This window comes from Gorilla gorilla, chromosome 4 (assembly GCF_029281585.2).
Source record: "Gorilla gorilla gorilla isolate KB3781 chromosome 4, NHGRI_mGorGor1-v2.1_pri, whole genome shotgun sequence".
Taxonomy (NCBI): Eukaryota; Metazoa; Chordata; class Mammalia; order Primates; family Hominidae; genus Gorilla; species Gorilla gorilla.
Genome location: NC_073228.2, coordinates 28,105,287 through 28,309,390, shown reverse-complemented (window position 1 = coordinate 28,309,390; position 204,104 = coordinate 28,105,287). Strand labels below are relative to the sequence as shown.

General features: G+C 46.8%; 11 protein-coding genes across 26 annotated transcripts; 3 read left to right on the top strand and 8 right to left on the bottom strand.

Moving 5' to 3' along the window:
* Nucleotides 1-1,154: 1,154 nt before the first annotated feature.
* Nucleotides 1,155-30,738, bottom strand: CCDC47 (coiled-coil domain containing 47). Its single transcript, XM_004041175.5, has 13 exons — nucleotides 30,314-30,738; nucleotides 22,810-23,092; nucleotides 21,644-21,751; nucleotides 20,918-21,092; nucleotides 18,120-18,241; nucleotides 17,804-17,869; nucleotides 12,358-12,459; nucleotides 12,129-12,239; nucleotides 10,321-10,406; nucleotides 8,639-8,697; nucleotides 8,228-8,337; nucleotides 7,848-8,015; nucleotides 1,155-2,861 (listed from the first exon to the last, which is right to left on the bottom strand). Exons 2-13 carry the CDS (start codon nucleotides 23,071-23,073, stop codon nucleotides 2,781-2,783), a joined length of 1,452 nt encoding a protein of 483 aa, XP_004041223.1. The 5' UTR covers nucleotides 23,074-23,092; nucleotides 30,314-30,738; the 3' UTR covers nucleotides 1,155-2,780.
* Nucleotides 30,524-79,064, top strand: DDX42 (DEAD-box helicase 42). 3 transcript variants are annotated; one of them, XM_055386856.2, is made up of 18 exons: nucleotides 30,524-30,763; nucleotides 43,944-44,180; nucleotides 52,187-52,337; nucleotides 57,796-57,857; nucleotides 59,347-59,383; nucleotides 60,226-60,375; nucleotides 64,820-64,924; nucleotides 66,274-66,393; nucleotides 67,465-67,641; nucleotides 68,564-68,692; nucleotides 69,304-69,403; nucleotides 70,258-70,305; nucleotides 70,821-70,918; nucleotides 71,676-71,952; nucleotides 72,972-73,198; nucleotides 75,306-75,416; nucleotides 76,618-76,716; nucleotides 77,439-79,064. In XM_055386856.2, the coding sequence occupies exons 2-18, from the start codon at nucleotides 43,960-43,962 to the stop codon at nucleotides 78,141-78,143; spliced, it is 2,817 nt and encodes a 938-aa protein (XP_055242831.1). In that variant the 5' UTR covers nucleotides 30,524-30,763; nucleotides 43,944-43,959; the 3' UTR covers nucleotides 78,144-79,064. The 3 variants fall into 3 exon arrangements, with proteins under 3 accessions (XP_055242831.1, XP_004041217.1, XP_063562263.1); XM_004041169.5 differs by lacking the exon at nucleotides 30,524-30,763 and adding an exon at nucleotides 30,770-31,271; XM_063706193.1 differs by lacking the exons at nucleotides 30,524-30,763; nucleotides 43,944-44,180; nucleotides 59,347-59,383 and having other exon boundaries at nucleotides 52,262-52,337.
* Nucleotides 79,065-79,193: 129 nt separating this feature from the next.
* Nucleotides 79,194-87,220, bottom strand: FTSJ3 (FtsJ RNA 2'-O-methyltransferase 3). 2 transcript variants are annotated; one of them, XM_055386858.2, is made up of 21 exons: nucleotides 86,853-87,220; nucleotides 86,593-86,685; nucleotides 86,321-86,426; nucleotides 86,012-86,058; nucleotides 85,810-85,889; nucleotides 85,293-85,392; nucleotides 84,999-85,193; nucleotides 84,805-84,920; nucleotides 84,583-84,687; nucleotides 84,395-84,495; nucleotides 84,089-84,169; nucleotides 83,842-83,997; nucleotides 83,573-83,708; nucleotides 81,749-81,933; nucleotides 81,488-81,608; nucleotides 81,134-81,411; nucleotides 80,810-80,895; nucleotides 80,619-80,718; nucleotides 80,025-80,208; nucleotides 79,849-79,943; nucleotides 79,194-79,760 (listed from the first exon to the last, which is right to left on the bottom strand). In XM_055386858.2, the coding sequence occupies exons 2-21, from the start codon at nucleotides 86,657-86,659 to the stop codon at nucleotides 79,568-79,570; spliced, it is 2,532 nt and encodes an 843-aa protein (XP_055242833.2). In that variant the 5' UTR covers nucleotides 86,660-86,685; nucleotides 86,853-87,220; the 3' UTR covers nucleotides 79,194-79,567. The 2 variants fall into 2 exon arrangements, with proteins under 2 accessions (XP_055242833.2, XP_004041216.5); XM_004041168.5 differs by having other exon boundaries at nucleotides 86,795-87,133.
* On the top strand, nucleotides 87,134-91,752 carry PSMC5 (proteasome 26S subunit, ATPase 5). 2 transcript variants are annotated; one of them, XM_004041173.4, is made up of 12 exons: nucleotides 87,134-87,258; nucleotides 87,878-87,949; nucleotides 89,240-89,309; nucleotides 89,598-89,695; nucleotides 89,879-89,935; nucleotides 90,017-90,247; nucleotides 90,542-90,668; nucleotides 90,769-90,959; nucleotides 91,060-91,158; nucleotides 91,239-91,349; nucleotides 91,457-91,543; nucleotides 91,649-91,752. In XM_004041173.4, exons 1-12 carry the CDS (start codon nucleotides 87,235-87,237, stop codon nucleotides 91,700-91,702), a joined length of 1,221 nt encoding a protein of 406 aa, XP_004041221.1. In that variant the 5' UTR covers nucleotides 87,134-87,234; the 3' UTR covers nucleotides 91,703-91,752. The 2 variants fall into 2 exon arrangements, with proteins under 2 accessions (XP_004041221.1, XP_004041222.1); XM_004041174.5 differs by lacking the exon at nucleotides 87,134-87,258 and adding an exon at nucleotides 87,460-87,663.
* Nucleotides 91,753-91,813: 61 nt separating this feature from the next.
* Nucleotides 91,814-102,709, bottom strand: SMARCD2 (SWI/SNF related BAF chromatin remodeling complex subunit D2). 2 transcript variants are annotated; one of them, XM_055386862.2, is made up of 13 exons: nucleotides 102,204-102,709; nucleotides 97,184-97,368; nucleotides 96,938-96,980; nucleotides 96,665-96,787; nucleotides 95,146-95,301; nucleotides 94,439-94,534; nucleotides 94,208-94,309; nucleotides 93,903-94,064; nucleotides 93,645-93,742; nucleotides 93,323-93,458; nucleotides 93,034-93,156; nucleotides 92,805-92,906; nucleotides 91,814-92,727 (listed from the first exon to the last, which is right to left on the bottom strand). In XM_055386862.2, the coding sequence occupies exons 1-13, from the start codon at nucleotides 102,417-102,419 to the stop codon at nucleotides 92,674-92,676; spliced, it is 1,596 nt and encodes a 531-aa protein (XP_055242837.1). In that variant the 5' UTR covers nucleotides 102,420-102,709; the 3' UTR covers nucleotides 91,814-92,673. The 2 variants fall into 2 exon arrangements, with proteins under 2 accessions (XP_055242837.1, XP_063562264.1); XM_063706194.1 differs by lacking the exon at nucleotides 102,204-102,709 and adding an exon at nucleotides 98,353-98,439.
* Nucleotides 102,710-116,364: 13,655 nt separating this feature from the next.
* LOC109025206 (intercellular adhesion molecule 5) lies at nucleotides 116,365-130,767 on the top strand. Of its 2 annotated transcripts, none has more exons than XM_063706192.1 (7): nucleotides 116,365-118,607; nucleotides 120,663-120,738; nucleotides 123,025-123,291; nucleotides 125,165-125,434; nucleotides 125,735-126,013; nucleotides 128,159-128,401; nucleotides 130,630-130,767. In XM_063706192.1, exons 2-7 carry the CDS (start codon nucleotides 120,684-120,686, stop codon nucleotides 130,671-130,673), a joined length of 1,158 nt encoding a protein of 385 aa, XP_063562262.1. In that variant the 5' UTR covers nucleotides 116,365-118,607; nucleotides 120,663-120,683; the 3' UTR covers nucleotides 130,674-130,767. The 2 variants fall into 2 exon arrangements, with proteins under 2 accessions (XP_063562262.1, XP_030866982.2); XM_031011122.3 differs by lacking the exon at nucleotides 130,630-130,767 and adding an exon at nucleotides 128,595-130,226.
* Nucleotides 130,768-136,518: 5,751 nt separating this feature from the next.
* Nucleotides 136,519-138,235, bottom strand: LOC115934632 (chorionic somatomammotropin hormone 1). 3 transcript variants are annotated; one of them, XM_063705947.1, is made up of 5 exons: nucleotides 138,111-138,235; nucleotides 137,684-137,844; nucleotides 137,340-137,459; nucleotides 137,083-137,247; nucleotides 136,632-136,829 (listed from the first exon to the last, which is right to left on the bottom strand). In XM_063705947.1, the coding sequence occupies exons 1-5, from the start codon at nucleotides 138,118-138,120 to the stop codon at nucleotides 136,632-136,634; spliced, it is 654 nt and encodes a 217-aa protein (XP_063562017.1). In that variant the 5' UTR covers nucleotides 138,121-138,235. The 3 variants fall into 3 exon arrangements, with proteins under 3 accessions (XP_063562018.1, XP_063562017.1, XP_063562016.1); XM_063705946.1 differs by having other exon boundaries at nucleotides 136,707-137,247; XM_063705948.1 differs by lacking the exons at nucleotides 137,083-137,247; nucleotides 137,340-137,459 and having other exon boundaries at nucleotides 136,519-136,829.
* Nucleotides 138,236-144,617: 6,382 nt separating this feature from the next.
* Nucleotides 144,618-146,358, bottom strand: GH2 (growth hormone 2). 5 transcript variants are annotated; one of them, XM_063705943.1, is made up of 5 exons: nucleotides 146,206-146,358; nucleotides 145,761-145,921; nucleotides 145,431-145,550; nucleotides 145,174-145,338; nucleotides 144,618-144,920 (listed from the first exon to the last, which is right to left on the bottom strand). In XM_063705943.1, the coding sequence occupies exons 1-5, from the start codon at nucleotides 146,213-146,215 to the stop codon at nucleotides 144,723-144,725; spliced, it is 654 nt and encodes a 217-aa protein (XP_063562013.1). In that variant the 5' UTR covers nucleotides 146,216-146,358; the 3' UTR covers nucleotides 144,618-144,722. The 5 variants fall into 5 exon arrangements, with proteins under 5 accessions (XP_063562013.1, XP_063562012.1, XP_063562014.1 ...); XM_063705942.1 differs by having other exon boundaries at nucleotides 145,178-145,338; XM_063705944.1 differs by having other exon boundaries at nucleotides 145,431-145,505.
* A 12,996-nt stretch (nucleotides 146,359-159,354) lies between these two features.
* Nucleotides 159,355-160,926, bottom strand: LOC115934631 (chorionic somatomammotropin hormone 1). The gene is made up of 4 exons (XM_063705940.1): nucleotides 160,871-160,926; nucleotides 160,444-160,604; nucleotides 160,100-160,219; nucleotides 159,355-160,006 (listed from the first exon to the last, which is right to left on the bottom strand). Exons 1-4 carry the CDS (start codon nucleotides 160,878-160,880, stop codon nucleotides 159,527-159,529), a joined length of 771 nt encoding a protein of 256 aa, XP_063562010.1. The 5' UTR covers nucleotides 160,881-160,926; the 3' UTR covers nucleotides 159,355-159,526.
* Nucleotides 160,927-174,345: 13,419 nt separating this feature from the next.
* On the bottom strand, nucleotides 174,346-175,917 carry LOC134756429 (chorionic somatomammotropin hormone 1-like). The gene is made up of 4 exons (XM_063705939.1): nucleotides 175,862-175,917; nucleotides 175,435-175,595; nucleotides 175,091-175,210; nucleotides 174,346-174,997 (listed from the first exon to the last, which is right to left on the bottom strand). Exons 1-4 carry the CDS (start codon nucleotides 175,869-175,871, stop codon nucleotides 174,518-174,520), a joined length of 771 nt encoding a protein of 256 aa, XP_063562009.1. The 5' UTR covers nucleotides 175,872-175,917; the 3' UTR covers nucleotides 174,346-174,517.
* A 13,309-nt stretch (nucleotides 175,918-189,226) lies between these two features.
* LOC101125803 (chorionic somatomammotropin hormone 1) lies at nucleotides 189,227-193,714 on the bottom strand. Of its 4 annotated transcripts, none has more exons than XM_004041182.5 (5): nucleotides 190,809-190,881; nucleotides 190,383-190,543; nucleotides 190,039-190,158; nucleotides 189,782-189,946; nucleotides 189,227-189,528 (listed from the first exon to the last, which is right to left on the bottom strand). In XM_004041182.5, the coding sequence occupies exons 1-5, from the start codon at nucleotides 190,816-190,818 to the stop codon at nucleotides 189,331-189,333; spliced, it is 654 nt and encodes a 217-aa protein (XP_004041230.3). In that variant the 5' UTR covers nucleotides 190,819-190,881; the 3' UTR covers nucleotides 189,227-189,330. The 4 variants fall into 4 exon arrangements, with proteins under 4 accessions (XP_004041230.3, XP_055242843.1, XP_055242842.1 ...); XM_055386868.2 differs by lacking the exon at nucleotides 190,809-190,881 and adding an exon at nucleotides 193,609-193,714 and having other exon boundaries at nucleotides 189,269-189,528; XM_055386867.2 differs by lacking the exon at nucleotides 190,809-190,881 and adding an exon at nucleotides 193,609-193,714 and having other exon boundaries at nucleotides 189,406-189,946.
* Nucleotides 193,715-204,104: the final 10,390 nt, after the last annotated feature.

The window sequence follows — 204,104 nt, the reverse complement described above, 5'->3', positions numbered from 1 at the left end:
TCTTCACATTGCCAATTCCTACTGAATGGGTGGAATAAGAAATCAGTTTTTCTTTGGTCTAAATTCCATCTAAAGAAAGGAGTTAGGGCCAGGCGCACTGGCTCACGCCTGTAATCCCAACACTTTGGGAGGCCGAGGTGGGTGGATCACGAGGTCAGGAGATCGAGACCATCCTGGCTAACACAGTGAAATCCCATCTCTACTAAAAATACAAAAAATTAGCAGGGCGTGGTAGCACGCATCTGTAGTCCCAGCTACTCTGGAGGCTGAGGTAGGAGAATCGCTTGAACTTGGGAGATGGAGGTTGCAGTGAGCCGAAATTGCACCACTGCACTCCAGCCTGGGCAACACAGTGAGACTCCGTCTCAAAAACAAAAAAAAGAGGAGTTTCACATCTGGTCTTTACAGGAAAAGGTTTGCTATTACTAAGGAAACAGCATCATAAGCTACTCCCCTCTTCCTCAAAAAATACCCTATCAATTTTTGCAGATAAAGAACTCTGAAAGGATCTGCTTGGTTTCCACTGGGAGAAAGAAAAGCAAAAGAGAGTAAAGCAAGAATGCATCACTTGGAGACCAGTCCTAGATGATGCCTTATACTTGCAAAGTGCTTAAACAGTTTACAAAACAATCTTACATATATAAATATTATCTCTTAGTGTTCAACTACCTGTGAAGCAGGCAGGGCAAATAATTACTATCCTCACTTCACGTTAGGTTAATAACTTGCCGAAAGTCAAAGGATTAGTAATTAGTTCTGCTGGCACTAAAAGCCAGGTCTTTGTCTTACAGTCCAGTGCTTATTTTGGCATTGCTAAACATCCAGGCAATGCAAATGAGATTGGAGACTTAGTGGTTTTCCAGTTTGTGACACTAAACAATATCCTCCTCTCTTTGTCCTCGCATTCACAGGAGAGTTAATGGAGTCTTAACTCAAGAGGTGGACTGCAGGGAGGAGCCCATAAATAACATATGGGGCTCTAAAAATATCAAATGTTTTTAAAATGGTTGAATGGTAATAACAAAAGGAATATTCAGATGAACTCTTTTGAAGGAAAAGCATTTCAGTGCTGACTTTTATCGAACAGAAAGAATTTTCCTCTAAGCTTATACTCTTGTAGGATAACTCCAGAAAGTCAAGGCGGCACTCTGAGATTTTGTCAACCACTTTAATAGATGTCCATAGGTAGTTCATATGAATGCTTAAATTACAAAATTAGCTGCCATGGTCCAAACGTATGGGACTTTAGGAAAGCTTTTCTTACTCAAAAGATAACTAAGACTATCAACTTTGATTTCTAAAATGTAATTTAAAGGTTTGTAAAACAAGGCTACTACTATAATTATATAATATTAAAGTAATTAAGTTTTGTTATTGTTATTTTAATAACTTAACTTCATGAACTGTTAAAATATTACATTTGCATCTCTCAGTTTACATATTTCTGTATTAACTTGGAGAAAAACCCATGTGAAAAGTTTCCATGCAGTTACAAAGGCAGCAGCACATGCTGTTTTCACAGCAACTTGTTATTGCCTCAGAACAGGCCTGCACTAAAGCATCAACAAAAAATACCCACCACCCCACTCCCACCAGAAAACCCAACCCTTACCCATCCCCGGCAAAAATTACCTGGTACAAGCAATGACCTAAAAATGCTTTCTTGGTAAGAAGCATTTATAAAATGCAGAGATCTGAACAAGCTAAGTGCTCGTGCAGATACATGGGCCTCTCCTCCAAGAGTTGCTTCCGCAAGAGGCGGAAAGAACTCTCAATAGTTTAGGAAAGCTCATTTTCAAAAGTATACTTACACATATTCATGGCCATTTCTTTGAAAGAACATACCCAGCCTCAACTATGGAAAAGATAAAAGCAGAGGGAGAAGCAACGGCACACAGCCATAATATAGAGAACAGAGCTTCTCCATGAACATCCACCAGGCTGCAGCAACCAAGAAGGAAAAAACATTTGTGATTTCACATAGACCAATGATCTTACCTAGGTGAAGCATTAATTTTTCATGCATTTGTTACTCAAGAAAATAAACATACAACCACTTAAAATACAGCATTCACGTTGTCACTGGTTCGTGGTATCAGGTAAGGAAAAAATGATGCTCCTGTCCCTAGAATTTTCCATGTACATGTCAGTATCCTAATGCCTACAGACTTCCTATTAATTTTGTTATCAGCATCTCTCACCTAAAAACATATACTACATTATGTTCTGGGTCCCTGAAATTTCATTACTACATACAGTCTTCTAATTTTTACTTTTTCTCAAGTTTAATGTAGACATACAAGAAAACATCAAGCAATGTTTATTGTGCAATTCCAATCATTATTTGCAGAATCTTGGTTTAGAGTCAGTCTTTATAGCCATTTCAACTGCTTGGTTTAAACAAAGAGCAACAATCTGGTTATCTACCTATAAATTTCATGGTATTTCTTCAAACACTGAAGTACTAAAAGCACTGATGATTTGTATTATAATTTTTAAAATATTTAAAACCTACACAGATTTCATATATCATTCCTTTTATAAAATAATCAAAATAATTTGATTATCTGGAAAAAAAATTCTTGAAACAGAGCCCTTTCCAGGTATCTTCAATCTCTGTAAAACCCCAAACCCCAAACAGAGTAGATGATGAAACAAGGATTTCTCAGTTGCCCAAGACTGTCTGAAATTTAAGGTTGAGAAATGGACTGGCGTTTTTCATGTTTCCTGTGAATTCAGAGCTTACAGGTGGCATCAGAACTCAAATCTCTGGGATGGCTTTACATGGCTTTCACTTTGATTTGTTTCATTTTCATTTGCTTCTTTTCCAACTTCTTTTGCTCACGCCTCAATGCAGCCTCCTAGAGAAAGAAGGGGTAATAAATAGAGAAAGGGAGTGGGGACAAGAGAATTCAAATTAAGCTTGAAACATATGTTAAAAAAAAATCCAAATTAGAATACTGCCTATAGTATTATTCAAAAACTTAGGCTTGCACCATAACATTCTAGAAGATAGTTATAAAAATAATTGCCAATATCTACATTAGTGAATGAAAATTAAATCAACTTCAAATGAAGCAAAGGTAAACTAAAATCTCAGTTTTGAAAGAAACTACTATAATTAACCAGCCTTTGTTATTCTGGTTTGATTTTTTTCTGTACCCAGGGAACACTTAGCCTGATGTTCACCATACCATTCATGATGGGATTATATCATAAATGTATAACTGCCAGAAGATACATTCTACTTCAGTTCAATAAATTTTAAGAATCTTGTTCCATCAGGTTATTCATTGCAAATTTCTTATTAGCACAGACACCATACCTGCACATAATACTTAAATTCATAATGCTCTATTTGAGACATCATATTTATCAAATGTGATAAAGATTATCAAATTTATCATATTTTTATTTAGGAATTAGGAAGTTACATAGAAGAGTAAGAAGGTTCAGGTTATTATTACGTGGACTGATAGAAGCCTTAGAGGTCAAGTCAAAGTATGACTTCACTGTTGGCCACTAGTGGTCACACCTGATTAAAGTTTATTTCAGCTACAATCTCAAACTTCTTATTTTTAGGGTACTGGGGTAAAAATGTGCTCAGAAATATACTCAACTGGTACAGGATGGAGAAAATAGGGAAGAAAAGAAGAAGCGCAAAGCACATATAGTTCTTCATAGTGCAACAAATTAGGTTTCAAAGGGTGATTTGTAAATTCCTGGTTTGGGAACTATTGACTGTCTTAGGTTTTTTTCTTTATTTTTTTTTGAGATAGGGTCTTGCTGTGTCACCCAGGCTGGAGTGCAGTGGCACAATCTCGGGTCATTGTAGCCTCTGCCTTCCGGGTTCAAGCCATTCTCCTGCCTTACCCTCCCGAGTAGCTGGGATTATAGGCACGTGCCACCACACCCAGCTGATTTTTGTATTTTTAGCAGAGACGGGGTTTTACCATGTTGGCCAGGCTGGTCTCAAACTCCTGACCTCAGGCAATTTACCCACTATGGCCTCCCAACGTGCTGGGATTACAGGCGTGAGCCAATGTGCCTGGCCAGGTTTTTTTTTTTTTTTTTTTTTGAGACAGAATTCTTGCTCTGTTGCTGGGATGACTCTCCTGCCTCAGCCCCCGGAGTAGGTGGGATTACAGGTGTGTGCCACCATGCCCAGCTAATTTTTGTATTCTTAGTAGAGATGGGGTTTCACCATATTGGCCAGGCTGGTGTTGAACTCCTGACCTCAAGTGATCTACCTGCCTCGGCCTCCCAAAGTGTTAGGATTATAGGCATGAGCCACCGTGCCCGGCCTATCTTAGGTTTCTTTTCAATTTTTTTTTGAGGTGGAGTTTTGCTCTTGTTCCCCAGGCTGGAGTGCAATGGCGCAATCCCAACTCACTGCAACCTCTGCCTCCCAGGTTCGATCCCAATGTCCTCTTCCCATTGTCGCAACCCCTACCTTCACCACATTCACTCTTTTCCCAGCACTACCTATCCCTATCTCCCATATTACATATTACATATTATTACATATTATTACATATTACATATTACACACATGTGTAAAACTAATGATACACAGAATACAATATCATGTATAAGAAATATTGGCCGGGCGCAGTGGCTGAGGCTGGTGGGCCACCTGAGAGGACAGGAGTTCGAGACCAGCCTGGCTAATGTGGTGAAACCTCGCCTACACTTTGGGAGGCTGAGGTGGGTGGATTACTTGAGAGATCAGGAGTTCAAGATCAGCCTGGCCAATGTGGTGAAACCTCATCTCTACTAAAAATACAAAAATTAGCCAGGTGTGGTGGCGGGCACCTGTAATCCCAGCTACTTGGGAGGCTGCGGCACGAGAATCACTTGAACCTGGGAGGCGGAGGTTGCAGTGAGCCAAGATTGTGCCACTGCATTCCAGCCTGGGCGATAGAGTGAATTTGTCTCAAAGAAAAAAAAAAAAAGATAAATATATTTATGCTAGCACATTTAAGAGATATTTATGTTAAGTCAATACACATGAAAAATGTTCAACTTCAATAATAATTCAAAAAATAGCTGGGCGTAGTGGCTCACGCCTGTAATCCCAGCACTTTGAGGGGCCGAGGTGGGTGGATCACCTGAGGTCAGGAGTTCAAGACCAGCCTGACCAACATGGTGAAACCCCATTTCTACTAAAAAATACAAAAATTAGCCGGGCATGGAGGCAGGCGCCTGTAATCCCAGCTGAGGCAGGAGAATCGCTTGAACCCAGGAGGCAGAGGTTGCAGTAAGCTGAGATCACGCCATTGCACTCTGCCTGGGCAACACAGCAAGAGTATGTCTCAAAACAAAACAAAACAAAACAAAACAAGTGGGATACCATTTCCCCACTACCAGAATAAGGAAGAAAAAAAAAAAAAAAAGACCTGGCACGGTGGCTCACGCCTGTAATCCCAGCACTTTGGGAGGCTGAGGCAGGCGGATCACGAGGTCAAGAGATTGAAACTATCCTGATCAACATGGTGAAACCCCATCTCTATTAAAAATACAAAACTTAGCTGAGCATGGTGGCATGTGCCTGTAGTCCTAGCTACTAGGGAGGCTGAGGCAGAAGAATCGCTTGAACCCGGGAGGTGGAGGCTGCAGCGAGCTGAGATCGCGCCACTGCACTCCAGCCTGGTGAAAGAGCGAGACTCTGTCTCAAAAAAAAAAAATTAATAACTAGTTTTTAAAAAGATGTGAGTGAAGAGGAGCTCTCTGGCTGGGCACAGTGGCTCACACCTGTATTCCCATCATATTGGGAGGCCGAAGTGGGAGGATGGCTTGAGCCCAGGAGTTCGAAGCTGCAGCGAGCTACGATTTTGCCACTGTACTCTAGCCTGGGCAACAGAGCGAGACCCTGTCTCAAAAATAAAAATAAAAGAAAAAAAGGAGCTTTCATATCATATACTGGTAGAGGGGGTTGGGTGGGTTGTTCTATTGAGTTCACCAGATCTTTTTACAAGGTGCCCAGACCAGATACTATGAAGTGGTAGTTCAAAAAAATTAAATGATTTACATCTACAAGAAGCTTACAATCTGACTCAGGTTAAGTTTCAGGCCCCCTCTTCCTTTAACTCATTATAGTTTCAAACCTTAGAAAGAAATGTAGAACTTCCTTTTATAGAAAAATGAAAGGCATTACCTATTAATGATTCCTATGTAGATTCTTCACATGTACATAAAAAGCCATTATTTATTTATAAAGAAGACTGCATAAACACAGAGCTACATTTTCAGGGGAAAAATACCTATCACTAAACCAAGTCAAATAAAACAAAAAAATGATAAAAGGGGTAAGATGATGATGACAGGCCTGCAGTATCCTGGGCAGTTCACTCAACAGCATTAATGACACTGCTGTCAAATGCAGGCCCGCACAGCAGCTCACATTTTCTTGGACACGTGACCCCTTTGCTCCTAAGAATATTCTTCAATTATCTCAAGATTATTCTTACTAAAATTCACATCTTTCAGAACTTTGTCCTCTCCCTCTTTTTTTTTTTGAGACAGGGTCTCCCTCTGTCACCCAGGCTGGAGTGCAGTGGCTCGATCCCTGCTCACTGCAACCTCTGCCTCTCAGGTTCAAGCAATTCTCCTGCCTCAGCCTCCTGAGTAGCTGGGATTACAAGCACACGCCACCACGCCCAGCTGATTTTTTTTGTTTGTTTTTAGTAGACACGGGGTTTCAGCATGTTGGTCGGGCTGGTCTTGAACTCCTGACCTTGCGATCCTCCCGCCTCAGCCTCCCAAAGTGCTGGGATTACAGGCGTGAGCCACCACGCCCGGCCTGTCCTCTCCCTCTTTTTTTTTGGCTGCCTAGGCTAGAGTGCAGTGGTGTGATCATAGCTCACTGCAGCCTCAATCTCCCAGGTTCAAGTAATCCTTCCACCTCAGTCTCCCAAGTAGTTGGGACTACAGGCGTGCACCACTATGCACAGCTAATTTTTTTTTTTTTTTTACTAGTAGAGACAAGGGCTCATGATGTTGCCCAGGCTTGTTTTGAACTCCTGGGCTCAAGCAATCTGCTTGCCTTAGCCTCCCAAAGTGCTGGGATTACAAGCGTGAGCCACTGCACCTGGCCTTTGTTCTCTTTCTTGACCAGCATTTACAAGGTCTAAAATTTTAGAGCTGAGTGGCGCACACCTGTAGTCCCATCTACTTGGGAGGCTGAGGCAGGAGAATGGCTTGAACCCGGGAGGCAGAGACTGCACTAAGCCAATATTGCGCCAGTGCACTCCAGCCTGGGTGACAGAGCGAGACTCCATCTCAAAAAAAAAAAAAAAAAAAAAAAATTTAGAGCTGGACTATGGCATCTTATTTCAGAAACACATCAGATCATACCGAGCTTTCAAATACAACATACTACACCCAAAAAGCTTTTGAGTTTGAGATTCTAGTTAGGTAAAAAACAGAAAACAAAAATACAAACAAAAATATTGGAAATCTCTAATTCTATAATCAGATTTTAAATTTTACATAACAAGTTTATTTAGATAATAGGGCGCATGTGCTGCCTTCTATTACAATTTCTAACTTCTTTCTACCAAAGTGTTTGGCTTGAAAACTGATAATGGAATTTTCAAAACGAAATTGTGCTGGGGGAACAGGATAATACTGATAATTTTTCACTTTCACAGACTCAGTGTGGCACGGCTTGAACAGGAAGGATTATTTATTCTTCTTTATAGTGTTATCAATTGACACAATGTCCCAAATGTTGAGAAAATGCTAAACTTTTAGCCTACAAAGATTACCTTAACAACCAACAGAACACAAGCAGTCATCCTTACAAATCGTAGTTTTACCCCAGTGATAAGACAAGTTTGTCTAACCTCCAGCCTGCGTTGTTTCTCAGGATCTTCCTCATTCATGATTCGCTCCTTCTCTGCTCTTTTTTTCTCCTCCCGCCGAGACTGTGCTGCTTCCTGTCTTTGCACATGTGTCAGTTTCAAGAAGTTCTCTTCTACTCGGGCACGGTTCTTATCTGCTTTTTGTTTGCCCTTCCCCAAGAAACAAAGTATTTCATAAGAAATCCACTTCTAGTCAACAGCAACAAAATCCCGTTTAGCATTCTTTCATAAAACTACTCCCATTTGGCACTTCTAAATCAACTAGCAAAAATTCAGTCACTGAAATCATTGATAGCTGCCCTCCCCCTTGAGAAGAAACAAAAAAAGGTGCCAATTTATATAATACAGGCATTGGGTCTTACTTCTCTGTTGAGTCGGAACTTTTTGGCTTTATCAATAGAATAAATCACCATGTTCATCAGGGGTAGCAGTGCCTCCATATCCTTTGGGTAAGTGTTACCTGAGCCAGGCACTGGAAAACAAAGCCATTTTTCCTACTGAGTTAATGGTAGCATTAATATTTCCAGGTCACCCAACTCTTTTTTTTTTTTTAATCTTAACAGACTCATTTCTCTAAGTTTGTTAGGCAGTTAAAATGCAGCAGAAAATATACATTAAAATATATAATAGGTAATTTCTTCTTGAAGAAATCTGGAAATCAGTAAGCAAGCATAGGCTTATAGTTTTGACATAGTTTTAAAGTTATCATTTAGGAGGAAACAATACTCTCCTTAAGGTCATCTCAGAGAAGACTAAGAACCCAGAATACTTACCATTAAATGTAAACAACAGTGTCCTCTTAGTGTCAGGTAGCTTTAAAGGCTGACCTTCCCTGTCATAAAAGAAAAGGCAATTAAGAAGGAATACAAGAAAGATGTTTTCCATGTACACAAGTCACCCAATACACTTAGATGAACAGATACCTGCACGTAATCAGCACAGTATTTGGCTTGGCATACCCAAGTCAAATATAATGTAGGAGCTTTACAGGTCATCTGGTCCACTCGTCTATCTGATGGATGCATTCTCAAGTGATCTTTATCCTATATTTGAACACCTCCAGTGATGTTCCCTCCAGGCAAGGGTATATTCCATCTCACCTGGGCAGCCAGAAATGAGCCTATATTTAAGTATGAGGCCCATATTTTAGATACATTTTTGCTTAGTTTGATGGATTTTTATGTTTTATTTCCAACTCCTATTCTATCTTCCTATAACAAGGCATCTTATCTTATTTTTGAGTTAGGCTCAGAATAAATTTAGGGATAATCTACTATAGCATATATAATTTAGTTCTGTCATTGAAGATTCCTTTGTAATCTCTGCCTATATGAATCCTTTGACTATCAATTGCCCTCCATCTCATATTTAAAAGGCATGATGAATGTTACAATGTGAAACACTGTCCTCAGTGCCACTGAGTTGAGCAAGACAAGGATGATGCAGCACTATCTAGAGGCATAAGGACCTGAGTAATCTTAGTACACAACTAAAATCCAGATTGGCTTGAATTGTGCTCAACTCCACAGCCTATCAGAGGGTAGTCTTTAACTAAAAATTTAGTCAGAACCAGTTTCAAACCGAGCATTAAGGTAAATAAATACACTCTCCTGAGACAGGCTGTGAATTCAAAGAACAAATCCAAGTCCTGAATATGTACTCCTGAACAGTATTACTATAAAGCTAGAAACCCTATGGACATTGTGGGCTTCTATGCTAGGAAAGGATACAATCACCTAACTATTCAAAGAGGGAAGCCAGAAAAGGCCATAAATTACAAAACACACAGATTTGTAATCAGACATAAGTCAAACATCACAAACAAATTATTATCATAAAAAAAAGAACCTATGGACTGGGGCATGGTGGCTCACACTTATAATTCCAGCACTTTGGGAGGCCAAGGCAGGTGGATTACGAGGTCAGGAGTTCGAGACCAGCCTGACCAACATGGTGAAACCCCATCTCTACTGAAAATACAAAAATTAGCCGAGCTGGTGGTGCACACCTGTAATCCCAGCTACTCAGGAGGCTGAGACAGGAGAATTGCTTGAACCCGGGAGGCGGAGGTTGCAGTGAACCAAGATTGCGCCACCGCACTCCAGCCTAGGCAACAGAGTGAGACAGCGTCTCAAACAAACAAAAAACAAAACAAAAAAACCCACTGCATTTTATTAGTACCAGCCATTCTGTAAGATTCCCAACCATCTCACTGAGTCAGTGGCACAAACATGCAGGGACACATACAAACTGGGATAGGGGAGGCTCATTTCTCTCCCACAGGTTTACAATGACCTCTTATGATGCATGCAGTCAAAGCAAAGGAAAATGTGGAGGCCTGTCACCAACTTCCTTCACACATTTGCTAAGGGATATTGCAGAAGCACCTTACAGGTGTTTCAACACAGAAAGCTAGTGAGGAAAATTAATTTCAACAATTTTATCTTATACGTACTCTTGCATAATTTTTGGACCAGAGAACTGGTCTGAAAAATGAACGGATTCAATCTTGTCAGCATAGTGTGTAAGAAAGTGAACCATCTGAAAAAAAGAAAATAATATTTTTTAAAAGCAAGGTTTAATGCATTTCCCTTTTTTTCCTAAAGATATTCACTCTTTGAGATGGTGCAACGGCTCATTCCAGTAATCCCCGCACTTTGGGAGGCAGGTGGATCACTTGAGGCAAGGAGTTTGAGAATGTGAGATCAGCCTGGCCAACACAGTGAAACACCGTCTCTACTAAAAATACAAAAAAATTAGCCGGGCATGGTGGCATGTGCCTGTAACCCCAGCTATCCAAGAGGCTGAGGCACGAGAAGCGTTTGAACCCGGGAGGTGGAGGTTGCCGTGAGCAGAGACCACGCCACTGTACTCCGGTCTGGGCGACAGAGCAACACTCTGTCTCAAAAAAAAAGAAAGAAAAAAAAAAGAAATTCACCTTTCAATCCTTACTTTTATACAATGTCATTCATTAAGACCAAAGCGTGTTCATTGCTTTTTATTTTTTTATTTTTTGTGACAAGGTGTTGCTCTCTTGCCCAGGCTAGAGTGCAGTGGCACAATCATAGCTTACCATAGCCTTAATCTCCTGGGCTCAAGTGATCTTCCTGCCTCAGCCTCCTGAATAGCTGGGACTAAAGGAACACACCACCACACCTGGCTAATTTTTTTATTGTAGAGACAGGGTCTCACTATGTTGCCCAGGCTAGTCCTGAATCCCTGGACTCAAGTGATTCTCCTGCCTCTGCCACCCAAAGTGTTGAGATTACAAGTTTGAACCACAGCGCGCGGACAAGGCTAAAGCTTTTTAAAAATTAAATTTCAATAAGATAGGGAATCTCTTTAGAATTAAAGTAGTACTCCAGGCTGGGTGCAGTGGCCCATGCCTGTAATCGAAGCGCTCTGGGAGGCCAAGGTGGGTGGATCACTTGAGGCCAGGAATTCCAGACCAGCCTGGCCAACACAGCGAAACCCCATCTCTACTAAGAAAAAAAAAAAAAAAAAAAAGTAGTACTCCTTTTTAGTCATACCAATGATTAAGATTCTTTTCGAGCAGCTAAAAATATTTCTCAAAATAATGGTCGAAACAAGAATGAAAGCATAAAGATAACACCTAAAATAATTTCAGGGGATCCTTTATAAACATGTCACCTTGAACTTACATTTATAACCATCTCTGAGTTATCCTGTATTCTTATGATACTAAGATCTGTTACCATTACACAACCAATAGAAAGAAATGGCTCTCTCAGCCAGGCACAATGGTGGGCTCTTGCTGAGGCAGGAGGAACACTTGAGCCCAGAAGTTTGATGCTGCAGTGAGATCTATCAAACACACGAATAGCCACTGCACTCCAGCCTGGGCAACATCTCAAGACCCCATCTTTTTAAAAACAAAGGAGGAGGGCTCTCTACACATCCCTCTTCTCCCACACAAACTGGAGCTCAAAAAAAAAAAAAAAAAAAGACTAAATGACATGACGAAAAAGATTAGAAGCTATATTCCTTTTTCAAAAAAAACCTGAAAGTCATTAGCAATCCCAGGAACAATTTGCTCTTGATTTAGAGAACTTCTTGACTAATCAAATTGTCCTTTTGACAAGCTAATTTATTGCTTAAAGAAGGTATTTTAATATTTGTGTGGGAAAGGAATGTAAAACTAATACATTGCCATAAAATGATGAACTTGTACAATGAGACTTTTAGGGAGAGTGTCCTGTAAATGCGAAGACCTGGCAAATGTATGTCTTCTGTCGCATTTACCTTTGTATCCATCATTCCGTCTGTGACTTCTCCCATCTCTGACAGGATGGCCAAAGAGTCCGGCAGTCCATACTTTGCTCCAGACTTAGGTTTATCACTACAAAACTCACTCTAGAAGAAGAAGTAATTGAAAGTAAGATATGACCTTTTATTATGCAATGAAGCTGAATATGTGTGTGCTAAGGAGACACAGTTCTATGTATATTTGAGTTGGAGCAACCTGACATACCAAATCCTGCATCTCTTTCTGTAGTCGCACCAAGGCTTTCCGTGTGCCAACAGCAAATACGTAGGTATCCATGTCTTCATCATTCATGGTTACTTTTATTTGCTTTTAAAAAAATGTAAAAAACAACAAAATTCACCTGTTAGGTTCTGTGATAGGCAGATTTCTAAATGACCCTTAAGATTCCCTCCCCGCTGGTGCATATACTCTCCCTTTAAGTGATTGGGATTTGCAAATATGATGGAATATTAACCCCATAATCAGGCTGTTTTATGGCAGAAGGTCCCTAATCAGCTGACTGTGAATTAACCAAAAGGGACATTATCTTGGGTGTATCCAACCTAATCAAGCAAATCCTTAAAAGGGACTATAGCCCTACTTGAAGAAGAAAGTCAAAATATGAAAGGGCTTATGGGAAGGTTGGCGGTAGGGGACATATGGTAAATACCTAAGGGTGGCCTTTAGGAACTGAGTGGTTCCCAGTTGACAGCTAGCAAGAAAATAGAGACTACAGTAGTTCGTACCTTTAAGCCTAGCTACCTGGGAGGCTGAGGCATGACTGCTTGATGCCAGGAGTTTGAGACCAGACCCGATCTCTAAAAAAGAAAGAAAAGGCCAGGCATGGTGGCTCACACCTGTAATCCTAGCACTTTAGGAGGCAAAAGGAGGAAGATTGCTTGAGCCCAGGAGTTCAAGACCAGCCTAGGCAACGTAATGGGACACCATCTGTACCAAAAAAAAAAAAAAAGAAAGAAAAATTAGCCAGGCATTGTGATGCATGCCTGTAGTCCCAGCTACTCAAGAGGCTGAGGCAGGAGGATCGATTGAGCCCCAGAAGCTAGAGGCTGTAGTAAGTGATGATTGTGCACTCCATGCTAGGTGACAGAGCAAGACCCTGTCTCAAAAAAAAAAAAATTAAAAAAAAAAAAAGGAAAAGAAAACAGGAACCTACACCCACAAGGAACTGAATTCTGCCAACAACCCAAATGACATTAAGAGGACCCTAAGCTTCAGAGAACTCTAACCTGAATGACATCTTGATTTCAGCCTGTTAAAACCCTAGAGGACCCACTCAATACATGCTGCACTTCTGACCTGCAGAAACTGTAACATAATAAATGAGGGTTGTTTTAAGGTGCTACACTTGGGTAATTTGCTATGTAGTAATAGAACACGAATACACTCAATACTTCACACAGGAGCACTCAAGTCCAAAAATAAAAAATAAACTAAACCTAAATGGAATAATGTGGAATAAACTGAAATATATTTGGTTTTTATCCCAGGTTTCAGGCACAGAGCTCCTAAAGACCTTTGAATTTCCTGAATAACAAGAGTATCTTTTGTTACTTATACTGAGCCCCTTTTAATCACACCTGAGTTTATTCTAATGGGGTGACTTAACATAGACCCTAGTTAGCCTCAGGATGGTGCCGATAACCAGAAAAACCAAGTGCTTAGAGGGTAGAGACCTTCAGCCTTGCCCTTACCTCTGTGAAAGAGAGGGAGGACGAAATTGAGTTCTAAAAAAACTCTTGAACAAGATTTAGAGAGCTTCCAAGCTGGTGAACACATCAACCTGCTGGGAGGGTGGTGTGCTCAGGGAGGGCATGAAAGCTCCGAACGACTCCCAATCCTGTTTCTTCCTGTGTCTTTCTTCCATTTGGCTATTCCTGAGTTTTATCCCTCATAATAAACCAGTAAATATAAGTGTCTTTTCAAGTTCTATGAGCCATTCTAACAAATTATTGGTTGAGAGGGGAGGTCATAGGAACCCCTGATTAATAGTTAGTTGGTCAGAAGTCCAGATGGTAGTATGGGTAACCTGGGACATTCGACTGCATCTGAAGTGGGGCAGTCTTGTGGGGCTGAGCCCTTTAATCTGTAGGATTTGAAGCTAACTCCAGGTAGATAGTGTCAGAACTGAATTGAGGCTGGGCACAGTGGCTCATGCCTGTAATCCCAGCACTTTGGGAGGCCCAGGTAAGAGGATCACTTAAGGATAGGGCAACATGAACTGCCTGGGCAACATAGCAAATCTCGGTCTCTAGAAAAAAAAAAAATTTAAATTTACAAAATTAAAAAGAATTATTATTATTATTGAATTCAATTGTGGGATACCCAGTTGGTATACACAGAATCTGAGAATTGGCTGTTTGTATTGGAAAACAGCCCAGACAAGTAAACAGTTACTAGTACTCTGGGCCAGAAAGATAAAAAATTATAAGCCTAAAAGAGTTTGATATATCTGTTATATTAATTACATCTTTAAATGCTTGGGTGAAATAATTTTTCGTATATGGAAGAAGGAAAATGTTAATATAGGAAAAGAACTGGTAAGATGGCAGCTGTAAAAGAAAACGTTTTCTGCTCTTCCATCGTTGATGGGAAATTACACAAAGCAAACCTTAAACAGAATTCCAAAAAAAGGGGCAAATAAAATATAAAGAGCCACATATTTGTTGAAGCAATTTCTCTTAGCAGGAGGAGAGAGAGAGAGGGAATGAGAACTGAAAATGATTAAAACACTTTTAAAGAATAATTTCTACAAAAAGATGGCTGAGGATACAGCAAACTTTCCTCCTAATAAGATGGCAGTTTGTGGGAGAAACGATGACAGAAATATTAACTGATAGGGTTCTAAATTTTAGTGGACTAAGTCATCATGGCCATGTTAGAAAAACTGAAATAAAAATACAGGTTTACAAGTAAAAATGAGATCTTTAAAATATAACAGTGGGGCTGGGTGCAGTGACTCTTGCCTGTAATCCCAGCACTTTGGGAGGCTGAGGCGGGTGGATCACCTGAGGTCAGAAGTTCGAGACCAGCCTGACCAACACGGCGAAACCCCGTCTCTACTAAAAATACAAAAATTAGCTGGGCATGGTGGCAGGCACCTGTAATCTCAACTACTTGGGAGGCTGAGGCAGGAAAATCACTTGAACCCGGGAGGCAGAGGTTGCACTGAGCCAAGGTCAAGCCATTGCACTCCAGCCTGGGTGATAGAGTGAAACTCTGTCTCCAAAAAAAAAAAAAAACCTCTGCCCGGCCAGCCGCTCCGTCCGGGAGGGAGGTGGGGGGGTCAGCCCCCCGCCCGGCCAGCCGCCCTGTCCGGGAGGGAGGTGGGGGGGGTCAGCCCCCCGCCCGGCCAGCCGCCCCGTCCGGGAGGGAGGTGGGGGGGTCAGCCCACCGCCCAGCTTGCCGCCCTGTCTGGGAGGGAGGTGGGGGGTCAGCCCCCCGCCTGGCCAGCCACCCCGTCCGGGAGGGAGGTGGGGGGGTCAGCCCACCGCCCAGCCTGCCGCCCTGTCCGGGAGGGAGGTGGGGGTTCGGCCCCCCGCCTGGCCAGCCGCCCCATCCGGGAGGTGAGGGGCGCCTCTGCCCGGCCGCCCCTACTGGGAAGTGAGGAGCCCCTCTGCCCGGCCAGCCGCCCCGTCCAGGAGGGAGGTGGGGGTGGTCAGCCCCCTGCCCGGCCAGCTGCCCCGTCCGGGAGGTGAGGGGCACCTCTGCCCGGCCGCCCCTACTGGGAAGTGAGGAGCCCCTCTGCCCGGCCACCACCCCGTCTGGGAGGTGTACCCAACAGCTCATTGAGAACGGGTCATGATGACAATGGCGGTTTTGTGGAATGGAAAGGGGGGAAAGGTGGGGAAAAGATTGAGAAATTGGATGGTTGCCGTGTCTGTGTGGAAAGAGGTAGACATGGGAGACTTTTCATTTTGTTCTGTACTAAGAAAAAATTCTTCTGCCTTGGGATCCTGTTGATCTGTGACCCTACCCCCAACCCTGTGCTCTCTGAAACATGTGCTGTATCCACGCAGGGTTGAATGGATTAAGGGCGGTGCAAGATGTGCTTTGTTAAACAGATGCTTGAAGGCAGCATGCTCGTTAAGAGCCATCACCACTCCCTAATCTCAAGTACCCAGGGACACAAACACTGCGGAAGGCCGCAGGGTCCTCTGCCTAGGAAAACCAGAGAACTTTGTTCACTTGCTTATCTGCCGACCTTCCCTCCACTATTGCCCTGTAACCCTGCCAAATCCCCCTCTGCGAGAAACACCCAAGAATGATCAATAAAAAAAAAAAAAAAAAAAAAAATATATATATATATATATATATATGTATAAATGATTTTCAATCCAATAACATTTCAAAGTACCCAATTTACCTCACTAACAAAGCACTTACTAACCAAATACTATTTCACACTTTCACACATATACATATCTATCTCTTGTTCTATTATAGAAAAGAAAAAAACTGTCTTCTATATTTTTGTTTCTTATAGCAGTTGGAGCCAGCATAATTATTTATTGAAAGAATGAAGAGGCCGGGTGCAGTGGCTCATGCCTGTAATTCCAGCACTCTGGGAGGCCAACACGGGCGGATCACGAGGTCAGGAGATCGAGACCATCCTGGCCAACATGGTGAAACCCCATCTCTACTAAAATACAAAAAATTGGCTGGGAGTGGTGGCGGGCGCCTGTAGTCCCAGCTACTCGGGAGGCTGAGGCAGGAGAATTACTTGAATCCAGGAGGCAGAGATTGCAGTGAGCCGAGATTGCACCACTGCACTCCAGCCTGGCAACAGAGCAAGACTCCGTCTCAAAAAAAAAAAAAAAAAAAAAGAAACAATGAAGAAGGAATGTGGTATTTGTGACAAAGAACACAATTTGCAGATAAACATATTGATTTAATAAAGGAGAGAAGATACACCAAACATAAGGTCCTCAGATCATGACTGGAGCTTATTCGGCCAGAAATGTATTATTTGAAGCAAAACATATTTGAGAAGAAACCCAGCTATCTGCCAAAGATAAAAACATATACAAGGAGCCAAGTTACCCATGAGGGCCATCACCTTTCACAATTGCTTTGCCCTCTATTGTCAAGGCTAACTCCATTGATCTATGTGGTGGCAGAGTATCACCTCTTCCCTACCAAAAGGCCCAGGAAGGCCCCCTGACAATTGCACAGAGTGGAAGATGATGCTCTGTCCAAGGAGAAAAAGGGTCCATTTTTTGTCAAGGGACATAAATTGCCAGAAACTCCAAACACAATCCAGGCAGAAATGGAAAAAGCTCTAGGAAATAATTCAGTTTGGGGCAAGCATGATGGCTCACGTCTCTAATCCCAGCACTTTGGGAGGCCAGAGTGGATGGATCACTTGAGGTCAGGAGTTCGAGACTGGCCTGGCCAACATGGTGAAACCTGACTCTACTAAAAATACAAAAAGTGGCCAGGCGTGGTGGTGGGCGTCTGTAATCTCAGCTACTTGGGAGGCTGAGGCAGGAAAATTGCTTGAATACGGGAGGCAGAGGTTGCAGTGAGCCAAGATCATGCCATTGCACTCCAGCCTGAGCAACAGAGTGAGACTCCATCAAAAAAAAAGAAAGAAATAAAGAAAACAAATAATTCAGTCTGTACACAGAAAACCAGCGGGAAGAATACACACCACTTGATCACTCACTGGCCTCATCATCCGGGCCAGGACATTCAGTAAGTCTTGTCTCTTGAGGAACTGAAAAAAATGAGAGAAGCAAGTAAATCCAACTGCAACTCCTACTTAGTATAAAAAAAGGGCCTTGGAGGAGAATCAAATGCTTCATCAAATATACTTTAAGACACATTTGCCAGTTAGTATAAATATCACTTTTAGACCTCATTTTAAGTCAAACATGAAGGGATAAGATGCTGAATTGGGGGGCTGGGAATCACAGCTGGACAAAATTAAGGGAAGATATATATAGTACAAGAAGTTTCCTACTTACCCTCAGCTGGATAAGCATGCCCTCACAGCACACTCGACCAGAACACCACAGGTTATAGATGTGCTCATTCTCCTGGTTCAACTTTCCTGTGCTTGTGGCTTCTTTGTTAGTTCCATCATCCCCTAGGGGTAAAACCACTTAATGTGACTCAACAGAAAATGTCAAGGCCGGGCCGGGGGTGGTGGCTCACGCCTGTAATCCCAGCACTTTGGGAGGCTGAGGTGGGTGGATCACGAGGTCAGGAGTTCGAGACCAGCCTGGCCAGCATGGTGAAACCCCGTCCCTACTAAAAAAAAAAAAAAAAAAAAAAAATTATAAAAAATTAGCCGGGCATGGTGGCGCGTACCTGTAGTCCCAGCTACTCAGGAGGCTGAGGCAGGAGAATAGCTTGAACCCGGCAGGCGGAGGTTGCAGTGAGCTGAAATCGCACCATTGTACTCCAGCCTGGATGACAGAGCAAGACTCTGTCTCAAAAAAAAAAAAAAAAAAAGGAAACAAGGCCGAATACCTCACGTTCCTCTACCCTGACCACAAAATGATCACAGCTTCAGAGTAGCAATACTTTGCTGTCTTATAGAACTCTGTTTGGACAGGGACTAAAATAGATTAGCACTGTTCGTTTTACTTTTAAAACTATTGTCTGTATTAGAAGAAATACGGATTCTAAGCACATGCTTGTCAGTTTAACGATGATCAGCTTAGAGTATAAGTCTCTCAGAGTACATACAAAATGGGAAAAAAATCAGTTGAAATATCTCTGCCAAAAGTTAAAAACTCCTATGGAGTGAATAAAAAATACCATTAATACAAACTACTCAACAATTCCTCACTATGTCTCCTATGAATTAACTTTAACCAAGCTTTCTTTTCCAATGCAAAATGGTAACTGGGTCTTACTAATGGTATTAAGAGTTGTATTTTAACTCTAGAAAAAAGCTCAAATTCCAATACTTTCTCTCTTCATTTAATTCATTAAGTATACAAAAGAAATTGCTCAACTTCACAAGGGAAAACAGACTGATACACCAAATGAAAACAAGCAAGGGGAAGTAGAAGGAGCCAAAGCTGCTCATTTTATTTTTTTTTTAATTTCCTGGTCAAAACATACTCTGAAATACTATGGTATAGTGGAGACAGGGTGGACTTTGCAAACAGGTAGATAAGTTCTGATATCTTGGTTGCAATTTAACAGCTTAGATAAGTTTTAACATTTCTGCCCTTCAGTTTCCTTCTTAGGAAAACAGCAACTATAGCCAATTGACAGTGTTGTTACAAAAAGTAAATAAAAAACACTGTATGCAAAGTATCTAGCATAATATATAAACACTACTGTGTTGCAGAGCAGGTGGATACATGCTTACTATTAAAGAGAAATAAGGTGCTAAATGCCAAATAGGTGAATGTGAGGTTAGTCCACCTCATTCCCTACATTGCACAACTACAGAGGTTCCTTGAAGTCCTTCAATGTATATTTCAGCAGTGGATCCAAAACTCAAGTGTCAGATTCTAAGGGAATTTTGAGGGACTTTCAATTTCTAAAAGATGAATTGAGAGCATTTATCAAGCTACCTAAAATGTCAAACTTTCTTGGTTTCCGTCAGAATTTTATCAACTTGTTTTGAAAACATCGATTATATTATACTAATCAGAAGCTGTTTAGCAATTTTACTGCTGACTCATGAAAGATGAGAAAATTATTAAATACAATATATTCTTATTTTTAGAAACAGGGTCTCATTCTGTCACCCAGGCTGGAGTGCAGGAGCATGATTCTGTACCACTGCAGCCTCAAACTCCTGAGCTCAATTCTCCCACCTCATCCTCCCAAGTAGTTGGGACCACAGAAGCACACCACTGTGACTGGCCAATTTTTATTTTATTTTATTTGTAGAGACAAGGTCTCACTATGTTGCCCAGACTGGTCTTAAACTCCTGGCCCCAAATAATCCTCCCACCTTGGCCTCCCAAAGCACTGGAATTACACGTGAGCCACCGCACCGGGCCAAAAAACAGGATCCTCGAGGCTGGATGCAGTAGCTCACGTCTGTTATCCCAGCAATTTGGGAGGCCAAGGCAGGCAGATTGCTCGAGCCCAGGAGTTCGAGACCAGCCTGTGCAATATGATGAAACTCTGTCTCTACAAAAAAAATACAAAAATTAGCTGGGTGTGGTAGCATGTGCCTGTAGTCCTGTCTACTCAGAAGGCTAAGATGGAAGGATCTCTTGAACCTGGGAGGTCGAGGCTGCAGTGAACTGTAATCACACCACTGCACACAAGCCTGGGTAACAGAGTGAGACCTTGCCTCAAAAAAATAAAAATAAAAAGGCTGGGTGCGGTGGCTCATGCCTGTAATCCCTGCAATCTGGGAGGCTGAGGTGGGTGGACCATGAGGTCAAGAGATTGAGACCATCCTGGCCAACATGGTGAAACCCCGACTCTACTAAAAATACAGAAATGAGCAGGGCATGGTGGTGCACGCCTGTAGTCCCAGCTACTTGGGAGGCTGAGGCAGAAGAATCGCTTGAACCCAGGAGGTGGAGGTTGCAGTAAGCCAAGATCGTGCCACTGCATTCCAGCCTGGTGACAGAGTGAGACTCCATCTCAAAAATAGTAATAATAATAATAAAATTAAATTAAATTAAAAAAAAAAAAGAGCAGGTGGAATCCTTGAGAGAAAAAACAATGCACCCTCTTTGGTATTCCATGAAAGCAGTTAGATGCTTATACTGAGGGGAATACATCATCATTACCAGATTGTTTTCAAGCAAGAAGCTGGGCTGACATTGGCCTCACTTACCCACTAAAGTAAAGTTGCTCTCCAAAAGCTCCCTATGAGTGTTAAACCAGGCCTGTGCAAGGCGACTGTTTTTATTCTTCCCAATGATGTAATTCATGATATAAGCAAGCAGACCAGTCACCATCAAAATTTCTAGATAATAACTCTCCCAGCTGTTCTGGAGGTGTGCAGGAACCTAAAAAAGCAAAATCATTCCATTAAATGTTGGCTGAGACTGAAGAATGAAATCTACCTCATGGCAGGAAAAATGAGAAAATCCATAAACAGAAGGGATACTTCAGATATCTGTCATTGAATAAGGTTATACTTTGAAAAATAGGTCCATTTTACTTTTCTGGGCTAGCTTTATAAAAGATTCTTTAAGGAAATATAAGGACAATCAAATGGGAGAAAAGCTGGAAAGCCCTTTGTATTACACTTGGTCCTTAATCCCCCAAATAAATTCAATGTACTGTACATCACCAAGGAATAAATTTTACGTATTCCCTGATAAGTAGTAAAACTAGAAGTGCTACAATGATGAATAGGGGTTGCTTCTGTAGGTGTTGAATTTTTTTTTTTTTTGAGACGGAGAGGTGTTGATTTTTATCAGAAAAATTGATGTCAAGCTCTTTCTCAGCTCCCACTATTGCATTAACACCAGCTATACATCATTAATTTTATTTCTGGGATTGATGACAAGACATTTTGTTGTTTAGTTGGGAATTCAGAATCCTGGATACCTACATCAACAATCGTTATTGGGTCTTTATTTTTGCTAGAAGAAGTATCTGGTTTGTCTTCATAACCTTCAAATTCTTCATCATCATATGGTTCACTCTCAGTATCTCCCTCCTACAAAAATGAGGCATCATCTGTTTTCCTCTACAAATGTCACCAGCAGCTGTGTCTCATTTTGTTGGCAACATTTGTTGGGGAAAACAGAACGTGTAAGCAGCAAGCACAGAAAACAGATATTACATGTTTTTAACAAAACGATTGGGTACAAATTTCAGCTTAAAATGAAAAAGTTCTGAAGACCTAATGTGCAGCAGGGTGACTACAGTTAATAATAATGTATTGTAGACTTGAAATCTGCTAAGAGAATAGATTGTAAGTATTCTCACCACACACACACACACACACACACACACACACACGGAGGCATCTATGTTAATTAGCTTGATTGTGGTAAGCACTTCATATTGTATGTATAGGTATACCAAAATACTATGTTGTGCACCTTAAATACATACAATTTTTGTCAGTTACACCTCAATAAAGCTGGGGGGCACCCAAAACACCAAAATGATGAGTCCCCATGCTTTTGATGACAAAGTTCTTTCTTTTTTTTTTTTGAAGACAAGGTCTTGCTCTATCACCCAGGCTGAAGTGCAGTGGCTCAATCTCAGCTCACTGCAACCTCCACCTCCCAGGTTCAAGCGATTCTCCTGGCTCAGCCTCCCAAGTAGCTGACATGACAGGCACACACCATCATGCCCAGCTAATTTTTGTATTTTTAGTAGAGACAGGGTTTCACCATGTTGGCCAGGCTGGTCTCAAACTCCTGACCTCGGGTGATCTGCCTGCCTTGGCCTCCCAAAGTGCTGGGATTACAGGCATGAGCCACCGTGCCCAGCCAATTGCAAAGTTCTAAATAATACAATTCTCACCCACAAACAGTATCTATTCTCTAACCCCTCTTCCAGTCAGGGTTTCAATAGAAGAACACAATTCATTCTGTTAATGTAAAAGGTGGAAACTTACCACAAAACATTTAGAAGAGCTCTACCTAGTGAATGAAAATGAAGACTCCAGACAGTAAAGGTCTCTTGAGCCTGAGGATTAATTTTAATGTTTGGGAAAGGTGCTAGTTACAAATTTTTCCAAGAAATTAATAAAAAGAGCCTCACCTGGGTATCTGCATCTTCAAAATCTCCTTCTTGGTTTTCATCCTGCCCTTCCAACTCCACAGTGGTCTCATCTTCATCATCTTCAGTGATTATGACCCGTTGAGGAGATTCAGTAACAGAGTCTTCCATGACATCCTCAAATTCAGCGAAGTCATTATCATCATACTCTACTATGTCCTCCTCATCCTCAAAATCATCAAACTTGGCTTCAGAGACACTCCCAAACACCAGAAGGACAACACAGAAAGTGTGGAAGGCTTTCATTGCACCTTGAGAAAAAAAGCTTAAAAAAAAAGAGAACCCCAAAATGGATTGCCATTCTATACATACTGATTTATGTATGTATAGAATTTTATAAACAGTAAAAATCTATAAACCTCTCCTGCTTTTCTCTTATTTGGTACTATTAGATTCAGACCACATTATATAAAGAACAATGAAGTAAGGTCAAGAGGCTTGGGTTCTAGTCTGGATCCTGGCACTATATATCTGTAAAATCTTCAACAAGTCATCAAGTCATTTATTTAATTTCTTTTTTTTTGAGACGGAGTTTTGCTCTTGTCGCCCAGGTTGGAGCACAATGGTGTGATCTCGGCTCACTGCAACCTCTGCCTCCTGGGTTCAAGCGATTCTCCTGCCTCAGCCTCCCGAGTAGCTGGGATTACAGGCATGTGCCACCACGCCTGGCTAATTTTTGTATTTTTAGTAGAGATGGGGTTTCACCATGTTGGCCAGGCTAGTTGTGAACTCCTGACCTCAGGGTGATCCACCTGTCTCGGCCTCCCAAAGTGCTGGGATTACAGGTGTGAGCCACTGTGCCCAGCCCAAGTCATTTAATTTCTTTAGGTTGGGTTTTCTAAAACTCTGTCCATTTACATAGAGTATTCAATAAGCATTTTTTGAGGGCCTATTAAAAAGCTTTCTATAGAAAATGAGAAGGAGGTAAAAATGAAGGAATAAGATGTAGCTATTTATCTGTTAGTGGTAACAAGAATAATCCATGAATAAAAAAGCCATTCACCCTTAGATTGATTTGTGTTCATGCATGAACATAATTATCATAAGAGCAAACACTTAAATCACTATGTGCTAGACACTGTTCCAAAGACTTTACAAAGAGCAACTAATTTAATCCTCATAACAACCCTCTAACGAAAGCTGCAACATTAACATCCCCATTTCACTAATAAGGAAAATGGGGCAGAGAGATGCTAAGTAGTACAACTACCAAGTGACAAAGAGCTGTGATTTAATCCCAGAGTTTTGCCTCCAGAGTCCATGCTATGAACCACTTCTCAGGCTGCTTCTCAAATGTGGTAGGTGGCTGTGCTTTCATATTACTTGCTTAGAAGCAGTAATTTTTTGCTAACCAATTGTTCTTAGTGTGTATGATGGAATTCAATGTATCATCATTTTATAGCTTTTTGAAGAACATTAAGTTTTCTAATACGTGAAAAAAGCTTCTGCATTAACAAATATAATGATATCATATCTGTGACAAAATATGTGCCAAATTATATGAAAACATGGAGGACAATGTAACCATTTTACCAAATAGGTAAGGCTTTACAAAAAAAAAAAGTGGGGAAACCATTTGAGCTGAAATTTGAAAAGTATATTTCAACCATCAAACCCATTTAGGCTGTATTTCCAGTCCTGTCCCTCATTTAAACACCAGCCCTATGTCATAACTCACTGTAACCTTGAAGACATATCTGTTTTGATGCCCTACAAATTTTTCGTGTATCTAATAAGATAGTAAATATTTTAGGCTTTATGGGGTACATACTGGTCTCTGCTGCATATTGTTCTTTTTTAAAAAAAAACTTTAAAACAATATAAAGACCATTCTTACTTCACAGGCTTCCCCTCAGGCTGACCCAATCCCTGCCTATAGTCATCTCAAAATCATCATGTATCTGAATTTCTCTATTCGTATATTAATATCAATCACATTTTTCCAGTCTTGCTTGTTGAAAAGAACAAGATATCTAATATTTTGCCTTCTTTTTCCTTTGAAATCTATCAGCCATCAAATCCTGGTGTTTCCTTCTTTGATTCCTACAGCCACTACAATCCAAGTTACCCTCACCTGCTGAAGAGCCACCATATTATTTTAAATGGTATCGTCTTAATGCTCTCCCCACTCCCTACTTTTCCTCCTTAAAAACCACCAGCATCTTTCTAAAACAGAACTTTTGTTACATATAAGGATTCAATAATCATCAAAGGCTAACCAATTATTGCAAAGTAATATAAAAACTCCTTTGGCATTCACTGCTTTTCACAATGATCCTACTGTAATTAAATGTACCTTCACTAAGCATATCGCCACAGTAGGTACTATGCCAAGATAAAGCACAATTCCTGAACTGAACATAAATTTGCACAGGAATTCAGCTTCAAGGACATGTGCTACAATATTATTTATGATGGTGAAATTTGGTTAAACTCTTTGGTTAAACTATGGATGTATCGAAAACCAAAGCTACTGTTGTCCATTAAAAATTGTTACATAGGGTGGTGGCTCTCCCCTGTAATCCCAGCACTGTGGGAGACTGGGGTGAGTGAACTGCTCGAGCCCAAGAGTTGGAGACCAGCCTTGGCAACATGGCGAAAACCCACCTCTACAAACAAAATAGAAAAATTAGCTGGGTTTGGTGGCATGTGCCTGTAGTCCCAGCTACTCGGGGGACTGAAGTGGGAAAATTGCTTGAGCTCACGAGGCTGGCCGAGGCTGCAGTGAACTGTGATCATGCTAATGCATTCCAGCCTGGGTGACAGTGAAACACATGCCTCAAAACAAAACACAAATAACAAAAGAAAAACCCCCAAGTAATTAAAAAAAAATTGTTACACAGCCTGGGCAAGATAGTGAGACTTCCCCACTACAAAAAAGCTTTTAAAAATTAGCCAAGTCTCACGCTCATTCCTGTAATCCCAGCAGTTTGGGAGGCCAAGGTAGGCAGATCACTTGAGGTCAGGAGTTTGAGACCAGCCTGGCCAACATGGTAAAACCCTGTCTCTACTAAAAATATTTTAAAAATCAGCCAGCGTGTGGCGTGACTTGTAATCCCAGCTACTTGGGAGGCTGAGGTATGAGAATCACTTGAACCTGGGAGGCAGAGGTTGCTGTGAGCTGAGATTGCACCACTGCACTCTAGCCCGGGTGACACAGGGAGACTCTGTCTCAAAAAAAAAAAAAAAAAATTAGCCAAGTCTGGTGGTGTGCACCTGTAGTCCAGCTATTCTGGTGGCTGAGGTGGGAGAATCACCTGAGCCCAGGAGGTTGAGGCTTCAGTGAGCCATGACTGCGCCACTGCACTACAGCCTGGGCAACAGAGCAAGGCTGTCTAAAAGAAAAAAAAAAACCAAAATGTTACAAATGAAGTCGAAACCCAGATCATTTTAGAAGCAAATGCACATAAAGAAAAAGGTTTGGCTGTGTGCGATGGCTCACACCTGTAATCCCAGCACTTTGGGAGGCTGAGGTGGGCAGATCACCTGAGGTCAGGAGTTTGAGGCCAGCCTGACCAACATGGTGAAACCTCGTCTTTGCTAAAAATACAAAAATTAGCCGGGCATGGTGACAGGCGCCTGTAATCCCAGCTACTTGGGAGGCTGAGGCAGGAGGATCGCTTGAATCAGGAGGTGGAGGTTGCAGTGAGCCGAGACAGTGCCATTGCAGTCCAGCCTGGGCAACAAGAGTGAAACTCCATCTCAAAAAAAAAAAAAAAGAAAAGAAAAGAAAAAGAAAACAAAAAAGTTTAACAGGGATGTCAAATTTTTTGGTTTCCCTGAGCCACAACGGAAGAAGAATAATTGTCTTGGGCCATACATAAAATACACTAACACTAATGATAGCCAATAAGCTAAAAAATATCTCATAATGTTTTAAGAAAGTTTACGAATTTGTGTTAGGCCACATTCAAAGCTGTCCTGGGTCACATGCGGCCTGCAGGCCATGGGTTGGACAAGCTTGGTTTAGAAAAACATACATTTACATACAAATATTAGTTAGCTTGTATGGTAGAATTCTGGATATTTTGTCTTTATTTTTCCTTCTTTTTTTTGAGGCAGAGTCTCACTCTGTAGCCCAGGTTGGAGTGTAGTGGCGTGATCTTGGGTCACTGCAACCTCTGCCTCCTGGGTTCAAGCGATTCTTCTGTCTCAGCCTCCTGAGTAGCTGGGTTATAGGCGCTCACCATCATGCTTGGCTAATTTTTTTTGTAGTTTAAGTACAGATGGGGTTTCACCATGTTGGCCAGGTTGGTCTCGAACTCCTGACCTCAGGTGATCCACCTGCCTCGGCCTCCCAAAGTGCTGGGATTACAGGCATTTACAGTTATGAGCCACCGTGCCCGGCCTAATTTTTTTTTTTTTTCTGTAGTGTACTTTTGTCACTAGAGAAGAGACATTGCAGACTGCGGAACAGGTTTGGCATGGAGGCCTGAAATAGCATATTTTAGGAGCCTGGTATGATAGGACATCGGGTTTGTAGACTCAAGTGGGAGAAAGGAGGCTGGAAACGCCCTCAGGGGCCAGGTCATGATGAAATCATTACTGGCAACTGCAGGGAAGTGGTAAGGATGGAAGCCATAATGCAAGGAATTGAGTATTAATGGAAGTGAGAGTATGGCAAAGGGAAATATGTACTACTCTTTCAAGGTGCTCTGAGATGGAGAATATTCCAAATCTCATTTATAGCACTGAAACTTCTTAAAGAAAACAGTTTAATATCGAAGGTTATTGTCGAATGCCTTGCAATCCATGGATGCTCAAGAAATTAAATGCTCTTAAAGGCTGGGCGCAGTGACTCACACCTGTAATCCCAGCACTTTAGGAGGCCAATACGGGCAGATCAGCGGAGGTCAGGAGTTCGAGACCAGCCTGGCCAACATGGTGAAATCCCATCTCGACTAAAAATACCAAAAAATTAGCCAGGCATGGTGGCACACACCTGTAATCCCAGCTACTTGGGAGGCTGAGGCAGGAAAATTGCTTAAACTTGGTAGGCGGAGATTGCAGTGAGCCAAGATCATGCCACTGCACTCCAGCCTGGGTGACAGAGCGAGACTGTGTCAAAAAAAAAAAAAAAAAAAAAAGAAAGGAAGGAAGGAAGGAAGAAAGAAAGAAAGAAATTAAATGTTCTTAGAATTAAAGTTCATAAAATTTGAAAGGTACAAATGATTTTGAGAAATGCCATAAAGGATAGGCCAACAGTACAGTAGGCCCTATCCGTGGGTTCCACATCTGTGGATTCAACCAACCACAGATGGAACAGATTTGGAGGCAAGAACAATTAAAAAAAATACAATTAAATTAGGCATTATAAGTAATCTAGAGATAATTATATAGTGTATATACATATATATATATAAGTATATGGTAGGAGGTGCATAGGTTATATGTAAATACTACAGCATTTTACATAAGGGACTTGAGTATCCATGGATTTTGGTATTCTCAAGGGGTCCTGGAACCAATCCCCCACAGATATCAAGGGAGGACTAAACATCCTTTTTATACTAGTTGATCCTTCAGGTTAGCATCAAGGGACAATCTATGGGAAAGCATGCCACTTTGTCAATGCCAGCCTCAAAGAGCTATGGGATGTGTCTCTAAACATCCCTAGCTTCCTTTAACCATCTTTAGTTACTAATGAGTGTTTTTAAACTCTGGAATGTATATTTTCCACTTCCACTAGTCCTAAGGGTCTTCAGTCCTCTAAATTACTACCTGTTAAAGTTTCTCTTCTAGTTTTTCTAGGCTTTCCCTCTAGTTCTCATGTTGTGATATTTGGTCAAAAGTGGAAGAAATATAGAAAAACAGCACATACTTCGGTGAAATTAGACTTGGTTTAAAATGTCAGCTCTAGGCCAGGCATGGTGGTCCACGTCTGTAATCCCAGCGCTTTGGGAGGCCGAGGTGGGTGGATCATTTGAGGTCAGGAGTTCGAGACCAGCTTGGCCAAAATAGTGAAACCCCACCTCTACTAAAAATACAAAAATTAGCCGGGCGTGGTGGCAGGCACCTGTAATCCCAGCTACTCGGGACGCTAAGGCAGGAGAATCGCTTGAACCCGAGAGATGGAGGTTGTAGTGAGCCAAGATTGCGCCACTGCACTCCAGCCTGGGCAACAGGGTGAGACTCTTGTCTCAAAAAAATAAATAAATAATAAAATAAAATGTCAGCTCTACCATTTACCAGCAATATGACCTTAGCCTAATTACTTAAAATTCCCTGTTCTCCACATACAAAAAAGGGATACCATTTGCTACTTGCCTCTTAGGGCTGCAGTGGGTATTACGGGAGATATGTACCAAGGTTTTTTTTGTTTTTTTTTTTTTTTTTTTTTTGAGACGGAGTCTGACTCTGTCGCCCAGGCTGGAGTGCAGTGGCATGATCTCGGCTCACCGCAAGCTCCGCCTCCCGGGTTCACGCCATTCTTCTGCCTCAGCCTCCCAGGTAGCTGGGACTACAGGCGCTCGCCACCACGCCGTGCTAATTTTTTGTATTTTTAGTAGAGATGGCGTTTCACTGTGTTAGCCAGGATGGTCTCGATCTCCTGACCTCGTGATCCACCCGTCTCGGCCTCCCAAAGTGCTGGGATTACAGACGTGGGCCACCGCGCCCAGCCTCCTTTTCAAATCCTACTCTTAAAACTTTTTTTTCAAATAGAAGCAACTAAAAGTTAACACCGGAACAGTCAACTCGATTAACAGCCTGCCAAAAGATCCGATCATTTCAAATAGAATTTCCAATTAGAATATTCACATCATAGAAACACTTCTGAGATAACTCAGCAATATAATGGAGATCCTTCAAGGTTATTTAGGTTACAATCATCCAAGCCATTTTTACCTTGGCTTTCCCTCTTAGAAGTCTCCGCTGCACCTGTCAACTCAGTTCTCAAATGCACAAGTCCTTGCCAGACCACCCAGCCTCTATGACTCCTGAAGCAAGCAACACAGGACCGAGGAAAATTCACAAAAGCGCTAACAAGTCTGGTTTGATTATTTTCTGCAAGCTCATCCAATAGTTCCTCAGCGACTGAGTCTAGACTTGAGGAAAGAGGACTGAGTGAGGCCATCATTCCTTGTTGTCATTTTAGATTAAGCCTTTCTGACAATGGCCAAAACGAGTATTCTGGAAATCATGCAGACTTTCCTCTGTCTCTTTATATGTGTTGGATACAAACACGTTTCATTTTAGAAACCTCCAGAAGAGACTGGCCACAGAGGTTTTTGCTTCTATTAAACCCCTTTGCCTAGTTTCTCCCCACCCAAGAGAATCAATACATCCTAATGTCATCCTCCGGCACACACTGTACATTTCCTCTAACTCTGCCCTTTTGGCTATCATTTGCTCACAGCTCCGTGGGAAAGTTCCCCCAAACCATTACAATTATCTCAACCGGACCGGGCTACAGGCCAAGCAACTCGGAGTCACCGCTCGGCCTGGCCCGGCCCCTTCGACGAGCGCGTCCTGGCCCGCTCCTTACCTGTGGCCGAAGCCGAAACCCGGCCCAGCGCTCTGCGTCCGACACCCCTGCCCCGCCTGCCCCTCGGCCTGGCCGCCGCCTCCGCGATCGCAGCGGTTTTACTGCCCCGGATGCCTCTAGGACGCAGCCAGAACCGTAGCTCAGTCACTCCGCGCCTCTCTTCACGTAGCCTCCGCCGTCCGTTACGTAGAATGCGAGAGGCTCGTCAGCGCCTGCGCGCAGCCTGCGGGGCGGGACGCAACCCCGGGGAAGGCGCGAGACCTCCCTCTCCCCCGCCCGGCTGAGGCGAGGTGGGGCTTCTGGGAAAATTACATAATCCCCGCCCCTGGGCCGGAACTGCCCTCGCCTATCCCAATCCTCCTACCTAGGATTCCGTCAAGTTGACGTCACACGGAACCGGTGCTCCGGAAGCTAAAGGCGGCCATGCTGTGTGGGACCACGTGGCCAGAGGCAAGAGTGTCGCTCTAGTAGTATATGCAACAGTTTAAACTATAGGCATGTTCATGTAAATATGGTTTCTGCCCAACCCGTTTTCTCTTGGGATTTTTGGCTAGCCCCTTGACGTCACTTTTTCTTCATTCGCAGACCCACTTTCTAGATGGGTCATGAACACTGTCCACCCAACTGCATTTTCCCGTCGGAGTATCTGAGGAGCCTGTGAGGCGTTCTGGAGCTTTAGTTCAGGCGCCTTCCGGGAGCCGTAGCCCCGGCCCCGCCCTTCTGCCCGCGCGTTCCTCACTGCGCATGTCGCGTTTTTGTTCCCCTCCCCCCTTCAGCAACGGACCGTGAGGCGGTGGCGGTGGTGGCGGTGGTGGCGGTGGTGGCGGTGGCGGCGGCGGCGAAGGGGGCGGAGAGGAAGGAGCGCGGCGGGACCGGGCCGGGACAGCGCGTACTTTGGGTTCCGGGATTCGCTCCGCGCCCGCGGTTGTAGCAGCTGCCGCTGCAGCCATAGCAGCAGGTTTGTGCGTGGGGGTTCTGGACGCAAGGCCGCCAGTCCTTGGGGGCACTGGAGGCAACTGCTGGGCCTAGCGAGGGCGGAGGAACCGCGGCCTCGCTTAACAAAGAGTCAGCAGAGCCTCGGGGCACCGGCGGCCGGGGTGCCGGGAAGGGGTGGGAGTGCGGGCTGAGGCCTCTAGGGTTCCTTCCTAGCCTCGTCGCGCTCCCACAGCTCCCGCTTCCCTCACAAGTCTTACCGAGGCCCAGTTGGCGGCTTTCCGGAGGCGGCGCCCCCTCGCCTGGGAAAGGGATTTGCAGGGTGCCCGGCTCCAGGGCAGGAATAGCGCGGGGAGAATTCTGACCCAAGGAGGCAGCGCTTGGGAGATGCAGGCCTCCGAATTTGGGGTCCTGATAGGCAAAAGCTGCCGAATGAGAGGAGTGAAAAGATACAGGCGATGATCTTTGTGCAGCCTTGAGTAGGTCGATTATTAGCATCACTGTAGTCACACAAACTTTTTTGCGGCCTACTTGAGAGTCTATCTGATGTGAATAAATAATTTATATGGAATTGCAAACATATGCATCAAAAACAGGAGAAGCCGTCGAGAGTTTTGGGGAATTACAGTCTCATCACTGAGAATTTCCCTCTTGCCCCCACTCCTATAGGCAGTTATCCAATTTCTTGTGGCTTCCCTGTGTTTTCTTTTTGTCAATGATGTTTCTATGTCTGTCCTCCCTCGTATACACACCCAGGACTTCCTCAAGGGCAGGGACTATGTCTTAAGTCACTTTGCAGAGCCAAGCTCATTTCTGGCACATAAGAGGTGAGCAATGAGTGTTTCGTACAAAAATTAATGTTTATATTTTGACAGCTGGGAAAAGAAAATATATCTTCCTGTATCTGGAAGAAGCATTGTGTAGCCTAATGTGCAATTCGTTCATTCAAGGGGTATTTTTATTGGTGCCTATTCTCTAGCGCCGTTCTAGGTGATAGGGATAGGTGTTAGACCCCTGCCTTTGGGAAGCTTAACTTTCTAGTAGCGGGAGGAGAGGCAAACAGATACATATATTATACTGAATGTTAGAAGATGATCAGTATCTTAGGAAAAAGAAAGCTGGAAAGGGGGTTGGGGAGGTGGTGGTGTTGGAATTTGCAATAAAGTGGTCAGGGAAGTCCATACAGACAAGCTGATATTTAAGCGGACTAGAAGGTGGAGTGAGCCTATGTTTATCTGGGGAAAGGAACGTTCCAAGCTAGAGAATAACAAACATAAAAGCCTTGAGGAGGACAAAGCTGGCCCGTTAAGAGTGTGAAGACCAACGCGTTTGGAGCACTGTGAGCTGAGGGAGTATTAGGAGATAAGGTCAGGGAAGAATTGGGGGAAGGGAGTGAGCGGAACAACCAAAGCCTTTTAGGCTGTTACTTAGGAAGGATCTGAGGGTTTCGATCAGAGGAATGATAATATCTGATTTATATTGTAACAATTTAATATAAGAGAGGAGTGCAGTTATTTAAATTTGTTTTGTTACATTGATAGTCATATAATCAGCTCTTAGTTGCTTTAAGCTGACAGGAGAAGGGATGCTTCTAAAATAACCATAACCTAGCATTTTCTTGTATTTGGTTTAGAAGAATGTGATTACGTTCTTGAGTTTTTATATAGATTCTTATCAAAGAACTGACCTGTATATAGTGTGTGAGGTACTCTCAAAGTATATGTAGAGTAGATGCTAATCACTGTCACTAGAACTCTTCCTTCCACCTCCAAAAATACAAGTGATAAAGTAATGTGGCTTATATAATCAGTTGTTTTTAGTCCACTATATTTAAAGTCATTTAGATCATATCTTATTTTCCACCATTGCCGAAAACACAAACTAGCTAAATTGTCTTCCTTTATAAGTGTGTTCCACATTTATTCTCACTTCCTAGCCTTTGCTAGTTCAGTCTTTCTCCCTGGAATGTCTTCGTCTGCACGTCTCTACCCAGCTTTCACCTTTCTGTGCCTAGCCTGGCTTCTGACTCTGTTATGACACTTGCCCTTGCTTGTTAGCTCATGGTGATCTCTGACATCTTCAGTGTTCTTGTGGCACTTATGTATGAAATACCTGAGTTGAAAGAAGTCTGATAGTCTCAATTTACCGATGAAGAAATTGGTTCTTCAGAAATAATGTAATAATGAAAAACACGATGGTAGCTGACATATTGAACAAGTACATTTTTGTGTATGAACTTAATTTTTCACGCCAACTCTTGAGATAGGTGATAGTCTCATCTTTTTTTTTTTTTTTGAGATGGTGTCTGGCTGTGTTGCCCAGGCTGGTCTTGAACTCCTGGGCTCAAGTAATCTGCCTGCCTCAGCCTCCCAGAGTGCTGGGATTACAGGTGTGAGCCACCACACACAGCCTCTTACCATTTTTTATAGATGAGGAAACTGAACCCAGAGAAGCTAAATAACTTCCCTGAGGTTCATATCAAGTTAGTAGCAAAGATAGTTTACACCTAGCCTGTGCTACTTTACTATTCTGTTAAGATTTCCTAGGAAACCACCGTGTTTTATTTATTTTTTAGAGACTGTTTTGCTGTGTTGCCCAGGTTGGAGTGCAGTGGTCCAGTCAGCTCATTGTAACCTGGAACTCCTGGGTTCAAGCAATCCTCTTGCCTCAGCCTCCTGAGCCGCTAGGACTACAGGCGTGTGCCACCATGCCTGGCTAATTTTTTTAATTTTTTTGTAAAGACAGGGTTTTATTGTGTTGCCCAGGCTGGTCTCAAACTCCTGGCCTTAAGTGATCCTCCCACCTTGGCCTCCCAAAGGGCGAGGATTACAGGTGTGAGCCACCTTGCCCAGCCAGCCATAGGATTTAGTGCCTAGAACCATACCAAATAGGACTTGATGCCATCTTGACTATTTCTCCTCAGCCTAGTTGTAGATCTCCTTTAGTCTTTTACATATTGAATAAATGAGTATCTAATATTGAAAACATGCTATAAGAGAAAAGTGAATAAGCCTGTTTCTTCAACTATGAATCCTATAATATGGAGTTGGACTGGAAAGGGAGTTTGAGGAAGGAGATGCCATTTCTTTTTCTTTCTTTTTTTTTTTTTTTGAGACGGAGTCTCACTCTGTCGCCCAGGCTGGAGTGCAGTGGCGTGATCTCGGCTCACTGCAAGCTCCGTCTCCTGGGTTCAATTGATTCTCCTGCCTCAGCCTCTGGAGTAGCTGGGACTACAGGTGCCCACTACCACGCCTGGCTAATTTTTGTGTATTTTTAGTAGAGATGGGGTTTCAGCATGTTAGCCAGGATTGTCTCGATCTCCTGACCTCGTGATCCACCCGTCTCGGCCTCCCAAAGTGCTGAGATTACAGGCGTGAGCCACCGTGCCCAGCCAGGAGATGCCATTTCTTTGGGGATATCATATTCATGTCCTTAGGAGTTGGTATTTGAGATATGCTTTGAAGGATAGGACTTTGGTAGGTACTCACAGTTTATAGGAAAGAGATTTGATGTGAAGGGGATCCAGTTAGAGGGAAGAGGATTCACTAGAGTGCTTGTTTTCCTGGAAAACTGAGTACGTGTGGAGAGACCCTGGGAAATATGAATGGTAAAGTAGTTTGATGCCACAATGGAGGGTCTCATTCCAGCATGATTAACTGTGGAGAGCTATGGAATTGAGGAGAGTGACATAATCAGAAATGTGTGTTCTGGAAGAACCTGGAAAGGGTTTTCGATAAGCATCTGAATACTGACCTCCCTTCTGTGAGACTTTTTCTGGTTCTACAGTATTAACACACACTATGCTACTCTACCAAAGGAGGTAAAACTTGCTTTTCTCTTTTCACTGTGTGTCTCGCTATTACTTCATCATTTTATGCTTTACTACACAGAATCACTTCTCATAGACTATGGAAGATTTGCTGGTTTTAGATGAAGCATCTGGATGTACATCACCATTACTTTTCCAATAAAACAGACATTCTTGGGACAGTAGTCAGGGGAGGATTACCTGTCAAATGTCATTCGTCTCAGGCCTTGCCTGACTTAAGTCTGCAATAGCTTGCCTCTTACCCTCTTGCTTGCTTTTCATAGCACTTTTGCTACCTGGAATTACATGATTTAGTTTTTCTTTCTCCTGGGCCAGACTGTGAACTCTGAGTATGGCTGCGTCTGATTCCATTACTGTATCCTTAGCACCTTAGAGCAGTTACTGGCACAAAATAGGCACTCAGTATATTTTGACTTAGTGATCACTCTAGTAGTGCTGTGAGAGCTTGATAATAAAGTTTTTTTTTTGTTTTGTTTTGTTTTGTTTTTGTTTTTTTAAGACAGCGTCTCGCTCTGTTGTCCAGGCTGGAGTGCAGTGGCGCGATCTCGGCTCACTGCAGCCTCCGTGTCCTGGGTTCAAGAGATTCTCCTGCCTCAGCCTCCTAAGCAGCTGGAACTACGGGTGCGTGCCATCACGCCTGGCTAATTTTTGTGTTTTTAGTAGAGATGGGGTTTCACCATGTTGGCCAGGATGGTCTTGATCTCCTGACCTTGTGATCCGTCTGCCTCGGCCTCCCAATAATCAGAAATTTTTTTTTAGGAAATAATTGCAGTAGTGGAGGTGGAGATGGAAAGGCAGGTATTCATGAGGGATGTCCCTCATAGTACTGGGCACATAACAAAATCATCAGTGGTTATTGGTCAGTATAAAACAATGGATGTTATTACTAAGAACCACCTAGGGTTGTTCTTTTTTAAGCAAATACTCATTAAACTTTGTTTATGGCTCTATTCAGCTAATTCTTTTCAAATTAGGTATTTCAAAAGGGTTCTTTTTTAAATTTTTATTTTTTGGCACCCCAGCAGGAAATGAAGAAATCTTTTTTAAGAGAAAAAATACAAAAATACAGTTGAATTTCCCCAAGTGTGTTTTTTTTGTTTGTTTTGTTTTTGTTTTTTTGAGATGCAGTCTCACTCTGTCACCCAGGCTGGAGTGCATTGGCATGATCTCAGCCCACTGCAACCTCCGACTCCTGGGTTCAGGCCATCCTCCCACCTCAACCTCCCGAATAGCTGGGGCTACAGGTGCACGCCACCACACCTGGGTAATTTTTGTGTTTTTTGTAGAAATCAGGTTTTGCATTGTTGTCCAGGCTGACCTCTAACTCCTGAGCTCGAGCCATCCTCCTGCCTTGGCTTCCCAAAGTGCTGGGATTGCAGTTGTGAGCCACTGTGCCCACCTCATTTTGTTTTCTTCTTTTGCTACTATCACCACAATCTAGCCACAGAACACTTTTCATCTTGTAAAACTGAAATTCTGTGCCCATTAAACAATAACACCCTATTCTCCCCTCCTCGCAGCCCCTGGCAACCACTCTTCTACTCTGTGTCTCTGAGTTTGACTATTCTAGGTATCTCTTTTTTTTTTCTTTTTGTTTTCTTTGTAGAGATGGGGTCTCGCTGTGTTGCCCAGGCTGGTCTCAAACTCCTGGCCTCAAGCCATCCTCCTGCTTCCCAGAGTACTGGGAATATAGGTGTAAGCCACTGCATCTGCCTCTTTTATTTTTTTAGTAACCAAATAGAAATTTGGGTGGCTATCTTTTGCTTCTTCTGTCAGCTATACTCCCACAAACCTCTGTGATTGTCAAGGTTCAGTAGCCATGTACACTACATGGTTTAATAGTAGGAAAAACTGCCGGGCACGGTGGCTCACGCTTGTAATCCCAGCACTTTGGGAGGCCGAGGCAGGCAGATCACTGGCGGTCGGGAGTTTGAGACCAGCCTGACCAACATGGAGAAACCCCATCTCTCCTAAAAATACAAAATTAGCCAGGCGTGGTGGCACATGCCTGTAATTCCAGCTACTTGGGAGGCTGAGGCAGGAGAATCACTTGAACCTGGGAGGCGGAGGTTGCGGTGAGCTGAGATTGCGCCATTGCACTTCAGCCTGGGCAACAAGAGCGAAACTCTGTCTCAAAAAAAAAAAGAAAAAAAAAGTAGGAAAAACTGTTGTCAAGAGACTTAAGTAATGATCCATTGAGGATGATCTGGCTTAGATTTAATCAGGAAGGGTGGTTAGCTAGATAACAAGGTTTCTAGTAATAAAAGACAGTTTTCATAAATACTGGGATGAATTTTGGAGAGCCTGAATACATTACATTTATTCATACAGCAAAATTTTTTGAGTACTATGCAGACACCAAGGATATAGTGCTGGACAAATTGAGTGAAGTCTATGCCCTCATAGATCTAACATTCTACTCAGGGTATATAGAAAGCACAGTTCCTTGGCCTTCCTAGAGTCAGGAATTGAGGGACAATGAGCTGTGTGTTCTAGATGAGCTAGGGAAAGGATCGCTTTTCCAGCTTGCTAAGTCTTGAGAGCCAGTAAGCAACCCTCACCTGCCCAAGGTCTCACTGCCTGCCTGTTTATGGCAGGAGTTGATTTGCTGCTTTTGTAATATGAACCTTTTGATTATTTAATAGGGCTGATTCATAGTCATGTTTGTTCTTTTCACTCCTTCCCTCTAGTTTTGGGGGAAGAGTGAGTTACTCCTGTTGTTAAAAGTTTTGATTGTGTCTGGTCTTCTCTGGAAATCCTATGACTTTTTTCTGTCATTTTGCATCTTCAGTTTTTCAGACTTTACTGGTTTTTCCCCTTTAGCATATAAACATGCCTATGTTTCTTTAAAAAATAAAATTTCTGTAGTTAATGCTTCACTTTCTCCTTCCTATCATTGATAAACAGCCTACAAAGTACTCTTGACTCCTCTTGACCTAGTCTTCATCTTCTACCACTTACTTGCCAGGTACTCCTCAACCCTGTCCCTACTGCTCCATTGAAACTGCTTTCACTGATGACTCCTGGTTGCCTATACAACAGAAGCATTTTAGTTCTTTTTGTTTTGTTTTTTTGAGACAGAGTCTTGCACTCTCGCCCAGGCTGGAGTGTAGTAGCTGGATCTTGGCTCACTGCAAGCTCCACCTCCCAGGTTCATGCCTTTCTGCTGCCTCAGCCTCCTGAGTAGCCGAAACTACAGGTGCCAGCCACCACGTCCAGCTAATTTTTTGTATTTTTAGTAGAGACGGGGTTTCGCCGTGTTAGCCAGGATGGTCTTGATCTCCTGACCTTGTGATCCGCCTGCCTTGGCCTCCCAAAGTGCTGGGATTACAGGCGTGAGCCACCGTGCCTGGCGCATTTTAGTTCTTAACTTACCTAACTTCTCTTTAGTTTTCTGCCTATAGAGCTTCTTTCTCCTCACCTGTGTTCCTCCTTGTCTCCCCTTCCTTCTTTCCCCCTCTTCTTTCTTTCCTTTCCCCAATCCCTGTTCCATCTGAAGTTTCCATGTAAGCTTCTCTTTTTCTGCCCATTCCTAAATAGTGATGTATGTTAAGAATTGTCTTACTGGGCCGGACGTGGTGGCTCACGCCTGTAATCCTAGCACTTTGGGAGGCCGAGACAGGTGGATCACGAGGCCAGGAGATCGAGACCATCCTGGCTAACATGGTGAAACCCCGTCTCTACTAAAAATACAAAAAATTAGCCGGGCCTGGTGGCAGGCGCCTGTAGTCCCAGCTACTGGGGAGGCTGAGGCAGGAGAATGGTGTGAACCCGGGAGGCGGAGCTTGCAGTGAGCCGAGATCGTGCCACTGCACTCCAGCCTGGGCGACAGAGTGAGACTCTGTCTCAAAAAATAAAAATAAAAAAAGAATTGTCTTACCAGCTGGGCGCAGTGGATCACGAGGTCAGGAGTTTGAGACCAGCCTGGCCAACATGGTGAAACCTGTCTCTACTAAAAAATACAAAAATTAGCCGGGCACGGTGGTGCGTGCTTGTAATCCCAGCTACTCGGGAGGCTGAGGCAGGAGAATTGCTTGAACTCGGGAGGCGGAGGTTGCAATGAGCCAAGATCGTGCCATTGCCCTCCAGCTCTGGGCGACAGAGCAAGACTCCGTCTTGGGGAGAAAAGAAAGAATTGTCTTACTTCTTTTCTCACTCTGCATCGTCTCTCTGCTAGCTTATTTACATCAGTAACCTCAAATGCAAATGGCTTACATCAAATCTGTAGCTCACTCCAGACCCCTCTCTGCAGTTACTGCCCCTGCTTGTCATCTCTACTCAGCTGTCTCATAGATACTGAACTCACCTTCTGCCTGATTTTGCAAGCCTGGTTCTTTTGGGTTTCCATCTCCATTAGTGGCTCCAAGTTCACCCAGTCTTTAAAGCCAGAAACTTCTGAAGTTATTCTAGACTCTTCTTCCTTAGATTCCACACCAATTACTGGTCACACAATCCTAATTGATCTTTCCTCAGATATCTAAATAAATAACTCAGATCCATCCCCCATTTCTCCTTTCCCACAGGTGCTTTCTTAGTTCAGAATTTTGTCGCTTTATACCTGCGTTGCTGCAACAGCCTCCTAACTACTTTCCTTGCCTCTACCATGAGTATCTCTCATTCTGTCTTTCAAAAACACTGATCTGAAAATTTCCCTTCTGTGTAAAATTAACTATTCTTTGTAGCTGGCAGAATACAGTTTTGTATGGTATGTCGTTAGCATAGCCTTCTAAGCTGTTCATCTTGGCCCTGCCTGTCTTTCTGAACCTGTGTCCTGCAAATTTCCCAAATGTCCTACTGAACTCTAGCTTTACTGACTTTCATGTTCTCTGTGGTAGCACTTAACAGATCCTTCCATCTGAAATGCCCTTCTTTAATGCCTCTTTGATCTAATGCCTCTTGAGGTTTCAAGATTTAACATGTCATCTCTCAGAACACTTATATGCCTTTGCTCCCGCTCATGGACCACCAGTGAATGCACTCTGTATAGTACGTCTGTTAGAACGCATCATGTTGTTTTCAGCTGCCTCAGACTGCACTGTCTACTCCTTGAGAACAGGGACTGTATCTTTCATGTATGAATGCCTAGCACATACTATCTGACCTTCTCAGCAAGCTTTCAGTAAACCATTGAAAGTTTTCCTGCTAGGAGATTGTGTGATTCTTAAAATCCACCTGAACGTAAATGTCTTTCCACTATCGTTTCTTTGTCTGCCTTCTCATCCTTATGGCTTATTAGCTCCTTGTTATACATTGTATACACTAGGAAAAATGAGATTAAAATTGAGCCCATCATTTTTGTTGCTTGGGAACAGCTCTTGTAAAGACAGGCTTATAGATTAGTTTAAAAACGTGAGATGCTGAAATTTTCTTGCTTGTAAAGATTCTTACTAAATTTCATCGCACTGGAATTATGTTGATTCCTTGATTGAAGGAATCCCCTTATGGGATTCCTAAAGACAGCAGGAGATGAAGTTCAGGTAAATTAGTACTTACTAAATACATACCTTAGTCATTCTCACTGTTAGAGAAGGAGGTCCAAAATGAGTAAAGACAGTTTCTATCTGGAGTTAAGGGTCTAAGTAGAGATTGATGTGGTGTAATTCAAGTTTAATACTAAGCAGCCTGGGTGCCGTGGCTCACACCTGTAATCCCAGCACTTTGGGAGGCCAAGGTGGTTGGATTGATTGAGGTCGGGAGTTCAAGACCAGCCTGGCTAACATAACGAAACCCCATCTCTACTAAAAATACAAAAAATTAGCTGAGCCTGGTGGCACACGCCTGTAATCCCAGCTACTCGGGAGGCTGAGACAGGATAATCACTTGAACCAGGGAGGCAGAGGTTGCAGTGAGCTAAGATTGTACCACTGCACTCCAGGCTGGGAGGCAGAGTGAAGCTGTCTCCCAAAAAAACAAACAGACAAACAAAAACCTTAAAACTAAGCAAACAACTAAGTGCTGTGTATAATAGCAGTTGAACAAAAAACCTATGAAGTATATATAGACAAGGGGCATAGAACAGTGCATGTTTCTGATCTCTTCGACAATGTTACTATAATAAACAGTTTTTGGAATTTTTTTCCACCCTGGCTTCAAAGCTAGTGGAAATTAAAATTAAAGTAAACATTTTAATTTTTCTTACTAATGGTAAACAAAATAAAAATCAAATAGCTGCTGTTAACATTTTGATAAACAGCCTGTCAGCTGTCTCTGTATATATAACTCATGGTTTTTACATAAATTAAATCATACTACCCACCTTGTTTTATGCCCTTATTTTACTCAATGTGTAATGGATACTTTTTCATTAATGTAAGTAGTAGTTAAAATTTTTAGGCCAGGCAAGGTGGTGTGAGTCATGTCTGTTAATTCCAGCACTTTAGGAGACTGAGGTGGGAGGACTGGTTGAGGCCAGGATTTCGAGACCAGCCTAGGCAACATAGTGAGACCACAAAAAATTAAAATAAAAACCCAGGCATGGTGGCTCATGTTTGTAGTTCCAGCTACTCAGGAGGCTGAGGTGGGAGGATCACTTGAGCCCAGGAGTTCATGGCTGCAGTGAGCTGCAATCAGACCACTGTAATGCAGCCTGGGTGACAGCAAGAACTTGTCTTAAAAAAAAAAATTTTTTTTAAACTCAGAATGCATTTTCCTTTGAGCAATTGCATTTTAAAACTTGTTCCTAAGGAAATAATTGAAGGTATGCACAAAGATGTAGCTATAATGATGTTTTGCAACATTGTGTTACCAGTATTATACTGTCAAGTAGTGAAGAAATAGATATCTATTGACATTAAACAATATCACAGTATATCATTAGGTGAAGAAATCACTAATTAAGACAATATGTACAGTATGGTTTCAATTTTTAATTTGTATATACACGTGCATACAAGTAGCAAAAAATAGAACAAAACTACATATCTGGGAGAGGAAATTTCAGGTAGTTTTAAATTTTGTTCTTTTTTGCTTTCTGCTTTTCTGTAAAACTTAGGTAAGTTGTATCATTAAAAAGGGTTCTTGGGGGCCAGGTGCAGGGGCTCATGCCTGTAATCCCAGCACTTTGGGAGGCTGAGGTGGGTGGATCACTTGAGGCCAGGAGTTCCAGACCAGCCCATCTCTACTAAAAATACAAAATATTAGCTGGATGTGGTGGTGCACACTTGTAATCCCAGCTACCCAGGAGGCTGAGGCATGAGAATCACTTGAACCCAGGCGACAGAGGTTGCAGCAAGCCGAGATCGGGCCACTGCACTCCAGCCTGGGCGACAGATCAAGGCTCTGTCTCAAAAAACAAAAAACAAAAAAATGTTTTTTGGGCCAGGTGCAGTGGCTTATGCCTGTAATCCCAGCACTTAGGGAGGCAGATGTGAGAGGGGGGTCTCTTGAGGCTAGGAGTTTGAGACCAGCCTGGACAACATCACAAGACCCTGTTCCTTAAAAAAAAAAAAAAAAAAAAAAAAAAAAAGGTTTTTGGAGCCAAGACTAATGTAAGGTATTGTTTGTAAATTGATTTTATCAATGCACAAGAAATTTCTTTGTAACTCTTAACCCCAGGCTAACTGAATACTTCAGGCAACATGTCAGTGAATCATAGTTTCTTCCTGGATAGTGTTTCTGTTGGGCAGTTGTTCAATAAATACATGGTTCATAGTACCTTTCCTTCAGACGTGAATACATAGATACTGTCTACAAATAACTGATCTTTTAAGTTTTGATTCTTTGATTCCTCCAGATGTCATTACCAGAGGATAACCTCTAGTTTTTGGAGAGTCTTGGCTGATAGCACCTCAGTCTTTCATATAAGGATGAAGATATTTAGTCTTTTCATATCTCCAATGGCCTTGCACATATCAGATTCCTCAAAATATTTCTTTTTATGAGTATTTTTGTCAGCTTAATAAGATGTTAATTAGGCAAATCCTTTTGGAGGGGATGATATTAAATACTGCATTCTGGTTTATATTGAGATCCCAATAAAATTAAAACAATTTCTTCAGTGTTTTAGAAAATATAATCATTTGTTGAGGCTAGCATGGTGTGTATCTGAAATACAATGTCAACTTTTGTGGGTTTTGTTTTTGTTTTTTTAAGGGACATGATTTCACTATGTTGCCCAGGCTGGAATACAGTGGCTATTCACAGGCAGGATCATAGCACACTGTAACCTTGAACTCCTGGGCTCAAGCAGTTTACCTGCCTCAGCCTCCTGAATAGCTGGGCTGGAAATGAATCTGTTAATGAGATGGATTTTCTTTTCTTGTCTTTTCTTTTTTAATATAAAAAGAGACAATCTCTGTCACCCAGGCTTGAGTGCAGTGGCGTGATCATAGCTCAGTGTAATCTGGAACTCCTGGGTTCAAGTAGTCTTCCTGCCTAAGCCTCCCAAGTAGTTGGCATTACTGGCCTGGGCCACTCTCCTGACTACAGTGTTATAGTTTTAATTGAGAAGCTAAAATTTAAAATAAAATTTTAGGTGGAGGTTGGAAGAGACATACAACTCAGTGGGGCTATATATTTCTTTTTTGTTTTTGAGACAGAGTCTTGCTGTGTCGCCCAGGCTGGAGTGCAGTGGCACGATCTCAGCTCACTGCAACCTCCGCCTCTCGGATTCAAGTGATTCTTATGCCTCAGCCTCCCAAGTAGCTGGGACCACAGGCATGTGCCACCACGCCCGGCCAATTTTTGTATTTTTAGTACAGAAGGGTTTTCACCGTATTGGCCAGGCTGGTCTTGAACTCCTGACCTCATGGTCCACCTGCCTTGGCCTCCCAAAGTGCTGGGATTACAGGTGTGACCCACCGCGCCTGGCCCTTGGGGCTATACACTTTTTTAAGTTTAATTTATATTTGTGTATCTTATTCCTAACAGGTCAGTCATTGGCACCATGAACTGGAATAAAGGTGGTCCTGGCACTAAGCGAGGATTTGGCTTTGGAGGTTTTGCCATCAGTGCTGGGAAAAAGGAGGAACCCAAACTCCCACAGCAGTCCCACAGTGCCTTTGGGGCAACCAGCTCTTCTTCTGGATTTGGAAAGTCAGCTCCACCACAGCTTCCTTCTTTCTACAAAATTGGATCTAAGCGGGCCAACTTTGATGAAGAAAATGCGTAAGTGGTAATTCCTGGTAGTGTAGCAAAGTTTGGACTTTGATATATTCATTCTATCAGCAGAAATTGAGGCAAAGAAACTTTGTTTCTCAAATAATAATGACTTCTTAAATTATGTGTCTCGCTGAATTCCATTGTTCCTAATAAGTTAAATTATCAGGTTTACTCATTTGTAAGGAATGTAATACCTGTGGTGGTACTTATAACTTTACTCATTCAGTGTTACATCCTACTGGGCTGTTGCTCAATGTGGGATTAGAAGCCATTGAAACAGGCTGGGCGTGGTAGCTGGGCGTGGTGGCTCACACCTGTAATCCCAGCACTCTGGGAGTCCGAGACGGGTGGATCATCTGACGTCAGGAGTTCGAGAACAGCCTGGCCAATATGGTGAAACCCTGTCTACTAAAAATACAAAACATTAGCCAGGCGTGGTGGTGCACGCCTGTAATCCCAACTACTCAGGAGGAGGCTGAGGCAGGAGAATCGCTTGAACCCGGGAGGCACAGGTTGCAGTGAGCCAAGATGATGCCATTGCACTCCAACCTGGGTGACAGAGCAAGACTCCCATCTCAGAAAAGAACCAAAAAGCCATTGAAACATAAATATGGCTGAAGAGTTTTATATAATTCATGTGGTTTTTGGTGGTGGTTTTTTTTTTTTTTTATTTTTTTTTGGAGGCAGAGTTTTGCTCGTCACCCAGGCTGGAGTATAATGGCGCAATCTCGGCTCACCGCAACTTCCACCTCTCGAGTTCAAGTGATTCTCCAGCCTCACCCTCCTGTGTAGGTGGGATTACAGGCATGCACCACCATGCTAGGCTAATTTTTATATTATTAGTAGAGACGGGGTTTCACCATGTTGGCCAGGCTGGTCTCAAACTCCTGACCTCAGGTGAACCGCCCGCCTCGGCCTCCCAAAGTGCTGGGATTACATGCATGAGCTACTGCGCCTGGCCTGGTGGTCTTTACTGCAGTCTTTTACTGACACCATATAAATTGTTTAGTAAACACAGGCCGTTGTCAGAACTGATGGAAATACAAGCTTGCTTCAACATCTAAGTCTTTTTTTTTTTTTTTTTTTGAGATGGAGTCTCTCTCACCCAGGCTGGAATGCAGTAGTGCGATCTTGGCTCACTGCAACCTCCGCCTCCCAGATTCAAGTGATTCTCCTGCCTCAGCCTCCCAAGTAGCTGGGACTACAGGCGCGTGCCACCATGCCCAGCTAATTTTTTGTATTTTTAGTACAGACGGGGTTTCACCGTGTTAGCCACAATGGTCTCGATCTCCTGACCTCGTGATCCGCCCGCCTTAGCCTCCCAAACTGCTGGGATTATACAGGCGTGAGCCACCGGGCCCAGGCTACATCTAAGTCTTCAAAACTAGTATGTTGGAACATCTGATAGTGGTAGAAAAATCTACTCACATTTTTCCCATAGTTCTCATAATTGGTAAATGCTTTTTACCAATTACCATTTTTAACTTGCTGATATAATAATGTGGTTAGAAAAGGCTGGGATTTAAGGGGTTGAGTTCTAATTTTTATACAAAATATCTCTCTTTGCTGAATCTGAAGAAATCTCTTGTTGCTATTATTTCCAAGCTGATTGTGACACTGCTTCACTGCTTGAGGTTTTTTTTGTTTTGTTTTGTTTTTGTTGTTGTTGTTTTGAGATAGGGTCTCACTCTGTCACCCAGGCTGGAGTGGAGTGGTGCGATCAAGGCTCACTGCAGTCTCGACCTCCCAGGCTAAAGCAGTTAAGCAGTTCTCCCACCTCAGCCTCCTGAGTAGCTAGGACCATAGGCACATGCCACCACACCCTGCTAATTTTTTATTCTTTTTTTTTTTCTTTTTTGAGATGGAGTCTCACTGTCTCACCCAGGCTAGAGTGCAGTGGCGTGATCTAGGCTCACAGCAACCTCCACTTCCTGGGTTCAAGTGACTCTGCTGCCTCGGCCTCCCATGTAGCTGGGATTACAGGTGCCTGCCACCACACCCAGCTGATTTTTGTATTTTTAGTAGAAACGCGGTTTCACCAGGTTGGCCAGGCTGGCCTCGAACTCCTGACCTCAGGTGATCCACCCGCCTCAGCCTCCCAAAATGCTGGAATTAAAGGCCTGAGCCACCATGCCTGGCCAATTTTTTATTCTTTTGTAGAGACAGGGTCTTGCTTTGTTGCCCAGGCTGGTCTGAAACTCTTGGGCTCAAGTGATCCTCCCGTCTTGGCCTCCCAAAGTGCTGGGATTATAGGTGTGAGCCACTGCACCCAGCAGATTTTAATTGGAAAAAAAAGCTTCTAAAAGACATTTAATTTTTTTTTTTTTTTTTTTTTGAGACAGAGTTTCGCTCTTGTTGCCCAGGCTGGAGTGCAATGGCGTGATCTAGGCTCACAGCAAACTCTGCCTCCTGGGTTGAAGCAATTCTCCTGTCTCAGCCTCCTTAGTAGCTGGGATTACAGACATGTGCCACCACGCCTGGCTAATTTTGTATTTTTAGTAGAGACAGGGATTCTCTGTGTTGGCCAGGCTGGTTTCAAACTCCTAACCTCAGGTGATCTGCCTGCCTCAGCCTCCCAAATTGTTGGGATTACAAGCGTGAGCCACTGCACCTGGCCAAAATATTTTGAAAGTACACAGTAATATTTTAGAAAGCTGACATGTTATTTAGGAGTCAAATATACAAGTAGTGTTTAAGTTTTAGCAAAGTCAGAGATCATTATTCTTTTTTTTTTTTTTTTTTCACTTTTTAAATATATCTTTTTTTTTTTTTTTTTTATTGATCATTCTTGGGTGTTTCTCGCAGAGGGGGATTTGGCAGGGTTACAGGACAATAGTGGAGGGAAGGTCGGCAGATAAGCAAGTGAACAAAGTTCTCTGGTTTTCCTAGGCAGAGGACCCTGCGGCCTTCCGCAGTGTTTGTGTCCCTGGGTACTTGAGATTAGGGAGTGGTGATGGCTCTTAACGAGCATGCTGCCTTCAAGCATCTGTTTAACAAAGCACATCTTGCACCGCCCTTAATCCATTCAACCCTGAGTGGATACAGCACATGTTTCAGAGAGCACAGGGTTGGGGGTAGGGTCACAGATCAACAGGATCCCAAGGCAGAAGAATTTTTTCTTAGTACAGAACAAAATGAAAAGTCTCCCATGTCTACCTCTTTCCACACAGACACGGCAACCATCCAATTTCTCAATCTTTTCCCCACCTTTCCCCCCTTTCCATTCCACAAAACCGCCATTGTCATCATGACCCGTTCTCAATGAGCTGTTGGGTACACCTCCCAGACGGGGTGGTGGCCGGGCAGAGGGGCTCCTCACTTCCCAGTAGGGGCGGCCGGGCAGAGGTGCCCCTCACCTCCCGGACGGGGCAGCTGGCCGGGCAGGGGGCTGACCACCCCCACCTCCCTCCTGGACGGGGCGGCTGGCCGGCCAGAGGGGCTCCTCACTTCCCAGTAGGGGCGGCCGGGCAGAGGCGCCCCTCACCTCCCGGATGGGGCGGCTGGCCAGGCGGGGGGCCGAACCCCCACCTCCCTCCCGGACAGGGCGGCAGGCTGGGCGGTGGGCTGACCCCCCCACCTCCCTCCCGGACGGGGTGGCTGGCCAGGCGGGGGGCTGACCCCCCACCTCCCTCCCGGACAGGGCGGCAAGCTGGGTGGTGGGCTGACCCCCCCACCTCCCTCCCGGACGGGGCGGCTGGCCGGGCTGAGGGGCTCCTCACTTCCCAGTAGGGGCGGCCGGGCAGAGGCGCCCCTCATCTCCCGGACGGGGCGGCTGGCCGGGCGGGGGGCTGACTCCCCCACCTCCCTCCCGGACGGGGCGGCTGGCCGGGCGGGGGGCTGACCCCCCCCCACCTCCCTCCCGGACAGGGCGGCTGGCCGGGCGGGGGGCTGACCCCCCCACCTCCCTCCCGGACGGAGCGGCTGGCCGGGCAGAGGGGCTCCTCACTTCCCAGTAGGGGCGGCCGGGCAGAGGCGCCCCTCACCTCTCGGACCGGGTGGCCGGCCAGGCGGGGGGCCGAACCCCCACCTCCCTCCCGGACAGGGCGGCAGGCTGGGCGGTGGGCTAACCCCCCCACCTCCCTCCTGGACGGGGCGGCTGGCCGGACGGGGCGGCTGGCCGGGCGGGGGGCTGACCCCCCCACCTCCCTCCCGGACGGGGCGGCTGGCCGGGCGGGGGGCTGACCCCCCCACCTCCCTCCCGGACGGAGCGGCTGGCCGGGCAGAGGGGCTCCTCACTTCCCAGTAGGGGCGGCCGGGCAGAGGTGCCCCTCACCTCCCGGATGGGGCGGCTGGCCAGGTGGGGGGCTAACCCCCCCACCTCCCTCCCGGACGGGGCGGCTGGCGGGGTGGGGGGTTGACCCCCCTACCTCCCTTCCGGACGGGGTGGCTGGCCGGGCGGGGGGCTGACCCCCCCACCTCCCTCCCGGACGGAGCGGCTGGCCGATCAGAGGGGCTCCTCACTTCCCAGTAGGGGCGGCCGGGCAGAGGCGCCCCTCACCTCTCGGACCGGGTGGCCGGCCAGGCGGGGGTCCGAACCCCCACCTCCCTCCTGGACAGGGCGGCAGGCTGGGCGGTGGGCTAACCCCCCCACCTCCCTCCCGGACGGGGCGGCTGGCCGGGCGGGGGGCTGACCCCCCCACCTCCCTCCCGGACGAGGTGGCTGCCGGGCGGAGATGCTCCTCACTTCCCAGACGGGGTGGCTGCCGGGCGGAGGGGCTCCTCACTTCTCGGGCGGGGCGGCTGCCGGGCGGAGGGGCTCCTCACTTCTCAGACAGGGCGGTTGCCAGGCAGAGGGTCTCCTCACTTCTCAGACGGGGCGGCCGGGCAGAGACGCTCCTCACATCCTGGACGGGGCGGCAGGGCAGAGGTGCTCCCCACATCTCAGATGATGGGCGGCCGGGCAGAGCCGCTCCTCACTTCCCAGATGTGATGGCGGCCGGGAAGAGGCGCTCCTTGTTTCCTAGATGGGATGGCGGCCGGGCAGAGAGGCTCCTCACTTTCCAGACTGGGCAGCCAGGCAGAGGGGCTCCTCACTTTCCAGACTGGGCAGCCAGGCAGAGGGGCTCCTCACATCCCGGACGATGGGCGGCCAGGCGGAGACGCTCCTCACTTCCCAGACGGGGCGGCAGCCGGGCAGAGGCTGCAATCTCGGCACTTTGGGAGGCCAAGGCAGGCGGCTGGGAGGTGGTTGTAGCGAGCCGAGATCACGCCACTGCACTCCAGCCTGGGCACCATTGAGCACTGAGTTAACCAGACTGTCTGCAATCCCGGCACCTCGGGAGGCCGAGGCTGGCAGATCACTCGCGGTTAGGAGCTGGAGACCAGCCTGGCCGACACAGCAAAACCCCGTCTCCACCAAAAAAAATACGAAAACCAGTCAGGCGTGGCGGCGCACGCCTGCAATCGCAGGGCACTCGGCAGGCTGAGGCAGGAGAATCAGGCAGGGAGGTTGCAGTGAGCTGAGATGGCAGCAGTACCGTCCAGCTTCGGCTCGGCATCAGAGGGAGACCGTGGAAAGAGGGGAGAGGGAGAGGGAGAGGGAGAGGGAGAGGGAGAGCCAGAGATCATTATTCTAAACAGCAGTTAACCAGTTCAGGCTACTTTTTCATTAGTTTAATAGAACACACTATATACAGGAGGCAGAGGTGGAAAGACTGCTTGAGCCCAGGAGTCTGAGGCTGCAGATAGCTATGTTTGCATCACTGCACATCAGCCTGTATGTCACAGTGAGACTCTGTCTCTAAAAAAACAAACAAAAAACTAAAAACCTACTATGTGAATGAATATGCATGAGTAAATATGTGTATATATGTATGCTATATATTAATGCATATATATTGCATCGTATAGTATATAGTGTGAATATGCTATTGCTACATTAGTATACATAACAGTTACTATATAAAGGAGTTGGCATAAACATATAGACTATATATTTTAGGCCAGGCACAATCGCTCACGTCTGTAATCCCAGCACTTTGGGAGGCCGAGGTGGGTGTATCACTTGAGGTCAGAAGTTTGAGACCAGCCTGGACAACATGGTGAAACCCCATCTCTACTAAAAATACAAAAATTGGTCTGGGCATGGTGGCTCACACCTGTAATCCCAGCACTTTGGAAGGCCAAGGCGGGCGGATCGCCTGAGGTCAGGAGTTAGAGACCAGCCTGGACAACGTGGCAAAACCCCATCTCTACTAAAAATACAAAAATTAGCTGGGTGTGGTGGCGGCGCATATAATCCCAGCTACTTGGGAGGCTGAGGCAGGAGAATCACTGGAACCTGGGAGGCAGAGGCTGCACTGAGTTGAGATCGTGCCACTGCACTCCAGCCTGGGCGACAGAGCAAGACTCCATCTCAAAAACAAAAAGACCACAGAAATTAACTGGGTGCAGTGGCGTGCACCTGTAATGCCAGCTACTTGGGAGACTGAGGCAGGAGAATTGCTTGAACCTGGGTGGTGGAGGTTGCAGTGACCACAGAGATCACGCCGCTGCACTGCAGCCTGGGCGACAGGGCGAGGCTGTCTCAAAAACAAAAAAGCGTATATACTATATAGTTTAGCCTATATTATTGTTACATATAGTCAGTGTTACATTAGTGTGTATATATATGTATGCATGTGTGTATATAGCATAACAGTTAAAGCTTTTAAAATAATTCCTAGGAAGACTTGAAATGCTTTAACTTTTTAAACTGCAGTTATTTAAATTAATATTTGGTTATATTACTATTTGAGTTTCAGATTAAAGTCTAAACAGTGGTTTAGTTTATAAAGAGCTGTATTGACATCCTTTTCTGAAATGTTTGTTAAAGAGAAAGTGATACCTTATCCAGCCTTTGAAGATGTCCTTTCTGAATACTTAAGTAGTATCTTAAATTATTTTGGATTGAGCATTTATTTTCTTTTTTTTTTCCTCGTTTTTTGAGAGAGTCTTGCTCTGTCGCCCAGGCTGGAGTGCAGTGGCACAATCTCAGTTCACTGCAACCTCCACCTCCTGGGTTCAAGCAGTTCTCTTGCCTCAGCCTCCCGAGTAGCTGGGATTACGGGCATGTGCAACCATGCCTGGCTAATTTTGTATTTTTAGTAGACACAGGGTTTCACCATGTTGGCTGGGCTGGTCTCAAACTCTTGACATCAAGTGATGCACCTGTCTCGGCCTCTCAAAGTGCTGGGATTAGAGGTGTGAGCCACCACGCCTGGCCTGAGCATTTATTTTCAATTCCGGAAGTTTTCTGTTGGTCCCCAGAAAATAACCCAGAATTTCTGAGGTTTTTGGTCTTAAAAGAATATCTCAAGTTTTTATTAAGGGTTATAAAGAATAAACTGAATTTCTAATGTTTCAGTAAGTTTCCTTTTGGCTGTGCACAGTGGCTCTCGCCTGTAATCTCAGTACTTTGGAGGCTGAGGAGGGCAGATCACGTAAGGTAAGGAGTTCGAGACCAGCCTGGCCAACATGGTGAAACCCCTGTCTCTACTAAAAATACAAAAATTAGCCAGGCATGGTGGCAGGTGCCTGTGATCCCAGCTACTAGGGAGGGCAAGGCAGGAGAATAGCTTGAACCCAGAAGGCGGGGGTTGCAGGGAGCCCAGATTGTGCCACTGCACTCCAGCCTGGGCAATGAGGAAAACTCTGTCTCAAAAAAAAAAAAAAAAAAAAAGTTTTCTTTTTTCCCATAGCACAGCTCTTTAATATTTGTCATATTTATCTAACAATGGTCAGTAAGTTTGTACTGAAAACTCTTCCCTTTTAACAGAACTGGGAGCATGATTTGACTATACACTATTGAAATGGAGAATCTCTTGTGATTACTTTTTTGTAATATTGAAATTTTGCATGTATTAAGTAGTATTTAATAATTAGGTCATTAGCCAAAGCCTTGGAGGTCTCTAATTTGATCTGCATTAAATCTCCTAATAATAAGATATACCATAATAAAAATTATGTTAAATGAAATATTTACTGACCCCAAAGTAAACATTCACTTTACCAGTTTGCTTTCTAATTCTCAGCTATTTTGAAGATGAGGAAGAAGATTCTAGCAACGTTGATTTACCTTACATTCCTGCTGAAAACTCACCAACTCGCCAGCAATTCCATTCCAAGCCAGTAGATTCTGACAGCGATGATGATCCCTTGGAGGCATTCATGGCTGAAGTGGAGGCAAGTATCAACATGTTTCATTAAAATATTTAGCAGTTAGAAATAGATCAAGTTAACTTAGTACTTCAAATCTTATTCAAAATTTGTTTTCTAGTCTTATTATTTTTTTTTTTTGAGAATTTTGCTCCAGTAGTCTATAGTTGCATATATCTACTTCCACTTGCCCTGTAGTACTTTTGCAACGATTGGTGGCTAGAAATTTGAATTGTAACCCATGAACATGGTAGCTCTAGACGTATATGTGTGTCTGTATTTTATTTTAATAATCTTAGCATATTCTTAAATGGAATTAATATTCAATCTAGCATTTGTTAAGTACATATTTATGTAAGGTAATTAAACTTAAGGAACTTGCCAAAATTATAAATTCTTTATTCTGTAGTTTTAAATGTTATTTCTTCATCAGCATTCATGACCTCCCTGTAGAAATTTAACCTCATGACCACCTTCTTGAAACTCTTCTCACTAGGCTTTTGTGATTTTGTGTTATTTTCCTTTTTCATCTTTCTGACTGTTTTCTGTTTGTTTTTGTTTTCTTGTTATTTTTATTGTGGAAAAATTTAAACACATACAAAGATAGAATAATAAAATGAACCTTCATGTACCTTTAACCAACTTTATTAGTTAACAACTTTTGGCCACTCTTGTTTTATCCAATCTCTCCCACCTCTGATTCTTTCTTTTCCTTTCTCTTTTTTTTTTTTTTCTTTCTTTCTTTTATTTTTTTGAGACAAAGTCTTGCTCTGATGTGGGCTGGCTAGAGTGTAGTAGTATGATCATGGCTCACTGCAGCCTCAAACTCCTGGGCTCAAATGATCCTCCTGCCTCAGCCTCCTGAATAGCTGAGATTGCAGGTGTGCACCACCATATCCAGCTAATTTTTAAAGTTTTTATAGAGATGAGGTCTTGCTTTGTTAACCAGGCTGGTTTTGAACTTCTAGCCTCAAGTGATCCTCTAGACTCAGCCTCCCAAAGCGCTTGGACCACAGGCATAAGCCACTGTGCCCAATCCAATTCTGTTTTGGATTATTTTAAAATCTCAGACATATAATTTTATCCATCAGTATTTCTCTGAGAACACTCTTACAAATTACAACCACCATGTTATTGTCGCACCCAAAAATCAAATCATTAAATATCCATCTGTTATTTGTGATCCTTCTTGCCATCTTCCTCCAATTTTTCACATACAGAGGTCCTTTTACAGCTCTCTATATTGATTATTATATAGCAGATCATTAAGAATGTTCATTATTTAATTTAATCCTCAAAATAATGGTGGGAAATAGGCAGAAAAATTTATATATATATAAATTTTTAACTGATAACAAAACCGAGCCCCAAGATAATTCAAATCACTTGCCCCAAATCATATTGATACTTAATGTGGCAGACCTGGAACTCAAATCTAATTTCGCTTGCTTAGTAGTCCTGAAGGTCTAGCTGTTTCCCATACATCATGCTGCCTTTCCTCTTCTTATTGGCCAAAATCTGTCAATCTTTATAATAGCCCTTGCATTTGTTCTTTCCTTTCTGTTGCCATTGTAGCCATCCTACTTTACACTCTTGTAAATTCTCTCCCTGCTTTAGGCTCTCTGCTGTCTTATTAGGTAGTATACAGCTACAGGTTAATTAGACCAAAATATGTTTCTTTTCATGTTATTCTCCGTACTTAAAAACTGTCACTTTAGATGGCTGGACATGGTGGCTCATACCTATAATCCCAGCATTTCGGGAGGCTGAGGCAGGAGGATCCCTCGAGTCTAGGAGTTCAAGATCAGCCTAGGCAGCATAGCGAGTCTGTCTCTACAAAAAAATAAAATTTAGCCAGGCGTGGTGGCATGCTGCTGTAGTTCCAGCTACTTGGGAGGCTGAGGTTGTAGTGAGCCATAATCATGCCACTACTCAGCCTGGATGACAAAGTGAGACCCTTTCTCAACAAAATGAAACCAAAAACTATCACTTTAGACTATGTGCCGTAGCTCACACCTATAACCCCCAGTATTTTGCGGGGCCAAGGTGGGAGAATCGCTTGAGGTTGGGCAGCATAGTGAGACCCTGTCTGTAAAAAAAAAAAAAAATTTGGCCGGGCACGGTGGCTCACGGCTCACATTTGTAATCCCAGCACTTTGGGAGGCCGAGGTAGGCTGATCAACAGTTTGAGACCAGCCTGGCCAACATGGTGAAACCCCATCTCTACTAAAAATACAAAAAAAATTAGCCAGGCATGGTGGTGCAAGCCTGTAATCCCTGCTACTCGGGAGGCTGAGGCAGGAGAATCGCTTGAACCTGGGAGGCAGAGGTTATAGTGAACCGAGATGGCGCCATTGCACTCCAGCCTGGGCAATAGAGTGAGACTCCATCTCAAAAAAAAAAAAAAAAGAAAAATTGTCACTTAATTAGTTATGAAATAAAATCCTTTCAGATTCCTTAGTTACTTGTCTTCAGCCAGAATACACCTCTCCTCCAAGGAAGTAGGGAAAGAAATAATCCAAGATTAATGTGTTTTTGTTTGGCCTAGACATTGCTTTTTTAAAATGTGAGCCAACATTTTTAGTATCAGGGGATCTTGTCTAATAGTTCAGACTGTTGAAAAAAGGAAGATCTGGCAATATACTAAGGCTGTGTTTTTGTGTGGCAGAAAGAGGCTATTGCTGAGCAAATGGCTGCCTACATTAGACAAGGCATGCTTTTCCTTGCTCACCATAGTTACATCAATCCCTGTTTTCTTCTTAACCTTGAGGCCACCGTTTATAGCACCATTTGTCATTTCTCTTGCACTGTAATTTTTTTCTTTTGAGACAGGATCTCTTGCCCAAGCCAGAGTGCAGTGGCACCATCACAATCACTGTAACCTCAAATTCCTAGGCTCAAGTGATCCTCCCGCCTCAGCCTCCCAAGTAGCTGGAACTACAGGTGCACGGCACCACGCCACCACACTTGGCTAATTTTTAAAAAATATTTTTTCCCAGGCCGGTCTCAAACTCCTAGCCTCAGGCGGTCTTTCCACCTTGGCTTCTCAGAGTGCTGGAATTGCAGGTGTGGGTCTGTGCCCAGCCTCTGTATTGTAATTTTTCTTAGGGTGGAGAATTATTTTTCTGAACTTAGTTCTCTATCAGATGTCAGAAAACAAAAGACTCAGGGTGATGTAAGAAAAATTAGAGTACATTTCTGTAGAAGAATATGCCTACTTATTTCCAGTTTTGTCTTTGAATTTGCCATCTTTGATTTATAACAACTTAAGTTACTTACTGAAGAATATACACCTAATAGGTGGCAGAGCCAAAATTCACCTCCAAACCCCATATTCCTTATGCAGTTATCATTCTGTATCTGAGTTCTTATAGTGTTGTGTATTTCTGCCACTTACAAACTATACAGGATACTTACCAAACACCCAGACTGAATAGGGCATACGTGTGTCTTGCAGCATAGTAGGTATTTAGTTAATATGTTAAGTGATTTACCCTAGGAGTAAAGGCAATAAATGAATTGTCATCTTTGAGATGTCTTGTATGTGTTGTTTTCTTCATCTTCTTGAGATACGAACATTTCCTAATGGGCTATGTTTCCTAGAGAATCTGGTCTCGTTATTTCTTGAGGGATCCCTAGTGATGAATTAAAAGAAAAATTAGCTCTGATTTTCTGGGTTTAAATGTAGATTTATGGTAGTACAAACTGGCATAGCCCTTTCTGAGTGACAGTATCCGAGAATAGGCTAAATTCTTTTGCTTGGCCTTTTTTTTTTTTTTTTTTTTGAGGGGGGAATGGAGCTTCACCCTTGTTGCCCAGGCTGGAATGCAATGGCTCAGTCTCAGCTCACCACAACCTCTGCCTCCTGGGTTCAAGCGATTCTCCTGCCTCAGCTTCCCGAGTAGCTGAGATTACAGGCATGTGCCACCATGCTTGGCTAATTTTGTATTTTTAGTAGAGACAGAGTTTCTCCATATTGGTCAGGCTGCCCTCGAACTCCCGACCTCAGGTGATCTGCCCGCCTTGGCCTCCCAAGGTGTTGGGATTACGGGCGTGAGCCACCGCACCCGGCCTAGATGTCAAATTTTATAGAAAGTATAAACTTTTCTAGTGCTTGAACTAGATGAAGATTTATTTTTAGCCAGTGTTCTGAAAAAGGATTTATGTAGGCTTAAACAATATGTTCTACCACTGTTGGTGACCTGTTATGTTACATTGCTTATGTCATCTTCAGTTTATAGTCTTAAATATATCTTATAGCTGGTTCAGTCCTCTGGAAAGTAGGTTGTTTGTATGCATTGCTTCTCTTTAAAACAATTTCTCTTCATCAGGAACATTTGGCTTGATAGAACACCCGATTATGCCACAGTGTATATAGTGGCATTTTTAAAAATCTGAGATTGCCAGAAAAACTCACGGTGCTTTATAGTGAGAAAAAGTTGTGCAGAATGTGTATAAAGCCTTGGGAAAAATCATTTAACTCTTCTGACCTTGATTTTCAAATGTATAATGCAAATGATTAATTTTGATCAGTGATCATCAATTTGCGGTATATAAAAATTGCCTAGGCCGGGCGCGGTGGATCACCTGAGGTCACGAGCTCGAGACCAGCCTGACCAACATGGAGAAACCCCGTCTCTACTAAAAATACAAAATTAGCTGGATGTGGTGGCTCATACCTGTAATCCCAGCTTACTCAGGAGGCTGAGGCAGGAGAATCGCTTGAACCTGGGAGGAGGAGGTTGTGGTGAGCCAAGATGGTGCCATTGCACTCCAGCCTGGGCAACGAGAGCGAAACTCCGTCTCAAAAAAAAAAAAAGAATTGCCTATAAAAATGTAAAAACTACACGCATTTAACTCACTCCAGCCCCAAGGATTCTGATTTAGTAGATGTAGAACAGAATTTTCAGCCTTGAGACTACTGTCATTTGGTGCTGGATAATTATTTGTTGTAGGGCTTTCTTGTGTATTGTAGAATGTTTAGTAGCCATCCTTTGCCTCTAGAAACCAGTACTATCAGCTGTACCACCCCCAAAATTAAAAATGTCTCCAGACATTGCCAGATGTTGCCTAGGGGCAAAATTGTCTCAGATTGAGAGCCACCTTTCCAGAGTCAGATGTATGTGGTCTTAAGCTACACTTTGATGAAGGCCGATCTGCCTGAATTGAAAGCACTTTACATCTGTAATTTTATCATTAACTTAAAGCAACTAAAGGTTATGTATTTGTGAAGCAAGCATTTTTGTTCACTTTTCCATGTGTGGCACATTATTACAGATAAAATTGTGCAGTCCTTATACAGCCAATTTATAGAGCATTTAGTTATTTCTCTTTGAAAAATAATTGTCAAAATGCAATTTGATGGCATCAGAATGCACTTGTCAAATACATAGCTAAAGCTATTATGGCACTTGTTCCAATCGAAAAATTGTTTCTTTCAGTGTTTTTAGTTGATGTCATTCTATACAGCCTTTTGTTTCATTAGGATCAGGCAGCTAGAGACATGAAGAGGCTTGAAGAAAAGGACAAGGAAAGAAAAAACGTGAAGTAAGTTGTTTTCTTCTCCCTCACAAAGGTTACGTGAAAACTGCTAAAGTATTGCAAAGTCTATTCCCCCAAAGTTTATAGAGAAAAAATATTGACATACACTTGTGTACTTCACTTGAAGTTATTCCTGTATCTTGAATACTTTAAGAATAGAGATGGCAACAGTCTTTGCATTTGCAATAATTAAAAAGCATTCAGTTTGGTAGAATAGTATTTGGTCTTTGACTATAAGTAGTTGTTTAGTAAACACAATGAATGAATTATAGTAGAGTTTAGGGGAGCATAATTATTAAAGTTTAGGCTCATTGTTCTGAGTTTGTCTCATAATTAATATAAAATAGGTTTATGCCTGTATGGTAGATTATGAGAAGTAATGGCAACTATATCATGAAAACTATGTATAGTTGAACCTTTGAACCACACAGGTTTGAACTGCGTGAGTCCACTCATGGGGATTTTTTTCAACCAACACAGGTGGAAAAATAATATTCACAGTATAAAAACCTGTGTATAAGGAGGGCTGTAATAATACCTAATTTTATTTAGCTCCGGAGTGACATTGTGCTGTAGCAGCCATAGTCAGAACTTGAAGTACTTTATTTTCTGGGAAAGAGAAGTCTCTTTACCTTGATGAATAAACTCCTAAGGCTTTTTCTGCCAGTCATGATTGGACTTTTTTCTCCCTGTGCTTGGCAGTCAGTGCTTCAGTCCTTTACCAGGGTTTCTGTTCCATATGGAGATTTAGCTGTGGTTTTGGTATTCACTGTATGTCATATCCCCTTCCACCTGCCCTACACTGGTGGTGTTGCTTGCCGGTTGCCTTAGGAATAGCAAGCGCTCTAGGTTAGGCAGAAAGTCTGATTAGAAACAGATGGTTGTGGGAACTAAGCAACCATATTTTCTCCGTAGCTCCTGGGACATACAGCAAGTGGTGATGGTCCCCTTCTCCGTGTGAACTGTTTAAGCGTTTTATTCCCAAACTCATAAAGGAGTTAATGTAGTTTTCACTCTGTCCCCATCCCTAAGGTAACTGCTTTTGGCTGAAAACCATTTACCCTAGAGCTAGAAACTTTGGGGACAATAAGAAGGTTGTGACCTTTCTAGTATATGCCAAATACAAGATTTTTTTTTTCTTTTTAGTATGAAATACTTTTCACAACCGCATTGTTTGTTGTATGGATTCACAAAACTAGGACCATTTGGTATCTGTCTTCAGAAAGTTTTTACGTCTGATATCCTTGTTGGTAACCGCTGTTTCTAGGGGTATCATATCATCCCATTTAAAAGAAATGCAAACTGCAGATTATAGAGTGCAGCTACACATATATATAATGGGGTGGATAGTTTATAGTGTGCTCATTGCTGCTTTGTTATTATTAGTGTTGAGAGTTCCTGTGCTGTGTGGAATTCAACACTAATTTGCTGTAAGTATGGAGCTGGGTATGTGGAACATTTGCAGGGAAGTTTGTTTCTCCGCTTGTTTTTCCAGGGGTATTCGAGATGACATTGAAGAGGAAGATGACCAAGTGAGTTCCTATGCAGTATTTCTATCTTTTATTTTTATCCACAAAGTCTATACTGGGGACAAGCTAGAGCTTGCCTTCACTCAAAATGGCCATTCCTGACATTCAGCAGGGAATGTCATTTGATTTGCTCCTTTTGTACCTGTGTGACCAATTGGGAATACATAGATTCACATGGCTTTCCCCCATATTGAAGATGGAATTTTTGATCAACTATGACATCCAAAGCAAATACGAGCTTTATTCAGCTTGCTTCTTTTTAAAGCCAAAATTAATGTTTATTCTGATAAATCAAGTGGTAGAGTAGTGTGGGATCTATTGATGGCCTCTGGTAACATCTAACCTCTGTCTCTTAGTAAGTGTCCTGTTTGTGGTTCTTGTATTTCAAGCTGGAACATTAATTACTGTCCATTAGTCTCTTTTCCCCCATTGTTCAGTTGTGGAGTGATGAGAATCAGAGTGAGTGGTAGCCCTTTCCAGGTTTGTGACCTTTCTAATTAGCGTTAACTTCCAAACTTGGATTGTTAAAGCCACAGCATGTGTTCTATGGCTCTGGGCAGGGTTGATAGACACCCCACTCCAGGAAGGCTGTGGAACAGACAGATTTGTAAGTCTTCTATTAAACAAGTTGCAACATTTAATAGTACTAACTGTTTAATTCATTTCTTCTGATTGTTCTTCTGAATATTGCTATTATTAAAGGAATCATTGCTAGTAAGGATCTTGCCTTACTTGGTAGGTATTTTAACTGTGCAGTCATCTGGTACACTATGTGCGCTAATTACAGGAGCAGAAACATTCTCAATTGTACTTGGGTGTGATTATGTCCTTGTGCTTTCCTGCAGGAAGCTTATTTTCGATACATGGCAGAAAACCCAACTGCTGGTGTGGTTCAGGAGGAAGAGGAAGACAATCTAGAATATGATAGTGACGGAAATCCAATTGCACCTACCAAAAAAATCATTGATCCTCTTCCCCCCATTGATCATTCAGAGGTATGGTGTTTCTTGCTGAATTTTACTCTTGTTTCAAGCTGATGCTTTACTTCAGCTTTAACATTTAGATTTTCTCAGTAGTGGAATACTCTTACATCATGAGCGTATGCATCTTGTCATCTCTACTAAGTGGTTGACCCACGAATTCCATGAGGCTTTATAGCCTATCTTGTTCAAAAGTATAACCAAATCACTTACATTTGACTTTAGAATTAAAACTTTTTTTTTCAAGTAATTGTACTTGTTTTCCAGAACCAATATTTCTTTCTTTCTTTCTTTCTTTTTCTTTCTTTTCTTTCTTTTCTTTCCTTCCTTCCTTTCTTTTTTCTTCTCTCTCTTTCTCTCTTTCTTTCTCTTTCCTTTCTTTTTTCCTTTTTTTCCTCTCTTCTTTCTTTCTTTTCTTTCTTCTCTTCTCTTTCTTCTCTTTTGTTTTCTTTCTTCTTTTTCTCTCTCTCTGTCTCTCTGTCACCCAGGCTGGAGTGCAGTGGCACAGTCTCGGCTCTCTGCAACGCTGACTCCTGGGTTCAAACAATTCTGCCTGCCTCAGCCTCCTGAGTAACTGGGATTACAGGTGCCCACTACCATGCCTGGCTAATTTTTTTAAAATATTTTTGGTAGAGATGGGGTTTTGCCATGTTGGCCAGGCTGGTCTTGAGCTCCTAACCTCAGGTGATCCCCCTGCCTCGGCCTCCCAAAGCGCTGGGATTACAGGCGTGAGCCACCGCACCCAGCCGTGACATCTTTCTTTCAAACTGGGAACATTTTGGCCTGTGTTTACTGTTTTTGTTGTTGTTGCTATATTGCCCAGACTGGCCCCAGATCCCCTGGCTCAAGTGATCCTTTCACTTCAGCCTCCTGAGTAGCTGGGACTACAGGTGCACGCCACTGTTCCTGGCATGCCTTTATTTTTTTGTTTATTTTTTTTCCAGACGAAGTCTTGCTCTATTGCCCAGGCTGGAGTGCAGTGGCACAATCTTGGCTCACTGCAGCCTCTGCTTCCCAGGTTCATTTTTAGTAGAGATGGGATTTTACCACGTTGGCCAGGCTGGTCTCGAACTCCTGACCCCAAGTGATCCACCCACCTTGGTCTCCCAAAGTGCTGGGATTACAGATGTGAGCCACTGCACCCGGTCACATTTGTTTTTTTAATTGCTATAAATTTTTACTGTTGGTCCTAGATCTGGGGCAGATGAGAGGCTGTTTCTTCAAAGTGGAGCCAGTAATTACAGGATCCTTAAGGAATGAGGACATCAGTATACCCACTTGAAAAAATACCAGTGTTTCATCCAGGTTAAATATCAGCCGAGATCTCACATATACTAATGATTCTAGATCTAGAGCAGTGGTTCTCAGTGTGGACCAAGAACCCCTTTCAGGGAGCCTACAGAGTCCAAACACTTTTCATTATACCAAGATTGTTTTCCTTTGTTACTGCATCAACACTTACATTGTTGGTGTAAAAGCAGTGATAAGTAAAACTGCTGATGCCTTAGCATGAATCAAGCCAGTGGCACCAAACTGTTCTAGTAGGCATATGCTCTGTTCTCAGACCATTGCAGTTAAAAAGAAAAAAAAAAAGGCCAGTTTCACTGAAGAATGCCCTGAACAGTAAAAATTATTAAAGTTGTGACCCTTGAGCTACATGTCTTTTTATTCTGTGTGATAAAATGGGAAGTACGCATAAAGCATTTCTGTTGCATACCAAAATATGATAGCCATTTCAAGGAAAAGCACTTATGTGTTTGAGTTGTAAGGTGAACTAGCTACTTTTTTTCATAGAACACCACTTTCACTGGACAAAATCAATGACATTTCAAGGAAAACAATTGAAAGTGTTTATTACCCACGATAGACATTCAAGCTTTCGGCCAGACGCAATGGCTCACGCCTGTAATTTCAACACTTTGGGAGGCTGAGGCGGGTAGATCGCTTGAGCTCAGGAATTTGAGATAAGCCTGGGCAACTTGGTGAAACTCCATCTAAATTTTGTTTTTTAATAACAAAATTCAGGCCGGGTATGGTGGCTCATGCCTGTAATCCCAGCACTTTGGGAGGCCGAGGCGGGTGGATCACCTGAGGTCAGCAGTTTGAGACCAGCCTGACCAACATGGAGAAACCCCATCTCTACTAAAAATACAAAATTAGCCAGGCATGGTGGTGCATGCCTGTAATCCCAGCTCCTCAGGAGAGTGAGGCAGGAGAGTCACTCAAATCCAGGAGGCGGAGGTTGCAGTGAGCCGAGATCATGCCATTGCACTCCAGCCTGGGCAATAAGAACAACACTCCGTCTCAAAAAAAAAAAAAAAAAAAAAAAAATCAAGCTTTCAAGCAAAAATTAGAATTTGGAAAACTTACATCTACCACAGTAGGCTTGACAGCTTTTCAGTACTTAAAGACCATTGTGACAAAATTGATGGTGATATTAGTAACTGATTTTTAATATAATGAAATGTGTTAACATTTGGATGATCTGTATATAACCTCAGTGAACCAATATTTTCCAAATGATCAATGTATGACATTACAAAGTCAAGCATGAATAAAAGCTCAACTCAAAATACATGATAAATAAATGGATTATAATGTAACAAAGTGTGAAAACTTCAGTAATATGGTTTCAGATTACACAATGAAAATAACTTTTAGGAAATGACCACTTGTCAAGTTTTAGTGTAAAATAAAAAGTATCTGAAAAGGGCTGGGTGCGGTGGCTCATGCCTGTAATTCCAGCACTTTGGGAGGCCAAGGCGGGCAGATCACTTGAGGGCAGGAGTTTGAGACCAGCCTGGCCAACATGGTGAAACCCCGTCTTTGGGATTGGTGGCAGGCATCAGTAATCCCAGTTACTCAGGAGGCTGAGGCAGGGGAATCACTTAAACCTTGGAGGAGGAGGTTGCAGTGAGCTGAGGTCGTGCCACTGCACTCCAGCCTGGGTGACAGAGCAAGACTCCATCTCAAAAAAAAAAAAAGGTATCTGAAAAGGCTGCCAAAATACTGTCCTCTCTTTTTCAACTACATATTTTTGCTTTTCTTTTTTTGAGATGGAGTCCTGCTCTGTTGCCCAGGCTGGAGTGCAGTGACGCAACCTTGGCTCACTGCAACCTCCTCCTCCTCCCGGGTTCAAGAGATTCTCCTGCCTCAGCCTCCTGAGTAGCTGGGACTACAGGTGTGTGCCACTACGCCCGGCTAATTTTTGTATTTTTGGTAGAGACGGGCTTTCACCATGTTGGCCAGGCTGGTCTCGAACTCCTGACCTCAAGTGATCCATCGGCCTCAGCCTCCCAAACTGCTGGGATTATGGGTATGAGCCGCTGCTCCAGGCCTGGAGGCCAGAATTTCTTATAGGCTTAAATAAAACCAACCTATTGCAATAATTTGAATATAGTAGGAGCTATTTAAGTCGACATTAATAAAGAGATTTGTGAAAATACAACAGTGTCACTCTTCTTCCAATTTTTTTTATGTATCCAGAACTATGATTTTTTTTTTAACTACCTATAGAATGCTTATATTTTTCTTAAAAAATAAGTTTAAGAGCCAGGCATGGTGGTGCGTGCTTGGAGTCCCAGCTACTGGAGAGGCTGAGGCAGGAGAATCACTTGAGCCCAGGAGTTTGAGTCTAGCCTGGGCAACATAGCAAGACCCTGTCTCTGAAAAAAAAAATAGTTTATAAAAAATAATTTAGCCAAATTGATAGGTGGTGATGTGCTTATGTTTTGTATACCTACTACACTAAGCTATGAAAAGAATAATAGAAGTGACTACTACTTTCTGGAATTGGAAATTCTTGGCCATACATTTTTTAAAAGTTATAAACAACTCCATGTTTTTAAACAGAACAGAACTCCCTCTAAAAGCAGAGCTATCTCCAAAATAAATATTAGAAATGTTTTTAAATGCTTAGAGCTAGGTTAAACAGCTTTATTCAAAACATATTTAAATGTTATATGGTGAAATATCTTCTCTGTCCTCTGAGGTCTTTGGCATTATAGAGAGATTCCTTAGTCTGCTTCAATGTTGTTCAAATTCGAGGTTTCCTTAAGAGTCTCTTTAGGAAGTAGGTTGGTGTTAGGCTAGGCACAGTGGCTCATGCCTGTAATCCCAGCTACTTGGGAGGCTGAGGTGGCGTGAGAATTGTTTGAACCGGGGAGGTGGAGGCTGCAGTGAGCCAGGATCGCACCACTGCACTACAGCCTGGGTGACAGAGCGAGACTGTGTCTCAACCAAAAAAAGAAGTAGGTTGGTGTTTATATTGAAAATAGGAACAGAAAACAAATTAGCTGTACTTTTTAGGATCTAAGTTGAGAATAAATTAATTTTTTTGCTTTCTCTAGCTGGAATGGCTTTACTTGTGTAAAATTTGGAAAAGATTATTTTGCAAAAAATCAAACTTACAGAATTGACTCTTGAATTCTAGACTAACTTTGAATAATTGGACCTGCAGATTGACTATCCACCATTTGAAAAAAACTTTTACAATGAGCATGAAGAGATAACCAACCTCACTCCACAGCAGTTAATAGATCTCCGGCATAAGCTCAACCTTCGGGTAAGAATCATTAAGCTCAGTATTCTTATATTAATGTTAATTAGTCCAGATTTAGTATTATTGGTTATCTAAACTAATAACCTTGAATTTCTTTTCTAGTGGTCTCTGAACTGTCTTTGCCAGAGTAATTATTATATCCCTTCTGTTCATGTCTCTTAATTTGATTGTTTTAGTCTTCTAGATGCTGTTTTAGGATAGGATCGTTTTCTTCTTTCATATTTCAGTCAGTTTTGTATGTTCTGTGCTGGATGGGCTAGTGATGAAGGGTGGGAGTCCCCATCTAAAGGAAGAGGAAACAAAATGAATAGATGTTAACATATGATATCTTAGAATATTTTGAAATGAAGATAAACTTGTCTGTCAAATTACATATAGTATGCTTTATTTTAAAAATTAGAATAAACTAATACCTTTTAAAAATATGCATGTACTAATTTCAGAATGGTTTAAACTGCCTACCAGAAAGTTCTGGGCTGCACATTGGCTACATTGGTTTAAGGTGCTGATAGATGGTAAATGAAACACACAGAAAAAATATGCTATGCTATCTACTCTAATATAGACAACTTTCTCGCCTGTGTGCACCTTATTAGTTGCTACACGATGTTTAAACTCCTGTTTTCCAGGAGGGGTGTGTATTTGTGTGTGTACACTTGTCTGTTTTCCAAGAGGTTACTCACCTCCCCAATGACCCAAGAAAATTTTTAAGTAAAACCCCTGAAATCCTGATTGGAAATATCAACATCACCAGAGAAGCATTGAAAAGTTACCACTTTGGGGGACAAAATGGAGATTATAAGCCCCATTCTTCACCTAGGTGCAGTTTGAACAGGGCTTGACAGTGGCTGGACCATCACTAAGTGAGACTTTAATTCATCAAGCATAACTGAAAATGGAGGCAGTAGATTATATCTTGGTAGCCAGCATGGGTAGACTTGTCTTATTTGGAGCCCACTTGGAATTTTCATTTCAAGAGTAAGATACATTAATTTTTTTCTACCATCTGGTTAATACTTAATGCAAAATGGCAAAAGAACAGTTATGGCTTCCCAATTCATTGAACAATTTTTTTTCCGTTATGAGAAAATTAATTTTGATTTAAGAAATTTTTAATCATTTAAAATTGTATGACAATTATCTTGGGAATATTTATCATGGAGTTTTTAATATGAGGTTTATATTTGTTACCATTTGAGGTTTTGCCTTTTCATTGTATGATTTTGGCTTACAGACTTGTATTTTTACTTCATACTCCAGCTAAAATGCTAGATCCAGGTAAGTATTGTTGAACTTCAAATGCTGTTAATGTTGAAGTACAAGTCATTCTGGGGAGTTGTCTCTATCTCTAGGTCTCTGGTGCTGCACCTCCTAGACCAGGAAGTAGCTTTGCTCATTTTGGGTTTGACGAACAACTTATGCACCAGATTCGGAAATCTGAATACACACAGCCCACTCCAATACAGTGCCAGGTAAGTAAAACATAATGAAAGAAAAATAAAGTAGGGTAGTCTTTCATGACTATATTAGTTTAAAAACAAATCACAGCAGTAAAACAGTGTTTAGCGTAGAACCTTATTGATAAGGATAGAGGTATTTATCACTCTTAAGAAGTCACTAAATGGCTGACAAATATTCTTTTGTATCTGATACATATGTTGAAAATATGATATGAAGAAAATAATTTATTAGGCCTAAACCTAACCAAAAAGGTTCGTATATAGACAAATTTAGCACTGTCAATGACTAGAATTCCTTTGTTCGTCACTTGAAAATTCTCATTCATTACTGAAAGTTTTAGCTTCTTTTTCCCATTTATATATGGGATTTATTTATTTTTATGCAGAAAATTCTCATTTTCTGTATATGAATGAGATAGTCTGTACCTTCTTAAGGGGGGAATATTTTTAAAATTTTAGCAACCCTTCATTATAAATTGCAATTTTTCTGTTTGTTTTTGTTTTTGTTTTTTTGGGGGACAGAGTCTCACTCTGTTGTCCAAGCTGGAGTGCAGTGGCGCGATCTTGGCTCACTGTAATCTCTGCCTCCCAGGTTCAAGCAATTCTCCTGCCTCGGCCTCCCAAGTAGGTGGGATTACAGGCGCACGCCAGCACACCTGGCTAATTTTTTGTATTTTAGTTGAGATAGGGTTTCACCGTGTTGCCCAGGCTGGTCTCGAGCTCTTGAGCTCAGGGAACATGCCCACCTCGGCCTCCCAAAGTGCTGGGATTACAGGCGTGAGCCACTGCCTGGCCTTGATTTTTCATTTCTGTATTTTAAACAAAATGGAGTTGTTTCTGTTCTGTAAGTGGTGGCTGATATCCACATAATGAGAATGATGTCATTTCCTATAAATCAAGAAGTTAGTGAGAATGTTGGATATTGATATTTCTATTTCACAACCAGTATGCATAGCACCGGGTATGTTTTGTTCCATTGCAAATAAAAATGTTATTAGTAGTCATTTATCATTCCCCAGGATTCGCTTCAGTACATCTTTAGAATTGAAATTTTAGAGTGGTTATATTTTACTTTTTCTCCAGGGTGTGCCTGTGGCATTAAGTGGTAGAGACATGATTGGTATTGCCAAAACAGGTAGTGGGAAAACTGCAGCCTTCATTTGGCCCATGTTGATTCATATAATGGACCAGAAGGAGTTGGAACCAGGTGATGGACCAATTGCAGTGATTGTGTGTCCTACCAGGGAGCTTTGCCAGCAGGTATGTGCTTTCTATAGAATGCCTCCTTCCATATGTGGACTAGCAAGGGACCAGCCAGTCAAGTGAGTTAGAATGACCAGGAAACTTTTTTTTTTAATTGTAATAAGATACACACAAAATTGATTATCTTAACCATTTTTAATGTACAGTTCAGTGGCATTAAGTATATTCACAGTGTTGTGCTACCAGGAAACTTTTGGAAAGTATTATGTGTTAAATATTTTCTATATAACCAAATACATATTTTCCCCTAAAAACTACTGTTTTTATTTATTTTTATTTATTTGCTTTTTTTGAGACAGAGTCTCACTCTTTTGCCCAGCCTGGAGTGCAGTGGTGTGATCTCAGCTCACTGCAACCTCCACCTCCCAGTTTCAAGCAATTCTCCTGCCTCAGCCGAGAGGCTGGGATCACGGGCACACGCCACCACACCTGGCTAATTTTTTTATTTTTAGTAGAGACGGGGTTTCACCATGTTGGCCAGGCTGGTCTCAAACTCCTGACCTCAAGTGATCTGCTTGCCTCGGCCTCCCACAGTGCTGGGATTACAGGTGTGAGCCACTGTGCCCGGCCAGAACTACTTTTTTTAAGAGGAAAAGCCTATTGTGATATGGGGATTGTTTGTACTATAAGCTGACAGTTTTTCTGTAGGATGAATTCATTTTATCTTGGTAGAAAAGCAGTGACAGGATCAGGAAGAGAAGGGGGTAAAATGAATAAAAGAAGATTTTAGATAATCTGTTGAGATGCAATAATGGTATTCCATTCATTTATACCTTTATGAATAAAATTGTGATTTTAAAGTATGTTCTAGGTTTCGATTTTTTATGACATCACATTCTGTTTTTCAGAACTTCGTTTGAGTTGTGACAGGTATTTGTTAGTGTCACAGTTTGTTAATATATTATTCACAACTTTGTAGATCCATGCAGAATGTAAGCGGTTTGGAAAAGCATATAATCTTCGATCAGTGGCCGTATATGGAGGAGGGAGTATGTGGGAGCAGGCCAAGGCCCTTCAGGAGGGGGCAGAGATTGTTGTGTGTACCCCAGTAAGTATGCCTTGTGTTTAAATGGCTTCTCAGCCTCCCTCGGTATGGAAAACATGATTAGTTTTGCAGAGAATTTCCCCTAAAGTGTGGTAAAAGCAGGGTTGAAAATATTCTGATGAACAGCAGGCTGTGGTTTTAATTTTGATTGGTGGCTAAATTAGCAGTTCAGTGAGAGTCTCTGTGACATATAGGCTAGTAGCTACAAATTCCCCTCTATGTCAAATAGTTTTTCTTATACTCTCCCACAAAATGATTGCCAAGTTCATCAAGAATCAGAAAGGTACATATGGTCAGAATAGCCTAGAAGAGTGTAGTTTAAACATTGAAACCTGTCATTATGCTTTAAATCAGGTCACTTTAGAATGCCTCAAAAACTGCTTCTGGCCACTTTCCCACAGAATTTAAATCACAGTGTAAATGAAGATGCCAATTGAGTTTTCAAAATTTCTGTTCCTTTGAGCTAAGTAGTGCATAAGGTACGTGGCTGTTGGACCAATATCTATTACAGTCTGAGACTAGAGAATTAGCACTTTTGCCAGGAGTGCAACTGCTTAGAAAGTCCCTGTGAATGCCTTTAATTATACTTACTGTTCATTTTGTTGATCTCATAGGGTCGACTGATAGATCATGTGAAAAAGAAAGCTACCAATCTTCAAAGAGTCTCTTACCTTGTGTTTGATGAAGCAGATCGAATGTTTGACATGGGATTTGGTATGCCTTGAATACCAGTTTCTTCTGTCCCCATCCTCATGACACTAGTTTTTTTCCCATGTCTTTCTAGACTGTTTTTTCAGCATGAGAGAAGCTAAAAATACTCCTGGATGGGGTTAGACTATAGAAATATAGCTAAGATGAACATTTTTAGGAGTTTTCTCTGGAAAAGTATGTTAGGTTTTATTGAGTTGAGGAAATTTCAAAGTGCCTTTGTATATAAGGGGAATATTTTCTCTGTCTTCATTTTTATTCATATGCCTTTGATCGTAGAGGTTAAGGTCTGTGTTCTTGGGTAGATGAATGTCAGATCATTTGAGGCCCTTTGCTTTCCTATCCTCATAGCTGTCTTTACTGATTGGAACACTGCTAGACCTAGCCCAGTTGGATGGAGGGAAAATTTTTCACTTTTATACTGAATGATATGTTTAGGAGCTTCTTTTTTCTTGAGACAGAGTTTTGCTTTTGTTGCCCAGGCTGCAGTGCAGTGGTGCGATCTCACTGCAACTTCCTCCTTCCGGTTTCAAGCGATTCTTCTGCCTCAGCCTCCTGAGTAGTTGGGGTGATAGGCACCTACCCCACAGCCTGGCTATTTTTTTTTTTTTTTTTTTTTTGGTATTTTTAGTAGAGATAGCTGTGTTGACCAGGCTGCGAACTCCTGACCTCAAGTGATCCGCCTGCTTCGGCCTCCCAAAGTGCTAGGATTACAGGCATGAACCACTGCGCCCGGCCTGGGGTTTCTAATTTTCTTAATTCTTACAACTTCTTATGAAGACTTTTACTAATATGGCTTTTTCCAGGCTTCCCAAACTGTATTTTAGGTTATAATAATTTTATTGTTCTGTTTCTTGCAGAGTACCAAGTTCGATCCATAGCAAGTCATGTTCGTCCTGACAGGCAGAGTATGTATGAAGCACCTTTGTTAAACCAAATTTGTACAAAAAAGGGCACTTATTTATTTTATAAGCACTCAGAGTTATGGAAGTAAAAATGATCTTGTGTCTGTTGGTGAGAACCATAATGAGGGAGGTAATGAGTTTATCTGAGCTGGACAGGATCTTAGCACTAGATATAACTTGTTCCTTTTTATAGATGATAAAACCAAGGCTCAGAAATTAAATAAGCTGCCCTAAATTATACAGTTTTATCAGTGGGTAGAAGCAGTGTACAGTACAGATCTGCTGATTTGAAATCAAGAGTCTTTTTCTGAACCATACTGACAACTTGTCTTAACTAAAAATGTAATAAAAATAGAATAAGAGCAAATCTTTCCCTAGTGAATCAATTTCTAAACTAAATTTAAAGTTCAGGTGAGCTTATGTAAAAAAACTTAATAATCCTGAATGCCAAAGAAGTTTAATGGGTATGCATAAAGATATCATATTGTTTCTCTAACAGAATTTATCTTACCTTTTAGCTCTCTTATTTAGTGCAACTTTTCGGAAAAAGATTGAAAAGTTGGCCAGAGACATCCTGATCGACCCTATTCGAGTGGTGCAGGGAGATATTGGAGAGGTAACCCTAAGCAGGGCTGGATGGGACCTTAATGGGTTTATTTCTCATATTATGGAACACAGAATTAATTTCTCACTATTGAGATAAAAAAAAGATGTTATGTTTATAGATGCAACATGCTTGAGATTGGGTATTTTGCAAGTTGTGGGGATAGACGAAACAAGACTGGCAAAATGTTGGGAATCATTGAAGCTAGGTGATGGGTACGAGTTGATTTTGTTCATTTTGTGTTTTTTTTGTTTTATTGAATGTCTCAAAACTTATAATTGTTTTAAAAAGGCTTTGAAGAGACAAAAAGATGTGCCTGGAAGCATCAGCGTATTAGGTTGGAACTGACATTTTAATTATTGTGGTAGGGGCCTACGCAGGAGGGAAAGGGTGACCTGAAAGGCCTGGAAAAAATCAGGTTTCATTTCTTACCTGTACATATGCGCTATGTGAAAAATTACTCTGAATTGGGACTTGGAATTCAGTAATGGCTGCCTAGAGAATCCTTCAGTTGCTTGCCATGGTTATTGTTAAGGAAAGCTCTACAAAGTAGTGGGGCATACAAATTAGGTATGTACACCAGGTGGAGAGCAAGGTGATTGGAAAGGAGAGGTGAGTTTTGAGCTGCACTTGACTTGCTGAAGGCCCAAGGAGAACTGGGATTGTTCAAGGTCTTCTCGATGCAGGTAGAAAATATAATGCCTAGTCCTTGTTCCGGTGCCCTGTGGCTCCAGTGTCACAATCATCTGTTTCATTTCTTCCTTCTCAGGCAAATGAAGATGTGACACAGATTGTGGAGATTCTCCATTCTGGACCTAGTAAATGGAACTGGCTTACCCGGCGTCTGGTAGAATTTACCTCTTCAGGGAGTGTCCTCCTCTTTGTTACTAAAAAAGCCAATGCTGAAGAGCTAGCGAATAACCTTAAACAGGAGGGTCATAATCTTGGGCTGCTCCATGGGGATATGGATCAGAGTGAGAGAAACAAGGTCATTTCAGACTTTAAGAAAAAGGACATCCCAGTCCTGGTGGCCACAGATGTTGCAGGTAGAGTATGAATTTTTCAACAACATTAAGTTCCTAGGCTATAAGGGTACTCTGTCTTACTATATAAGACCTGTAATATCTGAGCAGGCTGATGGAAAGACTGTTGGCCTGGCTGGCCATCCCCTCCCAAACCCCCAAGGAAGCAGCAGTTCATCACAGGGATCACAGTCTGGAGCTCTAGATACCACTTTTCACTTAGTATTTCTCTCTAATCAAAGAATCCCTGCAGCTAGAAGTCACTCTGGGAAAAAAGGCAGTGAATGCCCTTATTGTATGTCTGAATATAGTAGATACCTTACCCTTACGTTGATCTACTATACACAGCTTAGTTGGGCAACTTAACTCAGGATGAGAACAGTTTTTGGAATATAATTTCTGAATTTGTTTTGTCAAGTTTTAATAACTACCCTTAAACACTGATATTTTTTCCCAGAAAGGAGAGAACTTCTCAGCTTCATGACACATTTTAAATATATATTCCCAGTGCAAGAGAAGAGGGCATGGCAGATTACTGATGCAAAAGATAAAAGTCCCGGTCGGGCACGGTGGCTCACACCTGTAATCCCAGCATTTTGGGAGGTGGAGGCGGGCGGATCACCTGAGGTCAGGAGATCGAGACCATCCTGGCCAACATGGTGAAACCCCGTCTCTACTAAAAATACAAAAATTAGCTGGGTGTGGTGGCGCGTGCCTATAATCCCAGCTACTTGGAAAGCTGAGGCAGGAGAATTGCTTGAACCAGGGAGTCGGAGGTTGCAGTGAGCCGAGATCATGGCACTGCACTCCCGTCTGGCAACAGAGCGAGACTCCGTCTCTAAAAAGTAAAAGTCCCTTACACTAGAAGGCCTAACATCATAGAATCTGTGGTGATGACTTAACATGCCTGTATCTCAGCTCACCAAACCCATGCACTTTGCCTAGATAAAGGAAATGTGGCTTACTAGCACTAGCATTTCTGGTTACTTTGATCTTTTGACTACAGATGAAGAATAAAAGAATTTGGTTGCTTTTTATTTCAGCCCGTGGTCTGGACATTCCTTCAATTAAGACTGTCATTAACTATGATGTGGCACGAGACATTGATACCCACACACATAGGATTGGCCGCACAGGAAGAGCGGGTGAGAAAGGTGTGGCCTATACCCTACTCACTCCCAAGGACAGCAATTTTGCTGGTGACCTGGTCCGGAACTTGGAAGGAGCCAATCAACACGTTTCTAAGGAACTCCTAGATCTGGCAATGCAGGTGAGGGGCTGGGCACACTTTCGATTGCTCCTGGTTATAAGACCAAGACATTTTAGCAGTCCTGGAGCAGATAACATAAAAACTTGACAAGAAAGTTGGGTGGCTAGGAGGATGTGGGGCTTATGAGGTACAGATAGGAATTGTGAGATACTAAAATTCATCTAGTCTTCCTGGTCTTCTTTCAACAGCATCTGTTTTGAAAAGCTATTCCTTTGTGCTAAAATCTGTCGCTGTAATTTCTACCCCATAGCACACTTAGGAGTAAATTTAATCTCAAAGATGGTTACTCTTCTCCTTACTGCTCTTCCCCCACAAGATTTTTCTTCTGGGAGGCTAAAAATGTGTGATGCCTTTAAAACAATATGTGTATAGTATAGTGCCCCCCCCCCTTTTTTTTTTTTTTGAGACAGAATCTCACTCTATCGCCCAGGCTGCAGTGCAATGGCGCGATCTCGGCTCACTGCAACCTCTGCCTCCTGGGTTCAAGCAATTCTCCTGCCTTAGCCTCCCAAGCAGTTGGGATTACAGGCGCCCACCACCACGCCTGGCCAATTTTTGTATTTTTAGTAGAGATGGGGTTTTGCCATGTTGGTCGGGCTGGTCTCGAACTCCTGACCTCAGGTGATCCGCCCGCCTCAGCCTCAGCCTCCCAAAGTGCTAGGATTACAGGCGTGAGCCACCGTGCCCAGTCTGTATGGTGCCTCTTAACTATTCCTTGCAGTCTGAGATCTCAGACCTCTGACCACACTGATTGCCCTCTTCCAGGTGTGCTCCAGTTTAAAGCTAAGTGAGGCATTCTAACAAATCAAACCTGGAGTCATCTGAATCCATGCTGTCCCCAAATTACAAATGGGTTCAGAACACTTTCTGAGAGCAGAAACTGTTAAGAGTTTGTCAAATGCCTAGGCCAGCTCACACAACTGGTACAACTCAGCTGCAGTGTGGCAGTGCCCAAGTTTCTGGTCCTAGGAGTAAAGGACCTGCACTGCAGGAGAGAAGAGAATAATGTTTCCTCCCCTGCTCCTGAGCACAGAGAGCTAGTCCTAAATAAACTTTTAAAACAGGACACATTTTGTCTTTGGCATTTTCTTCCATTTCTTTTTGTACCTCAGGCTTTCTGTGCTCAGGACTTTGCCCAAGCCTGCTGCCCTACCTCTCAAGCACTTTATTTTGCTGGTAATATGTGATTGTCAGATAAAACTTTAACCTTCCCAGAGACATTTGCTTTTTTTTTTTTCTTTTTTCTTTTTTCTGAGATGGAGTCACACTCTTATCAACCCAGGCTGGAGTGCAGTGGCGCAGTCTCAGCTCACTGCAACCTCTGCCTCTCCAGTTCAAACAGTTCTCCTGCCTCAGCCTCCCAAGCAGCTGGGATTAGAGGCATGTGCCACCATGCCTGGCTAATTTTTGTATTTTTAGTAGGGACGGGGTTTCACCATGTTGGTCAGGCTGGTCTTGACTCCTGGCCTCAAGTGATCCGCCCACCTTGGCCTCCAGAGTGCTGGGATTCATAGGCGTGAGCCACCGCCCTGCATTCTCAAGAGAATGTGAGTAAATATGTTGAGTGGCAATGGTCAAGTTCAATGAAAACTTTTACGCTCTGCGGGTAAATAAAATTTTCAGTTGTGTGGCTACCATCCTTTCTGGGAGTCTGTCCCTGTAGTCAGTTCTGATAAGCCTCACTTCACATAGCATTTTTCCTTTGCTTCTGAACATACCAGTTCTTTAAGTTCCAAATGTTTACGTCCAATAATACATGGTTTGAGAAATAAAATATAAGCTCATTTTCCTCAAGGAAGTTAGAAGTAGCCAAAGTTACTCCTCTGGGTTTGAAGCTTATCTGAACAACTTCCCTTCCAGGAGAGCCTTGAGGGAGGGAGCACTGTAGGAAGCCTTAGATAAGGATCTCAGCCACTTTTCAAATTTGGTGGATTATGCTACCAAAGAGAAACCAATCTGTGGTTCCTGTGAAAATTCCTCCCTTAGCGTAGTGCTGGCTGAAAATTAAGCAAAAGTTCCCCCTTCCCACTTAATTTCCTCTTTGTCCTCGTTCTCTTCTGGTCTTTTCTCCCTCCCTTGACTTAACCTTGAATTTTGTTCAATGCAGAATGCCTGGTTTCGGAAATCTCGATTCAAAGGAGGGAAAGGAAAAAAGCTGAACATTGGTGGAGGAGGCCTAGGCTACAGGGAGCGGCCTGGCCTGGGCTCTGAGAACATGGTGAGTCTAGACTACTACAGTAGTGCCTTTATAGTTGGTCTCATGTCCTGAAAGTCATTAGGAATATTCTCATCTACCCAAGAAAGCCTCAGTGAGTTTAAAGCCCTGTCTGGAAGGGAATTTGTATTTAATCTGATTTGAGTCAATGCAGTGCTCATTCTTATGGTAACTTTCTATTGAAGAAGCATCTTTGTGTACTTGGTTGACTAGGCTTGCTCAGGAAATTATTCTAGATTAGCAGTGATCTCACACTGTGGTCCCTGGACCAGCAGCACATGCAAACTCATCCCCAACCCCAGACCTTGTGAATCAGAAACTCTGGAGTTGGGGCCCAGCAGTCTGGTTTTATAAGCCCTTCAACACCGGCCTAAAGCCTGCTGCTAGGGAAATGCTGCCAAAGGGTCACTGTAAAGTCTAGCCATATCTTGTCATTAAACTCAGGAATGGATCAGGAATTTCCAAGTCGGGAGCTAGTTTTTCTCACAAACCAGGTAACAAATGTACCCTTTTGGTGGCCTTTCTTAACTGCCTGTTTTCTGTCACCTTGATTCCAAGCCAGGGAAGAAAGCTGCCCAGTATACTTTTCTGGAGCATTAGAGTTAAACTTGGCATCTTTGATAATTACATACTCTGTTCCCACATTATAATAATGATGATGATGATGCATAATAATAGCTAATATTTATTGAGCACTTTATATGTGCCAGGACCATTCCAAGCAATCAGATGTTTTGGCTCAGTTAATCTTCAAAACAACCAAATGGAAGTTAGTACAGATAACAACGCTGAGGCACCTAAGGTTACACTGACAAGTGTTCAAGCCGAAATTCAGACCCTTCATGGTCTTGATTCAGGGCCTGAGCAGTCACACAATATGCTATTCTGGGCCTTTTCATCTTTAACGTAATTTTTACTGAATTAATTGGAAGTGTTTATGTAAATACATGATCAACTTTGGGCATAATCTGATTGCATTTCTGTTTAATAGGATTAATTTCCAGAAATAGAATTTCTGGGTTGAGGGCATAAGCATTTTAAAATGATTGTCACTGTGTCTTTCCTCACAAAGCAGAAGTAGCTTTCTAAAAGTATCCAGTTCCTTTGTAGCTCCCACTTCAAGGGTTTTCATAATGAGGCCTAGTCTATGGCAGTGAGCTTTCCTGCTTATTTTTTCATTCTCATAGATGTGTGTTTTTTTTAGGATCGAGGAAATAACAATGTAATGAGCAATTATGAGGCCTACAAGCCTTCCACAGGAGCTATGGGAGATCGACTAACAGCAATGAAAGCAGCTTTCCAGGTCTGAAATAAGCATTTCATTAAAAGCACTTTCAGCAGTAACTCTTGGGCAGTGACAGAGGGGCTTAGTTTTCCTGGTTGTAGCTGGGTGCCTAGGCTTGATGCTAGATTTAGGGTCTTCACGCTGCTTGGATTTTGAATATAAACCTAACAGTAGCTTAGTTGGAAATGCAAGTTGATCTAGAGAACCCCTTGTGCTGGTCTACTTTGAGTCACACTCAGGGCCTGGGATTGTTGTCCTGCAGCAGGGTGTGTGTTCCCTCCCTTCCCAACAGCCTGCAGTGTTGCCCACCTCCCAGGCACCCACCTCCAACTCACTTCTGAAGCAAAATTTACTGATAGTCACACTAAGGTGAATCGATAGAATGAGTTCAAGGCAGGTTTTGCTGTCAAACTTAAATTTCAGTATGAAAATTTTTAAGTTTTCAAAACTTTTTGGTTTTGAATGTAGATAAATGTGCTAAATACATAGATGCTTTATTCTAGCCAATCAGGCTATAAAAGTACATTTCAGAACACTGGGGGTCCATCTCTCCAGAGATCCACAAGTTTTCCTTTATAGCACAAGAACAAAAGGGACCATACTGTGGGGCCATCAGGACACTAAACTCACAGTGCCAGGATAGCATAGAGTTTCTGTAAACCTCATCATTTGCCAAGTTGTATATTCCAGTTTCTTGAACTTGCTATCTTACCTACTCCTGATGTCTCTTTCTCTTTCAGTCACAGTACAAGAGTCACTTTGTTGCAGCCAGTTTAAGTAATCAGAAGGCTGGAAGCTCTGCTGCTGGGGCAAGTGGGTGGACTAGTGCAGGGAGCTTGAATTCTGTTCCAACTAACTCAGCACAACAGGGCCATAACAGTCCTGACAGCCCCGTCACCAGTGCCGCCAAGGGCATCCCAGGCTTTGGCAATACTGGCAACATCAGTGGTGCCCCTGTGACCTACCCGTCTGCCGGAGCCCAAGGAGTCAACAACACAGCTTCAGGGAATAACAGCCGAGAAGGGACTGGGGGCAGCAACGGGAAAAGAGAGAGATATACTGAGAACCGGGGCAGCAGCCGTCACAGTCACGGAGAGACTGGCAATCGGCATAGCGATAGTCCACGTCACGGAGATGGTGGTCGCCATGGAGATGGATACCGCCATCCAGAAAGCAGCAGCCGTCATACTGATGGCCATCGGCACGGGGAGAACAGACATGGAGGAAGCGCAGGCCGGCATGGGGAGAACCGGGGTACAAATGATGGTCGGAATGGGGAAAGCAGGAAAGAAGCTTGTAATCGTGAGAGCAAGATGGAGCCCAAGATGGAACCCAAAGTGGACAGCAGCAAGATGGACAAGGTGGACAGCAAGACAGATAAGACAGCTGACGGCTTTGCTGTCCCAGAGCCGCCTAAACGCAAGAAAAGTCGATGGGACAGTTAGAGGGGATGTGCTAAAGCGTGGAATCAGTTGTCCTTAATTTTTAGAAAGATTTTGGTAACTAGGTGTCTCAGGGCTGGGTTGGGGTCCAAAGTGTAAGGACCCCCTGCCCTTAGTGGAGAGCTGGAGCTTGGAGACATTACCCCTTCATCAGAAGGAATTTTCGGATGTTTTCTTGGGAAGCTGTTTTGGTCCTTGGAAGCAGTGAGAGCTGGGAAGCTTCTTTTGGCTCTAGGTGAGTTGTCATGAGGGTAAGTTGAGGTTATCTTGGGATAAAGGGCCTTCTAGGGCACAAAACTCACTCTAGGTTTATATTATATGTAGCTTATATTTTTTACTAAGGTGTCACCTTATAAGCATCTATAAATTGACTTCTTTTTCTTAGTTGTATGGCCAGGCAGTCCCCATTTTAGGAGTTGGCTTCTGCAAATTCAGTCCATTGAGCTAACTGTTGGGGAGCAATTTGGTAGTTATAGACATTTGCAGGGAAGGGAGATGTCTGATTCTAAATGGGAGTTGATGCTCAAGTCCCCAGCCAGTTTTGCATCCAGCCCTGAGACAGGTAGGAAACACCTTTCAGACCCAGGCTCTGAAGATTCCCAGAAGCCACAAGGATTGAAGGGAAAAGGTGATCCTGGTAACTGTTCCAGGATTGCTCCAGGTTTGAGATGGTATTGCTAAATTTAAAATTAAACAAGAAACCCAACAACAGCTTTTAAAGTGTCTTCTATTTCATTGTATTTTTTTTAACTTGCCCCAATGATAGAAAAGTCTTTTGCTGAAATGATTTTGATGATTTTTGTTTATCTTGTTTATAAAAAGGAAAAGAAATATACAAACTTTGACTTTTGTGACTTTGTGAAGGTTTCTTTAAGATGTGCATTCCTTTCTGCTTGCTCTCTAGTAAATGTTTTACTACCGGGACCTGTGGATCGTTTGTCATTTCTGTCTATGAATTGGTACATATTAAGCTGGGACTTAAGAATAGTGCCGCACACAGTGTAGGGACAGATGTAGGGAAGTGCTTATTAAAACTGTCAGAAAAGACAACTCTTCCATTATCCTGGTTTTATTCAGGAATAGGATGGGGCGGGGAGGGCTTAAGTGGCCCACATGTCCAGGTGTAGACTGACTACATTGAGTATCGCTCCAACACCGAACTTCCTTTTAACAGTTTAAAAAAAGGGTCATGAGTCTGTCAACACAGTTCAGCAGTGTTTTCATGGGAGACCTAACTTCAGGCAGGCAGGAGGACATCCTCCTCTCTGCTCAGGACCACCACGGGAGTTCTAGGCACTCCACCTCACTGTTCCTCAGACAGCTGTGATGTGAGCAGGGGCTAGGCTGGTAATCAAGGGGGCCAGACTGAGCCATGCCACACCCTTCCTCCTAGTCCCCATGCTCTCCTGGGAACCTGGTAGCTCTGCTTACTTCCGTTTGTGTTTTTTCTTTTGTTCCTTACGTTGCTGTGCTCTTTGGTCCTTCTTCATCCTTGAGTCCACCACCTTGAAATGACCTCTGACTCCAGCTGGCCGGCGCACTTTGCGGCCCACACCTTTTTTGGCTACAACGTAGGTGACATGGCGTTTCTCCTTGCCAAGCCCAGCCTTCTTGTAGAGACTACAGGGGGGAAGAGAAGAGGTTAGAGGCTTGCTTTCTGCTGCACTTTTAGCCCTGCGTACCTTTGTGGTGTCCTCCCTCCCATTACCTTCGCAGCTGTGCCACTTTCTCTCGTTCTGAGATGTCCACTGTGTTCACCACAGCTTCTGCCTTCTTCCTGGTCTGCTCCAGCCTCTTCAGCATCTGCAAAGGAACCTGTCAGGTGACCTCTTCCCCATCCCCCCACCCCCACCCCACCCAATCTCTGGAGGCCCCATCACTTACCCTCCTTTTCTTTCTAGCCTTAGCCTCAGCCACCTTCTTGATGGGACGTGCATTGATTTCCCGCCAGCGTTTCCGGTAATACTCCACCTCCTTCTTACCAACAGGCAACTGTCGTATCCGGTGCTGCTTTTCCTCTTGCACAAACCACTCCGGAAGCTCCCCCTCATCCTCATTAAATGTGTACCTGAGTGGAAAGGACATCTGTCTGATATCCAACATTCCAGGCTTTCTAAAGAAATTACCAGACTGGGCACGGTGGCTCACGCCTGTAATCCCTGCACTTTGGGAGGATAAGGTGGGCAGATCACCTGAGGTCAGGAGTTTGAGACCAGCCTGGCCAACATGGCGAAACCCCATCTCTACTAAAAATACAAAAATTAGCTGGGCGTGGTGGTTGGCACCTGTAATCCCAGCTACTCAGAAGGCTGACACAGGAGAATCGCTTGAACCTGGAAGATGGAGGCTGCAGTGAGCCAAGATCGCGCCATTGCACTCCAGCCTGGGCGACAGAGCGAGACTCCATCTCAGAAAAAAAAATTACCCATTTACCCACCAGACCCTGGGTCACTCTTGATGAGTTTATGGCCCCTTTACCGGTTGAAGGAGTTATCTATGAGGTCTCTCTTGGCCTTTTTGGAAGAGGCAATAACAGCACCTAGAGCAAGGCCTTCGGGGTCCAGTATCCGATGTTTCGCTAGAGAGGGAAGGAGAAAGGTCAAAGCTCAGTTCCCAATACTGAGACTTCCAGTGGTCTTTTCTCATTCCACTGCATACAGAGCTCTCACCTGGGTCCTCAATAGGCACTATCTCAAACCCGTCATCATCTGACTTAGGCCCACGGCTTCGCTTCTTACCACGGAGGGGTTCCCAGCTGTGAAGAGGGGAGGACTCTGAGTGATTCCACCACTCTGTACTACTCAGACCGCACTCCCACAGAATTTGCAAAAATCCTGCCATGCAGGCTGTACCCCAGACCAGTTAAATCAGGATCATCAGTACAGTATTTTTAACCCTCCCCATGTGCAGCCAAGATTAAGAACCCCCAATTTAGAGAAATGGTTCAAGCCACCGCTTCCTTTCCATCCCTTCTCTCAGCTGCAACTACTCACCTCTCTTCTTCCTCACTGCTACTACTGCTGTCACTGTCTGAGATGCCGTCCTTTTCTTCCCCTTCAAGGCCAGTGGCAGCTTCTGTCCCCAAAGAAGCCTCTGTTCCCTTAGGGGCTTCATCTTGGTACACGGGAGACATTGTCTCAGTCTTCAAACAGGAAGGTGGTGTCTGTGGCAGCTGCTGCTGCCGTCCCTTCCGCCGGTTCTCAAATAACAGCTGGGCCTGACTGATCTCCAGGGCCTCATCGGCATCGTCCTCGATCCCAGCAAAGCTGCCCTGTGATAGAACATCAGCTGCCCTTCTCCCAAGGAAGACTCATCTCCCCGCAGTCTTGCCCCCGGCCTCTCCTTACCTTTGAGAACCACAGGTTGGCTTGTTCTTCCTGTATTACTGCCTTTTCCTCCAGTGGTACCAGCAGTGGATTCTCCTCCTCCTCCTCCTCTTTATCATCTTGCACTTCAGTAAGTCGCATACTGCAGACCCAAAGGAAAGTAGGGGGCTCAGAGACCCAGATTGCCTGGAGCCCTTGCTGCCCTACTCAGGCTCTGGTAGTACCCACCCTAACACTTCCTCAGAGTGGCAGCATTCCCTTTGGTGCACACGTGCCCCTTACCGCTTTTGGTCCCTTAGACCCTGATGTCCCCTGACTCCTGCCAGCTCCTCTGGATCCAGGTCACTATCCAGAGATGTGTCATCACCGTCGTCCTCAACATCTGACACATAGATATCATCCCTTGGCAGATCGGACAGAAATGTGTCTGCTGCACTCATATCCCCTTGTGTTACTTCCTCTAATAACTGAAGTGTAACAGAAACAAAGGTAAACTATTTAAAAGGACATATACTGTTTTTTTTTCTGTGTCCCTCACCTCAGTCTATGCTCAGCAGCACTAGAAAGAACACTGGCAAATCTATTATCCTTTCACAGATGGGAAAGCTCAGATCCAGGGTAGTGAATGGCCTGTTTACAACATCCCGTTCTAGGCTGGGTTACTGATCTATCCCACTCAGCTGTCTTGTCTCAGTGGTATCACAAATAGGTCTTAAGGAAGGTACCTACAGCCCACATAGCACCAAATCTTAACATATTCTACAACACTGGTTTTCCTTTAAAAATTATTCTCAGCATCTCAATCACCTCCTGAGAATACCGTCTACACAGTTTGTTTCCACTGAATAAAAGGGGCCCAGCCAACATACATCCAACAAAACTGTTCCACTTAAACCAATTGTCAGAACCTTTTATTTTTCCTCATGGTAAAGATACTAGGCTGGGTATGGTGGCTCACACCTGTAATCTCAGCACTTTGGGAGGCTGAGGCAGGAGGATTGCTTGATGCCAGGAGTTTGAGGCTGCAGTGAGTCATGATGGCACCACTGAACTCCAGCCTGGGTGACAAAACAAGATCTTGTCTCAAAGGAAAAACTCCAACTACTATTTCCTGAGTGTTTATCACATATGAGGGATTACACCTATCTTTTTTTATTCCTCACCAAAAACTCTAGTAGGTAGGTTCTATTATTGTTTTACAGATGAGGAAACTGAGGCAGCAAGGATAAGTGGTAGTCAGCTCAGTCACTTCACAAAGCTCCAGGTGGTAGAGCTGGGAAGGAAACCTGAGCCTGTGTCTGCTCTAGGGCCACCATGCTCTACTGCCCTCCTGTACAACAAAAATGACCTGATTATGACACTCCCACACATAAGCCACAAAAGTTCATTTTGTTTGTGACCCTGATTTTGTCAGGAAAAACATGTTCTTCAGTATTCAGTGGAAGTACCCTAATGCGAGTGCTCACTTAGTCTCAATGAACTAAAGAATGCTGCTCCCCTCTGAGGGAGATCCTCTATTCATCTGTGCTTGAAACTCAAGTAACCTGGCAGCATCTACTATAACCTAAGTTCTTTTCTGATGTTCTAGTTCTTCAAGAATAAATCTATCGGCCGGGCGCGGTGGCTCACGCCTGTAATCCCAGCACTTTGGGAGGCCAAGGAGGGCGGATCATGAGGTCAGGAGGTCGAGACCATCCTGGCTAACACGGTGAAACCCCGTCTCTACTAAAAATACAAAAAATTAGCCAGGCATGGTGGTAGGCGCCTGTAGTCCCAGCTACTCGGGAGGCTGAGGCAGGAGAATGGTGTGAACGTGGAAGGCGGAGCTTGCAGTGAGCTGAGATCATGCCACTGCACTCCAGCTTGGGCAACAGAGCAAGACTCCGTCTCAAAAAAAAAAAGAATATCACACTCATCTATCTACCTAACTCATCCTTTTTGGTTTATGTTTCTTTGTGGCCTTATACTCACCAAGGCACCCTGTGGTGAAGACAGCAACCACAGCCTATCGTTCGGCAACCTAAAAAGACATTCAACACCCCCCACCTCCAAACACCCAAACAGATCCTTCTGTCTCCTAAACCTGCACCCCCAATGCCGCCTCACCTGGTGACCCCGGATGGTGCGCAAGGAGAACATGCCAGTCTCCCCCTCGTCTGCAATGGAAACCCCAGGCAGATCCATCTTCAGCTCCACACGCTCCCGCTGCTTTCTCTGCTCACGCAACAGCTTCTTTTTCTTCCTGAGGGGGTGGATTGAGGGAGTAAAACCGGCCCAGCTCCAAAGAGTTTCTATCCATGCCTTGCATTTTCTTCTCCCATCTTCACACAGTCCCTGCGTTGGGGAACTCCAAGCTCTACCCCAGCTCCTCTCACCTCTTCAATTCCGCCACCTCCTGGGCCTTCATTTCTGCCAAGGTCTGGTTCAGTTGTTCCTCCTCCTCCTCTTCCTCCTCCTCCTTAGAGGGCTGCTTTGTGGTTCCAGCTGTTGAGTCCTCCTCATCACCTTCATCTTCCTCTCCAGAGCTGAGGCTGGCAAAACAGTCCCAAGAGTTGGGTTATTTTCCCAGACTCTTCCCCTGGACACCAGGTCCACACCTGCCTCGCTGTGTTCTCTCCTCACCTGATGTCCAGTGCCTTTGCTTGTTCTTTCAGCTTCTTGGCCACATATCGCCGAAGTTTTGTTCTCCAGTTTAGTAGCGACCTGCCCCAGAGATACTATTACTGATCTTGCCATCTCCCTCTTTGTCCCCGCCCCCTTCTGTTTTAGGCTCACTACCCACCTTTCGGGCTTCGGCTACATAAATCAAAAGGCTTAGGCCCCCATCCCAAACCTTTAGCACAGCAATATCCTCTTCCCAGAGGTCCAACATCATGGCCTTTCCCTGCCTCCAGGGCTCCTGGCCCCCATGCCCACCCCACTCCATACCTGAGCTCCTTGCGCCCCAACACTCTGATGTCCTGACAGCACACCCGTATGTCCTCAGTGGTAGCTGGATGCTGTGCCAACTCTTCATCGTCTACCATGATCTGTTTGGGAGGATGGAAAGGTGTCAGGGGAGATTCTCAGGCTATGTTTCTGGGGCTACCTCATGTCCCTCAAGGCTGGAGACTCACTTCGCTGGCCTTGGAAAGGAAGTCAACAGGGTTGGCAGCTCGGAGGAAGTCAGTGACTGAGGTACGGTGATAGAGAGTGAGGTCACCCTCAGCATAGCCTTCAGCCTTAGGGAGGAAAAGAGAGAAGCTTGGTCAGGCCCTTCTAAGGTACCTGCAGGACCCACCAGGCCCAACCTCCCTAGAGTTCCAGGACCAAGAGTGACCCCATTCCCCAAAACACACCTTTGGCTTCTTCTTAGTCACCAATTCAGTAACGGTCTTAGCCTGAACTTCAACCTCCTTAAACGCAAATTTGGGGTCAAAGAATTTACTGTCAACCTTGTCAGGGGCCAGGAATCCTAAAAATGACAGGGTATATTAAAAAGTGTGCTTTGGGAGTTGGGAGCCTGGATCAAGAGAAAGGAAATGATGCCCACCTTGGCAGACTACAAAGATCTCTGCAGATTCATGGCGAGAGGCTTGGGGCTTGGTGGCCTGGACACGGCGGAACAGCTGCTGAAAGATCCATAGCAGAGGCTGATAGTCACGAGAACGGAAAACCTTTGTGATGAAGCTGCCACCACGGGCCAAAAAGTCACAAGCCAAACGTAGAGCCATCAGTGTCAAATGGGCTGTAGGATAGAGACAATTAGTTGAGGCACTCTGCAGCCCAGGAGGGCATGCGCCCACCTCCACCATCACCTGATCTCCAAGCACCACATTCCCTGTACCTTGTGAGTAAGCATCATGGACCCAGCTAGCCCCAACGTTGGGGGCCCCATCATTGAGCACAACATCAACCTTCCAGGTCTTCAGCTCCTTCCTCAGGGCCTAAAGAGAAGAAAAGGAACTATGGAAACAGAAACACGGGAATGGCCCTGGTTCAGCCATTTGTCCATCTAGTCATTTGCTGAGTGCCCATCATGGGCCAAATGCAGTACCAGGCACAGGAGATACAATAGTAAACAAAAACAGTATGTCTCTACCTTCATGGAGATTACAGTCTGACACTGAGTTCACAGAAGACTTCACTAAAGATCTCTGCCCTTCTCCCAATTCCAAACACCTTTATCCCTGACTCTAAATAAAGCCTGGAGTGGACACTACGAATGCCATAGGTCTTGTCACACAGATGTCAGGCAAGAATGTGCTCAAAGCACGGTAAAAAGGAAAAACTTGCCTTTAGAGGATTTCAGGGATGTAGATGTTTCCGTATAAAGGGGGAAGGAAGAGAGAGACTCCTATTACCTGCCTACAACGTTCTGTTGTGATGTCCTCCTGAAGAGTCACCACATTGGGGAGAGGCTTGATTGGAACCAGGTCCACTCCTGGAAGAAATCAGGTCAGAGTATTCTAAAAGGCTGCCTCAAGCAGGGAGGAGAGAAATACAGGACAAAATACCTTATACACCCACCCCTTAAAACACCAAGGAGAGCTGTCCGTTACTCACCCACAATAAGGCTGGATACAGGCATAAACTTGGCAGCTACCTGCAGCCTATAAAAGGAACAGAAATTTAAAAACCTAGAGCCATCCTTTTCCCCCTCTTGGCAACTGATCTCTCATCCCTGGTGTTACGTGCACTGGCCAAAGCATGTCATAGGCACGTATTCCAAGCCCTTTCTCTGCAATCAAGAAAGGAAACGGCCCCCAAGAGGACCGGGATTCGGGTTCCCCTCCCGCAATGAAACTGGAAGCCATCCCAGCTCAGAACCCAGAAAGCGGCCACCAGGAGCAACCTGTGGCGAGTGTTACGAACCATCCCCCTGGCGCAGCACACAGGTCCAGCAAGGCTCGGGCTTTCTGCAGGAACTGAAAGCGGCGATTGAGCTGGATCAGCTTGAAAGCAGATCGGGAACGGTAACCTGGAAAAACAACCAAATGCGCAAACTGCTTCACTAGTAGGATTTCTCCGGCCTCGCAACCGACCACCCCTTCTGCAGGAGAGGTACATAACGGTCGGAAAGAGCAGGCGAACCGGGCAGAGATCGCTCGCTCGCTCGCTCGCAGACTGAGCGAATCCGGACTCACCCGTCTCCTTTGCCAAGTGATAAAACTTGTCTCGTCGGCTCTTGCCAACTTTGCCCTTCTTGCCCATGGTGGAAAGGGGGAGTATCGCTCAATCTGGGGAGAAAGTAGAAGTTGGGAACGTCTCTTTCCGGAGCACCAGATTCCACTTCCAGTTTCCCACTTCCCGCAGCAATTCGACCCCGCGCCCCTCTCCGCACCCTACCAAGACCCAGCGCCGCTTTCCCCACACTTGGAACCGCACAAGTATGCAGCTAACGTACTTCCGCTTCCGCTTGCGTCCCCTGCGTCCCTGGCTCTAGGTTTTCCGCCATTTTGAGTGTGGCCATAGATTGTTCTCGATACTCTGTCCTTGGGTTTTGTAAGTTTAAAGTTGAGACTAGGAAGGCATATTACAAGAACTATAAACAGAGTTTCAATGAGGCAACACTGAGGAGGAGTTCTACTCCTTCCTTATCCCCTTCCAAAGCCCCTGAACTCGAGTAGCCGCCCCTCCCATCATGGTCCCCTTAGTGTGGTCTCGCCGCACACCCCGCCCATTGACCCGGAATTCTTCTCTGACTGGTCTTCAGGTCCCAAGCCTCCGCTTCCGCGCTTGCGCGCCAAGACGGCTCGGATGCCGGCGGTCTCTGCTGAAGAGAGAAGATGGCGCTTGACGGACCAGAGCAGGTATGGCGGGTGCAGTGGCGGCCCGGCAGGTTACGGGGCTCGGTGCGGATCGAGCGTGATCTGAGTGGAGAGCGGGCCGGGGCAGGAGCGTCGGGTGGGTCGGAGGTGGCTGGACCAGTCCAGGCTGGACGCTGCCTGCGACCGGATCTGCTGTGTCAGCGCCGCCCTCGGTGAGTCAGGGCAAGGCTGGGAGAGGAAGACGCGGTAGAAGCGGAGTGAGGGAAGCGATGGGCGCGGGAATGGCCGGCCCACGGGTCGCAGGAGACGGGACGCCAGTCCTTTGGCTCCGTTCCGCTGGCTCCGTCGTCAGTACTGACACCTCGGGCTTGTAGAGCACTTCACGCAGTGCAAAGCGCCCCCCGTCTATATCATATCGCCTCTCGGTCCTCCTAAAAGTCGTATGAGGTAGGCGGCGTTCCCATTCTTTTATTTTAGTCCTGGGAAAATGGAGGGTTCCAAGGGAGGGAGGGATTAGAACCCAGATCCTGAGCCTCCGAAGTCCAAACTTTTTCTACTACGCAAAGCTACGTGGTGTCAAGCCTTATTCAAAGTGCCCTGCAAGTGGCTTTACCCCCTCGGATGTTTAACCTGTCGTTTAAGACTCACTCTGTGTTTTCAGATGGAGCTGGAGGAGGGGAAGGCAGGCAGCGGACTCCGCCAATATTATCTGTCCAAGATTGAAGAACTCCAGGTGAGGACGGACTCCAGAGGGAGCTAGGAAGGGGGATGATGGGGGATGGAAACGGACTTCCACAAATCCATCTAATTCCTTTGGGAGTGCAGTGGAAGAAGCTGCTGCTTCTCCTTTCTTGTTTGTTTCTTAGCTAGTAGGGTGTATGTATCAGAAGTAAGCAATCTCTTGTTCTCCTCCAGTCCCATCTCTTTGAGGGTCTTAGCATTCACAGTTTGTTACACATCTTCGAGTCAAATCTTAATAGTAAAGGTACCTCTAGCCAAAGGTCAACCCTTTTGGAAGAAGCCCGAATGAAAAGGATTCTTATAAAAGGGAAACATAAGCTCAGGAGTTGAAATTTATCACCAAGAGGTTGGGTGAGGGTGAAGTGAGAATGTGAGGAAGGGCATCATTGAGGGATCTGGACAATGCTAATTCCATAGAGACTGAATGAAAGAAATTGGGCAACCCAGAGCCCTAGCCTAAAGCGCTAAACCATAGAAAAAGGACCGTTTATGTTGTTAATCAAATGTTTGTGTTACCAGTAAGGCTTCCAGCAGTAAGGTATGGCTTCCAGTAGTAAGCCTTACAGACAACATAAACAGTAGTCTGTTAGTGTTAGTGTTACGTTACAGTGTTACAGTAGGCTGTTAGTAGTTTAACTTTGGACAGGTCCATGGATTTTCAATTTCACCCTAACCCCCTGCGTTGTTCAAGTGTCAACTGTAATATAAATTGGATGGGGGAAAGCCACAAAAGACAATTCTGAATTCCAAGTGCATTTGCAGGTATTATGTTTAGTTTACCATTTTTGAATGCTTTTTCATGTGTTTTTATTCGTTCACCTTAGTAGTCTTGAAGCAGGGTAGCTGGTGCTATACCCATGTGCCATTTGGTAACAGATCTAGATTTTTAAAAATAGATTGTCTCACCTTTACTTTGCTTTTGATTAACAGCGGCTGGGCTAGAACTCAGGCTTCTCACCTAACAATCTTTCCACCAGGTGTTGTTGCCTTCCTGCAAGAAATTTGGTGTTACATGAGCCAGCTGTAACTTTTCTCCATTAGATTCTGTTATTCCTGGACCAGTATTGGACAAGCAGCTTTCTTTGATGGCTGCTGTAAGCTCCAGAGGGACTCTTGGAGGACAGGGCAGGGTCATTAGGATCATACTGGAGAATGTGAAACAACATGCAGGTGCCCTGTGCCCTTCCCTCAGCTCATTCAGACCTGTGAGGTCTTGGCCAAGATCCTACCTCCTCCTATCTCCTACCCTTGAGTAATGGAATTTGTCTCTTGTCCGCCACAGCTGATTGTGAATGATAAGAGCCAAAACCTCCGGAGGCTGCAGGCACAGAGGAATGAACTAAATGCTAAAGGTGAGTGGAGAAAGATGGGAAGCCACATGTGGGCAGTTTGTCTGAGGTCTGTCCTAATCTCCCTGCACTGTGTCTTCACAGCAGTGCTTACTGTTTTCTCCCTGTCATCATCTAGTAGTTTCACATGCATCTCTTTTTTCTGAGCCCCATTGTAGCCTCCTTAAAGACATGAATTTTGACCTTTGGCCTTCCTTTAATAAGAGTGATGCTTAGCTCATGCACGTAGAATTGGGTCCTGGAGACTCCAAAGGAGTAGCTAGGTGACCACCGTGTCTGTTTGCCATCTAGTTCGCCTATTGCGGGAGGAGCTACAGCTGCTGCAGGAGCAGGGCTCCTATGTGGGGGAAGTAGTCCGGGCCATGGATAAGAAGAAAGTGTTGGTCAAGGTAAAAGCAGCATGACCCCAGGGACCAGCTCGGTCTCCACTGCAATCCCACCCCTTTGTGTGTAGCCTCGGGAGACAGGGTTCTGTGTTCTGTCAAGGTATTGTGGGATTCTCGTAGGTCTTCCTGGGTAGGATTAGTGATTTGGTGGCTGTCAAGGAAGGTCATGAGCCCTTGTTTCTTTAGGTGCATCCTGAAGGTAAATTTGTTGTAGACGTGGACAAAAACATTGACATCAATGACGTGAGTGTAGCAGGTGAGGTGGTGGTGGTGGTGGGGTCAGCTCTTACTGTACCACTTCTGAAACTTGCCCCCTTCACCCAGGTGACACCCAATTGCCGGGTGGCTCTAAGGAATGACAGCTACACTCTGCACAAGATCCTGCCCAACAAGGTAGACCCATTAGTGTCACTGATGATGGTGGAGAAAGTACCAGATTCAACTTATGAGATGATTGGTGGACTGGACAAACAGATCAAGGAGATCAAAGAAGTGATTGAGCTGCCTGTTAAGCATCCTGAGCTCTTCGAAGCACTGGGCATTGCTCAGCCCAAGGTGAGGAGCAGGGCTTCTCTGAGAGGGCCAAGCTGTACTTACTCCTCCTGCCCCAGCCAGCCCTACTGCAGGGGTTGGGGAGGCACCGGGATAGGCTGCATCTTGCTTGGGCTGGCCCTCCCCCTGAAAAGAGTGGCCGGGGAAGTGTTCCTAGGGCGGTGAGGTGGTTTGGATAGAAGGGACCTTGATGTTCATTTTTTTTTTTTTTTGTATCCCTAACATCTAGCAAGGGACCCAGCACTCGGTAAATGAGGGATGTAGCTTTCTGCCCTGAGTCCTGCTGTTCCCTTGTAGGGAGTGCTGCTGTATGGACCTCCAGGCACTGGGAAGACACTGTTGGCCCGGGCTGTGGCTCATCATACGGACTGTACCTTTATTCGTGTCTCTGGCTCTGAATTGGTACAGAAATTCATAGGGGAAGGTAACCATGGCTAGCAATGTGAGAAACAAGAGGTAGGGGTAGGGGGTTAGAGAGCTAATAAGCTAATAAGCTCCCTAACACCAGCTCGGCCTCCACACAGGGGCAAGAATGGTGAGGGAGCTGTTTGTCATGGCACGGGAACATGCTCCGTCTATCATCTTCATGGACGAAATCGACTCCATTGGCTCCTCGCGGCTGGAGGGGGGTTCTGGAGGGGACAGTGAAGTGCAGCGCACGATGCTGGAGTTGCTCAACCAGCTCGACGGCTTTGAGGCCACCAAGAACATCAAGGTAAGGTGGTAGCATCCTTGGGATGGGCCCAGGGAAGCCCTGGGTGCCACGCAGGCTGAGGAAGAGCTTTAGCTGATCCCCACTTGCTTTCTCTGCTCAGGTTATCATGGCTACTAATAGGATTGATATCCTGGACTCGGCACTCCTTCGCCCAGGGCGCATTGACAGAAAAATTGAATTCCCACCCCCCAATGAGGAGGTTTGTGATGGACACTGTGCACAGTGGCTCTGGCTGTGGGGGTGGGGTTTGGGGCTCAGGCTTTTCCTTGCCATCTCCAGGCCCGGCTGGACATTTTGAAGATTCATTCTCGGAAGATGAACCTGACCCGGGGGATCAACCTGAGAAAAATTGCTGAGCTCATGCCGGGAGCATCAGGGGCTGAAGTGAAGGTAATTGGAGTACCCACCGAAAACAGGGCAGAGGCAGGAAGCTCTGGGCTCAAGGGCCACAGATGAGGGGCACAGCAGTGGGGCCTCAATTTCTTTTTCCTGTTCAGGGTGTGTGCACAGAAGCTGGCATGTATGCCCTGCGAGAACGGCGAGTCCATGTCACTCAGGAGGACTTTGAGATGGCAGTAGCCAAGGTATAGGCCTCCATCTTTGTGCCTTTGCCAGTGGTGGCTCTGGGGCAGTGGGCTAGGGCATGTGTGTGTTCGTAACTTAACGTTCATTCTCTCTCCCACCCCTAGGTCATGCAGAAGGACAGTGAGAAAAACATGTCCATCAAGAAATTATGGAAGTGAGTGGACAGCCTTTGTGTGTATCTCTCCAATAAAGCTCTGTGGGCCAAGTCCTCTAGGACTCCAGTCTGTTAATGAGGGCTGTGCTGTTCAAGGACCAGGTCCAGGCACCACCAATAGACAAAAGGATTTATTTGGAAATTTCCAAACCTGCCAGAAGTGGCACTCACCAAGCCCTAGGCCCACCCTCCTCACCAAGCTCCAAAGGGCAACACCAGTCCTCCCAGCCTCCCCATTCACCTTACCCTGGCCTCCACATGCACATACCCCATACCTCAGGCCATGCTAGAGAACTGGAGTGTCCCCTCCCCGGCCCAAGCCGCTGGAGAGGCAGCCCTCTGGCATCCCAGGAGATGATGGCGGCCAGAGCCGCTTGCATAGATTGAGGAAAGAAAACAAGGAGGCACCTAACAGGGCTCCCTGAAAACCCCCAACTTACCCCTGTACAAAAAAAGTGGCTCCCACATAGAAAACTTGCTCCCAAAATAGTGCAAATACCCAAAGGAAAGGAAAAAACCAGCAGCAAGGCTGGGCTTGTAGGAATGGCAAAGAACTTTGGTTTAGAAAGGCTAGGAAGAGTCTGGGCTGCACCTCCTCTTCCTAGCCCAGCTCCCCAGAGCCAGCTCTGACCCTCGCCCCAGGGGGAGTCTGTAAACATGCAAACCCAGCAGCCTTTGGTTCTGAAATGTCTGTTACAATGTCAAAGCACAGCCTCCAGCAGTCCTACTTGGGCCTGCCTGCAGGGGGGCAGAGGAGGCATCTGCTGAACCCAATTAAAGCCAATGCAAAAAGTATAAGGCTTTGGGGACCAAGCAACAAGGAATCCTATCACTACATTTATAAAACTAAAGCTGGAGAGTAGAGGGTGACAGCAGACACTCCTCACCCCAGCCTACGTGTCTGCGGCCCCAGCAAGGACCCAGAGGGTGGTCTCCCTCCAGGCTCCAGGGCTGGGAAGAAAGATCCCTGAGCAGTTAGGTCAGGCGAATTCCCAGCACCTGTTCCAGTTCCTGCCTTCGCTGCTGCACCTGGAGAAGGGAGAAACCAAGTGGCTCAGGCCTTTGCTACTCACGGCCAAAGGAGGGAAAACAGGGCAGAGCCTCACCTTGGCAAAGATGTGCCTGCCTACTGCTTCCTGGGCCCAGGGCTGGTGGTAGAAAGCAGCTCGTCTCTCCTCCTCAGGATTTCCAATCACATCAGTGATGATCTGCAAAGAGCCAGGAGGAAAGCCATAGCATAATCCCCACCCCTTTGCTAATCCACCCTGGGAATTGCTGTGGGTAAAAATCACCCAGAGCTTTACATAGGAGTCCCCTTGGGAAAGAGGACTACACCTTGAGGTCTCGGCGCTGGGAACGGAGCCATTCCTGGATGAAGTCCTGGGGGTCGGTGCTAAAACTGAGCATGAAATCTCTCTGGGTCTTCAGCTGGTTGATGGACTCAATGGTCTCATGGATCTGGAGAGGGTACCTGTGTCAGACTGTGCCCTCAAAGCTTAAATGCAAGCAACTGAGCCAGAGTTCCCATCCCATCCCCCAGGTGCTACATGTATGGACATGCTGGACAGAGCCAGCCCACCCCAATCCTGGGCCCCAGAGGAAGCTGTGGAGCCAGAGGGCCCACCTTGACATCAAGGGAGGCGATCTCCTGCTGATTGGTGGTAGAGGCCAGAAAATTGCTCATTTGGGCCTTCAGTGGGTCATCCACCTCCACATCGATGTCGTAACAGGCTGTCTTCTTCTGGTCGTTAGGGTCGACACTGCAGGCAGCACATGGGGAGGGAAGGCACATAGCTGACTTCATCCTGCCCACCTGGGCCAAATCTGGGGCCTATTCTCTGCACACACTCAGGGAACAAGAAACCTGATGCTTTCTTTGGCTTTAGTTCAGGCCAAGGGTGAATCTGCTCTTAGAAGAGCCTTCCTGTCCCCCTCCTTGCATTTACCTAATGACATGGTTGATGACAATGGGGTCTGGATGCTGCAGCAACCCTGCCAGCTTCATGGGAATCTCAGAGAAACGGAGTCGGCCACAACTGAAGATCTGGAGGAAATACGAAAGGCTCAGCGTTGGCTTGTGGGCACAGTGGAGTGGACCATTCCAGGACCAGTGAGGGCAGCAGTCTGTAGGCTGTGGCCAAGGAGTAGCCCAGCAGGCAAGGCAAGGCAAGGGCTGAGGAAACGGGGGCTGGCATCTAGCTAACCTGGCGGAAGTAACGGTTGCAGTTGATGTACTCCCGCTCGTGCCCATCCTGCAGCTGGTTGTGCTTGATGTAAAGCCACAGGGCCTGCATGATGGCGGCCCTCGTCTGCGTGTGTACTCCCAGCAGCCTTGCCAATCGGGGGTCCAATTTGTACTGGGGAGGCTGGAGTTGGATGGAGGGGAGTCAGAACGGGTTCTTATAGTAAAACAGTGGGAAAATAGGGCAGGGACAGGAACCAGCTAGGAACCAGCTCCCCTCCTGAGGGGTCCCTGTGGGCCCAGAAATGACCCCAGGGCCTCTGTCACCTGATGATCCAGCATGAGCAGGAGGGTGCACTTGACGTTGAGGTCTCCAGGCCGTTTTACTTGGAAGCCATCTGTCTCCTGGGTGGTAGGCATCCGGTGCCACTGGCAGGGAGGGAAGCATGGCTTATCACCAAGGGGGTGGGCGTGAACACAGGGCCTCCCAAGGGCCCTGAGGCCATTTCCCTGCCAAACCTGCACATCAGCCTGCTTCTGCCCCGGGCCCACTCTCACCTCCACCAGGTGATTGTCAGGCCCGTACAGCTCCTTGTCCAGCTCAATGACGAGGCTCTTAAAGAATGAAGAAAACTTCCTCTTCTGTTTGCTAGGCTGGGGATGGAAAGGGGTGTGAGATGGTGCTGCTGAGCTCTCAAATCTCAAGCTATGCTAAATCCCAAGAAAGAGAAGCCCCATTTCAGCCCTGGAGCTCCGGGTACTGAAGATTCCTGGGCCCTGAAGGATGGAAGCAGCACTCTGGGCAGACTGGAGGCAGGGAAATGGTGCCCTCTTGCAGCCCACGAGGGACTTCCTCGAGACACTCGACTGCCATCTGCAGGAACATTGTAATAACCACACAAATCAACCTCCAACGGGCTTGGAGCAGCGCCCCCCTCCCTATGGCAGGACTTCTCTGGGAGCGCCCAAGTGTCTGGCCCAGTCTTTTTTTTTCTGAGACACAATCTCACTCTGTCACCCAGGCTGAAGTGCAGTGGTGTGATCATAACTCACTGAAGCTCGACCTCCTGGGCTCAAGCCATCCTCCTGCATCAGCCTTATGAGTAGCTGGGACTACAGGCACATGCCACCACACCCAGCTAATTTTTAAATTTTTTGTAGAGATGGGGTCTGGCTCTGCTGCTCAGGCTAGTATCAAACTCCTTGGTCCCAGTCTTAAACCCACACAGGCCTTCTTCCCTCCAAAACCTCCCTCCCCAACTCACATCATCCAGCAGTTTTCCTTCCACTCGGAGTTCCCAGGAAGCCACCTTGTCCCCTGCTGGGGTTCCCCCAGGGGTCCCTGCAGTTCCTGCACTATCGCCTTCCGCCTTGCTGGGACTGAACGTATTGGAAATGTAGATCCGAAGCTTTCGCTTTTGCTAAAGAGAGAAAGGCAATCACAACTGGAGGTGGACCAAGATGTTGGGACACAGTGCTACCGCATCTTCTCATATGAACCATTCAACAATCAGTACTAAGCACCATGAGCCAGCCAGGCACCTTGTCAGGTACTGGGAATCAGAAGTAGTAAGTCCCAGTCCCAGCCTTTTTTTTGTTTAGACATGGTCTCACTCTGTCATCCAGGCTGGAGTGCAGTGGCGCGATCTCAGCTCACTTGCAACCTCTGACTCCCAGGTTCAAGCGATTCTCTTGCCTCAGTCTCCCGAGTAGCTGGGACTACAGGTGCACACCACTATGCCCAGCTAATTTTTTGTGTTTTTAGTAAAGATGGTATTTCAACATGTTGGCCATGCTGGTCTCAAACTCCTGACCTCAGGTGATCTGCCCACTTCGGCCTCCTAAAGTGCTGAGATTACAGGCGTGAGCCACCGCACCCGGCCGGAACTCACCATTTTATGGGGAAAGAGATGCATCACCAACAATGCCAGCACAGTGGGACTGGTGCTATGGCATGACAGAGTAACACACAGCCAGAGGTCTCTGGCTCACATCTTACATGAAACCCAGACACCCATCACGGCTCCAAAATATCCTAGTTCCCTGGAAAGGCTTCACCACTCGGGACTGTTCTACATTATTATTAAGAAAAGCTTCTCGGCCGGGTGCAGTGGCTCACGCCTGTAATCTCAGCACTTTGGGAGGCCGAGGCAGTCAGGAGTTCGAGACCAGCCTGGGTAACATGGTGATACTAAAAATACAAAAATTAGCCGGGCGTGGTGACAGGCATCTGTAATCCTAGTTACTCGGGAGGCTGAGGCAAGAAGAATTGCTTGAACCTGGGATGCGAAGGTTGCACTGAGCCGAGATCGCAACACTGCACTCCAGCTTAGGTGAAAGAGCGAGACTCCATCTCGGTGGAAAAAAAAAAAAAAGAAAAGAAAATATTCTCTATGGATGGGGAAGGGGAAGGAGAAAGGAACTACCTTTATCCCCTAGTCTAGTGGTTTTCAAACTTTTGACCACCACCCATAAGATTTACATTTTCAATTATGACCCAAGGTCTGCATATCTATCTATTTATCAGAAACAAAAATGTCATGAAAGAATCCATTTACTACTATGGTAAGTACTACTGTGAAGTATTTTAAGATTTTCTACTGTCACATATTCATTTAAAACATACTGGCCCCAACACATTCAACTGAGTTCGTACTCTACTAGTGGGCTGCATCCTGCATGTGAAAAACCCGGCTCTAGCCCAACTTGCTTGGCCCCTGGAAAACAAGGGGGTGGAGGGCAAGGAAACCTGGGAAGGCTAGAGGTGGTCAGGGCCACACATACCGTCAGAGGTTTTTTGATGGCCTCCTGGATCTCCATCCGCTTGCGAGCAATGGTCTGGTCCAGCTTCCGCTCAAAAGCCAAGAGATCCATGTACGCCTGAGACTCTGGAACAAGCTCCCGGATCTGAAGGAAGGTAGCAGAAGCTCATCAGCTTGCTTCAGCCAAAGCCTGGCTCTTTCCTCCCTTCCTCCTGCAGCCCAGCGTTGAGAGAGATGGACGCCCACCCCAAGGTGGCCACTGGGCAGGCCTCCCAGGTGTCCTCTTAGCACTTACTCGCTGAGGTAGAACCTTATCTGCCATCTTCCTCCTCTTTAACCTGGGGAGGACAGAAACCCACTTAAGAGGTCAATGGTCCAAAAAAGGACACTCACTCCCATAACGCCCCTCCAGTCTCCAGGACCCTCTCCCCCAGGAGAGCCTGGAGTCATCCTCAGTCACCAAAGCTCTTAAGACAGAAGGAAACCCTCTGCTACCACCAGAGCTGAGTTAGGCAGAGTGAGAGAAGCAGGATGCTCTTACCCCCGGCGCTGGGCAGGCATGGGAGGCTGCGCCTGGGGCACAAGCAGGCGTTTTCGGAACGGATCCATCATGGTGGGTGGCATGCCAGGTCGAAGCGGAGCTGCTGCACCAAATGGGGAGCCAGCAGGGGGTCCCACCTGCAAGCCAGCCATGGGCATCCGGTTCCCTGGTGACATGCCAGGTCGCTGGGGGAAGTGAGCCAACGGGGGTGCACAGGTCAGGGGCAAGGCCCTCCGGGACCCATAGCCCATGCCCTCCATCCCTCTCGTCAGCCAGGTAGGGCCTGAGCAGCACACCAGAGCCCTGCTGGAGCCCCAGGAACAAAGGGGAGCGGGTGCCTGAGCACAGAGTGTAAACCACACCTGCCCCGCCCCCTGCAACCGCCCTGGCAGCCATGCCAGCGAATGAGGCCTGCCAGAGCCTGGGCTGGGAGGAGGGTCCTGCCTGCAGAGGGAAGGGCCTTGGGGAGCTTTTCAGGGCCCATTGCTACCTTCCAGCCCCAGCATGCTGTGCCCTATTCCCTGGACAAGCTGGTCCCTATTCTCTCAGACAGTCCTGCCAAGCCCTGCCCTCCTTCTCTTTCTCCCATCATGAAGGAGAAGCATGGCTGAGAGGCACGGGGGCAGTGTCACTGCCAGGCAGAGGGGTGTACTATAGTATGAGCAAGCCAATGGCGCAGAGCCCCAATCCCCATCCTCTGTGGCCGAGGGAGAAAGGGGTCTGGTAGGCAGCAGCACCCCAGGTTAGCAGGGCTGCAACAGGATGGCTTGGAACGTGTACCAGCTGGTGGGGGTGGCCTCGGGCAGGGTACAGGGACCCCGTACCCTGTAGTCTGGTATCACATAGCCCCCACCCACAGCCCAGAACTGGACCCTCCTCTCACCTCCCTACTGCCCAACTACTACCCCTATGACAGAAGACCCCAGAAGGGAAGCTATGGCTCCTGGGTGGCCTGTGGGAAAGAGAGCAGCTGGCACCTGGACTCTGCCAGTGGTCCAGGCACCACCTGGCAGCCAGGACTGGCTCTGGCTCTGTGTAGCCCTGGCAATCCCAAGCTGGAGAAGGGGGCTAAGATTATCCCGGGAGGCAAGGATAGAGGCCCAGGCTGAGCAGCAGGAAAGTGGGAGACAGAAATAGCTTCTTTAGATGCCTGCAGAAGGACTTCCCACCTGAGGCCTTGCTCCCTGACATTTCTGTGGAGCCCATCTGGGAGTCACCTCCACCCCCACCCCCCTCCCCATGGCTGCGCCTGCAAGGCCTGTTTGGCAGCTCTGCCTTGCACACACTGTCCCTGGCAGCTTCACAGGGCTGGCCCCAGGGCCCAGATTATGCAACGAGCACAACCAGCCAACCAAGCCCGGCAGGGTGGAGACTTGTACCAAATCAAAGGACCCTCCCCCACCCCAGCATCATGGAGATGAGATTCTTCCCCAACCTCTTCATCCCGCACTAAACCCATGTTCCAACCCAGAGGGTCAGATTCTTGACCAGATGCGGAGATGGAAAGAAACATGACCCACAGACGTGAGGATGGGGAGAGGAGGAGCAGGGTGGGAGGGAAGTGTTTGGGAGAATAAAAAGCTCAAAGTGGGGGGCTCTGGGGCTTTGGGAGTCCTGCCAAAGTCTCTCTGCATCAGGAAGAGATTAATCAGAGCTGTTGAAAGGCAAAAGACAGCCTCTTTCTCTGCCTTAAAGATTGTTCTTTCTCTGGCCTGAGATTATAGAAAAAAACTGAGTGTGGCTACAGCTGTAAGCCCAGGCCCAGACATCCCAGACTAGTTTTTCCTAGTGCCTGAGACAAAGACAGGGAAGAACTGAAGCAGTGGGTCCTGCAGAGGTGAGCAAGGGCCCTGTGGTCCCCAGGAAGCTCCCTGCTGCAGTGTTCACAAAACCTGCAGCACTACCCATCCCTCCTGGGCAGGTGCTCCGGTAACAGGAAGTCCCAAGACAAGGCCTCATAGGCAGGGTCTGGAATAGGCTCCACCCAGACATCTGCTCCAGGTTTCCTGGGCCCAGAGCCCCTGGCTCACTCAGGGCCCCAGGGGAAGGCTGCTTATAGTTCAAGTCCCAACTGAGCCTTGCCAAGCTCCATAGGGCTTATAGGCGCTAGCAACTCCTCCCACTTCAAAAAACAAAACAAAACAAAACAAACAAAAAAAACAACTCAGGAGTTAAAGAAAAAAAAAAAAAAAAAAACAGTCCAGCACTCTGAGCCTCCCTAACTCCCTGCCTGCAGCAGGACCAGGTAGGCCTGGATCAATCCCCTGAACCCCAGATGAGGAATCCAGGGCTCCGGTGAGCATGCTTTGCCCTGCCCCAAATGTGGCCCTGATGCTCCTGGAACCTGGGCCTGAGGGCCTCAGCTGGGGAACATACCACCCACTCTCCCATGAGTAAAAAGGATTTTGAGGCCGGGTGCAGTGGCTCATGCCTATAATCCCAGCACTTTGGGAGGCCGAGGCGGGTGGATCACAAGGTCAGGAGTTCGAGACCATCCTGGCCAAGATGGTGAAACCTCGTCTCTACTAAAAATACAAAAAAATTAGCCAGGCGTACTGGCGGGCGCCTGTAATCCCAGCTACTCAGGAGGCTGAGGCAGAAGATTGCTTGAACCTGGGAGGCAGAGGTTGCAGTGAGCTGAGATCATGTCACTGCACTCCAGCCTGGGCGACAGAGTGAGACTCCGTATCAGGAAAAAAAAAAAATTTTTTTTTGAACTTTTTGAACTCTCTGGAGTGAACCCAGCAATCTGAGGTTTTTGTTATTTTGTTGCCCAGGCTGGAGTGCAGTGGCAGGATCATAGCTCAATGCAGCCTTGAACTCCTGGACTCAAGCAATCCTCCTGCCACAGCATCCTGAGTAGCTGGGACCATAAGCGCACACCACCACGCTTGGCTAAATTTTTTTTTTTTTTTTTAAGAGATGATGGTCTCACTATGTTGCTTAGGCTGGTCTTGAACTCCTGGTCTCAAGTAATCCTTCTGTCTGGGCCTCCCAAAGTGCTAGGATTACAGGTGTGAGCCCACCACATCCTGCCCTGGAGGTTTTTTCTTTTCTTTTTCTTTTTTTAGGTTCCTCTGTTAACTGTGATCCACAGCTAGAACCACCCTCTGGAGGAAGGGAGGTCATCACTTCCCTTCTTTCAACTATTTGCTCAGCTTGGGCCTCAAATTCTCGCTTTTCAAGTGCATCTCATGAGCCCTAACAGACAGGAACCCCTTTGTTTCCCAGATCTCAAGTCCCCTCTCCTGGAAGTCATACAACTGGACTTGGAAAGAAGGCAAGTAGGATCCTCTTCAAACTCAGCCAAAGTTAGCTGGCTGGGTTCTCCTTCCCATCTACCTCTCCTGCCAGGAGGAGGAAAGCTAGTGGGATGGGAAACCCAGACTCAGGGCCATCTCCTACTTCCGCACAGCTAGCAGCCCAGGTCTAACCAGCCAGCCAGCTTGGCCTTGCCACAGGCCCAAGGCCACCCCCCACCAAAACATGTGGAATCCATCCTCTCAGGGGCTGTCCCAAGGGCACATTTCCTATGGCTTGCATGCCAAGGAAACTGGAGCGGCTTGTCTGTTCCAGGTCCTTCCAAGGCCAAAGGCCCACAGATGGTACCCAGGCCAGGTCTCAGTGGGCAGGCCCAAGGGCTACAATGAATGATGCAGGGAGCCCTCAGCAACACCCTGGGCCCATGAATCCCCAAGGGGGACAGCAAGGTGGGAGAGATGAGCCCCAGCTGGAATCCCTGGGACCAGGTCTGTCTCTGCCCATACCCAGACTCTGTTTTCTCTTGAGAAAGGAGGAAGAATGAGGAGTAAGAAGGAAAAAAAAATCCAGTCACTGTCCCTAGTTAAGCCATCTCCTTAGAAGTGAGGGCCCAGTGGGGCAGGTAGGCTGTGTATACTCCACGAGGATCCCTAAGGACCTCTGCCTGGAGACATGAGTCGAAAACAGAGGAAGCCCACAGCAAACCCGGGTAGATGAGCAAGAAGCCAGTGTCAAATGCTTGGGCACATGGCTTCGGACGTGGTGGAGTTAGAACCTGAAGGCCAAATAAAAATGCAGAGAGGGTGACAAGGCAGATGGGCACAGTTTCCAAGCCCTCTGGGGCAACCTGAACAGCAGACTAGAGCACTGGCAGGGTCAGGCTGAGGTCCTCACACACTGAGCAGAAGTCGCTGCTTTGCAAGGGCTTTTGAAGCTGCAATCTGAGCAGCTCTCAAAACCCCCAAGGGGTCCGGACAGCACTCTTTGAAGCAACTCTCGCAGACTCCTCCGGCCCCAGACCAGCAGGGCTCCACTCTGCACGTCCAGACTAATCAACTCCCGGACACGATGACAGGAGGCAGAAAGCCCAGAAGAGAGCCGGCCTGTGACTGGGCTGGGCCCTCCCCTCAGGCCTGGCCACCACCGTCTCTGGTCTAAGCTGGAGTCCTCCCAGCGAAGGCGCCTGGCCCTGCCTCAGGAGTAAAGTCCGCCCGTGCACAAGCTGGAATCCCCTGGCCCTAGCCTCAGCGTCCCGTGCCCGTGGGAAGCCAGGCTCCTTCCTCCTCATTAGCAGCCGGGAGCCATCTCAGACACGCTAGAGCTCCGCCAGTTCCCAACCAGAAAAAACAGGGCAGACTTGGACTGGGACCAAGGCCGATGCAGGGTAACCCCGGTTTCTCAGCGAGGGCCCTTTCCCAAACTTTCTCATCACTTTCCAGCCCTCCTACCCTAGACTTCTCAACCCACCCGCCACAATTCACTGGCTCCCCAAACTCCTCCATCTCCCAGTCACTCGGAATCCCTGTGCCGCGGAAGCCCCCAGGCCTCCCAGCTGCTTCCAGCCCTCCGCTGCAGAACCTGCTTCCCCTTTCCACTTCACCGCGACCCGCCGCAGCCCGAGGGTCCCGGCCCGCCCTCCACCGTCTCCCGGAGTTCCTCATGCATTCCCCAGGGCCCTCACTCGAGGCCCCTTCAGCCGCCGGCCCGGGCGCCCTCGCAGCGCCGCTCGCCCCCGTCCGCTCGCGTCCTCCTTGCTCACCTGGTACTGCGCCGCGGGGCCCGCGGGTCCCATGGGGCGGAAGGCGGCGGCCCCGGGGCCCCCCACGCCTCCTGCCGGACCCGGTCCCCGGAGCGCCGGTCCGGGCAGCATGCCGGGTCCCGCGGGGGGAGGCGGCGCTCCCAGGGCCGCGGCCACGGCGCCGCCGCCAGGGCTTAGCGGGGGCAGCGGGAACCCGCCCGCGCCTCGGCCCGACATCGCTCCGTCCCGTCCCGCGGTGCCGCGATCCGGACTCCGGGCTCCGCGTCGAGTCCACTCCGTGCTCTGTGCTCCGCGATCCGGGACTTGGCGATCTTAATTCCGGGTTCCGGGATTTGTCGATCCGGGCTCCGGGATTTCCTAATCCAAGTTCGCGAGTTCCTCACAGACCCGGTTCGGGACAGATTCCGCTCCTGCCCGGGAGATTCCGGATCCAGGATCTGCTGCGGGCCCGCCTTCCGTCCCCGGCCTCCGGAGGTTTGGCCGACCGAGTCGAGTTACCCAGAGGCGGCTACGAACTCCCTGCCCCGCCCAACCCAGCCCAGCACTAGGCCCCGCCTCTACCTGGTGCCCAATGCTCGAGTGCCTCCTCGAATCCTGCCCCTCGCGAGACCCGCCCCCAGCGGGCACCGCCCCTAACTGCCGACCTCAGAGCCCCACCCCCCCACCTTTGGCCCAGCCCTTCGTCGGAGGGGCGGGAGCGGAAGCTGCGCGCGGAAGCGCCGAGTGAGGCGCGGGGTCAGAGGTCTAAGGTCACTTAGGGGCTTCACAGTGAATGAGCCGTTGCTACTACTCTCTCCCGGTATAGCACCCTCACCGAATTCCGCGGCCACACTCCCCGAAAATAGTTTTGTCAAGTCTCCTTTCTGCATCTTCGGCGTTAAAGACTCAACTCAGAGTCGGTAGCTGTGGCTCACGCCTGTAATCCCAGCGCTGTGGGAGGCCGAGGCGGGCGGATCACGAGGTCAGGAGATCGAGACCATCCTGGCTAACACGGTGAAACCCCGTCTCTACTAAAACGACAAAAAATTAGCCGGGCGTGGTGGTGGGCGCCTGTAGTCCCAGCTACTCGGGAGGCTGAGGCAGGAGAATGGCGTGAACCCGGGAGGCGGAGGTTGCAATGAGCCGAGATCGCGCCACTGCACTCCAGCCTGGGCGACAAAGCAAGACTCCGTCTCAAAAAAAAAAAGAGTTCATGATAAGGCAGCTAATATCCATTTCAATCCTTTTAAGCTTCTAGAACAACAGTAATTCTCAAAGTGATAGGGGCAGTGGAGAATCAGAGTCCTCTGGGAAGCTACTCCAAAATACCTCCGCCAGCCACCCCTCCAATCCAATGGCTCTCAGTATTGTATTTGAAAAATAAGCTTCCTAGGTAATTCTGATGCGACCCACTGGGTCGCATCAGAAAACACAAGATTTTTTCTACCCTAGAAAAGGGGCAAGCTAATAAATGCATTTAAAAGCAGATCAGCTGGGTGGAGTGGCTCACACCTGTAATCCCAGCACTTTGGGAGGCCAAGGTGAGTGCATCACTTGAAGTCAGGAGTTCGAGACCAGTCTGGCCAAGATGGTGAAACCGTGTGTCTACTAAAAATACAAAAATTAGCTGGGCGTGGTGGCGCACACCTGTAATCCCAGCTACTCAGGAGGCTGAGGCACGAGAATCGCTTGAACCCAAGAGGCAGAGGTTGCAGTGAGCAGAGATCGCGCCACTGCACTCCAGCCTGGGTGACAGAGTGAGTCACTGTCTCAATGATAATAAAGCAGATCAAACGGTTAAATATAACTCAGTTCCTGTCAATCCCTTGTTTAAAACCCTCCCCAGCTCCCCATTGCTCTTAGATTGAAAGTCACACTCCCTCCTGTGACATTTAAGGCTCTGCAGGACCTGGTCCCTGCTTACCTCCTTGGGTTCATTTTAAATCACTGCCTTTGGCTCTCCAAGCATCGGCCCAGATGGTCTCCTTGCAGTTTTTCAAACTACCCATCCCCTTCCCATCTCAGAGCCTCTCTGTTCTCTCACACCCTACTTCCCACCAAGTGATTATCACAGTACATCATTACTTAAGTGTGTGCTGATTTACTGTCTGATGTGGCTCACCCACTAAAATATAAACTCTACAAAGGCAGGATCTTTTTCTCTCTCAATTTATCTTTTTATTTTAAAATTTGTATTTTTTTAAGACAGTGATTTGCTAGGTTGCCCAGGCTGGCCTCAAACCCCTGGGCTCAAGTGATAGTTCCTGAATAGCTGAGTAGGTATACACCACACCTGGCTATTTTTTTTAAATTGAAGTGAGATTTACATAATAAAATTAACTGTTTGAAATTGCACAATTCAGTGGTATATATTACATTCACAATGTTGTGCAACACCTCCTCTACCTAGTTCCAAAATACTTTAATGACCCCAAAAGAAAACTCCATCCTCATTAGAAGTTGCTCCTTATTTCTTCCTCTTCCCAACTTCTGGCACCCACCAATCTGGGTTCTGTCTCTAGATTTATCTATTCTGGATACTTCATATAAATGGAATCATAATAGGTGGGTGTTGGGCATGGCTTCCTTCACTTAGCATAATGTTTTTGAGGTTCATCCATTTTGTAGCATGTATCAGTACTTCCTTTCTTCTTATGGCTGAATAATATTCCATTGTATGTATATAACACAATGTGTTCATCTGTTTATCTTTGTATTTATTTATTTATGACAGCATCTCGCTGTGTTGCCCAGGCTGATTTCAAACTCCTTAGCTCAAGTGATCCTCCTGCCTTGGCCTCCCAGAGTGCTAGGATTATACGCATGAACTACCATGCCTGGCCCTATCCATTTATCTGTTGATGAGCAGTAGGGCTACTTCTACTTCTTGGCTATTCCAAGTAGTGCTGCTACGAATATATATTTGTATTTGAGTACCTGTTTTCAGTTATTTGGGGTATATACTGTGTCTCCCTTGATACCTGTTGTAACTTAACAAATATGTATGAACAGACAATCTTTGAGTGTAGTGGGAGGGAATGATAAACAATAATATAATATCAGTTAATATCAGATATATCAGATAATATACACAATGACTTAACTGTGTTATGATAAAATATCCTTAAGGTGTTAGGGAGCAAATAGAGATATCTGAGGCATGGTAGAGATAACAGGAAGATTTCCTACACAGTAGGCAGAGAATAGGTAACATTTACTGAGCATTTTCTACGTGAATTAGCTCATTTAATCATCACAACACATAGGAGGTAGATACCACATATGAGGTACACACTATTTTTACCTCTTTTTTTTTTTAAAGAGTTGGGGTCTCACTCTGTTGCCCAGGCTAGAGTGCAGTGGCATGATCATAGCTCGACTAATGGGGCCTCAAACTCCTGGGCTCAAGCAATCCTCCAACCTCAACCTCCCAAGTACCTGGGACTACAGACACCAGCCTCTATGCCTGGCTCTATCTCTGTTTTAGAAATCAAAGCATGGAGATCCAGTCACTTGCCCACCCTCACTGTGATGGTGCTAGGATTCAAACCTGTTTCTGATCTGGCTCTAGAATCCAGTCTAGGGACTAACTATTACTTACCACCGATTTTTGGTAGCTGTGTGTCTGGTCTGTTATTACTTGCAAAGAAACTGTTAAACTGAAAAGTGAGGCTGGGCAGGTGACTCATCCAGCACTTTGGGAGCTGAGGTGGGAGGATTGCTTGAGGGGTTCAAGACCAGACCAGGCAATATGGTGAGACCCTGTCTCTACAAGAAAATGAAAAAATTTGCAGAGTGTGATGGTGGGTGCCTGTGGTCCCAGCTACTTGGGAGGCTGAGGCAGGAGGATCACTTAAGCCCAGGAGTTTGAGGCTGCAGTGAGCTCTGATCATGCCACTGCACTCCAGCTAGGGCTACAGAGTGAGATGTTGTGTCTGGAAAACACAAAAACAAAAAACTGAAATGCAAGTGTCATAGACACTCAGAGAAAAAGAAGTTGATTGATAGGCCCTGATTAATCGAAGTTTCCTGGAACACTCTGAAGTGGAAGCAATATTCCCCTGCCTTTGTTCCCTCAGCTTGGAATGTCTGTTTCTCTTCCTCCCTTGATACTTATTCTGCTCAGTGCCCACTTTTCATGGACTTCATTCAACAACTTTTATTGAGCCCTTGTATGGTCCCAGGCTTACAGTTTAGAGGAGGGACTTTCCTATAACCTTGAGGCCCTGTTAACATCTACAGATACTCAAAGAGACTAAATGGAACTAAAAAGTATTTAACAAACTATTTAATAATAAAGTATTTAATACAACCAGAGCCAATGGGACAATTCCCAGCACAGACTCTGGGAATTTTGGCTCCTTGCCCAGCTGCATGAAAGTAGCACCCACCAAGTAGCTTGGAGAAAGGCCCTTGGAGCAAGGTGGCCCAATGCTTGCCCTAGAGCAGGCCAGCAAAGGAACATTCCTCAGTATGGATGTCCTTCAGGGGGTTGGAATTTCATGAGAAGCAATGTGGATAGTCTGGTCATGGTGGGAAATGTTTACCAAGATGGCAGCACTGGTGGAGCTGTATCAGAGCCTGTCCCAGCTGGAGCACCCCGGCAGCTAAGTGTCCATCTCCCACATGGATGCAGAGTAGGGAGAGGAAGGGACAGTCAGGGCAGCAGAAGGACTGGATGCCAAGATAATGTAGCAGGTGCTGTACGCAGCATTTGAGAAGCATTTATTGAGCAACTTCTATGTGCCGGTCCCTGACATATGCTGGTAAAGAAGATAAATGCATAAACAGGTCACTTCCCCACATGACGACTGCTAAGATAAAAGTATTCACAAGGTACCATGGGGAAACAAGGAGGCCTTTAATGAGGGAAAGGGATTAACGAAGACTTCTTGGAGAAGGTAACAGGTGAGTTAAGCAAAGAAGACACAGTAAGAGTCAAAGGCATGAAGCTGTATAGGATGAGGAGAATCAGAGTAAGAGTTGCCAGATCACTGAATGTAAGAGAGAGCTCCTCTTCTGTGAGCACATTGTGGTCACAGTTCTCAACACACATACTGTCACAACACAGTCTAGCGGTAAAATGCCTGAAGAGTACAGACTTGCAGTGAGCAGAGATCGCGCCACTGCACTCCAGCAGTGCAGATATCAGCATATAAGAAGTGGGCTTTGGGCCGGGCGCAGTGGCTCATGGCTGTAATCCCAAGACGGATCACCTGAGGTCAGGAGTTTGAGACCAGCCTGACCAACGTGGTGAAACCACGTCTCTACTAAAATTACAAAAATTAGTTGGACGTGGTGGCGCATGCCTGTAGTCCCAGCTACTCGGGAGGCTGCCCTGGGAGCCCTGCTGCCTAGCTCAAAACATCATGAGAAACCACAATGGTTTCATTTGCTTCTAGTGCTGCTGTGACAAGGAACTGGCAAGGAAAACCCCGGAAATTCGGAAAGGCTCAGTTGGAAGACAAATTTGACAGATGGTGTTTACCACTTTGCTTTGGTTCTTCCATCAGAGTGAATGCCAGATGTTTTCTTCTGGTTTACAAGGTTGTGTGTTACATCTGAATGGCTCCTTTGCCCAGAGATCATGAAATGTTGCGATACGCAGCTAAATGGGAGCACATGGGCCATGGGCAAGTGAGTCCTGTGACAAGTCAGCATAGTGTGATTTGCTGCTGTGTGAATCCAAGGTTTGGTGTTACATTTCTAGTGTTTTCTTTAAGTTGTGTAATACCATCAGTGTCCTACAATAGAGGATTGGCTGGATAATCCACATGAGACAATGTTATGCAGCCATTAAAAAGGATGCTATAAAAGGCAAAATTATAGACATGGTAGGAAGATTAGTGGTTGCCAGGGATTAGGGAATGGGGGTGATTAGGTGAAGTACAGGGCATTTTTAGGGCAGTGAACCTATTCTGTATGATACAGTAACAGTGAATACATGACATTATGCATTTGTGAAAACCAGTAGAACTGTGTAACACCAACAGTGAGCTTTAATGTACACAGACTTTAGCTAACAACAATACATCAATACTGGTTCATTAATTGTAACCAATGTACCACACTAATGGAAAGTGTTAATAATAGGGAAACCAGGGAGAGGGGAATATAGAACTCTTTGTACTATCTGCTCAAATTTTTCCTGTAAATCTAAAACTGTTCTAAAAAATAAAGTGTAAAAAAAAAAAAGAAGAAGAAGTAGTGAGCTTCAGAGCTACAACCAGCCCAGGTGACACACCTGGAATCTCTGGAGCCAAGGGTGGGGGCATGATTCTACCATTTGTTCTCTTGTTCTCTTCCTATGCCAGGAAGAAGGTTATAATGCACTCAGAGACCTGGGTGGCATTGTGGTCTCACAGGTCTCTTCCTGATCACTTCTCAGACTCTCATGGAGGTGACCTCCTGGCTTTTGAATTTGGACCCAGAGCTACTAGTTGAATGAGAAGAACAGTCTCGGCATGGTGGCTCACACCTGTAATCCCAGCACTCAGGGAGGCTGCGGCAGGAGGATCACTTGAGACCAGGAATTTGAGACCAGCCTGGGCAACATAAGGAGACCCTGTCTCTATAAAAAATTTTTGGCTGGGTGCGGTGGCTCACGCCTGTAATCCCAGCACTTTGGGAGGCCAAGGTGGGCGGATCACAAGGTCAGGAGATTGAGACCATCCTGGCTAACACAGTGAAACCCTGTCTCTACTAAAAATACAAAAAATTAGCCGGGCGTGGTGGCACATGCCTGTAGTCCCAGTTACTCGGGAGGCTGAGGCAGGAGAATCGCTTGAACCCAGGAGGCAGAGGTTGCAGTGAGCTGAGATCGTGCCACTGGACTCCAGCCTGGGCGACAGAGCGAGACTCTGTCTCAAAAAAAAAAAATTTTTTTTTAAACAAAAAACCAGACCACTACCATAGAAGAACAGTAAGGGAAGGGCCTCCATTAGGATCTCTAACTTATTCTCACTCCTCTTCTGTCCCCTAAATGTCCTTCTCTTGGAGTTTCTATATTTAGATCTTTTCTCTATACTTGACCTACCTAGACATATTCATCTACTCCCAATCATTCAATTACTGTCTATTTTCTGATGACCCTAAATCTCCAACTCCAATTCCACCTCTCTACTAAGCTTCAGATCTGTATTTCCAACTCCCTGCTGGATGTTCCATTAGTCACTTAAACCCATCTGTTCAAAATCAATGTCTCACTGTCCTCTCAGTCTGCCTCTCCTCCCCGTACCTATCTTGGGTAAGGGTATGAGGACATGGCAAAGGGCCAGCCCTGACTTGCTGAGACATTCAAACTGGTCTTGCAGGGAAGTGAAAGCCAAGGAAGATGGAGTGACAGAACCAGATGCCCAGGGCACCAACAGACAAAAGCAAAGAGAGTAGTAAAGCCTTAAGGATTTTATTTTTTTATTATTTTTTGAGACAGAGTCTCGCTCTGTTGCCCAGGCTGGAGTGCAGTGGCAGGATCATGGCTCACTACAACCTCGACCTCTTGGGCTCAAGTGATCCTCCCACCTCAGCCTCCTGACTGGCTGGGACTACAGGTGCATGCCACCGTGTCCAGATAATTTTTGTGGTTTTTGTAGAGATGGGGTTTCACTCCTTAAGGATTTTAATTCTGCTATCACTTGGAATCATGATTCACTCCCCTGGTACCCCTATTCTTTTTTGGTTTTTTTGAGACAGAGTCTCGCTCTGTTGCCCAGGCTGGAGTGCAGTGGAGCGATCTCAGCTCACTGCAACCTCTGCCTCCTGGGTTCAAATGATTCTTCTGCCTCAGCCTCCTGAGTAGCTGGGATTACAGGCGCGCAACACCATGCCTGGCTAATTTTTGCATTTTTAGTAGAGTCAGAGTTTCAGCACGCTGACCAGGCTGGTTTTGAACTCCTGACTTCTTGATCCACCCACCTGGGCCTCCCAAAGTGCTGGGATTATAGGCATGAGCCACCATGCCCAGCTGCTACCCCCCACTCTTAGTCATCAACTTTTACCTCCCAGATCTCTCTTGGATCCAGCCCACCCACCTGAGGTCAGGTCCTTAGCAGCTCTTCCCTAACCCACCTGAGTGGCTTCTCTGCTGACTGGCCATCCTACTGCATGCCCTCTGACAGTTTTATCCCAAGACAGCAAATCTGATCACATCTCTCCATTTACCCACATCTGTGTGCCCTCCAATACCTTCAGCAGTGGGTTTTCAACCATGGGCCAGCTGGGCACAGCGGCTCACATCTGTAATCCCAGCACTTTGGCAGGCTGAGGCAGGTGGATCACCTGAGGTCAGGAGTTCAAGACCAGCCTGGCCAACATGGCAAAACCCCATCTCTACTAAAAATACAATAATTAGCCCGGTGTGGTGGTGGGCACCTGTAATCCCAGCTACTCAGGAGGCTGAGGCAGAAGAATCGCTTCAACCTGGGAAGCAGGGGTTGAAGTGAGCTGAGATCACCCCACTGCACTCCAGCCTGGGCGACAGGGCTAGACTCCGTCTCAAAAAACAAACAAACAAAAAACAAAAACTGTGGGCCTTCGGGTTTCTCAGAAACACAGGCGCTGTCGTGGAGAGCTGAGAATGAGGTGGGAGTGCAGAGTGAGGAGTTTTTCCCCTGCCCATGCCCACCCCTGCCCCTCAACCAAGCAGCTCTACTTTTGTTGTTTTATATATGGAGTGACCATGCAGAATTTCCTTTGAAAAATGGGTTCCAGAACTCTAATATGTTGAAAAGCCGATGGCTTACAGGACAGTCTATGCTAAACCTCTTAGCATGGCCTAATTAGTATCTGTCCTCACCTTGCCTCACCTGCCTTCTTTCTCTCAACCACCCCAAATTGTTTTATTAATAAAATAACAATGCTTATTATCCCATTGATTTTCTTTTGATTCTAATTCTTATTCTTCTTTTGAGATGTATACATTCACAGAAGCAGCTCATATATTCCACCATGAAGCCACACTGCACTCACTCTGCCCTGAACATGCCAAGTCGTGCACACTGTGGTTCCTTCGCCCAGGATGTCACTGAGATGGACGTTCCTCAGCAAGGCCTCCCGAGTAGCAAAGCAAGGGCTTTGTCTTATTTGCTGCTGTGTCCCAACTACCTGGAACCATACCTGGTATAAAATTGAACACAAATACATATTTGTTAATGATTAATTGCTCTTTCCCAGTTACATGCCATGCAAGTGTCTCTGTTTATCTTTCAAGGCTAATTCAAATGTCATTGTCTCTGGAATTTTCCATGACAGGAATCCCCACCCTCCAACTGCCATCATCAATTTCTTGTTCTCCTTTGTGTTTTCCCTAACACTCAGTCTAGGTTTCTGCAAGAATATTCATCATTTTGTGCTGTGGCTTTTGTTTGGAACTCTGTCTCCATCCACATACCTCTCCAGTGTGAACTCAAAGAGGACAAGGACTGTGCAGAAACAATGCCTGCTCAGGAAGTAACTCTCTGATAAAAGTTAACTACACTCCCCACTCTAGAAACTCTGTTCCAAGTCGGTTCTAATTGGCAGCTAACCCATCAGGACAGAAGGTCAAAACCGGCTTAACCTCAACAGTTAACTTTGGCTACCAAATTCTTGAGCTTTATGCTCTCACTCTCTTGGACTTATTAATTTGTGACCTTCCACCTGGATTCTTTGTTTATTCCCTTAGCCCAGAATTTATCCTCACCTTGATAGATGGGGTGACCAAGATCGATTCATTTTGTGCTATCTCCGGATTTTGACCCTTCATCTACCTGTTCTAACTCTGCTTAAAGCTGCACTGCCCCTAACTTACCATTTAGCCTCTGAAATGAACAAGTGGCCCCTGAGTCAGATGCTGACAGCCCCAGGAATAAACAGCAGGTAAGGGAGAAAGTCTTGAAGGATCAGGAAGCAGCAGATTTGGGGTACCCATAAACCAAGTAATGCAGTCAAAAAGGGATGCAGGCTAGGTGCCATGGCTCACACCTGTAATCCCAGCACTTTGGGAGGCCGAGGCGGGTGGATCACTTGAGGTCAGTAGTTCAAGACCAGCCTAGCCAACATGGTGAAACCCTGTCTCTACTAAAAATACAAAAATTAGCTGGGTATGGTGGCAGGCACCTGTAGTCCCAGCTACTCAGGAGGCTGAGGTGGGAGAATTGCTTGAACCCAGGAGGTGAAGGTTGCAGTGAGGCAAGATCATGCCACTGCACTCCAGCCTGAGCGACAGAGCAAGACTGTCTCCAAAAAAAAAAAAAAAAAAAAAGAGAGAGAGAGAGAGATGCAGCTTCAGAAGCAGACAGCAAACAGCTCTCTAGCTAGAATTTCTCCCACTTTTGTCAGGTTCAACCAGCTTCTTTAACAGCCCCATAGCCATGACTGCCTGGGGCAGAGCAATTATCCATTTGAAGGAATGATTTCTCCACTTCTCCAGGAAAACAGCCTTCACATAAAGAAATGGGTCAGCTGGAGCAAGCCCGTTTGCTAAAATTTAGCTGTGACAAATGTATAAAATTACCAGAACTTTTTTTTTTGGAGACAAGAGTCTTGCTCTGTTGCCCAGGCTGGAGTGCAATGGTGCCATCTCAGCTCACCACAAACTCCGCCTCCCGGGTTCAAGCAATTCTCCTGCCTCAGCCTCCCAAGGAGCTGGGATTACAGGCACCCGCCACCACGCCCGGCTAATTTTTGTATTTTTAGTAGAGACCGGGTTTCGCCAAGTTGAGCAGGCTGGTCTTGAACTCCTGACCTCAGATGATCCACCCGCCTCAGCTTCCCAAAGTGCTGGGATGACAGGTGTGAGCCACCACGCCCGGCCTAAAATTACCAGAACTTTTAAAAAATGGCTTTTACCCAGTACAGCTATTTCTAATAAAAATAGATGAGGCTGGGCCAGGCGCGGGGATCACACGCAGAGGCGTGGGGATCATGCCTGTAATCTCAGTACTTTGGGAGGCTGAGGTGGGCGGATCCCTTGAGTCCAGGAGTTCAAGACCAGCCTGGCCAACATGGTGAAACACTGTCTCTACTAAAAATACAATAATTAGCCGGGCGTGGTGGCGGGTACCTGTAATCCCAGCTACTCGGGAGGCTGAGGCAGGAGAATTGCTTGAACCCGGGAGGTGGAGGTTGCAGTGAGCTGAGATGGGGGCACTGTACTCCAGCCTGGGTGACAGAGGGAGACTCCATCTCAAAAACAAAAAAAAGATGAGGAGGACATTACTACAAGTTATGTAATTTTCCAGTAGTCAGAAAGCTGGTAAGGTATTAAAGAGGGATTCACAGGCAGGTTTTTCTGGCTCCAAAGCTTCTGATTCTATCTGACTTTCTCCCTCAAATTATCAGTACGGAAGGAGGGAACAAGGCAGTGACAGTGTTACCCTAGACAGCCCAGCCTTAGCCCAAGAAGCCACTTGCTCAGAGTATAAAAAGAAAGATGCGGGTTGATGAAAGATTCTTGCAGGGCAAGAAATAGTTCTCAGAACACACACTGGACGCTAAAATTGCCAGTAATATTCATAATTCCCCTGCCTGCCACCCCCACGTCCCCAAGAATGAGGCCTCTCCAAGTCTGTTACCCGATCCATAAAATGTGGGTAACAGCGGCCCCCTGGAGTGTGCCTATATTCGATGGTCGAAGCACATAATTGTCCTCCTGAAAAAATAAAAAAAAAATAATAATTTTTAAAAACCCCAAATCCTCACATTTCACTGCACCAAGAAACTAAGCCCGTGGCTCGCAGTCAGGCCAAGGATTGAGGAAGAGCCAAAGGCCCAACAGGAAACCAGATGGGAACAGCTCAATGAGGTGTCAGTCAGGGTGAACGCTTTGGGAACTGCCCTCCAGAGGCTTCCCTCCAGGAAGACGTTTGGCATGGAAGCTGAGGAAGGGGGTCCCGGGAGGAGATGCAACGGAGGGCCATTTCCTCCCTCACTCCATTTTTGCAACTGGACCCACAGCTCCCAGCGTGGGTGAGAGAGGGCGCAGGCACATCGGGCGGCAAGCAAGAAAGGGACACTGGGGGCTCCAGCGTGTTATTTGCAAGTGAAGAAGTGGAGGGAAGGTATGGAAACGCGGAAGGATGAGCAAAAAAGAAAAGAAAAGAAAAGAAAAAAGAAAAGAAAAGAAAAGAAAAGAAAAAGAAAGGCTGAGCGCGGTGGCTCATGCCGGTAATCCCAGTACTTTGGAAGGGCGGATCACCTGAGGTCAGGAGGTTCGAGACCAGCCTGGCCAACATGGTAATACTCCATCTCTACTAAAAATACAAAATTAGCCGGGGGTGGTGGCGCATGCCTGTAGTCCCAGCTACTCGGGAGGCTGAGGCAGGAGAATCGCTTGAACCCAGGAGGCAGAGGTTGCAGTGGGCTGAGATCGTGCCACTGCAGGCCAGCCTGGCGACAGAGTGAGACTCTGTTTCAAAACAAAAAAACAAGACTTTTTGCAAATTATCCACTGTCAAAACTCCGCCAAATACATCTCCCAGCCCGCCAGGGAGCAGCCAGCAGACGCCGCAAGCTCGACCAAGCGAGCCGGGATGTCCAAGGCGGGAACGTGGCTTCGCGCGCAACTCTCTGAGACGCGGGCCGGCTCACGTGTCCGGGCCGCACCACGAAAACAACAGCCACAGGGGAGAACAACCTCTTGTTTTCCTCGTACAGCCGAGCTTTGCTGCAAACGATCCCTTTCCTTTTGTTTCCACATTGCGTTATTCAGAAATGGTTATGCGGCGCCAAACACCCGCTTTCTGCCCCACAGGTTTCAGCCTTCCCCACCCTCATCTTCCCCGCGCTCCCCTCCCGTCGTTGTAGCTTCCTGCTCGCCCCTCTCATCTCAGCCAACCCTGCTGAGCTTTCGCGTGGGCGTCACGAGTTTCTAGGCAGATCAGGAAAATCCGCTCTCCGGCCGCACCCTCGCGCGCCCCCGCCTGGCGGTGTAGAACAAACGGTCTGAGCGCTTGGCGGGCGCCTGAGAGCGGAGCGGGCGAGGCCGAGGAGCGGAGGCCGAAGCCGTGAGGAGCGGCCCGGCGAGGGCGAGGGGCGTGCGAGCGGGCGGCCACGGCTCGGTGAGGATTTCGGTCGTGTTTTCCTTGGCCGTCGCCGGAAGCCCGGAGAAGCCGGGTGGAACTGCCTTTTGAACGCGTTCTCACGTGTGTTAGGGATCGTCCTCCTGGAAGAGACTTGATGGCCACGCGGTGACCTCGCCCCTCTCTCCGCTGGACCCGAGGCCCCTTGCCAGCAAGAGCTGGCCTGGTGCCCGGTATCCACGTGGGGGGCAGCGGCCCTCACACAAGGATTGGTACCCATCTATCTAGTGCATTGGTTCATGCATTCACTTGTTCCTTCGTGGTCGTTGAACGCCTGTAACGTTCCAGGTGCTTGGGATCCATGAGTGAATAAAACCAAGGGCCCTGCCTTCCTGGGACTTACAGTCCAGGGGAGACAGAGCCACTGATTTCAGGTCTCATCAGTAAGTGACAGGGTGTTAGAGGGCGATAGTGCTGCGGAAGGGAAAGCGGTAGGCATGCAGGGGGTGCTGCGGTGAGGGGCGTGGGCAGGGAGGGCTGGGAAGCCCGTGGTCAGCGCAGGCCGCATTACAAAGAGACTGAACTGGATAGAGGAGTGTTTGGGGAGAAGGAAGATAATTCCAGGCTGATGGAGGAGGGAGTGCAGAGGCCCAGTGTGACTTGTATTTATAAGGAACAGCGGCCGGGCATGGTGGCTCACGCCTGTAATCCCAGCATTTTGGGAGGCCAAGGTGGGCGGATCACTTGAGGTCAGGAGTTCGAGACCAGCCTGGCCAACACGGTGAAACCCTATCTCTATCAACACTACAAAAATTAGCCAGGCGAGGTGGTGCGTGCCTGTAATCCCAGCTACTTGGGAGGCTGAGGCAGGAAAATCGCTTGAATCCGGGAGGCAGAGGTTGCAGTGAGCGGAGATGGGGCCATTGCACTCCAGTCTGGGCAACAAGAGCAAACTCCGTCTCAAAAAAAAAAAAAAAAAAAAAAAAAAAAAAAAAAAAGGCAAGAAAGAAGAGAAAAGATAGAAAACAGCAAGAAACCCTTGAATATGAAAATATGAATGGAAGGCAAGAAAGAAAGAAGGGGGGAGGGAGGGGAGGGGGGGAGGGAGGGGAGGGGGGGAGGGAAGGAAGGAAGGAGGCAGGGAGGGAGGGGAGAGGGAGAGGGAGAGAGGGAGGGAGGAAGGAAGGAAGGAAGGGAGGAGGGAGGGAGGGAGGAAGGAAGGGCAGCAAGAAACCACTGACTATGAATGGAAGGCGAGAATCCCAGACTTGGACGCGAAGTTTAGTTCACACGCGCGGCCAAAGCAATCCAACAGCATGCGTCCCCACCCTCCTCTCACTGCCTACCCCTCTCCTGCAAAAGACCTCCCAGTGGCTGGAGTGCAGGCCAAGACTTTCAGACAGTTTAAACCATTTTTTTTTTTTTTGAGACAGAGTTTCGCTCTGGAATGCAGTGGCGCAGTCTTGGCTCACTGCAACCTCTGCCTCCCAGGTTCAAGCAATTCTCCTGCCTCAGCCTCCTGAGTAGCTGGAATTACAGGCGCCCACCACCACGTCCAGCTAATTTTTGTATTTTTAGTAGAGACAGTGTTTCACCATGTTGGCCAGGCTGGTCTTGAATTCCTGACCTCAAGTAATCTGTCTGCCTCGGCCTCCCAAAGTCCTGGGATTACAGGCATGAGCCACCGCTCCCAGCCTCAGTTTAAATTTCTAATTTGGGATATAATCCACAGAATAAGCAAAAGGAATTCCAAAATAAATTAAAAATAATTTCTCCTTGGGGTTACTGCTTTCTTTCTCCTTAGCAAGATAAATACAAAATTTTGTGTTTCAGAACCTGATCATAATGTGCTACGTGAAAACAAGGATGAAAGATTGGAGCTATGGGTATAGTGGGGTGAGGGCAGGGCATGAAACAACAAAGAACTAAGTATGTGTCTGTATATGGGTATGAAAACAAAAACAACTCGCCCAGGACTGTTTTTTCTTACGACTGTTTACGGGCATAGAGATAATACTAGTAGCAACTACAAAGAAAAACCGATTAGCTTGGCTTATAGTAATGAGCAATGGGAATTTTTTTTTTTCGTTTTTTTGCTAAGACTGTAAAAGCAGAACATAGTCTATGAGATAAACTGACAGCAATGCAGCCGGGCATGGTGGCTCACGCCTGTAATCCCAGCACTTTGGGAGGCCGAGGTGGGTGGATCATGAGGTCAGGAGATCGAGACAATCCTGGCTAACACAGGGAAACCTCATCTCTCTAAAAATACAAACAAAATTAGCTGGGCGGGGTGGCACATGCCTGTAGTCCCAGCTCCTCAGGAGGCTGAGGCAGAATCGCTTGAACCAGGGAGGTGGAGGTTGCAGTGAGCAGAGATTGCACCACTGCACTCCAGCCTGGGCGACAGAGCAAGACTCTGTCTCAAAAAAAAAAAAAAAAAAAAATTGACAGCAGTGCTAGGCCATGCAGCAGAAGGTAACATCAGGTCAGGTGCAGTGGCTCACACCTGTAATCCCAGCATTTTGGAATGCCTAGATGGGAGGATTGCTTGAACCCAGGAGTCTGAGGCTGCAGTGAGCTATGATCACACCACTGCACTCTAGCCTGGGTAACTGAGTGAGACCCCATCTCAGGAAAAAAAAAAAAAAAAAAAAAAAAAGAGGCCGGGCGCGGTGGCTCAGGCCTGTAATCCCAGCACTTTGGGAGGCCGAGGCCGGCCGATCACAAGGTCAGGAGATCGAGACCATCCTGGCGAACATCGTGAAACCCCATTCTACTAAAAATACAAAAAAATTAGCCGGGCGTGGTGGCGGGCACCTGTAGTCCCAGCTACTTGGGAGGCTGAGGCAGGAGAATGGCGTGAACCCGGGAGGCGGAGCTTGCAGTGAGCGGAGATTGCGCCATTGCACTCCAGCCTGGGCGACAGAGCAAGACTTCGTCTCCAAAAAAAAAAAAAAAAAACCATCAACAACAACAAAAAAAGAAGGTAACATCAGCAAGCTACAGAGATGAGTAAAACAGGAGTTCTTGGATTAATCTCTATTAATCTCTAAGGGGAATTGTTTGTGACACTGTGGCCCCATTAAAGCACAAATAATCTGGATTCATGTTATAGATTTAAACATCATAAGACCTACACATTGGAGAGTGTAACTGCTGGATTAGTTCTAACTGGTTCTACTCCGCTAATAATGGAGTATCAAGTTATTTTACAGGCACAGAGCCAAGAAGTTGCAAGTCATACAGTCAGAGCATGTGCAGAAAGGGAGACTTTAACCTCAAATAACCCGGGAACTAAAGTCTTGCGCCTCAACAGAACCAAAAGATTGGGACATGGCTGGAATTTGAGCACAGGAACACTTTCAAAAGCAACGGGTCCAAGCCCAGGAACGTCCAGTGATAAGACCCTTTACCATATCTTACCGTAAGTGGTACTGTTGGAAGTCCTTCGGATCAAAACCTGTCCTGCCAGCACTTCCACCTATGCCTGTGTCCTCCCTCACACTTAAAATTTGTTCCAGACTCCAGATTGAAGAGACATATTTGAGCCTGTCTTCTTGCTCAGCCACCTTGCAATAAACTTCTATCTCTACAAAAATCTGGTGCTTCAGTGTTTGGCTTTACATTGCAGGTGGACAGACCGGCCCGGTTTGGTTCGGTAACAAAGAGGAGAGCTTGCTTTATTTATTTATGACAAGGTCTTCCTCTGTTGCCCAGGCTGGGAGTACAGAGGTGTGGTCATGGCTCACTGCAGCCTCAAACTCTTTGGCTCAAGTGATCCTCCCACCTCAGCCTCCCAGGTAGCTAGCACTACAGGTGAGCATAACCACACCTGGCTAATTCTTTAATTTTTTTGTAGAGACAGGGGTCTTGCTATGTTGCCTAGGTTGCTCTCAAACCAGTGGGCTCAAGCAATTCTCCCACTTTGGTGTCCCAAAATGCTGGGATTATAGGCATGAGTCACCGCACCCAGCTTAATTTTTCTTATATGGCTTAAAAGCCAGTTCTAAATTACTTTCAGGCTGGGCATGGTGGCTTATGCCTGTAATCCCAGAACCTTGGGAGGCTTAGGTGTAAGGATCACTGGAGGCCAGTAGTTCAAGATTAGCCTGGGCAACATAGTGAGACCCCCGTCTCTACAAAAACATTTAATAAAAAAATTATCTGGGTGTGGTGGTGTGTGCTTGTAGTCCCTGGGACTCAAGAGACTGAGGTGGGAGGATTGCTTGAGCCCAGGAATTTGAGGCTGCAGCAAGCTGTGATCATACCACTGCACTTCAGCCTGGGCAACAAAGCAAGACGCTGTCTCAATATATAAATAAATAATTTCAAAAAAGGTTTTGAATAATTGTGTCATCCTGGAAAAAGATGATAGCCTTCCAAAGTGGTTATTTTGAAGGGTAACCTTCACTTGGGAGTATAAATTTTCATATGCCTGTTATCCCTGTATTAAAAAAAAAAAAACTCTTTCAGACCAGCATAGAAGTGGAGTTAGACCTGTTCCAAACCCACTGTATGAAAATTAAATACAAAATTGGAGGGTAGTCCTTCATTTATGGAATACCCAGAATATCATAGGCTCTGTGCTAGGTGCTGGAGACACAAGATAAGTACACTAGAGCGTCTTACCCTCAAGGAATTTCTAGTATAGTGATGATTACATCACTGAAATAATTCACCAAAGTGAACTAATATATGCAACTTCAGAAATCTTGTTTGGCATAAAGTGAGGTAGAGATCATGTATAACAAGTAAGGGACTGTGAAGTGGGATAAGGCTAGTCAAGAAGCCTTTCTTAGAAGAAATTAGCTTGAATGAGTTTTTGTTTTGTTTTATTTTTTTGAGATGGAGTCTCACTCTGTCGCCCAGGCTGGAGTGCAGTCGCACGATCTCGGCTCACTGCAACCTCCGCCTCCTGGGTTCAAGTGATTCTCTGGCCTCAGCCTCCCGAGTAGCTGGGATTATAGGCACCCACCACCACGCCCGACTAATTTTGTATTTTTTTAGTAGAGTCGGGGTTTCACCATGTTGGCCAGGCTGGTCTGAAACTCCTACCTCAGGTGATCCACCCGCCTCAGCCTCCCAAAGTGCTGGGATTACAGGTATGAGCCACCGTGCCCAGCCTAAACTCAGTTTTTCATGTTTCCATGCCAGCACCCTTCTATTGACTCAGTCTAATAGATGGAGGCAAACTAGTAAAAAGGTAAGTAGAATACAACTTATACAGGAATCTCGATAATATCGCCTCATCCTTTTTCATATTTTCCCCCATGTTTTTGCTATGCACATAAGCTAAACTGAAATAAATAGATATAAGACATTCTTTTAGTACACCTTCACTGCTGATGTTTTTGTTGTAATTTTTCTAGACTAGTGAGGTTTCAGAAAAAGGGACTGAGTTTTAATATCAAATAAGTAATTTTCCTTATATATATATTTTTGGTCACTTTCTCCAGCATGGCTGTCTTTTTCTCTCCAGCCTTTGGCCTTTCTCATCAGGATGAAAACGCTTCTGTTTGGTATCTGGGCCCTGCTGGCCTTGATCCTTTGCCCAGGTGAGGCTATTTGGGAAAGCTTTTTAAACCAGTATGTGTCAGGACACAGGTAGCTGGTCAGTGAGGAAGGGGGTGGGGAGTCCTGAGTGGGGTGACACTTCAGTGTTCATTCATCTGGACCCGGGGGAAAGATTCCTGTCTCTTGGGTCACGAGGACACAGAATCGTTAGGGTCTCTGGCTTGTATTTGGGATAACACTAGTTAATAGACTATCAGAGAGGACTCTCCCTAGGAAACATGCCTTCTCTGCTTGGTTCCCTTCTGCCTCAGGACTGCCCTGTGTTTCTCCTCTTGAGAATGTTTTTACTTGTTTGTTGCCACCATTTGTGTCATGATGAACTATAATAGGCTCTTGGTAGGACAGGACCCATACATAGCTCAGGTACAAAAAGTGAGTTCTCCTGATGACAGGAAAGGAACAGGGGCCTTAGCAGGTAACATTGCTACAAGAGCTGTGTATTCCCAGAGGGGACTGGTATTGGGAGGTGAAGTAGATGGTAGATATGGACTAGCTAAAGGGGACCTGTAGAGAAGCCTTCAGGACTTCCTGAAGTCTCCGTGCCCTTTACCTACATCAGGCATCTAAAATCCATCCGAGGCCAGGCGTGGTGGCTTGGCCAGGCACAGTGGCTCACGCCTATAATCCCAGCACTTTGGGAGGCTGAGGCAGGCGGATCACCCAAAGTCAGGAGTTTGAGACCAGCCTGACCAACATGGTGAAACCCCGTCTCTACTAAAATTAGCCGGGCGTGGTGGCACGCACCTGTAATCCCAGCTACTTGGGAGGCTGAGGCAGGAGAATCACTTGAACATGGGAGGCGGAGGTTGCAGTGAGCCGAGACTGTGCCATTGCACTCCAGCCTGGGCAAAAAGAGTGAAACTCTGTTTCAAAAATAAAATAAAATAAAGTAAAATAAAATAAAATAAAAATCTATCTGACATCTCCCACTGCATCAGAGAAGATTTCCAGAACAGACGAAATTTGTAAGCATCCAAAACATCCATTCCCTTAGCGCCAAATCAAAATGGAATGGTCTCACTCTGAGAAGAGGCATAAAGAAGAGGCATGGAAAATGAGTGACCCTGGGAGTTACCTGCGGGCCAATGGATCTGAGAATTTGGTGTGCATAAGGGTCCCCGGGAGGCTTGTTTTATTCCTTAGCATATTTTCAGGTCCCACCTTCACAGGTTTGAAACCATGCGCTCTAAGGTGGAGTTGGAGTCTGCAGTTTACAAGCATTTAGGATGATTCTGGCAAAGGGAATCCTTAGCCATAATTTGAGAGAGACACTGCTTTCAGGGATAAGTAATGAAGTTCGAATCCTGTGAGGGTCCACAGCAGCCTATTATGGGGAGCTTTCAAGAATTCTGAAAGTTTAGGAAGATATTGGTTTCCTGGGCATAATTTTTTTTAGCAACTCCATAATTTCCATGGTGATACTAATAGAGAATTCAAGTTCTCAAGAAAGATGATAGGTGGAGGGAATAGTGGTGAAATCAGAGCTAACTTGTTAACTAGTTTATTTTGTTTGTTTGTTTGAGACGGAGTTTCACTCTTGTTGCCCAGGATGGAGTGCAATGGCACAATCTCAACTCACTGCAACCTCTGCCTCCTGGGTTCAAGTGATTCTCCGCCTCAGCCTCCTGAGTAGCTGGGATTACAGGCACATATCACCATGCCTGGCTAATTTTGTATTTTTAGTAGAGACGGGGTTTCTCCATATTGGTCAGGCTGGTCTCTAACTTCCGACCTCGGGTGATCCGCCCACCTTGGCCTCCCAAAGTGGGGAGGATTACAGGCGTGAACCACCCCGCCTGGCCAATTACAGGTCTTTTGTCCTGTCTGGTCCTCTGAACCTTTTTTTTTCAGGGCAGGTTTCCTGTTCTCTAACCTGGAACTAGATAGAATAGGTTCTGTATTTATTTGGGTCTCGTGGTCCTCACCAGAGTCATTGGCATATGTGGTTCATATATATTTTTTTGTTTTTGAGATGGAGTCCCGCTCTGTCGCCAGGCTGGAGTGCAGTGGCACAATCCCGGCTCACTGCAACCTCTGCCTCCTGGGTTCAAGTGATTCTCCTGCCTCAGCCTCCCGAGTAGCTGGGATTACAGGCGTGCGCCACTACACCCAGCTTATTTTAGTACTTTTAATAGAGACGGGGTTTCATCATGTTGGCCAGGATGGTCTTGATCTCTTGACCTTGTGATCCGCCCGCCTCAGCCTCCCAAAGTGCTGGGATTACAGGCGTGAGCCACCGCGCCTGGCCGATGTGGTTCATATTTCAGGGGTCCCGGAAGAGTTGTTTGAGGTTTCTATTTGGCCAAGTCAGGCCCTGGTGGAGTTTGGACAGTCCCTAGTGGTCAACTGCAGCACTACTTGCCCAGACCCAGGACCCAGTGGAATTGAGACCTTTTTAAAGAAAACTCAGGTGGACAAAGGGCCTCAGTGGAAAGAGTTTCTTCTGGAGGATGTCACAGAGAATTCCATCCTGCAGTGCTTCTTCTCTTGTGCAGGGATTCAAAAGGACACAAGCCTTGGCATCACTGTGTATCGTGAGTAGGGCTGAGGGCTGGGGGCAGGGGGATGGAAAGGAGGAATGGGGAAACATGAACATGTCTTATTTAGGGAAGGATGGGACAAATTTTTCTAATTAGGGGAGATAATTAAGGCCCTTAATAAAGATTTCTGTTATACTGTAGGGATTCTAGATCCAATCACCTTTTTCATTTATTTTTTTTTTGAGATGGAATCTTGCTCTGTTGCTCAGGCTAGAGTGCAGTGGTGTGATCTCAGCTAACTGCAGCCTCCACCTCCTGGGTTCAAGCAATTCTCCTGCCTCAGCCTCCCCAGTAGCTGGGACTACAGGCAGCCACCACCACGCCTGGCTAATTTTTGTATTTTTTTTAGTAGAGACAGGGGTTTCACCATGTTGGCCAGGCTGGTCTTGAACTCCTGACCTGAAGTGATCTATCTGCCTCAGCCTCCCAAAGTGCTGGGATTACAGGTGTGAGCCACCTCAAGTCCAGCAAGTAGAAGTGAGCCTGGCCCACTTCTACTTCCCTTTGATGTAGGCTTTCTTCTGAGTTTTAAATTAGGAGCAGACCATAGAGAGCATCCAGATTATCTGTGCTTGAAAATATCTTCAATACAGGAAACATATGCTAATAATGTTTATGGTTAAATTACCAAAAAGTATAAGATTAGCCTGGCTACAGTGGTTCATGCTTTAATCCCAGCAATTTGGGAGGCCAAGGCAGGAGGATCACTTGAGGCCAGGAGTTTGAGACCAGCTTGAGAAACACAGTGAGACCTCTGTTTCTACAAAAGAAGTTTTTAAAATTAGCCAGGCATAGTGGCATGCACCTGTGGTCCCAGCTACTTGGGAGGCTAAGGTGGGAGGATCCCCGGAGCCTAGAAGTTCAAGCCTGCAGTGATCTATGATCACACCACTGCACTCCAGCCTGGGCAACAGAGTGGGATCCTGTCTCTTAAAAAAAAAAGTATGAAATTAATGCTGAATTGTTTGCTACAAGCTCTTGGAATAAACAGATTGGAGAGAGAAGGGTCTTTGTGAGCTGGGGCAGCCTGAGAAGGCTCCATGGTAGAGGAGGCTCCTGCACTGCCCTCCCCCAGGATAGTTAGGGTTTGAATTGAAGGGGACAGGTGAGGAAGGCCTTTCAGGTGGGCAAATAACATGGACAAAGATATGGCATGAAAGCAAATGTGGTCTCTGTGGGGTCAGAACTTGGTTAGCTATAGTTTGGTTTGTTTGTTTGTTTTGAGATGGAGTCGTGCTCTGTTGCCCAGGCTGGAGTGCAGTAGCGCAATCTTGGCTCACCGCAACCTCTGCCTCCCGGGTTCAAGCAATTCTCTGCCTCAGCCTCCCGAGTAGCTGGGATTACAGGCGCCTGCCACCACACCTGGCTAATTTTTGTATTTTTAGTAGAGACTGGGTTTCACCATCTTGGCCTGGCTGGTCTGGAACTCCTGACCTCAAGTGATCCGCTTGCCTTGGCCTCCCAAAGTACTGGGATTACAGGCGTGAGCCACTGCACCTGGCCTGCTACAGTATAGATTTTGTGTGATGCTAAGGAGCCCCCGGAAGCTGCTCTTGCCTCTGAAGCCCCTCTGGTAAGAGATCAATGCTTTCCAGAATGGCAGCAACAGTCAAAGCAAGGGACTCTCCCTCAGCAGTCACTCTTCTTTGCTATGGCCATAGCCACTTTTGATGTGAAGAAGAAGAGCCAAAAGACTAACTCACCCCATCTAGGGCAGGGATGGCAGAAAGCTGACATTGCTGATCAGATGGTTTAAGGGTGGCAGTCACCTTCTGTGATTTGTATCACCTCATCTTTCTGTCCTATGCTGTTTCTTTCTGGAGAGGTGGGTGGCATGCTCATCAAGTCCTGCCTTTTTGTCTTAAAGAGCCACCAGAGCAAGTGATCCTGGAGCTGCAGCCTGCCTGGGTGGCCGTGGACGAAGCCTTCACAGTGAAGTGTCATGTACCCAGTGTAGCACCCTTGGAGAGTCTCACCCTTGCCCTTCTCCAGGGTAACCAAGAACTGCATAGAAAGAACTTTACGAGCTTGGCTGTGGCCTCCCAAAGAGCTGAGGTCATCATCAGTGTCAGAGCCCAAAAGGAGAATGACAGATGCAATTTTTCCTGCCATGCAGAACTGGACTTGAGTTTGCAAGGTGAGAGGCTCTTTCAAGGCAGCTCACCCATCAAAATAGTCCGGATCTTTGGTGAGTCAGAACTCAAGTGCAGGAGGAATCCTGGGGCTCATCTTGCCTTGGCGTTTGGGACTAAGTTCTCACGGGGTTTAGGGTGAGGGTGTGAGAGTAACTGAGCTCCACCTTTGCTTGAGCTTTAAACTCACCCTGGGGAAGAGAGACATTTTAGCCCCACTCCCTTCCTACCTTGAAGGGTCCTGTATGATGTGTGATTTATCGTGGCTTTTCTCCTTTCTCTTCTTGTCCTCATTTTTTTGGCAGAATTCTCTCAGAGTCCCCACATCTGGGTCTCTTCCCTTTTGGAGGCTGGGATGGCGGAGACTGTGAGCTGCGAGGTGGCTAGGGTGTTTCCAGCCAAAGAAGTTATGTTCCACATGTTCCTGGAAGACCAAGAGCTGAGCTCCTTCCTTTCCTGGGAGGGGGACACAGCATGGGCCAATGCTACCATTTGGACCATGGAGGCTGGTGATCAGGAACTGTCTTGCTTTGCATCTCTGGGTCCAATGGAACAGAAGACAAGAAAGCTAGTGCATAGCTACAGTAAGTGACCTGGCTCTTCCTTTTTCATACGGGTTCTCTGCTGCTGAAAACACAGAGTAACGGGTTGGTGATTCGGCTGTAGACATCCCTGCTGCCCTTTGCTGGGTATGCTCTCAAGTGAACATGAGTCTTCATCTTTCTCTGGTAAATGCAGGCAGATTGGGGACATGGGCTACAGTAGTTCTTTCCAGCCTTCATCCCCAGTTTCCTTAGGCTATCCTGCTTACAGAGTGATTGTGGATGCCCTGAACTACTTCTTAGGAACACTTATTTGAGGTGAGGAGGAAAGCTGTAAGATGAAAAGACATCTTGCAGTCCTTGCGGCGAAGCATAGCTAAATGTGTGCATGCATAAGAGAAGCTCTTGAATCCCCAAACCACCTCATTCTTTCCTTCAGCTTTTACAGAAGAAGCAATGGTATCCAAAATCTTTCCCCTGTTGTCTGCCTTCCCAAGGGCTTTTACCAGCAGCAAGAGTGCAGAAGTGTCTGCTAGTTTTGAGAAATGTGTCTGGTTCTCCTTTTTCTTTCCTTACAGGCTTCCCTCCACCAATCCTGGAGCTAAAAGAATCATACCCATTGGCAGGGACCAACATTAATGTGACCTGCTCAGGGCATGTATTAACATCACCCAGCCCTACTCTTTGGCTTCAGGGAGCCCCAGACCTCCCTGCCCCTGGGGAGCCTGCCTGGCTTCTACTTACTGCCAGGGAGGAAGATGATGGCTGAAATTTCTCCTGCAAGGCCTCTTTGGTGGTGCAGGGTCAGCGGTTGATGAAAACCACTGTGATCCAGCTCCATATCCTATGTGAGTGGAGGCCTGATCTTTCTTGTCAAAATAAGGATTATTATTTTCCCATTTCTAGAGAGCTTCTTGGCCAGCAGTGCTTCATTATTATAGTTGCCAAATTTTTCTCATTAAAAAAAAAAAAATCAAAGGAGAAAATAAAAGAAAAGCTTTCCAAGCTTACCTTACTCCCGGGAAAGCAAGTGGGGAACCAGATGAGGGGAAATTGGGAACATAAAGGAAAGGGGTTAAAGTGATCAGGCAACATTAGTTAAGGGTCGATGGCCGAGGAGAACAAAGGAAGTGATAGTGGGAGTTTATGCTGAAAAGGGAAATTTCCAAAAATTCCATATACAAATTTCTATTTTGAAGAGTAGAGAAAATAGGCCAGGTGCGGTGGCTTACGCCTGTAATCCCAGCACTTTGGGAGGCTGAGGCGGGTGGATGGCTAGAGGTCAGGAGTTCAAGAGCAGCCTGACCAACATGATGAAACCCTATCTCTACTAAAAATACAAATGTTAGCCGGTCATGATCGTGGGTGCCTGTAATTCCAGCTATTCAGGAGGCTGAGGCAGGAGAATTGCTTGAAACCTGGGAGGCGGAGGTGGCAGTGAGCCGAGATCACGCCACTGCATTCTAGCCTGGATGACAAAGCGAGACTTCGTCTCAAAAAAAAAAAAAAAAGAAAAGAAAAGAAAAGAAAAAATCCTCATCTCTGAGTTCACCACTACCTAGCTCCAAACCCACTGAGAAGCAAAGATGGGAAGCAGGGGCCCCAGGGCCACCATGGACAGAGCAGGGTTATCATGTAGTCTGAATCCATAAAAACACCCTAGGTTTTGGCGGGGCCTGGTGACTCACGCCTATACTCCCAACACTTTGGAAGGTCAAGGCGGGCGGATCACGAGGTCAAGAGATCGAGACCATCCTGGCCAACATGGTGAAACACCATCTCTACTACAGATACAAAAATTAGCTGGGCATGGGGGCACGTGCCTGTAGTCCCAGCTACTCGGGAAACTGAGGCAGGAGAATCGCTTGAACCTGGGAGGTGGAGGTTACAGTGAGCTGAGATCGTGCCACTGTACATACTCCAGCTTGGCAACAGAGCAAGACTCCGTCTCAAAACAAACAAACGAACAAAAAAAACACCCTAGGTTTCATCTGGGACTCCCTACTGATAGAGAAGGTGGGAAAGAAGAGTTGGCTCAAAGCAGGGAGCTGCTAGTGCTCCCTTGGGAAGGAAAGCTGTTGGGTGGAGGGGACAGCATTTGGGTGAGGGGAGGAGAGGGAGCAGGGGGTGAAGTAGGGAGGGAGTGTGGTGCACTGAACTCAGCTCTTTGGGAAACTGTTTTTGCAGACAACCCACGGTTAGAGGAATCCAGTTGCCCTGGCAAACAGACCTGGCTTGAAGGGATGGAACACACGCTTGCCTGCGTCCCAAAGGGAAACCCAGCTCCAGCCTTGGTGTGTACCTGGAATGGGGTGGTCTTTGACCTTGAAGTGCCACAGAAGGCAACCCAGAAGCACACTGGAACCTACTGCTACACAGCCACTAACCAGCTGGGCTCTGTCAGCAAAGACATTGCTGTCATTGTTCAAGGTAACCTTTGCTGCCCTGCTGCCACGCCCAGGATGGAAACCCCTCAGGGGTTTGGGATTCTTATCCAAACATGAAAATAAGAAAGATTCTACTAGGTTGGGAAGAATGAGACTCAGAAGTGGGCCTGGTGGTCTGGGGTGGGTGATCCTTGTACTCTCAGACTTTCCTAACTCTATCTTCTGTGCTTGGGCAGGACTGGATGAAGGAATCAGCTCTACCCTCTTTGTCATTATTACTGTTGCCCTTGGAGTGGGTGTCATCACCATAGCACTGTATTTGAGCTATTGGCCCTGCAAAGTGGACAGGAGGAAATTGCTCTATAGGCAGAAAGAGGAGGACAAAGAGGAGGAAAGCCAGTTTGCTTTCAGGAAGAGAAAAGTACAACTCATATAATTGACAGCTATTTGACTGAATGAGAGTTCTGCTACTGTGGTTTCCCAGGGAGGGAAGAAGGGATAGAGGAGAAAGGAAGAAACACAATGGCAGGCTGCAATCCTATTTGTGTACATCTGTCCTGTAAAACAGTGTTTCAGGCCCCCATGCCCCATGTCCTGTGTGTCCAATATGTCCACAAGCTCACTTTTCTCTCTCTGTCTCTTTTTTTTTTTTTTTTTTTGAGATGGAGTCTCGCTGTTGTTGCCTAGGCTGGAGTGCAATGATGCGATCTTGGCTCACTGCAACTTCAGCTTCCTGGGTTCAGGCGATTCTCCTGCCTCAGCCTCCCCAGTAGCTGGGATTACAGGTGCACACCACAACTCCTGTCTAATTTTTGTATTTTTCGTAGAGATGGGGTTTCACCATGTTCAGCAGGCTGGTCTCAAACTCCTGACCTCAAGTGATCCGCCCACCTTGGCCTCCCAAAATGCTGGGATTACAGGTGTGAGCCACTGCACCCAGCCACCTTTCTCTTTAGAGCTCACTCTAGTCATTAAGAATCTCAGTCTCAATGTTTGATTTGTAAGAAGGCCTCTTGCTCCTTGCCAGGTGCTTCATCAGTCCACTCTTAGATACAAAAAAAAGATCCTGCTGTTTCTTTATGGTTCCCACTGCCCTTTTCTCTTAAACATCATACTAAAGTCAGGCACATCTTAGAAATGCAACTCATATTTCTTGGTTTTCTGATTACTAACTGGGAACTAAATTTGTAGTCCAGGGACAGGACTTTGAAGAGAGTAAGTATCAAATATGGGGCTAGGAATCAGAGCTCTGTTCCCATCTCCACTTTCCCTTGCTCCCCTGACCTGGGCTTCTGGAGTGCCAGCTCCCAGAGCTGAGCTTGTTGACATCATTAAGGATCAGTGGCAAGCTTCAACTCAGTAACCATCTGTTGTGGGTCTTGGGGGAGTATACAGATGGTAAGAAATTCCACTTCGGGCCAGACAAGCATCCTATCTAGCCCAGTGTTCTATCTCTGAAGTAGAAGGTAGAGTTCTTCCATGAAATTGGCCTCATAGGTTAAGAGCTCCAAACATCTCTGAATTCCTTTTCATAGAGTGATCAACTGTGAGTTCGCATTTGTCAGTTTTTTTTTTACCCATGTGGGTGTCTAGGTTAGAGTTGCAATGTTTACTCTCCCTTTTCATCAATAAGGACATATTTTCTTCTGTCTGTAAGCAATTTCCTTGAAGCTTCAAGAAGAATCCTCTTGTGAAAATGTTCATATGATTTTATGATTCTGCTTCCTTGCCTGTCCTTGGGAAAGAGTATATTCACCCTCGGAGAAGGCGTGAGGAATCACAAAACCAGATCTTTTCTCCCAAATCAGTCAAGAAATGTTCACTGGAATGTTGCTATGGTAAAAATAAAAGTGGTTTTATGATGTCCAAATGCAGTTCCCTTCTCTTCTGTGTCATTGCTAAAAGCTCTTATTTATTTATTTGTTTATTTTAAGACAGAGTCTTGCTCTGTCGCCCAGGCTGGAGTGCCGTGGCACGATCTCTGCTCACTGCAACCTCCGCCTCCTGGGTTCACGCCATTCTCCTGCCTCAGCCTCCCAAGTAGTTGGGACTACAGGCACATGCCACCATGCCCAGCTAATTTTTTGTATTTTTAGCAGAGACAGGGTTTCACTGTGTTAGCCAGGATGGTCTCGATCTCCTGACTTGATTCACCCACCTTGGCCTCCCAAAGTGGCTGGATTACAGGTGTGAGCCACTGTGCCTGGCCGCTGAAAGCTCTTATTATGTCAAATGGTTGCATTTTATAACTTTTTCTTTTTTTTTTTTTAGATGGAGTCTCACTCTGTTGCCCAGGCTGGAGTGCAGTGGTGTGATTTCGGCTCACTTCAACCTCCACCTCCCAGTTTCAAGCAATTCTCTGCCTCAGCCTCCCGAGTAGCTGGGATTAGAGGCACCCACCACCATGACCAGCTAATTTTTTGTATTTTTAGTAGAGACAGGGTTTCACCATCTTGGCTAGGCTAGTCTTGAAGTCCTGACCTCGCGATCCACCCACCTTGGCCTCCTAAAGTGCTGGTATTACTGGCGTGAGCCACCGCTCTCGGCTGCATTTTATAACTTTAAGTACAATTTCTAAGGAAAAAATACAGTGTTGATAGCATAAACAACCAGCTCAGGGCAGGGGGTGCATTAGCTCAGGGCAGCAGCCTATTTGACTTGCTTTCAAAACTGAAATTCAGGCCGGGGGCAGTGGCTCACGCCTGTAATCCCAGCATTTTGGGAGGCTGAGGCAGGAGAATCGCTTGAACCCGGGAGGCAGAGTTGCAGTGAGCTGAGATCGTGCCATTGCACTCCAGCCTGGGCAACAGAGTGACACCCTATCTAGAAGAAAACAAAAACAAAAGCAAACAAACAAAAAACAAGACAAAACCAAAAAAAGAGGGAAGAAGGGGGCCACTTGGACTTTCTAGTTCCAGCAGGGAGATCCTGGAGGCTTAGCCGGCTGCTGCCTTTGCTTCTCACTGCCACAGGGTGTCAGTGTGGACAGACGGTCACACACAGTACCCTCAAACCAAGCGGGTCTGCAGATCCGGGTTCCCAGCTGCTGTGGATCTCTGAGGGAGGATGATCTGCTTCTTCGGGGCCTGGTCCAGCTGCGGGTGTCCTCTTGCTAGGGTTTCCGGGGTTCCAGTTCTTAGAGCTCAGTAGTTTGGATGAGCCATCCCGCAAAACTCTTCAGAGTAGGCTGGGCTGTTTCCCTTGTAGACTTGGAACCTCTGTTCGCTTTCCTTCCCGAAGATCCACACAACCAGTGGTCAGGCAGCCCCTTCTAATTGATTCTTTTTTTTCTTTTCTTTTTTTTGTTTGGAGACAGAGTCTCGCTCTGTCTCCCAGGCTGGAGTGCAGTGGCGCAATCTCGGCTCACTGCAACTTCTGCTTCCCGGCTTCAAGCAATTTTCCTGCCTCAGCCTCTGGAGTAGCTGGGATTACAGGTGTCTGCCACCACACTCGGCTAATTTTTGTGTTATTAGTAGAGACAGGGTTTCATCATGTTGGCCAGGCTGGTCTCAAACTCCTGACCTCAGGTGATCTGCCCACCTCGGCCTCCCAATGTGCTGGGAGTACAGGTGTGAGTCACCACGCCTGGCTTCATTGATTCTTAAAGCAGGAAGGGTCTCATATCTCTTTTCCAGTATAATAGAGCTTCTAAGGGTAGCTGCCTCATTGTCTATAGGAGGAGGCCCCACCCCTAAGTGATTTTGATCATATTCTTTCTGAACATTAAAGCAACCAGCTCACGCTTAAATTGCAGGTATCTTGATTATCTCCAGAGGAAGAGTGGCCCTTAATACTCCAAAAGTTTACCCTCTTTCTTCTTATTTTTGAGAGAGAATCTTGCTCAGCCACCCAGCTGGAGTGCAGTGGCATGATGGGCTCAGCGCAACTCTGCCTCCCGGGCTCAAGCGATTCTCGTGCCTCAGTAGCTGGGAATACAGGTGTGCACCACCACACCTGGCTAATTTTTGTATTTTTAGTAGAGACGGGGTGCCATCATTTTGGCCAGGCTTGTCTTGAACTCCTGATCTCCTCCCGCCTCAGCCTCCCAAAGTGCTGAGATTACTGGCTTGAGCCACTGTGCCTGGCAGTTTATCCTCTCAAGGATGGTCAGGGTGACATTCTGGCGTCTTTGTCTTTAGACCTGAGAAAGCATAAGTTACATCTTTAGTGGGACTTCTTACCATAGGATTAATAATAGTATTTACCTTAGAAGATTATACTTAGAAAGAAATGACACAATACTTGTAATAAACTAGCATGTTGCTGGAGACACGTGTTTACATTTGTTGGTTTTTATGATTACACTGACAATTCTGGTGGTAATTAAGCACATCATTATAATCACAGTAAACTCAAAGCAAGAATCAGAAATCCATGGTAACCATGAGGGCCATCAAAAGTCATATACACCGTGCGCAGCTTTCTGATTTTTCTAGTCTTTTTCTTGCTCCTTCCCCTACTTTCCCCCCAGTTTGGTCCCCTAAGATTTAGGACTAGTAATAGGGTGACCAGTCCTGTGAGCTGAGTTTGCATTGAGCTGAGGGATTCCTGGAAGGAACGCGGGACTTTCAGTGTTGACATTGAGAAAGTCTCCTGCTAACCAGGATGAGTTGGTAACCCTAATCCCAGTGGTGCTCATTGTGTGCCTCAGCACTCCAGGGCCTTCTGAATTAAAGAGGCAGCCAGGCAAAGTGTCAGCTTGTCTTGGCCTAGACGCCCAGACCCTATAATTCAGAAGAAAAGGGAAGGGATCAGTTCTGCTCTCAACTGTGTATAAAGGGACAAAACCCACCATGTGTATTTCGACAATGCTCATGGAAGAAATTCAGAATTGGTCATTTTAGGTTAGGGTAAATTCAAAAAAATGATAGAGTCACTAAACATTATCCCTGGGATCAAGGATGACTGGAGCTCTGCCTGCTGAACTCTTCCTTGTGCGAGTCTCGCTAATCTTATCTTCAAGAAGAGTTTTCATTAGAAAATACCATTAAGGGCCAGAACTGGTGGCTCCCGCCTGTAATCCTTTCACTTTGGGAGGCCAAGGAGGGTGGATCACCTGAGGCCAGGAGTTCGAGACCAGCCTGGCCAACATGGCGAAACCCTGTCTTTACCAAAAATACAAAAATCTGCCCCGTGTGGTGGTGCACGCTTATAATCCCAGCTACTCAGGAGGCTGAGGCATGAGAATCACTGGAACCCGGGAGGAGGCAGAGGTTGCAGTGAGCCAAGATCCCACCACTGCACTCCAGCCTCTGTCTCAAAAACCAAAACAAAAAGAAACTATTAACAATTTTTAGTTGTGAGAAGATATAAACGTTTCCATCTTAACCATTTTACATATACAGTTCAGTGACGTCAAGTACATTGACATCATCATGCAACCATCACCACCAACCATCTCCAGAACCCTTTTCATCTTGCACAGCTGAAACCCTGTGCTCATTAAATAGCTCCCTATTCCATCCCTCCCCACAGCCACTGGCAGCCACCATCCTACTTTTTGTCTCTATGAATTTGACTGCTCTGAGTACCTCATCTGACTGGAATCAGAGAGTATTTGTCTTTTTGTGACTGGCTCACGATAAACACTTTTTAGATGACTGGTTGGAATTAGGAGCAGGTGGCACCACAGCTGGCCCAGGCCTCTCATCTCCTTTTTCTCCTTTTTCCCTGTTCCACCAATACAACAGCTGTGGACACATGGGTCTCATCTTTGCGGTCCCTAACACCGTGGTTCTCAACCTTGTTTACATGTTAGAATCACCTGGGAAAGTTTTCAAACTACTCTTGCCTGGACCACATTCCAGGCTGATTATATCAGAATCTCAGGGAGTGAGGGCTCACGTATGCATCGTTTAGAAAACACCCTAGGCATCTCAAATTTGCAGCGGAAATTGCCGTCCACACCAAGTTGACGAGCTGAAAGGTAGAGTAACAGTGGGTAAATCAAAGAGTTTAAAGTAGATGGTCTTTAAGGTCTTTTTATATTCTAAAATGTGCAAAGTCAGCTAGTATCTAATTCTCAACCAGCAGTGGTTGAGTGGATTCTCCTACACCCGAGGGGAGCTGGGTGGACAGCCTCTGGAGTGTGGCTCCCCCTGCAGTTCAGTTATATGTTATGACCACCCCACTTTAGAACCCTCTTAGCCACCCAAGTAGGCGCTGGACATTGTCATTCCCCTGTCACATGCATTCAACAAATACTTATTAAGATGGCTCAGATTTCCTTTTAAAACACGCAAGCTGAGAGATAATTATAATTGTGCTCATTCCATCGACTTCTAAAGACTGAGATTTCTGAATAATTTTAAGGCCAAATGAAGGACGTTGCAGGAATATTGAGTCCAGCTTCGTGCAAGAAATAGTTTTTTGTAATGAGAGTGGTCTAATAGAATGAGGAGCCTTGTGAAAGTGATTCCTTTGGTTCTAGTACTACACACTCATAATTGGAATACTGACTGTAATGGATGCCGCAGGATAAGATTCCCAAAGTAGAAGAAACTAGACTGACTTATGAGGCCCTTCTAACTCTAAAATGCCATAATTTTAAAGCCCGATAGTAGAAGAATGATGTAAGATGAAGGAATGTCTTCTGAGCTGAGAAACGCAGCAGCTCTAGAGTTCTGATTATTTCAACTTTCAACCACTTCCCAAGGACTGAGTTATTAATGGTAAAATAGCCAAAAATGAACACAAGTGGTTCTCGTTATCAAGAAAATTCATGACAGCACATAAGAATCAGAACTGCTAAAGAAGATTAATTAGGGGGTTGATTATTTGCATTGCGAAACAATTCCTGACTTCATGAAATCATTTTTGGATACTAGAGTTCCTGTGAGCATCTTAGCATCAATTTATAGGTCACCAGTCACTTAGCCAAGGTGCTTGGGAGAGTAACTCTTAACTAACCACCGCTCTTTAGTGCTTACTTGGAAATAATAAACGTCTCAGATGTTTACTATTTCCTAATTGTCATTAGGAAAACAATATAATTTCACTACAGGTATTTAGACACTCCATCAGAAAACACAAAACATCCAAAAATTCAATGCAGAAATAACTACAATTTCTTGAGTACTATAATGTGTCAAAAATACCATTGCATTTATCCTCACATAATCCTTGTAAAGCAATATATTATTATCTCAGCTTGGTCAAGTAGTTTATTCAGGAGCACTAAATTACATACAGCCCAAATCTTTCTGATTCTTTCCCTTACACCAAGTTACCCCAATCAACATCTCTTAGAACAAAATTGCTCACAGACAGCTTGGAGACCATGTGTGTTTGGGTTAATTTTTGCCCTTAAAAGATTTTCAATATGTGTTGCCAGTGTTTAAATGTTAGATTTCCCGTAAAAGTCTGGATGTCCTTGCTGTCTCAAAGGATCAGAAGGTCTGGAAGCCGTGTCCCTGCAGTCCTGACGGTGACAGGCTGGGTGGGTCCCACCTCAGCAGGGGCTTGAGTTCTGCAGATTGTGCTGGTTTCCACCCCTCTGTGTTGCATCCCCTGAAGGGAAGCGAGTGTCATCTGGGATTTATCCCTTCCCATCCAGCCCTCATTGCTTATGTTGTTATCTACCTGGCACCTGTTGGCACTGCATTTACAATCCCAAATAAAATCTCTCTTCCACTTCCCTTGCCCTAATTCAGATTCCAAATACTCTGGTTCCATATGTCTCAAACTCATTTTTGCATTGTTCTCATTTCCCAAGAGTAGTTGGGCTTAAGGAATATTCATCTTAAAATTCTTCTGAACACAAGTAATTCTATGCCATTGTTTCTTCACCTGTTGGGGAGTTTTTGCCTCTGCACTTAATAGCCCACCTTGTTTTCATTTCTTCCCGCTCCTGGGGGCTAGGTTTGGTGTTGCTGGTGATGGTGGGGGAGGAAGAAATGCCTTCAAGTCATCTCTGAGATGACCAATGAGCTGTGACCAGCAAGCTGGGACCACTGAGCTGGTGGAATGGCCTTAGTGAGTAATAGACAGCAGTGATGTGTCAGCGCCTTTTTCTGGCCCAGGAACAGCCAAACCTCTTATATTTCAGCGGCCTAGTTCCCAATAGACCCTGAAGGCCCTCCAGGTCTTCTTTCCACCTACCCCTTGCTCCATACCACCACCTTCCACCTCATAATATTATAGAATGACACCTAGTCAGACGAAATAATACAACTTAATTTTATTAGGACAAGGCTGGTGGGCACTGGAGTGGCACCTTCCGGGGCCAGGAGAGTCACTGGGGAGGGGTCGGTCACAGGATGCCACGCGGGCACCTAGAAGCCACAGCTGCCCTCCACAGAGCGGCACTGCACCATGCGCAGGAATGTCTCGACCTTGTCCATGTCCTTCCTGAAGCAGTGGAGCAGCCCGTAGTTCTTGAGCAGTGCGTCATGGTTGTGCGAGTTTGTGTCAAACTTGCTGTAGGTCTGCTTGAGGATCTGCCCAGTCCGGCGGCTGCCGTCTTCCAGCCTCTGCAAAGTGAAGGAAGAGAAGGAGAGGCCAAGCGCTTGGGCGCTGTTCCCTCCCTCTCTCATTCATCCATTTTCCTCCCTCCCCTTCAGGGTGTAGAGAAAGGCCTGGAGGATTCACCAGGCGAAATGAAGAATAAGGTGAGTTCTCTTGGGTCAGCGCCTGACTGCTAAAAAGAGGGCAGCAGTGTTTCTCTCCCCCAGCCCTCGAAGCCAGTGGGGTTCCAGGATTGGCGACCCCTGGCGCCACCCTCACCCCCATCAGCGTTTGGATGCCTTCCTCTAGGTCCTTTAGGAGGTGATAGTCATCGCTGTCCGAGGTGTCATACACCAGGTTGTTGGCGAACATACTCCTGAGGAACCGCACCGGCTCCAGCCACGACTCGATGAGCAGCAGGGAGATGCGGAGCAGCTCTAGATTCTGCAGGGGAAGGACCGGCAGTGGCTGTGCTGCCCGGGGGCTCTGACCACAGGTCTCCCCCATCCCCACCTGGGGAGACGGCAGCCACTCACGGATTTCTGTTGCGTTTCCTCCATGTTGGAGGGTGTCGGAATAGAGTCTGAGAAGCAGAAGGAGGTCTGGGAGTTATGCAGGAATGAATACTTCTGTTCCTTTGGGATATAGGCTTCTTCCTAGGAGAAGGACCCCCCACCAAGAAGGACCGCTGCTTTCTATGCTGGAGACCAGCTCCCATTGTTACTTTTCTGGGAACCTGGCTCAGCCTATGCTCATCTGCCTGCATTTTCGCTTCAGAAAACAACCCTGAGCTCCTTAGTCTCCTCCCATTACTTCCCCAGTGGGGGAAAGTCACCCCTTCTTGCCACCCCTGACCCGCACCCATTCCCCAAGAACTTACAAACTCCTGGTAGGTGTCAATGGCCAGCTGGTGCGCGCGATGGGCTTGGAGCATAGCGTGGTCAAAAAGCCTGGATAACGGAACGGTTTGGACGGCACCAGCCTCTTGAAGCCAGGGCAGGCAGAGCAGGGCAAAAGCCAGGAGCAGGGACGTCCGGGAGCCTGGGGGAGAAACCGGAGGGCAATGGAGGGAGCCGGAGAGGAAGAGGCCAGCGCTCTCCCTGCTCCAGAAGCTGTTTGTTTTTTTCTCTCTCTCCATCCCTCCAGAGACCAGGAACATTCAGAGATTGGCCAAATATCTGGCCTTAGATGGCGATACTCACATTCAGAAGCCCCAAACCTGAGGGTTTGTGCCCCTGTCCCATCTACAGGGCGCCACCTCTCCCCTCAGGACACGTTGTGCCCAAAGGGATTTTAGGGGCGCTTACCTGGAGCCATTGCAGCTAGGTGAGCTGTCCACAGAACCCTGAGTGGTTCAGGGAGTTGGGCCTTGGGATCCTAGAGCCGGTCTCTTGTGGGCCCTTTTTATACCCTGGCCAGTTCTCTCTCCCTGCTTGACCCCACCTGTTTCTGTGTACATTTATGCATGGGGCCACTGATGGGCTTGTGCTAATGGATAATTTAGAAGCTCCTCCCACACATGCTGGGATCATGCCCCCTGGCTTGTCGTCTTTCCCTTCTCACCGTCACCAGTGTTGTAAGGATTGTGCACAGAGTGTCAGCCAGAGACACCACCCAACTTGTCCTCTCTTTAAGGGTCAGGTGGGTGCCCTCTGGCTGCAGGCCATGTTGGTCAACCTGAACGTGGGGAAGGCTGTCAGGATAGCCAGTCCTTGAGACCCCTACCGACCCCATTCCACTCTCTATCCCTTTCCTCCTCCCCGCGTGTTTAACTTCCACCCACCAGACAGAATGTGTGTGTTGGGAAAAGGGGCCAAACACAGCCAGTAGATTGTGGGGGTTCTGAGCACCATTGAGTCCCAAATTCCACTTTTGCTGATGACTCCTGGGCCCACCTGAGTCAGCTGGATGCAGTGCTAACACTGACCACTAGAGAGAACCAACCCCACACATTGCTCTCCCCTTTCCCTGAACCTTGGGGTGGAGGCGGGGGGGCTCCCCCAGGTCACTGGGGATGAAGAACCCAGACTCAAGATATTGCCTCAGCTCCTTGGACCTGTAGCAGAGATACAAACGAAGAAACAGAAATCCCTGGAACAGACACGGACCACAAGCGCTTCCTCCCACAGCCCTGAAACCATCAGAGAATCTCAAGGTTGGAAGAGCTCTTGAAGATTTGAGTCTCAGGGGAACATCATACTCTAGGGACTGTTGTGGGGTTGGGGGAGGGGGGAGGGATAGCTTTAGGAGATATACCTAATGCTAAATGACAAGTTAATGGGTGCAGCACACCAGCATGGCACAGGTATACACATGTAACTAACCTGCACATTGTGCACATGTACCCTAAAACTTAAAGTAAAATAATAATAATAATTTTAAAAAAAGAAAAAAAAAAGAAGATTTGAGTCTCTTCCCCAGCTTTGGAACTGAGAACACATCGCGCCGAAAGAGGCCCCATCCAGCCGTGGAAGCCCGTCCTCTTTTGTCTCTTCCTCCTTTCCAGACTTGTGTAGAGCTTATCCAGGTGTCAAAGGCCTGCCTGTGCATTCTCACGTCTGACCTGCCACTTATCTTGTGTAGGAGGTATGACTATCATCCCATTTCACAGATCGGGAGACTGAGGCTCAGAGAGACTGATTGCATGAGCTACCTCAGCCAGGGCAGCAGATCTCCACAACCTTGCTCTTCCCACATTGCATCATTTAAAGTCCTTTCTCCAGGCCGGGCGCAGTGGCTCATGCCTATAATCCCAGCACTTTGGAAGACTGAGGTGGGTGGATCGCTTGAGGTCAGTTCAAGGCCAGACTAGCCAACATGGCAAAACTCCATCTCTTAAAAATACAAAAGTAGTTGTGTGTGGTGGCAGAAGCCTGCAATCCCAGTTACTCCGGAGGGCGAGGAGGTAGAATCGCTTGAACCCAGGACGCAGAGGTTGCCGTGAGCCAAGATCGGGCCACGGCACTCCAGCCTGGGCGCCAGAGTGAAACTCCATTTCAACAACCACAACAACGACAACAACAACAAAAGTCCTTTCTCCAGAGCAGGTGGTGTGGTGCTACTCAGTTATTTAGTTTAGTTTCTTTTCTTTCCTTCTTTCTTTTTCTTTCTTTCTTTCTTTCTTTCTTTTCTTTCTTTCTTTCCTTTTTCTTTCTCTTTCTTTCTTTCTTTCCTTCCTTCCTTCCTTCCTTCCTTCCTTCCTTCCTTCCTTCTTTCTTTCTTTCTTTCTTTCCTTCTCTTTCTTTCTTTCTTGTTTTTGATGGAGTCTCATTCTGTCTCCCAGGATGGAGTGCAGTGGCATGATGTTGCCTCACTGCAACCTCCACCTCCTGGGTTCCAGTGATTCTCCCGCCTCAGCCTCCAAAGTAGCTGGGATTACAGGCGCCCGCCACTATGCCGGGCTAAGTTTTGTACTTTTTTAGTAGAGACGGGGTTTCACTATGTTGGCCAGGCTGGTCTCGAGCTCTTGACTTTAGGGGATCCACCCTCCCTGGCCTCCCAAAGTACTGAGATTACTGGCATGAGTCACCGCTCCCAACCCAGTTATTTCAGCTTCTAAATCTCTCTGAGTGCAGGGATCCTGCCCCCAACACAAGGGGCCCTTTGCCTCATTTTGTCTTTCCATAAGGGGCAGATTGTTCTTTCTCAATTCCCAGGTGAGAATGGCCCAGTGGCATGGGGTGCCTTGTGGAAACCTCATAGCAGGACAAGGCGGAGGCAGAGAAGGCCAGGACTGAGCCTCCTGTCTCCTGGTGCCCAGGGTTGGGGCTATTTCAATATCATCTGGAGGTCACAAGCATCAGATGCCCCCAGAGATGACAGCAGGAAAGAACACCCTCTCTAGTGGTGAAATCTTCCCCCACCCTGAGTTTAAGAGCATCTAGCACTTGACACTGTAGAAACACAAGCAAGCAAACAAGCAAATGCTTCTAGAAGTGGTTGGCAGTGGTGTTGGCAACCAACATTGAACATCCACACCCCTGTGGCCTAGGATGTGAATGCTGGGGCCCTGCCATCTCCCCCCTTTCAGAGCAGAAGACAGAGCTCCTTTTTCTGCCATCATTCCTGAAGCTTTACCGGACCAGCACCCCAGACTCAGCACCTGCTGGGAGGGCACTGTGCTGTGAGCTGTTCTCCACGCAGGCCTGTGTGAGGATCCAAGAGGGGTGTCATCAGTGATACCAGCTCTGAGAAATATGGGGTCAAGGCAGGGTGGAGTCACCACTTTCCCCTGCTCCTTCCAGCACCAGCAAAGAGGAGGAGCCAGGTGGGAATGGAAGAGGGTCCCTGAGCTCCAAGTAGAAGAGGGTCCCTGCCTCCCACACCATCCTTCCTCCAATGTCAGCTGGGACAGGGAGCCCCCATGACAGGGCCTTTTAGCCAGTGCTGGGGACTTAGATGTGGATTTTCGGCCATTCGTAAGGGAAGCCTCCCTTAGGAATGAGGGCGGCAGGGGCTCTAGCTGGGGACTACTGCATAACTCCACAGGTGGGCACAGGGGTGGCGAGGCTCCCCATGCAGGTTACTGCCAGGAACATGTGGGACCAGCCAGGGCAGGGGTGTGTCTCCTCTCACCTCTCCACTTCTGTTGACCCCAGAGTTATAGTGACTCAGAGGACGTTAGGGACCCCTGGGGAAACACCTTTATAAGGGGTTACCATGGCAACCATGGACCAGAGGGAAGAACTGAGGCCCACAGGTGTGGATAGAAGTTGGTGATCCTTTTCTCTAGTCTAGATCTTCCCTTGAGCAATGGAGACCATGTCTATCATTCATTGCTAGTAAAAAATCAACTTTGAATTAGACTTGGGATTCTCTTGACAGTACTGGGAAGTCGCCCACTGTTGGGGCATCACTTGAGGCCAGATCCCTGGCTGCTGCAGGCTGAAAGACTACCCAACAAGAGCCTCCACATGGCCAGTGGGGAGAGGCTGGGCTTTGTACCTCTAGCATTAGCCTCAAAAGGCTCTGGATAGGTCGGGTACGTTGGCTCACACCTGTAATCCCACCACTTTGGGAGGCCAAGGTGGGTGGATCATTAGGTCAGGAGTTTAAGACCAACCTGGTCAAGATGGTGAAATCCCGTCTCTACTAAAAATACAAAAATTAGCTGCGCATGGTGGCAGGCGCATGTAATCCGAGCTACTCAGGTGGCTGTGGCAGGGAATTGCTTGAACCCGGGAGGTGGAGGTTGTAGTGAGTCGAGATCATGCCACTGCACTCCAGCCTCGGTGACAGAGTAAGACTCTGTGTCAAGAGAAAAAAAAAAGCTGATGATAATCTCACAATCATCTTGCTTCTTTTAAGGAACCTCCCTTCATAATTTAGGATCCATGAGTTTCTCTGTGTGTTTGGAAGCCCTTCCTATGTCCAACCTCGACTAACTCTAGGGTTCTGTGTGCCTGCTGTGGAAGTCACAGATCTGCTGTTGATCCTAAAGTGGTGTCTTTCAGGCTTCAAGATCTCCTGTTAGGTTCAAGACTGTGGGGTTGAGGACAATCACATTTTTCGAAGCCATTCTCACCGGTCTTAGGAATCGCCTCTGAGGGACTGGTGGGTGCTCCTTCCACTCTCACTTTGATGATTTGAGGCACATACTTCTCACCTGCCGCTCTGTTCTTTCTTCCTTGAGATCAGAGGCTGGTTATTGTACTGGGACATACTCTACCTCCTTTTGGCTTCTAATGTCCTCTCTATGAGTTTGCTACTGAGTCAATTACTCGGCTCATTGGATTGAGGTCTTCAGAGAATATTATGTGGGGATTCCCAAGGGCTCTCCTAGGGGAGGTGAGGAAGATGATCAATACTTCTGCGTGTCCACCATGTGCTTGGCACTCTACTGACCATAGGGATGTGAGTGAGGATACTGAGGCCCAAAGAGATAAGGTGGCTTGCCTGGAGCTCTCCCAGTTCCTAAGTGATGGCTTCCAAGGCCCCCGGGCTTTCCTTCCATGCCAAGCTCTTTAGAAACCTCATCTAGTAAAGATGGTGGCACTAATAGGCATGGACAGAACTTGCCTCAGTGCAAAGCTAGCAGGACAGGGGTCAAGTCCCTGCACAGAGGATGTTCAATGAAGATGGGGGGAATTGAACATAAGGAACTTCAGCCACAGAATGAGGTGTCCGTAGGCATTAAGGAAAATGGTAGAAAACAACCACCCAGCGTAGCTCAGGTTAGTGAACCGTGGCACTTCATGCTGCATATTTGTATTGCACGTTTCAGTGTACATCGTGTTTCGCTTCCTGTATGTCGTTGGACCCTTCAGTTTGCCACATGATATGTCCAGGGGGTTCAGGCATGGAGGAAGGGCCTCGGAAGGTCTGGGGAGGCAAGGGGCAGGCACTGCTGTGTATCGATGGGGGGATTGTTTGCACTGGTTGATGATCTCTGAACAACCAAGAAGTACACAAGGATCTACCTAACCGGATGTGCTAAGTAATTTCACTTTGGGGATTATTCTCCAGGGAGACGATCCATTGATAGAGAGGTGAAAAGCATCGAGATGTGTCTAGTAGTTGTAGGAAGTCTGGGGTGCTTTCCTGATGGGGTGCCCTCAGCTGGAAATAGCCTCTCCTTCCTTTGACCTGTCCTGTGGCTATTTGCAGACATTTTTATTCCTCTTACCAGACTGTAAGCTCTTTGAGGCTGGATTTCTTTCTTTCTTTTTTTTTTTTTTTTTGAGACCGAGTCTCGCTCTGTCACCCAGGCTGGAGTGCAGTGGCACGATCTCGGCTCACTGCAAGCTCTGCCCCCTGGGGTTCATGACATTCTCCTGCCTCAACCTCCCGAGTAGCTGGGAGTACAGGCGCCCGCCACCTTGCCCAGCTAATTTTTTTGTATTTTTAGAGGTGGGGTTTCACTGTGTTAGCCAGGATGGTCTCAAACTCCTGACCTCGTGATCCACCTGCCTCGACCTCCCAAAGTGCTGGGATTACAGGTGTGAGCCACCGCGCCCTGCCTGAGGGTGGAATTCTGCCTTTCGTCTATTCATTCATTCACTCATTCTTCTATTCGTGCATTCACCAATTCCACAAGTAGTTGTTGCCTATAACGTGCCAGAGATTGTACCAGGCAGATGGGCATATCTAGATAAACAAAAGACATGATCCTTTCTCTTCTGGAGCTAACAATCTACTCGGGGCAGAGATAACAGCAAAAAAGTAAATATATAACGGTAAAATAGAAATTTCGAATTGGAAACATTCTCATGAAGTAAAAAGCTAAGATACGGAGCAAGAGAATAAGCCAGAAGGTGATGGGACGAGGCAGCTGACACAGCCCCAGGCCCAGGAATTCAACAAGCATCTACTGAGTGGACCCAATGCATGAGAGGACAGTCCCAAGCAAACAACTCAAATGTCCAACCGGCTGGGCATGGCCAGGTAGCCCATGCTGTGTCTGGACGTCCTTCTGCTGGTATAATTATTTTAAAATCACAGGACAGGGAAGGGCCCAGTGGCTCATACCTGTAATCCCAGCAATTTGGGAGGCCGAGGCGGGCGGATTACCTGAGGTCAGGAGATGGAGACCAGACTGGCCAATATGGTGAAACCCCGTATCTACCAAAAATACAAAAATTAGCTGAGCCTGGTCGTGCATGCCTGGAATCTCAACTATTCAGGAGACTGAGGCAGGAGAATCGCTTGAACCCAGGAGACGGAGATTGCAGTGAGCCAAGATCGTGCCACTGCACTCCAGCCTGGTTCCCAACAGACCCTGAAGGCCCTCCAGGTTGTCTTCCCAACCTGCCCCTTGCTCCATACCACCCCCCTCCACCCCATAATATTATACAAGGACACCTAGTCAGACAAAATGATGCAACTTAATTTTATTAGGACAAGGCTGGTGGGCACTGGAGTAGCACCTTCCGCGACCAGGAGAGGCACTGGGGAGGGGTCACAGGATGCCACCCGGGCAGCTAGAAGCCACAGCTGCCCTCCACAGAGCGGCACTGCACAATGCGCAGGAATGTCTCGACCTTGTCCATGTCCTTCCTGAAGCAGTAGAGCAGCCCGTAGTTCTTGAGTAGTGCGTCATCGTTGTGTGAGTTTGTGTCAGACTTGCTGTAGGACTGATTGAAGATCTGCCCAGTCCGGGGGCTGCCATCTTCCAGCCTCTGCAAAGTGAAGGAAGAGAAGGAGAGGCCAAGCGCTTGGGCACTGTTCCCTCCCTCTCTCATTCATCCATTTTCCTCCCTCCCCTCCAGGTTGTGGAGAAAGGCCTGGAGGATTCACGAGGGGAAATGAAGAATGAGGTGAGTTCTCTTGGGTCAGCGCCTTACTGCTAAAAAGAGGGCAGCAGTGTTTCTCTCCCCGGTCCCTGGAAGCCAGTGGGGCCCCAGGATTGGGGATCCATGGTGCCACCCTCACCCACATCAGCGTTTGGATGCCTTCCTCTAGGTCCTTTAGGTGGCGATAGACGTTGCTGTCCGAGGCGCCATACACCAGGCTGTTGGCGAAGACGCTCCTGAGGAGCTGCACGGGCTCCAGCCATGACTGGATGAGCAGCAGGGAGATGCGGAGCAGCTCTAGGTTCTGCAGGGGAAGGACTCGCAGTGGCTGTGCTGCCCGGGGGCTCTGACCACAGGTCTCCCCCATCCCCACCTGGGGGGAAGGCATCCACTCACAGATTTCTGCTGCGTTTTCACCCTGTTGGAAGGTGTTGGAATAGACTCTGAGAAGCAGAGGGAGGTCTGGGGGTTCTGCAGGAATGAATACTTCTGCTCCTTCAGGATATAGGCTTCTTCCTAGGAGAAGGACCGCCCACCAAGGTCTATGCTGGAGACCAGCTCCCATTGTTACTTTTCTGGGAACCTCACTCAGCGTATGCTCATCTGCCTGCATTTTCACTTCAGAAAACAACCCTGAGCTCCTTAGTCTCCTCCCATTACTTCCCAGCTGGGGAAAGTCACCCCTTCCTGCCACCTCTGAAGCGCACCCATTACCCAAGAGCTTACAAACTCCTGATAGGTGTCATATGCCAGCTGGTCCAGGCGACGGGCGCGGAGCATAGCGTTGTCAAAAAGCCTGGATAAGGGAATTATTGGGAAGGCACTGCCCTCTTGAAGCCAGGGCAGGCAGAGCAGGCCAAAAGCCAGGAGCAGGGACGTCCGGGAGCCTGGGGAGAAACCGGAGGGCAACAGAAGGAGCTGGAGAACAAGAGGCCAGCGCTCTCCCTGTTCCAGGAGCTGGTTTTTTTTTTTCTCTCTCTCTCTCTCTCTCTCTCTCTCTGCCTCCCTCCAGGGACCAGGAACATTCAGAGATTGGCCAAATACTGGCCTTAGACGGCGATACTCACATTCAGAAGCCCCAAACCTGAGGTTAGTGCTCCCGTCCCATCTACAGGGCGCCGCCTCTCCCCTCAGGACACATTGTGCCCAAAGGGATTTTAGGGGCGCTTACCTGCAGCCATTGCCGCTAGGTGAGCTGTCCACAGGACCCTGAGTGGTCTGGGGAGTTGGGCCTTGGGATCCTAGAGCTGGTCTCTTGTGGGCCCTTTTTATACCTGGCCCCTTCTCTCTCGCTGCTTCTCCTCACCTGTTTCTCTGCACGTTTAGGCCTGGGGCCACTGACGGGCTTGTGCTAATGGATAATTTAGAAGCTCCTCCCACACATGCTGGGATCATGCCCCCTGACTTGTCATCTTTCCCTTCCCACCATCACCAGCGTTGTGAGGGTTGTGCACAGAATGTCAGCAGAGATACCACCCAACTTGTCCTCTCTTTAAGGGGCAGGTGGGTGCCCTCTGGCAGCAGGCCATGGTGGCCAACCTGAACGCGGAGAAGGATGTCAGGATAGCCAGTCCTTGAGACCCCTACGGACCCCATCCCACTCTCTATCCTATCCCTTTCCTCCTCCCCGCATGTTTCCCCTCCACCCACCAGACAGAATGTGTGTGTTGGGAAAAGGGGCCAAGCACAGCGAATAGATTGTGGGGTTCCGGGCATGATTCAGTGCTGAATTCCACTTTTGCTGACTCCTCCTGGGCTCGCGTGAGACAGGCCCGCCTGGATGCAGTGCTAACACCGACCACTAGAGGGAACAAACTCCACACTTTGCTCTCCCCTTTACTTGAGCCTTGGGGCGGGGGCGGGGGCGGGGGCGGGGGCGGGGCGTGGGGGTGGGGGGTGGGGGGTTGGGGGGGGAGCTCCCCCAGGTCCCTGGGGACGAAGAACCCAGACTCAAGGTATTGCCCCAGCTCCTTGGACCTGTAGCGGAGATACAAACCAAGAAACAGAAATCCCGGGAACAGACACGGACCACAAGCGCTTCCTCCCATAGTCCTGAAACCAACAGAGAATCTCAAAGTTGGAAGAGCTCTTGAAGATTTGAGTCTCTTCCCCAGCTTTAAAACTCAGAACACATCACGCCAAAAGACGCCCTATCCAGCCATGGAAGCCTCTCCTCTTTTGTCTCCTCCTCCTTTCCAGACCTGTGTAGAGCTTATCCAGTTGCCAAGGGCCTGCCTGTGCATTCTCACGTCTCACCTGCCACTTGTCTTGTGTAGGAGGTATGATTATCATCCCATTTCACAGATCAGGAGACTGAGGCTCAGAGAGACTGATTACATGAGCTGCCTCAGCCAGGGCAGCAGATCTTCACAACCTTGCTCTTCCCACATTGCGTCATTTAAAGTCCTTTCTCCAGGCCGGGCACGGTGGCTCATGCCTATAATCCCAGCACTTTGGGAGGCTGAGGTGGGTGGATCACTTAAGGTCAGGAGTGCAAGACCAGGCTAACCCACATGGCAAAACTCCATCTCTCCTAAAAATACAAAAATTAGCTGGGCATGGTGGCACGAGCCCGTAATCCCAGCTACTTGGGAGGCTGAGGCAGGAGAATCGCTTGAACCCAGGAGGCAGAGGTTGCTGTGAGCCAAGATTGCGCCACTGCACTCCAGCCTGGATGACAGAGCGAGTCTACATCTCAAAAAAAAAAAAAAAAAAAAAAAAAAATCCTTTCCCCAGAGCACGTAGTGTGGTGCTACTCAGTTATTTAGTTATTTTAGATTCATTTCTTTTTTTTTTTTTTTGAGATGGAGTCTCATTCTGTCACCCAGGCTGGAGTTCAGTGGCATGATGTTGCTTCACAGCAACCTCCACCTTTGGGTTCCAGTGATTCTCCCGCCTCAGCCTCCAAAGTAGCTGGGATTACAGGTGCCCGCCACTATGCTGGGCTAAGATTTGCACTTTTTTAGTAGAGACGGGGTTTCACTATGTTGGCCAGGCTGGTCTCAAACTCTTGACTTTAGGGGATCCACCCTCCCTGGCCTCCCAAAGTACTGAGATTACTGGCGTGAGCCACCGCTCCCAACCCAGTTATTTCAGCTTCTAAATCCCTCTGAGTGCAGGGATCCTGCCCCCAACACAAGGGGCCCTTTGCCTCATTTTGTCTTTCCATAAGGGGCAGATTGTTCTTTCTCAATTCCCAGGTGAGAATGGCCCAGTGGCATGGGGTGCCTTGTGGAAACCTCATAGCAGGACAAGGCGGAGGCAGAGAAGGCCAGGACTGAGCCTGCTGTCTCCTGGTGCCCAGGGTTGGGGCTATTTCCATACCATCTGGAGGTCACAAGCATCAGATGCCCCCAGAGATGACAGCAGGAAAGAACACCCTCTCTAGTGGTGAAATCTTCCCCCACCCTGAGTTTAAGAGCATCTAGCACTTGACACTGTAGAAACACAAGCAAGCAAACAAGCAAACGCTTCCAGAAGTGGTTGGCAGTGGTGTTGGCAACCAACATTGAACACCCACACCCCTGTGGCCTAGGATGTGAATGCTGGGGCCCTGCCATCTCCCCACTTTCTGAGCAGAAAACAGAGCTCCATTTTCTGCCGTCATTCCTGAAACATTACTGGACCAGCACCCCAGACTCATCACCTGCTGGGAGGGCACTGTGCTGTGGGCTGTTCTCCGGGCCCGCCTGTGTGAGGATCCAAGAGGGGTGTCATCAATGATACCAGCTCTGAGAAATATGGGGCCAAGGGAGGGTGGAGTCACCACTTTCCCCTGCTCTTTCCAGCACCAGCAAAGAGGAGGAGCCAGGTGGGAATGGAAGAGGGTCCCTGAGCTCCATGTAGCTTTCTACCTCCCCCACCATCCTTCCTCCAATGTCAGCTGGGACAGGGAGCCCTCATGACAGGGCCTTTTAGCCAGTGCTGGGGACTTAGATGTGGATTTTCGGCCATAGAAGAAGTCTCCAGCCTCCCTTAGGAATGAGGGTGGCAGGGGCCCTAGTTGGGGACCACTGCATAACTCCGCAGGTGGACACACGGGTGGCGAGGCTCCCCAGGCAGGTTACTGACGGAAACACGTGGGACCAGCCGGGGCAGGGGAGTGTCTCCTCTCACCTCTCCACTTCTGTTGATCCCAAAATTATGGTGACTCAGAGGACTCTAATAATCCCTGGGGAAACACCTTTATAAGGGGTTACCATGGCAACCATGGACCAGAGGGAAGAACTGAGGCCCACAGGTGTGGGTGGAAGTCAATGATCATTTTCTCTAGTCTAGATCTTCCCAGAGCCTTGAGCAATGGAGACCACATACATCATTCATTGCTAGTAAAAAATCAACTTTGAATTAGACTTGGGATTCCCCTCACAGTACTGGGAGGTCGCCCACTGTTGGGGCATCACTTGAGGCCAGATCCCTGGCTCCTGCAGGCTGAGAGACTACCCAACAAGAGCCTCCACATGGCCAGTGGGGAGAGGCTGGGCTTTGGACCTCTGGCGTCAGCTTCAAAAGGCTCAGGATAGGCCAGCGTGGTGGCTCATGCCTGTAATCCCAACACTTTGGGAGGCTGAGACATGTGGATCACCTGAAGTCAGGAGTTTGAGACCAGCGTGACCAACATGGTGAAACTGATCTCTACTAAAAATAGGAAAATTAGCCGGGTGTGGTGGCATGCGCTTGTAATCCTAGTTACTGGAGCGGCTGAGGCACAAGAATTGCTTGAACCCGGGAGGCAGAGGTTGTCATGGGCCGAGATCGCGCCACTGCACTCCAGCCAGGGCGAAGAAGTGAGACTGACTTTGTCTCAAAAACAAATGAACAACCAAAAAAAACCAAAAAGAAAAGTAGAAAAATCCTCATCTCTGAGTTCACCGTTACCTAGCTCCTTACCCACTGAGAAGCAAACATGGGAAGCAGGGGCCCCAGGGCCACCATGGACAGAGCAGCGTTATCATTTAGTCCAAATCCAGAAGAACACCCTAGGTTTCATCTGGGACTCCCTACCGATAGAGAAGGTGGGAAAGAAGAGTTGGCTCAAAGCAGGGAGCTGCTAGTGCTCCCTTGGGAAGGAAAGCTGTTGGGTGGAGGGGACAGCATTTGGGTGAGGGGAGGAGAGGGAGCAGGGGGTGAAGGTAGGGAGGGAGTGTGGTGCACTGAACTCAGCTCTTTGGGAAACTGTTTTTGCAGACAAGCCATGGTTAGAGGAATCCAGTTGCCCTGGCAAACAGACCTGGCTGGAAGGGATGGAACATACGCTCGCCTGCGTCCCAAAGGGAAACCCAGCTCCAGCCTTGGTGTGTACCTGGAATGGGGTGGTCTTTGACCTTGAAGTGCCACAGAAGGCAACCCAGAAGCACACTGGAACCTACTGCTACACAGCCACTAACCAGCTGGGCTCTGTCAGCAAAGACATTGCTGTCATTGTTCAAGGTAACCTTTGCTGCCCTGCTGCCAGGCCCAGGATGGAAACCCCTCAGGGGTTTGGGATTCTTATCCAAGCATAAAAATAAGAAAGATTCTACTAGGTTGGGAAGAATGAGACTCAGAAGTGGGCCTGGTGGTCTGGGGTGGGTGATCCTTGTACTCCCAGACTTTCCTAACTCTATCTTCAGCGCTTGGGCAGGACTAGATGAAGGAATCAGCTCTACCCTCTTTGTCATTATTACTGTTGCCCTTGGAGTGGGTGTCATCACCATAGCACTGTATTTGAGCTATTGGCCCTGCAAAGTGGACAGGAGGAAATTGCTCTATAGGCAGAAAGAGGAGGACAAAGAGGAGGAAAGCCAGTTTGCTGTTCAGGAAGAGAAAAGTACAACTCATATAATTGACAGCTATTTGACTGAATGAGAGTTCTGCTACTGTGGTTTCCCAGGGAGGGAAGAAGGGATAGAGGAGAAAGGAAGAAACACAATGGCAGGCTGCATTACCCTTTGTGTACGTCTGTCCCGTAAAACAGTGTTTCAGGCCCCCATACCCCATGTCTTGTGTGTTCAATATGTCCACAAGATCACCTTTCTCTCTCTCTCTCTCTTTTCTTTTCTTTTTCTTTTTCTTTTTTTTTCGAGATGGAGTCTTGCTCTTGTTGCCTAGGCTGGAGTGCAATGATGCGATCCTGGCTCACTGCAACTTCAGCCTCCCAGGTTCAGGTGATTCTCCTGCCTCAGCCTCCCCAGTAGCTGAGATTACAGGTGCACACCACCATGCCTGTCTAATTTTTGTATTTTTCGTAGAGATGGGGTTTCACCATGTTGGCCGGGCTGGTCTCAAACTCCTGACCTCAAGTGATCCGGCCACCTCGGCCTCCCAAAGTGCTGGGATTACAGGTGTAAGCCACCGTGCCCAGCCACCTTTCTCTTTAGAGCTCACTCTAGTCATTAGGAATCTCAGTCTCAATGTTTGATTTGTAAGAAGGCCTCTTGCTCCTTGCCAGGTGCATCATCAGTCCACTCTTAGATCCAAAAAAAAAAAAAAAAAAGAAAAGATCCTGCCATTTCTTCATGGTTCTCACTGCCCTTTTCTCTTAAACATCATACTAAAGTCAGGCATATCTTAGAAATACAACTCATATTTCTTGGTTTTCTGATTACTAACTGGGAACTAAATTTGTAGTCCAAGGACAGGACTTTGAAGGGAGTAAGTATCAAATATGGGGCTAGGAATCAGAGCTCTGTTCCCATCTCCACTTTCCCTTGCTCCCCTGACCTGGGCTTCTGGAGTGCCAGCTCCCAGAGCTGAGCTTGTTGACATCATTAAGGATCAGTGGCAAGCTTCAACTCAGTAACCATCTGTTGTGGGTCTTGGGGGAGTATACAGATGGTAAGAAATTCCACTTCGGGCCAGACAGGCATCCTATCTAGCCCAGTGTTCTATCTCTGAAGTAGAAGGTAGAGTTCTTCCATGAAATTGGCCTCATAGGTTAAGAGCTCCAAACATCTCTGAATTCCTTTTCATAGAGTGATCAACTGTGAGTTTGCATTTGCCAGTTTTCTTTTTTTTACCCATATGGGCATCTAGGTTAAAGTTCCAATCTTTACTCTCCCTTTTCATCAATAAGTGCATATTTTCTTCTGTCTGTAAACAATTTCCTTGAAGCTTCAAGAGGAATCTTCTTGTCAAAATGTTCATATGATTTTATGATTCAGCTTCTTTCCCTGTCCTTGGGAAAGAGTATATTCACCCTCGGAGAAGGCGTGAGGAATCATAAAACCAGATCTTTTCTCCCAAATCAGTCAAGAAATGTTCACTGGAATGTTGCTATGGTAAAAATAAAAGTGGTTTTATGATGTCCAAATGCAGTTTCCTTCTCTTCTGTGTCATTGCTAAAAGCTCTTATGTCAAATGGCTGCATTTTATAACTTTTTTTTTTTAGATGGAGTCTCGCTCTTTGCCTAGGCTGGAGTGCAGTGGTGTGATTTCGGCCCACTTCAAACTCCACCCCCGGGTTGAAGCAATTCTCTGCCTCAGCCTCTATAGATTAAGAGTAGCTGGGATTATAGGCACCCACCACCATGACCAGCTAATTTTTTGTATTTTTAGTAGAGACAGGGTTTCACCACCTTGGCCAGGCTGATCTTGAAGTCCTGACCTCGTGATCTACCCACTTCAGCCTTCTAAAGTGCTGGGATTACAGGCCTGAGCCACCACTCCCGGCTGCATTTTATAACTTTAAGTACAATTTCTAACGAAAAAATACCGTGTTGATAGCATAAACAACCAGCCCAGGGCAGGGGGTGCATTAACTGAGGGCAGCAGCCTATTTGACCTGCTTTCAAAACTGAAATTCAGGCTGGTGTGGTGGCTCACGCCTGTAATCCCAGCACTTTGGGAGGCTGAGGCGGGTGAATCACTTGAGCCCTGGAGTTTGCGAATAGCCTGGGCAACATGGCAAAACCCCATTTCTACAAAAAATACAAAACTTAGCCAGGTATAGTGGCACATGCATGTAGTCCCAGCTATTTGTGAGTCTGAGGTGGGAGGACCATTTGGGCATGGGAGGTGGAGGGTTGCAGTGAGTTGAGATCATGCACTGCACTCCAGACTGGGAGACGGAGCCAGGCCCTGTCTCAAAAGCAAAATAAAGGAAACAAAAATGAAAGCTAAAGTTCAGACTTCCAGATAGAGAGAGGTCCATAGCCTTCCAAATTGCAGATACCAGCTAGAAAAAACCATGGCACCAGACAGCAGAGGGAAAACGTTTTCCCATTCTTCCCAGACCTCTTCTGAGTCTGGTGCTATAGATTAAGTGTAAAAGTAACGCTTTGGTTTCACCACATACAAGGCAGTGGGGATACAGTGGTGAACAAAACATTGTTCCTGGCTTCCAAAAATATATTAGGAAAGCTAGACAAACAAGTAGGAGATTACATTTGTGCATGAACTCCTGTGAGTGGGAAAACAGATTGTTAAGAGAAAGCATAACTCGGATCAAGGAAGGCTTCCTGGAGGGACACAAAATATCTTGACTTTGTAAAATAGCATCATCCCCGAACATGACCTTTAAAACCTCAATGTTTCCACTAGGTGGAGCTACTGCTCCTTCATCATGTGAGTCTAATATAAATCATCCACCTTCCCTGAATTGAGCATTTGGGGAAGTAAGAAGCAGGTTTAAGAGACGGGAGTATAGAGCCACCCCATGCAGGGATCCACAGCCATTTTGGTGTCAGGATCAGCCGCATCAGGGCTGTAGTTATCCTGTATCTGCAAACCCTGCCTCATGGCCTCAGTGCCTTGAAGCACAGCGAATCCGAAAAGGAAGGGAAAAATGAGCCAGGCATGCTGGTGTGCACCTGTAATCCCAGCTACTGGGGAGGCTGAGGAAGAAGAATCGCTTGAACCCGGGATACGGAGGTTGCAGTGAGCCAAGATTGCACCATTGCACTCCAGCCTGGGCAACAGAGTGACACCCCATCTTGAAGAGAACAAAAACAAAAGCAAACAAACAAAAAACAAAACAAACAAAACCAAAAAAGGAGGGAAGAAGGGGGCCACTTGGACTTTCTAGTTCCAGCAGGGAGATCCTGGAGGCTTAGCAGGCTGCTGCCTTTGCTTCTCACTGCCACAGGGTGTCAGTGTGGACAGATGGTCCCACACAGTACCCTCAAACCAAGCGGGTCTGCAGATCCGGGTTCCCAGCTGCTGTGGATCTCTGAGGGAGGATGATCTGCTTCTTCGGGGCCTGGTCCAGCTGTGGGTATCCTCTTGCTGAGGTTTCCGGGGTTCCAGTTCTTAGAGCTCAGTAGTTTGGATGAGCCATCCCGCAAAACTCTTCAGAGTAGGCTGGGCTGTTTCCCTTGTAGACTTGGAACCTCTGTTCACTTTCCTTCCCGAAGGATCCACACAACCAGTGGTTAGGCAGCCTGTTCTCACTGATTCTTTTTTTTTTTTTTTGGAGACAGAGTCTCGCTCTGTCTCCCAGGCTGGAGTGCAGTGGCGCAATCTCGGCTCACTGCAACTTCTGCTTCCTGGCTTCAAGCAATTTTCCTGCCTCAGCCTCTGGAGTAGCTGGGATTACAGGTGTCTGCCACCACACCCGGCTAATTTTTGTGTTATTAGTAGAGACAGGATTTCATCATGTTGGCTAGGCTGGTCTCAAACTCCTGACCTCAGGTGATCTGCCCAGCTTGGCCTCTGAAAATGCTGGGAGTACAGGCGTGAGCCACCATGCCCGGCTTCATTGATTCTTAAAGTAGGAAGGGTCTCATATCTCTTTTCCAGTATAATAGAGCTTCTAAGGGTAGCTGCCTCATTGTCTATAGGAGGAGGCCCCACCCTCTAAATGGTTTTGATCATATTCTTCCTGAACATTAAAGCAACCAGCTTATGCTTAAATTGCAGCTACCTTGATTATCTCCAGAGGAAGAGTGGCCTTTAATACTCCAAAAGTTTACCCTCTTTCTTATTATTTTTGAGAGAGAATCTTGCTCAGCCACCCAGCTGGAGTGCAGTGGCATGATGGGCTCAGTGCAACTCTGCCTCCCGGGCTCAAGTGATTCTCGTGCCTCAGTAGCTGGGAATACAGGTGTGCACCACCACACCTGGTAATTTTTGTATTTTTAGTCAGAGACGGGGTGCCACCATGTTGGCCAGGCTTGTCTCAAACTTCTGACCTCCACCCGCCTCAGCCCTCCAAAGTGCTGAGATAACTGGCGTGAACCACCGTGCCTGGCCGTTTATCCTCTCAAGGATGGTCAGGGTGACATTCTGGTGTCTTTCTCTCTAGACATGAGAAAGCATAAGTTACATCGTTAGTGGGACTTCTTACCATAGGATTAATAATAGTATTTACATTAGAGAATTATAATTAGAAAGAAATGACACAATACTTGCAATAAACTAGCATGGTGCTGGAGATATGTGTTCACATTAGTTGTTTTTTATTATTACACTGATAATTCTGGTGGTAATTAAGCACATCATTATAATCACAGTAAACTCAAAGCAAGAATCAGAAATCCATGATAACCATGAGGGCCATCAAAGGTCATATACACTGTGCACAGCTTTCCGATTTTTCTAGTCTTTTTCTTGCTCCTTCCCCTACTTTCCCCCCAGTTTGGTGCCCTAAGATTTAGGACTACTAATAGGGTGACCAGTCCTGTGAGCTGAGTGTTCATTCAGCTGAGGGATCCTGGAAGGAACGTGGGACTTTCAGTGTTGACATTGAGAAAGTCTCCTGCAAACCAGGACGAGTTGGTGACCCTAATCCCAGCGGTGCTCATTGTGTGCCTCAGCACTTCAGGGCCTTCTGAATTAGAGAAGCAGCCAGGCAAAGTGTCAGCTTGTCTTGGCCTAGAAGCCCAGACCCTGTAATTCAGAAGAAAAGGGAAGGGGTCAGTTCTGCTCTCAACTGTGTATAAAGGGACAGAACCCACCATGTGTATTTCGACAATGCTCATGGAAGAAATTCAGAATTGGTCACATTAGGTTAGGGTAAATTCAAAAAAAAATGACAGAGTCAGTAAAACATTATGCCAGGGGTCAAGGGTGACTGGAGCTCTGCCTGCTGAACTCTTCCCTGTGCAAGTCTCGCTAATCTTATCTTCAAGAAGAGTTTTCATTAGAAAATACCATTAAGGGCCAGGACTGGTGGCTCCTGCCTGTGATCCTATCACTTTGGGAGGCCAAGGAGGGTGGATCACCTGAGGCCAGGAGTTTGAGACCAGCCTGGCCAACATGGCGAAACCCTGTCTTTACCAAAAATACAAAAATCTGCCCTGTGTGGTGGTGCACACTTATAATCCCAGCTACTCAGGAGGCTGAGGCATGAGAATCACTTGAACCTGGGAGGAGGCGGAGGTTGCAGTGAGCCAAGATCCCACCACTGCACTCCAGCCTCTGTCTCAAAAACAAAAACAAAAACAAAAAGAAACTATTAACAATTTTTAGTTGTGAGAAGATACAAACGTTTCCATCTTAACCATTTTGCCTGTACAGTTCAGTGACGTCAAGTACATTGACATCGTCATGCAACCATCACCACCATCCATCTCCGGAACCCTTTTCATCTTGCACAGCTGAAACCCTGTGCTCATTAAATAGCTCCCTATTCCATCCCTCCCCACAGCCACTGGCAGCCACCATCCTACTTTTTGTCTCTATGAATTTGACTGCTCTGAGTACCTCATCTGACTGGAATCAGAGAGTATTTGTCTTTTTGTGACTGGCTCACGATAAACACTTTTAGATGACTGGTTGGAATTAGGAGCAGGTGGCACCACAACTGGCCCAGGCTTCTCATCTCCTTTTTCTCCTTTTTCCCTGTTCCACCGATACAACAGCTGTGGACACATGAGTCTCATCTTTGCGGTCCCTAACACCGTGGTTCTCAACCTTGTTTACATGTTAGAATCACCTGGGAAAGTTTTCAAACTACTCTTGCCTGGACCACATTCCAGGCTGATTATATCAGAATCTCAGGGAGTGAGGGCTCACGAATGCATCGTTTAGAAAACACCCTAGGCATCTCAAATTTGCAGCGGAAATTGCTGTCCACACCAAGCTGATGAGCTGAAAGGTAGAGTAACAGTGGGTAAATCAAAGAGTTTAAAGTAGATGGTCTTTAAGGTCTTTTTATATTCTAAAATGTGCAAAGTCAGCTAGTATCTAATTCTCAACCAGCAGTGGTTGAGTGGATTCTCCTACACCCGAGGGGAGCTGGGTGGACGGCCTCTGGAGTGTGGCTCCCCCTGCAGTTCAGTTATATGTTATGACCACCCCACTTTAGAACCCTCTTAGCCACCCAAGTAGGCGCTGGACATTGTCATTCCCCTGTCACGTGCATTCAACAAATACTTATTAAGATGGCTCAGATTTCCTTTTAAAACACGCAAGCTGAGAGATAATTATAATTGTGCTCATTCCATCGACTTCTAAAGACTGAGATTTCTGAATAATTTTAAGGCCAAATGAAGGACATTGCAGGAATATTGATTCCAGCTTCATGCAAGAAATAGTTTTCTGCAATGAGAGTGGTTTAATAGAATGAGGAGCCTTGTGAAAGTGATTCCCTTGGTTCTAGTGCTACACACTCGTAATTGGAATACTGACTGTAATGGATGCTGTAGGATAAGATTCCCAAAGTGGAAGAAACTAGACTGACTTATGAGGCCCTTCTAACTCCAAAATGCCATAATTTTGAAGCCCGATAGTAGAACAATGCAAGATGCAGGAATGGCTTCTGAGCTGACAAATGCAGCAGCTCCAGAATTCTGATTAGTTCAACTTTCAACCACTTCCCAAGGACTGAGTTATTAATGGTAAAATAGCCAAAAATGAACACAAGTGGTTCTTGTTATCAAGAAAATTCATTATAGCACATAAGAATCAGAACTTCTAAAGAAGATTAATTAGGGAGTTGATTATTTGCATTGCAAAACAATTCCTGACTTCATGAAATCATTTTTGGATACTAGAGTTCCTGTGAGCATCTTAGTATCGATTTATAGGTCACCAGTCACTTAGCCAAGGTGCTTGGGAGAGTAAAATCTTAACTAACCGCTGCTCTTTAGTGCTTATTTGGAAATAATAAACATATGAGATGTTTATTATTTCCTAATTGTCATTAGGAAAACAATATAATTTCACTACAGGTATTTAGACACTCCATCAGAAAACACAAAACATCCAAAAATTCAATGCAGAAATAGCTAGAATTTCTTGAGTACTATAATATATCAAAAATACCATTGCATTTAGTCCTCACATAATCCTTGTAAAGCAATATATTATTATCTCAGCTTGGTCAAGTTATTTATTCAGCGGCACTAAATTACATACAGCCCAAATCTTTCTGATTCTTTCCCTTACACCAAGTTACCCCAATCAACATCTCTTAGAACAAAATTGCTCACAGACAGCTTGGAGACCATGTGTGTTTGGGTTAATTTTTGCCCTTAAAAGATTTTCAATATGTGTTGCCAGTGTTTAAATGTTAGCTTTCATGTAAAAGTCTGGATGTCCTGGCTGTCTCAAAGGATCAGAAGGTCTGGAAGCCGTGTCCCTGCAGTCCTGATGGTGACAGGCTGGGTGGGTCCCACCTCAGCAGGGGCTTGAGTTCTGCAGATTGTGCTGGTTCCCACCCCTCTGTGTTGCATCCCCCGAAGGGAAGCGAGTGTCATCTGGGATTTATCCCTTCCCATCCAGCCCTCATTGCTTACGTTGTTATCTACCTGGAACCTGTTGGCACTGCACTTACAATCCCAAATAAAATCTCTCTTCCACTTCCCTTGCCCTAATTCAGATTCCAAATACTCTGGTTCCATATGTCTCAAACTCATTTTTGTATTGTTCTCATTTCCCAAGAGTAGTTGGGCTTAAGGAATATTCATCTTAAAATTCTTCTGAACACAAGTAATTCTATGCCATTGTTTCCTCACCTGTTGGGGAGTTTTTGCCTCTGCACTTAATAGGCCATCTTGTTTTCATTTCTTCCCACTCCTGGGGGGCTAGGTTTGGTGTTGCTGGTGATGGTGGGGGAGGAAGAAATGCCTTCAAGTCATCTCTGAGATGACCAATGAGCTGTGACCAGCAAGCTGGGACCACTGAGCTGGTGGAATGGCCTTAGTGAGTAATAGACAGCAGTGATGTGTCAGCTTTTTTCTGGCCCAGGAACAGCCAAACCTCTTATATTTCAGCGGCCTAGTTCCCAATAGACCCTGAAGGCCCTCCAGGTCTTCTTTCCACCTACCCCTTGCTCCATACCACCACCTTCCACCTCATAATATTATAGAAGGACACCTAGTCAGACAAAATGATGCAACTTAATTTTATTAGGACAAGGCTGGTGGGCACTGGAGTGGCACCTTCAGGGCCAGGAGAGGCACTGGGGAGGGTTCACAGGATGCTACTTGGGCACCTAGAAGCCACAGCTGCCCTCCACAGAGCGGCACTGCACCATGCGCAGGAATGTCTCGACCTTGTCCATGTCCTTCCTGAAGCAGTGGAGCAGCCCGTAGTTCTTGAGCAGTGCTTCATGGTTGTGCGAGTTTGTGTCAAACTTGCTGTAGGTCTGCTTGAGGATCTGCCCAGTCCGGCGGCTGCCGTCTTCCAGCCTCTGCAAAGTGAAGGAAGAGAAGGAGAGGCCAAGCGCTTGGGCGCTGTTCCCTCCCTCTCTCGTTCATCCATTTTCCTCCCTCCCCTTCAGGGTGTAGAGAAAGGCCTGGAGGATTCACCAGGCGAAATGAAGAATAAGGTGAGTTCTCTTGGGTCAGCGCCTTACTGCTAAAAAGAGGGCAGCAGTGTTTCTCTCCCCCAGCCCTCGAAGCCAGTGGGGTTCCAGGATTGGCGACCCCTGGCGCCACCCTCACCCCCATCAGCGTTTGGATGCCTTCCTCTAGGTCCTTTAGGAGGTGATAGTCATCGCTGTCCGAGGTGTCATACACCAGGTTGTTGGCGAACATACTCCTGAGGAACCGCACGGGCTCCAGCCACGACTCGATGAGCAGCAGGGAGATTCGGAGCAGCTCTAAGTTCTGCAGGGGAAGGACCGGCAGTGGCTGTGCTGCCCGGGGGCTCTGACCACAGGTCTCCCCCATCCCCGCCTAGGGGAGACGGCAGCCACTCACGGATTTCTGTTGCGTTTCCTCCATGTTGGAGGGTGTCGGAATAGAGTCTGAGAAGCAGAAGGAGGTCTGGGAGTTATGCAGGAATGAATACTTCTGTTCCTTTGGGATATAGGCTTCTTCCTAGGAGAAGGACCCCCCACCAAGAAGGACCGCTGCTTTCTATGCTGGAGACCAGCTCCCATTGTTACTTTTCTGGGAACCTGGCTCAGCCTATGCTCATCTGCCTGCATTTTCGCTTCAGAAAACAACCCTGAGCTCCTTAGTCTCCTCCCATTACTTCCCCAGTGGGGGAAAGTCACCCCTTCTTGCCACCCCTGACCCGCACCCATTCCCCAAGAACTTACAAACTCCTGGTAGGTGTCAATGGCCAACTGGTGTGCGCGATGGGCTTGGAGCATAGCGTGGTCAAAAAGCCTGGATAACGGAACGGTTTGGACGGCACCAGCCTCTTGACGCCAGGGCAGGCAGAGCAGGGCAAAAGCCAGGAGCAGGGACGTCCGGGAGCCTGGGGGAGAAACCGGAGGGCAATGGAGGGAGCCGGAGAGGAAGAGGCCAGCGCTCTCCCTGCTCCAGGAGCTGTTTGTTTTTTTCTCTCTCTCCATCCCTCCAGAGACCAGGAACATTCAGAGATTGGCCAAATATCTGGCCTTAGGTGGCGATACTCACGTTCAGAAGCCCCAAACCTGAGGGTTTGTGCCCCTGTCCCATCTACAGGGCGCCGCCTCTCCCCTCAGGACGCGTTGTGCCCAAAGGGATTTTAGGGGCGCTTACCTGGAGCCATTGCAGCTAGGTGAGCTGTCCACAGGACCCTGAGTGGTTCGGGGAGTTGGGCCTTGGGATCCTAGAGCCGGTCTCTTGTGGGCCCTTTTTATACCCTGGCCAGTTCTCTCTCCCTGCTTGACCCCACCTGTTTCTGTGTACATTTATGCATGGGGCCACTGACGGGCTTGTGCTAATGGATAATTTAGAAGCTCCTCCCACACATGCTGGGATCATGCCCCCTGGCTTGTCATCTTTCCCTTCTCACCGTCACCAGTGTTGTAAGGATTGTGCACAGAGTGTCAGCCAGAGACACCACCCAACTTGTCCTCTCTTTAAGGGTCAGGTGGGTGCCCTCTGGCTGCAGGCCATGTTGGTCAACCTGAACGTGGGGAAGGCTGTCAGGATAGCCAGTCCTTGAGACCCCTACCGACCCCATTCCACTCTCTATCCTATTCCTTTCCTCCTCCCCGCGTGTTTAACTTCCACCCACCAGACAGAATGTGTGTGTTGGGAAAAGGGGCCAAACACAGCCAGTAGATTGTGGGGGTTCTGAGCACCATTGAGTCCCAAATTCCACTTTTGCTGATGACTCCTGGGCCCACCTGAGTCAGCTGGATGCAGTGCTAACACTGACCACTAGAGAGAACCAACCCCACACATTGCTCTCCCCTTTCCCTGAACCTTGGGGCGGAGGCGGGGGCGCTCCCCCAGGTCACTGGGGATGAAGAACCCAGACTCAAGATATTGCCTCAGCTCCTTGGACCTGTAGCAGAGATACAAAACCAAGAAACAGAAATCCCGGGAACAGACACGGACCACAAGCGCTTCCTCCCACAGCCCTGAAACCATCAGAGAATCTCAAGGTTGGAAGAGCTCTTGAAGATTTGAGTCTCAGGGGAACATCACACTCTGGGGACTGTTGTGGGGTGGGGGGAGGGGGGAAGGATAGCTTTAGGAGATATACCTAATGCTAAATGACAAGTTAATGGGTGCAGCACACCAGCATGGCACAGGTATACACATGTAACTAACCTGCACATTGTGCACATGTACCCTAAAACTTAAAGTAAAATAATAATAATAATTTAAAAAAAAGAAAAAAGAAAGATTTGAGTCTCTTCCCCAGCTTTGGAACTGAGAACACATCGCGCCGAAAGAGGCCCCATCCAGCCGTGGAAGCCCGTCCTCTTTTGTCTCTTCCTCCTTTCCAGACCTGTGTAGAGCTTATCCAGTTGTCAAAGGCCTGCCTGTGCATTCTCACGTCTGACCTGCCACTTATCTTGTGTAGGAGGTATGACTATCATCCCATTTCACAGATCGGGAGACTGAGGCTCAGAGAGACTGATTGCATGAGCTACCTCAGCCAGGGCAGCAGATCTCCACAACCTTGCTCTTCCCACATTGCGTCATTTAAAGTCCTTTCTCCAGGCTGGGCACGGTGGCTCATGCCTGTAATCCCAGCACTTTGGAAGACTGAGGTGGGTGGATCACTTGAGGTCAGGAGTTCAAGGCCAGACTAGCCAACATGGCAAAACTCCATCTCTTAAAAATACAAAAGTAGCTGTGTGTGGTGGCAGAAGCCTGCAATCCCAGTTACTCCGGAGGGCGAGGAGGTAGAATCGCTTGAACCCAGGACGCAGAGGTTGCCGTGAGCCAAGATCGGGCCACGGCACTCCAGCCTGGGCGCCAGAGTGAGACTCCATTTCAACAACCACAACAACGACAACAACAACAAAAGTCCTTTCTCCAGAGCAGGTGGTGTGGTGCTACTCAGTTATTTAGTTATTTTAGTTTCTTTTCTTTCTTTCTTTCTTTCCTTCCTTCCTTCCTTCCTTCCTTCCTTCCTTCCTTCCTTCTTTCTTTCTTTCTTTCTTTCTTTCTTTCTTTCTTTCTTTCTTTCTTTCTTTCTTCCTTTCTTTCTCTTTCTTTCTTGTTTTTGATGGAGTCTCATTCTGTCTCCCAGGATGGAGTGCAGTGGCATGATGTTGCCTCACTGCAACCTCCACCTCCTGGGTTCCAGTGATTCTCCCGCCTCAGCCTCCCCAGTAGCTGGGATTACAGGTGCCCGCCACTGTGCCGGGCTAAGTTTTGTACTTTTTTAGTAGAGACGGGGTTTCACTATGTTGGCCAGGCTGGTCTCGAGCTCTTGACTTTAGGGGATCCACCCTCCCTGGCCTCCCAAAGTACTGAGATTACTGGCATGAGTCACCGCTCCCAACCCAGTTATTTCAGCTTCTAAATCCCTCTGAGTGCAGGGATCCTGCCCCCAACACAAGGGGCCCTTTGCCTCATTTTGTCTTTCCATAAGGGGCAGATTGTTCTTTCCCAATTCTCAGGTGAGAATGGCCCAGTGGCATGGGGTGCCTTGTGGAAACCTCACAGCAGGACAAGGTGAAGGCAGAGAATGCCAGGACTGAGCCTCCTGTCTCCTGGTGCCCAGGGTTGGGGCTATTTCCATACCATCTGGAGGTCACAAGCATCAGATGCCCCCAGAGATGACAGCAGGAAAGAACACCCTCTCTAGTGGTGAAATCTTCCCCCACACTGAGTTTAAGAGCATCTAGCACTTGACACTGTAGAAACACAAGCAAACAAACAGGTAAACGCTTCCAGAAGTGGTTGGCAGTGGTGTTGGCAACCAACATTGAACACCCACACCCCTGTGGCCTAGGATGTGAATGCTGGGGCCCTGCCATCTCCCCACTTTCTGAGCAGAAGACAGAGCTCCTTTTTCTGCCGTCATTCCTGAAGCATCACCGGACCAGCACCCCAGACTCATCATCTGCTGGGAGGGCACTGTGCTGTGGGCTGTTCTCCACGCAGGCCTGTGTGAGGATCCAAGAGGGGTGTCATCAGTGATACCAGCTCTGAGAAATATGGGGTCAAGGCAGGGTGGAGTCACCACTTTCCCCTGCTCTTCCAGCACCAGCAAAGAGCAGGAGCCTGGTGGGAATGGAAGAGGGTCCCTGAGCTCCAAGTAGAAGAGGGTCCCTGCCTCCCACATCATTCTTCCTCCAATGTCAGCTGGGACAGGGAGCCCCCATGACAGGGCCTTTTAGCCAGTGCTGGGGATTTAGATGTGGATTTTCGGCCATGGAAGAAGTCTGCAGCCTCCCTTAGGAAAGAGGGTGGCAGGGGCACTAGTTGGGGACCACTACATAAGTCCGCAGGGGCACACAGGTGGCGAGGCTCCCCATGCAAGTTACTGCCAGGAACATGTGGGACCTGCCAGGGCAGGGGAGTGTCTCCTCTCACCTCTCCACTTCTGTTGACCCCAGAATTATGGTGACTCAGAGGACTCTAGGAACCCCTGGGGAAACACCTTTATAAGGGGTTACCATGGCAACCATGGACCAGAGGGAAGAACTGAGGCCCACAGGTGTGGGTAGAAGTCGATGATCATTTTCTCTAGTCTAGATCTTCCCAGAGCCTTGAGCAATGGAGACCACGTCTATCATTCATTGCTAGTAAGAAATCAACTTTGAATTAGACTTGGGATTCCCCTGACAGTACTGGGAAGTCGCCCACTGTTGGGGCATCACTTGAGGCCAGATCCCTGGCTGCTGCAGGCTGAGAGACTACCCAACAAGAGCCTCTACGTGGCCAGTGGGGAGAGGCTGGGCTTTGCACCTCTGGCGTCAGCTTCAAAAGGCTCAGGATAGGCCAGCGTGGTGGCTCATGCCTGTAATCCAAACACTTTGGGAGGCTGAGACATGTGGATCACCTGAAGTCAGGAGTTTGAGACCAGCGTGGCCAACATGGTGAAACTGATCTCTACTAAAAACAGAAAAATTAGCGGGGGTGGTGGCATTTGCCGGTAATCCTAGTTACTGGAGCGGCTGAGGCACGAGAATTGCTTGAACCCGGGAGGCAGAGGTTGTCATGAGCCGAGATCACACCACTGCACTCCAGCCAGGGCGAAGAAGTGAGACTGACTTTGTCTCAAAAACAAGCAAACAAACAAACAAACAAAGAAACAAACAAAACAACAAAAAACCAAAAAGAAAAGTAGAAAAATCCTCATCTCTGAGTTCACCGTTACCTAGCTCCTTACCCACTGAGAAGCAAACATGGGAAGCAGGGGCCCCAGGGCCACCATGGACAGAGCAGCGTTATCATTTAGTCCAAATCCAGAAGAACACCCTAGGTTTCATCTGGGACTCCCTACCGATAGAGAAGGTGGGAAAGAAGAGTTGGCTCAAAGCAGGGAGCTGCTAGTGCTCCCTTGGGAAGGAAAGCTGTTGGGTGGAGGGGACAGCATTTGGGTGAGGGGAGGAGAGGGAGCAGGGGGTGAAGGTAGGGAGGGAGTGTGGTGCACTGAACTCAGCTCTTTGGGAAACTGTTTTTGCAGACAAGCCATGGTTAGAGGAATCCAGTTGCCCTGGCAAACAGACCTGGCTGGAAGGGATGGAACATACGCTCGCCTGCGTCCCAAAGGGAAACCCAGCTCCAGCCTTGGTGTGTACCTGGAATGGGGTGGTCTTTGACCTTGAAGTGCCACAGAAGGCAACCCAGAAGCACACTGGAACCTACTGCTACACAGCCACTAACCAGCTGGGCTCTGTCAGCAAAGACATTGCTGTCATTGTTCAAGGTAACCTTTGCTGCCCTGCTGCCAGGCCCAGGATGGAAACCCCTCAGGGGTTTGGGATTCTTATCCAAGCATAAAAATAAGAAAGATTCTACTAGGTTGGGAAGAATGAGACTCAGAAGTGGGCCTGGTGGTCTGGGGTGGGTGATCCTTGTACTCCCAGACTTTCCTAACTCTATCTTCAGCGCTTGGGCAGGACTAGATGAAGGAATCAGCTCTACCCTCTTTGTCATTATTACTGTTGCCCTTGGAGTGGGTGTCATCACCATAGCACTGTATTTGAGTTATTGGCCCTGCAAAGTGGACAGGAGGAAATTGCTCTATAGGCAGAAAGAGGAGGACAAAGAGGAGGAAAGCCAGTTTGCTGTTCAGGAAGAGAAAAGTACAACTCATATAATTGACAGCTATTTGACTGAATGAGAGTTCTGCTACTGTGGTTTCCCAGGGAGGGAAGAAGGGATAGAGGAGAAAGGAAGAAACACAATGGCAGGCTGCATTACCCTTTGTGTACGTCTGTCCCGTAAAACAGTGTTTCAGGCCCCCATACCCCATGTCTTGTGTGTTCAATATGTCCACAAGATCACCTTTCTCTCTCTCTCTCTCTTTTCTTTTCTTTTTCTTTTTCTTTTTTTTTCGAGATGGAGTCTTGCTCTTGTTGCCTAGGCTGGAGTGCAATGATGCGATCCTGGCTCACTGCAACTTCAGCCTCCCAGGTTCAGGTGATTCTCCTGCCTCAGCCTCCCCAGTAGCTGAGATTACAGGTGCACACCACCATGCCTGTCTAATTTTTGTATTTTTCGTAGAGATGGGGTTTCACCATGTTGGCCGGGCTGGTCTCAAACTCCTGACCTCAAGTGATCCGGCCACCTCGGCCTCCCAAAGTGCTGGGATTACAGGTGTAAGCCACCGTGCCCAGCCACCTTTCTCTTTAGAGCTCACTCTAGTCATTAGGAATCTCAGTCTCAATGTTTGATTTGTAAGAAGGCCTCTTGCTCCTTGCCAGGTGCATCATCAGTCCACTCTTAGATCCAAAAAAAAAAAAAAAAAAGAAAAGATCCTGCCATTTCTTCATGGTTCTCACTGCCCTTTTCTCTTAAACATCATACTAAAGTCAGGCATATCTTAGAAATACAACTCATATTTCTTGGTTTTCTGATTACTAACTGGGAACTAAATTTGTAGTCCAAGGACAGGACTTTGAAGGGAGTAAGTATCAAATATGGGGCTAGGAATCAGAGCTCTGTTCCCATCTCCACTTTCCCTTGCTCCCCTGACCTGGGCTTCTGGAGTGCCAGCTCCCAGAGCTGAGCTTGTTGACATCATTAAGGATCAGTGGCAAGCTTCAACTCAGTAACCATCTGTTGTGGGTCTTGGGGGAGTATACAGATGGTAAGAAATTCCACTTCGGGCCAGACAGGCATCCTATCTAGCCCAGTGTTCTATCTCTGAAGTAGAAGGTAGAGTTCTTCCATGAAATTGGCCTCATAGGTTAAGAGCTCCAAACATCTCTGAATTCCTTTTCATAGAGTGATCAACTGTGAGTTTGCATTTGCCAGTTTTCTTTTTTTTACCCATATGGGCATCTAGGTTAAAGTTCCAATCTTTACTCTCCCTTTTCATCAATAAGTGCATATTTTCTTCTGTCTGTAAACAATTTCCTTGAAGCTTCAAGAGGAATCTTCTTGTCAAAATGTTCATATGATTTTATGATTCAGCTTCTTTCCCTGTCCTTGGGAAAGAGTATATTCACCCTCGGAGAAGGCGTGAGGAATCATAAAACCAGATCTTTTCTCCCAAATCAGTCAAGAAATGTTCACTGGAATGTTGCTATGGTAAAAATAAAAGTGGTTTTATGATGTCCAAATGCAGTTTCCTTCTCTTCTGTGTCATTGCTAAAAGCTCTTATGTCAAATGGCTGCATTTTATAACTTTTTTTTTTTAGATGGAGTCTCGCTCTTTGCCTAGGCTGGAGTGCAGTGGTGTGATTTCGGCCCACTTCAAACTCCACCCCCGGGTTGAAGCAATTCTCTGCCTCAGCCTCTATAGATTAAGAGTAGCTGGGATTATAGGCACCCACCACCATGACCAGCTAATTTTTTGTATTTTTAGTAGAGACAGGGTTTCACCACCTTGGCCAGGCTGATCTTGAAGTCCTGACCTCGTGATCTACCCACTTCAGCCTTCTAAAGTGCTGGGATTACAGGCCTGAGCCACCACTCCCGGCTGCATTTTATAACTTTAAGTACAATTTCTAACGAAAAAATACCGTGTTGATAGCATAAACAACCAGCCCAGGGCAGGGGGTGCATTAACTGAGGGCAGCAGCCTATTTGACCTGCTTTCAAAACTGAAATTCAGGCTGGTGTGGTGGCTCACGCCTGTAATCCCAGCACTTTGGGAGGCTGAGGCGGGTGAATCACTTGAGCCCTGGAGTTTGCGAATAGCCTGGGCAACATGGCAAAACCCCATTTCTACAAAAAATACAAAACTTAGCCAGGTATAGTGGCACATGCATGTAGTCCCAGCTATTTGTGAGTCTGAGGTGGGAGGACCATTTGGGCATGGGAGGTGGAGGGTTGCAGTGAGTTGAGATCATGCACTGCACTCCAGACTGGGAGACGGAGCCAGGCCCTGTCTCAAAAGCAAAATAAAGGAAACAAAAATGAAAGCTAAAGTTCAGACTTCCAGATAGAGAGAGGTCCATAGCCTTCCAAATTGCAGATACCAGCTAGAAAAAACCATGGCACCAGACAGCAGAGGGAAAACGTTTTCCCATTCTTCCCAGACCTCTTCTGAGTCTGGTGCTATAGATTAAGTGTAAAAGTAACGCTTTGGTTTCACCACATACAAGGCAGTGGGGATACAGTGGTGAACAAAACATTGTTCCTGGCTTCCAAAAATATATTAGGAAAGCTAGACAAACAAGTAGGAGATTACATTTGTGCATGAACTCCTGTGAGTGGGAAAACAGATTGTTAAGAGAAAGCATAACTCGGATCAAGGAAGGCTTCCTGGAGGGACACAAAATATCTTGACTTTGTAAAATAGCATCATCCCCGAACATGACCTTTAAAACCTCAATGTTTCCACTAGGTGGAGCTACTGCTCCTTCATCATGTGAGTCTAATATAAATCATCCACCTTCCCTGAATTGAGCATTTGGGGAAGTAAGAAGCAGGTTTAAGAGACGGGAGTATAGAGCCACCCCATGCAGGGATCCACAGCCATTTTGGTGTCAGGATCAGCCGCATCAGGGCTGTAGTTATCCTGTATCTGCAAACCCTGCCTCATGGCCTCAGTGCCTTGAAGCACAGCGAATCCGAAAAGGAAGGGAAAAATGAGCCAGGCATGCTGGTGTGCACCTGTAATCCCAGCTACTGGGGAGGCTGAGGAAGAAGAATCGCTTGAACCCGGGATACGGAGGTTGCAGTGAGCCAAGATTGCACCATTGCACTCCAGCCTGGGCAACAGAGTGACACCCCATCTTGAAGAGAACAAAAACAAAAGCAAACAAACAAAAAACAAAACAAACAAAACCAAAAAAGGAGGGAAGAAGGGGGCCACTTGGACTTTCTAGTTCCAGCAGGGAGATCCTGGAGGCTTAGCAGGCTGCTGCCTTTGCTTCTCACTGCCACAGGGTGTCAGTGTGGACAGATGGTCCCACACAGTACCCTCAAACCAAGCGGGTCTGCAGATCCGGGTTCCCAGCTGCTGTGGATCTCTGAGGGAGGATGATCTGCTTCTTCGGGGCCTGGTCCAGCTGTGGGTATCCTCTTGCTGAGGTTTCCGGGGTTCCAGTTCTTAGAGCTCAGTAGTTTGGATGAGCCATCCCGCAAAACTCTTCAGAGTAGGCTGGGCTGTTTCCCTTGTAGACTTGGAACCTCTGTTCACTTTCCTTCCCGAAGGATCCACACAACCAGTGGTTAGGCAGCCTGTTCTCACTGATTCTTTTTTTTTTTTTTTGGAGACAGAGTCTCGCTCTGTCTCCCAGGCTGGAGTGCAGTGGCGCAATCTCGGCTCACTGCAACTTCTGCTTCCTGGCTTCAAGCAATTTTCCTGCCTCAGCCTCTGGAGTAGCTGGGATTACAGGTGTCTGCCACCACACCCGGCTAATTTTTGTGTTATTAGTAGAGACAGGATTTCATCATGTTGGCTAGGCTGGTCTCAAACTCCTGACCTCAGGTGATCTGCCCAGCTTGGCCTCTGAAAATGCTGGGAGTACAGGCGTGAGCCACCATGCCCGGCTTCATTGATTCTTAAAGTAGGAAGGGTCTCATATCTCTTTTCCAGTATAATAGAGCTTCTAAGGGTAGCTGCCTCATTGTCTATAGGAGGAGGCCCCACCCTCTAAATGGTTTTGATCATATTCTTCCTGAACATTAAAGCAACCAGCTTATGCTTAAATTGCAGCTACCTTGATTATCTCCAGAGGAAGAGTGGCCTTTAATACTCCAAAAGTTTACCCTCTTTCTTATTATTTTTGAGAGAGAATCTTGCTCAGCCACCCAGCTGGAGTGCAGTGGCATGATGGGCTCAGTGCAACTCTGCCTCCCGGGCTCAAGTGATTCTCGTGCCTCAGTAGCTGGGAATACAGGTGTGCACCACCACACCTGGTAATTTTTGTATTTTTAGTCAGAGACGGGGTGCCACCATGTTGGCCAGGCTTGTCTCAAACTTCTGACCTCCACCCGCCTCAGCCCTCCAAAGTGCTGAGATAACTGGCGTGAACCACCGTGCCTGGCCGTTTATCCTCTCAAGGATGGTCAGGGTGACATTCTGGTGTCTTTCTCTCTAGACATGAGAAAGCATAAGTTACATCGTTAGTGGGACTTCTTACCATAGGATTAATAATAGTATTTACATTAGAGAATTATAATTAGAAAGAAATGACACAATACTTGCAATAAACTAGCATGGTGCTGGAGATATGTGTTCACATTAGTTGTTTTTTATTATTACACTGATAATTCTGGTGGTAATTAAGCACATCATTATAATCACAGTAAACTCAAAGCAAGAATCAGAAATCCATGATAACCATGAGGGCCATCAAAGGTCATATACACTGTGCACAGCTTTCCGATTTTTCTAGTCTTTTTCTTGCTCCTTCCCCTACTTTCCCCCCAGTTTGGTGCCCTAAGATTTAGGACTACTAATAGGGTGACCAGTCCTGTGAGCTGAGTGTTCATTCAGCTGAGGGATCCTGGAAGGAACGTGGGACTTTCAGTGTTGACATTGAGAAAGTCTCCTGCAAACCAGGACGAGTTGGTGACCCTAATCCCAGCGGTGCTCATTGTGTGCCTCAGCACTTCAGGGCCTTCTGAATTAGAGAAGCAGCCAGGCAAAGTGTCAGCTTGTCTTGGCCTAGAAGCCCAGACCCTGTAATTCAGAAGAAAAGGGAAGGGGTCAGTTCTGCTCTCAACTGTGTATAAAGGGACAGAACCCACCATGTGTATTTCGACAATGCTCATGGAAGAAATTCAGAATTGGTCACATTAGGTTAGGGTAAATTCAAAAAAAAATGACAGAGTCAGTAAAACATTATGCCAGGGGTCAAGGGTGACTGGAGCTCTGCCTGCTGAACTCTTCCCTGTGCAAGTCTCGCTAATCTTATCTTCAAGAAGAGTTTTCATTAGAAAATACCATTAAGGGCCAGGACTGGTGGCTCCTGCCTGTGATCCTATCACTTTGGGAGGCCAAGGAGGGTGGATCACCTGAGGCCAGGAGTTTGAGACCAGCCTGGCCAACATGGCGAAACCCTGTCTTTACCAAAAATACAAAAATCTGCCCTGTGTGGTGGTGCACACTTATAATCCCAGCTACTCAGGAGGCTGAGGCATGAGAATCACTTGAACCTGGGAGGAGGCGGAGGTTGCAGTGAGCCAAGATCCCACCACTGCACTCCAGCCTCTGTCTCAAAAACAAAAACAAAAACAAAAAGAAACTATTAACAATTTTTAGTTGTGAGAAGATACAAACGTTTCCATCTTAACCATTTTGCCTGTACAGTTCAGTGACGTCAAGTACATTGACATCGTCATGCAACCATCACCACCATCCATCTCCGGAACCCTTTTCATCTTGCACAGCTGAAACCCTGTGCTCATTAAATAGCTCCCTATTCCATCCCTCCCCACAGCCACTGGCAGCCACCATCCTACTTTTTGTCTCTATGAATTTGACTGCTCTGAGTACCTCATCTGACTGGAATCAGAGAGTATTTGTCTTTTTGTGACTGGCTCACGATAAACACTTTTAGATGACTGGTTGGAATTAGGAGCAGGTGGCACCACAACTGGCCCAGGCTTCTCATCTCCTTTTTCTCCTTTTTCCCTGTTCCACCGATACAACAGCTGTGGACACATGAGTCTCATCTTTGCGGTCCCTAACACCGTGGTTCTCAACCTTGTTTACATGTTAGAATCACCTGGGAAAGTTTTCAAACTACTCTTGCCTGGACCACATTCCAGGCTGATTATATCAGAATCTCAGGGAGTGAGGGCTCACGAATGCATCGTTTAGAAAACACCCTAGGCATCTCAAATTTGCAGCGGAAATTGCTGTCCACACCAAGCTGATGAGCTGAAAGGTAGAGTAACAGTGGGTAAATCAAAGAGTTTAAAGTAGATGGTCTTTAAGGTCTTTTTATATTCTAAAATGTGCAAAGTCAGCTAGTATCTAATTCTCAACCAGCAGTGGTTGAGTGGATTCTCCTACACCCGAGGGGAGCTGGGTGGACGGCCTCTGGAGTGTGGCTCCCCCTGCAGTTCAGTTATATGTTATGACCACCCCACTTTAGAACCCTCTTAGCCACCCAAGTAGGCGCTGGACATTGTCATTCCCCTGTCACGTGCATTCAACAAATACTTATTAAGATGGCTCAGATTTCCTTTTAAAACACGCAAGCTGAGAGATAATTATAATTGTGCTCATTCCATCGACTTCTAAAGACTGAGATTTCTGAATAATTTTAAGGCCAAATGAAGGACATTGCAGGAATATTGATTCCAGCTTCATGCAAGAAATAGTTTTCTGCAATGAGAGTGGTTTAATAGAATGAGGAGCCTTGTGAAAGTGATTCCCTTGGTTCTAGTGCTACACACTCGTAATTGGAATACTGACTGTAATGGATGCTGTAGGATAAGATTCCCAAAGTGGAAGAAACTAGACTGACTTATGAGGCCCTTCTAACTCCAAAATGCCATAATTTTGAAGCCCGATAGTAGAACAATGCAAGATGCAGGAATGGCTTCTGAGCTGACAAATGCAGCAGCTCCAGAATTCTGATTAGTTCAACTTTCAACCACTTCCCAAGGACTGAGTTATTAATGGTAAAATAGCCAAAAATGAACACAAGTGGTTCTTGTTATCAAGAAAATTCATTATAGCACATAAGAATCAGAACTTCTAAAGAAGATTAATTAGGGAGTTGATTATTTGCATTGCAAAACAATTCCTGACTTCATGAAATCATTTTTGGATACTAGAGTTCCTGTGAGCATCTTAGTATCGATTTATAGGTCACCAGTCACTTAGCCAAGGTGCTTGGGAGAGTAAAATCTTAACTAACCGCTGCTCTTTAGTGCTTATTTGGAAATAATAAACATATGAGATGTTTATTATTTCCTAATTGTCATTAGGAAAACAATATAATTTCACTACAGGTATTTAGACACTCCATCAGAAAACACAAAACATCCAAAAATTCAATGCAGAAATAGCTAGAATTTCTTGAGTACTATAATATATCAAAAATACCATTGCATTTAGTCCTCACATAATCCTTGTAAAGCAATATATTATTATCTCAGCTTGGTCAAGTTATTTATTCAGCGGCACTAAATTACATACAGCCCAAATCTTTCTGATTCTTTCCCTTACACCAAGTTACCCCAATCAACATCTCTTAGAACAAAATTGCTCACAGACAGCTTGGAGACCATGTGTGTTTGGGTTAATTTTTGCCCTTAAAAGATTTTCAATATGTGTTGCCAGTGTTTAAATGTTAGCTTTCATGTAAAAGTCTGGATGTCCTGGCTGTCTCAAAGGATCAGAAGGTCTGGAAGCCGTGTCCCTGCAGTCCTGATGGTGACAGGCTGGGTGGGTCCCACCTCAGCAGGGGCTTGAGTTCTGCAGATTGTGCTGGTTCCCACCCCTCTGTGTTGCATCCCCCGAAGGGAAGCGAGTGTCATCTGGGATTTATCCCTTCCCATCCAGCCCTCATTGCTTACGTTGTTATCTACCTGGAACCTGTTGGCACTGCACTTACAATCCCAAATAAAATCTCTCTTCCACTTCCCTTGCCCTAATTCAGATTCCAAATACTCTGGTTCCATATGTCTCAAACTCATTTTTGTATTGTTCTCATTTCCCAAGAGTAGTTGGGCTTAAGGAATATTCATCTTAAAATTCTTCTGAACACAAGTAATTCTATGCCATTGTTTCCTCACCTGTTGGGGAGTTTTTGCCTCTGCACTTAATAGGCCATCTTGTTTTCATTTCTTCCCACTCCTGGGGGGCTAGGTTTGGTGTTGCTGGTGATGGTGGGGGAGGAAGAAATGCCTTCAAGTCATCTCTGAGATGACCAATGAGCTGTGACCAGCAAGCTGGGACCACTGAGCTGGTGGAATGGCCTTAGTGAGTAATAGACAGCAGTGATGTGTCAGCTTTTTTCTGGCCCAGGAACAGCCAAACCTCTTATATTTCAGCGGCCTAGTTCCCAATAGACCCTGAAGGCCCTCCAGGTCTTCTTTCCACCTACCCCTTGCTCCATACCACCACCTTCCACCTCATAATATTATAGAAGGACACCTAGTCAGACAAAATGATGCAACTTAATTTTATTAGGACAAGGCTGGTGGGCACTGGAGTGGCACCTTCAGGGCCAGGAGAGGCACTGGGGAGGGTTCACAGGATGCTACTTGGGCACCTAGAAGCCACAGCTGCCCTCCACAGAGCGGCACTGCACCATGCGCAGGAATGTCTCGACCTTGTCCATGTCCTTCCTGAAGCAGTGGAGCAGCCCGTAGTTCTTGAGCAGTGCTTCATGGTTGTGCGAGTTTGTGTCAAACTTGCTGTAGGTCTGCTTGAGGATCTGCCCAGTCCGGCGGCTGCCGTCTTCCAGCCTCTGCAAAGTGAAGGAAGAGAAGGAGAGGCCAAGCGCTTGGGCGCTGTTCCCTCCCTCTCTCGTTCATCCATTTTCCTCCCTCCCCTTCAGGGTGTAGAGAAAGGCCTGGAGGATTCACCAGGCGAAATGAAGAATAAGGTGAGTTCTCTTGGGTCAGCGCCTTACTGCTAAAAAGAGGGCAGCAGTGTTTCTCTCCCCCAGCCCTCGAAGCCAGTGGGGTTCCAGGATTGGCGACCCCTGGCGCCACCCTCACCCCCATCAGCGTTTGGATGCCTTCCTCTAGGTCCTTTAGGAGGTGATAGTCATCGCTGTCCGAGGTGTCATACACCAGGTTGTTGGCGAACATACTCCTGAGGAACCGCACGGGCTCCAGCCACGACTCGATGAGCAGCAGGGAGATTCGGAGCAGCTCTAAGTTCTGCAGGGGAAGGACCGGCAGTGGCTGTGCTGCCCGGGGGCTCTGACCACAGGTCTCCCCCATCCCCGCCTAGGGGAGACGGCAGCCACTCACGGATTTCTGTTGCGTTTCCTCCATGTTGGAGGGTGTCGGAATAGAGTCTGAGAAGCAGAAGGAGGTCTGGGAGTTATGCAGGAATGAATACTTCTGTTCCTTTGGGATATAGGCTTCTTCCTAGGAGAAGGACCCCCCACCAAGAAGGACCGCTGCTTTCTATGCTGGAGACCAGCTCCCATTGTTACTTTTCTGGGAACCTGGCTCAGCCTATGCTCATCTGCCTGCATTTTCGCTTCAGAAAACAACCCTGAGCTCCTTAGTCTCCTCCCATTACTTCCCCAGTGGGGGAAAGTCACCCCTTCTTGCCACCCCTGACCCGCACCCATTCCCCAAGAACTTACAAACTCCTGGTAGGTGTCAATGGCCAACTGGTGTGCGCGATGGGCTTGGAGCATAGCGTGGTCAAAAAGCCTGGATAACGGAACGGTTTGGACGGCACCAGCCTCTTGACGCCAGGGCAGGCAGAGCAGGGCAAAAGCCAGGAGCAGGGACGTCCGGGAGCCTGGGGGAGAAACCGGAGGGCAATGGAGGGAGCCGGAGAGGAAGAGGCCAGCGCTCTCCCTGCTCCAGGAGCTGTTTGTTTTTTTCTCTCTCTCCATCCCTCCAGAGACCAGGAACATTCAGAGATTGGCCAAATATCTGGCCTTAGGTGGCGATACTCACGTTCAGAAGCCCCAAACCTGAGGGTTTGTGCCCCTGTCCCATCTACAGGGCGCCGCCTCTCCCCTCAGGACGCGTTGTGCCCAAAGGGATTTTAGGGGCGCTTACCTGGAGCCATTGCAGCTAGGTGAGCTGTCCACAGGACCCTGAGTGGTTCGGGGAGTTGGGCCTTGGGATCCTAGAGCCGGTCTCTTGTGGGCCCTTTTTATACCCTGGCCAGTTCTCTCTCCCTGCTTGACCCCACCTGTTTCTGTGTACATTTATGCATGGGGCCACTGACGGGCTTGTGCTAATGGATAATTTAGAAGCTCCTCCCACACATGCTGGGATCATGCCCCCTGGCTTGTCATCTTTCCCTTCTCACCGTCACCAGTGTTGTAAGGATTGTGCACAGAGTGTCAGCCAGAGACACCACCCAACTTGTCCTCTCTTTAAGGGTCAGGTGGGTGCCCTCTGGCTGCAGGCCATGTTGGTCAACCTGAACGTGGGGAAGGCTGTCAGGATAGCCAGTCCTTGAGACCCCTACCGACCCCATTCCACTCTCTATCCTATTCCTTTCCTCCTCCCCGCGTGTTTAACTTCCACCCACCAGACAGAATGTGTGTGTTGGGAAAAGGGGCCAAACACAGCCAGTAGATTGTGGGGGTTCTGAGCACCATTGAGTCCCAAATTCCACTTTTGCTGATGACTCCTGGGCCCACCTGAGTCAGCTGGATGCAGTGCTAACACTGACCACTAGAGAGAACCAACCCCACACATTGCTCTCCCCTTTCCCTGAACCTTGGGGCGGAGGCGGGGGCGCTCCCCCAGGTCACTGGGGATGAAGAACCCAGACTCAAGATATTGCCTCAGCTCCTTGGACCTGTAGCAGAGATACAAAACCAAGAAACAGAAATCCCGGGAACAGACACGGACCACAAGCGCTTCCTCCCACAGCCCTGAAACCATCAGAGAATCTCAAGGTTGGAAGAGCTCTTGAAGATTTGAGTCTCAGGGGAACATCACACTCTGGGGACTGTTGTGGGGTGGGGGGAGGGGGGAAGGATAGCTTTAGGAGATATACCTAATGCTAAATGACAAGTTAATGGGTGCAGCACACCAGCATGGCACAGGTATACACATGTAACTAACCTGCACATTGTGCACATGTACCCTAAAACTTAAAGTAAAATAATAATAATAATTTAAAAAAAAGAAAAAAGAAAGATTTGAGTCTCTTCCCCAGCTTTGGAACTGAGAACACATCGCGCCGAAAGAGGCCCCATCCAGCCGTGGAAGCCCGTCCTCTTTTGTCTCTTCCTCCTTTCCAGACCTGTGTAGAGCTTATCCAGTTGTCAAAGGCCTGCCTGTGCATTCTCACGTCTGACCTGCCACTTATCTTGTGTAGGAGGTATGACTATCATCCCATTTCACAGATCGGGAGACTGAGGCTCAGAGAGACTGATTGCATGAGCTACCTCAGCCAGGGCAGCAGATCTCCACAACCTTGCTCTTCCCACATTGCGTCATTTAAAGTCCTTTCTCCAGGCTGGGCACGGTGGCTCATGCCTGTAATCCCAGCACTTTGGAAGACTGAGGTGGGTGGATCACTTGAGGTCAGGAGTTCAAGGCCAGACTAGCCAACATGGCAAAACTCCATCTCTTAAAAATACAAAAGTAGCTGTGTGTGGTGGCAGAAGCCTGCAATCCCAGTTACTCCGGAGGGCGAGGAGGTAGAATCGCTTGAACCCAGGACGCAGAGGTTGCCGTGAGCCAAGATCGGGCCACGGCACTCCAGCCTGGGCGCCAGAGTGAGACTCCATTTCAACAACCACAACAACGACAACAACAACAAAAGTCCTTTCTCCAGAGCAGGTGGTGTGGTGCTACTCAGTTATTTAGTTATTTTAGTTTCTTTTCTTTCTTTCTTTCTTTCCTTCCTTCCTTCCTTCCTTCCTTCCTTCCTTCCTTCTTCTTTCTTTCTTTCTTTCTTTCTTTCTTTCTTTCTTTCTTTCTTTCTTTCTTTCTTCCTTTCTTTCTCTTTCTTTCTTGTTTTTGATGGAGTCTCATTCTGTCTCCCAGGATGGAGTGCAGTGGCATGATGTTGCCTCACTGCAACCTCCACCTCCTGGGTTCCAGTGATTCTCCCGCCTCAGCCTCCCCAGTAGCTGGGATTACAGGTGCCCGCCACTGTGCCGGGCTAAGTTTTGTACTTTTTTAGTAGAGACGGGGTTTCACTATGTTGGCCAGGCTGGTCTCGAGCTCTTGACTTTAGGGGATCCACCCTCCCTGGCCTCCCAAAGTACTGAGATTACTGGCATGAGTCACCGCTCCCAACCCAGTTATTTCAGCTTCTAAATCCCTCTGAGTGCAGGGATCCTGCCCCCAACACAAGGGGCCCTTTGCCTCATTTTGTCTTTCCATAAGGGGCAGATTGTTCTTTCCCAATTCTCAGGTGAGAATGGCCCAGTGGCATGGGGTGCCTTGTGGAAACCTCACAGCAGGACAAGGTGAAGGCGGAGAATGCCAGGACTGAGCCTCCTGTCTCCTGGTGCCCAGGGTTGGGGCTATTTCCATACCATCTGGAGGTCACAAGCATCAGATGCCCCCAGAGATGACAGCAGGAAAGAACACCCTCTCTAGTGGTGAAATCTTCCCCCACACTGAGTTTAAGAGCATCTATCACTTGACACTGTAGAAACACAAGCAAACAAACAGGTAAACGCTTCCAGAAGTGGTTGGCAGTGGTGTTGGCAACCAACATTGAACACCCACACCCCTGTGGCCTAGGATGTGAATGCTGGGGCCCTGCCATCTCCCCACTTTCTGAGCAGAAGACAGAGCTCCTTTTTCTGCCGTCATTCCTGAAGCATCACCGGACCAGCACCCCAGACTCATCATCTGCTGGGAGGGCACTGTGCTGTGGGCTGTTCTCCACGCAGGCCTGTGTGAGGATCCAAGAGGGGTGTCATCAGTGATACCAGCTCTGAGAAATATGGGGTCAAGGCAGGGTGGAGTCACCACTTTCCCCTGCTCTTCCAGCACCAGCAAAGAGCAGGAGCCTGGTGGGAATGGAAGAGGGTCCCTGAGCTCCAAGTAGAAGAGGGTCCCTGCCTCCCACATCATTCTTCCTCCAATGTCAGCTGGGACAGGGAGCCCCCATGACAGGGCCTTTTAGCCAGTGCTGGGGATTTAGATGTGGATTTTCGGCCATGGAAGAAGTCTGCAGCCTCCCTTAGGAAAGAGGGTGGCAGGGGCACTAGTTGGGGACCACTACATAAGTCCGCAGGGGCACACAGGTGGCGAGGCTCCCCATGCAAGTTACTGCCAGGAACATGTGGGACCTGCCAGGGCAGGGGAGTGTCTCCTCTCACCTCTCCACTTCTGTTGACCCCAGAATTATGGTGACTCAGAGGACTCTAGGAACCCCTGGGGAAACACCTTTATAAGGGGTTACCATGGCAACCATGGACCAGAGGGAAGAACTGAGGCCCACAGGTGTGGGTAGAAGTCGATGATCATTTTCTCTAGTCTAGATCTTCCCAGAGCCTTGAGCAATGGAGACCACGTCTATCATTCATTGCTAGTAAGAAATCAACTTTGAATTAGACTTGGGATTCCCCTGACAGTACTGGGAAGTCGCCCACTGTTGGGGCATCACTTGAGGCCAGATCCCTGGCTGCTGCAGGCTGAGAGACTACCCAACAAGAGCCTCTACGTGGCCAGTGGGGAGAGGCTGGGCTTTGCACCTCTGGCGTCAGCTTCAAAAGGCTCAGGATAGGCCAGCGTGGTGGCTCATGCCTGTAATCCAAACACTTTGGGAGGCTGAGACATGTGGATCACCTGAAGTCAGGAGTTTGAGACCAGCGTGGCCAACATGGTGAAACTGATCTCTACTAAAAACAGAAAAATTAGCGGGGGTGGTGGCATTTGCCGGTAATCCTAGTTACTGGAGCGGCTGAGGCACGAGAATTGCTTGAACCCGGGAGGCAGAGGTTGTCATGAGCCGAGATCACACCACTGCACTCCAGCCAGGGCGAAGAAGTGAGACTGACTTTGTCTCAAAAACAAGCAAACAAACAAACAAACAAAGAAACAAACAAAACAACAAAAAACCAAAAAGAAAAGTAGAAAAATCCTCATCTCTGAGTTCACCGTTACCTAGCTCCTTACCCACTGAGAAGCAAACATGGGAAGCAGGGGCCCCAGGGCCACCATGGACAGAGCAGCGTTATCATTTAGTCCAAATCCAGAAGAACACCCTAGGTTTCATCTGGGACTCCCTACCGATAGAGAAGGTGGGAAAGAAGAGTTGGCTCAAAGCAGGGAGCTGCTAGTGCTCCCTTGGGAAGGAAAGCTGTTGGGTGGAGGGGACAGCATTTGGGTGAGGGGAGGAGAGGGAGCAGGGGGTGAAGGTAGGGAGGGAGTGTGGTGCACTGAACTCAGCTCTTTGGGAAACTGTTTTTGCAGACAAGCCATGGTTAGAGGAATCCAGTTGCCCTGGCAAACAGACCTGGCTGGAAGGGATGGAACATACGCTCGCCTGCGTCCCAAAGGGAAACCCAGCTCCAGCCTTGGTGTGTACCTGGAATGGGGTGGTCTTTGACCTTGAAGTGCCACAGAAGGCAACCCAGAAGCACACTAGAACCTACTGCTACACAGCCACTAACCAGCTGGGCTCTGTCAGCAAAGACATTGCTGTCATTGTTCAAGGTAACCTTTGCTGCCCTGCTGCCAGGCCCAGGATGGAAACCCCTCAGGGGTTTGGGATTCTTATCCAAGCATGAAAATAAGAAAGATTCAATTAGGTTGGGAAGAATGAGACTCAGAAGTGGGCCTGGTGGGCTGGGGTGGGTGATCTTTGTACTCTCAGACTTTCCTAACTCTATCTTCTGTGCTTGGGCAGGACTGGATGAAGGAATCAGCTCTACCCTCTTTGTCATTATTACTGTTGCCCTTGGAGTGGGTGTCATCACCATAGCACTGTATTTGAGCTATTGGCCCTGCAAAGTGGACAGGAGGAAATTGCTCTATAGGCAGAAAGAGGAGGACAAAGAGGAGGAAAGCCAGTTTGCTTTCAGGAAGAGAAAAGTGCAACTCATATAATTGACAGCTATTTGACTGAATGAGAGTTCTGCTACTGTGGTTTCCCAGGGAGGGGAGAAGGGATAGAGGAGAAAGGAAGAAACACAATGGCAGGCTGTATTACCCTTTGTGTACGTCTGTCCTGTAAAACAGTGTTTCAGGTCCCCATGCCCCATGTCCTGTGTGTCCAATATGTCCACAAGCTCACTTTCTCTCTCTCTCTCTTTTTTTTTTTTTGAGATGGAGTCTCGCTCTTGTCACCTAGGCTGGAGTGCAATGATGCAATCTCGGCTCACTGCAACTTCAGCCTCCTGGGTTCAGGCGATTCTCCTGCCTCAGCCTCCCCAGTAGCTGGGATTACAGGTGCATACCACCATGCCTGTCTAATTTTTGTGTTTTTCGTAGAGATGGGGTTTCACCATGTTGGCCAGGCTGGTCTCCAACTCCTGACCTCAAGTGATCTGCCCACCTTGGCCTCCCAAAATGCTGGGATTACAGGTGTGAGCCACCGCACCCAGCCACCTTTCTCTTTAGAGCTCACTGCAGTCATTAGGAATCTCAGTCTCAATGTTTGATTTGTAAGAAGGCCTCTTGCTCCTTGCCAGGTGCATCATCAGTCCACTCTTAGATCCAAAAAAAAAAAAAAAGAAAAGATCTTGCCATTTCTTCATGGTTCTCACTGCCCTTTTCTCTTAAACATCATACTAAAGTCAGGCATATCTTAGAAATACAACTCATATTTCATGGTTTTTTGATTACTAACTGGGAACTAAATTTGTAGTCCAAGGACAGGACTTTGAAGGGAGTAAGTATCAAATATGGGGCTAGGAATCAGAGCTCTGTTCCCATCTCCACTTTCCCTTGCTCCCCTGACCTGGGCTTCTGGAGTGCCAACTCCCAGAGCTGAGCTTGTTGACATCATTAAAGATCAGTGGCAAGCTTCAACTCAGTAACCATCTGTTGTGGGTCTTGGGGGAGTATACAGATGGTAAGAAATTCCACATCGGGCCAGGCAAGCATCCTATCTAGCCCAGTGTTCTGTCTCTGAAGTAGAAGGTAGAGTTCTTCCATGAAATTGGTCTCTTAGGTTAAGAGCTCCAAACATCTCTGAATTCCTTTTCATAGAGTGATCAACTGTGAGTTCGCATTGGCCAGTTTTCTTTGTTTTACCCATATAGGTGTCTAGGTTAGAGTTGCAATGTTTACTCTCCGTTTTCATCAAGAAGTGCATATTTTCTTCTGACTGTAAACAATTTCCTTGAAGCTTCAAGAGGAATCCTCTTGTGAAAATGTTCATATGATTTTATGGTTCAGCCTCCTTCCCTGTCCTTGGGATAGAGTATATTCACCCTCGGAGGAGGCGTGAGGAATCATAAAACCAGATCTTTTCTCCCAAATCAGTCAAGAAATGTTCACTGGAATGTTGCTATGGTAAAAATAAAAGTGGTTTTATGATGTCCAAATGCAGTTCCCTTCCCTTCTGTGTCATTGCTGAAAGCCCTTGTTATGTCAAATGGTTGCATTTTATCACTTTTTTTTTTTTTTCAGATGCAGTCTCGCTCTATTGCCCAGGCTGGAGTGCAGTGGCGTGATTTTGGCTCACTTCAACCTCTACCTCCTGGGTTCAAGGAATTCTCTGCCTCAGCCTCCCAAGTAGCTGGGATTACAGGTGCCCATCACCATGCCCAGCTAATTTTTTGTATTTTTAGTAGAGACAGCGTTTCACCATCTTGGCCAGGCTGGTCTTAAAGTCCTGACCTCGCGATCCACCCACTTCAGCCTTCTAAAGTGCTGGGATTACAGGTATGAGCCACCGCTCCTGGCTGCATTTTATAACTTTAAGTACAATTTCTAAGGAAAAAATACTGTGTTGATAGCATAAACAACCAGCGCAGGGCAGGGGGTGCATTAGCTCAGGGTAGCAGCCTATTTAAACTGCTTTCAAAACTGAAATTCAGGCCGGGGCGGTGGCTCAGCGTGTAATCCCAGCACTTGGGGAGGCTGAGGCGGGCGAATCACTTGAGCCCCAGAGTTTGCGAATAGCCTGGGCAACATGGAAAACCCCATTTGTACAAAAAACACAAAACTTAGCCAGGTATAGTGGCACGTGCCTGTAGTCCCAGCTACTTGAGAGTCTGAGGTGGGAGGATCACTTGGGCGCGGGAGGTGGAGGGTTGCAGCGAGTTGAGATCGTGCACTGCACTCCAGCCTGGGTGACATAGCCAGACCCTGTCTCAAAAGCAAAACAAAGGAAACACAAACAAAAACAAAAGCTAAAGTTCAGACTTCCAGATAGAGAGAGGTCCATAGCTTTCCAAATTGCAGATACCAGCTAGAAAAAACCGTGGCATCAGACAGCAGAGGGAAACGTTTTCCCATTCTTCCCAGACCTCCCCTAAGTCTGGTGTTATAGATTAAGTGTAAAAGTAACCCTTTGGTTTCACCACATACAAGGCAGTGGGGATACAGTGGTGAACAAAACATTGTTCCTGGCTTCCACAAATTTATTAGGAAAGCTAGACAAACAAGTAGGAGATTACATTTGTGCATGAACTCCTATGACTGGGAAAACAGATTGTTAAGAGAAAGCATAACTCGGATCAAGGAAGGCTTCCTGGAGGAACACGAAATATCTTGACTTTGTAAAATAGCATCATCCCCGAACATGACCTTTCCAACCTCAATGTTTCCACTAGGTGGAGCTACTGCTCTCTCATCATGTGAGTCTAATATAAATCATCCACCTTCCCTGAATTGAGCATTTGGGGAAGTAAGAAGCAGGTTTAAGAGACGGGAGTATAGAGCTGCCCGAAGCAGGGATCCACAGCCATTTTGGTGTCAGGATCAGTCGCATCAGGGCTGTAGATATCCTGTATCTGCAAACCCTGCCTCATGGCCTCAGTGCCTTGAAGTACAGCGAATCCAACAAGGAAGGGGAAAATGAGCCAGGCATGGTGGTGTGCACCTGTAATCCCAGCTACTGGGGAGGCTGAGGCAGGAGAATCACTTGACTGTGGGAGGCAGAAGTTGCAGTGAGCTGAGATCGTGCCATTGCACTCCAGCCTGGGCAACAAAGCGAGACCCCATCTTGGACAAAACAAAAACAAAAGCAAACAAAACCAAAAAGGGAGGAAGAAGGGGGCCACTTGGACTTTCTAGTTCCAGCAGGGCGAGCCTGGAGGCTCAGCAGGCTGCTGCCTTTGCTTCTCACTGCCACAGGGTGTCAGTGTTGACAGACGGTCCCACACAGTACCCTCAAACCAAGCTGGTCTGCAGATCTGGGTTCCCAGCTGCTGTGGATCTCTGAGGGAGGATGATCTGCTTCTTCGGGGCCTGGTCCAGCTGCGGGTGTCCTCTTGCTATGGTTTCCAGGGTTCCAGTTCTTAGAGCTCAGTAGTTTGGATGAGCCATCCCGCAAAGCTCTTCAGAGTAGGCTGGGCTGTTTCCCTTGTAGACTTGGAACCTCTGTTCACTTTCCTTCCCGAAGGATCCACACAACCAGAGATCAGGCAGCGCTTTCTCATTGATTCTTTTTTTTTTTGGAGACGGAGTCTCGCTCTGTCTCCCAGGCTGGAATGCAGTGGCACGACTTCGGTTCACTGCAACTTCTGCCTCCTGGCTTCAAGCAATTTTCCTGCCTCAGCCTCTGGAGTAGCTGGGATTATAGGTGTGTGCCACCACACCTGGCTAATTTTTGTGTTATTAGTAGAGATAGGATTTCATCATGTTGGCTAGGCTGGTCTCAAACTCCTGACCTCAGGTGATCTGCCCACCTCGGCCTCCCAAAGTGCAGGGATTACAGGAGTGAGTCACCACGCCCGGCTTCATTGATTCTTAAAGCAAGAAGGGTCTCATATCTCTTTTCCATTATAATAGAGCTTCTAAGGGTAGTTGCCTTCATTGTCTATAGGAGGAGGCCCCACCCTCTAAATGGTTTTGATCATATTCTTTCTGAACATTAAAGCAACCAGCTCACGCTTAAATTGCAGCTACCTTGATTATCTCCAGAGGAAGAGTGGCCTTTAATACTCCAAAATTGTATCCTCTTTCTTATTATTTTTGAGAGAGAATCTTCCTCAGCTACCCAGCTGGAGTGCAGTGGCATGATGGGCCCAGCGCAACACTGCCTCCCGGGCTCAAGCGATTCTCATGCCTTCGTAGCTGGGAATACAGGTGTGCACCACCACACCTGGCTAATTTTTGTATTTTTTAGTCAGAGACGGGGTGCCACCATGTTGGCCAGGCTTGTCTCGAACTTGTGACCTCCTCCCGCCTCAGCCCTCCAAAGTGCTGAGATTACTGCTGTGAGCCACCGTGCCTGGCCGTTTATGCTCTCAAGGATGGTCAGGGTGACATTCTGGTGTCTTACTCTCTAGACCTGAGAAAGCATAAGTTACATCTTTAGTGGGACTTCTTACCATAGGATTAATAATAGTATTTACCTCAGAGAATTATAGTTAGAAAGAAATGACACAATACTTGTAATAAACTAGCATGGTGCTGGAGACATCTGTTCACATTTGTTGGTTTTTATGATTACACTGATAATTCTGGTGGTAATTAAGCACATCATTATAATCACAGTAAACTCAAAGCAAGAATCAGAAATCCATGGTAACCACGAGGGCCATCAAAAGTCATATACACCGTGCACAGCTTTCCGATTTTTGTAGTCTTTTTCTTGCTCCTTCCCCTACTTTTCCCCCAGTTTGGTGCCCTATGATGTAGGACTACTAACAGGGTGACCGGTCCTGTGAGCTGAGTTTGCATTGAGCTGAGGGATTCCTGGAAGGAACGTGGGACTTTCAGTGTTGACATTGAGAAAGTCTCCTTCAAACCAGGATGAGTTGGTGACCCTAATCCCAGCGGTGCTCATTGTGTGCCTCAGCACTCCAGGGCCTTCCGAATTAAAGAAGCAGCCAGGCAAAGTGTCAGCTTGTCTTGGCTTAGAAGCCCAGACCCTGTAATTCAGAAGAAAAGGGAAGGGGTCAGTTCTGCTCTCAACTGTGTATAAAGGGACAAAACCCACCATGTGTATTTCGACAATGCTCATGGAAGAAATTCAGAATTGGTCACTTTAGGTTAGGGTAAATTCAAAAAAAAAATGACAGAGTCAGTAAAACATTATGCCAGGGGTCAAGGATGACTGGAGCTCTGCCTGTTGAACTCTTCCCTGTGCGAGTCTCGCTAATCTTATCTTCAGGAAGGGTTTTCGTTAGAAATTACCATTAAGGGCCAGGCCTGGTGGCTCCTGCCTATGATCCTATCACTTTGGGAGGCCAAGGAGGGTGGATCACCTGAGGCCAGGAGTTTGAGACCAGCCTGGCCAACATGGCAAAACCCTGTCTTTACCAAAAATACAAAAATCTGCCCTGTGTGGTGGTGCACACTTATAATCCCAGCTACTCAGGAGGCTGAGGCATGAGAATCACTTGAACCCGGGAGGAGGCGGAGGTTGCAGTGAGCCAAGATCCCACCACTGCACTCCAGCCTCTGTCTCAAAAACCAAAACAAAAAGAAACTGTTAACAATTTTTAGTTGTGAGAAGATACAAACGTTTCCATCTTAACCATTTTACGTATACAGTTCAGTCACGTCAAGTACATTGACATCGTCATGCAACCATCGCCACCAACCACCTCCAGAACCCTTTTCATCTTGCACAGCTGAAACCCTGTGCTCATTAAATAGCTCCCTATTCCATCCCTCCCCACAGCCACTGGCAGCCACCATCCTACTTTTTGTCTCTATGAATTTGACTGCTCTGAGTACCTCATCTGACTGGAATCAGAGAGTATTTGTCTTTTTGTGACTGGCTCACGATAAACACTTTTAGATGACTGGTTGGAATTAGGAGCAGGTGGCACCACAACTGGCCCAGGCCTCTCATCTCCTTTTTCTCCTTTTTCCCTGTTACACCAATACAACTGCTGTGGACACATGGGTCTCATCTTTGCGGTCCCTAACACCGTGGTTCTCAACCTTGTTTACATGTTAGAATCACCTGGGAAAGTTTTCAAACTACTCTTGCCTGGACCACATTCCAGGCTAATTATATCAGAATCTCAGGGAGTGAGGGCTCACGAATGCATCGTTTAGAAAACACCCTAGGCATCTCAAATTTGCAGCGGAAATTGCCGTCCACACCAAGCTGATGAGCTGAAAGGTAGAGTAACAGTGGGTAAATCAAAGAGTTTAAAGTAGATGGTCTTTAAGGTCTTTTTATATTTTAAAATGTGCAAAGTTAGGTAGTATCTTTCTAATTCTCAACCAGCAGTGGTTGAGTGGATTCTCCTACACCCGAGGGGAGCTGGGAGGACAGTCTCTGGAGTGTGGCTCCCCCTGCAGTTCAGTTATATGTTATGACCACCCCACTTTAGAACCCTCTTAGCCACCCAAGTAGGCGCTGGACATTGTCATTCCCCTGTCACGTGCATTCAACAAATACTTATTAAGATGGCTCACAATTCCTTTTAAAACACGCAGGCCGAGAGATAATTATAATTGTGCTCATTCCATCGACTTCTAAAGACTGAGATTTCTAAATAATTTTAAGGCCAAATGAAGGACATTGCAGGAATATTGATTCCAGCTTCGTGCAAGAAATAGTTTTTTGCAGTGAGAGTGGTTTAATAGAATGAGGAGCCTTGTGAAAGTGATTCCCTTGGTTCTAGTGCTACACACTCGTAATTGGAATACTGACTGTAATGGATGCTGTAGGATAAGATTCCCAAAGTGGAAGAAACTAGACTGACTTATGAGGCCCTTCTAACTCCAAAATGCCATAATTTTGAAGCCCGATAGTAGAAGAACAATGCAAGATGCAGGAATGGCTTCTGAGCTGAGAAATGCAGCAGCTCCAGAATTCTGTTTAGTTCAACTTTCAACCACTTCCCAAGGACTGAGTTATTAATGGTAAAATAGACAAAAATGAACACAAGTGGTTCTTGTTATCAAGAAAATTCATTATAGCACATAAGAATCAGAACTTCTAAAGAAGATTAATTAGGGAGTTGATTATTTGCATTGCAAAACAATTCCTGACTTCATGAAATCATTTTTGGATACTAGAGTTCCTGTGAGCATCTTAGTATCGATTTATAGGTCACCAGTCACTTAGCCAAGGTGCTTGGGAGAGTAAACTCTTAACCAACCGCTGCTCTTTAGTGCTTATTTGGAAATAATAAACATCTGAGATGTTTATTATTTCCTAATTGTCATTAGGAAAACAATATAATTTCACTACAGGTATTTAGACACTCCATCAGAAAACACAAAACATCCAAAAATTCAATGCAGAAATAACTACAATTTCTTGAGTACTATAATATATCAAAAATACCATTGCATTTAGTCCTCACATAATCCTTGTAAAGCAATATATTATTATCTCAGCTTGGTCAAGTTATTTATTCAGCGGCACTAAATTACATACAGCCCAAATCTTTCTGATTCTTTCCCTTACACCAAGTTACCCCAATCAACATCTCTTAGGACAAAGTTGCTCACAGACAGCTTGGAGACCATGTGTGTTTGGGTTAATTTTTGCCCTTAAAAGATTTTCAATATGTGTTGCCAGTGTTTAAATGTTAGCTTTCATGTAAAAGTCTGGATGTCCTGGCTGTCTCAAAGGGTCAGAAGGTCTGGAAGCCGTGTCCCTGCAGTCCTGATGGTGACAGGCTGGGTGGGTCCCACCTCAGCAGGGGCTTGAGTTCTGCAGATTGTGCTGGTTCCCACCCCTCTGTGTTGCATCCCCCGAAGGGAAGCGAGTGTCATCTGGGATTTATCCCTTCCCATCCAGCCCTCATTGCTTATGTTGTTATCTACCTGGCACCTGTTGGCACTGCACTTACAATCCCAAATAAAATCTCTCTTCCACTTCCCTTGCCCTAATTCAGATTCCAAATACTCTGGTTCCATATGTCTCAAACTCATTTTTGCATTGTTCTCATTTCCCAAGAGTAGTTGGGCTTAAGGAATATTCATCTTAAAATTCTTCTGAACCCAAGTAATTCTATGCCATTGTTTCTTCACCTGTTGGGGAGTTTTTGCCTCTGCACTTTATAGGCCATCTTGTTTTCATTTCTTCCCACTCCTGGGGGGCTAGGTTTGGTGTTGCTGGTGATGGTGGGGGAGGAAGAAATGCCTTCAAGTCATCTCTGAGATGACCAATGAGCTGTGACCAGCAAGCTGGGACCACTGAGCTGGTGGAATGGCCTTAGTGAGTAATAGACAGCAGTGATGTGTCAGCTTTTTTCTGGCCCAGGAACAGCCAAACCTCTTATATTTCAGCGGCCTAGTTCCCAATAGACCCTGAAGGCCCTCCAGGTCTTCTTTCCACCTACCCCTTGCTCCATACCACCACCTTCCACCTCATAATATTATAGAAGGACACCTAGTCAGACAAAATGATGCAACTTAATTTTATTAGGACAAGGCTGGTGGGCACTGGAGTGGCACCTTCAGGGCCAGGAGAGGCACTGGGGAGGGTTCACAGGATGCTACTCGGGCACCTAGAAGCCACAGCTGCCCTCCACAGAGCGGCACTGCACCATGCGCAGGAATGTCTCGACCTTGTCCATGTCCTTCCTGAAGCAGTGGAGCAGCCCGTAGTTCTTGAGCAGTGCGTCATGGTTGTGCGAGTTTGTGTCAAACTTGCTGTAGGTCTGCTTGAGGATCTGCCCAGTCCGGCGGCTGCCGTCTTCCAGCCTCTGCAAAGTGAAGGAAGAGAAGGAGAGGCCAAGCGCTTGGGCACTGTTCCCTCCCTCTCTCATTCATCCATTTTCCTCCCTCCCCTTCAGGGTGTAGAGAAAGGCCTGGAGGATTCACCAGGCGAAATGAAGAATAAGGTGAGTTCTCTTGGGTCAGCGCCTTACTGCTAAAAAGAGGGCAGCAGTGTTTCTCTCCCCCAGCCCTCGAAGCCAGTGGGGTTCCAGGATTGGCGACCCCTGGCGCCACCCTCACCCCCATCAGCGTTTGGATGCCTTCCTCTAGGTCCTTTAGGAGGTGATAGTCATCGCTGTCCGAGGTGTCATACACCAGGTTGTTGGCGAACATACTCCTGAGGAACCGCACGGGCTCCAGCCACGACTCGATGAGCAGCAGGGAGATGCGGAGCAGCTCTAAGTTCTGCAGGGGAAGGACCGGCAGTGGCTATGCTGCCCGGGGGCTCTGACCACAGGTCTCCCCCATCCCCACCTGGGGAGACGGCAGCCACTCACGGATTTCTGTTGCGTTTCCTCCATGTTGGAGGGTGTCGGAATAGAGTCTGAGAAGCAGAAGGAGGTCTGGGAGTTATGCAGGAATGAATACTTCTGGTCCTTTGGGATATAGGCTTCTTCCTAGGAGAAGGACCCCCCACCAAGAAGGACCGCTGCTTTCTATGCTGGAGACCAGCTCCCATTGTTACTTTTCTGGGAACCTGGCTCAGCCTATGCTCATCTGCCTGCATTTTCGCTTCAGAAAACAACCCTGAGCTCCTTAGTCTCCTCCCATTACTTCCCCAGTGGGGGAAAGTCACCCCTTCTTGCCACCCCTGACCCGCACCCATTCCCCAAAAACTTACAAACTCCTGGTAGGTGTCAATGGCCAACTGGTGTGCGCGATGGGCTTGGAGCATAGCGTGGTCAAAAAGCCTGGATAACGGAACGGTTTGGACGGCACCAGCCTCTTGAAGCCAGGGCAGGCAGAGCAGGGCAAAAGCCAGGAGCAGGGACGTCCGGGAGCCTGGGGAGAAACCGGAGGGCAATGGAGGGAGCCGGAGAGGAAGAGGCCAGCGCTCTCCCTGCTCCAGGAGCTGTTTGTTTTTTTCTCTCTCTCCATCCCTCCAGAGACCAGGAACATTCAGAGATTGGCCAAATATCTGGCCTTAGATGGCGATACTCACATTCAGAAGCCCCAAACCTGAGGGTTTGTGCCCCTGTCCCATCTACAGGGCGCCACCTCTCCCCTCAGGACACGTTGTGCCCAAAGGGATTTTAGGGGCGCTTACCTGGAGCCATTGCAGCTAGGTGAGCTGTCCACAGGACCCTGAGTGGTTCGGGGAGTTGGGCCTTGGGATCCTAGAGCCGGTCTCTTGTGGGCCCTTTTTATACCCTGGCCAGTTCTCTCTCCCTGCTTGACCCCACCTGTTTCTGTGTACATTTATGCATGGGGCCACTGATGGGCTTGTGCTAATGGATAATTTAGAAGCTCCTCCCACACATGCTGGGATCATGCCCCCTGGCTTGTCGTCTTTCCCTTCTCACCGTCACCAGTGTTGTAAGGATTGTGCACAGAGTGTCAGCCAGAGACACCACCCAACTTGTCCTCTCTTTAAGGGTCAGGTGGGTGCCCTCTGGCTGCAGGCCATGTTGGTCAACCTGAACGTGGGGAAGGCTGTCAGGATAGCCAGTCCTTGAGACCCCTACCGACCCCATTCCACTCTCTATCCCTTTCCTCCTCCCCGCGTGTTTAACTTCCACCCACCAAACAGAATGTGTGTGTTGGGAAAAGGGGCCAAACACAGCCAGTAGATTGTGGGGGTTCTGAGCACCATTGAGTCCCAAATTCCACTTTTGCTGATGACTCCTGGGCCCACCTGAGTCAGCTGGATGCAGTGCTAACACTGACCACTAGAGAGAACCAACCCCACACATTGCTCTCCCCTTTCCCTGAACCTTGGGGCGGAGGCGGGGGCGCTCCCCCAGGTCACTGGGGATGAAGAACCCAGACTCAAGATATTGCCTCAGCTCCTTGGACCTGTAGCAGAGATACAAAACCAAGAAACAGAAATCCCGGGAACAGACACGGACCACAAGCGCTTCCTCCCACAGCCCTGAAACCATCAGAGAATCTCAAGGTTGGAAGAGCTCTTGAAGATTTGAGTCTCAGGGGAACATCACACTCTGGGGACTGTTGTGGGGTGGGGGGAGGGGGGAAGGATAGCTTTAGGAGATATACCTAATGCTAAATGACAAGTTAATGGGTGCAGCACACCAGCATGGCACAGGTATACACATGTAACTAACCTGCACATTGTGCACATGTACCCTAAAACTTAAAGTAAAATAATAATAATAATTTAAAAAAAAGAAAAAAAAAAAGATTTGAGTCTCTCCCCCAGCTTTGGAACTGAGAACACATCACGCCGAAAGAGGCCCCATCCAGCCATGGAAGCCCGTCCTCTTTTGTCTCTTCCTCCTTTCCAGACCTGTGTAGAGCTTATCCAGTTGTCAAAGGCCTGCCTGTGCATTCTCACGTCTGACCTGCCACTTATCTTGTGTAGGAGGTATGACTATCATCCCATTTCACAGATCGGGAGACTGAGGCTCAGAGAGACTGATTGCATGAGCTACCTCAGCCAGGGCAGCAGATCTCCACAACCTTGCTCTTCCCACATTGCGTCATTTAAAGTCCTTTCTCCAGGCTGGGCACGGTGGCTCATGCCTGTAATCCCAGCACTTTGGAAGACTGAGGTGGGTGGATCACTTGAGGTCAGGAGTTCAAGGCCAGACTAGCCAACATGGCAAAACTCCATCTCTTAAAAATACAAAAGTAGCTGTGTGTGGTGGCAGAAGCCTGCAATCCCAGTTACTCCGGAGGGCGAGGAGGTAGAATCGCTTGAACCCAGGACGCAGAGGTTGCCGTGAGCCAAGATCGGGCCACGGCACTCCAGCCTGGGCGCCAGAGTGAGACTCCATTTCAACAACCACAACAACGACAACAACAACAACAAAAGTCCTTTCTCCAGAGCAGGTGGTGTGGTGCTACTCAGTTATTTAGTTATTTTAGTTACTTTTCTTTCTTTCTTTCCTTCCTTCCTTCCTTCCTTCCTTCCTTCCTTTCTTTTCTTTCTCTCTTTCTCTCTTTCTTTCTTTCTTTCTTTCTTTCTTTCTTTCTTTCTTTCTTCTTTCTTTCTTTCTTTCTTTGTCTTTCTTTCTTTCTTTCTTCTTTCTTTCTTTCTTTCTTTGTCTTTCTTTCTTTCTTGTTTTTGATGGAGTCTCATTCTGTCTCCCAGGATGGAGTGCAGTGGCATGATGTTGCCTCACTGCAACCTCCACCTCCTGGGTTCCAGTGATTCTCCCGCCTCAGCCTCCCCAGTAGCTGGGATTACAGGCGCCCGCCACTATGCCGGGCTAAGTTTTGTACTTTTTTAGTAGAGACGGGGTTTCACTATGTTGGCCAGGCTGGTCTCGAGCTCTTGACATTAGGGGATCCACCCTCCCTGGCCTCCCAAAGTACTGAGATTACTGGTGTGAGCCACTGCTCCCAACCCAGTTATTTCAGCTTCTAAATCCCTCTGAGTGCAGGGATCCTGCCCCCAACACAAGGGGCCCTTTGCCTCATTTTGTCTTTCCATAAGGGGCAGATTGTTCTTTCTCAATTCCCAGGTGAGAATGGCCCAGTGGCATGGGGTGCCTTGTGGAAAGCTCACAGCAGGACAAGCGGAGGCGGAGAAGGCCAGGACTGAGCCTCCTGTCTCCTGGTGCCCAGGGTTGGGACTATTTCCATACCATCTGGAGGTCACAAGCATCAGATGCCCCCAGAGATGACAGCAGGAAAGAACACCCTCTCTAGTGGTGAAATCTTCCCCCACCCTGAGTTTAAGAGCATCTAGCACTTGACACTGTAGAAACACAAGCAAACAAACAGGCAAACGCTTCCAGAAGTGGTTGGCAGTGGTGTTGGCAACCAACATTGAACACCCACACCCCTGTGGCCTAGGATGTGAATGCTGGGGCCCTGCCATCTCCCCACTTTCAGAGCAGAAGACAGAGCTCCTTTTTCTGCCATCATTCCTGAAGCTTTACCGGACCAGCACCCCAGACTCATCATCTGCTGGGAGGGCACTGTGCTGTGGGCTGTTCTCCAGGCAGGCCTGTGTGAAGATCGAAGACGGGTGTCATCAATGATACCAGCTCTGAGAAATATGGGGTCAAGGCAGGGTGGAGTCACCACTTTCCCCTGCTCCTTCCAGCACCAGCAAAGAGGAGGAGCCAGGTGGGAATGGAAGAGGGTCCCTGAGCTCCAAGTAGAAGAGGGTCCCTGCCTCCCACATCATTCTTCCTCCAATGTCAGCTGGGACAGGGAGCCCCCATGACAGGGCCTTTTAGCCAGTGCTGGGGACTTAGATGTGGATTTTCGGCCATGGAAGAAGTCTGCAGCCTCCCTTAGGAAAGAGGGTGGCAGGGGCACTAGTTGGGGACCACTACATAAGTCCGCAGGTGGGCACATGGGTGGCGAGGCTCCCCATGCAAGTTACTGCCAGGAACATGTGGGACCTGCCAGGGCAGGGGAGTGTCTCCTCTCACCTCTCCACTTCTGTTGACCCCAGAATTATGGTGACTCAGAGGACTCTAGGAACCCCTGGGGAAACACCTTTATAAGGGGTTACCATGGCAACCATGGACCAGAGGGAAGAACTGAGGCCCACAGGTGTGGGTAGAAGTCGATGATCATTTTCTCTAGTCTAGATCTTCCCAGAGCCTTGAGCAATGGAGACCATGTCTATCATTCATTGCTAGTAAGAAATCAACTTTGAATTAGACTTGGGATTCCCCTGACAGTACTGGGAAGTCGCCCACTGTTGGGGCATCACTTGAGGCCAGATCCCTGGCTGCTGCAGGCTGAGAGACTACCCAACAAGAGCCTCTACGTGGCCAGTGGGGAGAGGCTGGGCTTTGCACCTCTGGCGTCAGCTTCAAAAGGCTCAGGATAGGCCAGCGTGGTGGCTCATGCCTGTAATCCAAACACTTTGGGAGGCTGAGACATGTGGATCACCTGAAGTCAGGAGTTTGAGACCAGCGTGGCCAACATGGTGAAACTGATCTCTACTAAAAACAGAAAAATTAGCGGGGGTGGTGGCATTTGCCGGTAATCCTAGTTACTGGAGCGGCTGAGGCACGAGAATTGCTTGAACCCGGGAGGCAGAGGTTGTCATGAGCCGAGATCACACCACTGCACTCCAGCCAGGGCGAAGAAGTGAGACTGACTTTGTCTCAAAAACAAGCAAACAAACAAACAAAGAAACAAACAAAACAACAAAAAACCAAAAAGAAAAGTAGAAAAATCCTCATCTCTGAGTTCACCGTTACCTAGCTCCTTACCCACTGAGAAGCAAACATGGGAAGCAGGGGCCCCAGGGCCACCATGGACAGAGCAGCGTTATCATTTAGTCCAAATCCAGAAGAACACCCTAGGTTTCATCTGGGACTCCCTACCGATAGAGAAGGTGGGAAAGAAGAGTTGGCTCAAAGCAGGGAGCTGCTAGTGCTCCCTTGGGAAGGAAAGCTGTTGGGTGGAGGGGACAGCATTTGGGTGAGGGGAGGAGAGGGAGCAGGGGGTGAAGGTAGGGAGGGAGTGTGGTGCACTGAACTCAGCTCTTTGGGAAACTGTTTTTGCAGACAAGCCATGGTTAGAGGAATCCAGTTGCCCTGGCAAACAGACCTGGCTGGAAGGGATGGAACATACGCTCGCCTGCGTCCCAAAGGGAAACCCAGCTCCAGCCTTGGTGTGTACCTGGAATGGGGTGGTCTTTGACCTTGAAGTGCCACAGAAGGCAACCCAGAAGCACACTAGAACCTACTGCTGCACAGCCACTAACCAGCTGGGCTCTGTCAGCAAAGACATTGCTGTCATTGTTCAAGGTAACCTTTGCTGCCCTGCTGCCAGGCCCAGGATGGAAACCCCTCAGGGGTTTGGGATTCTTATCCAAGCATGAAAATAAGAAAGATTCAATTAGGTTGGGAAGAATGAGACTCAGAAGTGGGCCTGGTGGGCTGGGGTGGGTGATCTTTGTACTCTCAGACTTTCCTAACTCTATCTTCTGTGCTTGGGCAGGACTGGATGAAGGAATCAGCTCTACCCTCTTTGTCATTATTACTGTTGCCCTTGGAGTGGGTGTCATCACCATAGCACTGTATTTGAGCTATTGGCCCTGCAAAGTGGACAGGAGGAAATTGCTCTATAGGCAGAAAGAGGAGGACAAAGAGGAGGAAAGCCAGTTTGCTGTTCAGGAAGAGAAAAGTGCAACTCATATAATTGACAGCTATTTGACTGAATGAGAGTTCTGCTACTGTGGTTTCCCAGGGAGGGGAGAAGGGATAGAGGAGAAAGGAAGAAACACAATGGCAGGCTGTATTACCCTTTGTGTACGTCTGTCCTGTAAAACAGTGTTTCAGGCCCCCATGCCCTTTGTCCTGTGTGTCCAACATGTCCACAAGCTCACTTTTCTCTCTCTCTCTCTTTCTTTTTGAGATGGAGTCTTGCTCTTGTCACCTAGGCTGGAGTGCAATGATGCGATCTCGGCTCACTGCCACTTTAGCTTCCCGGGTTCAGGCGATTCTCCTGCCTCAGCCTCCCCAGTAGCTGGGATTACAGGTGCATACCACTATGCCTGTCTAATTTTTGTGTTTTTCGTAGAGATGGGGTTTCACCATGTTGGCCAGGCTGGTCTCAAACTCCTGACTTCAAGTGATCCGCCCACCTCGGCCTCCCAAAATGCTGGGATTGCAGGTGAGAGCCACTGCGCCCAGCCACCTTTCTCTTAGAGCTCACTCTAGTCATTAAGAATCTCAGTCTCAATGTTTAATTTGTAAGAAGGCCTCTTGCTCCTTGCCAGGTTCATCATCAGTCCACTCTCAGATCCAAAAAAAAAAAAAAAAAAAAAAGATCCTGCCATTTCTTCATGGTTCTCTCACTGCCCTTTTCTCTTAAACATCATACTAAAGTCAGGCATATCTTAGAAATACAACTCATATTTCATGGTTTTTTGATTACTAACTGGGAACTAAATTTGTAGTCCAGGGACAGGACTTTGAAGGGAGTAAGTATCAAATATGGGGCTAGGAATCAGAGCTCTGTTCCCATCTCCACTTTCCCTTGCTCCCCTGACATTGGCTTCTGGAGTGCCAACTCCCAGAGCTGAGCTTGTTGACATCATTAAGGATCAGTGGCAAGCTTCAACTCAGTAACCATCTATTGTGGGTCTTGGGGGAGTATATAGATGGTAAGAAATTCCACTTCGGGCCAGACAAGCATCCTATCTAGCCCAGTGTTCTGTCTCTGAAGTAGAAGGTAGAGTTCTTCCATGAAATTGGCCTCATAGGTTAAGAGCTCCAAACATCTCTGAATTCCTTTTCATAGAGTGATCAACTGTGAGTTCGCATTGGCCAGTTTTCTTTTTTTTACCCATATGGGCGTCTAGGTTAGAGTTGCAATGTTTACTCTCCCTTTTCATCAACAAGTGCATATTTTCTTGTGTCTGTAAACAATTTCCTTGAAGCTTCAAGAGGAATCCTCTTATGAAAATGTTCATATGATTTTATGATTCAGCTCTCTTCCCGGTCCTTGCGAAAGAGTATATTCACCCTCGGAGAAGGCATGAGGAATCACAAAACCAGATCTTTTCTTCCAAATCAGTCAAGAAATGTTCACTGGAATGTTGCTATGGTAAAAATAAAAGTGGTTTTATGATGTCCAAATGCGTTACCCTTCCCTTCTGTGTCATTACTGAAAGCTCTTGTTATGTCAAATGATTGCATTTTTTAACTTTTTTTTTTTTTTTTTTCAGATCCAGTTTCGCTCTGTTGCCTGGGGTTGGCAGTGGCGTGATTTTGGCTCACTTCAACCCCCACCTCCCGGGTTCAAGGAATTCTCTGCCTCAGCCTCCCAAGTAGCTGGGATTACAGGTGCCCACCACAATGCCCAGCTAATGTTTTGTATTTTTAGTAGAGACAGGGTTTCACCGTCCTGGCCAGGCTAGTCTTGAAGTCCTGACATGGTGATCCACCCACTTCGGCCTTCTAAAGTGCTGGGATTACAGGCATGCGCCACCACTCCCAGCTGCATTTTATAACTTTAAGTACAATTTCTAACGAAAAAATACCGTGTTGATAGCATAAACAACCAGCCCAGGGCAGGGGGTGCATTAGCTCAGGACAGCAGCCTATTTAACCTGCTTTCAAAACTGAAATTCAGGCCGGGGCGGTGGCTCAGCGTGTAATCCCAGCACTTTGGGAGGCTGAGGCGGGTGAATCACTTGAGCCCCAGAGTTTGCGAATAGCCTGGGCAACATGGCAAACCCCATTTCTACAAAAAATACAAAACTTAGCCAGGTATAGTGGCACGTGCCTGTAGTCCCAGCTACTTAAGAGTCTGAGGTGGGAGGATCACTTGGGCGCGGGAGGTGGAGGGTTGCAGCAAGTTGAGATCATGCACTGCACTCCAGCCTGGGTGACAGAGCCACACCCTGTCTCAAAAACAAAACAAAGGAAACAAAAACAAAAACTAAAGTTCAGACTTCCAGATAGAGAGAGGTCCATAGCTTTCCAAATTGCAGATACCAGCTAGAAAAAACCGTGGCATCAGACAGCAGAGGGAAACGTTTTCCCATTCTTCCCAGACCTCCCCTGAGTCTGGTGCTATAGATTAAGTGTAAAAGTAACCCTTTGGTTTCACCACATACAAGGCAGTGGGGATACAGTGGTGAACAAAACATTGTTCCTGGCTTCCACAAATTTATTAGGAAAGCTAGACAAACAAGTAGGAGATTACATTTGTGCATGAACTCCTATGACTGGGAAAACAGATTGTTAAGAGAAATCATAATTCAGATCAAGGAAGGCTTCCTGGAGGAACACGAAATACCTTGACTTTGTAAAATAGCATCATCCCCGAACATGACCTTTTCAACCTCAATGTTTCCACTAGGTGGAGCTACTGCTCTCTCATCATGTGAGTCTAATATAAATCATCCACCTTCCCTGAATTGAGCGTTTGGGGAAGTAAGTTAAGAAGCAGGTTTAAGAGACGGGAGTATAGAGCCGCCCCATGCAGGGATCCACAGACATTTCGGTGTCAGGATCAGCCACATCAAGGCTGTAGTTATCCTGTATCTGCAAACCCTGCCTCATGTCCTCAGTGCCTTGAAGCACAGCGAATCTAAAAAGGAAGGGAAAAATGAGCCAGGCATGGTGGTGTGCACCTGTAATCCCAGCTACTGGGGAGGCTGAGGCAGGAGAATCGCTTGACCCTGGGAGGCAGAAGTTGCAGTGAGCCAAGATCGTGCCGTTGCACTCCAGCCTGGGCAACAGAGCGAGACCCCATCTTGAAGAAAACAAGAACAACAGCAAACAAACAAAACCAAAAAAGGAGGGAAGAAGGGGGCCACTTGGACTTTCTAGTTCCAGCAGGGCGAGCCTGGAGGCTCAGCAGGCTGCTGCCTTTGCTTCTCACTGCCACAGGGTGTCAGTGTTGACAGACGGTCCCACACAGTACCCTCAAACCAAGCTGGTCTGCAGATCTGGGTTCCCAGCTGCTGTGGATCTCTGAGGGAGGATGATCTGCTTCTTCGGGGCCTGGTCCAGCTGCGGGTGTCCTCTTGCTACGGTTTCCAGGGTTCCAGTTCTTAGAGCTCAGTAGTTTGGATGAGCCATCCCGCAAAGCTCTTCAGAGTAGGCTGGGCTGTTTCCCTTGTAGACTTGGAACCTCTGTTCACTTTCCTTCCCGAAGGATCCACACAACCAGAGATCAGGCAGGCAGCCCCTTCTCATGGATTCTTTTTTTTTTTTTTTTTTTTTGGAGACGGAGTCTCGCTCTGTCTCCCAGGTCGGAGTGCAGTGGCGCGACCTCGGCTCACTGCAACTTCTGCTTCCCGGCTTCAAGCAATTTTCCTGCCTCAGCCTCTGGAGTAGCTGGGATTACAGGTGTACACCAGCACACCCGGCTAATTTTTGTGTTATTAGTAGAGACAGGATTTCATCATGTTGGCCAGGCTGGTCTCAAACTCCTGACCTCAGGTGATCTGCCCAGCTTGGCCTCTCAAAGTGCTGGGAGTACAGGCATGAGTCACCACGCCCAGCTTCATTGATTCTGAAAGCAAGAAGGGTCTCATATCTCTTTTCCAGTATAATAGAGCTTCTAAGGGTAGCTGCCTCATTGTCTATAGGAGGAGGCCCCACCCTCTAAATGGTTTTGATCATATTCTTTCTGAACATTAAAGCAACCAGCTCAGGCTTAAACTGCAGCTACCTTTATCTCCAGAGGAAGAGTGGCCCTTAATACTCCAAAATTTTATCCTCTTTCTTATTATTTTTGAGAGAGAATCTTGCTCAGCCACCCAGTTGGAGTGCAGAGGCATGATGGGCTCAGTGCAACTCTGCCTCCCCGGCTCAAGTGATTCTTGTGCCTCAGTAGCTGGAAATACAGGTGTGCACCACCACACCTGGTAATTTTTGTATTTTTAGTCAGAGACGGGGTGCCATCATGTTGGCCAGGCTTGTCTCGAACTTCTCACCTCCTCCCGCCTCAGCCCTCCAAAGTGCTGAGATAACTGCTGTGAGCCATCGTGCCTGGCCGTTTATCCTCTCAAGGATGGTCAGGGTGACATTCTGGTGTCTTTCTCTCTAGACATGAGAAAGCATAAGTTACATCGTTAGTGGGGCTTCTTACCATAGGATTAATAATAGTATTTACCTTAGAGAATTATAGTTAGAAAGAAATGACACAATACTTGTAATAAACTAGCATGGTGCTGGAGATATGTGTTCACATTAGTTGTTTTTTATTATTACACTGATAATTCTAGTGGTAATTAAGCACATCATTATAATCACAGTAAACTCAAAGCAAGAATCAGAAATCCATGGTAACCATGAGGGCCATCAAAGGTCATATACACCGTGCACAGCTTTCCGATTTTTCTAGTCTTTTTCTTGCTCCTTCCCCTACTTTTCCCCCAGTTTGGTACCCTAAGATTTAGGACTACTAATAGGGTGACCAGTCCTGTTAGCTGAGTGTTCATTCAGCTGAGGGATTCCTGGAAGGAACGTGGGACTTTCAGTGTTGACATTGAGAAAGTCTCCTGCAAACCAGGGCGAGTTGGTAACCCTAATCCCAGCAGTGCTCATTGTGTGCCACAGCACTTCAGGGCCTTCTGAATTAGAGAAGCAGCCAGGCAAAGTGTCAGCTTGTCTTGGCCTAGAAGCCCAGACCCTGTAATTCAGAAGAAAAGGGAAGGGATCAGTTCTGCTCTCAACTGTGTATAAAGGGACAAAACCCACCATGTGTATTTCGACAATGCTCATGGAAGAAATTCAGAATTGGTCATTTTAGGTTAGGGTAAATTCAAAAAAAATGAGAGTCAGTAAAACATTATGCCAGGGGTCAAGCATGACTGGAGCTCTGCCTGCTGAACTCTTCCCTGTGCGAGTCTCGCTAATCTTATCTTCAGGAAGAGTTTTCATTAGAAAATACCATTAAGGGCCAGGCCTGGTGGCTCCTGCCTATGATCCTATCACTTTGGGAGGCCAAGGAGGGTGGATCACCTGAGGCCAGGAGTTTGAGACCAGCCTGGCCAACATGGCGAAACCCTGTCTTTACCAAAAATACAAAAATCTGCCCCGTGTGGTGGTGCACACTTATAATCCCAGCTACTCAGGAGGCTGAGGCATGAGAATCACTCGAACCCGGGAGGCGGAGGTTGCAGTGAGCCAAGATCCCACCACTGCACTCCAGCCTCTGTCTCAAAAACAAAAACAAAAACAAAAAGAAACTATTAACAACTTTTAGTTGTGAGAAGATATAAACGTTTCCATCTTAACCATTTTGCCTGTACAGTTCAGTGACGTCAAGTACATTGACATCGTCATGCAACCATCACCACCATCCATCTCTGGAACCCTTTTCATCTTGCACAGCTGAAACCCTGTGCTCATTAAATAGCTCCCTATTCCATCCCTCCCCACAGCCACTGGCAGCCACCATCCTACTTTTTGTCTCTATGAATTTGACTGCTCTGAGTACCTCATCTGACTGGAATCAGAGAGTATTTGTCTTTTTGTGACTGGCTCACAATAAACACTTTTAGTTTTTGTTTTTGTTTTGTTTTTTTTTTTTTGAGACGGAGTCTCGCTCTGTTGCCCAGGCTGGAGTGCAGTGGCGCGATTTCGGCTCACTGCAAGCTCTGCCTCCCGGGTTCATGCCATTCTCCTGCCTCAGCCTCCCAAGTAGCTGGTACTACAGGCGCCCACCACCACGCCTGGCTAATTTTTTGTATTTTTAGTAGAGACGGGGTTTCACAATGTTAGCCAGGATGGTCTCGATCTCCTGACCTCGTGATCCACCCGCCTCAGCCTCCCAAAGTGCTGGGATTACAGGCGTGAGCCACCGCGCCTGGCCGATAAACACTTTTAGATGACTGGTTGGATTTAGGAGCAGGTGGCACCACAACTGGCCCAGGCCTCTCATCTCCTTTTTCTCCTTTTTCCCTGTTCCACCAATACAACAGCTGTGGACACATGGGTCTCATCTTTACGGTCCCTAACACCGTGGTTCTCAACCTTGTTTACATGTTAGAATCACCTGGGAAAGTTTTCAAACTACTCTTGCCTGGACCACATTCCAGGCTGATTATATCAGAATCTCAGGGAGTGAGGGCTCACGAATGCATCGTTTAGAAAACACCCTAGGCATCTCAAATTTGCAGCGGAAATTGCTGTCCACACCAAGCTGATGAGCTGAAAGGTAGAGTAACAGTGGGTAAATCAAAGAGTTTAAAGTAGATGGTCTTTAAGGTCTTTTTATATTCTAAAATGTGCAAAGTTAGGTAGTATCTTTCTAATTCTCAACCAGCAGTGGTTGAGTGGATTCTCCTACACCCGAGGGGAGCTGGGAGGACAGTCTCTGGAGTGTGGCTCCCCCTGCAGTTCAGTTATATGTTATGACCACCCCACTTTAGAACCCTCTTAGCCACCCAAGTAGGCGCTGGACATTGTCATTCCACTGTCACGTGCATTCAACAAATACTTATTAAGTTGGCTCACGTTTCCTTTTAAACACGCAAGCCGAGAGATAATTATAATTGTGCTCATTCCATCGACTTCTAAAGACTGAGATTTCTGAATAATTTTAAGGCCAAATGAAGGACATTGCAGGAATATTGATTCCAGCTTCGTGCAAGAAATAGTTTTCTGCAATGAGAGTGGTTTAATAGAATGAGGAGCCTTGTGAAAGTGATTCCCTTGGTTCTAGTGCTACACACTCGTAATTGGAATACTGACTGTAATGGATGCCGCAGGATAAGATTCCCAAAGTAGAAGAAACTAGACTGACTTATGAGGCCCTTCTAACTCCAAAATGCCATAATTTTAAAGCCCGATAGTAGAAGAACGATGTAAGATGAAGGAATGTCTTCTGAACTGAGAAATGCAGCAGCTCCAGACTTCTGATTAGTTCAGCTTTCAAGCACTTCTGAAGGACTGAGTTATTAATGGTAAAATAGCCAAAAATGAATACAAGTGGGTCTCATTATCAAGAAAATTCATTATAGCATTTAAGAAACAGAACTTCTAAAGAAGATTAATTAGGGGGTTGATTATTTGCATTGCAAAACAATTCCTGACTTCATGAAATCATTTTTGGATACTAGAGTTCCTGTGAGCATCTTAGTATCGATTTATAGGTCACCAGTCACTTAGCCAAGGTGCTTGGGAGAGTAAAATCTTAACTAACCACCGCTCTTTAGTGCTTATTTGGAAATAATAAACATCTGAGATGTTTATTATTTCCTAATTGTCATTAGGAAAACAATATAATTTCACTACAGGTATTTAGACACTCTATCAGAAAACACAAAACATCCAAAAATTCAATGCAGAAATAGCTAGAATTTCTTGAGTACTATAATATATCAAAAATGCCATTGCATTTAATCCTCACATAATCCTTGTAAAGCAATATATTATTATCTCAGCTTGGTCAAGTAATTTATTCAGGAGCAGTAAATTACATACAGCCCAAATCTTTCTGGTTCTTTCCCTTACACCAAGTTACCCCAATCAACATCTCTCAGAACAAAATTGCTCACAGACAGCTTGGAGACCATGTGTGTTTGGGTTAATTTTTGCCCTTAAAATGTTTTCAATATGTGTTGCCAGTGTTTAAATGTTAGATTTCATGTAAAAGTCTGGATGTCCTGGCTGTCTCAAAGGATCAGAAGGTCTGGAAGCTGTGTCCCTGCAGTCCTGAGGGTGACAGGCTGGGTGGGTCCCACCTCAGCAGGGGCTTGAGTTCTGCAGATTGTGCTGGTTCCCACCCCTCTGTGTTGCATCCCCTGAAGGGAAGCGAGTGTCATCTGGGATTTATCCCCTCCCATCCAGCCCTCATTGCTTACATTGTTATCTACCTGGAACCTGTTGGCACTGCATTTGCAACCGCAAATAAAATCTCTCTTCCACTTCCCTTGCCCTAATTCAGATTCCAAATACTCTGGTTCCATATGTCTCAAACTCATTTTTGCATTGTTCTC

Excerpts from the sequence above, each read along its gene's own strand:
- CCDC47 (XM_004041175.5), bottom strand. The coding sequence starts at position 23,073 with ATGAAAGCCTTCCACACTTTCTGTGTTGTCCTTCTGGTGTTTGGGAGT. Across the intron at positions 17,870-18,119 it reads GCATGCTTATCCAGCTGAGG|TTCCTCAAGAGACAAGACTT; the intron begins GTAAGTAGGAAA and ends CATTTTTTTCAG. Across the intron at positions 10,407-12,128 it reads ACGGAATGATGGATACAAAG|ATGGTTCACTTTCTTACACA; the intron begins GTAAATGCGACA and ends TCTTTTTTTCAG.
- DDX42 (XM_055386856.2), top strand. The coding sequence starts at position 43,960 with ATGAACTGGAATAAAGGTGGTCCTGGCACTAAGCGAGGATTTGGCTTT. Across the intron at positions 71,953-72,971 it reads GGTGGCCACAGATGTTGCAG|CCCGTGGTCTGGACATTCCT; the intron begins GTAGAGTATGAA and ends TTTTTATTTCAG. Across the intron at positions 75,417-76,617 it reads GCCTGGGCTCTGAGAACATG|GATCGAGGAAATAACAATGT; the intron begins GTGAGTCTAGAC and ends TGTTTTTTTTAG.
- FTSJ3 (XM_055386858.2), bottom strand. The coding sequence starts at position 86,659 with ATGGGCAAGAAGGGCAAAGTTGGCAAGAGCCGACGAGACAAGTTTTAT. Across the intron at positions 85,393-85,809 it reads CAACAGAACGTTGTAGGCAG|GCCCTGAGGAAGGAGCTGAA; the intron begins GTAATAGGAGTC and ends TCTTCTCTTTAG. Across the intron at positions 80,896-81,133 it reads AGCAGTGAGGAAGAAGAGAG|CTGGGAACCCCTCCGTGGTA; the intron begins GTGAGTAGTTGC and ends CCCTCTTCACAG.
- PSMC5 (XM_004041173.4), top strand. The coding sequence starts at position 87,235 with ATGGCGCTTGACGGACCAGAGCAG. Across the intron at positions 87,259-87,877 it reads CGCTTGACGGACCAGAGCAG|ATGGAGCTGGAGGAGGGGAA; the intron begins GTATGGCGGGTG and ends CTGTGTTTTCAG. Across the intron at positions 89,696-89,878 it reads AGAAGAAAGTGTTGGTCAAG|GTGCATCCTGAAGGTAAATT; the intron begins GTAAAAGCAGCA and ends TTGTTTCTTTAG.
- SMARCD2 (XM_055386862.2), bottom strand. The coding sequence starts at position 102,419 with ATGTCGGGCCGAGGCGCGGGCGGGTTCCCGCTGCCCCCGCTAAGCCCT. Across the intron at positions 96,981-97,183 it reads ATGCCTGCCCAGCGCCGGGG|GTTAAAGAGGAGGAAGATGG; the intron begins GTAAGAGCATCC and ends TGTCCTCCCCAG. Across the intron at positions 93,157-93,322 it reads TCGCCTCCCTTGATGTCAAG|ATCCATGAGACCATTGAGTC; the intron begins GTGGGCCCTCTG and ends TACCCTCTCCAG.
- LOC109025206 (XM_031011122.3), top strand. The coding sequence starts at position 120,684 with ATGAAAACGCTTCTGTTTGGTATCTGGGCCCTGCTGGCCTTGATCCTT. Across the intron at positions 123,292-125,164 it reads CCTTGGCATCACTGTGTATC|AGCCACCAGAGCAAGTGATC; the intron begins GTGAGTAGGGCT and ends TTTGTCTTAAAG. Across the intron at positions 128,402-128,594 it reads CATTGCTGTCATTGTTCAAG|GACTGGATGAAGGAATCAGC; the intron begins GTAACCTTTGCT and ends GTGCTTGGGCAG.
- LOC115934632 (XM_063705946.1), bottom strand. Across the intron at positions 137,460-137,683 it reads TTGACACCTACCAGGAGTTT|GAAGAAGCCTATATCCCAAA; the intron begins GTAAGTTCTTGG and ends TCCTTCTCCTAG. Across the intron at positions 137,248-137,339 it reads AGGAAACGCAACAGAAATCC|AATCTAGAGCTGCTCCGCAT; the intron begins GTGAGTGGCTGC and ends CTTCCCCTGCAG.
- GH2 (XM_063705941.1), bottom strand. Across the intron at positions 145,551-145,760 it reads ATGACACCTATCAGGAGTTT|GAAGAAGCCTATATCCTGAA; the intron begins GTAAGCTCTTGG and ends TCCTTCTCCTAG. Across the intron at positions 145,339-145,430 it reads TGAAAACGCAGCAGAAATCT|AACCTAGAGCTGCTCCGCAT; the intron begins GTGAGTGGATGC and ends CTTCCCCTGCAG.
- LOC115934631 (XM_063705940.1), bottom strand. Across the intron at positions 160,220-160,443 it reads TTGACACCTACCAGGAGTTT|GAAGAAGCCTATATCCCAAA; the intron begins GTAAGTTCTTGG and ends TCCTTCTCCTAG. Across the intron at positions 160,007-160,099 it reads AGGAAACGCAACAGAAATCC|AACTTAGAGCTGCTCCGAAT; the intron begins GTGAGTGGCTGC and ends CTTCCCCTGCAG.
- LOC134756429 (XM_063705939.1), bottom strand. Across the intron at positions 175,211-175,434 it reads TTGACACCTACCAGGAGTTT|GAAGAAGCCTATATCCCAAA; the intron begins GTAAGTTCTTGG and ends TCCTTCTCCTAG. Across the intron at positions 174,998-175,090 it reads AGGAAACGCAACAGAAATCC|AACTTAGAGCTGCTCCGAAT; the intron begins GTGAGTGGCTGC and ends CTTCCCCTGCAG.
- LOC101125803 (XM_055386867.2), bottom strand. The coding sequence starts at position 193,633 with ATGATGAGTCTGGGGTGCTGGTCCG. Across the intron at positions 190,544-193,608 it reads GAGTCTGGGGTGCTGGTCCG|GCTCCCGGACGTCCCTGCTC; the intron begins GTAAAGCTTCAG and ends GTTTCTCCCCAG. Across the intron at positions 190,159-190,382 it reads TTGACACCTACCAGGAGTTT|GAAGAAGCCTATATCCCAAA; the intron begins GTAAGTTTTTGG and ends TCCTTCTCCTAG.